At 42.9% G+C, this 288,358-nt stretch overlaps 12 protein-coding genes and 1 non-coding gene across 26 annotated transcripts in view; 6 read left to right on the forward strand and 7 right to left on the reverse strand.

Moving 5' to 3' along the window:
* Positions 1 to 10,835: 10,835 nt before the first annotated feature.
* On the forward strand, positions 10,836 to 16,662 carry arxa (aristaless related homeobox a). Its single transcript, XM_063873836.1, has 5 exons — positions 10,836 to 11,037; positions 11,510 to 12,065; positions 13,296 to 13,341; positions 15,205 to 15,536; positions 16,398 to 16,662. The coding sequence occupies exons 1-5, from the start codon at positions 10,839 to 10,841 to the stop codon at positions 16,660 to 16,662; spliced, it is 1,398 nt and encodes a 465-aa protein (XP_063729906.1). The 5' UTR covers positions 10,836 to 10,838.
* Positions 16,663 to 22,695: 6,033 nt separating this feature from the next.
* pola1 (polymerase (DNA directed), alpha 1) lies at positions 22,696 to 69,367 on the reverse strand. Its single transcript, XM_063912210.1, has 36 exons — positions 69,236 to 69,367; positions 68,655 to 68,782; positions 68,327 to 68,423; positions 68,150 to 68,227; positions 67,948 to 68,063; positions 67,791 to 67,853; positions 67,541 to 67,633; positions 67,307 to 67,460; positions 67,021 to 67,183; positions 66,579 to 66,864; positions 65,769 to 65,882; positions 65,612 to 65,686; positions 65,396 to 65,534; positions 65,072 to 65,226; positions 64,911 to 64,995; positions 64,481 to 64,542; positions 64,159 to 64,248; positions 63,960 to 64,076; positions 63,697 to 63,872; positions 63,409 to 63,538; positions 63,174 to 63,293; positions 62,991 to 63,081; positions 62,768 to 62,892; positions 62,465 to 62,614; positions 62,260 to 62,382; positions 50,649 to 50,681; positions 50,400 to 50,492; positions 50,118 to 50,323; positions 49,896 to 50,028; positions 49,248 to 49,379; positions 48,971 to 49,145; positions 47,406 to 47,587; positions 43,396 to 43,527; positions 37,204 to 37,320; positions 30,765 to 30,861; positions 22,696 to 23,934 (listed from the first exon to the last, which is right to left on the reverse strand). The coding sequence occupies exons 1-36, from the start codon at positions 69,282 to 69,284 to the stop codon at positions 23,798 to 23,800; spliced, it is 4,416 nt and encodes a 1,471-aa protein (XP_063768280.1). The 5' UTR covers positions 69,285 to 69,367; the 3' UTR covers positions 22,696 to 23,797.
* A 784-nt stretch (positions 69,368 to 70,151) lies between these two features.
* On the forward strand, positions 70,152 to 76,767 carry LOC134883921 (choline-phosphate cytidylyltransferase B-like). Of its 2 annotated transcripts, none has more exons than XM_063912424.1 (8): positions 70,152 to 70,553; positions 74,142 to 74,241; positions 74,846 to 74,962; positions 75,082 to 75,233; positions 75,503 to 75,581; positions 75,655 to 75,797; positions 76,235 to 76,423; positions 76,543 to 76,767. In XM_063912424.1, exons 1-8 carry the CDS (start codon positions 70,482 to 70,484, stop codon positions 76,765 to 76,767), a joined length of 1,077 nt encoding a protein of 358 aa, XP_063768494.1. In that variant the 5' UTR covers positions 70,152 to 70,481. The 2 variants fall into 2 exon arrangements, with proteins under 2 accessions (XP_063768494.1, XP_063768495.1); XM_063912425.1 differs by lacking the exon at positions 70,152 to 70,553 and adding an exon at positions 71,699 to 71,853.
* A 1,477-nt stretch (positions 76,768 to 78,244) lies between these two features.
* On the reverse strand, positions 78,245 to 86,598 carry pdk3a (pyruvate dehydrogenase kinase, isozyme 3a). 2 transcript variants are annotated; one of them, XM_063912422.1, is made up of 12 exons: positions 86,216 to 86,598; positions 83,354 to 83,495; positions 83,188 to 83,259; positions 82,559 to 82,743; positions 82,346 to 82,435; positions 82,041 to 82,118; positions 81,225 to 81,301; positions 81,007 to 81,108; positions 80,807 to 80,914; positions 80,526 to 80,639; positions 80,275 to 80,395; positions 78,245 to 78,717 (listed from the first exon to the last, which is right to left on the reverse strand). In XM_063912422.1, exons 1-12 carry the CDS (start codon positions 86,316 to 86,318, stop codon positions 78,683 to 78,685), a joined length of 1,227 nt encoding a protein of 408 aa, XP_063768492.1. In that variant the 5' UTR covers positions 86,319 to 86,598; the 3' UTR covers positions 78,245 to 78,682. The 2 variants fall into 2 exon arrangements, with proteins under 2 accessions (XP_063768492.1, XP_063768493.1); XM_063912423.1 differs by lacking the exon at positions 86,216 to 86,598 and adding an exon at positions 83,656 to 84,021.
* Positions 86,599 to 89,080: 2,482 nt separating this feature from the next.
* slc51a (solute carrier family 51 member A) lies at positions 89,081 to 97,058 on the reverse strand. Its single transcript, XM_063912231.1, has 8 exons — positions 96,784 to 97,058; positions 93,667 to 93,818; positions 93,514 to 93,587; positions 92,703 to 92,861; positions 90,861 to 90,972; positions 90,032 to 90,178; positions 89,652 to 89,757; positions 89,081 to 89,355 (listed from the first exon to the last, which is right to left on the reverse strand). The coding sequence occupies exons 1-8, from the start codon at positions 96,851 to 96,853 to the stop codon at positions 89,207 to 89,209; spliced, it is 969 nt and encodes a 322-aa protein (XP_063768301.1). The 5' UTR covers positions 96,854 to 97,058; the 3' UTR covers positions 89,081 to 89,206.
* Positions 97,059 to 99,733: 2,675 nt separating this feature from the next.
* LOC134883886 (palmitoyltransferase ZDHHC20-B-like) lies at positions 99,734 to 110,650 on the reverse strand. Its single transcript, XM_063912371.1, has 12 exons — positions 110,513 to 110,650; positions 108,635 to 108,661; positions 107,603 to 107,697; positions 107,149 to 107,269; positions 106,939 to 107,008; positions 106,809 to 106,841; positions 106,456 to 106,576; positions 105,431 to 105,563; positions 105,162 to 105,288; positions 104,980 to 105,072; positions 104,785 to 104,897; positions 99,734 to 104,230 (listed from the first exon to the last, which is right to left on the reverse strand). Exons 1-12 carry the CDS (start codon positions 110,628 to 110,630, stop codon positions 104,187 to 104,189), a joined length of 1,095 nt encoding a protein of 364 aa, XP_063768441.1. The 5' UTR covers positions 110,631 to 110,650; the 3' UTR covers positions 99,734 to 104,186.
* A 726-nt stretch (positions 110,651 to 111,376) lies between these two features.
* Positions 111,377 to 113,406, forward strand: LOC134883887 (arylamine N-acetyltransferase 2-like). The gene is made up of 2 exons (XM_063912372.1): positions 111,377 to 111,960; positions 112,118 to 113,406. Exons 1-2 carry the CDS (start codon positions 111,485 to 111,487, stop codon positions 112,509 to 112,511), a joined length of 870 nt encoding a protein of 289 aa, XP_063768442.1. The 5' UTR covers positions 111,377 to 111,484; the 3' UTR covers positions 112,512 to 113,406.
* Positions 112,970 to 124,969, reverse strand: LOC134883885 (E3 ubiquitin-protein ligase MARCHF6). Of its 4 annotated transcripts, none has more exons than XM_063912369.1 (25): positions 124,627 to 124,969; positions 123,296 to 123,395; positions 121,689 to 121,762; positions 121,379 to 121,522; positions 121,045 to 121,117; positions 120,790 to 120,958; positions 120,435 to 120,624; positions 119,697 to 119,758; positions 119,572 to 119,604; positions 119,430 to 119,481; positions 119,231 to 119,289; positions 119,059 to 119,139; positions 118,905 to 118,973; positions 118,334 to 118,408; positions 117,789 to 117,923; positions 117,384 to 117,604; positions 116,752 to 116,889; positions 116,444 to 116,666; positions 115,967 to 116,036; positions 115,619 to 115,800; positions 115,008 to 115,142; positions 114,830 to 114,919; positions 114,605 to 114,737; positions 114,144 to 114,279; positions 112,970 to 113,911 (listed from the first exon to the last, which is right to left on the reverse strand). In XM_063912369.1, exons 1-25 carry the CDS (start codon positions 124,643 to 124,645, stop codon positions 113,824 to 113,826), a joined length of 2,751 nt encoding a protein of 916 aa, XP_063768439.1. In that variant the 5' UTR covers positions 124,646 to 124,969; the 3' UTR covers positions 112,970 to 113,823. The 4 variants fall into 4 exon arrangements, with proteins under 4 accessions (XP_063768439.1, XP_063768438.1, XP_063768437.1 ...); XM_063912368.1 differs by having other exon boundaries at positions 115,008 to 115,151; XM_063912367.1 differs by having other exon boundaries at positions 116,752 to 116,928.
* Positions 124,970 to 126,340: 1,371 nt separating this feature from the next.
* On the forward strand, positions 126,341 to 130,953 carry cmbl (carboxymethylenebutenolidase homolog (Pseudomonas)). Of its 3 annotated transcripts, XM_063912118.1 has the most exons (7): positions 128,574 to 128,648; positions 128,737 to 128,809; positions 129,392 to 129,606; positions 129,709 to 129,816; positions 129,924 to 130,066; positions 130,305 to 130,396; positions 130,500 to 130,953. In XM_063912118.1, the coding sequence occupies exons 3-7, from the start codon at positions 129,392 to 129,394 to the stop codon at positions 130,677 to 130,679; spliced, it is 738 nt and encodes a 245-aa protein (XP_063768188.1). In that variant the 5' UTR covers positions 128,574 to 128,648; positions 128,737 to 128,809; the 3' UTR covers positions 130,680 to 130,953. The 3 variants fall into 3 exon arrangements, with proteins under 3 accessions (XP_063768187.1, XP_063768188.1, XP_063768189.1); XM_063912117.1 differs by lacking the exons at positions 128,574 to 128,648; positions 128,737 to 128,809 and adding an exon at positions 126,341 to 126,413; XM_063912119.1 differs by lacking the exon at positions 128,574 to 128,648 and having other exon boundaries at positions 128,781 to 128,809.
* On the forward strand, positions 128,401 to 128,474 carry trnat-agu (transfer RNA threonine (anticodon AGU)). The gene has a single exon. It is a non-coding gene; the product is annotated as a tRNA-Thr (tRNA).
* cct5 (chaperonin containing TCP1, subunit 5 (epsilon)) lies at positions 130,951 to 134,575 on the reverse strand. Its single transcript, XM_063912116.1, has 11 exons — positions 134,319 to 134,575; positions 133,881 to 133,941; positions 133,446 to 133,610; positions 133,138 to 133,336; positions 132,854 to 133,046; positions 132,596 to 132,745; positions 132,390 to 132,509; positions 131,929 to 132,114; positions 131,696 to 131,833; positions 131,380 to 131,560; positions 130,951 to 131,292 (listed from the first exon to the last, which is right to left on the reverse strand). The coding sequence occupies exons 1-11, from the start codon at positions 134,421 to 134,423 to the stop codon at positions 131,165 to 131,167; spliced, it is 1,626 nt and encodes a 541-aa protein (XP_063768186.1). The 5' UTR covers positions 134,424 to 134,575; the 3' UTR covers positions 130,951 to 131,164.
* Positions 134,576 to 134,772: 197 nt separating this feature from the next.
* mtrr (5-methyltetrahydrofolate-homocysteine methyltransferase reductase) lies at positions 134,773 to 158,503 on the forward strand. 5 transcript variants are annotated; one of them, XR_010168312.1, is made up of 15 exons: positions 134,773 to 135,063; positions 135,942 to 136,086; positions 136,263 to 136,416; positions 136,565 to 136,682; positions 136,769 to 137,261; positions 137,336 to 137,449; positions 137,550 to 137,700; positions 137,806 to 137,894; positions 138,357 to 138,537; positions 143,552 to 143,594; positions 146,026 to 146,188; positions 146,658 to 146,776; positions 152,091 to 152,183; positions 156,079 to 156,272; positions 157,528 to 158,503. XR_010168312.1 is itself a non-coding variant. In XM_063912112.1 (15 exons), the coding sequence occupies exons 2-15, from the start codon at positions 135,943 to 135,945 to the stop codon at positions 157,670 to 157,672; spliced, it is 2,205 nt and encodes a 734-aa protein (XP_063768182.1). In that variant the 5' UTR covers positions 134,775 to 135,063; position 135,942; the 3' UTR covers positions 157,673 to 158,503. The 5 variants fall into 5 exon arrangements, 4 of the variants coding, with proteins under 4 accessions (XP_063768182.1, XP_063768183.1, XP_063768184.1 ...); XM_063912112.1 differs by having other exon boundaries at positions 134,775 to 135,063; positions 156,075 to 156,272; XM_063912113.1 differs by having other exon boundaries at positions 134,775 to 135,041; positions 156,075 to 156,272.
* A 26,552-nt stretch (positions 158,504 to 185,055) lies between these two features.
* Positions 185,056 to 288,358, reverse strand: part of sema5a (sema domain, seven thrombospondin repeats (type 1 and type 1-like), transmembrane domain (TM) and short cytoplasmic domain, (semaphorin) 5A) — a 112,512-nt gene continuing 9,209 nt past the window's right edge. For 2 of the 3 annotated variants that reach the window (XM_063912125.1, XM_063912126.1), the window contains exons 2-22: positions 266,620 to 266,834; positions 256,618 to 256,717; positions 253,788 to 253,833; positions 246,349 to 246,411; positions 243,142 to 243,240; positions 238,706 to 238,919; positions 236,620 to 236,905; positions 234,857 to 234,992; positions 230,540 to 230,744; positions 227,162 to 227,369; positions 224,857 to 224,974; positions 222,223 to 222,404; positions 221,123 to 221,266; positions 217,212 to 217,359; positions 207,719 to 207,944; positions 196,813 to 197,022; positions 193,866 to 194,036; positions 193,197 to 193,352; positions 190,881 to 190,925; positions 189,487 to 189,698; positions 185,056 to 186,329 (exon numbers count right to left, since the gene is read on the reverse strand). In XM_063912125.1, the coding sequence (XP_063768195.1) occupies positions 186,210 to 186,329; positions 189,487 to 189,698; positions 190,881 to 190,925; positions 193,197 to 193,352; positions 193,866 to 194,036; positions 196,813 to 197,022; positions 207,719 to 207,944; positions 217,212 to 217,359; positions 221,123 to 221,266; positions 222,223 to 222,404; positions 224,857 to 224,974; positions 227,162 to 227,369; positions 230,540 to 230,744; positions 234,857 to 234,992; positions 236,620 to 236,905; positions 238,706 to 238,919; positions 243,142 to 243,240; positions 246,349 to 246,411; positions 253,788 to 253,833; positions 256,618 to 256,717; positions 266,620 to 266,767 (3,237 nt within the window). In that variant the 5' untranslated portion in view covers positions 266,768 to 266,834 and the 3' untranslated portion in view covers positions 185,056 to 186,209. The remainder of the gene's footprint in view (positions 186,330 to 189,486; positions 189,699 to 190,880; positions 190,926 to 193,196; positions 193,353 to 193,865; positions 194,037 to 196,812; positions 197,023 to 207,718; positions 207,945 to 217,211; positions 217,360 to 221,122; positions 221,267 to 222,222; positions 222,405 to 224,856; positions 224,975 to 227,161; positions 227,370 to 230,539; positions 230,745 to 234,856; positions 234,993 to 236,619; positions 236,906 to 238,705; positions 238,920 to 243,141; positions 243,241 to 246,348; positions 246,412 to 253,787; positions 253,834 to 256,617; positions 256,718 to 266,619; positions 266,835 to 288,358) is intronic. The other variant, XM_063912127.1, reaches the window with a different exon arrangement.

Here is a 288,358-nt window from a genome sequence, read left to right on the forward strand (position 1 = left end):
TAAAGTGCTTTTGTGAGCAGCTTAAGTTGGGTATTTCCATTTAATGCCACTTTGAACTTCTACTCTATTCAGAGACAAGCATTGTTCTTGTTACTCCACTATACTCAATATCAGTGTGTTGGAGCTTGAGGGTCAAATTGTGTGGTGACCTCATACGGCACTGCCTGTGCAAACAATGGTGTCATGCACATCCTCACGTCCTGCAGAACAAACATCAACACAAAAAAGTAGATTGGTAGAGTGTAATTTACTGGCTTTGAAATTTGCTATAGCTCACTATTATTTTGTTTACACTAGAGTTTATTCCGAAGGCTTTAACCCCTTTGCCACGAGAGAAAAACCCCACTAACATCTGGCTTTGGCCTTCTGTGGGAAAGGTTACTCTGCAGTAGTCAGGGTGTTCATCGACAGTGAAGGAGACATGACACCCGGACGGAGACACTCATTTTGAATCCCTTTCTGTGTTTTAAAAACCTGCATCTGAACCTCCTAATTTTGGTGGGAAAAGGGTAAAAAGTGTTGGCACTGCCATGGAGGCTAACGCACCACAAACCTGAAAGCTGTGACCATAATCCCACCATCAGATGTAATGCTCCACTGGTTCGTAAAGTTGCCCTTAATTGGTCATCTTAACACCTGCCGAGTTACTTTTTTATTTGAAGTGAGTTATCATTCCTGGACAGCTGCATAAATGATTAGTCTTCCCTCAAAGCAGCAGAATACACGGGTTAACCTAACCGCAGAAGGCCTCCAGAAGGCCTGCATGTTACTTGAGGCTAAATATATTCGCTTCATTTCTTGGAATAGATGGTCAAACGAGGGGAACCTAATGTCCCCCGTGTAGCATGTATCAAAAAGAATCAATTTCGCCTCTCTCAATCTTGCCTCGCTTCCCCTCTTGTCTATTTCGTTTCTTTTTGGGAGGTGTTGGGGAAGGGTAAATGATGGCAATTCTCATAGCGAGGCGCAAATAAACTCGCCACGGCAGAAGTAACCGTTCTCCGGCGAGGCGTGCAGTCGGGCCCGGGCCCCCCGCTGGCAGCCAGCCAGGGTGCTGTGCCGAAGACGAGAAAGCCCAATGGCAGGAAAATACGACGTCCCAGTCTCCGGAAATTGATCTGCTCCTTGTATGGAGAAAGAAAATGAGCGATTTTAATTTCATCCCGAGTCTGATGATAGAATTCTAGAGTATTTGGGCCCAATCGGGATGGTGTTGTGTGTTTTAAGAGAGGCAGGAATAGCTGGAGACGGGGGAGAGGAGGCTGCTGACGCCTACTGGCGGTTATATCTATGCATGCGTAAGTGGGCCATAAATGCTTTGTTATTAGGTGCCTGCTGAACTCAATGGCGTGATGGTAAATGGTACACTCACCTGGCACAGTCTATCCCCTTATGCATAAACAAGCAATCTCACACACACAAACCCAAACACAGATAGTTACAAGCCCATTCTGTGATGTGATGACATCTGTTATAGCCAAGGTAAGTGCATACCTACTTACAATATATATGCTTATTTTAACCTCTGACCTTTGTGATAGGGCCTAAAACACTGAGTATCACACCTACCCCTTCTTACATCAGGGTGATGAAGATCGGTTTTATCCTGCCACCTAACACAACGCACACAAAAGGAATTGTGTTAGTGCTGCTCAGATCCCATAGAGTTCTGGATAAAGCACAGAAAACCTTGTGGAACTAAATCCATCTGCGCAGCTGTTAAGGAAATGGGAGAAAACATGGACTTCCTTATGATGTAATTAGCGTGAATTGATCCTTTAATGACCCCACACACACACACACACACACACACACACACACACACACACACACACACACACACACACACACACACACACACACACACACACACACACACACACACACACACACACACACACACACACACACACACACACACACACACACACACACACACACACACACAGCTGTTGACATTTATTCTGGCTCATTACAGTTGGGGGAATCTATACTGGGAATTATGTGAAGTCACTAAACGTCAATGCACCAGTAAGAATGACAAAGGTGTCATTTGTCCAACAAAGCCAACAGAAGAGTCAGGGAAATGTCAATCCAGACCATGATTACTGCACCTCTAATGCAACGGTAGAGCAAAAAGCAACAATAGGCTGTGTTTAGAGAGGTTTTGGAACAGCTAACGGGGCGTAGATTGAATAATATCATAACTTTAGGCACATTTTGTAGTTCAATAACATACAGTTCCCCCTATACTGCAAACATTTCATGTAGTTGGTCCAGAAGCCATTCAGGGACTCTCAGATGAAAGTCAAACCCAAAAGAATATATATATAACCAGACTGTTAAACCTGCTTTGCCTGAGCGGTGCATTGTACTGTGTACTTTTGATTAAATTAATCAGGCAGTAGCAAGAAGCAACAACTAATTAGTGTGTGCTTACACACTCTCCTGCTCATCTTTCTCTCCAGTGATGAGTCTTTCGTCTTCTCTTTATCCTTCATTGAGCTGCTTTCGGATCAGACACAAAGCAAAGCAGAACACCGCTTTTACACAATATGGATAAGGTGTTGAATTTACACAACAACATCAAATTGGGTCCTTTGTTAGCCTGCTGATATCACACATTTATTTTTAAGAAGGTAGCGATGTGATTCCTTCTAATTGGCGACTTCTTTGTGTTGTGTAGAGCAGCTTCAGCGACGTAAAAATAGGTCGATAAAGGCAGTAAGAAATACATTTAAACTTTGTGAAGGACACAAGTGTGTGTGACGTGTTGTCACCGCCTGGCCTCGCCTTGTGTATCACTGCTAGTTAACTGCTGTATTTGGATGTCACATCGAACAAGAAATAGCTTGGATGCTTGTGTTTTGTAATTACAGCCGTTACACACTATTGCAGCTTAATGTTAAATGACTCCTGACATGAGCCACCACACACACACACACACACACATCTGACAGCTCCATTTAACGCTGATTAGATTTGCAAGGACATGTAGTATACCCTCTCTGTCTCTCCCTGAGTAGGTGGAGTATCTCCTGAATCCTATCTGTGGCGGTAATGTTATGCAAATGGTTTAATATGAAGATAAAAGAGTGTTGCAGCGTGTGGCGCTCTCCTGGTTCACAGCCTCGTGTTTCCAGGACGATAGCTCTAACGAGGAGGGCACTATTTGGGAGTCATTAAATGATGGCCTTCCTGACATGCACCCGCTCACCACCGCCGCCACCCGCCCCGCGTTGGCCATTAAAGCGACTCACACCCACACCGAGACACACGCTGCAGACGCCTTTTAGCGCCAGCTCCCAGTTTCTTACACATCACAGTGTCACAGAATAGAAAATTACACTCTCCTCCCACAGAGAAAATTGCTTTGGAATTGCTTGGTTATAAAGATGTGCTTTAAAGAGAGGGGGGTGCATGCAATACAAAAAAAGGACACACAAACACAATTACTTAAGCACTCTAAGGACAATTCTTATAAATTAATCAGAGGATTTACCAATTATTGATGTCAAAAGGATTTAGTTGTGTATCTGTTTGCATGTGTAGGTATTTAGTATGCATTATGGAAGACTAGATACTGTGCAAAGCGAGCTCCAAATGAGTCACTGCTTTCCACACAGCCACAGATGAGGTATTAAACAAAACAAGATGTGGAAATAGCCACACAGCGTAGGGCTGATGCAAGAAAAACATAATGCAAAGCACCACAGAGGAGACACAAGTGGAGAGAAACGAAGACAACAAGGTGAAAGGTGTATCAGCGTCAAGAGACAGGAGAGGCGTGACGGAGATGAAAGGGAAAAAATACAAAGTGGAAAATGGTAGAGAAGACAGAAAGAAGGGGAGAAAAGATGCAAGATGGTACAGCGAAGATAAGTCGAGTGGACGTAGGAGTATGGAGGACATGTTACGATGTGTCAGCTTACAGTGGCTCTCCTTATGGTGGCAACATTACACCTGCAGCAAAGGAGACAACATAAACATGTTCAGAGCATTTCTACAAAGCCAACAAACTAAGTATTTGCTTCATCCTCACAGAATCTTCAATTCATGTGGAAATATGATTACAGGAAAATACAAAAAGCAGGCTTAAAAACCAAGAAAATACACAGAAGCTGCTCTGATGCGTTTCATATAAGGGGTCTGTCACATTCACTGCAGAAAGGAGAGCCACAGAGCTACAGAGCTTTGTTCAGCTAGCTGAGCTGCAGGGCTAACCATGGCTAGCTCAAACTAAGACTACATTTACTTATTTATTTCCCCCTTCTGTTGCGTGTAGTTAAAACAGATGTCAACAATGATGAACCATTATCAAATTATAAGTAATTCAGTCAGTCATTCCACAGAGGCATTATATTCAGCAGCGCTGGAGAATGAAATGCTACCGTTAGCTAAACCGTGATCTCCACAACACAAGCTAATTACGCAATTTCCTGATTGTTCATGTAAATTGAAGAGACTATTTTAAGTTACTTTTTAAATCTCATTCTAAAATATATTGTGGATTCATGTATCATAATTATTTCCAACTTGAGCCATACATTTGGCATTTGTACATTAATGTCTCACCTTGTAGCCTAAGCTTGAATTATTAGAAAACCAACTTTCCTGGCATCCCTCCACTGCAAACAATATCATTGTTGATAAGAGTTTGTATTTCTGAGACTATGAATGCTGAATTGTTGTAAGGATTTAGTGAAAATGCATGGATTTAGGAAGTAGTTTTGCATCCAACTGGATAAGTGAGACTTCATTATATTTATGCTCTTTGTAAACCTTTTACCTCCATTTACTTCACATCGTAGCTTCTTTGTTTACCTGCTTGAAAAAACAACTTATCCTTCAATAATTTAAGGGAACAGGGTGAGTTATTGATATTCTAATAATGCATTTTAGAGGGAAGTATTCCTGTAACAGTAATAATGTGCTCCTCAAACCATGCAATCCTCAAAACCAAGCAGTTCCAGCTGTCAGTTGACCATCTGGGGACTGAGCTGTGAATATGTGTGCATGCCTCTATATGTATTTGTATTCACCTCTGCAACCTGTTCCCCTCCAGAGTTGTGGTGGCATGCTGCAGTTAACATGAACTGCCCTGTGAGCAGGTAATGAAGCGCACCGAGCCACACATTTCCAGCTAAAGGATATTCTGTCACACTGTCAGCAACACATCACACACCTCATCACAAATAGAATTAGCTCCCCGGACAGCGGCAGAATGGCAGAGGCTGGATGTTTGGCAGGAAGCGTAATGGCGTCGGGGTTCTGGTGGTGTTTTCCTTGTAGGGGAAGCAAAGGGCAGGAGTGTGTATCAGCCCAGACACTTAGTGTGGTGCCAGTTATATTCACCCCATCCCTCTGGAGTGTGTGTGAGGATGCCTCCTCTAAATTTGCAGTTTAGATGGGTAGTTCTGAGGGGTGGTGTGAGATGTGAAGAGGAAAAACTTCAGGTGAATGGTCTTTCGGACCAGGAATGAGTGTGTTCAGCATCAGAGGAGGCTGTGTTTATATTCTCTGTGGTTTTCTTGGCCAAGTGTGAGTTTGATGTTCTGCGAGTGTGTGTGTGTGTGTGTGTGTGTGTGTGTGTGTGTGTGTGTGTGTGTGTGTGTGTGTGTGATCCCATATGGTTGTCTATGTGTGTGTGTCTGCTCGCCCCATCATTAGGTCCTAGGCAGTCCCCGTGTTGGAGGTGTAGCTCGGCTGCTCCTGCGGCCTCTCAGGCCAATTTAGGGGGAGAAAAGCACTTCGATCCTGGCCTGCAAGTCTGAGGGGCCCCAGCGGGAGGCAGCGCAGCCCTGCAATCTATATTGGATTTATTCCTTTCCCATCTACAGGCCCCAAACACCCCACCGAGAGGAAGTCTCAGCGGCACTCACTCTGTCCCCCTAAGACAATATGTTATGGTACACACATGAGTACACATAATCGTGTAAATACACACACTCACAGGCACACACTCCGAGTCTATCTTCGAGGCACACTCCCCCACAGCAAGGAAGTTATAACGGCACACTCTCCGTCCCTGTGGGGGCCGCACCGGGGTCAAAGGTCCTCTGAGAGACAGACGGAATCACACAGCGAGTTATTTCAGCCGGACCATCGTTTCTCTCACGGAGAATATTGTTGGGATTCTTAAAGGCCAAGGTGTAAAATGCCTTTTTTATCACATTAAAGCAAGAATAAAAGAATTTACATAAAACTCAGACAAGGTCAGGCAGGAACGAGCTTCTTAATTTAGTCTAATCAACTGTCATTTGCATCGCGCCATTTGCGCAAGGTATTGCCACTAACTGAATAAATGGACTTCTTCAAGCTCGAGGGGGGGCACTCCGCTTTTGATAAGCTGGCATCATAACTGATTTGCATATATTACTTTGATTATCTCATTACTAGGATGATTCTTGCGGAATTTTTGACACTCGCGCAATCGAATTAAAATTAAGGCACGCAATCAATAAAAGGGCAACGCGGCTGTGAAAATACAAGACACCCCGGGCTTGTGTGGTCAACGAGCGGCGATGATGGCGGTTATGATGATGATGATGATGGTCGTGATGATGATGATGACCTCTTCAGCTCACGAGCTCCTGGACGCCGTAGTGGGTTTAGGAGAGTCTCGGGCTCTTGATTCCTGTGATCAAAGCAGTAATCAGTGGAGACAATGGGGGCCGTGAAATTGCGGCTCTCATGTGGGTGACCTATCCACCTGCCATGAATCCAAGAGTGGCCCGCAAGCGGTGGCTCATGTTCCCTCGATCGATAATAGCGCTCGCATCTTTCCTCCGACTCAAGCCATCTGTGGAATGATGAAATCATGCGTAAAGATGCCTCGCATAATTTTGCAACGCAGCGGCCACAATAACCTGGCACATTGACGAGAGCAGGTATCGGCGTGAGGGCCATCCACTCAAGGTGATCATCTGTCACCGAAACCTCAAAATGTCCAGCTCTCGGATCTGATGTGTGGCTTTAGAAACCCTCAGTCCTTTCAGATTCTGCTTGATTTTCTTTGTGTTCTCATGGCAGGATCCACAATACCACATTATGACAAGTGGCTCATTTGTTGCCACACACAATTTGTCTGAGGGAAGAAGATTTGGAGGCTCCTTCTCCTCTAATAGACTCTCACTGGAGCAGCAGAGGCACACGTCCACGTTTTAAATTTGTGATGTAAATAATTATAGGCCTGGAAATTGATTTCCTTACGACCTTCTCTGCAATTGAGGCCTCCGAAATCCCCCAAAGAAAGCTTCTTCTGTTGAAACATTAAGTCATTAATTATTTTCCTTACATAAGGACAAATTATCGAGTCAGTTGAACGAAATTAGAGGCCTTTGTTTCGGATCAGACCGCATTACCGCTGGAAATTACGCGTGATGGCTGCGTGCGCGCTCGCCTTTGTTGTTTCGATCATCGCCTGTCGCTCTGAACTCGCGCTAACAAAGTCATTAAATTGACTCCCTCTCGCTCTCATTATGCGGGCTGTTAATAACCGCTAATTAACTTTGCTTACGCGCGCCTTAAAAGCCTCCCCCTCCCCACACACACTCTCTCTCTCTCTTTTCCTCCCTCCTTTCCTTCTTGGCCTCTCAGGCAGAGCAAGTGTCCAATTATGGGACGGATGGTGGATGAGTCGGAGGCCACGAGCCAGCTAGTGCATGCACTTTTCACATGTTGCACATTTATGGGATATTAGAAAAATAAATAGGATGTGGGGTTCAGCTTTCTAAAAGTGTCTTTATTCCTTGTTCCCATTGTGCAATATGGAGGCAGAACAATGGAGCGTCTATATCAGGGTGGTTTGATACAAAGTCCCTGCAGTCATCATGTGGATGCATCATCGGGCAAGATACCGAACCCTAGATTGCTCCAGCTATGTGTGTGTGTGTGTGTGTGTGTGTGTGTGTGTGTGTGTGTGTGTGTGTGTGTGTGTGTGTGTGTGTGTGTGTGTGTGTGTGTTAATTGTATTTTCCCTGAGCTGAGTGTGTGTGAGTGGGTGAATGCTGACTTGTACGCTTGAAAAATGTAAACGTTCACTTTAATTAAAAGTATTATGTCAACAGGTTCCACATAATTGCATAAAGTGAGCTAAAAGCAAAATATTAATTTGGACTTAATTGCTTTGCCTTTACCTGACCTAATTTTGATGTGTTGCACAGACTGGAGAAGCTCTGAATGAACGCACCCCATTTCCTTTACATTATAACTGGGTCTTACCTGTTTGCCAACACATCCAGGAGATGGCGCCAGTCGAGAGACCCTCACTCTGCTGCTGGACCTCATCAGTGTCACTTCTGTGGCCTTCAGTGGAGAGCCTGCAGGAGCAAAGAGAGCATGCATCACTGAGAGGAAGGCTGTACGAAACATCTCCCTGTATGGTGCATGACGTGAGGAAGGCCTGCAGAATAAGAGAGCTTTAAAGGCACAGAAAGCATGCATCCCGGAGTCTCCCCTGGATATTATGAAGTTAGCATGTTATGCAAATGCACAGGAGGCGGCCTCTCTCCCCGCCATCTCTTCACCTGCACGTCAAACAGACGGAAAATTGAAAATGTGAAAATTGCGCTCAGACTGCTCCGTCCCCCTCTAATGTATGCGCGTAATTAGTGCATTTAAACAAAGCGCGGATGTCCTGCTGGCTGAAATGGCGGCTGACATCTCTTTTTCCACAGGGTTAATAACAGTGTGCGGATAAATGAATCAAATTGTGGCCCCCAAATTACAGAGCGACTCTAAATACCCGTCTGTATTACGCGCGTCTTGTTTGTGACCGCGCAGGAAAAGGCATAACATTTTATATTGTTATTACACTCATTACATTGATTTAGAGACAGATAAACAAGCGGGGAAGTTTGTGACACTGAAAAGTTGCAGGTGGATTACAAATGACAACATCCGGGTACATCCGCCTATAATAATATAAAAAACATGACATGGAGGTAAGGCGGGTTAGGGTTCATTAACACAGAAAGTTTAACCAGAAAAGCTTTATTATTTTTCCTCTATTCCTGCACATGCATTTCATAGCAATGGCTTTGTGACTGTTTAATATAGAATAGAAACTAAGATTGGGTTTAACTGCACCTTAACTAGACAGATCAATGGGCTCGTATTTCAGTTTCAATCCCAAAAGGATGACAACACTTTAAAAACAGATCAAATAAAAAAGAATAACAATTCTGCACATACATTTTATTGTTATTTTTTTTCGTTTGCTGCAGATACATAACGGTGGGGAGGAAGAAGAGAGGAGAGAGGGAGACAATGAGAGAGTAAATTGCAGCTTGCTGAAGTTTTTGGATTGAATTCTGAAAATGATCCTTTTAACAGTGATGGGCTCTGAGGCGAGGATAAGGGTCATGCCATTCACAGCGGGTTAAATAGACTTTCATTTAAAATTACATTCTCGGTCCATCTCTCCATCTCCCCCCCACCCCCTCTCCTCAGAGGAGTCCCCGCGTGCTCCCCCTGCAGCTCCTCATCACTCTCCGAGTCCATCTACAACTCCTGCAGAGAGAGGAGGAGAGACAGACAGAGACAGACAGGCAGATAGACATTAATACAGGTTTTAATCCCATTTATGCTTCTTTGTTTTCCTGACTCATCAATGCATATTTTTGCTTCAACCTGAAGCTATTTTAGGCAGAAAATCAGATCCAATGTCCCATATTTCTGCTTCTCTGACTGTCTCTGACATGGCTGCAGGTGCTCGGAGGCTGAACACAAACTCCGAGCCAGATTTGTATTTACATCTTTGCAGAAGGATTCAAGACATATGCATGGCCTGCAAAACAAAAGCAAAAATAAGCTTTAGCTATAGGCCTACTGTATATAGAGATGGGTAAAAGACCTCACATGATGCCCAATCATTCTTATAATATTTATGGTTTATTAATGTTTGTTGTTATTATTCATATTATATAAGAAGTCCAATTATCCCGATCTACAATACATTTAGCCCTTTAATAATTATATTTATATACATATATATTTTATTGAATCCTTTTATGAATAGCCTTTACATTTTTCCTAGTATTTTAAATTTGCTATAATTTAAATACCCTGTCAAATATAAATAGTAGGCCCTTTTATTAAATAGGTACCTTGAGAAAACAATTAGAAAATGGAGTTTAAACTGTTAATGTCAAAGAGTTAAAGGAGCAATAATAACAGTTAAAGATTAATAACCCTGTTTTAATTTAAAGACTGTAACAGTCTATTTCTCCACAGTGGAAACAAGACAGTGGGGTAAATGGAGTTCACCCTTCATTCATTTTATATATAACTCATGTGTTGAAAAATCTGTAATATTTTTGGACTTGACTAATCTTGAACAACCATGACGATTATTGCGTTTGCTATTGACGGTTTTTAATGAAATAAAGTACTTTGGGTTATTTTCTGGCCACTGATCTGTACTGTTCTTTGAATACAACAAAGAAAATATGTAGAAAACTGAAGGACATTCTGAAAAAAATAAAATAACGTAAAATATCACGAGTGAGAATGTATCTTCTAAGTTCGTTCCAGTGAATGAAAGGAGTCCATGTCAGGTTTTGTTCCCTTTCCCTCAAATTAACTTTAACAGTGAAATATATAAAGCCACTCTCTCCCCCACATACACACATACAAGCCAATCAGGCGCGCAACAGCAACGTGGAGAGAGCGCGCAGCCAAACCGCTGTCTGTCATTAGAGGAGTGACAGAGAGAGAGAGAGAGAGAGAGAGAGAGAGAGCGGAGAGTGACACAGCGGCACGAGAGGAGAGAGAGTGACACACCGGCACGAGAGGAGCACCCCGGACCCCGAGAGAGGGACACGCAGAGAGCCGAGATGAACCGAAGCGTCGACATGAGCGGTCAGTTTGAGGAAGATCTCCACGATCGGGCCGAGAGGAAGAGCAGTAAATCCCCCACCCTGCTCTCCTCTTACTGCATAGACAGCATCCTGGGCCGCCGCAGCCCCTGCAAGGTCCGGATCATAGGGGCGCAAAGTTTGCCCGGCAGAGGGGAGCTGGAGAAGGTGGCTGACAGTAAGTTTCGAAAAAAACCAAAAACTGTTGGTTATTTTGGAGCATGTGTGAGAATCTGTGCGTAATGCAAGTCAGTGCGTCAAAAACAGTGGTTTGTCTGCTGCAGAATATCGTATGTTTTTAATATAATATTGCACAGTAACAGCCTCGATGTATAGAGACTCTCAGGAGTGCAACCCGTGAAGCAAACTGTCTGAACTTTACGAATATTTAGCGTTTTATATCCAACACTCATTCTTTCCAAGAACAATAACTGAGTGGAACCAGAAGAAGCAGTCACAGGACTGCTCCATGTAAAGGTTCAAAGACAAGGATTATCCATCTTTTAAATTCTGCTCTCTATTCATGCAGATCCAGGTGTCTATAAACAGCTGGTGTAGAAGGAAATAGTTATTTACAGGCCTAAATCAACTATATTTACAGGGAAATGTTTGCACCTTTTATTAATTGTTGTTATAATCTCTCTCCCCAGGGTCAACGAAAGACCCCTTTTCCCTCAGCGCGGACATGCACCTGCCCCCCAAGCTGCGCCGGCTGTACGGAGCCGGGGGGAAGTTCCTCCACGAACACCCGGACTCTCTGGACCGGGAGCGGCTCCTGCTGGAGGCCAGCGACAGCCTGAAGATCAGCCAGGCTCCGCAGGTGAGCATCAGCCGCAGCAAGTCCTACCGGGAGAACGCGTCCCTGAGCCGGGGAGAGGGCGACCAGAGCCCCGGGGAGGGCTCGGAGGACGGCAGCCTGATGGAGCTCGGCCCGCTGAAGTTCGAAGAGGACGCCGGGAAAGAGGAGGAGAGCTGCGGGGACGCGGCGGCTCTGTCCCCGAAGGACGAGGAGAGGGAGAGCTTGAACGCCGGGGATGGGGACGTGAGGGACGGGGAGGACAGCGTGTGTCTGTCGGCGGGCAGTGACTCCGAGGAGGGCATGCTGAAACGGAAGCAGAGGAGATACAGGACTACCTTCACCAGTTACCAGCTGGAGGAACTGGAGAGGGCTTTCCAAAAAACACACTACCCGGACGTCTTCACCAGGTGAGCAAACTGGATGATTCTAAATTAATTAATGTGTTGTATTTTATTTATTTGTTATTACATTTGTATTTTATTCTAAAAAAGGCTGTGGAATTGTAAAGGTCTTCCAGTATTTATTTTATTTACAAATGCTGCATTAGCTACAGCCAATTCGTTTACAATTTACAATGAGATAAGGAGGCCTAGAAATTGTAATTTACATGCAAATATAATATTAAGAATTACACTTTGTGTTTTATAATAATTATACCATAGTAATATTATTCCAAGGAAACGTTTGAAATCAAATGTAACAAATGCATGAACATATGTTAGCTGTTCTCTATTCAATGCATTTATAGAGGAGATCATTAAATGCATTTTTGTACTTTAAATAAATATATCCACGACTAGTTTAATTTCCCAAAGTAATTGCACACTTAAAACTGGACACTGCAGACCTCAGCTCATAAAATGTCCCAACAATAAACCCGTGCACCGCATTATAGCTCACCTGCAGAGTGCTAACATGGGGACGTTTTGTTACCTGTATCTGAGGTGGAAATAATAATAAATACAGTCTGCAACAAAATAAAAATTAAACTCAGGACCAAGGAAACCTGCACACACACAAGAAACACACTGGGCTTTTGACATGTTCTCCTTTTTGCCGGTAAATGCTTCAACAAATACAGAGTTTTAGGATTATTTGTATGCAGGATCTAAAGAAAATAAACTATAACTACAATTTAGGACTTGCATTTTTCAGGTTTAGGATGTGTGTTGTAAAGTGTACGGTATTCTGCTACAAAGACCAACATTTTCGATTTCTTCACCACTGAGATTATTCATATTTTCCAATCGATTTACTTTAGGCGACTTGTAGGTCTAATTTAACCTGCAGCCCGCCTCGCAGTGAAGGCAGCGTCAATTGCTTTGTGGCAGGCTAGTTTAGATGTCATTATTTCCAACCATTATGTTGTTACAGTGACAGGCCTGTGCTAAGGGGAAATCTAACAATCACTAGGCCTATTTCTACCCATCCGTGACAGGGAAAATAGAATATGGCTGTGGCGCCTTTTCTGCAGTTTATCCAGGGAGCACCGCAGAAAATCAAGCCTATTTTCAGCCGTCTATTGTTGACAGGGAACAACAGGAGGGGACAAAACAGCAATTCCACATTGCTTCCAAACGGCGGCCTGTATAACCTTGGATTTCTCTCCTTCTTACACTTTAAATATGATTTTTCAGAGAGGAGCTCGCAATGCGTCTGGATCTCACCGAGGCCCGCGTGCAAGTAAGTGTTTATCTTTATAAAAAAAGAAGAAGTCTGCTGTAAATCAAATCATGTTTTATGTCCTGTATATAAAAGCTGGATAATAAGCGGGGATATGCGTCACTGATTGAGGATCAGCGATTAAAGGGGCCGATTGGAGTCGGTAATTTATTACAGCCAAATGTGTTAAATGGAAGGTCTTTCCTGTTATTGAATGTTATTACGCGCGTTTTAGAGGCAATTAAGGCGAGGCTGGCGATTCATAAAAAGCTCACTTAGTGCAGGAGCAAACACTGTCCTGGGAGGAGATGGTGTGCGTGTGTGGGTGTGGGGGGGGTAAAAGATGTGTGTAATAGGAGAGAGAGAGAGAGAGAGAGAGAGAGAGAGAGAGAGAGAGAGAGAGAGAGAGAGAGAGAGAGAGAGAGAGAGAGACGGGAGGGATAATGCTATTTGATTTCCCATTATGTGATTGCAATAGACCTGCATTGATCCCATGCTTTGCACTTGGGAGCGAATGAGAGACCATTAAAAGGTGTTTGCTCCCCCCTTTTCTCTCCCCCCCCCCCCCCCCCCCCCTCGCACTGAAAGCGTGGCTTGCATGTCGAAAGCTCGAGCTCATAACCAGAGAGACAGTTCAAACAGCTCCGGTGCAACAACAGATGTCTCCTCAGGGGCCCAAAGGTGAACAAATCACTTAACGGGCGCCATCAGGAGGTGATAAAAACTCATAAATTCCCGAGGGGCTGTGTAATGCTAAACAGCCCTCTGGGAATAAAGTGTGTGTGTGTGTGTGTGTGTGTGTGTGTGTGTGTGTGTGTGTGTGTGTGTGTGTGTGTGTGTGTGTGTGTGTGTGTGTGTGTGTGTGTGTGTGTGTGTCTGTCCTTCAATCTCTCCCCTCTCGTGTTGACATTTTGCTCATTGTGCTTCTGCAGAGCAAACTGGGCAACAGTGAATGCGTGGGAAAGTTAAATACTCTCCCGGGATGGAAGTCACTTGTTCTACATCTCTTAAGAATTTAATTTAAAGCGCATTAATTGTTATTGGAGCCAGTTCAGCGGCAATCTTCTGGATCTTTTGTTAACACGACTCTTAATTATCTCCCCCCCCCCCTCCCTCCTCCTCCTGTACAGAGGGACAGGGGGTTTAATTAGACAGAAAGCAGATTTAAGGGACCGTGAGCTGCAGGGTTTACCGTGCATGTAATTACCGGTGACTTTCCGCCTGTTGGACAGCACCTGAAGGAGACAAGAACTCAGTACAGTCTGATGAGACATCTCTATGAGCTGGGCAGAGTTTGGATCATTTATAGAAGACTTGCAGGACCTAGAGTTGTATGTCATTAGAGACAGGAAATTATTTTTAATTTATATATTGAGAAAGTTAAAGTGCACTTCAAAATGAATTAGCTTCTTTCAAACTTAGATATATATTTTAAACAAAGCCATTAAACTGTCTTTGGTTTTTAATGCAGATTTGCACACCTGCTCTTATGAATAAATGGTCTGGATGCATCTGATTTAATTTGATTTTCCAAGACAATTTTTGAAAAGCTTGAATCTGTGTAGATCATCTGAACCAAGAGTATGAAGGGAAGGGTTCAAAGGGAGAACATGTCCCTGGAAATCTGTCAAAACCCCCTTTAATCTGGGATCGAGGGGTAAAAATGTCCCCCCAGGATAAATAAAAAACAACATATGCATGGTTTATATCTACTGTTTGACTTATTCTGGGGTATTTCATTTTAAAATCAGTAACATACTGCACTCATTATCCTTCAAAAGTGCATTTCAATTTGGTAAAATAATTTTCCTCTTCTGCACCCTCCTGCTGACTCAAGGTAAATGAGACCTCATACTGACCCCCCCCCCCCTCGTTTCTCCTCAGGTGTGGTTCCAGAACCGCAGGGCCAAGTGGAGGAAGCGTGAGAAGGCGGGGGTGCAGGCCCACCCCTCCGGCCTGCCGTTCCCCGGGGCCCTGGCAGCGGGACACCCTCTCAGCCACTACCTGGAGGGGGGACACTTCCCTCCCCACCACCACCCGGCCCTGGAGTCGGCCTGGACGGCTGCTGCAGCCGCGGCTGCCGCCTTCCCCGGCCTTGCCCCCCCACCACACAACGGCTCGGCCCCCCAACTGGGCACCCCTCTCGGCCTGGGCACTTTCCTGGGCACGGCTGCCATGTTCAGACACCCCGCCTTCATCGGACCCACCTTTGGCAGGTAAGCTTCAACCAAAAGCCCCTGCTCTTCACACACCAGAACACACACCCTCTGCTCCTCAGATCCTGTATTTACACTAAAGACCACAATTCACTCAAGTACTAAAAATGCACAGCTTATAATAACCCCCCCCCCCAAAAAAAAACACATGATGCACTGTAACGGCTCCAGTGATGACTCACACATTGCTGTTTATCTCAGAGTCTGATTATAAACGTTACACTGTTAACCGCTCACAGTGGTGTGTAATCACTCCGTCAGATGTCTTAATAAATTAACCAAACGTGTGATCCCGTCAGACAAGCTGTGACACTCTGCACACTCCATAGGCCACAATTAGCTTCTCACTTCTCTGTCCGCTCTATTGTGTTAACAGAGAGAGCTGCAATGATTAGTGAGCGGTCGATTAGTCGATCATAACGGCCAACAAAGTCATTTTTCCAGAAAAAGCTGTTAAAGCTCCTTCAAAAGGAGACTTCCTGCTCTTCCTCAGTTGTATACCCCAGACTAAAGTTACTATCTATTGGTTTGGCACTGACACTTACAGACCAAACGGTTCTTGGTTGCAGCAACATGTCTGCTTGCTTCAGATAACCTTACGCCATTTAGGTTTACTAATAAGACACACACTAAGTCTAAAGGAGGGTTTACAATCCATGACACACTCCATAGGCCAAAGATAGCTTTGTAAAATCAAAAGGCAATCATTTTCTCCATCTGCTGCCTAATACTGATGCCATTATGAGCCAACCATGCTCTCATATTTAAGAACAGCTGATTGAAAATCAATATTTCTGTGTTTCTGGAACTTTGAACTTGTCTTCACATGTCTTAGATTGTCACATTTCTGTGTCCCTGCAGGCTCTTCTCCGGTATGGGTCCCCTGTCCAGTGCTTCCACGGCTGCAGCCCTCCTCCGCCAGCCCGCCCCCCCTGTAGAGTCCCCCTCCCACGGGGGCCCCGTCCTCCCCGACCCGGCCTCCTCTGCCTCCCCCTCCTCGGTGGCCGCTGCTGACCGCCGGGCCTCCAGCATCGCCGCGCTGCGCCTCAAAGCCAAGGAACACTCAGCGCAGCTCACCCAGCTCAACATCCTGCCCAGCGGGGCCGCCGGGAAGGAGGTGTGCTGAACACTGTCACCCCCCCCAAACCCACAGCCTCCTGTCCCAGGCCCATTCCACAACTACCCCCTGCCCCCCCTCTCCAAAAACCCACTCATACCTCTGGAGGCTGACGTCCCCCTTCATCCCTGATACCTCATGTTTCCCCAACAGAATAGCACGACCAAATTCAAAAGAGCACTGGCTGAAACAAAGTGTGTGTGTGTGGTAATTACAGCTAGGATTTTACACTACATACACACCTCTCTGAACCTTTACACTTACAGAATAATTACAATATTTTTTGGTTCAGCTAAAAGATGACTTTAAAAAAAATGTTTAAAAAAAGGCTCCTCATAAATATCATGTAGATTTAAAGACTAAGTACAAACAGTACCAATTAAGTACAATTACTTAGCTACTTATCTTCAGTAGAAATGTGAGGTACTTTTAATTAGTTTAACACTCAATTTCAGATGGACATAATGTCGTTTTTTCTACATTTAGGATTTTGCATATAAAGAAATTGCTATTATCATTATTAGATAAGAATGTAAAAAATAGATTCACCTGACCAACGTAAACATGCATTTAGAAGAATTCAGTATTATAATAACAGTATCACTTACAAGGCTCATTTTCTGTGCATTAAGTACTTTGTCTTTGATACTTTAAGTACATTTTGAAGTTCATGCATGAAAGGTGCTATAAAGGTATTATTTTGCTCCTCACTTTGCGCTGTTTTTTTTTCTTCTAATTTAAGTATAGGATCTATTATGGCACACACACACTCTCTCAGAAACACACACACAGACACACACTCTCACACACACAGAGAGAAAGCTGAAGAACCGCAGGGAACCCAGACTTTTAGAAAGGATTCCGGTTCAATGTGGACGTCTGGAGTGCTCGACATTAACACTGCTTCATCTGTATGCATCGATGTGGGCTGAGCCGGTCTGCGTCTGTAATAAAAGGCGAGTTTGGAGGAGCCCCCCCCCCCAGAACCAAAGGAAAACTGTCCATAGACCTTCCATAGCCTTCTCTGCACGCCTGACTCCACCGTCCTGCAAGTCACACTCAGAAACACCACACATCTTTTAACGCTCCGAATCAAACCGGAGCTATCTGAGGTTCTGTACATTTTCTGCAATTTAAGGTTTTATCCTCCCAGTTTTGATTCAACAAGTGGCTTTCCCTGCTGGGTCTGACTGCAGGACAACAGTGAGATGTCATAAAGACCCGACTGTGTGGAAGAGAACTGTACATAGTGTAAAAATGGAAAAAAAAGTACCAGAAAAAAGGATGATTTTCAAAACAAGGTCGTGTATATTTCAGGAGGCCTGTTTTGATAATTTGCACTCGGTGTAGTGTTTAATGAATGTCGCCTTGTGTAGAATTTCACCTGTGTTTACGAATTATTAGGATTTTTAGATCATTATTTATGTCAGTACTTTCAGAGGAACTGAGAGAAGGACACTTTTCTTTTCTTATCAAGTGATTGTACGTTTCCTGGTTTAATAATGCTAATTTGAATAAATTACATTGATAAAATGAGTTTTATTATTTCAAAATCCTTTAGGACTGACATAGGCCTAAACTGGGAGAAAATAAAAAATGTGAAATAGAATATTATAGAAATATTAATAAAAGGTGTTATGATGAAAATGTGTTTTGTCTTAAATCGAGGACTATTTAACTTAAAATCTAAGGAAATTAACTGACTTTTTTATACAATTGTTTAATATTTATTGCCTGGAATTTAAAATAAATACATCCGACTTTAGTAACAGGTTGTGTGATGTTGGAAAGTGCATGCTGGGAAGGATAAAAACATTTTTTTAAAGGGGGAATTTCTTTCTGCAGGGATGGAGGCGCAGCTCCACCTGAATGACAGAAAATAATCCCTCCGCGCTGCGTGCGTCTATCCTCTTCACGGAGTTGACAAAATACTGACCGTATATTCATGAGCCTAATCCCCAACATGAGAAACGCGCCACAAAGGAGAAGGGCTTTTCAATTAGATCGCCCACTTTATCTGGGGGGTGAGGAGAGAGGGGGGCCGTCACAAAACTTCCTTTAAACCCCTTTAAAGGCGCTAAATTGGTCTTAACATCTGTAATGCCATGTCGATGGAAGCGAGTCCCCTTTGTCATTAATGAAGTAACAAACCACTTCATCAAACGGCTTTCACACACACACCTCATAGAGTTAATACCCCCAAATCCCCCCCACCCTCCTCCCTCCCTCTTCCATTGGATCTAATGCAGGACTATTACAGCAATCAATGCGCATTCTCCTCCGTTTGACCCATCTTTGGTGCCAGAGCAAATCGCGTGAAATTACCCCGCGGATTAATGTAGTCCCTTGTGTTTTATTGTGTGCATCTGTGAAGCCTCCTCTTCTTTATTCATTGCAGCTCTTGTTTTACAGGTCTGCAGGTCAGACACCTGTTAATCACTCAATTTAGCGCCAACAAGCGGGCATTACTCCCCATAAGGGACATTTCTGCACATGCATCAACCACAGTCACACCTGGTCATTGGAGCATAATGCATAAAGCAGGAAGAGGAAAAAAAGCTAATATAAAAAACAATTTTCTTCATGTTTTTTTTTATCCCTTTGCTGAAGCGCACTGGAGCGTGTGTGTTTCTCCCCTTCAGGCTTTAGATGAGATTGTCCGGGGGAGTTTTAATCTCATTGTGAATATAACTAATGAATGGCAAACCAATTTGTCCCTAATATCTGGGGAATGCTGGGAGGCGGGTGACCTGCTGGGCGCGAGGCTTAAACTTTCTTTGCAGCGCAAAAAGGCGAGAAAATTGAAATGCTGTCGCGGGGCAATGGCTGCGGATTTATAAAGTCACACTTGTTGGATGTGTGCTCTTTCATTCAAGACAGGCCTGCACTTGGGATTAGAACGCGAGGCTTTCTTGTTGCATGAATGATCCTGATAATGAATGTTGATGGGTGAATAGTCCAATCATGCGGCGTTTTCTTGCAAATTGCGCAAAGAAGAAAATGATTCGGGTGGATTGTGCCAACGCGCAGGGCCGCACCGCGCCTCCCGCCTCTCGCAGGTTAATCCAGGTGTCCAGGAAATGTCTGACTTCCCATTTTCATCACCGCCTCACCCCCCCGTCCCCCAGACTTGATTTGGCCCGTGATTTGGATTCTCCCGGGCCTCGTTTCTCCCACCACGACCCTTCCTGAGAGAATAGGCCCAATCACTCCACAACCTCGGCCGGATCAGTCCTCACTCAGTCCCCGGGAGAGGAGCTCTAAAAGGCGCTTTGATGAACAGCCCCCCCCTCCCCCCCCGCCCTCATCACCCCCCCTCAGAAAGAGCTGAATAGCCGGGCCATGGCACTGCGCTCCCCTCTCGGATCGCCCCTTAATTCCCCGTCTCTCTTGCTCTCATCCAATTAGCTCAGTGTATTAAGCGGTTTATCGTCTCATAACCGGCCTTTCAGCTCCAACAAGGGAGACACTTTGCAATAGGACCGGCTCTGCTTTTGACACCTCTCGGCTCCTGTATGTTCCCCCAGCTATGAATAACTGCAGCAGAATGGAGGACTAATTCCCTCATCAAAGCGGGGCTTGTCCATCGCTGGTCAAAACGACAAGCAATAAAGCTTAGCGCCACAATACAAAGAGACTTGTTCGACCTTATTAGCTTAGCTGGGTCGAATTAATGCAGGGATTCAATTGGATGGGTTTGCTCCAAACTGGGAGGACAAAACGGGGCCCTCACTTAAAAAGCTGCAGCCTGATGAAGGATGGAGCTGGGAGCTGTAGCAAAACAACAGGGGAGACAAGTTTAACTGGAGTAACAGCACCAAAGTAATATCATTAAAATGCACCTAAAGTAACAGAGTCCTGATTCTGCACAAAGGCTCATTTCAGATCATTTGATATTAGTACATTTGAATTGATTATGTTTGCATCTCTTAAATGTTGCTTAAAGTGGAGCTTTTTTTTAACTCGACAATGGTAGCTTGTGAATTTTGCCAAGGGATCAATAACGTTTTATTTTAACCAATAATAGTACATATTTAGAGTATTTAGTCAAACTAATGTGAAACTTTAAGTCTTCTAGAGTGCTCAAATGTATGTATTGAGTAAAATAAAAATAAAGGTCCTTTAATATAGAAATACTCCAGTAAAGAACCTGGAAATTGTACTTAAATACGTAAACATAAAAAGGAAAAAATACAACTTTTACTAAAAGAAAGCTCCAAGAAATTATTAATGAAATGTACTTAAAGTAGCAAAAGTCCAAGTCAATATTTTGCACAAAGGCTAATTTCAGAATATCTTTTCATATCAGTGGCTTTTAATCAATGATGCATTAATGTTTGCATCTGTGTTATAGCTGCTAAAATATATTTATATTTGACTATTTTGTCTTTTCTATACTGCCAGGTTGCTTGTGAATTTCCCCAAGGTATCAGTAGTTGTATCTGAGTCTATAATAATACATGATTTGCTGATTGTATTGTGTATTTAGAATCTGAATCTCCAAGTCGTTAAAGTAATCAAATACATTTAGTAAAAAGGACAATATTCACCTCGGATATCCATACTCAAGTAAAGTGCAGAAACACAACTTTAGTAAAAATGTGTTAGCATAAAAATGCACTTCAACTATAAAAAGGCAAAGCTGCTAAAATGAGTTTTTTTGGAAATAATTAGCTTGTAAATTCCACCAAAGCATCAATAAAGCTTCATTTGAACCTATACTACTGAAGTTATTGATTGTATTTTGTATTAATAATCTCAACGTAAGGTAATTAAAGCAATCAAATACAAGCAGTGGATTAAAAAGAACATGAGCCTCTGAACAGTGAAGTTAAAGCCTCAGAAGTAGTAGTACCTCAAAGCTCAGGTGAGTTCATGTACTCAGAGGCTGCAGGTGATTACATCCCAAATGTGGCAGAGTGAGAGAAGGAGCGTTGCTGATATGATTTAATAAATATGTAAAGTTATGAGGCTGTAAATGCAGCCCAGACTCTTTCTCTCACACACAGCATGTTCTATCCATTGCATAGTGAATCATGGTTTAAGTGTTCAGCCCACTTAAGGTTGCCTTCACAAGTCACAGTGGTTTCAAGTGATTTGTGAGGCGTGCAGTGTTTATGGAAATGCACGCTGCAGGATGGAGTAAAAAATCCCTCCACTGTATTAACACAAAGAGACTTCTCTGATGGGAACGGAGAAACACTTCATGAAGCGAGTGACTGAGCATTAACTACAGCGGGAAATGCATACGGCATTTAGAGAGCGGGGTTCAACGCATCAACCAAATATACGCTATGCAGATGGGTTCTTGAAGTCAGTGATTCCTGTTACTAATCTGGGCATTAGGCAAACAAACAGCCTGATTTGACATGATAAATCACTGATTCAGCCTAAAGAAAATATTCGTATATGATATTTATCCATTACCTGCAAAAGTGATACAAAATAATAGTAATTCAATTAGTTTTTACAAGAAATACCTGAAATTCACTTAGAAATCAATAGTTTATTCTCTTGAAAAGTGGCTAAAATCCTAATCCCATATACAATATCTGTCTTTAATCCCCAATAAATAGTTTAAAGAACGTATTACGTGCATTTTTTGAATACTTACCACTTCTCTGGTTGTCTGGCCTCAAAGCCCATACACTGGCTTATTCCTGAAATAGAACGTGTTGGTGTTTTATTAGCAAAGAATCTCTTAAATCAGCTGCGGTTTTTAGCAGCCAAACAATGCATTAGGGAAGGGACTATTTTTACCTGTGGAGTAATACTAGTGTTATGCGAGTTACAGTGGGACAAACTCATGTCACCCAGTCCAAATCTTTAATACATTTTGGACAATAATTAGACAAAAGGTGTACTGTACCTGTCTGAAATCTGGGCTGGTTTGGCTCTTTTCCTTGGTTAGTTGAGAGGAAGGAAATACATGTTTCTGGAGAATTTATCCTTTAAATATAGAGGAAAATAAAGTGGAGGAACTCTCCAAACCAGACGCCCAGACAGTGGAAATACGTCACAAAACACAACGCCAACATCTGATCCATTCAGCTTTTTTATTAAGGTTTCAGTATCAAAATAACCAATGTGAAAAATATTACATTACAAAACAATCATTACATACCTGAGCAACACAGGTGAGATATAACAAAATCTACAGGCATTAAAACACATCTGCACAAAGAGGGGAAGAGGGGGAGGAGTGGGAGGAGAGAGGGATGAAATGGCTTCACTTAAACAGAGCCAGCGGAGGAGAAGATCAGCTGTTCGATATGGAGACAAAAGAGCCAGAGAGTGTGTGGCCTCCATCACCCCTGCACCCTCTGATCTCACACACACACACACGGGATGAATGGTGGTAATCAGAACAAGTGTCCGATCGCTGCAGGCCTCCAGCGGTTTTACAGGCCAGGGTCACGATCATTGGCTAATTAGCGTCTCCTGGAGGATACTGGCTGCTCTGAGAAGAAGTCATATTACACACACACACAGACACACACTGACACACACACAGGCACAAAGACAGACACACACACACACACACACACACACACACACACAATAGATGTCATTTAGGTATGATTGCTACTCCCCTTTATCATACAGCGTCAGGGGGATTGGGTCAAGTCACGAGTGTCCGTGAGCAGGAGGTGTGATTGGCTTTTTAGGTCTAATAATAAGCCCGTTTAGTTCAGAGAAGATGATACGAGGGTCAAGAGGTCAAAGACTAAAATCACCAATATATATCGGAAACCTAAAACAGGAAAAAAGCTGCAGATGAATCGATGAGGAAAATATTGTAAGCTGCAACTTCAGAGGAAGAATCGGCCAAATATCCCCAAAAATATTTAGTTGTTTTGATGTAAAAATGGCATCAAAGGTGGTTTTCAGCCTCTAAAATGTGATGCATTCCCTGCTTTTCATGATCATATTATATTGAAGTGAATATAAAGACTTTCAATGACATCATCCTGGACTTTGAGGATCTGGAATGGACATTTTTCACAGATTTATAGAAAAAGAATCTGCAGAAAATTCTGTAAATTGCCTCCCTCGAAAACCGAAGACAGTGGTTGAGGTTCCCGCTGTGTGTGGGTCGTCGGCGCTCCTCGGTAGGTGTTGTCGCCACAGGTGTGTGTGTGTGTTACTTGAGGGAGGAGAACGCCTGGAAGAGTTTGGCCAGGTTGATCTCTGAGTATCCGCTGGTGGCCAGGGCTTTGTCCGGCACTTCCTTCAGCCTGCGGTACACCTCCCTCTCGCGGCTCCAATGCTTAACATGAGCTGCAGGGGAGAGGAGACAAATAAAGGAGGTGTCATCAGAGGGGGGGTGTTAACAAGGAAACACCTGTGCTATACTTGAGTATTTCCATCAAGAAACATTTTCAATTCAGGACTTTAACTTCTAACCGAGTATTTTCAGACCACAGTATTTCTACTTTTACTAAAGTGAAGCTCAACGGAAGATCACTCACTTCCTCGACTGCATCAATACTAAGTGCATTTCAAAATAGTGAATGCTTCACTTCAGTATGACCCCCCCTCCCCCCATGACGATGATTAGTTTCTGTAGAGTCCTGGAGCACCGGCTTTATCTGCTCACTAATAAACACTGAGGAGCATTTCACCCTCAACTGGAGAGCCGACAGATCCAGGGCTGTCTGCAGCGATGCTATCACTCTGCACACACACACACACACACACACACACACACACACACACACACACACACACACACACACACACACACACACACACACACACACACACACACACACACACACACACACACACACACACACACACACACACACACACACACACACACACACACACACACACACACACACACACACACACACACACACACACACGATCGATTGAGAAGCCCGATGAGAGCATGAAGTCGATATATGGTCCCTGTTATCCCCTCGGGGGGGCCGTAATAAGGCCAGAGAGAAGACTGCCATCCTGAAACCACCAAAACCAAATCTTTACAGCATTATTCTGAACAGGAAGCACCGCCAAACCCAGAGGTAACACACCGACACGACAAACAGAGCACAGATACAGCGGGAATAACACTGGGGCAAATGGAGGGGTCGCTGGTGAGGGAGCAGGGCGATGGAGATGGGAGGACGACGTTGTTTTGATCTTATTTAACATTATTAATCTAGTTTGATATTATTGAAGTTTCTCCACCACACAAGCAAGTATGAGAACAAATCAAAGAAGATTTAAGATCTGTGAATCTGAGCCCACAAATAATCACGGATAGGCACCACTTCGAATCTTATATTACAATTCTGGAAAATAGGGCATGAAAAGGCCTCAAAATATCTTAGTGGAATGAAACCAAAACGACCTTTAAGCCTGCTAAAATGGGATTAGTCTTTCCAATAATTAGCATATTATTAAAACTAGGACTGCAACAAAAGCTGGAACAACAGTTGACACCTATACTGATAATGCATTTATAATTCTGGAGCAAAAACGACAACAGGTCGATGCTTTCAAATGGGAATAATTGCTGTTCAAAACAAGACTTTTGGACTCTTAAGAGCGCAAAACAAGCAATATGTCGCCGATACATTGAATTGTTTTACTATTTTCCCACATTGGGGCTGCAGCTACATTCCTACTATCTTCAAATCCAGTGTTGGATTGACACCGATATAAAACAGAAAGCTGCCTCACATTTTAAAAGCTGGATAAACTGATGAGATGATTAACAGATTATCAATGGTGTGAATCCACAAATCGTTTCAGCAGAACTTTACTGCTGCTTTACCAGAAGCAAACCCATTAGATACTTGTGGCTGTTATTTATCTAGATCACCTACTGTACACACACACACACACACACACACACACACACACACACACACACACACACACACAGCAGTGGTCATGTCCTCGCCATCTCCTGTCTTGTCTTCCTGCCCGCTGCATTAGTGGCTGCTGGATAAATACCACACCACCGACTGCCCAGGGAACAAAGGTTAGACACACACACAGACACACACACACACACACACACACACACACACACACACACACACACACAGACACACAGACACACAGACACACACACGATTGATGGTAGTTAAACACTTAAAAAGCGCCCTTACTCAGAGTCATGGCGACTAAAAAACACGTGAGACAAACAGTAGCGGTGTGGTTGACTTTAACGCCTGCAGCAACTATTACCAGATAATCCTCATGTTAGCGAGGGACAGAGGAAGAGAAAGGGGGAGACAAACTAGTCTATTTATCTGGGGGGAATAGAAGGAGGGCAATGATGCATGATCAAGCGAAAGCAATCATGTCATCATTTCTGAAAGGTAGGAGAAAAATAATTCCTCGTTCCCCCTTCCTCACTCCTTTCTCTTTTTCCACCTCAATCACTGTGTGGCGAACAGATAAAAGAATGATTTAAGAGTCACCGAGGGGGGAAAAGAAAGAGGGAGAGACCTGGCTGCAAGTCGGAGCGCAGTGGGGAGTGCAGTTCAAATAAATAGCCTCCCTTAAACGAGGCGGGAGGAGAGGGGGAGACGCCGCTGCCTGTAAGGCCGTGAAACGAAAAAAGGCGGCGAGTGGAAATAATAACACGAACGATGAGTGGAATAAAGAAGATGGAGACTGAGGAAAGCACACAAATCCAGCGTCACACCCTTAAAAACTTTGCCTAATTGATTGCATTAGACGTCCCTCTTGCTCACACACGCTCCGAGTGTATCAGGGGTTATCTGGGCTCTAACTAGGTGTTGTCACACACTCGCGCACACTGGGCACGAGTAGATCGCGGCTCTGCACGCTCTAACTAGGTGTAAATACAATAACAAGCCTGTAATTAAGTGAGCATGATGAAGTTAATGGAGATCGGCCATTGCGTCGGCCGCCTCCATGAATATTCTATTAGGCTGGTGGCGACGGGCAGCTGGAATAGCAGTTAATTTAATCACCACTCGGAGCACGGGGAAACTTCTTTGTGTGAGTGTAATTGCACAGAATGAATAATTGATTTGACAATCGCACCCGTGGATTTTGCCACCCCGCTTTGTATCGCCGGAGAAAGGGAGGGTGGAAGATGAAGACGGAGAGAGAGAGAGAGAGAGAGGGAGGAAGAGGAGTGGGAGGGGAGAAGAGGAGCAAATGCAGAGTGCTGAGAGGTGGCAGGGAAGCTGTCGGTAAATGGATCATTAGAAAAGCGCAGCTCAAGGACAATTTATATTTTATCAATGCGGCAAAATTACATTATTGCTCACACACGCAATCATACTGCCCACACTCAAGATTGAGACCTGGAGGGGGGAGGAGGAGGAGGGAGGGAGGGAGAAAGGCAACAGATAGACAGAGAGCGAGGGAGGGAGGGGGGAGATAAAAAAGGAGCCAGAGAGAAGAAAAGTGACATGAAATGATTTGAAAGTCATTGATACGGGATGTTCCCAGCTAAGGAACGGACAGCATGTTTTTTTCATTGTGTGTGTGTGTGTGGATCTGTGTGTGTGTGTATAATCTATTAGAGATCTCCTGTAGAGGATAAAATTACCTCCATGTTTTACTCAGTTGCAGCAATCAGGCACAAAAATGCAATATACATGTAGATAAGACAGGCTTACAAATGTGCAGACACTGGAGCTCTGCAGTGCACACACACACACACACACACACACACACACACACACACACACACACACACACACACACACACACACACACACACACACACACACACACACACACACACACACACACACACACACACACACACACACACACACACACACACACACAAAGTTACTCTATTCTACTTTATTGTGTATTGTCAGTACACCTGTAAGCATGCATGTGCAATACAGCTACTCAGGCACTGCTGTTTATTATTTATTTGGTTATAATGTCTCTTATTCAGGTAAACACCAACAATGCTCGGGTGAAAACCGGGGAATTCAGGGTGTTGTAAATGGGATTCAAGCAATACTACAATGTTCATGTTCATTGTGACGGAGGAATATGTCACTACAGCACAGAGGAATTTCAGACCCGGATTTCAAATGATAAGAAAAGCTGTAAAATATGCAATTACTCTTCATACCAAGACAACTCCTCAACCCGTTACTCGTTATGATACTATTACTGACTTATAGCTTGATGCTAACAGCTAATGCATACTAGCTCTCCTGCTGATTTCAACACAGCTTGTAGGTTTCCTATTGCAGCATCATCAGGGGAGTATCTAACGTGTACAGACTTCATTCTTAAACTCTGAGACCCAGAATTCTGATTCATTATCAGAATTTTAAGTCGACTGGGTACCGATGCAGTGGCTTTCTGGACTTCCCAACTATCAGACATTACTTGTTTGCAGGCCTGTGATTGGGTAATATTGAGAAACATGGTGTCAGCTTAAACAATATGATTTATTCCCTTACGAAAAGTATCAAAAACTAATAATCCAAGATGAACTGAAATGACTTTTTATGGAGACAAAGACTTAGGGGTTTAAAGTTAAAGCATATTGTCCAATCATCTCTTCTAATAGCCAATGAAACACTTTACATCCCCCAAAAGCTCCTCCCTATAGGTGTACATGCACACACTCCCACAGCGCAGAGTAGGGTGTGCAGGATTGTGCGTCTCCTCCCTGTAATCTGTGGCCCCTGGGTGAGTAATGCAGTAATGTGGGGTATTACTTCCCCAAGATGGAGAGATAACACCTTAAATCTATATTTTATAGCAGCGTGAGTGTGTGTATACATGCATCCTCCTCTATTGAAGGTACGTGTGTGTGTTGGATGTTAGTCATTTGGTGTTTTTGGACAAGATATAGTCACGCAGTTTAATAAACCAGGGACCCACACCTGCTGATCGACGCAGATCTGCCATGAATTCAACGTCCTGGGTGACAGACATGACGCCATACTCAGGGTAAAACTGATATACAATAGTGAGCAGAGCTCCTTCATTGTGACACTCTCCATTATGTTTTTGGATCAGCACCTACGTCACATCAGAGGGCTGCATGTTGTCGCCACGATGGCTCAAAAGTGGCTCAACTAACCAATGTGTGATGGCAAAATGAATCTGTGCAATAAAGTCACAAATGGACATTATTACTTTATTTTGAAGGGTCTCAAGCCCAGGATCCCCTGCAGGGTTACCACTCAGCATTCAAAGTGATATTGAAGCAGTCAGTGATTCCCATCTGTTTTGACATGTGGTGTGCACTGAACTCTGTTCCTGCTGTATGTACAGTATGAAGGGAGCACACATTCCCAACTCTTATTCTTAGTTAGTGATGAACTGTGTTGTAAGTTAGGGTGCAATTACTAATATTCATCTGCAGACAATCTTTCCAATGAATCGATCATCTTTCTGTCTATAACACACCAGAACATGATGGTCAAAAGTCTTGTTTTTATGTAATTGTTGTGTCATGTCACCCCCGGGGGAAACAGCAGTATATTCCTTCTACTGTTTTGCTGTCTGTCATTTTTTCTTTAAATCATTTATTCATTAATTTATTTTCCTTTGAATTAATTAATGAATACTTTTTATTATTTAATTGCTTGTGTTGAGAAAGTGTTCTGTGTTTGGGATGAGGGGGTACATATTGGTATCAGGATCCTTCTTGATTGTGTTACCCTGGGAAAATTCAATAAATATATATAAAACAAATTAAGTCCAAATACCCCGAAATATGAGTTCAAATGTTTGTCTGACCACTCATTTTAGAGGCTGGACTCTAGGGACTCTTCCTGATTCCTGCCTGAAACAAATAATCCATAGTCAGAATACTCGCCAATTATCTTTCAGTCAATCTCCTTTCCCATTAACCGCTTCAGCGCCGACAGCGAGGCTCAGAACGAGAGTGAAACTCCAGTACAAAAACACAGCCAACATCAAGAACGTAAAGAAAGGAGGAGGTTTAAGAATTGATTGGCTATGATTTCTTGCATCTGGGCAAAGACAGAAATAAAAGAAAGCAAAAATGGAGGCTATAATCATGTTAGTAACCCCCCCCCTCCTCCTCTACGCCGGTCCAATCCCTCCATTTCAGCTCCCTCCGTCTTCTGAGTGGTCATCTGTTGATTACACGTTATATTTACCTCTGCTGTCTCCCCCTTTCGCTGCCACACACACACACACACACACTCAGGCATACATACATAAATAACATCCATACATAAATATTTAATCAAATAAATAAATCACTCGGCCCGGCGGTCCTTTCTAATCAAGTGACATCAATCAGGGGGAGAAACGGGTAAGGAGGCCTCGCGGCGGACGCCTTCTGAGCGCTGGAGTAGCGTCTATTTGAGTCCAAGGGGGGAAATATACGCTCCATGTCCCATTATGGGAGAAGGGCTATCCTTTCGTCAGCGCGCCCATTACTCCCCCTATCATTTCCCCAAATCTAAAACCTGTTTTCAATCAACACAGCCAAACGAGTGGCTGTCCAAGAGAGGCAGAGAAGGGGAGAAAGCGCTGGAGATGGACAGCGAGGGTGAGGAGAGAGGGAGAGCGATGGAGGGCTCTCTCCTTCTTTCTCCCCGTGATTGGAGCGTTTTGCATTCTGTATGTGTGTGTGATTGAATCCGTCTCTTAAATTAGGGCTGTCGACTCGAGGAGCTGAATGTCCTTAACCCGCTCTCCCCGTATCCAATGCCCGTGCACCGCTACTTCTGTCTGTGTGTGTGCGTGTGTGTCACATCATTGGTGAATGCTTTAAGTGTAGCCTGGGTAAAAGGTTTACGTTGAGCCATTGATTGCTAATGGTATGTTGTGTGTGTGTGTGAGGAAGCATTGTTAGGGGCATCAAAATTCAAACTTCAATAGCTGCTGTAGTAACTTGATTTCTGTTCCAAAGGCGGAACGGCAGAGAAATAAAGAAAATGAATAAAATGTGTTTTTAATTTTTGTTTTAAAGCAGGCTTGTTTTTACAACTGCACAAAACTTTAACCAAATCCTGCAACACACACAGGAATACTTCTGAAGGATAGGATGGTACAGGAACTAGCAGTGTGTGTGTGTGTGTGTGTGTGTGTGTGTGTGTGTGTGTGTGTGTGTGTGTGTGTGTGTGTGTGTGTGTGTGTGTGTACAATCTTACTTCTCTCTTCGCTCTGCAGCACTTTAGCCACTGCATGCTCCCAGTCGAAGATGAACCTGTAGAAGCACAGCTGGTTGTACAGCGCCTTCTCCGAGTACTGTGGAGCAAACACACACACACAACAAGGAGTCAAACACTGCAACACAAACAAAACCTGCCACACATATTCTTTGATGTGATTATGTCATAGCATGGCTGACACACGATCCAATTAAAGGAAGCGTTTCTCTGAAGTGGGGGTGTATGATGTCACAGACGGAAGGAGCAGCAGGAAGCTACAAACCCTGTGTGCATTTAGCTGGTTTCTCCTCTTTGAGCGACTGAACCGCAGTTTCCTCAGTAGTTAAAATGACAAACGCTGGCAGCCGGTCAAATCAGCTCTCGCTAATTAACGCTAATGCCCCGCGTTACATGGCCAAAACTAAACGTGGCTGCTGTCTGGTTTTGTGTGTGAATTCACCTCAGTGAGACTTCATGTGTGCATCGGGAGATTCTTACAGCTACATTTGTGTGTGTCTGTCTCAGCTCCACATCTAATCAACACATAAGTTAATGAGTAACGGACTCTGAGCGCCTTCAGTATTAAAGTGATTAGAGAAGATTAGCTAGCTACAAAGAAGCTAAAACGGTTTCTTTGTTTGTACCTGTTTTCACTTGTTAACCACTTCAAATATGCCAGTAGCTCATTAGAGGTCAAATTCCATTTATATGCATGATTATAAAGACGTACAAAAGGAGGCAGTTTAATATAAAGACGATCATTAAATAGTGGCTATAATCGTGTATTGCTAAATGTGTGTCACACTCTAAATTTGTAAAATAACAGAAAGCTTTTCCTGATTTTCTGCTCACATGTAGTGAATGCAGCACTGTCTTAGACCTGGTGTAACATACACACACACACACCCAGAGTCACCGCTTATTGGTTACAGTTAGTGGAACAACAACAATAATGCTACTAATCCATTTAACTTCCTGCAAGTGTATAAGTAGGTTATTAATCCCTGTTATTTTGGAGAAGGGAGAGCGCGACAGGGCAGCGGATAAATGAACTCCGTTTACCAGTTTGACAAACAGGGAGCGGGAACGTGACCGCAGAAATGTGCTCCCGACTATTCCTGCCTGAACACATCTCCAATCCTCTGTGTGACACGGCAAAGCAAGAAAACAAATTTGCTTGCTTTGTTAATCTCCACTGCAATTAACCGGAGCCACACGACAGCCTGCCAGAGCGGGGGAGAGAGACAGAGAGAGAGAGAGGAGCGGGGAGGGAAAGGGTAAAGATACAGAAAGAAGATGGAGAGACAGAGAGAGAGAAAGAAAAGAGGGGATCAGGCCTGAAATACCCTCCCTCATAATAGTTTGTTGTGATAAGCCATTGTGAGAGAGGCATGCGAACAGCCGAGGCTGTCAATTTGATTAGCCATTATACTGCATGTTTAATTGCAGTTATTGGCTCGTCATTTCCCCGCTACGCTGGAGAGGGCACGCTAAGCCCCGACCCCACACTGCCATCAGGTGTGCGCCGAGTGCTTTATTATTACCGCCAGGAAGAATCCCCTGACAATTCCTCTGTGTGTGTGTGTGTGTGTGTGTGTGTGTGTGTGTGTGTGTGTGTGTGAGGGAAGAGAGTTTGTGTGCGCCCATTATACCTGCCAATCGGCAATGTGCGTAATTGTAATTTCAGTTTTTACTGCTGTGGCGTAATCAAGTGGCAAGAGTATGTAATGCAACTAAATGCAAACTATGTGAAGTGTGTGTGTGTGTGTGTGTATGTGTATGTGTGTATGTGTGTGTGTGTAAACGTGTAAATGTGTTTAATGGCTCTCTAGGGCTGCCCACATGGCACACACAGCTGTTGACCGTTGATGCACGGCCTAGTCAACAACCAAAGCATGCACATCCCATAATGGAGCCTCGGTTACGGTTGCCAAGGTTGAACAAGCTCGATCGGCACAAACGTTGCGCACCACTTCTCCCTCTGCACACACACACAATGTAATGCTGATTGTGGGCGGGCCTCTCGCTACACACGGCTTGATTGACAGGTGTCAGAAAGGCGTGGCTAAAATGTTACAGGGTTGTTATTGAATTTAGAGCCCCTCAACCCCACCTCACACACACACACACACACACACACACCTACCTCGTCATTCAGCTCGCTGCTTTGTTCCTGCACTGACACCATTTCAATTTGCTCCACAAATCTGCAGCATTTTCAGCCTGACTGCCTAAGGAGCAAACCAGCTGTGAAATTGCCTCTCTCCCGGGAGCGTCGGACCCCCCAGCCCCCACCTCATACCCCTTTGCTCCTTTCCTCCCTGACTGACTCCCCCTCTAACACACACATACACACAGTTAAGAAAGAGGGGAATGTGTGTGGGAGAAGAATGGAGACGGGATGTATAGAATGAAAGTAAGAAATAAGAAAAGGAGGCTAAATCGCACAAATTGATCCAAATCACAGAGCAACAGTCTGAGACGGCTCGCACAATAAAGCGAGCACTCAAGACTTCCTGGGAGTCTTAAAAACACCTGTCTCCGTCTTTTAGGGGACACACACATCCGACCTCCGCAGAACTTTGGCACTATACCGTCGTTTAAGTACACCGGTGAGGCAGTAAATGAAAAGGCAGACCATATGTCTCCGTGTGTGTGTGAGGAACAACAGAAACACAGAGATTTGAGAAGAGACCATTATGGCGGCTGAAACAAGGCCTCGGCGTCACACACTCTTCCCCGGCTCATCTCCACATCGTGAAAGCTACGCTACCCGAGCCCACACACACACAAGTGCAGCTGCAGAGAGGGAACGAGGGAGGGAGCGAGGGAGGGATACGGAGAGAAACAAACATACATTTTCCCTCAGCTGTGAGGCCACGAGGCTTTAAAACTCTTGAGCTTTTTAGATGCGATGAGCGTTATTGCCGGTTGTGGTAGTCACGCCGATCAGCTTCACAAGACACCATAATGAGTCAATATATGTAAATCTTTACTAGGCAAACACGGCGGGAAACAAAGGCATTTAACTGGTGCTCTCGCCCGCAAGCCTCCAGCGATTCAGCACCGGTAATTTCTCCCCATTGAAAGGCATAATTGCCTGCTATTTGAAGATATTCATGCTCAATTTTTGAAATTAATTTCAATTGGAAGGAAATGTAGAAATGTCATCTCCAGTGAAAGGGATTTGATTTCAATTATCCTCGCTCAAAGGACTGTGATTTCCAAATACACTTAAGCAAAATTATGACAAGAATTTTTGTTCGGCGAAATTCAGTGTTTAAAGAGCGATTAGGCGATAATGGGGCAGCTTTGAGCCGGCAGTGAATGCAGCCGTCTCCCTCTGAAAGGCACTCAATTATCTCTGATTGCTCCCGCTATAATGTATCAAATAGAGATACCTGCTATTGCCGTAATTTGTGTGAAAATTAACATGCTGCAATTTCCACTAGAGGGAAAAAGGGAGCTCTAATGGGCGCCTGAGCGTACATCAATAAAACGAGGGGAGAAAAAGAGAGTGACAGAAAGGGAGGGTGAGAGGAGGAGAGAAAGAGCAAGCCAGGAGAATGAGTATAAGAGCTAAGGAGGGAGGGGAGGGAGAGAGAATGAAAAGAAAAGGAACCGTGAATAAAAGCGAGGAAGAAAAGGAAAGTCAGGACAGAGATCTGAGACACTGTGAGAAAAAAATAGCCCATTTCAGTTAAGCGCTGTGGAGGGAGAAGGGGGAGAAAAGAGGGAGAGATGGAAGAGAAAGAAATTTAATTTACTGAAAATATTACAAATTGCACCTGTGCATAACTCCCCCAAATTACCAACCAATCAAGGCAGAGTGCCTATTACTCTCCCATTACATGGAGATCAGATCACGCTCTGAATCTGTGTCCAGAGAGAGAGGGAGGGAGGGGAGAAAGGAGGAACAAGAGGGAGAGATGGAGGGAGGAAAGAGGAGAGGCAGCATCCACAGCAATGCTAAATGTACCATGATGCAATAGAGGAGAACGCAGTCACAAACAAGATGCTCGTTTAAAACGCTCCGGCACAAGCAAGTGTTTTCACTGCGGCACCAGGAAGAGAAGAGGAAGAAGAAGAAGAGGAAGAAGAAGCAGCTGAAACTATCTTCATCATCTACACAGAAACAGCTCCATGATGCTTCGTCTCGCCTCGTTTGTTTGAGCGCAGACTATCCACCAGCAGCTCAAACTGCCATGAATGGCCTCTTGAGTACTTTGCATAATTGGCAGCAATTTAAAATGTAAGCTGCTGGGCTATTAATCTCCATGCTCTGGCTTGATTCAGATAACAGTGTTACCTAATACTGAGGAGTCCCTGTTAGTCTAAATGTGAATCATGCTGTATCCATTCCTTCAGAGGGAAAAGAGAGGATCTGCAACATGTAGGAGAGATGTTACTGGTTTCAGTGTGTGTGTGTGTGTGTGTGTGTGTGTGTGTGTGTGTGTGTGTGTGTGTGTGTGTGTGTGTGTGTGTGTGTGTGTGTGTGTGTGCAGGATTACAGAGAAACTACTCTCCAAATGTTTATGAAACTTGCTATAAGAGTGAACGTGGACTTGGGACGGATACACAAATCATCTTGCACTTTTGTTAACACTAAAAGATTCATCCGGCATCAACCAAAATGAGCAACAGCAAGACTTCTATATACCTTTCCCTTCTTATATATCTTTTGCTTATTCGTCAATTTAGTTTATTGTAAATTACAAGGTCTTTTCTTTTCTGTCTGAAATGCTTGTTTTCCATTTTCCACGCTATAAATCCATATCTTATGTTATATTATCTTACATTAATGCAATATGGTAATAAAAGTATGGCTGCAACTGAGGGAGATGTCCTTTTTTAAATACATTTCTCAATTATTCAATCAGCCATTTGATGGAAAGAAATGTCTGAAATGGTGAAAAAGCCAAAAAGTGTTACCTTAAACCCTACATGATGTCCTTCAAAGTCTTGTATTGTCCACAACTCAATCATATTCAGTTTAATCTGATAAAGAAGTAAAGAATCCTCACATTTAAGAAGCTGAAATCTGAATAAATGAATTTTTTTCTTTACAAAAATCGCTAAAAATATGAATCTACTGATGACGATTAATTACAAAGTTGACCACTGATAGATAAGTCTTTGCAGCTCCATGTGAACGAGTGCAGAGAGGAGCAGATAACATGATTTTCCAGGTTTTTCGGGTGGAGAAAGGGTGCCTGAGCGAGAGAGAGAGTTAAATGTTTCATTCAGCCGCAGTTTAAAGTGCCACGGCCCTCAGGCACAGCAATGGCCGCCTAAGTGGCTTCAGTGACAGCAGAAATTGGCCTTCTGGTTTACAACCTGTCGCCACAGAGCCAGACACAGCAAAGCAGCCGGGAGGAGGGGGGAGATAAAAAAAATGACAAGAGAGTTAAGGCAAGGGGTGAGACATGGACGGAGAAATGATTGAACAGTCACGCTCAAATTGAAAGGGAGAGTGTTTGTTTTAAATCCAGTGGTCAGGCTAACAAAGTGTTCATAAGACGACCTGTCACACACACACACACACACACACACACACCCACACACCCACACACACACACACACACACACACACCATTGTAATGTGACACTAATGAGTGATGTACAGAACATGTGAGAGCAGACTTCAGCTCCATAGCACCATCACCTGGACAAAACACTCAGGAATCAACTATGTGACAAATCTGTGCCGTCGCCTCGACCTCAAGGACAGAGTGTGTGTTTGTGTGTGTAACCTCTGTTCTGTTCTTTAATTTATTAAGAGGGGAAAGCATGGTTGATGCATGTTTCACGACTGGGACCAGACAATGGCGAGATGACACTGAAAATCTAACTGTGATCCAAACTGCATTCTGGATAAAGAGGCAAAAATACACTTCAAAAATAACAAACTTCAGTAAACCTCACTTTATTATCCAACACTATAGATATGTTCCCCCTGTGCTGTGCATGTCATAGTACTGTGTCTTTATTAAACAAGGACCACGCACAGAGATACATGAATCCCAAAAAGAGAACAGTTTATTCTATGCAAGATTTAGCTTTTTTCTTTTTCAATCTGCAGTCTCTACATCCATATATTCCAAACACAGCAGCAGAACATACCGAGCAAAGGCTTGGAATAACTTACTTTAGTTAATAATGATAGCTCTGGTTATCTATGAATCACTATAAGAGCTTTAAGCGGTCACAGTGACATCAAACTCTGACTTCAAAAGGTTTATATCGTTGAATCCAAGTGGACGTTTGGAGGAATTCTCTGAAGATGTTATCCTGAGATCTCGTGTTCACAGATCCAACAACCCTAAATCATTAGGACTTCTTGGATGCACCACAAGTCGCGGATAAAGTGAGCACTGTGTGTGTGTGTGTGTGTGTGTGTGTGTGTGTGTGTGTGTGTGTGTGTGTGTGTGAGTGATACCTCAGGTCTGAGCGTGGCCCTGGTGCAGGCGGGGCAGATGGGTCCGTGTCGGGAGAAGGCGATGGGCAGGCGTCTGGTCCGGTTCATGCAGGCCTGATCCTCACACAGCAGCCAGCCCTACGAGACACAAACGTTAACTACAACATCGGGACAAACACACATTGGGGGATGCAGCTTTTAGGGGCTTGATGACAGCAAACATTCTCAATTAACAGCTTCTAAAATGTGAGGATTTTCTGCTTTTATGAAAAAAATACATTTACAATACATGTTTTGTAACTTCCTCCTTTCTTTGTCCAAAATTAATCCCTTTCCAAGATTTCTAACGAGTTTAAAACACTCCCATGACCAACAATGTCTCCTTTCAGTATTTAATCCTGTGTCTACTCAGGTTTGGACTCTTCTGAAGGAACACAGACCACCACAACATCAGTCAACACAGTGAAGACTAAAGTTCTAAAATACATTCAGAGTCATTTGTTAATATCCTGTATGGGTTTTTTACAGCTTTCATCAAACTCCACGACTGTCGCCACTTTAAAACTTCAAATTGTACCTTTTCCACGGCCTGATGAAAATATGTCATCAGAGAAAACATTCGGCAGCCGTGCGTGATTACTTATTTATAAAATGTGCCGTTTATTTTGTTGATAAAAAGGCGTTTTAAAAATAAAACTTCAACTCTGTTATTCAAGCAGCTGGAGGAGAAACGAGGGGTCGAAGTGAGTTTATATCTGACCACACATCTCCCTTTACATGTGAATGTATCTTTAGGGGAGGCTCGGTGAGTACTTGTCAGATAGGCAGAGCAGCGGACAGCTAAACGGCAGTAGTTAGGACCCCCTGCGGTGAGGTAGTGACCCTGGGCAGGTGCTGTGGTCTCACCCTCTCAATCTTCGAGCCCCTCCACACCCCCCCCCCCCTGTTCTTATTCCCTGTCATTACTCAGGGGGTTTAAAGAGGAGGGGGGTTAATGCCCAACTAATGACAGAGCATAAGACCCACCACCATCCTTTTCCCCCCAAATCTATGTATCCTTCCTCCCTTTCATTCACTGAAAATAAACACCCTCAAACCCCAAAGCACCTGTCTTTCTCTGCCCACCCCCCACATTGATTTTTATGTTCAGCTTTGTCTCGTCCTCTGATCAGTCTTTGAGCTGCAGCTGAAAGAGAAAAAGTAAAGATTGTTTTCTCTACAGTAAATAAAGACTCTGTACCGTCAGTAATCTGTCATATCAAGAAGCAGCCGTACAAACAGAGGCTGGTTAACGCAAACTTCCAGTGTCAAATCTGTGTTTCATTTTAGGATTCTTGATCCATTTAAGCCTGACACTACATTAGACTTCATTGAGGTGGTATATCCAAAGTGTCGTGCAAAAAGTGCAAAAGGCTATGAGGAGAGCAAACCTGCAGGTGCATTCACTCCAAATACACCAAAGCACTTGCTTTCATTACTCATGAGCTACATCTTTTAACTATGACTATTTATTTTTGTTTAGTAGGCAAGGTGCAGTGGAAACAGGTGAGTTTTCAGTCTGGACAAAAGACGTGTAGACCTTCAGCTGTCCTCTAAATGGGAGCTTGTCCACTTTAGTTGAAGCTGCGGCAGAATGGATTAACTTCACATACAGGCGGCTCACCCCTGTGGCTACATAGCATACTAATAGTAATAATTGGGAAGCATATTAAGGTCTTAAAGATCGGCTTCACTGCAGAGGTTATGTGACATGTTTTCGTGTTTAATGATATTTAGTTTTTGCCAACTAACCATTTGAAAGTCACAAAGAGGCAGCTGTAGATCAGCCAATCGAGTGCACTAGACATCTGAAATTGGAGTTTGGTGGCTTAAACCAATTGTGTTTATGGTGTGTGAGTATATGCAGTATATTACTCCCGTCTGGTTCTCCACATTGGAGGCATGCCACGCGGTAATACACTCACTGTGGAGAAGTACTTCATGCAACCCAACGACAAAACATCTGCACGATCCCATCAACACACATCCAGTAAGGCCCTCTGCTAAACTGGCTCATTAAGATAAACCTTTACAAACATAATCTGAGAGCAAACTGCACCTTTACTGTCAGTGTTTTCTTTATTACACAACAGGAAATGTAGGACTAGACAGGGACAGATGCATGCAGGCTACACACACACACACGAACACACACGTCCCAAATCAATTAGAAAGTCCCAGAGTTCACAGCTTTACCCAATAACCCCAGCGCCGAGACTAATTATCCAAACACCACCGCTGCTCCTGTACAAACAGCCGAGCATCATGGGAAATGAGTCTGATAAACGCACACATGCAGGACAATGGAGGCGGCAGATATGAGAGTGAGATTTTAAACACGCAGCTGTTTGATGTGCATTTCTTACGACACAAGCCTTGGCACACACTGCTGTTCCCATGACACACACACACACACACACACACACACACACACACACACACACACACACACACACACACACACACACACACACACACACACACACACACACACACACACACACACACACACACACACACACACACACACACACACACACACACACACACACACACACACACACACACACACACACACACACACACACACACACACACACACAATTTGATAAAAGACACATTCAAAAAGTGCTCAGGACTGACAGGGAGGAAAAGGGGGGGGGGAAGCTACCCACAATGCCCCTGTGCTCCACCACTGTGACCCAAAACCAATCCACTCAGAAAAATAAAAATAAATTGAGATTAAGTGCAGCGGTGCTGTGTGAGCCTCGCTGAAAACAAGGAGCACATGAGGAGTGAGGCAGCAGGGGAAAAAAAAAATCTAATTGAGGCATTTTTCCAGAGCGAGGGTGGGGGGGGCGAACAGTCGGACGTGAGAGAATAAAGGCTCATAATTGCATAATTAGTGCAGTGGATACCTGACACACTGAATGCAGACATCAAATGAGTTCCACATAATTTAACCAAACAGAGGCAGGACCAGGCCGCGACACACACCCTCTCCTCCTCCGAGCCTCCGCTCTGCTCTGAAATCCTCTTTCCTGTTAAAGCTGCAGAAAAATAACCTTTCTTATTTATTCTGCGGTGTGCGGTGCTGCGGTTAGTGACCCTTGAAAGGCGGCTTAGCCCTGAAACAATTAGTCCGTAAATCATTAAGTCAATAAGTCATAATTAATTGACAACAACTGTGATAATTTATGTATTAATCACGTCGAGTCTAGTTCATGTATGGAGCACGTTTCATTCATCCAATCAAGTCATTTGTGGAGTAAAACACTCACTCTGCAGTGTTGGTCACACACACTCAAGGGCATTTTCCACCACTTCTGATATAAGACAGACTTAACAGTTAATTCATTCAAAACGATGGATTCATTAATAATAAATTCATATTTTTTCACTGTTTTCTTACAATGCAGTGACTGGACAAATGGTACTTGCTAATTAAATCAATTAAGTGACAGAAAATTTACCAGAAAACTTTTTTGCAAGACTTTTCCTGAGGAGTCAGTGTCTTCTAAAAACAGTTTTTGTTTTTATTTATATTTTTAAAATTCTTCTTTATTAATTGGATTTTTTGTCTACATTTTATTTAGATTTTAGCATTTGTTCTGTCTGTAAAACACTTTCTTTATACAAGTGTTTTTCTTTAAGTGTATTTATTATGAAGTTATTCAAGATTTCATACAAATTGCATTAATTGGTCTTTAAAATTAGTTTAGTTAATTATTGTTTTATTAAAGAATATAGAAAATGCTTGTCTTTACATTCCTTTTTTAATCTAAATAATGTTTGAGGCGCAACAATGAGCGACATTTCAGGCTTTTTGAGCAATAAAAATGACCAAAGAAAAATCAATTATGTAAATAATGTGTGATCAATATTCTGCTAATCTGCTAATCATTTCAGATGTATTGTCAGTGATCACACAGTGAAGAGGCCTCTCTGACATGACTCCTGTAGCAGAGGAATCCACCTGCCACACACACCCCCACACACAAACCCCCCCACACACACACACTGGAGTGAATAGGGCTCAAATGGTTCCACTTTGTACCTCCTCCGCTTAATCAAAGCTTCTCTATTCAACAATTTGACCTTTTGTTCAAAACAGGATTATCACCTTCTCTGGTCTTCATTCACCCTTTCCCCCCCCCTCCCCCTTTCTTCTCTTGCCCCTCCAGCCCGTTTCCAGGGTGACCCGCGTGACGAGGCTAATTGCAATAATTTGTTAAACCCCATGGCAACGGTGGTTAGATGGGAGGGGTTACGGAAAAAGAAGAAGAAGAATTGGGAGGTTCAGGAAACAAGCGACTCTCACTCTGCCAGCGGGACGAGAGGACAGGATGACAACAGTGTGTCTGTGTGTGTGTGTGTGTGTGTGTTTATGAGAGAGCGTGTGTGCGTAAGAGAGGGTGAACAAGTGTTTGCCCATTCTCAGGGTGCTGCTTTATTGATAATGGTGGTGGTGGTGGGGGGGGGGGACAGGAGGTAGTTTCACTAATGATTAATGTGTCTGTGGTCCGAGCTTAAGACGCCGACACACATGCACGTTTATACATGTGCGCACACACACACACACACACACACACACACACACACACACACACACTTTCCTTCTATCTGGCCAGACAAACAGCTCTATTTGAACTCTCCCTCGGCCTGAAAGGAATCCTTAATTACACAATATTACCCCTCTTCATCGCCCCGCAGTGTGTGCTGTGTCCACCGCTGCTCAGCCTCCAGTGGTGTGTTTGTGTGTGTGTGTGTGTGTGTGTGTGAGGTGTAAGTATTCAGTGGTAGCAGCTGTTTCACACATCGTGACAAAGGGGTTGAGGGGTACTCGCTCCCCGCACATTCACCCAACTAATTGATTTCTGTTCAGCACTGTGGGAGAGTTACACACACTTACATACACACACACACACACACACACACACACACACACACACACACTTTTACAGACAGTGCATTCCTCGCTCTCAAGATGAAGGTGTTGGAAGCAGAGAGAGAAACCTCTACAAAGACAACACAGGCATGCAGTTTATTCAGAACAACTTTCCCCGCTCACTGTTTGCATTTGAGCTAAACAAAATAAAATGCAAGAATACAAAGAACAATATAGAACGATGCAGATATAATGTCTATGTTTTCCTGTCGTGTTTCCTATCACGTGTTGGAGCGCTATAGCCAATAGAAGACCGGGTATTACATAGTGATGTCACTCAGAACAGTGTTGACTGATAAGACCCAATTAACAAGCAAGTGTTAGTATAGCTAACCATATCCAGCATAAATGATCCATTTTCCCTCCTTTTGAGATGCCAATCAGCGTGTAATGTGAAACAGGAAGTGTTCCTTTGAGCAAACAGCAGCCGTGGATAACGGAGACGTTGATCTTTAAAGTTAAAACTAATTTGTTGTATTTTTAGTTCCTGCAGTTCCTCCGATGACCCAGTTTCTCAGAGATATATCATTTAAATTTCACCTTATCATATTTAACAAAAAGCTGACAAAGAGTGCATGTTAAACTTGGTATTCAGAGGAAGAATTATTAAGTATTTTCACGGATCATGCACTTTCAAATCTCTCTCCTGCCCTTTTCATTCCCCGAACATAATTTGCTCTTTAGAGGAAAATGTCAGCGCAGTGCCCTGCTGAGGTTTCCTTCATCTCTCGTCCAAATTCTTTTTAAAAAGCCTCTTTTATTATAACCGCTGCTGTTGAATCCCACGTTGTGTTAATACAGTCCAACCTTTTCATAAACACTTACTGGAGGGTCAATTTTCACAGGTTTTTTACCATTTCATTGCACACAGTTCCTCCGAACGTTTTAATTTAGTCAGTTGGAGTATTATTAAGTGTCTTTAGCAATGATTGTATATGCTTCAGACAGGGCAAGTGGACCAAAAATGTACATGTAACTCATACTTTTGATTCTTGTTTGCAAGAGATTTGTATTTGGGACGTTGCTTTGGAGAAAAATGTTTTTAAAGAAGTAAAGAAAACATGCTGGCCAGCTGTGCTAATCTAACCAGTTTCAGTATTAAAGGACTCTGAATAAAACACTAAATGAAATCCATTTGTGGCCCCGCAGGTGGGGAAGCAGTGTGTGTGGGTTTGAGTGTGTGTGTAAAGCAGTGTTTTGCACGAGTAGTGGAGCGCTGCACTCACAGAGTAGTATTTCTTGATGTGGCGCCGGATGTCGAGCAGCAGTTTGTTGCTGATGTTGACGGCATGGTCGATGGGGCGGCCCCCACAGGGGAGGTGACAGCAGCGCAGCAAACTGGGCTCCAACTTCAACCCCTGAAGGAGAAAAGGAGTCACCATTAATTAACTGATGCTCAGAAGAACTCCGTCTGCAGGAATTAAACATAACAACAGAAGTAAGTAAGATTTCAAATAAGTTGAAATAAACATGAATTAATTATACAAAATAAAAACACAAAAAATGAAATACAATAAAATAAAGTTTAAATTAAATAATAGTAAAACAAATAAATAATAATAATATAATAGTTAATTAATTAAATTAAAAATGATAGATTAAAAAATATGAAATCAATTGATACTTAATGCTCCAGTGGTTCGGATTATTTAAAACAAATATAGCTGCAGGTTTCTTGCTGTTCTGAAAGTCTTTATAATTCATTGCACTTATTCTAGTTGATTTGGATAAAAGTATCAGCTAAATGAAATGTATTGTAATGTATATCCAGGTTTCTGAACACGGGAAACCACTAAAACACTTTTAATTTGAAGTCAGACAGCACCTGCAACACAACACTCACTTCCTACTATAGCCTCACCTGGAGTTACGTGAAATTGTCTTTGTAGAAAACAAATGAGCCTCTGAGTTATTGGCTGTAATAGCATTTACTACATCAATGCAACAACTACAATGTGCCAGATTTCATAAATCCAGCGTCTGGTGCACAAATATGTGTGTGACTGATCAAAGCAGTTACACAACATAACAACCACAGGCCATTACCTGTAGCCCTGTCCCCGAAGAGGAAAGTGTAGAAGGTTTAAAGCCCCCCGGTGTGCAGGACGTTTTAACATCACTGTAGCCTGAAGAGAAACAGGTCAGCATGACCTCGATAACGCTCAATCCACAGACCGGTTTACAGTAGATGCAATAAATGACGTGGCCACCGAACAAAACACTTATTATATCAGATTTTAAAACGTTTAAATGATGCATTGACTGCAGCACGAAGGGCTTTCTGCAGGACGTCAAGATGCAGGTTTGCATGTCACACCTGCATACATAATTACTCTTTTGGGAGAAAAGGCATCAAGTCAATTAACTCCTCTAATATGCAGCTACACACATTAACCCTGCCCTCCTCTTCCTCTCCTCCTCTTCCTCATGTTTTTGTACTCTTTCCTGTGTCCTGGATGAAAGCCTCCCTTCTTCTTCCCCCCTCCCACTCTTTTATCTCCCTCTCATTCCAAGCTTCATAACAGGAATCTGCCCTCCCAAACACATCATATCTACAGAAATGAAAAACCCTCCCCGGTTAAATTATGGCTTCAGTTTTTAATAAAAACACTCCGGGATGATGTGTGAAACCTCTGATGAAAGTTTGTATAATTAAAACAAGGGATCGTATCTTGAAACACTCCTCCAAGTTTTGTCAACAACCCAAAAAACTTTCATCTGTACCGCTGCACATCTGCATACCAAATACCCCGTGAGAAAACTGTGGATGTACGGTGTCTAACCCTGACTGTTTATTCATGTCTTGACTCTATAAATTGGTAAAACTTTAACAGAAAATAGAAAAAAAAGCTGTTGTCTTTTCTCAAAATCCAAGATAATGTCTTAAAGTTACTTCTTTTTTTGTTCAAAACCAACAATATTCACCCCAATATGACATAAAACAAAGAGAAGGCAGGAAATATTCATATTTGGGAGGACGAAAACAGCATTTTCTTACATTTTTGGTAGAAAATGTAGTCAAAAAATATCAAAACCCTGATTTATCTTTCTATTTTCAGCTGTTTTTATGTGCAGAATACTTTGCTTGACTCAAACCGAATCGGCTACAGCTTTATAAGTAAATCCATGTGGAAATAAACCAGTGTTTTTGCTTAAGTGCACTTTAAATATCTCTCTGAAAGACTGTAAAACTATTTGAACAACATTTGAAAAGTATCCCGTCTACCCTGACTGTTGCCCTCCACGTCTTCCAGGGGAAATCCCTGCAGTTAATCCAGATCTCTCTCTCCTCCCCCCCCCCCCTCCACCATCAAACATCTTCTCCTCCTCCGTCTGTCCTCCATCATCCATCCGCGCCTCCTCCGAACATCTCTGGCTCGGAGTCAGCGCCGGAGTCAAGGCCCATCTGTCCTCCCTCTCCCTGAGCTGTTAGACCATGCTCACCACCCTAATTAACTTACTGTCTTATCACTGTGTGTGTGTGTGTGTGTGTGTGTGTGTGTGTGTGTGTGTGTGTGTGTGTGTGTGTGTGTGTGTGTGTGTGTGTGTGTGTCCCAGCCTCTGACGCATGTTGGAAAATTAACACCAGTAATCAGACAGATGTTGGTTGGTTCCAGTGATTCCAACAAACATTTTCGAGACTTTATTCTACTGTTAAAGCATTAACAAGGGAAGAGAAGAGTGAAACAGAGAAGAGTTGGGGGAATCACCATAATTGAGAGGCTAACAACCCCTTTTTAAAGAGAAAATAACCTCAATAACATCAGACAGGTCCAGTTTCTGTTAATCGACTCTTGTTGTTTTCTATATTATTAAATGTGCAAAAGCATCGGATTCATTTGAACTGAATCGGAACGTTTTTTGGTGTGTTTCCTGTGTGTGTGTACGCTTCACACTTGAAACGTACCGGTGTGTCTGCTGCAGTGTGTCATGATATGAACCTTTTATGGAGTGTGTGTTTATGATACTCCTTTTTTATTTAATGCATGTTCTCCCCGCCTGCAGAGGACACCGGGTTGTCAGTTTTATTAGTGTCTCTCCGACGAGGGAAAGCTGCGTGCCCCGCTCCTCATTAGACGCTGATAACAAACACACACACATACACACACGACCTTGGCCTGACAAATGGTAGATCAGTGTGTGTGTGTGTGTGTGTGTGTGTGTGTGTGTGTGTGTGTGTGTGTGTGTGTGTGTGTGTGTGTGTGTGTGTGTGTGTGTGTGTGTGTGTGTGTGTGTCCACAGAGCGGCAGGGGTTAAGGAAAGGCTTTTCAAGTTGTGGAGTCCGAACTATGCCAATGAAAACAGAGTCCGTGCTGGAGCCAGGCAGCTGTCTAAAAATACAGACGCAGACACAATATGGAGACTGGCTCCTTCACGGGAAGAAACTCCAACGCCTTTTCTAGCTCGGGTCTCTACCAATAACCCAGTTAAACACACCATTGGTGATTAAAGCCACCTTCTCTTTGTCCTTCCTGTCTTTCTTTGAGTCTCGCTGATGAGTGTGCGCTGCCACAAAACCATCTCCACAACCCGTTCTTCTCCTCCAGAATTATTCATTATTTGTTACTCAGTGCAAGTCTAATCTCCTTTTTAGTTTGTCTTTATCACATTTACTCGCCCTCAAACATTTCTAAATGTCTGGGCTGTTTAGTCATACCTTAGTGAAAGAAACCCCCTCACTATTTCAGTACAGCTTCTGTCAATGAAAGGTGTTTTCATTAGGTTTATATTTGTTATTTCAGCCAAAATATTGCATCTTTTATGTCTTCTAAGGTTTGCAGTTATTGCTGACTTTATGGAAAATAAAAGACAGATTTTAGTAACTTTTTAACTATATGTTTGTCCTTTCTTCATCTACAATATTGCATGTTTATGTGGTCGTAGTAAAGCCAGTAAAGACTGACATAGTCAGAAACATATTTATTTAAAAAAGGTTGTCGAAGATATTTTATCTTGGTTTAAGTTAACGAAATGAACACTGGTTGCACAGGTTTCATATCAACTCAGACACCAGTTTAATTATCTAATACATCTTCCCTGCATTAAATCCTCCGTGCAATGTGTTGTAGATACAGCATAATGTGTCAGATATGGTAGTTCCACCAGAAGGCCCAAATATAAATTGAATTTAGTGGAAAAATACACTTTTCCTTAAGTTTGAGGATAAATATAAGTGTTCATATCTTTCTAGTATCGTAGGAGTGCTGCTGGACTGTGATTGTTGACCCTCACTTACCGCTCCTTCGAACACACTGCTGTAGATGTTGTCGGTGCTGCACTGAGGGCAGGTGAAGGTGAAGCTCTCGCAGTCCTTGTAGCGCTCCTCGTCCGTCAGCTGCACCGGGGCTCCCAGCGTGCCGTCCGCCTCCTCCTCCCTCTGGTACTGCTGGTGAGCGCGGAACTGACCCGGGTCCAGACCTGGTGTAAAAACAACATGATTCAGGTTTGAAGAAGAAGAAGAAGAAGACGACATACTTTATTAATCCCTTACAGGGAAATTGCTTTCTCTACTCTGTTGTGTTGACACACATTAAACACACAGAGGATATACATGCACAAACACAGAGGAAATACATGCACACACAACCACATGCAGAGGAGAGGTGGCAGAGCAGAGAGGCAGCCAGGTCCCCGGCGCCAAGGGAGCAGATAGAGGTTAGGTGCCTTGCTCAAGGGCACCTCTGCAGTGGCCTAGGAGGAGAACTGGCACCTCTCCAGCTACCAGCTCACTCCATATTTTTTTTGGTCCGATCGGGCCGTGAACCGGCGACCCTTCGTCCCAAGACCAAGTCCCTACTGACTGAGCCACTGCCGCCCCAAACTCCTTATTGTTGCATCACTTTCCTCTATAGTAATCAGAGGAGTTGTTTGAGACTGATACTTCAGGTGTTTTCCATTCATCCTGCTTAATTTTATAACGTTTGGTCAACTGAAACCTCTACTTTGTACCTTCACGAGTGTGTTGTGATATTAGGTGTGACAGCTTTTCTATGTTTGGCTGCCTCAGCTGTCAACGCACTGTAAAACGGGAATTTTGACTAATGCTAACACATACATAAAGAGAGATTAGTACCATCACTCAGAGTGAGCCGTGCCCCACAAATACTTCAGGGCCAGCGTTTATTTAAAAAAAAGGTACGTCTGCGGACGAGTCATTTAATCACGACCGGTGTCCTGCAGGTAGGACGGTACGATGATTACGTGACCTCCATCATTTTTAGCTGACCTCCATAATGGGTGTTCGTTTCCTTAAAATGTTCCCAAACATTTTATCCAAATTGATTTTTTAAAAACCAACAAGGTTTTGTTGACAGAGCCTTAAAACACATGTTATTTATGGTTTTAATTTTGGTTTTCTTTTGATTTAGAAATAGCACTTTTCCATTTCCACTGTCCAAATATTTGTTATTATATTTCAGAAATAAAAGCTTGTGCCTTTTGAAAGAGTTTCCTTGCATTTTCTATGGTATTATATCATTAAATCAGTGGGATAAAGTCGTCTTAATATGACAATAATATTGTTTATTGCAAATCTTTCTGGGCAATTCATGCTATTCATGATGCCATGCCTATATTTGAATTAACCCTTTAAAAGCATTTAACCTACTACATTTTAATTTAACACTTTCATCAAAACATTTGACTGTATTTTATATTTTTTCACACATTTCTGTCATTTTCTACACCTTAAAACTAACCTGTAGTTTTTTCTTTATCTTATAACATCATTTACCACCAGAGTGACACTGGGCCTCCATTTCTGACTAAAACTAAAGTCTCCTTAATCTCCCGATTACTCACCGAGCCACGTGGCGATGAGCACGCCGTCGATGCCCTCGATGGGGTCGCAGATGCGGGACACCACGGGGTGCACCTGCTGGGCGAGGTAGTACTGCACGTCCAGGCTGAGACCCTCCTGCTTCTGCAGCTGCTCCAGAGCGTACGCCCTCTGACTGGCCGCCAGCGTGGAGCCGTCCTGCAGGAGGGAGGGAAGCACTTATTACTTGTTCTACTTTCACTTATTTCAATTCCAAAGTGTCTTTAAGAGAGTATACATGTTTCTCTCTGCTCCACACACCTTGCAGATGATGTAGGAGATGGTATCTCCAGCTTTGACCCGGTGACCACCCTGAGAGTTCATCCACAGAGCCACATGGACGTGAGGGAGGCTCTTCTTATCCGGATAGTCCTGAGGGTCTTTAGTCAGAGCCTGGAGCAAAGAATAGAATAAAGTCAAAATGAATGCAGGTAAAATCTGCCAGAGCTACAAGGTGTTTCACTTGTGTGAATTGCACATAGTAGTACAATAAGATCCATAATGAATACATAGATTTCAATTTTAAGAAACGGACAGGACTAAAAGCAGGAGGCTCACCTCAAAAAAAGCTATACACATTTTGATGGCGGACTTAGGCCTGAATCTATGCTGGTCTTCCTGGATGACTTAGTTGGTTTGTGTTGTTTTGGAACTCAGGGGTTTGAATTCCAATGAACCAATATCATTAAATAAACAAACAAATGGCAGTGGTAGAAAACTAGGCTCTGTACTGAAACTCAAATATAAATATAGTGTAATTAATATTTTTCCAATTGAGGCGTCTAAAGTAGGTCTTCCTGCTCCCTCTGTCCTCAGCACCTCGGGGAACCCCACATTGATCTGTCCTCTCCCTTTAAAGGCTTTCCTCCTCAGGTGTGGAAATGTAGATGCATATAGCCGTGTCTTCACCTTGTTTATCTCGTACTGGTTGAGTGGTACGCTTCCAGCTGCTACTTTCTCTCCCAGCTCCACCAAGTGTTTCTGGATGTTCTCCACGATGACGTCGCGACTCTGGTCTGACAGGATTTGACCAATCACATAGCTGCAGGAACAGAGGAGAGGAACACATGTTATTTTATGGATACCTGAAATGTACTGTATCTTTCAGTCACACCTCTGTCTCTTACGTACTTTCCACACTCCTTGGCGAGGTCACACCAGTCTCTGCGCACGATGTCCAGGCCTTTGAGCTCCTGCTTCACGCTGTACCGTCCCTCGCCGTGGTTCTCCACCAACAGGGCGGCGTACTTCTTCTTCTTCAGCAGCAAGAGAGACTTAAACACGCCGTCGATGTCGATCTCCAGAAGTTTGTAGAGCTTGTTTACCTCGGCTTTGACCTGGGAGGATCAAACTGATTCAGGGAAAAAGTCCAAACTAAAGTAAAGAAACACAAAACCTCTCTTCTGCTCCTACCTTGTTTCCCAGTTTGTAGACTTCCTCCAGAGACTTGCTGTTGGTGTTGATCATGATGGAGTCGGTATCTCCGTAGATGACCTCCAGATTCAACTAAAACATGGAAAGAAAAATAAATCAGTTTCAAATTAAGGCTGGACAATAAGTGGAGCTTTTTCTCTGACAAAAATAAATGTACTTCCACATACAAATAGCAGCACTGTGTTAAATCAATGACTACCTTTATAATATATTAGCTTAATAACCCACCTTCTGAACCAGGTCTTTAGTGTGCATCAGAATCTGAAAGGGACACACACACACACCAGGATGAATAGATACAAACAACAACAATAACTCACTACACCTACATCATTCCACACACAGTAAACAAACGAAAGACTGAGAAAGAAACCGTTTTTAAATATCAAGTTTCTGGGTTATTTTTTCTGTGTGTGTGTGTGTGTGTGTGTGGCAGAGCAGGTGACTTGCTTTTAAATGGGGGATAATTGGCTAAGAGGGCAATTATGTGAGTATGCTGTGACAGGCGTCTTTTCAACACACACACACACACACACACACACACACACACACACACACACACACACACACACACACACACACACACACACACACACACACACACACACACACACACACACACACACACACACACACACACACACACACACACACACACACTAATGACTTAATGGCCTTTATCACCCGCAGAGTGAGTGACGGACAAATAAGAGAATTCTGTTAACGCAGGTTGTCCACTCTGTGTGTCTGTGTGTGTGTGTGTGTGTGTGTGTGTGTGTGTGTGTGTGTGTGTGTGTGTGTGAGATCTGAGCAGCGGAGGGATCCTAACAGGTGGGGGTCCATAGAGGGGGAGGGGGGGGGCCTCCGGGTGGCTAATCTGGGGGGTCGGAGGGACAGAACGCAGTGTGACCTGTCACCAGCAATCTGCTCCTCAATCAACCGCAGACACACACACACACACACACAGGGCTCCGTGTGGGGACAAGGACGTGGCTATTTCAGAGTGTGAGGAAGAGGCGGGCAGGAGGGCTAAACCGAGAGGGGGTGGGGGGGTCCACTCCCTGAAACCAGAGCAGGACTTAAGCATGCTTTATGGGCTGCTACATATCGCTGTACGGCGGGGGGAGTTGGAGCAGCCTCCTCCATTAGGGACTGCAGTCAAGGTCAAGGTCAAGGTCTCTCTCTCTCTCTCACACACACACACACACACATAAACAGACACACACACATAAACAGACACACACACACACACACAGCTAAGCTTTAATGCAGACAACATGACTCGCCTGTCCTCTGACAGTTTAGAACAAAGTGAGGGAAATTACGGAGGAGTTCAGATTCAGTGTGCAGGTGGAGAAATCTACTGATGAAAAGTTTGGTTTTTGAGACAAAGAAAGACTATTCATGAATCCCATCTCATGCAGATTTCTAAAAGATTGAGATGGAAATTAAAGGCCTTATTTTTTTTACTTCTGCAGACTTCCTAAAGTCCTGCAGGAACTCTTTTAGCTTCTGTCCCCTCGAGTTTGATCAAAGTGAAAATGAGACTCGAAGCAGCAGCAGGAGGAGCGCTGAAAGAGGAGCGGCTAGAATGATCAGAGAATAGACAGAAGGAAAGGGCAGAGTGATGAATAGAGAGATGTGAGAGCGATAGAGGCGGGGGACTTGGTGTTGGGGGGGGGGGCGTGCGAGGTGTGAATGCGTTGATGTAATTGATGTGCGGACTCATTTAGAAGGTTTTCCATACGCCGTCAGTCCCAGCAGGAATGAGCCGCGTGAAAGACAAGTCGTTTGACCATGATGCAATCTGTGCAACTGATGGTGTGTGTGTGTGTGTGTGCTCATCTTCAGACATACCAACACACACATACTATAGGGACCAATGCAAACACAGAGCCCCGGGGGGGGAGGAGTGTGTGTCGTCCCTCTGATGACTGCAGCAGTCAGCACCGTGCATGCCACTCGTTCTGAAGCCAACAACTGCACAAGCTTCACTCGAACCTGACGCCGTGCCCTTCAGAAACACAACTCTTTCATATCAAACTGATTATCAAAGACGGGGTTTATGTTGAGCAGAGCAATAATCAATAAGTAAATGGGACGGGAAACTCATTATCAGCCATTTTAGCGTTAACTGTACTCATTAAAGCTCGACAGACGCTTGTTTTCTGCCTTTTCTTGATATTACATCATTACATCTTTGGGTTTTCAAGATATCTGCAAGAGTTACCATGTGTTCTGGGAACTTATGACAGTCATTTCTCACTATTTGCTGACATTTAACAAACCAAATGCATGAGCAAATTAAAATATATCTTGAAGTTGTGAAGATTTAAAGTCCATTTCAATAATTTGGCATCCACAACAAAGTCAAGGTAAGTCTCCTCGATGTCATCTTTGCCCTATTCTTTTAACTTGTTTCTTCCAATAACTGAATAAACCTCACTCAACGTCCCTGCTTTTTCCTTTACCCCTCAGCTCCTCCGTGTTAAACTGTGCACTCTGACCGGACAGTAGTTGAGCGGCTCACTGAGTACAGTCTGAAGACTGAATACTTAATTATCGAACACTCGTTATCACCCCCCCAACCCTCATTTTCAGCCCACAATAAAAGGTGAGAGCTCAGGTGTCAAGTCGCATTATTTTGGCTGCAAAAGGTCAAGAGGTCAAATTAGATGGCATGCCTCTGCATAATATTGTACTGTACACTGCTATTTACTACTGCTAAGTCAAAAATAAGGGTCCAAAGCGATGCTAGAATAAAGAGTTGCATTGATTTATTGTCTAATCCTTTAAGTCAATGAACAGAAAAGGTACTTGGCCAATATTTTGATAATTGATTCTTCGTTTCCTGCTTTTCCGCTTTCTTGACTAAACAAGACATATTTTGGGAAGCTAGAATGAATAGCTTTTGCTATTCTCTGAGCTAAATGTACTTTATGCTCTCTAGACTATATGGAAACAGTCACATGTTTTGCAGTTATACTTATTAAAGTGCATTCAAATCTGTTCTAGATAAACCTAAAAGCCTGCAGCCGCTACATTGCTCTGCAGACTGCAGGAATATTTCGGACAGCGCTCCAGCCAAGTGCAGAGTTCCTGCAGTACTTCAACACTCTCACAGCTTACAGGTGACATTTTCACTTTGTACTCGCCGTTTTTAAAACATAATTTACCCAACAGTCTGCCGTGAGACTCCAGGGCATCTGACCCTGCCAATGCTGCTAAAAGATGTAGTTGGGTTAAGTGGTGCAACCGCGGTGTGTAACACTCAAAGCTGCCAGGAAGTGAACGAGGGGGACAAGTACAGGAGCACAGGTCCAAAATAAGTGACAAACCCCGACTACTGCAGCTGGTCCAAGCTGAGGCTGGCTTTCTGAACAGATATTAAGTTAGAAAAGTGCAGTGCAGTGGAGGTTTAACACCAAACAATGTACACTTTTAAATAACTCATTAAATCTGCACTCTGGCTCCACTTCACACAGCTTGAAGTTTAATGTAGTGCTTTAAACAATGTCTCAATGACGTTGCATTTGATTTGAGAGTCAGAGGGGCTATTGTCATATGCACAATAGCTACTAGTTGTTAGCAATTGAAAGCTTCAATTAAAAGTCCCAGGCTCCTCCAACAGAGCAACACACAAAGTACTCAAGACAGGAAATAGTGCAAGTGACACAATGCAGCAGGTGAGAAAGCAGGAAGGTAGACTATGAACTTGTAACTTGCAAGAGATCAGCAAATTAACAGTCCCATTAGCCGTGAGATATTGCACTCTGCCATGCTAATTTTGGACTTAAGGCATACAATAAGGCATGTTTCTTTGCTTTGCTTCACTTATACTCCCTTGAAAAACAAGGAAAAGTGACATAGATAGCACCTACGCTTTGAATACCTCACTGTTAAATCCACACTTGCCCATTTGACAGCTTGCAATCCCTTTAACGTAGTGCTTTTAGCAGAGTCTCATGTCTCTGCGTGTGCGTCACCCATTACCTGTGTGATCTGCACGCAGCCTTGCTAATTGATGAGAGGTTCAGCCTCGTTGTGATATCTGGCTTTTCCTCAGCTGTTGTTCAGCTATCTGCTGGCCTTATTTACGAGGGATTTATATGTCATGTATCTCCCCCCCACCCCTCCTCATCAAAATATCTGGTTTGTTTTGTCAGGCGGTAACTTTAAATAACAATACGAGTCCTGTCTGTCCCGCACTGGACGAGTGACAAATGGGTTATAGATTGAAAGGGAAGCAATAAAAGATAATACAGCGATGCACAATAAAGATAATACCCCTTCACACACATGCCATACCCCCCCCCCCCGTGATGAGCAGATCAGAGGCAGCATGTTAAACCTCAGAGCGGCACAGGACCCTTGTAAGAAGAGCCAGGGGCAGCGGTGACGATTGTTTTGAAAAGCACTCAGCTGAAAAGCATTTTGGGATGACAGTCGGCCGACTGAAATAGCACCTGTGGAGGAACACACCACTGTCAGAGCAGGGGGGGAAAGGACACACACACACACACACACACACACACACACACACACACACACACACACACACACACACACACACACACACACACACACACACACACACACACACACACACACACACACACACACACACACACACACACACACAATCTCAGAAGAAGATGCATAAAAGATTTCACTGCTCCAAACACATCTACAGAATCATTCTCACTGAAATGATTTCACTTGCAAGAATGCAAAGACACACACCCGTCCACACACACTCGTCCTCACACACCTGTCCTGGCAGATGCCTTTGCTGTGTACTCATGTCTGCTACTGGGAGGGTCAATCCGCTGTTAAGCCTCGTCTGATTTAATACACCCGGCTGAGATCACAAACGCCGGCGCTCATTGGGAATAACTCGACAATGACAGCGGTGGCTCGACTGCCGGGGAAATTAAAAATGTGGCACTTTAACGTCCTGATGAGTCACTCTGTCCGAAGTCAAAGGAGCCACCGAGGGATTCTTAACATGTCGCCACAAGAAAATAAATAAGGCATGTGAAGATAGTCATAAAGGGAGGTTATTAAAACGTGATATTTGAGATAGCAGGCAGGAGAGGATCAAACGACCTTTTTCATCAGCTACAATTTCATTCACTGATTTCTATGAATATATTTTAATCTGAACTTTAAAGTGTTTTTAATGAATATAAACTTTATAGATTAGACAGAAAATACAAACTACACAGACAGATAGTGAGTAATTAGCAGCTGAAGAGACCTTTATAAATGTTCCCTTCAAAATAAAACAAAATGTGGCCAAAAAATATCGTTCCCAGGTGTAAATGTGCAAATCACAACTTTCTACCTGCCTTACATAATTTGTAGTTAAATTGAAGCATTTATTTGATGTGTGTGTTGACAATTAGTGTGATATTTAAATAATAAAATCTTATTATAATGTTAACAATAAACATATGCTTTTATTTTGAAGTAATCTAGCGTTCTAGATATCGCAGCATAATGTAAAACTTGTGGCTATGATAATTGTGAAGTAAAAATGTGATATTTTGGTTTAAACAAATCAAAAAAAATGGACAACAAACACATGTATCACCTTCCTGTAAACTCAGCTAAAACCCGACACTAATTATCCTCTCATCAACCACCATCAGTGACCCCGATAAAGTCGCCATATGTCAGACGACTGCGTAACGAGTTATAATCCCCGACATTAACCGGGTCTCACATGGCCTCATTAGAGCGCGTTACTAAAGTCGCTGTTTGGATTCTGAACCCTCGAACCGTCCTGCCAAAATAGCAGCGCTGCTCCCATGTGACTATTTGTTAAGTCCTCTCCTATCAGGAGCAAAGCCAGCTCAATGGACAGCGTGGAAACATCCACCCCCCCCCCCCACACACACACACAAACACACACACAAACACACACAACAGCGTAGGCAGGCTTAAGTGTTCTTAAATCTAATTCGGGGAAATGTAAAAATGACCTTTGTGGTTCTGGAGCTGCAGACTGAATGAAAGAAATGGGGACAACCGTATTTACTCAAACACCGGAGACCTGATTTGGTATTTCTAATTCGGGGAAATGATTTGTTACAGGACAAGAGGAATGACACAGAATCTGCATGAGGGACCCCGGGGGGCAACAATATTTACTTAGTGTTCATTACACACACACATAGATGTTTAACCCAAACCAAACTCTGACCTCTCCACACCCTTGGCTCCGTTACCCATTCCTCACTCTGCATGCCATCCAATAATGTGAAGTACGAGCTCCTGTCAGGCTGTTTTTAAACACAAGGACAGAGACTCAATTACAGTAGAAAGGCTCTCAGGAGTTGTCCTCCGTACACACACACACACACACACACACACACACACACACACACACACACACACACACACACACACACACACACACACACACACACACACACACACACACACACACACACACACACACACACACACACACACACACACACACACACACACACACACACCTGCTAACGGTTGTCAGATTTGCTGTCACGAGGGTGGAAGGTCAAACCAATCTGAGTGCCACAACAATCAACGGCTTCGAGCGGCCTCGGTTGTTAACATCACTCGATTAGGAGGACTTACACACACCGGCACACGTACAGTTTGTGCTCAGAGACAAGGGGCATGCCTTCTAAAAACAGCTGGGGAAAAAGAGCTCCTGATTCAGTATGTGTCTTTCAGTAAGCCTGCTGCCTTCTGGATGAAAACCCCACTAACGTCTGGCTTTTTTCCTCAGGGGGAGACGTTACAATCAGCATTATTCCTGGGATAAAAGGCTCCAGATCCGATTGGAACGTGACAGAATCAGAAATGCATTCGTCCCAAAGCAGGGAAACTTATAGCAAAAGTAAAAAGAGTAGACTTGCATGTTTAATAACGAGAAAAGCACATGGTAATAATAAAGAAGCCAGTAAACCACAGATGGAGCCGCTTATTTTCCCCCACTTGTCTCGCGCAATGCTATATGACGTGCAGTGAAGGGACTATATATAATAATCAACAGGGATTTGGACAAATATTAAGTAAAGTACAAAACATACTATGAACACGTTCTCCTCAAATTCATTGGCAGAAAGTCGCTTTAACTTGCCCTGAACTCATCAGGAAAATAATAAAACTCATCAAATTGTCTTTGTCAATTCAGCCAAGTGAACATCTGAAAGTTTGGAAGAGAAACGGAATAAACGACAGATGTAAAAATGAAAACTCAAGGGAGAAAACTTAGTTCTGGCAATGGGAATGGAGTTTATGGTGCAGGTTTTTCATTGTTAAATCTGCTCATTCATGACAGGTGGGAAATGGGAAACACAAAGGTTAATGCCACTCGATGCATCTTTTTGTGGCGCCCTTGACTGTTAACAGACACTCCTCTATTTGCTATGACTAGCAACATTAACACCGGTATCAGAAATTAACACCCCCGACGAGCCAGATGCTGTACATGTCTCCCTGCAGCTGATCTGTGATCTGCCGGAGCGGCGGCACAAACCCTCCTTTTCTCTACGTCTAATTCTCCCTGCTCTGGAAGCTGGAACTGTCAGCGGCGAACGGACAATAAAAGTCTTCCTGGAATGACGGATGCATTTATCAGCCACAAGTTGTCTTCATATGTCTCCGCTCCCAACTGTTCTCTGGCGAACATACAAAAGGACCCGAAATAACGCGGAGGGGTTGAGGGGGACATCAATCTGCGGCAGTGTAATCCTAAACCTTCACCTTCCTCTTAATACCCCTCATCCCCCCTTTAATACCCACACATACCAGGACAGAGGAGGGCCACAACAAATGGCCCCCCGACAAAGGGCAGAGTTCGGCTAGTAACAAACACACACACACACACACACACACACACACACACACACACACACACACACACACACACACACACACACACACACACACACACACACACACACACACACACACACACACACACACACACACACACACACACACACACACACATTTAACCTGAAAAATTCGCTAAACTTCTGCAGCATGTTAGCTCTGAAGACGCTCATCTTAAACTCGTTAAAAAAGGCTGATTAAATCCCTCTTAGTTTTCAAATTAGCCTACGAAATCTGTACCAACACACACAGATACAAGACACACACTCCAGAATCAGGAGCTAAGAGGAGGGGGGTTTCCCTTCCTAACTTGTCTGATCAGAGAGCCACCGCCAAGGGTCTGTGTGTCCGTTCCCCCCCTCCCTGGGGCGGAGGGACCACTGTGGCCCCTGGGCCCACACCAGAGGGGGATTAGGCCTCAATTTAAACAGAGAGTGAGAGAAAGATGAGAGCTAAGCCAATCAATAAAAACAGAACACATGCGGACACACGGGGGGGGGGGGGGCTTTACACGGCGGACAGGGTGGTGTTCTGTGTACGTGTTGCAATTACAAAAATAAAAAGCCTCCTAAATCATGATATGAAAGTGCAAATGTGACGATTAAAATGAGGGCCGGGGTGCAAACGGCACCGGACACAAATACACCAGAAAGCCGCCGTAAAGGCCAGCTGGTGCTTCTGGCTCGCAGCGGACGGAAACTACCAAGAACTACTTGGCTTACGGCCGTTAAACTTTAGTGCGCCGTTCAAATTCAATAAAACTCATCAGTGGGCATGAATCAAACTCAGCTTAGAGTCAGTGTAGCGGGGGTGGGTGGTAGTGCATGGACGATGATAAAAAGCTCAGATTAACTTTGAATAAAAATCTGTTTTTAACTCCCAACATGTTCTGGACTACGTGTCCCAGTTTTGTTGTAGAAGTGTGGGATCATAGGAGTTGTTTTAATCACCATTATTGTTGTAATTGCAATTAGCTTTTTCCAATTAAGGAGGATTTTACTAGTAGCCTAGTTATCCAAAAAAGTCTCATCTGCTCCTAAGAAAATGTACCTGGTGAATGAAAGTAAAATAAAGTAGTTTCACAAAAGACTTTTTCTATGTTGCTGACATGAGCTGAGGTTGTTTCTCAGACGTGCCGTGACTAAAAACCTTCATCCAAATAAACAACTGAGTTAAAAAGCACCAAGAAGTAGAAAAAGGGTAAAAATAATTGGCTTAAAACTGGACATTTTTGACACATGCTCAAGGGAGGATAATACGCCACAACAGGAGGCTAGAGGAATCACACCGCTACCTGCATTTATAAGAAATAAGGTCATAACACTTATGGGTAATGTAAGTGCACAACTCAAAAGATTATGAAACAAAGGTCTAGTTGTTCTAAACAGCAGTGGGTATCTGAATTCCTCCAAAATGTTCGACGCTGTAAGAGATTCTGAAACTGGTCCAGATTTAGATATTGGAGAGCATTAAACGATAGCGTCCACATTGCTTCCAGTGGGACTCCCTGGTTGTGTTGATGCTGAAACACACGGCCTGCAGTATAAATAGACGCGTGTTCAGGATCACGGATACAAAGTAAACAGTGGATCTGCCTCAGCACTCTGCGGCTTCACGTCTGACAGATGACCTTTAGACGCTCGTCCCTGCTATCTGGGATATCACACTTCACTCCGAGCAATGTCTAAGGCAGGAAAGGCCTAATGACACACGATGCAATGTGTTTACTGTCCCTCCAGGACGATGAGACAACACTGCAGGTTACAAGAGCTTATTAAATCAATTCAAATGTGTGTTAGGAAAGTTTTCATTCCTGGCTAAAAGCTGGCATGTACACAGAAAAAAATCGACAAAATGTTAGCTCAACAAACGCTCAACTTATACCCGTTATAAAAAGCTAACTAATGCCTTTTCACTTTCAAATCAGCCTTTTAGTCTGTGTCAGATATTTAAGACACTTTCCTCCCAGGTTTCTTCTTGAACTCGGACACCTATTATATTTCGTCCCCCGGGCTAACCATAAGCCTTCTAGAGAAACAACTAGAGACATATTTAGCACAAAAAATAAATATATTCATGCAAGTTATAGCAATTCAGAGCTAGAGCAAGCTACATTCATTAGAAAACAGTCGGCAACACTGCTAGAGTTCACCATGCATTTTGGTTTGGAGGCAAACTGAACAGCGTAGTGAAAGAGAGGCTTCTAGGAAACAAGCTGATGCCGTATTTTACATCGATTACATTGTGCTATATAATTATGAACTTCATAATGATGGGTGTAATAAAGGAAAAGGGTTGTCTATAGCCACTAAAATATAATATAGAGTGGTGCAGGAATGAGTAATAAAACAATAAATGAGTCAGGATTTCCTCACCTGGAAGTCAAGGATTTTTTGTGTGATTTTAGAGATATAGAGATCTGACTTAATATGGAGAAATCCCGTTGGCTTTCGGTGGCGAGAACAAAGTTGATGCTGCCTTCAGGGTCAGCCTACAAAAATATGTCATGAATGCACCAATTTATCTCCACGTTAGCATATTATGAAACTACTGAAGACGCCTAAGAACCAAGTATGAGACGACTAGTCACACAGACTTGAATTAACCGTCAATATGTAGTTTCAAAAAGTGCAGTAATGACAGAATTTGTACAAAGTAAATATAGCTGACTATGTGATGTCACTTCCTGGTTAAAATAAAGAGAGCTTTATTCTGACTCAACTCATCCATTAAAGGCTGCTATCAAAGCCTGGAGGGACAGAAACTCCCACTTGTATCGGAGAATAAAATTAGCGCCTATAACAAAAGTATCATGAACAACAAGCCTGACTGGAGGCTGACAGAGTATCACACGCACACACACGCACGCACACACGCACGCACGCACGCACGCAGAGCGACTGCCTGCCCTCTATTAGCGAGCACAATGAGTGTGTAAGAGGATCTGAATGAAGGACTCCCCTGAGGACGTGTACTGTTAGAGCTCATTAAATGAACAAGAGTACAAACACTGACATGTGTGAGGTGCTCACTTACACTACCAGATTTAGCCGTTTGTGTCATGTAACACACACTTTATTGAATGCCGCACGCCCCATTCTGTTCCTTCTGTGTGTGTGTGTGTGTGTGTGTGTGTGTGTGTGTGTGTGTGTGTGTGTGTGTGTGTGTGTGTGTGTGTGTGTGTGTGTGTGTGTGTGTGTGTGTGTGTATTGAAAGAAGTCATGACACACTCAGGCTTTACATAAATAGAGTGAGCTTCATGGAAAATACTTAACACAGAGCTGTTGATATTACAGATGCACAACAGGTCTGGTAATATGATGGAGTGAACATGAGGGAGTTATCATATTTAGAAACAGGGAAGGAAACAAGGTGAGGATGGAGAGGTAATGAGGAGAGGACAGAAGGACAGGAGGAAACAAATAATGAAACAGAAGAAGAGATCAGAAGACACAGTGGAAGGAGTGCTGCAAGGTGCAAAATGTGATCAAACAGCGCCATCTTGTGGACAGACATGGAAGTGTGTTGTCTAAATTAGTGTTATTTTATCACTGTGTGTCTTTTATGCCTGTATGCTTGCTCTTTGTGTATTAAAGCTGCAAAATCAGTCAATCAACAAAATAATAGTTATCGCCTCTATTAATAATGCGTTTATTGTTATATTTCCGGCAAAAAAGGGCAGAAAATGCTGTTTTCAGCTTCTTGAAGTTAGGAAATGTGACCTTCTTTTTCTGTGTTATATCATATAAAAGTGAGTTTTGGGTTTTAACTTTTACTACTGTAATTAATTTACATCTTCATTAAAACTAACTAATAAGGTTGTTTTATTTCAGCTGTATGATCCATCTGTGTGTCCATAAGGCTTCAGACTGATGTGTGTGTGCTGTGTGTGTGTGTGTGTGTGTGTGTGTGTGTGTGTGTGTGTGTGTGTGTGTGTGTGACTCACCTCTCTCCCCTTGTGTGTGACGAGGGCGGCGAGGGGTTTGGCGTAGAAGCGGCTGAAGCTGAAGCCCAGGCAGCCGTACATGCTGTTAGCCGTCAGCTTCAGAGCCTTCTGACGGATATCATACTGACGGACAGATGGAAACGGATATTAGGATAAACAACTCCCTCAAACTCCAGTGTGTGTGTGTGTGTGTGTGTGTGTGTACCTGCAGGTAGAGGTCGGGGTTGATGTCCTGCTGCTTCATCAGCTGTTTGACCTGTTTGCGACGCTCCACCAGCTTCCTGATCTCTTTGGGCAGGATTCCCATCTCCAGGCTCTGATCGGGAACCTCTGGAATCTCCTCCGGCCCGTCCTCCTGTTACCGTGGAAACAATGGGATGGAAGTTTAGCTGGGAATTTTGTGTGAGGATGTAAAATAAGGGGACGACTCGGGACCAGGATGCTGAGGCCCGTTACACGTCTGCACCTTACAAAAACACAGCTTTAATAAAAACACACACACACACACCTCATTCTTCTTCTGTGTGTTGTGCGCCTCCCTCTGCACGGTGGTGAAGCAGATGTTGAACTCCTGAATGATGGAGGGGTACAGACTGTTGAAGTCCAGCAGCAGAACAAACTTGTCGTAGAAACCTGCAGAGAGAGAGAGAGGGAGAGAGAGAATACGGGTTTAAGAACTACTTCCATAAAACAAGAGAAGAAGAGTTTAAACTAAAAAATAAATCACTTACCGACTTTAGGATCCAGCACCAGACCTCCGGCGTATGCTGCCTTCTTTTTCCTCTTGCCTTTCCCTCCATCGCCTCCCTCTTCTCCCTCCCCCTGGGACACAGGAACAAAGACCAAAGGTTTTCCATGCCTGCTGTAAGGGACCCCTGTGTGAATAAGCTGTGAGTGTTTGTGTGAGGCTTCACCATTTCCATCTGAGTCTTCTTGAAGGACAGCTTGTCGGGGACGATGTAGTTCTTGTCGTGGAAGGCGTGAAGCAGCAGGAATTCGTTTCTCTCGGCGCGACCGCCCATCAGAGTACGAGACTGAGAGAGGAAGCAGGAAGAAGTGAGGTGTTTGCTAATAGAGCTGGTGCAGATATTTTAGACGAGAGCTCGGTTGTCACATTTCTTTTGTCAGAGAAAGAAGAAGGTGTGGTACCATCACGTTTCCGGCGATGTTTGTGATCTGCAGGGCGAGCGGCAGCACGTTGAGTTCACACATGATCTGCAGGATCAGCTTAGCGTCCATCCAGGTCAACTCCAGCAGGTAGAGCAGGTGAGGAGAGTCACTGACACATACACACATTTTAGGACACACACAATACTTTTTGAGTCCACGTTGATTAAGGGAGTAATTTACAAACATGTTGAGTAACCGTTCACAGAAAGCTCACGTCCTGAATGAAATGAGGGTTGTTGAATGGACCCTTTAAGGACACACACACACCTGTAGAGGTCTTTGATGTTCTCTGGAGAGATGGTGGCTCTCTCTGTCTTCAGCACCTGAGCAGCCAGTTCAGTCAGGTGGTAACTCTTACAGCGAATCAGCTCCTTTGCTGAGATCTCCACGTCACACACCAGACGACCACAGGTGGCGCTCTTCTCTGCAAAGGAACCACGACCCTGCCAAAGCAATTGCCAATTAAATAATGTACAATGAGGTATAGAAACATAAAATATATATTGCTAAAGAGGTTTTATTCTTCTCACCCCTAGTTTGGGCATGTTGGACCTCCTTAGGCGTCCAATCTTAGACCAGTGGGGAACCTTGCACACGTTGATCCTCTGCAGAATCACCTCCAGGTCGAAGCCAAAGATGTCGTGACCCTGCAGGAAGAGAAGCAGGATCAGCATGCTCAAATTTGATTCAGAAAAGTGCATAGAAAACAGTGCAGCACGTTGTACTCACCACCAGAACATCAGGGTCGATTTTGTGCAGCTTGGCCAGGAAGAAGCCGAGCAGAGCTCGCTCTGTACCAGCGATCTCCACCATACCGTTCTAACAGAGGAGGAAGAGGCAGGGAGTCAAACATCATGTTTGTGTCGCATGCAATGAAAAACCTTTTGATATAGCTTCCATTAAGTCCAATTAGAATCTGCTTTTTGTGAAACTAAATTCACTTCCTTTCTGCAGAAACTTGTTTTTATTAAACTCCCACATGAAAAAAGTTCATTATGTGGTTCAAAGCATTTTAAAACCCTTTAATATGCAAGCCACTGATCCCTCTCACCTTCTTCCTCACGGCGTCTTTGAAGTCGTAGGGGTAGATACAGTCAGCCGGTTTACTGACCACTGCAGAAACAAGAAGAAATCTATTCATCAGGTCCGCGAAATTGTGAATTGTAGCATCTTTAGGATATTTTCTGGTCACATAAGCTTTAAAATACTACATGCATGCATTACAGCTGGGATAAATCAGAGCTGATCAGTCTCAGATATCCACTTTTCTGTGATGCTCAAATGGTTTTACATCACACACAGTAATGCCACACACACACACACACACACACACACACACACACACACACACACACACACACACACACACACACACACACACACACACACACACACACACACACACACACACACACACACACACACACACACACACACACACACACACACACACACACACACACACACACACACACACTAACCACAGAAGTGTGTCTGATATGGGGGCTGAGGAGGAGCTTTATCCATCTGGAACTCATAGTGGACGAGAGCCACCAGAGACACGATCTGCAGAGAGGAACCACCATCAGGAATCTGAGCATTGAATAAAACACGGATAAATACAGACAGGAAACCCCCTGACCTCGTTGTGGTGGGTCTTTGGGTTCTGGATGGTCTTCAGGCTGATGGACATGACGGTGATGGGGGGTGGCGACAGATCTTTGACCACCGTGACCAGGTCCGTCCTCAGGGCCAGAGCCTCCACCTTACACCAGCTGACCGGCTGGCTCATCAGCTCTAACACACACAAACCAAACACACATCAAGGTAATGAAATGTGTCAAATCAGCTGTTCACACTCTTTGCATGTCAGATATTTTGATGCAGGTATTTGTTGGCAGTTGTTTCTGTAAGAGTAAATGTCATAAAATGATGTCATTTTAGGACAAAGTGACCTCCTCCTTACGTGGAGTCTTGATGTCCAGCCAACACGGCCCTTTAATCTTCCTGCTGAGGAGGAAGTGCTCCAGACTGGAGATGTTGGTGCCAAAAATGTGAGAGAAGGTCGCCCCCTTCAGGTCTGAGGGCAGCGCAGGGAACTCAGCCTGCAAGGAAAAGAATAACCACATAAGATAAACTGGTCTGGAGCTATAACCATAGACAGGTGCATGCCTCCACTCACAGAGTATCTGACTTCCAGGTACTCGCTCTGAGTGGGAACGTCAGGGATTTCAAAGGCGTAGCTCTTCTCCACTTTCTGCAGAACACACAGAGCAGCGGTTACACACGTCAAACAGTACATGTCCTTACAGTCTGTGAGCAGCAGGGTTGGCGCCGACCTTAGATTTGAACTTCATGATCCTGAACTTCTCAGAGAGCTCATTAAACTCCTGGTAGACGTCCATCAGTCCCACGGGGGTGTCCGAAACTTCCCCACTCTTAGTGTTCACTTTCTGCACATCAAAACAGAGACGAAACAGTTCACAAACGCACGTTACCACACCTCTTATTAGGGCTGTCACCTTACGTTCGAGAATCGATTGTACAATCGATTGGACCGACCAACACACGTTTCGAAAACGAAAAGAGGGGATCGATTTTTACCAAATAACTCATTTTTTAACGAATTAAACGAATAAAAAATATTTTATTTCATTATGATTATTATTCACATAACTCACAAACAAACAGAAAAGTGCAGTAGGCATTGCGACGGCTAAAAAGTAAATTCCCACCAACTGTCCGCACCGGAAACAGCCTGATAGAGTCGGCTGCCGCGGCTTAGTGCTCTGCCACAAAATGGAGGGAAACAGGGATCAACCTGCGTGACATGAGAGACGAGTGATAACCCCTAATCACAGGAGGAGTTCGATATGGAAGCACTTCGGATTTTGGGCAGAAGGCAAAACTATGGAGAAGGACAAAGTGGTATGCAAACTGTGCGATCGTGAGTTCCCATATCACAGCAGCACTGCAGCTATGAGGGGGCAGACTCAGTGTGTTCTGGTCCACGGTCTGTTGTGGGGAATGTAGCGATCCTGCGTGTTGGCTAAGTGAAATATGTTCAAAGTGACAGCCCTACCTCTTATCACGGTAATAGCAGCATAAACCTTTTACTATTGGCGGGAATGACAGAGCGGTAAACTTACATATTCCCTCGGCAGGAGGAACATGGTCCTCTCAATGTTCTTGATGGAGACGCAGCAGCTGACGTGAGACTGTGCAGACTCAATCCACACTTTTCCAAACAGGTACACCACGCCCGGTTGGCTGTAGGCGTCTTCAAAGGCATCCAACCAATAGAAGCGGAAAACCTGCTCCCCGTCCGCCCCCTCCACCAGCGGGAGTTTGCTGGAGTCAACCTGCACCTCCACCTGAGCCTCGCTGACTCGTCCTTCCTCCTGCTGTCCCCACGAGCTGCCTGCCCTGCTGGACCTGGAGGACAAATGGAGGAAAGAAGATGCTGAAGCTTTTATGTTAATTGTTTAGATTTTAACAGCTTAGCCCGGTGTGTTTAATGCATGACTAGGATTAAGGCAGGAACAATATCTATATTTCCTGATGACGGAGAAGCAAACAAAGCAGACTTACACTAAGACAGGATCTTGAAGCTCTGCTTTGGGCTCCAGCTTCACTGTTGCTGCAGCCTTAGATGGAGACTCAGGATCATCTTTAATGGCAGGATTCTCATCCTCAAGTCCAACTTCCATTGGCTCGTCAAAGTCCACCTCATCAAAACCCAGAGCGTCATCCACTGAGAAACACATCGTCACAAAAAGGTGAGGGGGAATTTGAGAAACTGGGATCGACCTTTTAGAGACGAAACGTATCAGAAGATGCATCCATAATGAAAATAATCGTTAGTTGTCTTCCTCACCTTGCTCTTCATCCATCTTCTCCACTTTTGCCCCCTGCTTCTTCTCAGAAGGAGCTGATGTTGAGGGGGGGAGGCGGGCTGATGGTCTGGGGGTCGGGTCAGAGGGTGGTGGCCTGATAACCTTTGCCTTTTGCCCGGAAGCTGTTGGTGACTCCTGGTAAAAAGAAACATACATACAGTTTAGTACAAACGAAACCTAACAACATAATTTGACTACAGGATGTTTTAGGATACCTTCTGTTTGATGGAAAAGGGATTCATGGGTGATCCCAGAGACTTCTTTTTCTTCAGAGTGATCACCGGAGGAGGAGTGAGAAGAGACCGTTTCTGGGAAGACAGAAAGAGATATTTTAAAGCAAATAAAACTGTTGCTTACGTCCCTGCTGGAGCTGTTGCACAGGAAAACAAATCTTAGGGGAAAAATGCACAGTGTCATATCAAAGTCTGTTATAGCTCTGCATGATCTAGACAATGAAGTACCAACCTCAGAGTGCAGGTCCTGTAAGATGTCTCCCAATAGGTCATCTTTGGAGAGGTCTACGTCTTTCTGCAAGAGATAGAATCATGCTTATGGTCAATGCATAGCAGGAAACCTTTATTTTATATAAGAGCAGGTATGTATGGTGGCTGCAGAAACTCACCTCAGCCGGTCTCTTCACATTACTGTTCATGAAGAGGCTCTTGATGGTGTTGGGCTTTGCAACAACAGATTTCTTCATATTTTTTTTTGAGGCTGCTCCTTTGGCACTAGCCTTTCCTGCAGACACAAACAAATCTCTATTTGTACAAAGCTATTTACTGCACACTGCCCCAAACTCACAGTACACATACATGAACGCTTACCTTTGTTGTTTTCTACTACATCATCGTCCAAATCATCGTCAAAGATCTCTCTTCCGTCCTCCACGTATCCCGTCCCATCTGAAGAGAAATTCTAACATTAGACCTCCAAAACATTTCAGTTAAAACATGTTTTTATCAGACATATTCTCACAGTAGGAACAAGCGAATGAGGCTCACCGTCATCAATAATCCAGTCATCCTCTTGTCGTTCTCGAACCATCTCCGAGTACTGCTGCTCGTCCACCTCTTCGTACACACTGGTAAACTCGTCCACCTGGAAAACATGAGCATTTAATAACCCTAATGTATGTATAATGTAACAAGAATGGCTGAATAAATACCAGAAACATATCCAAACGCATCCACATCCTTGCCATTGCAACCCATGTTTTGCTCCAAGGTATATTTCTTTGTGAGAATGGGTGTCAAGTCACATTAAGAAAGAAAACATGCACCTGTCAAATGAAAACGATTAAACACAGATCTTTACTACGAAGTGTCTCACCTCATATTTGATCTTCTCGCCCCTCTTGGCTTTCTTCAGTTGCTCCAGAGCAGACTTCCTCCCCACTTTCTCTCTCTTCTCCCGTCTGGTGCGAGACATGGCCAGCCCACATGCCTCTCCTCCAGCATCTGAGGACCAGACACACACAGGAGCCCGGTATGAACGCACAGGTTGATTTGAAGACATTTGACACAACAAAAACTGTAATAAAGTCCCATTTTGACTTTTGCATGTGCTTTTCAAAGAGGAGGACATTTAGTCATTTTGATAACGCTATCTAAATATCCCTGTAATGGAAACAAAGAGTGCTTTATGTGACACTCAGCGCCAGAAAATGACAGGTGGCAAACTGAAATACAATATTTACCTTTCTTCATGACCCCTTATAAACCTTTGTAACACAATAGTCATGTAGCAAATTGTGCCCCAGTCTCTAACACATATGTTAAAACACATACATTGTCAACGGCCTTAGCATGTCCCTTGTTGTGGATTGACATGTTAGCTCATGTTAGCTTAGTTAGCTCCCTGTGTTTTCTAGCTAAATTCAGCTAGTATTTAACTCAATAACAATAACTCACCAGTGTCCGGAGCGTCCATATCTTTCTCTGGGTTTGAAACCGGAGCCATATCTTTAATAACTTTGACGTTTGCTCACTGACGGCGGCAGGTCAACACAACAACAGCACACACCGCGCCAAATCTCCTTCCCGGGGAAAGTCATATGCAGGAAGTGACGTAGTATCGATGTCAGCCAATAAAAATAAGTGTTGCAGTATCCACTCCATCCGCAAGAGGGCAGTGTTGTTCCATCCTGGTGTTTGCTGCACAGTATTAAAAAAGACTATAAATAAATATATGTTTTATTTATTAAAATACACATTTTTCTTTTTTACATGTTCTTATTTGTTTTATTATTTATCTTTATTTGATTTATGTGTAGAATTATTTGTTTACCAATTAAGCTAATTACTCAGTTACTAGTTTATTTCTACATTTTTTTATTATTATTTCTGATTTCTGATGTTATTGTTTCCTACACAGACATCTAATGAGGAAGATTTTATCAATGCATTTCCAGATACAAAATACACACACAAAGGCAGAAACATTAACAGAACAATTATGATTTAAAAGAAAGCTTTATTAAGCAAAAATTGGCTTTGTGACATGCAGGGATAGGCAACAAAAATAAGGTTCCCATCAAATACGTCTGGTGTCATGTAATGAGCCCATGCTGTTTTCAATTTCCAGGCATAAACACCACCAACTTTTTTTCAAAGTCAATGGCAGTGCCTGTGATGAAGCTCGTTCCCATGGACACCGGTTGGCACAATGGGCTCCTGTCCCAGATTGGGGCCACAGAGACATACAGTGAGTCCAACAAAGGGAACACAAAGCGGGTTTTGTCCTGCGTCCCTGCAGCCTGTTTTGGCTTTTGTGCCATAAATAACTGTGGTAATTCATATGTGAGTGAAGACTGTACAGTGAAGAGGGCTTCTCTGTCTTTTTGGTGACTTTTGGAGCAGGTTTTTTGTGCAGTTTTTTTTTAGGCTCAAACTATTGGAACACGTTGTTCACTTTTTTTTAATTGGGGCTAGAAGTTTAAAACACATGAATGAGGTCCTGCACTGTAGTACAATAGGGCGAGAGCTGTAGGTCTGCTAAATGGACCGTGGCACGTATTGTCGAAGCTCATCAGCAGTGAGCAGCTGATCTGTCTCTGGACACAGTGGACAGACAGGCAGTAAGCTGCTGCTCCCTCAGACTGAACAGAAACGAGTTAACACTGGACTTACTTTGCATTTTGTTCGGTTTTTGGATACGATGGTGAGACAGCGACGCATCAGAGCGCATTCCTGTTCCGCATCTGTTTGTTGCAGGAGAGGAACACAAAAGGTAAGCAAATGCAACTTGCACTACATGTTTCTATTCGGGAACTTGGATAGTTTGCCAAAAAACCTGGGGACAACAGAACCGAAGTTGCCTAGTTTGGTCTGAAGCATATTGTATGTGCCAAATATGTACTCGTCTGAAGCATCACTCTCACAAATTAGTGTGATTGTATACTGTATATAGCAACTGTATACAAGAGACATTTAACAATACTCTTATCATAAATACATATCGTTGAAAGCTGAATCTTTTTTCCAAAACTAAGATATTTTTTTGACAAAACCTCCTAAAAGCAGAATTAAAATGTATCACTCTCAAATACTCTCCATTCTCCTCTCATCTGGACTAACTGCATGCCAAGCCAGTGAATAATTCTCAGTATCATCTCACTGATGGTGCTATGATCCTCTCCACCAATCCTCTCCTCTCTCATTGCCTGTCTGTTGAATCTCTCCTCTGATTGGTCCTTTTCCTGGAGTTCTCTCTCCTCTTTTCCGTCGCCATGGAGAGAGCTCATCAGCTCTGCGCAAAGATCGTATATTCAACACAATGACTCACTCACAGACAGAAAAAAAAGTGGTTTTCTTCCTCTAATGTTGCAGAATTCTGTCCTGAAGTTACACACAACTAATTCATAACTCCAGATCAACTGTGCATGCAAACATGTACATATATCTGTAGACTAAACCACCATAGTCCTTTATTTTCGCACAGCTGTAGCTTTGGGGACAGCTGTGCAAGGAGAATTGTGACAGAACACAAAGGTAAATTATTGCTAGAGTAGCAATCCAACACCAAAAATACAGGCAGTTAACCCATCAGGAATGGATATAGGAAAGGCAGGTAATTGGTTATATGTGGTGGGCATTAGTACATAGCAACAAATACAGATGCATTGCACATAATAGCATCTGCAACAATTTGCCCTGTGCAACATCTTTCAATCTACCAGACACAGGTTACTAAGCCAGACAACACTAGTTTCGTACCCTGGATGTTTTAAAACGAACATATTTGCAGGATTAGAGCAGAGTTCTTTGTTTTTCTGGTCCTGAAAATAAGCTTCAGAGTGATCCCTCCTCCCTGCCTCCAGCTCTGTGCAGCAGGGCAGCATAGAGGAGAGAGAGAGCAGGGAGTGGGCGGGGGAACAGAGGAAGGAGAAAGAGACAGAGGGGTGAGGAGGAGGAGAGAGGCAGCGTCTCTTACTGATGCTGAGTCACATTACAGAGGGACCAAAGCCGCATCCCATGAGTCTTTGGGAATCATGGAGGAGCTTGAGCACACCTGCCCTCATCCACGGACGGTAGGGCATCTGAACGAGCTATTTTCTGTGTTTTAATGCAGTGTGTGTGACAGGGAGGCAGACAAAGGCTCCTGCCTCCTCCCCTGTTACGAAACAGATCCTCTCTTTAGCTAGGGGATATGCCCAGACTGCTGAGTGGACAGTGTGTGTTGCCAGAGAAGGAGGGGGTTCACACAATGGACATGGATGTGCTGCTGAGGGGACACTGCAGCAGGAAGGAGAGTGTAATTCCTCATCCTTGTCTCCTCGTCGCTTGCCTTTCCATCCTCGTCCTCACTGCCGGTGTAATCCCTCTTAGGCCAGATGTTCTCTGCTTGTGCCAGAGCGGGCTTTACTGCTCGCCCTGATAGGCCTGTGTGAGTCTAAGCTTCCCCATCTGCTCTGTTCTGGTACATGAGCCACCACAAGGAATCCTGGGTGATGAAGGTGCATCCTCAGCACCACCTCCCTTGTTGTAGCTCTGATGGCTAGCACTGGATAACAACAGCTTTCAAAGAAGCGTGTAACATGACCGGACAAAATGTTCAAATGCAATCTGAAAAACAGATGAGGTGTGTGCAAGGAAAGAGGATGTGAGAGCCATTAAAGGAGTCTCACAATTAAATCATTTTCAAGTTTAATCTTGCAGAAAATTTTCAAATGTAACATCCAGTGTAGGAGTTTGATCTGCCAGACACTGGTTATTAAGACATTTGTTAATACCGTTAATTAAAATTGAATCAACTGCAGCTACAGTGGATGTTTTCAACTCAATATTTGCAAGAAAGTCCGGATGAGTTCCTCCTTTTTTTTCGTCCTGAGAATGAGTATAAGCCACTCCTCTGTTCCCACCGGGCCCAAAGCATCATGGGTGCTGAGGGTGCATCTTCAGCACCACCTCCCTGATGCTTTCTGTGTTGTAGCTCATATGGCTAGCACTTGATACCGACAGCTTGCAGAGAAGCGTTCAACGAAAAGCGGATGTGAAAACCATTAAAGGAGTCTCACATTTAAAGCCGTGTTAAAACATTAATGCCTTCTTTGTGCTCCTCCTGCAGCTGTGACTCTTATATACTCTTATATTTTCTGTTACTTGCATGCAGGATAGTCCTCTAAATCTCTGCCTAGACCTCTGATTATTCAGCGATTCATATAACAAAGTGAAATAGCCTCAGCTGACCAAAGCAGAACTCAGCAATTTACAGAAATCAGCATAAAGTACTACACCTAATCAGGAAATATTAAGTGCATTTGTTTATGTAGCACTTAGCAAACAGAGTAACCACACACACAACACAATAACAAGTGTCATGTGGGCTATGGAAACAGAACAACCTCATTCCCAGTCAGAGGAAAGTGTTGTTTATTATTCTAACGTAGTAAAAAACACATACAAATGTAAAAATGACAGAAATTTGGGAGAAGAAATTGGGAAATAACGCGATAAAACTCATCATCTCAGAATAATTTGTGGAATCTTGTTTTCATCGTATTGATCATGAAGGCAGTTGAGGTAAACTGACTCTCTTTGTCAAAGGAGTGGGGGGGCTCTCAAAAAAATATCTAACTATCCCTTTAAATCCCACTCTCTGCACTCTTATTAAAACCACTGCTACTACATCTGCCCATCCCCGTCTGTTCTATGTTCCCCCCTCTGTTTGTTGCTGTTCCTGGAGGATGCGATGACGTGGGTTGCCTCCGTTGTCCACAGAGACTGAAACTGTTTCCATTTTATTTTCATCCTCCTCTCACACTCCCACTGCTTTCTGCTCTGTGCACACTCAGTTTTACATCCAGTAACTATTCCCCGCCGTCAACAGATGGCAGACAAAGACACATTTTCCAGGCGTTGCAACACTTTAACCTTGATGGTGCTCTCGACAAGCACGAACCAGCGTCATCTGTTATCCTACTCGTCCTTGTCTGTCTTTGTTTCCTTGTCCCTGTTTAATTTACATTCATTTACGCCCCGTCCGATTCTCTGCTGGATTTACATCTTTGGTTTATTCTTCCCTTTGAATTTCAGCTAACCCCTCTGCCCTTGTTTTCTGCCTCATTGTAATGCACACTGAAGTAGGTTACATGTCTGCACACACACTAAGTGATCAATAACTCTGAGTGCAGTTCTCTCAATCCCATTTTCCCAAATATGGATCATGCACCAGCATCGGTCAGTATAACCTAATGGAGGTCACTGTAAATGTGGAAAGAGAGACATATTAAGTACCACTGATGCGATGGGGGGGTGGACATCCTTCAAAGTAAGACACATGAGCTGTGTTATATAACCCCATCTCCTTCTCCTCCAGACTCTGACAAAGCCGGCCATCTTTGCCAGGGAGAGCAGTTGTGATTGTCGTGCCCCTCATGAGAAGCTCACCATCGCTCAGGCCCGCAGAGGCACCCCAGGTACAGGAGAGCATCACATTTAGCCGACCCTTTCAAACAGAGAGACTAACATTAAGGGCATTTAACCATTACAAATAACAAGAATCCTGCAAGGCCAGTAGCTCTCAATAGACTTCCTGCTCCTCCTTTTTTACAACTATCATCTGTATCTTCATTATATGCATTAATACAACTACATTAGCAACTGTTTTGCTATGTTTTCTACTACTATACTGTCACTACTATTGCTACTATTTATTCAATTACAGTAGATCTAATTTCTTTTAACACTACTACTCCTGATGGCTCCTGGTTTTCAACGAAACAAAAACGATAAAGAGATTTCTATGAGAGACTTCTAAAAATGACTAAAAGGAGCAAAACAAACCCCAAGAGACAATGCAGCTATAAAGAGGCCGTACAGAAGTAAAAAGGGATACATGACTGCAAAGAGACTGAAAGAGACACTAGAAGACTACAAATCCACACAAAGAAACTACAAGGACACACAGCAATTAAAAAGAGACTCCAAATGACTGCAACGAGACATCCAACGACTAGAAGCAGAATTACTCCCACCGTGGTTCCTTTGATACAGATAGCTGGGATGTGTTTGTGTTTTCAGTGGACCGGCCAGTCAGAGTGTACGCAGATGGCATCTTCGACCTCTTCCACTCGGGACACGCTCGTGCTCTCATGCAGGCCAAGAACCTTTTCCCCAACACCTACCTCATAGTAGGAGGTACACACACACACACACACACCCTGAAATACCCCATGCTGATGTGTGTCAGTGATTAATCAGCATGTGTGTGTGTGTGTGTGTGTGTGTGTGTGTGTGTGTGTGTGTGTGTGGTTCAGTGTGCAGTGATGAGCTGACCCACAAGTTTAAGGGCTTCACGGTGATGACGGAGATTGAGCGTTATGAAGCGCTGAGACACTGCCGCTATGTGGACGAGGTTTTGAGAGACGCACCCTGGACCCTAACACCGGAGTTCCTTGAGAAACACAAGGTGTGTGTGTGTGTGTGTGTGTGTGTGTGTGTGTGTGTGTGTGTGTGTGTGTGTGTGTGTGTGTGTGTGTGTGTGTGTGTGTGTGTGTGTGTGGTCTATAGACTAAGCACGAAATATAGAAAACCACAGAACTAGCTTCTTTTATAACAACATTTTGACTGCTATTTAAAGGGACTCGTTGAAATGAAAGACTTCTGATCAAACCTTTGTCTTGCACTACTTTAGCGGTTCATATTTTGCAAAGCGTCACATCCTTTCATGTTCCTCAGATCGACTTTGTGGCTCATGATGATATCCCGTACTCCTCAGCAGGAAGTGAGGATGTCTACAAACACATCAAGGAGGCAGGTCAGTGTAACAGGAAGGTGCCTTCTGAAGGTAAAATGTACTTTAGATTTAAGTTTCTATGTGTGTGTTTCAGGGATGTTTGTTCCAACTCAGCGGACAGAGGGAATCTCCACGTCGGACCTGATCACCAGGATCGTCAGAGACTACGACGTGTACGCTCGACGTAACCTGCAGCGAGGATACACGGCCAAGGAGCTCAATGTCAGCTACATCAACGTAAGAGCAGCGCCAGCAGGAACTGGACTCAAATGCACCACCACAGACACAAGAAGGACTAGGATCAAACCGTGTTGAGAAAAAATGTACTGACTGTGAAAGACAAACTGGTGAGGACAAAGGGAGCAACATAGACTAAACACACAAGGGAGGAAGGGTGATTAAAGACAGGTGAAGCTGATCAGGGCGGGAAACACACTGGGGCAGGAAGTGGAGCAATTAGACAGATCCATTCTCTGTATGCATTATAGGCAACTATTTGTGTCATAAAAGGTCCTTTTAGCAGCATTGGTATTTCATCAAAGGTCCTGCATATTCAGGGAACTCTCACAGAGTGTCTTGGATCTTTTTGGCTGTGCTGAACCACATGGCAGGAATACTACTTCACCACATCACAGGTTACCAAGCCTAAGATTCTGGGATTCTTCCCCATTCAGGAGAAGAAGTACCGGCTGCAGAACCAGGTGGACCGAATGAAGGAGAAGGTCCGCACGGTGGAGGAGAAGAGCAAACACTTTGTGTACCGGGTGGAGGAGAAGAGCCACGACCTCATCCAGAAGTGGGAGGAGAAATCCAGAGAGTTCATCGGGAACTTCCTGGAGCTGTTTGGACCGGACGGGACCTGGGTAAGTGACTCTTCTTTATGAACTGTCACCATGATGTACTGACGGTCCCACTACTTCAGAACCTGCATGTTCTGATGGTGCCGTGAGCCAGCATTGACTGTGTTTCTCCCCCTGTATAGAAACAGGTGTTTCAGGAGCGCAGTGGACGGATGCTGTCCTACGCTCTGTCCCCCCGGGAGTCGCCCTGCAACAGCCCCCCCCGCGAACTGTCCCCCCTGCGCTCCCCCTCACCCCCGTCCCCCCCCGCCCGCTGGCACAGCGCACGGCCCTCACCCCCAAACTCCCCCAAAGGAGCATCTGCCTCCATCAGCAGCATGAGTGAAGGGGACGAAGACGAGAAGTAGAGGGACTGTTGCGCACACACACACACACACACACACACACACACACACACACACACACACACACACACACACACACTTCACTCACACACACACACACACACACACACACACACACACACACACACACACACACACACACACACACACACACACACACACACACACACACACTTCACTCACAGTACACTACCTGGGACACTCTCTCTCACACACACACACACACAGGCTGGATACTGAATCATTTTGTCCTCAAGGATGTTGCTAAAAGGCAAAGAAGGGGATCATGGGAAATGAAGTTCTGTGCTGCAGAGCTAAGAAGCCATCACACAGGAAGAAGAGGATTTGCAAAAAGGTCCAGAATGCTTTGCAGCATCTTTCAGGAGGATTAGCTTTGTGGAGAGACTGTCCAATCAGCCTTCACGACACCACCTCACTGTCCTGTTCTGTTCGTTTAGACTCCTGTCACCACTACATGTGAAAAGACACAAAGACACTGTGTGTGACGTTCAGCTTCGACGGGATTCATCCATCACGGGCTCATCTAGTGCTTGCTGAACTGAGGGTTAGGAATTAAAGACTGCACGTCGTAGATTAGCAGAGGTGAAGTGTGGGCACTATAACACATAATCAGAGCTAGTTTGCACCCTTTAAGCATAAGCGTCTGGCGAGGACAATAAAACCAGTGATCCATGAGTCTCGTTCCCACGCCACTAAAACAGATCAAGACTAATCATTCAGAAAATCATAGGAGGTTAAAATGAGTGGGATTAGCAGTGTGTGTCCAAAAAAAGCTCTGAGTTTGGGAGGTGGTTTTATCACCTCTGTTGTACAGCTTTGTTTGAAATCAAACGATATAATCCAAGTAGTGAAGATCATGAAAATTAAAGAGGTCTGTCTTAAATCAAACACTAAAGCAAGCCTCTTTTGATCCTTGAAACTTCCTTAGCTTCTTGAATGTAAACGTTCTGAGACTAAAGTAGAGAGCAACTGTAATCTAATTTCCCTTCATTAGGACACACAAGTATCCCAGGTATTAGAGGAGACATTTGTGGATTTTAATCCTAACTAGCCATGTATTCTTTGAAGGTTTGCCATGTTTTATCTCTCAATGTTTAGCAGGCATCGTTGCTCTTTGGATTTTGATGTCAGCTGTTCATCAAACCCGGCAAACTTGGAGATGCAGCCTTTCTCTCGGACTCTGAAGATACTTGAAATAAACAATAAGCCCTCCAGGTGAACTGTCAGGAGCCGGATCATCACGTGTTTAGTCGCTAAATGTATGTAATAACTTTTTTTTCCTTCCTCCATTCATACAATAAATACTCTAATGCAATGTAGAGACCTTAACGTCCTGTACGCACTACATGTTAATCTGCACTATATGTACAAACTTTGGGAATGTGTGTCTTTTTTTATCTTTTAAATTTCAATGTTCAAACGGCTTGATCTGTAAATAAAAAAAATCTATAACCAAACGTGAATTGAAAGCTCCTTTTTATCACAACAAACGATGTAGAGAGTGGCACACAACAGCAGCATGGTCTTTATTGTGGGGGGTCTCATGCGGATCATCAGACTGCTCTATCACCATTTTGCATGTTTGCATGAACGCCTACACAGCAAGGGGTTCATGCATAAAGCTGGAGGTACAGGAGGAGGGACAACAGAGATCACTCCACACTGTACTGCAAACACATCGTTATGTACACAATATTTACTAAAATCTTTAACAGTAAAGGTCCACGACTACTGAAGATCCCCACGCCTCCTAAGAACACACTTTAAATGTTCCCTTTGATAGCCGTTGGAAGTGATTACAGGTGGCGAGCGGGCCTTTGTTTGTGACACTGTTTACTGCAGGTCTGTCCTTCAGTGACACTGTCAGGGTACGAAGGCATTGGCAGTGATGAACTCTTCAGCTACTCTCCTTTCTTTTCGGATCAGAGGGAGCTGAAGGAGACGAGAGAAGGAAGTCACTTCAGATCAGTTCAGTTCCTAACACACGGGGTTCGGGGCCATGCTGGATTTTTCAGTAGTTTACAGAAAAGGATATTGCTATGATGAAGGTGTGGTGACCTTGGATCTCAGCTGATCATAATGAATGAAAAAAACTGAGGTATGATGTGATTGTGTGCAAGGTATTTGAAGGAAAGATACACATGTTGGGTCAAAATTTGATTCATGTGACAAAAATCAAGTGTTTAGACTCAATATCTGAGTACAAAGAGAATTTAGAAAAGATCATTTAGTCTTAGATCAGATTATTTAGAATTAAGCTTTGACATTAACACCTAACTCTTGATTTCCTTTTGTTTAAAAAAACACTGTCCACAAACATTAAACAGTAAGATAACTTTTTCTGTTAGTGCGTTGCTAGTGAGGCTGAAGCAGAAGCTGCTTTGGTCCTTTTAGCTATCGGTTGCAAGCAGAAATGTCCCTCAGCATTGCTGATCAACAGTGTGCGTTACAGGGGTTAGTCAATTATTTCGATCATTGAAGCCATTTTTTCCTCATGCTAAAATGTCAAAAAATGCCGTTTTCAGCCTCTCAAATGTGCAGAAATCCTGCCTTTCTCAGTTTTATATCATATTCAAGTACAGTTTTATGTTTTGGACTGACAAAACAAAACTTTTAAAGACATCAGCTTCGACTTTACGATACTAGAGGACATTTACTTTACTAACTTATAATCTAGAACGCGTTGGTGGTTGCAGCCCTAGCTTAAGTGGGCGTACAGTTAACTTGTAAAATAGAAACAAAATACTCCCCCAATGATCATCAATCTCCAGCAGAGCCTTCAAGGCAGCTTTTTAAAACTAGAATAAGGCCTTCTCTCATAAAATAAAACTTCTAGATCTTTAAAAATAAATCGTACTCTTGATGCATGGCTTTCTATAATTTCCCAAAACAGTTATCATTTATCTCATTGCTATCTATTATTCCCTTAAATACAAATCTCTACTCTGCCAATGACACACTGGCCTATGTGTGCGTTGGGTTTAAAAGCATCTCCTAAAGGAAGGAAATGAAACCTCCTCCTCTTCCCATCTGCACTGAAACTCAACGCCAGAAAACCTTCACGGAGCCGACGGTGAGAGAGGAACTCGATCAGCAGCGTGGGTTTATTCAGCCACAGGAAGCAGCGGCTGACAGAAAACAACGATGCAGTGAGTTCAGCTCAAAGTCATGGCCAGATAAAAGGGGAAACAAAGCCAAGATTTAGTCAAGATTCACACCTGACTGCTGGTGGGGGTCTATGATTTGGAGGTTCAATTTACACGTGAGGGAGCCGGAGGTAAGGACGCACGACAACAAAAGCTACGCTAATGAACCTCATTGCCATTGGGTGCAGAAATAAGTCTCCAAATATTAGGAATGTTAAAGCAGGTCTGATCCGAGCGTTCACCCAACGGTAACATTTTCATCGTGCATGCTCCCAGCAGGGGGCCATGTTAGCGCGTCGGCTGGGGGGAGAGAGCTATCTGTTGGCTTTGTAATTGGACTTGCTGGCATCGCGGGGTTCCTTGCTCGGGTTGCTCCAGTCGTCGGCCTCGGGGCTCGTCTTGTAGTGTCGCAACGCCGACTTGTTGAAGACGGGCAGCCGCTCGAAGGACTCGCTGGAGAGAGCCTGGAGACAAACACACAGGACGATACGCTTTACACAACAAAACAAAAAAGAGAACTAGAATATTTCATCACATATCACACTACGCCTGGCCTTACTGAGTCACGCTCCTCCTCACACTGCCTGTCCTTACCTTCAGATAGATGACGGCGTCGGTGCCAACGCCCTCCATGGAGTACAATTTCAGATCCCCCTGGAAGTATCGGGCGTACAGCCTGGAAATCGGCAAACCGTATCCAAATCCAGCCTGAGGGGGGGGGGTGGGGGAGTTGGGGAGAGTGTGGTATAATGTGATTTCCCAGAAGTGTTGAGAAATGTATGTATAGCTTTTGAAAAGGTCACAGGGGTCAATAGTGGTATGTATGTGTGTGTGTGTGTGTGTGTGTGTGTGTGTGTTTGTGTGTGTGTGTGTACCAGAGGGACAGCTCCTGGCTCCAGGCTGGGTGTAGGAGCGGTGGAGTACATGTAGTTGAACAAACGATCGATCTTCCTCAGGGGAACTCCTCCTCCTCTGTCGCTGATCTGAGGGAGGAGTGAGGGGGACAGATGCAGCGAGAGGACACACACTCATTTGTGTAAAGGTGTGTGTGTGTGTGTGTTCGTGTGTGTTTTACCTTTATAGAGAGATCCTCTTTACCCAGAGTGACTTTGGCCTTCACTGGAGGAAGCCCTTCCTCGTTGTTCTCGTGGAGCTCCACAGTGGCTCTCATCGAGTTCTGCAAACACACAGATTATTATCTCCTTATAGAGTTAAAGTTTCACGGCAATTCAATTACAATTAAACAGCGCTTATCTAGTGAGACCCCCCCCCCCCGATTCTGCACACTCTCACCTTGAAGAGCTCGAACAGCATGTGGAACAGATGAGAGGGCACGTACACCGCCTGGATGGGCTTATCCGGGGCCTTCACTGGAAGACACAACGAATAGAGGCATGGGAAAAAGTGTATTTGCATTTATTAATTAACGTCACCACCTGAGCCGGATTTAACCCTGGCAGGTTGAAACAGTAAAAGAAAACATAGATGTGCACACATCTGGTTTCTTTGATGTTGATAACAGGATGATTCAAAGTTTAATGCATCAAATAACGCTGTGTAATGTCATTTCACTACAGGCACAGCTTCTATTGATCTTCTCTATCTGTAACTGTGCCAAAATGTCACCTTTTAAGGCGATGAAAGCATTTAAATGTTGATCTTAAATGTCAAAGTTATGATTGAAGCTTCAAAGCTTTGGTACAGCCCGATACTGACTTCATTACCCCTGTTTATATTTATCATCATCTTTGATTTTAGGGTACAATTTATTTTGTATGTTCTAATTTATTTGTTTGTTTGCACATTTATTTCATTGTCTTTCATCATTTTTATTGTCTTTTTGCAACACGTGTAAAATGTCTCGTCAATAAAGTCTATTTAATTGAATTGAATAGATCAATTAGATGGCATTGTTATCATTTCATGTCATGTATTCACAGTTGGGGTTCTTAGATGTGTCCATGAATCGAACAGTGAATATAAACAGAGTTTTTATATTGTTTGCGATGCATCCTCTTCAAACGTCTGATGTGTGTTTGCAGTTTTGAACTCAATTCACAGAATGGATAAACGATCAAATGCATTGAGCAAAAACAGGATGTCTCTTACTGTTAAACTCTTCGATCTTCAGCTTGGGAGAAGCTAAGTAATATTTCTCACAGAGCATCCGGGCCGTGTCGTAGGCGTCTGGAGTAGGAAACAGAACATCAGGACAGAAGGGAGAAGTGTTCGTGTTTACATTCAGATTCACTTCTGCGTCTGCTCTGGACCCTCATCTTTATTATGATGTCAACACGCTGTTTAGTGCCGATGAAGAACGTCACTGCTGCTGTGATATAACTCCGCGTCTCACAATAAAAACATTTCACTGATAGAAACCAAATGCTCCCGTTGCATTGATCGTGTTAGCTCACCACTGACGACCTCAGCCACGCTGCAGGTGGGGTCGATGCTGCCGATGTGTTTGGGATGTGCAGGGTTCGTGTCGTTACCGAACAGAAGCGCTGCACAGAGAGACGAAATAACAGTTAGTAAAGATAATGAGATAAAAGCTGTTTGCAGAGAGGGGTGAACACCAGAGCTGAACCCCAGGAACAGGCGGTATTCGTGGTGCTTCTGGGACTCACTGTGTTGGTTGATGAGCATGCGGAAGGAGATGCGGTTGGTGTAGAAGCGGTCCAGAAAGTACTGGATGTTGCTGCTGATGAACGGGTCGAAGCCGAACTTCTCCTTGTACTCGATGACCCCCGCCGCCATGGTGGGAACCACGTCGTTGTGCCGGTTACGGATCTCAATCAACAGGTCCAGGAAACTGAGGGAAGTAAAACAGACGTAATGAGGAGGGAAATAAATCCCAATAGTTAAACACACTCATTAATGAGCAACCTTAACCATGCACATGTTTCTGTTACTCAGAACTAAATAAGGGTTGCATTCCTCTCTGTTTCTGGATCTAAAACTTCTTCAAAAGTCTAAAGATGACTCATGATGCCGTACGGGAAGGATGAGTACAAGGCTTGTTATGACTGTTTATTCATTTCCAGTGATCCATAGTATTCATGAAGTGTGACGGCCTTATACAAGTTCCCGTCTGCTTTAATCTGTGTATGTGCCAGGGCATGGTTACAATATAAACACACAGAGTACATGTGCAGGCTGCACGTCTACATTCATTCTACAGTCATAAAGCAAACTCTACAGCTTACATATTGCACGTGCATTTGTGAATCATTAATAAAAGACAGTATTCTCTCACTCATTCAGGGCGTGAGGGTCCTCCGGCTTTCTGTTCTCATAATCCAGAAGCTCCACGAAGCTTTGCATGTACCTAATAAAACAGTTAGAGGGCAAAGGGCCGTTTATTAACAGTGCTATAAAGCTTATCGACAGGAAGCGATATGACGTGTGTCTGCAGGAAGTACCATTTCTGCACCAGCCTGACGGAGGGCTGGCTCAGCAGGGGGTCCGGCAGCAGGTTGGTCTCCCTCATGGTGTTGGCCAGCCGCACCGGCAGCTCCTTGCGCAGGAACATGTAGGACGTCTTCTCACAGGCATTGTCCCGACCTGAAACACACACACAAACAAACAACATTCTCAAAGCTGCGGAGAATCCTGAAAGTCCGGTTCAGTTTAACGTGATAAATATCTGGCCGGACACATGTTCAGAATTCAGTTTTTCTGTACTTTTGGCGTCATCGCTCATCCTGTGGATTTCATAAGTCACCTTTCAGTTAAAGGGACAATATGTTCTTTTCTGCCCAGTGGGTTTCTCAATCCAAACAATATTTCTTTATCGAAGCTGCATTATCTGCAAAAATAAGACCCAGTGATTAAAACCAGTAAAAGCAGTGAATAAATCGGTTAAAATGTGAGTTTAAAAACACTAAGACCTATAGGTTTTTACTAGAGAAATGTGGCTTAAAACGGGATAAAAAGTCAATGCATGACAGCTACTTGCAGACAACACTGATGCATGCTCTAAGGGCTACACCATTACAAAAGGAATTCATATTTCTCTGACACATTTTGGATAATGTAAGCACACAATTCTAGTCATATTTAGACACTGTTACTTGTTGGGTAACTACAGCAGCTTTGGCGTTACAAACCTTTCCTAACTTGATGAAAACATGACAAAATGCATTTGTTTTTTACCCTAAACAGTCCTGAAACGTGTTCATTTTTACAAAGCAGTGTTCATTTCTTTTTTGCTGTTCTCAAACTAGTGATTAAAACCTGACAAAGAAACACTAAATAAAGCAGTTTCAGTTCAGAGTTCTTCACTGCACTTTGTGAAAAAACCCCAAGATGTAAACGTTTAAAGGAAAAATGAGGCTTAAAACTAGACACATCCGACACCTCTACAAATGAAATTGCTCAGTTTTTTAGACGCTTAAAAATGAGAATGTGACACATGACCGCTTTGGTGTGACAAACCCTTCCTAACATGATGAAAAACATGATAAAATGCATTTGTTTTTCACCTTAAACCCTCCTGAAACGTGTCTGTTTTCACATAGCGGAAAATATTTGTCTCATAGAAAGTGATTTCTCTGAGCAGCTCTGCACCACAGTGATGGTCAGAGGAGGTAAACAGCAGCAAACACCAAATGCCAAACTGGGAGCTGCAGTCAGTTTCAATTTTCAACCTTTAATATGACACCCTAAACTCTGCGGACACGCTGGAACCGTGTGTGCCGTCCAACATTAACCTGAACCGTATGAGTAAATCATAAAGAGAGGGGGAGTCTTAAAGGTTAGGGGGATTTAACTTTAAGATCTATGGAGGACAAAACTGAATCACTGCCTGTTCAGAATCTGTCTCAGGAAGGACCATGACTTTGCATTTTTGAATAACCAAAATGCACTGTACTCAGTCCAGCCACATGAAAGCACACATATGCTTCTACTTCACTGTAAAAAAAAAAGGTCTTCACACTCTGCAAGACATGTTGTTCTTACAGGAAGCCTGTTGTGCAGACACTGGGATTCTGCACCGACCTTTATCCTTCCACACAGCGAGAGGTTTTAGTAAAAAGATGATCATGCAGAATAAAAAGGACATGCACAGTCCTCTCTGTTCACAGGAGCGGCTTCCTCTGATTCAGCAACGTGAAGGCAGGGCTCCTAAATTCTGAAATGGGGAAATGAAAACACCACACACTCACACACACACTCTGTTGCAAAGATGATGTCTCATTTGTTGCCTTTTGAAACACACCTTTATGAGTCGACCCACTGCTGTTCAAACCAAACTGCTGATGTTTCTTAACGCAGAAAAAGTGCTGCACATTTCCTTCCCTCGCACACAGCTGTGAGAAGGAGTTACGCCACAGACAGTGATGCCTCTGTTTAATCAGGGATGGATTAGGAAAAGCCTCGAGTGTTGCTAACAGTGCTGTCATCTCACATTTCCTGTCTTTTATTGACTCATGCACAGAGATTACAAACACTGCAGGTACTTAGATGAACCTTCTAGGAACTTTAACTTGGGTAACTCAAAACTATGATTAATCATGCTCTGAAATCAGCACCTACAGATGGACATCGACCTGAAAACAGGAGCAAACATCAGCAGTGGAAGAAGCAAATCCAGTGAATAAATACTACTAAAGTAAAAGACACAGTAAATATTAAAGAAATATACTTTGTTGTCTACGAGTAAAGTATATTAACTTGAGATGGGTAATATTTATTATAAGACATAATATAGTATTGGATTAAACTGATTAATGGGTTTATCACTTTTAGATTACAGCCGGTACATACTGCTGGGTCTTTCATTCATATTTGGTATTATTTTAAAACCTGAATTTGTAAGTTAACTAAAGTTATCAATGGATTAAGTTAAGTAGAAGTGTAACGTGTCATGAAATGGTGAATAAAGAACATTTGCAGTAAAGTAATGCATGTTGCATTGTTGGAGGAGCCGAGGACTTTGTATTGCCAGTAACTGTGCTGTAACTGTTGCACATTTACACTTGCTGTATAAAAATCATTTAAGTAATCCTTCACTGCAGACAGGTCTGAGTGTAAACACCGTGGACTGTAAATTAAAGATAAACATCTCTAGTAATGAAGCAGAGAGTCATATGTCCACACAGTAAACACACCTGCAGAGCCACCAGCATGCACTGTGCTGTTCGTGCAGCTAGTGACGGTACAGATCATTCAGAGGACAGCATGACAAAGAACAATGTTTCCAAATAAAACGCACAGATAAAAAACAAGGCCCCTGATGTTCCTCCTCATCATCAAGTCATTCCTTAAAGATGAAAACTCACCAAAATCCAGGAACTGCTTTATGGAGAGAGGGGAGGGAGAGAACCTGGAGTAAAACTCGATCTTAGGGTTGGTGTTCTTCAGCAGGGACAAGAAGATCCTCATGGTGGAAGTTTAATTAACGATGATGCCTCAAAATGAAAGCCAGAAAACACATCTCATCCCCGGTAATGTTGACAGCAGAACCCGGACAGCCCTGCTCTCTCATCGGCGTCACCGAGCGTCCCAGCCCCCAGGCCTCCGGAGGACAGACAGCTGAGAGAGGGACAAGAATGAATGTCCATAAGGGTGCAGAAACACAGACAATATGTTGCAAAGAAGGCTTCCTGGATCTACATTGTTGAACGTTCAGTCCAGACACAACACTTTCAAGCTAGACGTAATCAAACTCGGACTTCTGGTTAAGGCTTTCAAAATAAAACACCATGCTGCAATGTGGTGATCCAATGGCTTGATTGAAAGTAGGCAGGGACCCTTTATAGACTTTTAAAGTGGCTTTTTTGAATGTTAATGAATAATTAATAGTGGAAGTTATATATATTATCTTTATTCTAATCTATATATTACTTTTTTCTTCCTAACCTTAATTTACAAATGCTAGGATTATTGAAAACAAGGTGCATTAACTATATGGTAGCCTAACAAAGTAGAATATGAAACACTATACATGTTAAAAACATTATCAAATATAATTACAACACAATACAAACAACGTAGGGTTCTGATAACATCAGCTGGTTCACAATCACATTGAACAAAGTAAATAATGATAATAAATCATTTTGTTTGAATAAAGTGTTCTTCTTTTTTGTGTCTTTTTTTAACAAAAAGCTTTAATTATTTTAAAACCCTGACAATAAAAGTGATTCTGAGTTTGATCGTTCATTTATAAAATATCTTTAGGGGTTAAAAGAGGGAGCAACATGTGCCAACCACATGCATCACATCTGCATCCAACATGTAAAGAGGTCTGTGATACAAATCATCAATAGGTTTTACACACACTTTGTCTTTTAGCTTTTCAGTTCATCATAAAAACACCGCTCAAATAGACAATTTGACCTTTGACTTTCTAAAAAATCATATACATTTTAGAGGTAAAGTCATACATGATAAAAACATGTGAAATAAGAACGTAGAAACCTAGACTCATGACAATAACATGAATGAGATATTATTAGTATTAGTGAGATGTGAATTACATTTTTTAAAAGCCAGTTTAATCTACAGATACCTTAGATTCTGTTTTTGATTCGTAACTATTTTTATTTAGAAGGGGATTTCTTTAGATTTTAGGTTATTTACATCAGCTTGACTGTTGAACCCGATTCAACCGCACTTGACTCTGGCTTGTTGATGCACTGCGGTGATTGGCTGAACACCAGGAAGTAGGTGAAAGCGATGACCCTATTGGACCGTTTAGGTGTCAATCACCATGGTTTCCGTTACCTTGTTTATCTGCAGCGTTTACTGTAATACATGCAGGTTATTACAGACTCTTTACATATGACACAGTTGATTTGGGGACTGGATTAAAACTGGTTTACTGATGCTAAATGTCCCATTGCATTGTAGTTATTATGAATTTAGGTTATTTACTAAACTGAAAGTAGTAGGTACATTAAGGGAATGTATAAAACTCACTTTTATACCATTATATCTTATTGTATTAGATTATTATGACTTAAAGCAATATTTTAGGGTTTGTTGAGATTAATTTGGAACTTATAACTCAATATATCTTATAATAAAACATATACCTAGATAATATGCTCTTCAGTTTATCCATTCATTTTTTTTGTTTGCAAAAAAATAGTAGGCTATAAATAGTGACACATGCCATCACAATTACCCATAAGAGAAACCTTCACAACGTCAACATAATAATAAATAAAAATAAATAAAATCATTCTCATGTACAACTGAATAATTCCAAGGTTTTGTATTAAAGAAAGTGAGTTGAAACACATTTCCAAAAAGCTGCTATTATAATTATAATTGTCTATGATTGGTCAACGCGATGTGACGTAGTGACAGTATGCGCGCGCAGCCAGACAGTTTGTGTGAAGTTTGCCATGTACTGTATGTCTCCGACGTAATCAATAAATATTGAATATAGCATATTGATATGAGTTGTACATACAGTACAAGAAGAAGACTGCCTCCGGTCATAAACACCGGCAGGTCGTGATAAGCGGGTATCCTCCAGATTCAGTGTTTTACCTCCCTCTAGCGGAGATACATGGAAACAACGTGTGAAAGTACAAATGGTACTGAAGACACATGCAGTCATCCGTGTAAAATGCTGAAACTGTAGATAATACTGACAGTTAAGCTACAGCACAAGGTACACATTTAATATCTCATTATTTACCACTCCCCAAAGGACAGCAGATATAAATAAGTGGTGCTTCTTAATTTTTAGGGTCCTATTATTCCTCGCAAATTCCTATAATTTAATAGATTCTTCAATTAGTAATTCATACATATAGAGTCTTATAATCAGTGTTGAGCAGGTAGGCTGAAGGGACTCTCTACCTACCTACAGTTCAACAGACACATATTTGATAAATTATTAATAAAACAACCACTCTGAAGGAAATTCATTCAGAAAACAAGACGACTCTTAAGTATTACCCAACATTTCTGCACTTTTGTTGCACTTAATATCAAAGTTTCTTCTCCAGGACAACTATGGACATGAAAATGTAAATAATGCATATATGCATCGTCTCTTTTTTGGTAAAATCTAATTGAAATGACGAAATGAGAAACGTATAACTGCTGGTGTGTGATATGTGTGTGACTGGTCAATGAAACAGTTTTGTAGAAAGCTTGCACTTTAATGAACACAAGATTCATTTACATATAATTCATATAAATGTTTTTTTATTGACTTATATAATCTCTTTACCAAATACATGAAGGTAATAAACACACACACACACACACACACACACACACACACACACACACACACACACACGCTATTCTCACGCAGACCCGGTTACTGAAACCATCTTGGTGTTTTCGTTGACCTCCCTTTGCTCCTCCGGTAACGGGTCGTACTGTCGCCGGTAAAGCAGCCGCGTCACCAGTGTGATGATGAACATCTCCAGGATCAAAAGCTGCTGACTCATCACTATGGAGAGACATGAGTCAGCACATTGTCACACACACATGTCTCAAAACGTAATGGTTGAAATAAGGTCTGTGATTAACACAAGCTGTGGAGTTTCTGTTTTACTACATAAAATACGTCAGTAAACACACGTGTGGACGCGTCACTACAGGCTTTGTTATTTGACTCTTTCTTCACCTGTAGTGTCTCCCCCTAAAACATGTGATTGCTGAATAGTCTCTTAATGACACTACAGCTGTTTTCATATATATTTTAATGACATTTGACTGTCATTGTGTTTCTCCGTGTTGACTCACTGTATCCTCTGGCCGGGGCGGAGAAGGGCGGAGCGCAGGCGATGGTGCCGTTCAACGCCAAGATGTTGATGATGGCTGTTTGCAGCTGGCTCAAGACCAGCACCAGCTACACACACACACACACACACACACACACACACACACACACACACACACACACACACACACACACACACACACACACACACACACACACACACACACACACACACACACACACAGTTAAACCTGAGAAACACTGGAAAACCCTATAAAAACCTTGTGAGCGTCCTATATCCTGACATGTTATTAGAAGTGTTTACAAGCATATATCAGCGGTGAGGTGTGTGTGAAAGGCTGTGTGTTCAGCTCAGGTGTGTTTAGAGTCTCCGGAGCCTCACCTGGTACATGGCATACTTGGGGATGATCTTAAGGGTCCGCAGTGTGACCCTCAGGTGCATGAAAATGATGGCCACCGGCCACAGGGCGATGATGGTCAGGATGCCGACGAACGGGCCGATCCATATCGCTGATCCTGTGATGGTCAACTGTAGCATGGAATTAAATAATAATGAGACATCATTTGTTAGTTTGAGTCTTTATGCCTTTATATTTGTATTAAATTAATAATATTATCCTTGTTTTTGCTTTTAAAAAGAGCCAAAAATGGATGGAGAAGCCCATGTTTAACTATCTCCCTCCAATCAGAATCATTTCTCTCTCCTAGAAACACTTACAAAAACAGGCTTAAGTAATGTGTAACTAAAGAGTCACAGTGACTTCATTTATGTGATGAGTAAATACTTAATGGATCATCAATTAATGAGTGTTATTGCTCTGATAGGTACGTGGTAAATAGAGCGTAGCGGGAAGCGAAGAGTGCACGACGAACAGAAAGCAGGGGGGAATCTGCAACCATCATCAATGAATGACTGCATGGCAAAAGATCTGATGTTTATCAGGATATTTCAGTCTTCAAAAGAGGATGAACTGAGTCTGAAATGATCTTTTCCGTTTAAGTCATTAAAGATTCATGAAGCATTAACCAATCACACCAGCTCATCATGTGTTGTCTGAACATGAATAACGGATGATCCATGAATCCATTATTGAATCATGAGGCAAATACAGAATTGGTTAAGAGCATGTTAATCAATCCTGTATGTGCGCCTGGTAAATAAATGAGAATAGCACAAAAGCACTTAGAGTTTTTCCATGTTTGAAACTCACATCGGACAGGTCGAAGGTGCCGTTGGTCCACAGCACAATGGAGAGGATGGTCATGACAATCTTCAGGATGGCGAACTGGAAGGAGCCCAGTTTGAGCAGGAAGAGCGAGCGCCTGGAGGACGGACAGAGGAAACATTTTCAGACCCACTGCTGATGACACATAATGCTTTTAATCCTCAAACGCATACAATAAAACTCCTGAAAGTCTAATGGGAAATCCAGTACTGCCCTGAAGACGTCCTGAATTATTACCGCAGGATGTTGGGAACAATTCAGGGCAGCCCCGAGCACATCTATTATCTCCAGCATCTCCATATGTTAAGGGGCAACAGCAATGTTAAATCTCCCTCTGGGTGCATCACACTGCTGATGGGAAACCGGGAACTGCATTACAGTCAAAAGGAGAGTTTCGGGGAAACTACTTTGGGTTTTTTCACTGTTCAGTAGTGCAAAACAGGAAAACAGGACCATGTGTTTGGAGTCGCCTGACAGAACTTCTCAGTAAAGGTCTGTGAAAATAAATAATGGAGGATATATTGTCCCAGAAATAAATGTAATAAACTATTACTGATTTTATATTAGGGATGTATTTATGGCACTGATGATAAAAGAGATTTAGAATGCAAGAAGACCCTTTATGAAGCAGTGAACTGTTTATTCTGGCATCATGTTTGCTGGAATGTTGGTGACATTTGTACACCAACTTATCTCTCATGATAATTATCGATATATTAAATACAATGGAAAATATTCAAAGTCATGTCCAGTTATGGTACGATAAGTGGACAGCATCAACATTTTCCAGGGTCATTTCCCTATTATAGGATAAATTAATGACTTAAAAATGACTAAGGTAAGTTACAAATAACGTACAATAAGTGGGAGAGTCAAAATAAGTCGTATTCATGCAGTAGAATCAGTTGATAATGTACATTTTGTGCCTATTTTGAAGTAGATTTGCACAGACCGTTCCTGCTGCAGACTCAACCAAAACTGGGTATGGCAGGAACTAAATTAAAACTCAATGCTTCAATTAAAATACACAAACGTTGAATGCAGCCGGTGTTTACTCAGGCAGGGAAGGGCCTGTTACACTGTTACGGCCCGTCTTTAAAGAGTTGAATGACCCGGAGTGTGTTCAACCTGCCTTCCCAGAACAGAGGCACACTCCTGAGTCTCTGAGCTTATGCAATCTCCAAACAGACCCAAACCACATCAAAGTGCACGACTGACCCCTTCAACAACACGTCAATGTCAATCAGTAACATGGTAATGCTCAGATTTCATTATAATGTGTATTATTCCTGAACGAGTGGCTATAGTGGCTCTATAGCTAATGCTAACTTTGCACTATTCATGTGAAACACAGCAGGTGGAAATAATTGAAAGCAGAAATGTAATCGTAGCTTCATCTGAGCAACTGGACTGCTAAGCTAAGCTAATCGGTTGCTGGCAGTGCCCTGAATGGACACACATGAGAGTGATTTCAATCTCCTCATGTGACTTCTGGCTAGAAATGTCCCCAAATTTTAATGAAAGACAACAATACACTTGCTAAGGAAAGCTATGGTTTGGTAACCATTCTGGTCTTAGCCCAGTAGCTAGAAGATAAAACCCATGTTTCTGTATCAACATTTACACTACTCAGGAGTTGATACCAAAACACCTGAAGACAACAGGAGCATATTCCTAAATCCACAGCGTGCATTGGGATCTATCCCACAACTTGCTGCTGTTTAAACCAACATGTGCTCCTCAGCAGCAGCTCCCCCCCGGGGGCTTGTTGGAGATTCAGAGCAGTATATAAAAGCAGAGCATTGATGCCAGTATATCCCAGTGTACCGTGTGATGGCCACGTGAGGCAGGCAGAGGCAGCAGCAGCAGCACGGCCCGGTGCTGATCTTCAGCTTGTATCTGCCTGCTCGCTTCAGGAACGCCTCGTCTCCTCCCACCTCCTCCACCATCAGGATCAGGAACTTGAACACCACCACGGCAAAGTAGCTACAGAGAGGAAGGGGATAAGAAATGAGAAGACGTGCAGGAACAGTCACTGCATCTGCATGCATGCAAATATGGCAAAAAATAATCAGGGTTTGCTACATGTCCTGTACAGTAGATATGCTGATAGTATTCAGGCTTTAAGGAGCTTTGGACATTCATTTTGAATTGCATCCCAGTTTGGGTCTTTTCCCATGTTTGCAACACATATCCTGTTTACATCGTGGGAGTCTGTCCTCCTGCGTAGTTGTAAAACGAAAGACATGTCGGTGTACCACAGGAGCAACATGCATTTGGAAAAAGAGGATTTTTTAAATGATCTAAAGGCCATAAGATTTGCATACACACATATTGCTTCTTGTGAGCCCTTAAACAGCTTAGCATGGGTAATTCTTTCGAACAAGGGCTTCTAAATGACTCAGGTGCAGTTAAATGAGTCAGTGAGAGAGGGATAACAGAATAAATTAGCACATGTTGGAGAGCCCAGAGCGGAGGGAAGACAAAACTTCCCCAGACATTGCACAACAGCATCACTGTTTTCTATAAAACCCTGTCTTACAAGGTTCATCTTTCCCATGTGTGGCTCAGTGGGAGAAAAAGCAACACACAGCCCAGTGAGATCTGGAAGCTGAGACAAAGAGAAACAGAAACCCACCATGCTGAGGTCATGTCAGTGAACATGGTGGCTCTGGGGATCCACATCCCGAGACACGACATGGTGCCGATCACCTGGAAAACAGAGGACAGACACCAAGAGGAAGATCCAGTTTACTCTGACAGTGTAAATGTTTTCAGAGTCTTTACCCACCGGTGCCGCCCCGTTCACCCAGATGATCACACTCTTCTTATTGTTAGGCACTTTCTTATAGATGTACACACACTCCTCTAGGAAGACAAGCATGGACACGGTGGCCATGAAGGTGAGCACAGAGTACAGGATGATGCCGAACACGTCCAACTCTTGAGGAGGAAGAAGAGAAGTTACAATGAATAAGCTGCTGGCAGTTGCGAGCTGGGATTCTGCACAGGCCATTGAGATTGATACGATCTTTATGAGGGTAATGGGTAATCATCCTGGTTTTGAAATGTTTATACAGGCAGGACGAATTAATGACTGCCAGAGAATAACAAGAGGGGAAGAGAAGAGGGAAAACAAAGAACAGTACCGAGGAAATCTAATTTTATAGGTATATTATTTACCATTTTCACCATTTTAGATTAGCTTGTTAGCATGTTAGCATTTCTAAATCACACTTAAGATATTTATAGTCAAGTACATTTACTCAGGAACTTGGATGTTGTGTATTTTGATATATTATATATATTGAATATGTTTTCTTTCCCTACAGTTATTTGAGTAACTTTAAATTCAGATTAATAAAAGAAAACATAATCAACTAATCATTTATCAATGAGCATTATGAGCTAAGATTATATATATAGTCAAATCTAGAAAAAAGCTCCTCTATTACCAGCTTTATATTGAAGTGATTTCGCATTAACGCATCAATTAATAAAATCCTCTAATATATCATAAAATGTTCTCAAATTCTCAAAATGAGTGCTTTTACTTTTGTACTTTAATATAATGCTTTTTGATACATTCAGGTATTGCATTCTACAGCAACTTAGAAGAATAATTCAAAGTAAAAAATACAAATGATATAATAATACTAATATGATTTCATTGATAACCTAATGAGAAAATACTTAATTGATCACTTAGTGAAATACTAAAAATGCCAGATTTCGAGGGTTCTTTTCTCACAGTTCGGTCTACAATATTAAAAAGAGGATATTGAATCAAAATAAAGTGAAACCAGAGACACGTGCATAATGCCATATGCAACACAGGCCTGTTGAGCGCTGTGTCATCAACACATGGTTATTTATTTGTCAGTCTGTCAACAAACAGACCTGACAAAGTGGGGGAAAAACAACAAAGTGAGATGTTTTTCAAGACTCCGATTCTGCAGAAGTCGTAAAATGATCCGGGCACACAGATAGTTTCATTCACACTGATGGGAAGCAACAAGTTCTTTTCCAGGAATCCCGTTCAAGGAAGGAATCAGCAGGAAGCCTTAGTTTCAGGGAGTAATGAAACATAGTGGGGGAGGAAGATGTGAGTAAATGGTTTCAGCATGCTGCCCGTGATTGTCAGTTTTCTGCCGAACAGCGTCATCTATTGTGTGGAATCCAAAGTCATCAGACACAAGTACACATTTAGGATGTATCTGCCTTTAGCTAGTCTGTCCGCCTCCTGTTTGCCGTTAAATCCACCGCAAACCGTTCTAATTGTTTCTGAACTCTGCAGTCTCATTCTTCTAAACCATCTTCTTAAACTAGACCTACCAACTAAAACTTCAGTGGTGCTATTTTTAAACATCTTTACGCAATGAAGACACTTGAGAGGTTTTTCTTTCACTGAAAAACTGATCCAGATGTTTGTGAGACATTATTTAAAGCCCAAACAATGTTATGCATTTTTTAGGCTGATACCAATATTGGATTTAGAGTTTTAAAATCCTTGCAAAACACTCAACCAAATTAACCTTTTAATCAAGAATCTATTCTGACTTGTCTATGTAGTGATGGAGAAATTCAAATATACGTTTCTGGAGGACGATATTCCTGAATTCCTAGAGCTTTTTACTTTCTGCAATGTTTCTTATGAGATAATATGAGATATGTGAGATAATGTCTATATATCCGGTGCTTTGATTACACATAATGAGTAAGCCGACTGTACAAATGAGTGATACATGCTTAATGTTTACTCTTATTCATGAAGTAAAGCATAAAAAAGAAAAAGGCAACATTAAAATAACTAAATAATGCACTAAATGTCAATTTATGAAGCTAGTAAACAACATTTTAAGGATGCAATTTGATTAAAATGTTATCCAAAAGCATTAATTGACCTCCCTTTTACATGGCAGAACATTCATTTACTACATTAGGATTTAAGTCGTAAATGCTGAGCTCTATTTATTTTCTCCTCTGGGTTTTCTGAGCAGTGAGTGTAACAGATAATCCAACGTGAGTCAGAAAGCCTGTAAAACATGAACTCACAAAAGCACCGCCACCCTGGTTAGAAGGATAAAGGGATTATCTGATCATTTGTTGAAGTTGTAAACACAAAAAGAGAAGACGGAGCTCGGTCTGAACACGTTGCATTCATGTGTTGTTCCCTGCGGAGGGGGAAATACATTTACTCACATACTGTAAGTAAAATACAAGTACTTATACTGTAGTATTTCCATTTTCTGATGCAGGAAGTTTAAAAAGGTGTTTTTCTAAATGCCATTGCCAATTTTTAGAGAGCATGGCAGCCATTAGACCATCAAAAACATCTCTTTATATGCTTGTTTGTCTTGCATTAGATAAACTACAACACTTAAAAAAGATTAATAAATGAGAATTGCTGAATTTAAATTAACATTTTTTGATTCTGTTAATCTTTGCACTGTTTTCTTTGCTTATTTTAGACTTTAACCATGTACCAAATAAAAAGTGTGCACAGGCAATCCAAAAACAAACCTTATAAAAAGTAAAAGCAACTTATTTATACAAAATAAAACGTTTTCATTGACAATAGCAACTAGCAGCATTTAGATGCATCTCCTTGTTTCTGAGAGACAAAGACATTGTGTGAACTAACATTGATTTTAATTACATGCAAGTGTTTACATTGGGGTGGTTGGGGCACGAGCCCCCTCATTAACACCATTATCCGGCCCTGAAAGCACCGTCCTGCAAAGTGAAGTTCAGGGACTTCTAGGATTCCTTGAAGCGTGATTCCCCTCCACACCCCCACTTTAATCTCTTTTCTCCCACTGTTTCCACTCAATACTCCACAGAAACTGCAGTAAATACTAAAGTAATACAGATTAAAGATGGAGCTCTTTAATCAGAGTCTACTCACTGAGGATGATGTCGATGGCGAAAGGAGGTTTCTCCATGCACCTCGGGTCCATGGTGGATCTGTTGTCCATGTTGGAGGGTTTTCTGAGAAATGCACCGAAGTGATCTGTTACATCCACAGTGGTTCCTCTCCTCTCTCTTCCTCCGGTCCTTCAGAAGAAACGCCTCAAAATCTGCCTCCCGGGCACAGAAACACTTGCTGCCCACCCTGGACCCGCCTCTTCCCGCTGTCATAGGACCGGGAGCCGCTCCACTGCTGCAGCCTGGGGATCAGAGTGGGAGGTCATGCCAAACTTTTTTTTTTTGACAAGGAAGGAAGGGAACTATTAGGGGTTGATCTTGTCTTAACCTGCCTTCCTTTTGTTTAGACTTTGCTTGATCTTGGGACATTTTTCTAGGCCTGCTGAATATACTTCTGGATTTTAAAATCCTTTAACTTTAATTCTTATGTTTATCTTTAAATTCATATTTTTATTTTATTGGTAATTTCCTTCATTACAGATTTTGACTTTACCTTATCATGTTTATATACATATTTGTATTTTTATTTAATCCTTTTATGCACATTTTTTCTTTAGCTTCAGACATTTAAATACATATATTTATTGATTTTAAAATTGAGCACAAGACCAAATTTCCCCTGGGATAAATAAAGTATTCTGACTCTGACTCTGTTACTCTACTACTGACCAAAACCCCCCACAGAAGACCCCTTCAAAACAGTGTAATCCACTCTCTCTGCTGCTGTTTGCATCAGAGCCTTTGAGCACTTTTGATTCCAGGTGCTCTTAATTGTACACGTTGTTACAGAAACCCAGCACACATGGTCAGAAGAGAACAGCACAGGAAACATGTGGAGCCGCATCACATTTCTAGGAAACAGGGGATTTTTTTTTTTATTTTTGGGCAACCAGTGCCTTTAATACAGTGACAGTGCAGCTCAGAAACAGGGAGACAAGTCGCGCGGCAAAGGGACTCAGGCCGGATTCGAACCTGGGTCCACCGCATGGGGATCAAACATGGCCGCCTGCTCTACTCACTGAGCTATACTACGGCCAAAACGGGGGATGTTTTCACTGGGAAACCTCCATTTACATTGATAAGAGGACTGAGGATGGATGGAGGAGAGGAAAGTGTTAAAATATGTGTGTGTGTGTGTGTGTGTGTGTGTGTGTGTGTGTGTGTGTGTGTGTGTGTGTGTGTGTGTGTGTGTATTTGTGTGTGTGTGTGTGTGTGTGTGTGTGTGTGTGTGTGTGTGTGTGTGTGTGTGTGTGTGTGTGTGTGTGTGTGTGTGTTCCTTGAGACTGCAGCCCGTGGACAACAAATCACATGCCCCCTGGTTCCCATAGCAACACATGCAGGGGCATCGTCATGTGAGGCTTTTGCTGCAAACCTTTGGCTCCTTTTGAACAACCCTCCAGCACACTGAGAGGCCTGCATGGAGCCCCACAGGCTGAATCAAGACTATTTGTACCGAGGAGCAGTTTATCAGATATGTTCCGCATCCTTTAGATTGTATTAGAACTCCCCCCTCATGCCTGCAAGCATTTATTTTTCCTATGATCAATTACTCTATCCTCGAGCTGCATGTGCTGACACATTGCGGAATGACTACAATACGCAGGCACATGAACGTGTTCACACCCTTACTCAGTATTTCATATTACGCATTTTATTTCTCAAATGTCTCCTCCAGCTGCGTCAAAGCAGAGAGGATGTGTCCAGACTGGCCTGAGTTTAGGAAATCGATGGAAAAGGTGCAACACTCCACAGACAAATGTTCAGCCACAACGCAGCGCGGTTAGAAATAAAACACTCTCAAATAAAGGTATATCAGTCTCCAGCTAAAAAGGGACTGTGAGCATGGGGATAACAGGTTGTTGTAGTTCTGTGGTGTCTTTTTGTAGTTCTGTGGTGTCTTTTGTAGTTCTGTGGTGTCTTTGTGTAGTTCTGCGGTGTCCTTTTGTCTATTTGTAGTTCTGGTGTCTTTTTGTAGTTCTGGTGTCTTTTTGTAGTTCTGGTGTCTATTTGTAGTTCTGTGGTGTCTTTTTGTAGTTCTGTGGTGTCCATTTGTAGTTCTTTTTATTTGCTATTTTGTGTGTCTCTCAACAATTGCTTTGGTGTTTTTGTATTTCTTTTGCTCTAAGGTTCTTTGTCCTCCTTTTCTGTAGTTTTAAACTATTTGTAGTCTTTTTTTTCTTTGAAGTATTTCTAGGTATTTACCTGAGAGTACTTCATGTTAAGACAAATCAATCGTGATTAACTGAGCGGCCTTGATGATAGCTATTTGTGTGGAAGCAGCTTCAACGTCATCTCCAGAAACAATTTCCTGATCCCATCATCTGTTGAAGATCCGACATTCTGATCTGTAATAGATGAAGCATCCAAAGGTCTTTAGTGGAACTGAAGCTCTCCGGCCTTGCAGAGGTCAGCCCTGTTTGGTTTTTCACATGTCACTGTTTACTCTCCCCTCAGAAACCGACACCGAGGTCATTACCTTCAGAGCGTACGGCTCACATGTGCATGGCATGCACCTTCTAAACATACGGGTCAAATCTGGAAGATATGTGTCAATGTGTTAATACATCATGCATTTAAGGTAAAGTCTGCATCTCTCGACTCAGTGTGGGGAACAGATGTGATTCACTGACGGTTTGATCTGTTGCAATGTTCCTGAATGATGATTTACAAACAGCCGGGTCACATGATTTAATTGCAGGGAGAAAAAAAAGTGAAGGATGAAGGATTTAAGAGGAGCAGCAGAGGTGAAGGCCCTGCGTGTCAGAGCTTATCAAAGAAGCCACAGAATAGTGTTTACTTACCCGAGCACTGCATTCTCTGAGCACACACAACTGAACACAGCTCAGTCTTTGTAAAACAGACATTACTGTATTTTATCTCTAGGAATTAAGCTTATGGAAAAGCATGTTCTCATACCTTTACACGAAAAGTTATCGAGGGTTTAAAAAAACATTTATTGTTATTTCCACGTTCATTTTTTGTAGAGGCATCATTCACAAAATAGGAACAGAAAAATTAATCAGACAAGAAAAATATATGTAGTCTTCTTCTTACATTATCATTATATATAGACACACACACGTTGTAAAATAGGAGGCTGTAACAAAAAGAAAAACCAAAGTGTAAAGCAGTAAGCGATGGCTGCATCTGCAAAGAGAATACAGATGTTTACAGCCTGGAAATAAAAAACCTTCTTCTGCTTTCACAGCTGTTTTTATGGCTTCATTTATAAAGTTGATACAGAAAAGAGTAAAGCTAATTCAAACATGAGTAATAATTGAACCCCCCCCCCCCCCCAATCGTTTTAATGGCAAAACACAGGCGCCATGCTTTTGAGCATCAGTCCGGCGTTATCTATGTACACAGACATGTAAAAATCTCTGCACAGAAGCATTTCTTCCAAGACAACAATATTACAAAAAAACACTCAATTAAGCATTACAAAACACACACACACACACACACACACACACACACACACACACACACACACACACACACACACACACACACACTTTAGTCTCGAGGCGAAACAGCCCAGAGAAGAGAGGCCGTTTGTAAAACAGCAAGACGATCAATGTTCAGAATCGGGGGAAGAGAAGCGTTTACACTTTGAGGTTTAGAAAAGATTCACCTTTCCTTGAACCTTTATCTCACAGTGTGACTGATACTCGACCACAAGGAGCATAACACACACACAGTAACAAATGTCCAGAATTGCAAAGATTAGTAGTAACATAATTGGCAATTTCTTCATAATAAATTCATTTTCTGGTTATTTTTCATGCAAAAAATGGCAGAAAATGCTCTTTTTCAACCTATGAAATGTGCAGATTTCCTGCTTTTCGTATTAAATCATATTAAAGTGAATATCTTTGGGTTTTGAACCAACAAAACAAGACATTAAAGACATCACCTGGGATTTGTAGCAACCATTTCCCACACTTTTCAGAAATTTCAGCCAATGATCTAAAAAATAATCAGCATATATTGATAATTCAAATACTCGTTAGGCAGCCCTACTAACTCCTCCAATAACCAATGTGTTGTTATAAATACACTCTGGCTCAAAAGGTCAAACGTGATTTCCATTTTCAGCATTAAAAAAGGTAAACATAAAGTGGTGAAGGCTGTTTTTAACGCTCCATTATTCAATTAATCTGCGGTACATTCAGCACAACGATCACCAAGAAACACACCACACAACACCAGGACTCACTCTACACGATAGAAACAGCTGTAAACATCACCAGAGTCGGCTTCCAGCTGAAGTTGGGGACGTGATCAGATGGACAGACATCAGGAATCTGCTGCTCCCTCTAATGGGGATTAAAAAGTAGCATATAAACCATAATAATAATAATAATATTCCCGTAGATGAAACTCCCTCCTGAACAATTGTTATTTGGTTAAACTGACAATCTTCAGCAGATATTCACATGTGCATGAAACAAATTATAAAGACTTCCTTTTACAGATGCTTTTAGACCCTCAGTCACACTCCAGATGCTCAACACACACTTCTCACTCCCAATACAAGGTGAGGAGAAGCTTTAGTCGATGCCTTTTCACATCAGATCACATGGGGGTCAATTCACTTTCATTTAAAATGAGAACTGGAGGAGTTACGACAGAAAATAAATGCATATTAACCGCATTAAATAGAAAGCTAATTGAAAGTGAACTGAGCCACATGCAGATGATGTGTCGCCACCTGCTGGCCAGATATGGGACTGCAACCATGACCCACTGCAGGCCGGAGGGGCACACACACCGGGTATAAAATGCACTGCAACTACTCATAAATACAATTTGGTTGTGATGACATTGGCCGGTGAGGCTGTGATAAAGCTAGAGCGATGTTGTAAACACTTCAGGTTCAGAGGTCAGAGCAGGTCAGCCCTTATTTGGCAAAGAGTGTTGGTCTAAAGGCTGAAGACAGGCTGCAGAATCACTGATCGGCATGAGATATATTCTAACATATGACTCTAAAACAATACTCCACACCAAAATGACCATTTGTGTATCAATACCTCACCCTAAATTACATTAAATACTTCAGGAAACTGAACAAATCTTGATTCATTAGGAAGTAAATACATGCATTTTTATTGAAACTTGCACCCTACCCATCTATAGTGTTACAAATACTAACCTTTAATGAAAATGCATGTGTTTAGTAAGTATTGAGTACACAGCTGGATGAATTAGACTTGGTTTATACTGGTAGAGTTTGTAAACGGATATTCAAAATACTTTTACTGCTTCATGCATCTCCTATTTTCCTCAATTTATCAAGAAATGTCTGTTTCTTTTTAGACTGTAAGGTAACTTGCAGTGAGATACTGATATACAAATGATCCTTTTAAAGGGGGAAGTATTCCTTTTTCAAAACCACATTAAGCTGAGTCTTTTACTTGCTATTATTCATTACTCCATAAAAGACTGTTACACACATTCACACACACAAACAATAAGTCACGTGATCGTCCAACATCCGTAGTACCTGGGATGCTTTTTGGACATGATTTTAAAAGAAAACTGAAGCAGCACGTCGTTGTTTGATGTTTGATAATCTACAAAGTGCAAATGTGCCACCGTGTGCTCTCATTTCCAAACCCCTCAGTCCAGGGGGCTCCTCTGTGAGGTCGTCCAGGCGTCGGCGGGAAACATCCATCTCGTTGCAGACCATAAATCCAATGTTAAAAATAAAAAAGGCAAAGAAATATCCGCCACACAGGAACACTGATCCATCTCCGCGGGATGTACTGCCTTTTCTAAAATACTCGAAAAATGTTCAACACACTCCAGCTGTCGCTCTGCTCGTCTTCACGGCAACTTTGTGCCGACGGAAAGAAGCTTTTGGCACGAAAAAGTGTAAAAAAGAAGCTCATCCTTCATGGATTCTCACCAATAAATGCTCAAAACAGTAAATAATACAAGGGAATATATAAAGTCCCCTCCACAACTATCGGAACAGCGAGGCCAATCCCTTTATTTTAGCTCTACACTGGGTTTGAAATCAAAAGATGAATAGGTATTTCAGTTCTAATTCCAGATCTAGATCAGTTGAGCAAAAGTATATGAACAGAGACAAAAAATAGTGTGGAAAGTGAATAATACTTAACGGTTCCATAGAAAGCATCTATCTGGTATTTTAAAGTGTTCTCTGATGTCTACAAAGAAGGTATATAACTTTGGTTGATCCAAAAAATGTCCAGATGTGGTTTCACAGGCCCATTTACAACCCTATGGTTTGGTAAACGAGCTGAATTGAGCTCTGCTCTGATTGGCTGGTTTACAAGCAGCAATCCACGTTTGCCTCAGAGCCCACAGAAGTAAGTGAAGTTTGCTAAACTGTGAGAGATGAACCATGGAGGCTATAGGCATCCAACCTCACATGTCTGAGCCTTTATCGGAGGAGGAAACCGGGGAATTTGAAGAACAGCCAGTTGGTCGGAGATTCGAGAGCAAGCTTATGGAGTGGTGAGTGTTAGCGTTAAGTGTTTCCAGCAGCTGTTGTGTGCAGATGTTGGGGCTGGACTACCGTGTGTGACGTCACACACACGGATTGTTGTAATCCACCCGTTTCACCGCTGTGATATGCATATTCATGATTTGCACGTGAAAGAGGAAACAATGGTGTTTGAGGTTCACGGTATGTCAGCTCAAAGGATCGAATTCTCCTTATTCAACTCTGCCAAGGTAAATACAGTTCTCCATTCTATGGCAGCTTTAATATTTAGCTGCAAATCCTCAACTGCATCAAACCTGCGACCCCATTGACATCACCAAACTTTTGCATTCTTCTTTTGATGCTGTTTCAATTTCCTCGTCTCTCTACTTTTTGGCAAATTCTAAATCTGGCCTTCCATTTCCTAATGCTAATGAGTGGTTTGCATCTTCTGGTGTAGCCTCTGTACTTTTGTTCCCAAAGTGATTTCAAACCCAGTTGTTTTCAGTCTACAGCAAAAATGAAGGAATTGGCCTCGCTGTTCTGATAGTTTGGGAGGGGGACTGAATATAGCTGAATGTGTGTGTGTGTGTGTGTGTGTGTGTGTGTGTGTGTGTGTGTGTGTGTGTGTGTGTGTGTGTGTGTGTGTGTGTGTGTGTGTGTGTGAGAGGGAACAATCCTGTCCTCCGGCGGTAGGTAGGTGTGAGATTAGCATGCCGTGGATGCTTCACAGTGGGCGAAAATTATGCATCTCCATGGTTTCTCTATGGTATGTGTGGATGGGGTTGCTCTGGGAGACCGTTGCCATGTTGACAATCTAAACTGTTGCGTTGCTTAAGGCATCGTATTAGGATGACTGAGGAGTTTCTCCTGGGGAGTAAGTCAGAGCAGTAAGGGATAGGCAGCCTGATGGAGTGTCGTTCACCACGCTAGGACTCGCTCTCGATGGAGATTGTGATGGTTTCACTTTCAGCTGCGGAGACAAACAGAACACATGTTAAACAGAACCTGGATCATATTTACAATGGTTGTTCAGTCTAAGAGACGAAAGAGGACAACCATTTTTAGATTCAGTTCAGTATTGAGGGAAACAAACGCCACTAAACAGACGGCTCTGCATTATTAATGTTCATTAGGAGTGTTTGTTTATTCCACGGCTAGGCTTACACCAGATTATAGAAAGGGTTTTTTGTACCTTTTTGTTCTCAATGTCATCGTCTCTAGTCAAACTCAAGGTCTACTGACATTTCGTGAGAGGGTTAAGCCTCATCCAGAGTCTAAATCAGCTAAATATCCAGCTGTGACATTACAGATCCTCAACACAGTTTGGTTTCACTTTCTGTACATTGACACCACAAACACGTAGTCACGTTTCCACTTTGAGCAACAAGTCACATGACAGGACAAAAGACAGAGCGGATCAGACTAAAGGTAAACAGGAAATCCATAAATCAGACACAGACATGGTAAAGAGGTTGAAATCCACCCTGACAGACGGAGTGATGACTGGTGATTGTGTCAGCTCACCTGGTGTGTGGGAGTTGTTCTCCTGATGCTCTGCGATGTTGTTGGTCTTCTGCTTGCTGCTCAGGAGGCGATTCTGAGACTCGCTCACAGGACTCCCGGGGACATCAACAACGCTGCAGACAAATACAAAATGATTTTAGGTGTTTGAAATTAACCGTGCATCCACAGAGCCTCATGTTGAATCTCATATCTCACCTTTTACTGGGCTCCTGCTGCAGGGTGACCGTGGCCTGCTGCTCCACATCAGCGCTGACCAGCCGGGTGGGGAACAGCAGGCCGTCCCCCTGACTGCAGAGGGACACAGAAACATCACATTACTGCAGTGCAGGGAACTATTTACTGTCTTCTAGGATTATCTCATCATTTGTGTCCTTTACCTGGTGAAGATAGGCAGCAGCCAGTACTTCTTCTGGTCTCCAAACACCTGAGCGATATTCTTCCGGAAGCCCAGAGAGAAGCCATTCTTATCAGAGCCGGCTCTGAACACCGGGGCTCTGAACGCCTCTGCAGAGAGGAGGGAGCGGCACAAGGACAAGTGCATTTAAAAAAGACTCCTAAAAACCTGTGTAATAACTGTTTTGAGCAGATTAAACAACAGTGTGTGTGTGTGTGTGTGTGTGTGTGTGTGTGTGTGTGTGTGTGTTACCTATGGTGGATCTGTTCTTCCCTACGAGCCACAGGTGGTAGCTGAAGAGAGACAGAATGCTGATGCAGAACATGGCCGCCACAAAGAACAGAAACAAGACATGGAATTTGGCGTGAGTGTCTGGCAGCTCATTCTGGGGGGGAGAGGTGGGAGAAAAGGGAGAAAGGAATTAGTATTCACATCGAGGTTACGTATGGAAAGAAAGACATACACGAGGGAGAGAGAGAAAAGAGGCAGAGGAAACGTCACACCACGACAGAGAACAGCAGCGAGGTTACCTTTGGGCAGTTCTCTGCCGATTTCCTCCGGCAAAGCTTTAGTTCAAACAGAAACAGACTAGTTAGAAACACCAGGAGAGAACAGGGAGGAGGAGGAGGAGGAGGAGGAGGAGGAGGAGGAGGAGGAGGATGCACTCGGTCAAGGGTCGGGGGAGTATGGAACCAGATTTGTGCCAATGACATGTAGTTTTACTTTTGAGATGACTTTCTTTTTGCTTCACTGAGTTAAAATTCTACATTTTGCATGATCTAGGAAGCACAAATCTGATTCCAGGTGAGGAAGGGGAGAAAACTGTAAGTAAAAGAGAGTGGGTTGTACAAAGTGAGCCCAGATCAAAGGGATGAAGGAGGAGGAGATGAGAGGATAAAAGAGAGGAGGTGTTTGTGACTCTCTAGCGATGGTTGTGATGTGGAGAGGGAGACAGAAAGACGGCGGTCTCAGAACAAAGAGTCAGTGTGGAGGACGGGGGAGAACAGAGGGGAGGTCAGGGGGGGAGAGAGGAAACAGGAGAGGTCAGCACCATGCACTGCAGCTCACAGGATGCTCGCCTGGCTGTTTCTATTCTGCTGATCCTCGCTTTCTTGCAAGTCTGACCAGTGAGTTTTCTCTCATTCTGAGAACCAAAACTGTATGCGAGACTGGTCCCAGTGCATCTCTTTTTGTCATGCAGCTGAACGAGCATCCTCTGCAGCATCTCTCTCACACACACATTCCCATCCAGAGTGTATGTGCACGTCATCACTCACTGTCCAGAACTTTATGAAATACTGCAGCACGGTGGCTGCGATGAACAGACAGTACAGCAGCGAGTACGCCAGGAAGAGGATGAAAAACTTGTAGTTGGAGAATCCGACACAGTTGTTTACCCTGCAGACACACACACACACACACACACACACACACACACACACACACACACACACACACACACACACACACAGTCAGGTGTGACATCACTTCCTGTGAGGGGACATCTTATCAACATGAACTTTAGATTGTTTTTACTTGCACTTCTGATTCTGGATTGTGAATTATTTGAGAGACTTTGCAACATGTGCTCTACTTCCAGAAGAGCACTTGTTTAGAAGCTCTTACTCACCAGGGACAGTGGTGGTCCATCTTCAGCACACACCTGCCACACACAGCGAGAGAAAACATATGGACATTGAGAGGGGGAGAGCCAATCAGAACGAACATCTTGTCTGAAATTAGTAAATCAAGTTTCCTACATGTCGCAGGCGGAGCAGTGGTGGCAGCGGTCAGGTTTGATGACCTGACAGCGGTCACAGTAACGGATTGCTGCAACACACAGGATGTCGTTATGGGAAACAATGCAAAGTCAGTCACACACACACACACACACACACAGACAGACAGACAGACAGACAGACAGACAGACAGACAGACAGACACACACACACACACACACACACACATACCTCCAGCTCCTGTGCGGGTGTACAGAGGCAGACTGGTGGCAGCTCTCCATAAGATCTCCTGCTGATTCTCCGGCCTCTCTTCCTTCTCGTATCGCTCCTTCTCAGGTTTGGGCAAACAAAACTGCAGTAAAAAAAGAAGCGGATTTTAAAGTGAGGGTTATTTCCAATAATTAAAACTTTATCCAGATCATTGAATTAATAATTGTGTCTATAAAATGTCAGAAAACAATGGATTTTCGTTGTTTAGGATGGAGTTTCTGACATGTTTGGCTATAAATCGTCAGATTGGATAAAGAGAATGACTTTAAAATGATGAAAACTAAGAAAAGCAGAACATCTTCATAAAAAGGGGCTGGCACTCAATGTTCTGACATTTTTGCATGAACAAACACTTAAACGGGGGATTCTATAGACCTGTTGTGGTCTTGCTTTGGATATTCAGGGTTACTTTTACCTCTTTGGAGGGGTTTGCCGGATGGGTGAAGATGGTCTTCCAGTACGACCATACGAACATGATGAAGAAGAGGTGGAAGAAGATCATGTACACGACTGCAGGGAAACACAAAGCCCAACATAAACACCAACAAGACAGTTACACAGAATAAAAAGCTGTTTATAACGTTGTCATTTAAACTCTGACTCATTTGAATGCGGTGCAGCTTCTTCTTCTTAAGACGTTTGCATGTCTGCTGCAGATACAGATTCAGCTCCACCTTCTGTATTAACATGACGCCTGCAGTGGCATTATGTTTCAGACATTTCAGACAAAATCAACCATGATTTTAAAAAAAAGCAGGGTGTAAGTTTCACAACAAGCTTTTATCTAACTAAATAATCTGCTTCAATTTAAAAAAAACAAGCTTTTCTTTAAGCACACAAAAGTAGGTACTGACACAGCATTTACATATCGAAGACATCTATTTACAAGTAGTTATATTCATTAAAGCTTTCATTTCATTTAAAAAAGGGGCACACCTGTTTTAACTTCCAGCGTCATATATTACATTTAGACTACCAAAATAACAAAACAACCTTCACTGACAGGTTTTAATAAAGTGGGTTTAATAAAAAGAAACCTGTCCAATGAAATGAATCACTTATTAAAAAAGGATTTTCTCTTGTGAGTGATTACAGGATACACTATGAAGACAGCTTTATTAGAAAAAACCTCAAAAACAAGCTTTAAATGTAATCAGAGATCTTTGAGGACAGCCCTATGCATTACCATTAACACGTGTATGTAAAGCCTGCTGCTGTCACTTGGGATTTGTGGAGACGCTGTACATCTACATATTAAATTCATGAGCAGCGCTGGACGAGACGGACCTCAGCACTCAGAGAGAGGAGCTTCCTGTGCCAGGCCTTTCTGTTTTTAGCTAAGTGTTCAGAACATATTTCACCTGCCAGAACACACCCGCTCCATTATGTAAAGCTCCATTCACACTGGGTTATATAAACACTATTTTTAAATGAACAGGACACTTACTCTGCTCTCCTATACTGGGGATGGTGACTGCAAGAGAGGAAACACAGCGTTAGATTCAAAGACAGCATCTTTACATCAGCCAGTGGGATTCAGAGAGGCTTTATGAAGCAATGCAGACAACTCTAATCCAGTGGTTAACAACTACAGCGTTGCATGATGTATTCAAGTCACAAAATGCTTAAAAAGGATACACCTCCTCTATCATGAATCCTTTAATAACTTCCAATCATCCCAGCACGTCAATGACTTCTCGTCCATCGTGTGAAATAGTTTCTACTGTTTCCTCTATCAAGAACGACATTTCAGTCTCAGATTTCTGCACAATGCACGAAAGAAAAAGTCCTTGATGGTCATTTGAAAATCAGGAATTGACTAACTCCATCTTCTGAGGAAAAAATACATTCAGTATCAACGTTTAGGGCTAATCTCTGCTTTTGTTATCTACAAAATAAACACTGCTCATCATTTCCGAGCACCCTAAAAACAGAACAAAGGGACTCACTACTCTAGTCTCACCTCACACCAAACCTGAGAGGTTTTGATGCTCATTTAAACATTTTTTGTACATAAATACACTTAAAACTTACATAAAAAGCAAGTCACACATAACAATGTGTCAGGAAGTTTATTTTACTGCGAATTCATTTCAAATATAGACGGCAAAATGTATTGAAACCAGCTGAACTGGAGCTGAACCTTTCCTAATGAAAGTACACCCTGTTTAAAACGAGACCCAGTCTTATCTTTTGATCCGGATAGGAAAAAGGTTTGGGAACTCCTTAAATAAACAAAAGGATATTAACATGGCGGTGAACATTTGATCTTATTGCAAACACATGGCATTAAATTAAGCAACACAACGATGGCAGATAATTAACTGTGTCTGGATGGGGACAGCACCATTACCCTGCTCTGTTTGCATCCTATTTCAGTCTCTTTTTAGTATTTCCGGCTCCCTTTGTACTCTTTAATGTCTCCTTGAGGTCCTTTTGCATCTGTTTTCTGCCCTAATTTGTGTCTCTGAAGTATATTTTGCCCCCTTTTTTGATTGTTTCTTATTTATGTTGCCACTGTGAGTCTCTTTGCAGCTGTTTTAAAACTGTCAAACATTATTATTACCTTTATTTGATTGGAAATAATGTTGTTTTCTCTTACTTAATGAAAGACAACTCTTAAGACACATATGAATACCAATCAGCAGTGGTTTGTGTTGAAAGTGAGTATCTGACAGTTGGTTTAATCCCATTTATTTAGCCATTTGAGCAACACAATATCATCAGCATGGTGAAAGTTGAAGGCATTTAAGTAGGTAAATAAAGCGCTGTCAGATAATTAGCTGTATCTGGATGTGTACAGCTTTGATTTGTGTCAGTAAGTCATTATTTTGTACTGATTGTATAATTTGTATGTCTCTGTGGTCATTTTGTGATCCTTTGCAGCTGTTTTACATAACTTTGTACTTTTGTTGACTCTTTTTGTGGTTATTTATGCAGATTTGAACAAAAACATAATACATTGGGTTTCTCTGATTGGAAATAATGTTGGAACATTTTCTATCAGCTTAATAACAAATATCTGAGGTATTTTTACCACTCAGTGGTTTAAAGGGAAAGTGTACATCTGGCAGCCGGTTAAATACCGTTGATTTAGCGTTGAATTCTCCTTTTCGCTCCACACACAATAATAACGTCGCAAAACGATATTATCTTTACTAAAGCACATTAAATATATGACACAAAAAAGGGGATAATTAGCAGTATGAGGATCCATCAGCAGCATTGTGCGGCTGCAGCCCGTTTACTTCCTGTGTTTGTGCGGCGGCTCAGTGGAAACACCGGCGTTTGGAGGCTCTAAACCCGGCTACAGACGGCTACTCACAGACACAAAGCTCCACCACGTAGGCATAGTAGGACCAGCAGACCACCAGGGCGATAAAGATGACAGGAATCCATGCTAAACTCCGCTGACAGCATCTCAGGACGTGAGTGGGCGCCATCTTTACCCTCTGTGTGGGGAAGGGAGTGTCGGAGAGTGACGTCACGCTTCTGAAAACATGTTTTTTTTTAGGAGGAAATAAATTAAAATTCACTTTTACAATTGTATTTATGAGAAACGGCAGGATGGCAACACTATGAATAAGCACAATTAATATAATAATAATAATAATAATAATAATAATAATAATAATACACTTAGTGTGTTTTACTTTTTAAAAAGAGGTAAAAGAAAAATGATTTCAAATGATTTAATTTTCCTATTTTATTATTATTTTACTATTATTATTTGTTATGGATTGAATAAGTATGGATACCCAAGACATTTGTTAGATTTATTTTATGAATAATGTTTGACTTTAATAAAACTGTAAAACATATAGAAATATTTAAATGATTATTTGATATTTTATTATTGTGTTGACTGGCCATCCAAAAACTAACCTAAACTACTACAGTCACACTTATAAGTTATTGTATTTACGTTAATCATTTAATTGTAGCTTCTTTAATCATTTATAAATGGAAGATATTTTGCGATAAAGTTTTGACAAAAAAATGGTCTGGGGAAAAATCGAGTTCATGATTTAATTTAAGTTCATGTTTTGTAAGTAAAAACACACACAACACACACACACATATATTCATTGTATTTACCTTTAGCTATTTTATTTATTTTATGCTTTTATGCGTCTGCCTTTAGGGTGTCACTCACTGTAAGCATGGGTCAGCACCAGGAAGCAAAAGCAACCTTTAGACTCCGAGGCTGACGATCAAGATCAAGAAGGGACACAGGGACCGTAGTTCAATGCGAAGTTAACGTTCAAAGTAAAAGTAGTCTTCCTTAATCCATAAAATGAGTTCTGTTGAAATGCAAATGGACGCGTATTTGTCTCGAATCGGGTTCTCTAGATCCCCCTCGCGCAGCCTGCACGTGCTGCAGACGGTGCACACCTGTCACCTGCTGTCGGTGCCGTTTGAGAACCTGACGGTGCACAGCGGGGGGCAGGTGAAGCTGGACCTGCCTCACCTGTATGAGAAGATCGTGCTGCAGCGCAGGGGGGGGTTCTGCTTTGAGAATAACAGCCTGTTCGCCTGGCTGCTGACCCAGATGGGCTTCCAGGTGACCCTTCTCTCAGCCCAGGTGAGGAACCAACCAACGGGCTACTACGGACCTCCTTTTGACCACCTCATCCTCATGGTGAGCCTGGATGGGCAGCGCTGGCTCTGCGATGTTGGGTTTGGTGTCCCGGGCTTCAGGACCCCCCTCTCGTTGGACACCAGTGGCCCCCAGGAGCAGGGCCACAGAGTGTACCGCATAAGAGAGCAGAGGTGGGAAGTAACTACATTTACTCAAATACTGTATCAATTATACGATACTTTACTTGAGTATTTCCATGAATTGCTACTTTGAACTTCTAGTAGTATTTCTACACTCTCCTACTTCTACTGAATTACAAGATCTAAATACTTCTCCCTCCTCTGTCAGGAATGATGCTGCAGGGATGCACTTCCTGGAGTGGCAGCAGGACGAGATCAGAGGAGCAGATGGAGAGTGGACCGAGATCTACAAGTTCACCCTGGACCCTCGGCGCATGGAGGACTATGCGGAGATGTGTCAGTACCACCAGAGCTCGCCATGCTCCCTCTTCTTCTGCAAGTCCCTGTGCACCATGCTCACCCCCGGGGGGAGGCTCACCTACATCGGCCGCAGACTGACCACCACCACGTTCCCCACAGAGGGCACGGCATTGGAGACCTCCACCCGAGAGCTGCAGGATGACGAGATACCCGGCGTTCTCAAGGAGAAGTTTGGAATTGTGCTAAAATCTCCGCTTGTACCAAAAGATGAGCCGATGACACCACTTCGAGTCGTGTATTGATCATGCTTACACCTTAATGCATGGGGGGGTTATGATCAGACATGCAAAAGGCCCCACCACATCTCCTTTGTGTCTATATGTAGTCATTTGTGGTTTTCTTCCTGGTCATTTTGTGTCTGTTTTTAATATATTCATGTGTATTTGTACTCATTTTGTGTCTTTTCCTGCTGTCCTATGTTTCTGGCTTTGCCCCATTTTTTTGTTATTTCGTCTCAGTGTGGTCATTGTAAATGTCTATGCAACTGTTTTGCCAGCCTTTGTAGTTATTTTTGATCCTTTTGTACTATTTTTAGTCACTTCCTGGCTGGTACTAGGGCTGTAAATTACATATTTCATCACAAAACAGAATTATATAAATTATTCGGACAACCAATATGCGGTTACCACAGTCTGCCATTATACATTTTGGATTCAGGTGCCCATTTAACAGTTATATCATGTCACAAAAGCAACTAAAATTTGATTTGACAATTTTATTACAGGGCACTAGCAGACATAAAAACCCCAGTCTTTCAGGAAGATGGTGAACTTTGACGGATATGGAGACACAGACGTGCCATGGACATCTTAAAATAGAGGTGTTTATGATGATATGCTTCTGTTTTCACTTCAGTATGAGTATGTTGAATCAACAATCATTGAATTGTAACACCCTTAGTTGGTACGTTTCGCTTTGAGTGACGTTTTCTAGAAAAAAGTACGTGAAAAAGCTGTCATTGAGATCTGTCTTTGTTTCATACATGTGATACGAGATTTTAACTTTCAGGTTTAAATACAAAACTTCCACACCCAAATCAACCAAATACAAAACATCTGCAGAACTCTGTCTCTGAACACAAGCGACAAGAGCAGATCAATTGTCAGTTGGATTTAATAAATTATACATACACTTTAAGATATACAATGGTCATTGCATTAATCCATATCCGTCTTCTTTTTTTTAAGACAAAGTCTGCGTTCAAAGTATTTACACATGTACAATTATCAGGCAGCACTTTACAAAGCAAGGCATGAACGACAATGCAGATGTTGAGCTTCAAATCAAACTGCTAACCCTCCCCTCATGCCTCCCCCGTTTCATCTGGGAGGGGGGTCTCTCAGCTGTCCCATGATTATAATACATCTTCCCGTCCCTCGAGAGGGACTTCAAGAAATTGAACGATATCCATCAAATCCACCGAGTTCCACAGGAGATTCAAACGAAGTACGGTCCATGGACTGAGGTGAAATCAAAATAAAGGGTGAGGTACAGGAGACAGGATGTACGCAGGGTGACGGGTGCAAACATGTGGCAACGAGTGACACAAAAAATCTACTCTGCGACGGGGATGGGGGGCGGCACCGAGGCCGCTCTGCCAGATTTACGTTCGTAGTTCACAAGCCTCTGACCAACCAGGTACCTGTGGAGAGGGAGTATCACGATTAGAATAAGCTGTAAATGATCAAATCCATTTAGTTTTTACAGATGTGTCTACACTAACAGATACTGTATCACCTACTATCAAACCTATGTCTGAAATACCCTTTAAACATACTTATAATGTGATATAATCCACGTTTACTACAGACTAGCTACACTTATAGTTTAAAGCACTCATAAATATTCCTAACGATACATAGAAAGATACTCACTTGTCGTTCTTGATGTGTTCATAGAGCCGTTTGAACTGTCGGATCTGGAAGGACAAGATGCCGATGAGCGACACGATCATCAGGAGGAACGGGTAGATTCTCCTCTGCATCAAGATCTCCATCTCTGGGGTGACTCCTGCAGAAGATATGCACAGTACTCAGTTAAACGTTTTTTCAGTGATCACACCATGAGCTGACACTACACACAATGCAACAGTCATCTGGATAAGGAACATAGTATCCTGGAGAAAGCTCTGTAATGTGGATGTTAGTTAACAGTTCTACGCACAGCAGGAATAATGTAGTGGAAACTGTCAGAGCTTAAGGTGGATTTTAGTGAACGAAGACATGGTATTATACTTGTGAAATAGTAGGCATCAGCACAGAAGACGGTATTTATTTGGAGAAAAAGCCTTGAACCTAAAATAAATACCCTTTCTAATTGGTTCCTTTGTACTCACCCACAGCAGGAACCACTCCCGCAGCGATTACATACGGCACGCACAGCGACAGCAGCAGCACCGAGATGACCGGAGCCGCCAGTTTACGGATGATGAACTGCAGGTCGATGTTACGGATCCCATTTGCATAAACCTGGAGAGACAGGAGAGTTAATTACAAAGTAACTGACACCTCTTTGAGTCAGCTATAGAACACTGACTGGTGCATGTCTGTCTGAAACCCACCTGCTCAATAACAGTCTTCAGCCACCACTGAGGACCCATGAGAGTGATAGCAGCAATGATTTTAGCATGGAGCACTCCCAGAGCCCAGTCCTGTGGGAAACACAGAGATCATGAAATCAAGTGACGATGTTTAGGAACAAACAGGGTGAAGGAGCAATAACAATGAAGGGAACCCTACCTGCCACGGGTAGAAGAGGGGTGTTTGGTCGAGTGGGACTCTGAGAGGAGCCACGATGACGAGCTCGAACAGCAGACCAAGCAGCAGCGGGATGACTCCGGCCACCAGCAGAGCGACCACCAGGGTCTTCAGTATCTGCCCAAACAGCGCGCGACGTACATGAACATGATTAATCAGAAAACTTCAAAGCTTCCTCAGAGTAAGGGGGAAAGTTGACCTGACTTAGAGAAAATGGCCTTTTAAAATACAGACATAAAATGACTATAGATTACTATTACTTGACCCTTTTTCTTTAAGATATACAGAATATGTATTCTTTTTTTCTGTATATTCAACGCTAGGGGCATTTCTTTACAGTCTGGGAAATGTTGATTAGGAATATTAATTTGATTGATTTTTTTGTACAGAAAACCAGGAAAATGGCATGTTTTACGCCTATAGAACAAAAAAGCAGATGCTGGCAATTTTAAATGTCAGTTTATGATCTTATATCAACACAAACATCGCAATCAGGCCCAACTCCAGGCAGGCTGATGGCTGGAATGAGAAAAAATACTCATTCCCTCCATCAGCCCAGGTTTTCCAGCGATGGAGGCTGAACATGGACTCACCATGAGCGTCCACTCCTGGACCTTGCGTGCGATGACGGTGCGTCCCTGCGGCATCCATGCCAGCAGCACGGTGACTCCGCGGATAGACAGCCAGCAGACGTACAGGCCGCACGCTGCCGTGTACAGCTCGTGGATTTTTGAGTTTCCTGTCCAGAAGGACATGAGCCAGCGCCCGGTGAACACTGAAACACACACGATAAATAAATTACTACTTGAGCTACACAAAAAGAACAGCTTGAACAGCAGAGACATGCATCATTATAGATTCCCCCTGTCATTATGGTTTGGGTGTGGGTCTGCAAAGGAGAATAGTGATTGCTGGTTGTCTTTAAAGCCACCACATCTTACCTGGAAGAGTGAGACACACCAGACTGGCCACCAGCAGAGTGATGCACATGAAAGCTATCAGCAGCACAATCTGGAGAGGAGAAGGAGGACAGTTTTAGAATGAAAGCAAATGTTAAGAAGGTTGACTGGTTATGATTATTTGCACGAGTGTATATTCAGTCTGTGCTAGATAATAAACTACAATTGGACTATGTAGGATTATAAGATCAAGCGCTTTAACATGAAGGAATAATAACTGGGAGTTGTTCAGCGTCAGATGTACACTAAGTGCTACCTACAGCCTTAGCATGCCTCTATGTTTGTGGAGAAAACCATAAATACTGGGCGGAATAAATCCCTAAACTTCCATGTTGATAACACATTTAGATTCATACTAACACTTAATTACTTTTGTGCATTCAGAGTATGTTGACTGAAATGTTATAGTAGACCTTTATAATCTGCAGTGATAAATGTTAAACCACACGACTGTCTCACCCTGAATGGGAAGCGGAGGGGTCTATGGTAAGGCTGGAATCCAACAGGCCCCCCCTGCTGCAGGATGGCCTGATGGGCTGCGTGTAGTCCCTCACCAACAGCTGGGGCGGGGTTGTTATTGTTGTTGTGGTGTGCAGGAGGGGGGTTATTGTTGTTGTTGTTATTCACAGGCTGGTTGCCTTCATTGTCCTCCTGTTCCCCAAGGAGGTATGAGTGGAGGTCTCTGAGGAGGCGAACATGTGGTTGGTTATTGGAGGTCAATGTGAGAAATATCAGGGGCTCAGCCAGAAAATGTGTTGTTGACTTACAGTAAATATCCAGCGCTGACGGTCCAGGCCCGGACCAGGCCTTTGAGCCACTGCCGGGTGTGTCCCTGCTCCAACAGAGCGGGAAGCACCACCTGAAGTAATAACAGCTCCAACGACAGCTCGCTGACCGGGGCATCACTGAGGGGAAGAGAAAACAATTCTACAGCGTTAGGGCCCCTGTAGGTTAAAAACAGAACAAAATTATTATCAGAGGAGGGGGGCATTTTCTGAGAATTAAACTCATGGGATACATTTCAGACTCTAATCTCCTTGAATATACAGATTTAAGTCTTTAATCTCAGAGAACATCAGGTTTTTCTCATAATTGTTAGTCTTTATTCTTGGAAATTCGTAGACCATGTATGAACAGACATGGTAACACTGACCAGTCATTTTGAATCCAGTTCTCAGTTGTTTCTTACACCATGTTCTTAAGTCCCTGCAACTCAGTTTTAACCATCATGCATGTTGGCAATAGAGCTAATACTTCCTCTTTTGTTCAAGATGTGCTGCGGTGAGATGTTGTTAGTAACGCCCCGAGGAGAAGGAGGCTTTTAACACCATTTCAAAGCCCCAGTTCTCCCACAGCTCACCGCTAAGTGACCTTTAACTTAGTTATGGTGGCTGGTTACCTGTAGAGCATGACGTTGTAGGGCAGGAAGGTGGGCAGCAGCAGTTTGATGAGCCTGATGGGCATCCACAGCATGAGCAGCACGATGGAGCCGAACACGACCACAGACAGGATGAAGCGCCGCAGGTGTCTGTAGATGGGGAGGTGGATCATCTCCTGCACCGGGTTAAAGTCTGGGTCGTTGAGGTTTCTCAGAAACCACAGCACTCCCGGCCTCAGCACCTGATGGACACAGCAGCAATAAGTGTTAGCGTTACATACTTTTTAAAATCACACAAATGTAACCTACAGTCCTCACGTTTCTTTATATATTTTAAATTCTATTTCCTTTGTTGACTGTAATTGTATGCCTGTATTGTATGTTGCCTTTTATATGTATTTACTTTCTTCAAACTCAGGATCTTACCTCTCTCAGGAGGAGGATGAACGAAGCGAAGTAGAAGACGTAGACCATTCCCACAAGCCAGTGCAGGAACATGGTGGTACCGGGGGCAGATTTAAAGCTCAGCTCTCTGTCTTTCAGGGAGGCATCAAACATCTCCTGCAGGAAGTCAAGCGTTAAACAAAGAGAGCAGTTAGACTGATTCAGATTCAGCGTTGCTTCTCAGACGATGCATGCTAATTGCTTGTCTGTGCTAAATGAAGGCACAGTGGGAAATGTGCTATGATGAATAACATTTGCACATACCATACGGGAAGCAGATTTAAATTAGACCAAGCTCGATTAGCTTCTGAGAGTACGTGCAGGATGAAGGACAAAGTCCTATTTTCTGTATGGTTATTGTACTTATGCACCAGCTGTTGTGTCTATTTACAGTTGATGCATATTTTAGATGGCCTATTTGTCGCATATTTATAAAGACAAAAAACAGCATTTCAGAAAAGGAGACAAATACGTCTAAGGAGTCAGCGCTTTCAAAAATACAACACAGAGGAGAGGGAGAGTCTTACTAAGGAGCAGATGTCCAGCCACCAGCCACAGATGAGTGGAAAAACACCGATCTCCACAACAACCAGCAGAGAGACCTGTAATGGAAGCAGAGAGTCAGGGTCACTCATCACCATATGGAGAGAAATGAACCCTTGTGCCCTGCTTTTAAAAAATGCCACCATTGATTCTTATAAACAATGCTATGTGATTATGATTCATAGTCTGTGATTTTCATGGTTAGCCATATCAATGACATTTTTGTGTGGGAAACAGCATGTATTAGTCCTGTTGGAAGACGGCTCAACCTGCTAAAAAATGTGAAAAGCCAGGGATCTACTATAGGAGCCTGAAATAATGAGCATGATTTATACTGTAATGTGTATATGGCGTAAAGATCAGGCACTTTTAAACAAGTCAAGGCAACCTGGAGCCTGTCTCTTATTCATACTACTTAAGGTCATAGGGTTCTTCAGTTTCTGTGTGAGTGCAAACACTCAGTGTTATGTTCAGGTAATAAATCTCCGTAAGTGAATTTTTCTTCTGTCCATGTTTCCACAGAGGACGGTGCAGAGCCGCACTTAGAGGCGTTACCTTGACAACAATGTAGCAGACTCCCAGGAGCCGTCGAGACCGCTGAAACCGGACCAGAGCAGCGAGTCCCTGAAACAGCCGTTAAGGATCTACACTAGTGCTGCTAACACAGTTAACTTCACTTCTTATATTTCAGAGGACAGAGGAAGGATACGTGACAGAGGATGAGTGTCATGGCCAGCAGGATGTAGCCCACGATGGTCGTGATTAATCCCTCAAAGTGGGAGGCTTGGACCTGGAGGAAAATAAAGATGTGGTCAAGAAATCACAGCTGGAAAGACATGATATGCCATTATAATGATTACTTAATGAGAGAAGTTTCTTACATATTCCTCAAAGCCCAGACCCACGACAGAAAAGTGTCCGATGTGGTAAGGACAAAACGCTGAAGGAGGGGAACATGAGACATGTTTAAAAAAAATGAACGGAACTACTTCTGTGCAAAGTTAATCTATACTTTTAATCAAATAAATTGAATCCATCGATATTTATGAGTATAATGAATCTGTGTTTCAGTCAACTCACCGAAGACCAGGATGAAGAGTGTGTTCAGAGAGACGACCCAAAAAACATGCTCCTGAAAAAGGAAAAGGCACAATTAGAACTTATCCATTCAATACACAACATTTTACAAAACATGACTGAGTATTGGGAATATAAACCTTACCAAGAACACCAGTGAGCCATCCAGGCCGAGCATCTAGAGGGAAATACAAACATATTCAGGTGCATAGGTGTACAACACAAATATGAAAGTGTTGTAAATTGAGTATCATGGACAGAGTGAGTTACCCTCTCCCAGGTGAGCTCCTCCGCCGCTCTGTCCCACTCCAACGCATTCCAGTTCATATCATCTGCAGAGACATACTTTCACTTATAATACAATGGTCAAATGTTCTAAACAACAACAAAGGAAAACAATACCTAAGATCAATGTTGCCATGACATTATTTATGCTTCTCTGGGGACATTTGTTTGCAAAACAACTCAAGAGTGTTTTTTAGACTGCATTAATTTGACACCCCCCACAGCTAGACTGATGCTTAATACAATCACAATTCATTATCAGCCTGTTTTGCCTCGCTGCAAAGTCAGTTCATTAACACGGAAAACAAAACAAAAGAGTGGAATATGAGAGCTATGGGGAGCAATTTGACACCTCGTTATATCTCCTCCAATTAATGATATGCTTTAAGGCCAGTGGTAGCGGTTCTGCTTGTGTTTGTCAGGGTTTGAAAGTGCATTTCCATAAACCCTGTGGTTTTATGTTGCAAAGAGACGGAACGCTTTGGATAATTCATGGAAATCTTTGCCATTTCATTTGGTTCATGAACTGCACTACTAATAAGTGTATTTTATTATGTGAGGTACAGCATTTCATCTCCATAAAACATGACCAGGCACATGTTGAAGACCGTGATGGACAGACAGACAGCGTTCTTTAATAAGATCACTATGGACAAAAAATAACAACTAGATCTGCCCGAAATAAACTTAACCCTAAAGTAATTTTCTTTATCAGATTCCAACCTTGTGCTCCATTATTGGGGTCTGCATCTTCAGCTGCTGCCCCCTCCTCTTCCTCCAGTTCTGGGTCCTCCGCCTGGTCTGGGGGGACATCAGGGGGCTCAGGCTCGGCCTCGTTCTGGGCTGGAGGATCAGCGGGGGCTGGCTGGGCTGCAGGGGGCTCATCAGCTGCTCCCTGCCCTGCAGCTGGAGCCTGACGTGGGGGAAAGGGTGCACGGCTTTAACATGGCGAGATTCTGTGTAGACTTTATCGAAAATACATCTCATAAATAAATCCTGACGATGGTTTTATCTATCAGTCAGGGTATGCGTCTGGTTGAGAAGGTAGGAAATGACTTCAATCCGTTATTCAGCGTACCTCATTGGCTTGTCCGGCTGCATTAGGCGGAGGCGCTTGGTGCTGCTCCAACCACTGCGGAGCTCCACCGTGGACGATCTGTTCCCGGAGCCACACCAGGCTGATAAACGCACACAGCGTGCAGGTGACCACGAAGCAGCCCTGTAGACAGTCTGCTAGCAGGTTCTCGCTGCAGGAGCACAAACAGAAACACTTGTAGAAACACCCAGAGACGCTTTAGTAGTGTTGTAGGAGAACACTGGGGTCATCACTCACGTGGAGAGCATGTCCAGCGGCAGTGTCAAAAGTGAGCTCACAGAGCCGGTAAACAGACACTTGTAAATTCGACCTGAGACAAAGAAAAGATAGTAAATAACAGTGTGATTTGCACATGCTAAATACATTTAAGTCCATCAAATTATTTTTAGTATTGAGGGGAAATTACCGGGGAAGTTTCATTGTGACATTTAATAACCTATTCAGCTTTAGTGTCTCTCCTTAAGCTAACAATAAACAGCTGAAGCGAGTTCTTATCCAGGATAAAGGAGGAAATCACAGTGACCTTGAATACACACACTCAGTTTATTTGCTGTGTGTATATACTACGTACATGCAGTGAGAGGAACCACCCCGAGCCATGCGAAGGCCACCAGTGTGTAATGGAACCAGTATCGGATGGCCGTGCCCACACTGGTCAGCAGGCCGGCACAGATGTCCTGGATGGGCAGACGTGAGGGCATGTCTGGGGAGTAGACTGGCGAGCAGACAGGGACAGAGTGAACCAAATGTTTAATTTATGTGTACACATATTGATACAAAAAAAACAAACTACTTGGCCCATCTGATGTGTTTTTCTTAGGAAACCTTGGGCTGTGTGTTATATATTAAATAGATGATCCATCAATCCCACGAGTACTCACTTGGTGTAAAAGCAAATCTGTGCTTGCATAATTCACAGTACTCCTTCCTGCTGTGCTTCAGCCACTGGACCAAACTGTAAAGCAACATTTAAACAGTCAGAAGTACAACACGATTTAACAAGATAAAACATGAGCTGGTTGGCCTTTTTATTGTTCTAAATCAATAGTTAAAGGAGATCTACTGCACAGCACAGATCAATAAAAACATCCTGAGTCTGGGATGTCAACATTGTAAGGCAAAGACAAAGGTCTGTAGTATTGACCTGACATAATCGGAAATAATGTGATGAAAACTGACTGAGAGGACTTAACGTTTGAGTCATTCACTCTCTGATTAAAGGGGAAAGTATCAATTATTTCTGAGCTGATTTGTGCTTCTTGTATGTCGCCCATAATAACTTGTTGTGACATTGACTAGACTCTAGGATTACCAGCTGGGTAACATAGTCATTACAACAGCAAACACATATGACGGCATTAAAGACATAACAGGGTTAAAGACCATCCACACCAATACCTATAACTAAAAATATACCATTTCAAAAATCTGTCTAGCTTTAATTAATGGAAGAATCCACGCTCTAGAGCAGTGGTGGTGAACAATAATGGGATTACAATTTGATAGAAACAATGACAGCAAATCAAATTCCATTATGAGAGGAAATAAAGTAGAGCCATATCGTTCTCTTCTTGCACCCATGGTGCTGCACAACAGCTGTTTTGATTCTCTTTTTCCCAACCTTATCTTCATTATTTGTCTGCCTGATGTACAGCAGAAACAGTCATCAATATCTATTTTTGGGCTCTGACACAGCTGGAGAAGGCTGCGTGTTTGGCGCGATTGTTTACTGAACAGAACATTATTCATTGTTCCTCAGTGTGGTCGCTTACGTCGTTAAATTTACAGTTTCACTTGATGATATCGTTCTTGGTGCAAACAAACAGCTGTCAAGGTTTCCAGCTCCCGATCAAAAATTCCCAAGGTTTGACACCAGGATTCATCACCACAAGACCAAACTGATTTATACTTTGCAAGGGTTTTAATGCAGTTTGTTCCATTCAGAACACACAGTTGTACAGTGATCAGCATTATAGGTCCACAACAGATGCTTATCTGTGAGAAACTGACCTTATGATGTAGCAGGTGACCAGCTCAAAAAAAGAAATGGATTGAAACTCATTCTGGGGTCTACCTAAAAGTAGCTTTGACTGAGCGCATTTTCATGAGTAAGAAACAAAAGGACATAAGATAAACATGGCGAAGGTTAGTTACAGCCTGAATACAGCCAGCACAACTACACAATTCATACACAATAGACTGTTATTCAAAACTTTGTGGGTGTGGATGCAAACTAAAACACACCGATGTCCAACAATCACCACAGAACAATCCAGGCCTGGCCTCTGCCTCTCCCTAGGGGTTTTCCCTCACCTGACCCTCTAGTAACCAGTGATATTCACACACAGGACACATGAGAAAAACAGAACGCTCTCCAGAATACCTAAAGGGGCTCGAATAGTTTATAACACACAAAGGGTGAGTAATGTGGGGCATGTAACCTTTAAGTAAGATGAGGGGCGGTCCGTATAAAGACAAACACACTTACCATTCCTGGTGGATAAACTTGATACTGCCCGTGCAGACACATGGGTGGTACAAGGGTTTGTCGGGGGTCCCCTCAGAGCGACAAACACGACAAATATCCGCTGCACACATAAAACATGTTAGTTAGTTCTAAATTATGTATTATATGCAAAACAATTACAGTGACGCACAACACTTCATTCAGGGTCGCATTTTAACAGGTATTGGGCCTTAAATGACTGTTTTTAAATGCCTTTGTAGAATGTGTTTATGCTGTATGAATAAACGTGCCTTGCCTTTAACAAATACTGAGCTTTAGCTATTTGCACTGTAGTCTATTTTGGACAGCAAATCTTCATTATTAATCTGATGATTATTTTCCAAGATTAACGATTTGGTCTATGAAATGAAGCAGAACATGTTTATATTTGAGAAGCTCACAACAGCAATATCTGCCTTTTCGGGGTGAAAGAAACCAGTCTATTAAAAATAAAATCAATCAAATGTCAAATAAGTTTTTGATTACTTTTTGTCGATCAGTGTATCGTTGCAGCTATAGTTCATTTTGTGATTTAATTTAAATCTCAATAAATAGATGCATAATGACAGTAATGAATGTAAACAAGAATTGTTGTACATTTCCATAAGAATGAAAAGTATATGAAACGTAAACATACTGTAATGCATATTCATACTGACAATTGAAAATATGTATAGGAGGTGTTCAGTTTATAAAATAGTGAATTAAACACTGTTAATTGTACCACAGTGATGAGGTCAGAAGTGCAACAGTCTGATGCGACAGAGAGTAAAGTGGGCTGAGTTGATATGCAGGTTTCTTTCAGGACTAACGACTGATGCTAAGATAAGCTGCTAACGTCGCATACATCTAGTTCCACTGGCTTGTAATCCATATGGTCACATATTATTCTCATATGACTTACACTGACACTAACCCCTACCTCCATAACAAATATTATGCATTACATTAATGCACAATATACGCAACATGTTGCACATTTCTGCTCGACACCACCTCTTGTTAAACCTGCACAGCTCTCCACTTTGAATATAGTATGGGTCATTTGTTTATGCTTCTGATACATCAGGAGACTGATGACATCACCAGTTTCGTCTAGTCCTTTCCACAATGTCTCTTACACGGTTGCTTCGCCGTGCATGTTTGTGCATTAAAAAACAGTCATCTCCCTGATTTAACCTGAACCACTACAGGATATTAAGCTATGCTATTCGGCTAAGTGAACCACTAGCAGGCCAAGCTACTCCACGAAGCTAGCCCCAGTAAACCCTCCGCTGGGAAGCAATGAAAAGCAACACTTTATAGTCATTTACCTTCTTCTGCAGTGTCCATGATGTTCGCTAGGTTTCTTCCCGGAGTAACTTAAGAAGAGAACCCATCCACGAAACAGAGCTAATGTGTAGCTGGATCAAGCTAACAAGACGAGTGTATTTGACGGATTCATTGACAAATAAAATGGTCTCCCCACAGACTTAACACCAGGGGTTTTCTTCTTCTTCTCCCTTCACATCCAGGCTGTTTCTGCGAAACTAACACGGATATTTTACCGGTGTATTTGTATTACTTATGTAAAATAAACGTTACATCCTCCGCTCAACTGACAGCTTTTTAAACGGCTAGCTGAGCTGGCTAACGCACGCGCTAACGTCACGTCTCCTGTCACAACAGTCTGACTTACAGCAGTTTTACGACAGGGAAACCATAACAACAGTCACGTGGGTAGTAAATGGTTCTATATAAACTCTGTAAATGCGTAAACTAAGGGGAGATACTACAGGTGAATGTGGAAGAGAGACAGTATTTTAACCTACACAGAGGTGGAAAGTAACTATGTAAATGAACTCATGTAGTGTATTTAAGTACAGTTTCTGAGATACATGTACTTTACTTGAGTATTGCAATGTTTTGCTACTTCTACTACACAATTCAGGATTGGATTAATGATTGTAAATATAATCTCCCTTAAATCAGACTTTAGTTCACCTGCAGTAAATCCAGCAGCTACCCTGCAGTATACAAAGCCATTCAAACTAGCTGCACCTTTACCAGCTCTAAGAACACTTTAATGATCAATCATTATAAAACATATCAGAGATATTATTCTGAAATGGACCAATCAGACAATGACTACTTTTACTGTCGCTACTTTAAGTACATTTAGAGGAGAGTACTTTGTACTTTCACTGGAGGAACATTTAGAATACTTTTACTGTGACAGAGTATTCCTACACTCTGGTACTTCTACTTTACTCAAGTACAAGACCTGAGTACTTCTACTTTACTCAAGTACAAGACCTGAGTACTTCTACTTTACTCAAGTACAAGACCTGAGTACTTCTACTTTACTCAGGTACAAGATCTGAGTACTTCTACTTTACTCAAGTACAAGACCTGAGTACTTCTACTTTACTCAAGTACAAGATCTGAGTACTTCTACTTTACTCAAGTACAAGACCTGAGTACTTCTATTTTACTCAGGTACAAGATCTGAGTACTTCTACTTTTACTCAAGTACAACAGTACTTCTTTCACCTCTGCCTACATGTTGTACACTACAGGTGAAGTGCAAACCATTTTCAGATATTAACATTACATTTATTTCTAGCTCAATGTGGTGTTCTATTAGAAATCAAAAATCCATTAATGTTGAACAGCGACATCTGCAGGATATTAGTTGAGTATGTTACTTTTGTATTAGCATGGCACACAAAGAACAATGAATGGAGGTAAACAGGAGATCCTGGGTTCGAATCCCAGCGGAGCCTTTTGAGAGGCGTGTCTCATGGAAACCGTGGAAATAGGACTTAATGCAGAATAAAACTGGGGTTAAATCTCCGCCCGATGCATTCTTTGAAATAACTGTCCAAGCTTCATACTCAACCCTCTAACGAGGCCGACGTTAGGAATTCACTTGGAGAACTCATTATAACAGACACAAGGTAATAGTAATTAATGACACAATTACGCCCACCTTTCAGCTTTTATTTTGAAGGGACCAGTAGGACATTCATTGTTTCACTTTTCCAGTTACTCAGACTCTCGGTACTTGGTCTTGAAAAGATTGTCTCCTCTTTCATCGCAAAATCAAGAAAACAATACGGTAAGTCTGTCTGATTTATGCACACTGATTTAAACAAGAACCTTACATTTTGAAACTTTTTGTTTGAGCAGAGGGAATTTGTGCAAAAACGATGAGTCATCGTGATACGAAATACAGAAAAACAGAGAAAGTCATTTTTACCCCAAAATGACCCTGCTACACTTCTCTCTGTCCAGCTGACTTTCCTTCTGTTTGTCTTCCTACCTGTCAGCTGATTGTATTTAATTTAATTTAAAAGAGAAACAGTTAACAATCAAATACAAGAACAATGATATCAGGAGAACACAGAATACAATGAAACGAACTAAAACAATGAATCTGGAGTTTTGGTTGCTCCTTATATTTGAATAAAGTTATTGTCTTAACATATAGCTAAATTATGTCTCTCAGAAACACATGATGGGGAAGTTTGCCTTCAGCAAAATGACATAAATGAATGTAAAAACTTTAAAAATATTATGCTGATTAAAAAGTAGGCCTACTCAAAAAACAACACACTTTCCCAATTGGGAATCTCATTATGCATAGCTCAAATCAGTGTCATTTTTAGAGATTTTCACCCAAATATACCACAGGTGAATGTGGAAGAGAGACAGTATTTTAACCTACACAGAGGTGGAAAGTAACTATGTAAATGAACTCATGTAGTGTATTTAAGTACAGTTTCTGAGATACATGTACTTTACTTGAGTATTGCAATGTTTTGCTACTTCTACTACACAATTCAGGATTGGATTAATGATTGTAAATATAATCTCCCTTAAATCAGACTTTAGTTCACCTGCAGTAAATCCAGCAGCTACCCTGCAGTATACAAAGCCATTAGAACTAGCTGCACCTTTACCAGCTCTGAGAACACTTTAATGATCAATCATTATAAAACATATCAGAGATATTATTCTGAAATGGACCAATCAGACAATGACTACTTTTACTGTCGCTACTTTAAGTACATTTAGAGGAGAGTACTTTCTACTTTCACTGGAGGAACATTTAGAATACTTTTACTGTGACAGAGTATTCCTACACTCTGGTACTTCTACTTTACTCAAGTACAAGACCTGAGTACTTCTACTTTACTCAAGTACAAGACCTGAGTACTTCTACTTTACTCAAGAACAAGATCTGAGTACTTCTACTTTACTCAAGTACAAGACCTGAGTACTTCTACTTTACTCAAGTACAAGACCTGAGTACTTCTACTTTACTCAAGTACAAGACCTGAGTACTTCTACTTTACTCAGGTACAAGATCTGAGTACTTCTACTTTACTCAAGTACAAGACCTGAGTACTTCTACTTTACTCAAGTACAAGATCTGAGTACTTCTACTTTACTCAAGTACAAGACCTGAGTACTTCTATTTTACTCAGGTACAAGATCTGAGTACTTCTACTTTTACTCAAGTACAACAGTACTTCTTTCACCTCTGCCTACATGTTGTACACTACAGGTGAAGTGCAAACCATTCTCAGATATTAACATTACATTTATTTCTAGCTCAATGTGGTGTTCTATTAGAAATCAAAAATCCATTAATGTTGAACAGCGACATCTGCAGGATATTAGTTGAGTATGTTACTTTTGTATTAGCATGGCACACAAAGAACAATGAATGGAGGATAAGACCAGAAACACACATTATAAATCCAAAAGATTATACAGATCACACAGCCAAAAAGAATACTCAACTAAAATACAAATGCTGGACGAATATTAACAATAAGCGCATGTTATTCAAAGCAATTGTATTTAACATGCAGCCTCTTTTGGTGAAAGGGGGTTTGGATAATATTAAGCATGTTATCAAACTATGAATTGTATTGATATGTTCCAGGACAATCCTTCAAATTAAAAGATCTGGAGATATGTTGTCACCAAAAATGTAGTTTGCAATAAATATCATGCTAAACATATTTAGAAAAAACATTGAGTTCACCGGGCCCATTTCAGGTTCCGGTACTGGGCGGATGGACCGACAATAGACCGGCGCCGTGGCTTAGATGGTTAAAGCGCCTGTCTAGTAAACAGGAGATCCTGGGTTCGAATCCCAGCGGAGCCTTTTGAGAGGCGTGTCTCATGGAAACCGTGGAAATAGGACTTAATGCAGAATAAAACTGGGGTTAAATCTCCGCCCGATGCATTCTTTGAAATAACTGTCCAAGCTTCATACTCAACCCTCTAACGAGGCCGACGTTAGGAATTCACTTGGAGAACTCATTATAACAGACACAAGGTAATTGTAATTAATGACACAATTACGCCCACCTTTCAGCTTTTATTTTGAAGGGACCAGTAGGAAATTCATTGTTTCACTTTTCCAGTTACTCAGACTCTTGGTACTTTGTCTTGAAAAGATTGTTTCCTCTTTCATCGCAAAATCAAGAAAACAATACGGTAAGTCTGTCTGATTTATGCACACTGATTTAAACATGAACCTTACATTTTGAAACTTTTTGTTTGAGCAGAGGGAATTTGTGCAAAAACGATGAGTCATCGTGATACGAAATACAGAAAAACAGAGAAAGTCATTTTTACCCCAAAATGACCCTGCTACACTTCTCTCTGTCCAGCTGACTTTCCTTCTGTTTGTCTTCCTACCTGTCAGCTGATTGTATTTAATTTAATTTAAAAGAGAAACAGTTAACAATCAAATACAATGAACACTTATATCAGGAGAACACAGAATACAATGAAACGAACTAAAACAATGAATCTGGAGTTTTGGTTGCTCCTTATATTTGAATAAAGTTATTGTCTTAACATATAGCTAAATTATGTCTCTCAGAAACACATGATGGGGAAGTTTGCCTTCAGCAAAATGACATAAATGAATGTAAAAACTTTAAAAAATATTATGCTGATTGAAAAGTACTCAAAAAACAACACACTTTCCCAATTGGGAATCTCATTATGCATAGCTCAAATCAGTGTCATTTTCTGAGATTTTCACCCAAATAGAAACCTTTCTGTCAGCAGATGGCGAATGAAGCCCGGCCGTGCCCCTGTGATCTCGGGGACCGGATGGAGTATGTGGGCCTCGGGCAGGAGGTCCAGATCGAGCACATTGGAGCTTATGTGGTAAAACCATCAGCTCCATCTGACAAAGCCATCATCGTGATACAGGATATCTTTGGGTGGCAGCTGTCCAACACCAGATACATGGCTGACCTGGTGGCTGACAAAGGATACATGTGAGTATAATCACTATAATGTACGTTACATGCAGAGTGAGTCATATGTGTGTCTGAAAGTGCAGGAGAATTTCAAGTGTTTTCATCTGATTTGATTCGCAGCGCTGTTTGTCCAGACTTCTTTGTTGGGAAGGAGCCGTGGGGTCCTTCTGATGACTGGTCCAAATTTGACGAGTGGCTGGAAGACAAAAAGCCAACAAACATGAACAAGTAACTTAAAGCCTATTTTCACTTTATCTACTTTTAGTCTATGTCATTTTTGTTGGATGACCTTTGCCCTCATTATTACATCTTGGTCCTCATGGTTCCTTCTCCAGAGAGATGGATGCAGTGCTGCGGTTCCTGAAGGAGCAGTGTGGGGTCAAACACATCGGGGCGGTGGGTTTCTGCTGGGGGGGCGTCGCAACTCATTACCTTGCCCTGCAGTACCCAGAGCTCAAAGCAGGAGTGTCAGTCTACGGTACGCCAATGCCATTTAAATAACTTTATGTCGCCATATGGAAAAATCTGCACTATATATAATATGCAACCTTTGTCCAAAAGTCCTAGTCCCAAACCAAATGTATATTCACACTTCTGTTCAGACTTCACTTTTCCAATAATTGTGAGGTTTAAAAGTCCATCAGATCTCTACATTTCTCAGCATAAAAATATTATGCTGGTTGATTGATTTATGATGGTTTTATGTGACACTGCAGGGATCGTCCGTGAAAGAGAGGACCAGTACGAGCTGAAGTTTCCCACGCTCTTCATCTTCGCAGAGAACGATGAATATATCCCACAGCACCAGGTTTATCAACTTTTATAAGTATACTTTGCCACGTGTACAATACACCATGTTAGAGTCTCGTTTTAAAAAATAAAACCTGTGCTTGCATCCTTTCGCTCTGCAGGCGACTGTGCTTGAAGTGAACTTGAAGGAGAAGTGCATGGTGGATCACAAGGTGAAGGTCTTTCCGGGTCAGACTCACGGCTTCGTCCACAGAAAGAGGGAAGACATGAACCCCGCGGACAAACCCCTGATCCTGGAGGCCAGAGCTGACATGCTCAACTGGCTCAACAAGTACATGTGAAGGAGGTCAGGACATACCTGCACCCAGAAACTACATGTGCCAGAGAATCTTTATACAATTTATAACTTTAATCAAAGTAATTGTTTCCTACTTTTCTTTTAAATCGCACATGGCCCTAACTATAGTACCAAAGCCATTCTGACTTGTCCCAAAAATGTGTGAATGCGGTATTTCCAATCAACATAAGAACTCAAGCATAAAATGTGATTGAAGTGGTTCCTGAATCAGTTTGCCAACTTCTTGAATAATAAAAAGACATGTAATGCACACATAACATGGAATAGAGTTTTTATTACCAGGTTCATACTGGGGGCTTGAAATCAGATACCTAAGAGTCTGGAAATGTTTTAACGAACCAACATTTTAATGGTGACTGATACTACAACAGCTGCAACATTTTGTATCAAATGATAAATAGCAAGACGCAGTGCGGTTTGGACATGGAGCTCGGGGAAGTGCCTAGTGGAAAGAGTTCCAGGAAGCCTTCAGTCCTCCACCTCTCCCGGTGCTCGGATGTCGTCGATCTTCAGGATCATCTTGACGACCTGCGTGGCCAGAGAGATCTGCTGTTTCTTACCGATGAGAGTCTCCACCACATGCTGCTGCTTCATGTCTGTGAGGGATAAGAAAACAGCGATTAGTATCATGTCATCTTCCTTTCACATTAAAGTGTGGGATCATCGTAGTCCTGCTTCCTCACCATTGGTGTTTTTACGCAGACAGTCGATGCCGAGGAAGGGGTTGTTCTCTTTGACCTGTCGGGCTCGGACCTCTGTCATGGTCTGGATCGGGTTGTAACCGCTGTTCTCAGCCAGCGCCATGGGGATCACCTCCATAGCGTCAGCAAACGCCCTCATGGCATACTGCTCCAAAGATGGGCACTAGAGAGGAGAAAGAAGGACCGTCAGAGCATGAAGAGAAACAGAAAGCTTATTTTAAAAATCAACGCTGTAATTAATTAGTATATTTAATTTAGCTCAATACTTTAAGTATCTGCAGGTGTGAGCTTTTCTTACCTTGTCTGCAGCCAGGTTGACAGCCAGAGCACATGAAATGTCTGAAGCTCCTCCTCCATACACAATACGGTTGTCTCTGACCAGATTACGGATCACACACAGAGCATCATGGAGTGCGCGCTTAGCCTCTTCAATGATCTGATGAGGGAGAGCAAATAATAAACAATGAGATCCATGAATGATAGAATAACATAAATTGACATGTGACGATTTAAAGTCTAATTTATGCCTACCATTTTGTTGCCTCCACGGATGAAGATGGTTACGGCCCTGGTGTTTTTGCACTCCTGGATTACCAACATGCGATCCTTGGTCGTACCAAAGGAGATCTCCTTCACCAGTCCAGCGGTTCCCAGCTTCTCTGGGGTCAGCTCGGAGAACCTTGGCACGATGCGGCCTCCTGTGGCAATGGCGATCAACTAGGAAGAAACACGATAATGGATACTTCAGTACAAACAATTAAAAAGGACTTGCTAATCACCACTGACTGCATGGTCATAAGTTGCAATATATTTGGTTATTTTGGGGAAATCGAGTCGTATAAAATGACAGGTTATATTGATGGCCAACAAGAGTCTCCTTGTGCCGTTAATTACAATACCATATATGGACAGAATATTTGAACCCATGTGAAAGATGGATATATTTTGCTCAAAAGCAACTCTACAGCAAGGCACCATCATATGAAACATACCTCGATCTCAGGCCCTCCGACCCAGCGAATGGCGGGCAGCTCGTTCTGCAGCAGGAGGTGGTTGGCTTCATCATCAAAGCCCCACTGGCAAATGGCCAAGTTAGCACCATTGCTTTTGACCTTAATAAGAGAAATGTGTTTAGATTCTGAGCACAGGTACTAATACAGATGCTCAGTTTTAGTACTTCAGAGGAGGCAAAACTCACCTGGTGGATCATCTCCTGGAACTTCTCCTTCTCATATTTCTGGAGTGCTTTGTAGTCCTCAACGCAGGTCACATCCAACTTATGCTTGGTCTTAGGCTTAGGGGGTTCAAACGGGCAGGTGAGGATGGCCATTTTTACATCTTTCAGTTCCTGAGGAAGGACAAAGAACAATTAATGTCAGCATCATTAACTTAAGAGTAAAATACAGGGATTTGTGACAGTTATACACATTGAAAGTGATATTCTCCTGCTTTGTACCTTGGGCATCTGAGGGTGGCTGAACTCCTTGTCCACGATGACTCCCTTGATGAGCTGCGTGTCTTCCAGCTTGCCTCCCACTTTGCCCTCCATCTTGATCAGCTCGAAGTCGACGTCCTTCCTCTCCATGTCGGCCACGGTGAGGATGGCGTTCACTGCGATCTCTGCCATCTGTCTGTGACACCGGTTGATACTGACAGAAGAAAAAAAAACATCAGAACTTTAATATCTTTGCTGAGTTTGCACAATTCGGTACAGCTGGGTGAAAATCAAAGAAGACTCACATTTTAGATCCCAGTGTTGTCATGGCGGTCTCAATCAGAGGTTCTGTGTTGTTGGGATCGCAGAGGAGGGTTTCAGCGATTTTGTCGAGCTGCTCAATTGCAACACGTGCTGCCTGGTCGTAACCGTCGGAAATCCTGATGGGGTGGATTCCTCGGTCCAGCAGCTGCTCTGCCTGCTCCAGCAGAGCTCCGGCCAGCACTGAGGAGGTAGAGGAGAACACAGTGAAAAATAATACTCACAAACAGCTGGAATATGCTTCAAAGTTGTCTAAATTTAATAAGATTGTGATCTGTTTCCATTCCCGTACCAACAACTCCAGTGGTTCCATCTCCAATCTCATCATCCTGAGACTTGGACAGCTCCACCATGAGTTTAGCGATCTGGTGCTCCACATCCATCATGCTGAGGATAGTGGCTCCGTCGTTGGTGACAGTCACCTCTCCATCCCTGTCCACCATCATCTTATCAAGACCTGAAAATAAAAACATTGTTTAGAAAATGATAGATCTTGGAAAAATTATAAAATAAAGGTCAAAATAATATTGACAGATAACAAATTAACAAAGAAGTGGTGAAATGTAGTTCAGTGCAATGATTGCTTTGCATTAGTGCAAGACACATTGCAGATAAATATACATATCAAAATGCTAAATGTGCCAGTCCCACTGTTATCTAGGCCTCCATGATGATTAGCGTTTTTTTAGGAAGTATTTTGTGTCTGCAGTGCGTTGGTTTTACTTACCATTTGGTCCCAGAGATGTCTTCAGCGTTGACGCAACTGCCTTTGCTGCCATAATATGAGACTGCAAAACATTTCAAAATCAGCTCACATTTCAGAAAATACCTCCTTATTATTAATCTCTAAACGTAAAACTTATACAGACTATAGTTGCCATATGCGATAAAGATTTTGAGATGAAGTGCATCACTAATGACATTTTTGGGCGTAGCAACAGCCACCGCGTCACAGAAAGCACATGGGCCTCCATGCTAGCATGACTGGCTAATCCTTTGTAAATGCTATTCTGTTGCTATTTCACCAAAAACCACAATTATTGAATTATACGATGGTATATCATATCCATTTTGTTGGCTCACTGTGTACGATGTTGTCCCACCCCATGCAACTATTTGCAAATTAGCATGTTGCTAACTTGCAGCATTAGTTAGCCCATTGTACCTTAAGTGCGTCAATGCCCGACAGCCGAGTCTTCCTGTCCTGGTCTTTAATGATGATGAAAGGCCTTCCATACTCATCAAACGCCAATGTCCCCAAAGAGGACATGTTGACGGCGCGGTTAGGACACTTAAAAAGTGTTCAGATGCTAAAATAACCAGTTTCTGAGAAGGAAATGTGGAGTGAGGCTGAACCGCGAACAGCACGAGTCTGCCGGCTGCTTCTGGAAGGGTCGACGGGTGGGGAGGGCGGGACCAAGTAGCTTTAAGTGCGTCTTATTATTACACATTAAATACAAACAGGAATCAACAGAAACATTACACTGAACTGTACTAAAATTGTTCTGAAAATGATTAAAATATTTCACATGAAGAATAACTAAGGTTAGATGTAAAAATATATTTTATTAGTAGGGTGGTTTCTCCCGATCACGTTTGTGCCATGATCTCGCGTTAGTTCTGGAGATGCATGGGAAGGACTGCTAAATAGATTAAGTACGTTTTATTATTACACATGAAAACGCTCTTTCCCCCATCAACAATCAGAATCAACACACACAATACACTGACCTGTATTGAAATGATGCTGTAAACGATTACAAGGTTTTATAAATTACAGTTTAAGGTTAGAAGAAAAGGATATATTTTTGTAATGTGGTTTCTTCATATCACGTTCCACCTGCCATGATCTCGCGTTAGTTCCCGGAGAGGCATGAGAAGGACTGAAGTGAGTGAATAGATTTGAAAAGGTATAAAACACATTTTACTTTCTTTACATCCACTTCTAAAGACATTTTCGGGATTTCGCTTTGTTTTGAAAGGGATACGTTTAGTTACTAAAAGACAACATCCAACAGGGCTTGTCTTCCGTGTGTCAGAGTTGTCAGTTACTTGTTAGTTGGCTACATGCTAACAGTTAGCTAAATGTTGTTATTGATTTAGCATTAGATTAGAGAAAGGCCGATAACATGCTAAAAACCACGTGTGCTCTGGTAGTGTAATGTTAGCTGACTCTGAGGCAGCCTGCTTGTAACCTGTTAACATCTGGATTATCTAGGTAAAATGAGATCAATTAAACCCAACTCGTCAGTTGATACTTAATGTTTAACTCCTCTACAGTGGCTGTGTTGTCTTCTCCTGCTTGTATTGTTAATATCTGTTTATGTTTCTTTCTGTGCCTCTATTTCAATGTTTCATAATGTTGTGTTTGACTGATTACCTGAGTGTTTTGGCTATGCTGTGCAAAGAGGGCATGATATATCTTCCTTTATTGCACTGACACGATTTTGTAACATGGCAAAAAAACAAGTAAATTGACTTTTGATTTATATCATTAGTTAGTTATATAGCCGAGTGTGAAGTGGTGACATATTGAGACAGTTGCTCTGGTAAAAGTGGTAATACCCTGCACTCAAAATCTTACTTAATTAAGAACTATTTCAGGATCAAAATACTCTCAACGTACTAAGAGTGATAGCTTACGAGGACTTTTGAACACAACTAAGCCATTGTAAATGTTATTAAGAGTATCATCAATTATGGACAGTCAAAACTGTGAACGTGTAAGGAAAAAGGTCTATTTAGACATGTGTAAATCTCCAAATTGTTTTTTTTTTTAATTCTCCAGCATGCCCTGTGAAGTGAAGCCTCGGTTTGTGGTTCTCTACGGGTCTCAGAAGGGCCAGGCCGAGTCCCTAGCAGAGGGAATAGCCGATGTGGCAGAGGAGCATGGACTGGTGGCTGAGCTCAGTTGCTTGAACCAGAATGAGAAGGTATATATAATACATTATAAGACCTTTCAAGACCATGCATGGGTGTTTACTCACTAAAACAAATATCTAATCGCTAACTAAATGTGATGTCGTGTTGTGATTTATATAAATATAATGAGATTTCACATCGGCTGGACAAAACATCACTCACTGAATAATCATATAACTGGTTCCAGTACAATCTGGAGGAGGAGAAGGCCCCGGTGGTCTTTATTTTATCTACCACTGGAGACGGGGAACCACCAGACAATGCCCTGCAATTTGTAAAGCGCATCAAGAAGAAGACCCTCCCCTCTGACCACTATAGACACCTTTGCTATGCACTTTTAGGTAAATCCCATAATGAAGGTCTAAAGTAGCTCTTGTTGGGTCCTTTTTCAATATGGGGGGACTTGATTTGCAAAACATGTCTGTGTCATCACTCTGCAGAGCCACTGACTGGAGAAATATTCCATCTGTTTCCCTCTCTCTGCTCCAGCTTTAGGAGACACAAATTATGCAAATTTCTGCAACTGCGGGAAGACGGCTGAGCGTCGTCTGCAGGAACTTGGAGCCAAACAATTCTATGCGACAGGATATGCAGATGATGGTGTAGGGTAAGTTCTGCAGGAAAAACATTCAGGCCCTCTCTCTTTTTTTATTACATTACTGTTTATGGTTTTGTTGACTTTGTTTACTCTAGACTGGAGGTGGTCGTGGACCCCTGGCTGGAAGGACTGTGGAAAGCAATCAAAGGAGCTTTATCAAAAATGGCTTCTGATAAGACTGGTTACGCTAATGCAGAAGCAGGGGATTCAATAAAGGAAACTCCTGATTCATCCATACCAGATGTCCAACTTAACCTTTTGAGAATAACTGACCAGCAGGACTGTGGGTCGACTGGAGCATCTGCAGAAAGCCTCTCCAATTTAGCAACCGCTGCTTCAGCGTCTGCTGCATCTGATCTCAGGCCAGCTGTTTCTGCAGGGGGTCCGGTGTTTCCATCCCAGCCTCTTGGTACTGCCAGTGTTTCTGCAGCGGTGACACAGAGCGTCGATGCTACAGTTCTTCATGTTGCATTAGCAGCTTCCCTGACACACTCCCTGCCGCCGCTGTCTGAGTCCACTCTCAATGTCCCCGCTCTGCCTCCTCCCTACCTCGATGTCACCCTTCAGGAGGCAGGCACTGTGCAACAGGTGAGGGAGGACGCTGATGGCAGAACCAGAATTTTAAGCCTTATTTCCCTTTTTTAACTCGTTTATTTTTGCAGATTGTTGGACCGTCAAACAAGGAGACTCTGCATGAGGTTCCCATATCCAGAGCCCTTCAGCTGACCAGAGGAGATTCAGTCAAGACAGCTCTTCTCTTGGAGCTGGACCTCTCTGTAAGCATGACACAACACTTTACATTCATGCAAATTCTGAACAGTTTTCTATTAAATTGAGATGGCTGTTTTGATTTTAAATGCACCTTTTTACTCTAAGGCTCACCCAAACCTGACATATCAGCCGGGGGATTCCTTTGATGTGTTCTGCCCAAACAAAGACACTGAGGTCATGCTCCACAGATTGGGCCTTTATGAGCAGAGAAACCACAGTGTTCAGCTTTCTCTACGTAAAGACACTAAGAAGAAAGGTAAACAGTGCCTGTCAAATAAATGTAACATGCAACCAGTGTAGAAAGAGTTGGGACATTCATACCTATAATAATTCCCCCATGTTCTTTCCTCTCTGGTTACAGGTGCCCAGGTGCCAGCCCACGTTCCCCCCAACATTTCTCTGCTGTACTTGCTCACATGGTGTCTGGAGATCCGGAGCGTTCCTAAGAAGGTACAGACGTTCCACTACAGCTCTTTACTTTGGAAAGTGCATTGCCACATCAGCATAATAAGTGGGAAGACCGTTTTCATGTTATCCCAGGCATTTTACTTCTGTAGAAAAGGTCAAAAAGTACTCTTAAATTGATCTTGCAGCACATAAAGATTCACTGTCTGCATTTTATAAACTATTACTGCTTCTTCAGTAGAAGTAAGTGCTAAGTGAATAATAAAAGGCTTTTTATCTACAAGTGGGTTACCGTCAAGGTCTGCCTCTAAAGTTTCATATACCTAGAAAACTAACAAAGACCTTTCCTGGAATATGTACAATGTGATTCTGTCCTGTTAGAGTATGCATTAAATTCCTCTTCTTTATATGATGGTGAATGAAAACGTAGGTCAGAAGAACTGAAAGAGCGACCGTGACACGGTCGGAGGTTGAGAGTGACCTTTTTATTTTCCGTTTCTTTGTCAGGCGTTCCTGCGGGCGCTGGTGGAGCATACGGACGACGGCGTGCAGAGGAGGAGACTGCAAGAGCTGTGCAGTAAACAGGGCAGCGCAGACTACAACCTGCATGTGAGGGACCAGAGCCTGGGCCTGATGGAGCTCCTCTCCGCCTTCACCTCCTGTTCGCCTCCCCTCAGCCTCCTCATAGGTCAGATGCCTTCTGCTACACTTCTCCAATCAGTCAAAACATCACATCATTTATCCTTTTCCTTTATCCTAGAAAAATAGCTGCCATGATGAGTAACCTTATTGATTAATCTAAATGAGTTTAAAATAGTTGCCAGTTGTCGATAATTGATATATAAATCCAGTGATTTTTCTTGCAAACGTGGCAGGAATGGATTTATTCAGCCTCTCAAATATGGAGATTTTCTAAGTACAACATTTGATTAAACATTACATTTATTTTATCAATTTATTTTTAATTTAATCTCCATTTCACATCATCAACTGATTCATAAATTGATTGACAGAAACATAGTTGCCTATACTTTGATAATTTATGTATAATTAGGGTAATTTTTCCATACCAACATGTCAGAAAAACCAGTTTTCAACCTCTTAATTATAGAGATTTCCCACTTTTCTCTGTTTTATATTGTATTAAAGTGTAAAGTGTAAATGTCTTTGCATTTAAAGGCATCACCGTGGACTTTGAGGAGATTTTTCGCTCCAATTGACCAAGAAACGGATCGGCAGAATAATGAAAATAATCCGTATTTGCAGCCTTACATGGGAAACGGGTACACGTTATGCACATTTATCCAGTGACTAATGAGATAACACTGAGAATATTCTGGCATATATTTAAAGATGTTTAAATAAAAAAAAAGACTATTATAATAGATGCATGTTTGATTAAACGTTGCCTGGAGCAAAAGAGGAATTACAGTGATTGACATGACATTGGGATTCAGGCTGCACCTGTACAAATCTCAGCGGTATAATTAAATTAAAACCATTTAATTTCAATTTGAAACACCCCAGGTTATGTCAGGCGTACTTTCTGTATTTATTTAAGAATCTTTTAACCATGCACGTTAGTCTGTGTGAGTGATTCCCTCCAGCAGGGGTCACTGCAGCCACAGAAAACCAGAGTTATTATCGCAGTCTGCTGGCTGATGTTGTGCGATTTAATTAAACTGAACGGTCAGACAGTGAACATCTCTGTGCTCCCCGAAGGATCAACTCTCATTTCCGTGTCTCATTTTTAAGTCTGTGTAGCTCCAATTTGTATCTGTGTCACAATTTCTGTGAATATAATAACAGTATTTTAGCTGCAAGCCAAGAGTTATTTTCTCAGTTTATCCCTATTTTCCTCCCTGCTAAGAATACAGATCTTTTATTTAAGTGTTGTTTCTTCTTTTGACCGTTTCCAGCCAACTGGTGGTTGACATTTCCTCTCGGCTCATTTATTGATTTGGCTGGTCATTGAGTAAAGATCTGATAAGCTCCGACTGAAACTTAGCAGACAGTGAAATGAGTTGGCTGCAGCTTTACATACAAGAGGAGTTGTCCTCTAAAACAGCTGTGTCACAGCTCTCGGCCTTCCCCAATGTCGGTTATTTTTGGCCTATTTGCCAACCACAGCACCTTTTTTTTCAGTTGTGAACTGATGCAGAAATTTGGGATCGTGACGATCGTGCCCTCGTGAAAAATGCGCCGTTGGAGAGCCTTCAAGGCAACAGCTGTGATTGGAGGATCAGGGGGATGTTTAGTGGAGAGCCACTGAGCTTTGCAAGAACAAAAACCTGCAGTATCATTTTGGGTCGTCGGTTAATGGTCAACTCTGACTCTGTCAGCTGTAAAGCACAGCGCTGCAATTTTTGCACCGGTCTCAGTTCATTACTTTGACTGGAGGTGTTGCTTATTCATGGTGTTATACACTAACTATAACTAATGAGATGAGATGCATCTAAGTGCAGGCTGTTTAGGAAAGTAAAGGCTGGTTAAAAATGTAGATACCTGCTTCACAAAGTCAGCGCTCTTGTTCTGTCGTCGTTGTTTCACATCGTGTGTCGGATGAAAAACTTTGGGGCATTTCCACAGGGAGCTGAATATTCTCCATGTCCATTTTTTAATTTTACATTACCCCAGGGCTCAGATAAAACTGTTCCAGGCGTGCAGTGTCATTCTTTTTATTCTCTTTAGCTTGAATGTGGCCTGTGGAAAGCTCGACTCTGTAGAAAATGTTGAAATGAAGTCACACTGAACGCTCTACATATCACATACGTTCCCAGTTAATTCACTAATGCCAGGGAAAACCTTTTAAATGGGTCAGGAAAACCATGATCTTGCAGATTCCCTCCTCAGAAGAAACTTAGAAATGAGCATGTGTGGGCTATTATATAAAATAAAAAGATCTGCCCAGAGAGGATTCTCCTTAATGCTTTAAGGCTAACAACTTAGCTCATTTTCTCTGCAGGATAGTTCTAAAGAAACTATCCATATATCTTATGAAGTGTAACTTTTATGTTCCACTACATTGCTATCTCATTTTTCCCAACTAAAACGGTCCTTCTGCATATGAATTGCAGCGCCAAGAGACTTTGAGATGGAATAGATTATATTGTTGTGCAGTATGATCGATGATACCCCTGAAAAGGATCATTTCTGAAACATAGCGGGGACCCTGGGACTGTATTTTTTGGAAGAGCTTCTTCTTTCTAAATACATATTTCTGAGATGCCGCTCGCTGCAACATAAAAAAGCACTGGGTTTAAAAGTGATATATCCTTTGCATCCAGCAGCAGATAACGGTGATGTGAGATGATGGATTGACTGTCCTCCGTTTCGGACATGTGCTGTCACGATGTGATAGAAAGGCATGGAGCAGAGGATTGTACATGATACAGAGGTGTGTGTTTCTATGGAGGCGACGGCTTCTGGATGTGTTGTATGAGAGGATTTGTCCAAACACATTTTTCTCCTTCAGGGATCTACTGTTTTCTTATTTGAGAAACTTTGAAAGCTTTTTTTCCTCCACTCTGCTGCTGCTTAGTCCTCATTATTGAAATAATTACTGCGAGTTGCAGCTATAGTGCAAACATATTGATTAAAGCACAGCAAGGCCGGCTTATTGTCTCGCCTCAGTAAATCCGAGACCCTGAGGTTTTTGTGAAATACTTCAAACCAGTTGTACAAAGAATAATAATGTTTTGTATAAAACTCACAATTTAAATTATTTTGAACATGCTTTTATTCTTCCTCCTTTTGTATTATATTTATAAAGCTATGGACAACACCCTTTTCTGTACCACGCTGTGTCGTCTATTCATACTTTTAGACTGAATTCATTTACTTCTGATAAATAAGCCAACCTTTTTAATTCAGCTACATCTGAATATACACATTCTCTAATAAAAAGGAAAATAAATATTACATGTCTGAAAAGTATTACTCTAGGTTTGTATGAAGCAACCCCCCTCTCCATAACTCGTATGAAATGTATATATTTACCATATAAACAAACAAATAATACCCTCAACCCCAATATCTACAATCCCCTATTGGCTAGCGCTCAAACACATTGTACGTGATAGGTTAAGGGGCGGGACATCCCTAAGAGGTTGACCAATCACAACAGCCAGCTAACCAATCACAGCAGACTGGACTCTGGTTTCAGACAGAGGGTGAACAGAGGTGCTGCAGTATGAGACAAGGTATCCATACACCTCATCTCACAGGAATTTTAGTTCAGTCCATATGTGTGAGGCCTGCAGCTTTTTGGATCTGAACGTGATGTATGTTTAGTAGAAGGCTACTCTTCGGGTACGGACAATGTTTTAGTTCAAGATCGTCTTTCTTACTTTAAGTGTTTCATGCATCACCGTTAAAGAAAAAACAGGTCCCAGCTCTGAGAGATGAAACGGACGTCAGCGTCAGAGCTGTCTCTGAGCTTTTTAAGAGACGCGAGAGCAGATTCAGTCCAGCTGTTTGTCTTTCCAGCCAATTTAGCAGGAAAAATGTGTTATTGTAAGGCCTCAGCTGGTACATATGGTGCACATCACGCACCTCTCCATCACCGTGCCCACATCGGATAGTTAGAGATTGTGTTATCATAGTAACCTAAACTGGGGCAAGAGTAGACGAGTGACGGCACCAATGTGCAGGTAATATTTAAGATGTGCAACATGCGAACCATCGGCATGCTTTTGATTATTCTGAAAGATCCACTCTGCCATCAAATCATCCTCAGGAAACAAATTCTAACAACAGCTACCAATTACTTCACACTGGAAGATGTTGAACTGCCCAGAGGAGAAATCCAGTTTCTAAATTGACATGTTTGTGATCAGAAAATATCATACGATATCAGAAATACAAGATATTCAATGTAGTTTATTATGACTTGATCATAGGACATACATATACCAAAAAGGTTTTGAGGCCATTTGAACATTACATGCCCGTAAAAAGCAGTTTCTCAGTTCACGACTGACTCAAAACTCAATAAAAACAATGGGGTCTGTCTTTTAAATGTCAGGGCAGAATCAAATATTACAGTAGAGAGGCAAAGGTGGAATGAAAACCCCCCAAAAAATCATTACTTTTCCATTTATTACTCAAAATAGTTTGTTGTTTCAAGAGTGATCTACCCAAACATTGGGCAAAGAAAGTCAGTGAAGTACTTGAATCACTATGCTAAATTATTATCTACTGCATGCAATCTACTAGCAGTGTTGGTCTTGAAATTAAGCCCCGAGTCCTCTTCGTCTGAAACCAGGCTGAGGAAAAAGGGTCACTACATCACCGGCATAGCGAATAGCAAACCTTGTTGCTACGGGTGAAAAGTTATCCGTAACTCCTTCAAGTTTCCCTGATTGCTCTGACACCTTCTCACGGTTGCTCTGCACATTAGCTACTCCCTGAAAGAGGGCACCTTCACGGCTGGCATTGAAATAAGGCCTGCATAAGCAATCTGTTTCCAACTGGCTCCACATCTGGACACTTGGGAATTCATAACCCTGAGTTTGTAATTTCATAAATATAGAAGTGTGTCCCAGAAACAGGACTGTACCCTGGGTGGGGGGGTGGTAGGTAGGACATCTCAATAGACCCAGATGACTTTCATTTATTGTGTCTGCTCCCTGTTATAAGTGTCTCTGTAACACAATATCAGCAGTGCTGCAGGATGATTGACAGATGTGCTTTCCTTTCAGAGCATTTGCCGAAACTGCAGCCCCGGCCTTATTCAGCAGCCAGGTAAGGAGACAGAAAAATAGGGATATAAAAAGTACTCCTATAGCATAACTGAACTGAGACTATTCAATAATAAGTATCTACCAGTACTTATTGTGGAGGATTCCTTATTTCTACTGCTGCACAATGAGTACAAATACACACTTTTCTAATATTTTAATTGCTCATGTAGAGGAGTTAAATAATTGGTTCATTTGTCTTATTTAGAGTGATTGCTTCCACTTTTCCAGTGACAGCAAACTCTCCTTTCTGCAATAATGGTTATGATTTAAAATGATGGCATGCTATAGGAATAATTGATCCGTCATTGTCCTTTATTTGAAGACGGATGCCTTTTATCATTCACACAGCTGCAAGAGAAATACGAACTCCCCTCCGTCATCTGTTTGGATACCAATGTTTAATTTTCCCGTGACACAGCTGCCTTCTTTCAGACTGAATTGCATTTGTGATGACGGAGAAGGGTATATCAGAAATCATAAAGCGTTTATTACAAATACATCTCAGTCCTGGCAATGCAGATATAAGTAGGCAAAGGGGAGCGGTATATTCTTCTGTCAGGTTTCATACATTTTGATATAATTAACTTCTAGAAAAGATGCATAATATTAACGGTGAAATGTCATTTTTTAAGACTGATATTTTAAGATGCATTTACTTTGTTTGTTATTTACCGTCTGAAGTATTTGATCTGGTTTATTATAACATCAAAGGGAAGCTCCGTAAGTAGTATTAGGTGTGACATTTTGCAATTATTCATGATAAAACGTATTATTTATGTGAGTTTCTGCCTAAGTTTGCAATGGATTTCCTTTGTTAAATCCTACGAATTGAAGCTCATGGTTTGTGTGCTTAGGTTGAAAGTAGTCACCAAATATTTAGATTTTTGATTCAAATTTGAAGTTATTTTTCATGCAAAATGTCAGAAAGGTCCCTCTATGTTTATATCATAAAGTAAAATGATACACTGCATTAAAATCTTTGGGTTTTGCACTGACAAAACAAGACATCACTTTCGACTTTGAGGAACTCTGATAGCCATTTTTCACTTTTTCTTCATTTTATAGACCAAGCCATTAAGACTGGTCAGATAAATTGATCATGGAGATAAGATGCAGACCTAATGCTTGGGATAAAACATGCAGGAAGGAGTGCACTGTAAATATCCTGCAGCCTTTAGCGAGTTGTGCTTAGTTTAAAAAGGCCCAAGCGTTCCTCCTTTCCCTCACTTAGCCAGCCATTGATTTGCTCTTCCTGTTAAGCCATTAGGTTTGCTTCAAAGCTCGTGTGGAACAGGAACATCTAACACAATGTCAAAACTTCTCTGATCCTCTCATTAGGCCCGCACTTAGGGGTGTGTGTGTGTGTGTGTGTGTGTGTGTGTGTGTGTGTGTGTGTGTGTGTGTGTGTGTGTGTGTGTGTGTGTGTGTGTGTGTGTGTGTGTGTGTGTGTGTGTGTGTGTGTGTGTGTGTGTGTGTGTGTGTGTGTGTGTGTGTGTGTGTGTGTGTGTGTGTGTGTGTGTGTGTGTGTGTGTGTGTGTGTGAGTCAGATAGGCAGGGAGGGACAGGGGAGATGGTACTGTAGTCTATCAGGTGGTGCAGAGACATTAGAGGCTGAATTATTGATGCCGTGGTCAATAGAGGTCTCCAGTGGCCCACAGGAAGTGGAGGATGAGAGAGTGTGAGACTTTCTCGGCCGGCAGTGAGGACTGCAACACAGAGGAGAGAGAGCAGGTTATATTGAAGCAACACAGACGCACAGGAAGTTGTTATTCCTCACTCACTGACAGTGGTTTTTGAGTGTAGAGAAAAGCAGGTGTCAGAGTGAAGCTCAATTCTAGAGTATACTAGTAAAAAATAATGTATAAATGGTCTAAAAATAATAATGAAAAGAACTGATAATTAAATCAGACTACTTAATGAACGGATGAATTGGTTAGCTGTCTGCCCCTCTCAAGTGTTAGAAGTTAAAGTGGAAGCTTTACCAAACCAACTTCAACATAGACAAAATAAATGCATGAAAAGATCTTTTAACAAAAGCCACTTTTCTATGATTATCAGTGTTTAAATACATCCAGTTTATCTCATTCAACGTAGAATGGGCATAAATGATTGAATAAAACGGCATGTCCATTTTTGCTGTTTTCTTTGTTCCTTTGATGAGTTCTACCTAGATTTCTTTGTCTCTATCCTCCATTATAACACTTGTGTCTCCTCTCCCCGCTCCTCCCTGCTCCTCTCTTCCTCACTGTCTCTATGCCTCTCTCTCTCACACACACACACACACACACACACACACACACACACACACACACACACACACACACACACACACACACACACACACACACACACACACACACACACACCCACACACACTATTGTTCCCTCTCTGTCTTCTCTGCCTCTCACACTTTGCGGCCTCGTCTCTGTAGCTCCTGGCTCAGGTATCCAGGAAGGTTGCATTTTGTCTTCAACGTGGTGGAGTTCCCAGCATGCACTGCGCGGCCTGCGGGGAGGCGAGGGCTGTGCACCGGTTGGCTGTTTGACCTCGTCCATCCTGTCCCGGTTTTCCCAGAGAAGGCTGAATCGCCACAGGTAAGGAGTACGCTGGATCTGTGAACTCAGGACTGATTAATTTCTAAGGCTGCTGGAATAAATGCAACCCCCACCTCTCCTATGGAGAAAACAAATACATGTACCGCTGGTGGCTACGTAGAAATCAACACCTTTCTTGGTCTTTAAATATCGTAAAATATTAGAAATCCTTCGTAAAATGGAAGAATTTTGGGCAGAAAATAGTGTCTTTGAGAAACTGCAGAACATAAAGCATTAAGGATTAAACTAGGGAGTTTTACTGTATGTTTTGCCAGCTCTGTGTGTGTGTGGTTAATTAACACATTAATTTAAATTAAAGCAACTTAAATCCTCTCCACCACAGACTCTATGGAGTTCACGAGTTCCCTGTGTGAATATTAAGTCGATCCATTGATAGATTGGTCGCCCTGCAGTGATTTCTCAGCTGCGTTGTAATTACTCTTGTTATTTGAAATGCTTCTGACCGCAGATCCACGTGAGTCTGAGACCTAAGTGCCTCTTCCGGCCTCCCTCTGACCTGTCGGCGCCCTTCATCATGGTCGGACCGGGGACGGGAGTCGCTCCCTTCATTGGCTTCCTGCAGCAGAGGTATGAACATATTATGTTGCACAATATAAGAGACATTTTCACCCAGTGAGACAGACGTTCAGGGCTGTGCGATGCGGGAAAAAAAACTCAATTGTGTTTTTTAAAATATATTTCAATAGCAATTAAGCGTGCATTTCTTTTTTTGTATTCCTTAACTTCTGTATTAGTCTCTACACACCAGTAATACATCCTTTTAAGACCAACACTGAATTAGATGCCATCAGCATATAAACTACTCTTTCATGTAGGTCAGACCTTTGTGTTAGGAGGCAATAGGAGGAACAGGTATGATAGATCAGGAATTAAGGTGCCTGGAAATGTGTGAAATTGTTGGGCTTTTTTAGTTTTACTAAATGTGATTGATTTCTTTATTAAGCACCACGTCGACTTTAAGATTTAACTCAACCAATAGGAAGTCGTGATATGCAAACATGCATAAAGTTGGATTGATTAGAAAATTAGGTTCTGTTCAATCACAATTTAGATTTGCATCTGATAAATCATTCAGACCTATTATGGTGTTTATGGAGATTCCCTTTGTTTGCACATGTCCCCAACAACAGGATCAAGTGATACTGTGTGTGATCTTATAAGAGGTGCTGCTGAAGAAGGCCATCTTAATTTCATGGGAAGCTTCAGAAACATGCAGGTTAAATGCTGAATGGTGCTCTTCACCCTGCTACAAATGAATATTGAATAATGAATATTCACACCGTTCAAACCATGTTAAGTGCACATCCTCTCTGCATATTTTTCTGGTAATCTGCAGAGACAATTAAATGAGACCGTGCTCAAAGCCCATAAAAGTCGACGTCATGCAGATCTCACAATAAATCTGGCCGCGGCTGTGATCACGTCAGGGATTATTTCATATGCTTCACTCGTCTCAACAGGAATAAATTAAAGCAACGCACCGGTTTATGACTCGGCTTGTAATGAAGAGGCAACGCAGCAAATGGAGCTTTATTGATTTGAAAGTTTAGAGTCCAGAAGGTGTGGTGGCCATGTTGTTTTGGTAAATCATTGCTTGTAATCGATGTAGAGTTGGTGTGAGGATATTGACTGTTAGCTGAGCACTTCTCCCAGCTTGTTAAACTGCGCTGTAAATCTGAATCCTGCAGAAAACGTGACAGTTTGTTTAATTTTCCGAGGTTTTAAATTGATGGCTGAATCAGGATAGCAGAAATGATGAGCTGTCAGGAAGACTTACTCTGACTGAGGCTCGCTGATAGCTGTGTGTGGCAGCCAGCCCTCAGACACTATGACTTCTTAGTCAGACGGACATGTCTAACTCTTGGGTGGCTTTGTGTAAATGAGGTTATGCCCCAGTCAGCTCCAATTGTGTCTAAATTCGCCGGACGCCTGCTCTGTTGTGGCGCCTGGCGTCGGCGGGTAATTGCTCTGAGAGGTGAGTCGGGGGAGGATTTTCTGCCGGGAGGATGAGAGGTCATGTGGGTAGAGAGCTGTTGGCACCTCAGGGATGTGAAGACACTAAAAATGGCACACGGTTTCTGTCAAACCCTCTCGATGATCAAGGTAAAGGTGTGTGTGTGTGTGTGTGTGTGTGTGTGTGTGTGTGTGTGTGTGTGTGTGTGTGTGTGTGTGTGTGTGTGTGTGTGTGTGTGTGTGTGTGTGTGTGTGTGTGTGTGTGTGTGTGTGTGTGTGTGTGTGTGTGTGTGTGTGTGTGTGTGTGTGTGTGTGTGTGTGTGTGTGTGTGTGTGTGTGTGTGTGTATTATGCAATTTCTCAAAGTGAATACTGTTTCTATGGATTTCAATGTGTAAGAACAAGGTGAATAAGTAGGAATACATATGAAAGTCATAGAAAAGCTGAAGTAGACCCATAATATAGAAAGGTTAAAAAGAAAATGGTTTTAATGTAAATTTGAGTTGCATGAAAAAGTCACATTTTAAGATACATGTTACTTTCTGGGGCTTTTATTTAGAAAAACGATGTCTTTCCATAGGTTCCAGTTCCCATACAGTGATTGTTGTGGGCTTTTATTTTGAAAATAAGCCTCATCCTGTGTCTGAATATACAGTTACCATGTGGAACTTTTATTCAGAAAGTAGGTCATACTGTTGGTTGCAGTGAACTTACAGTGAGTGTTGGGGGCTTTTAATTTGAAAAACTATGCTTTTCCTGAGCTTTCTTTTAGGACAGTGTCACTTTTTGGGGCTTTTGTTTAGTCCCCCCTTTATTTTACGGTCACACAGCTGCCTCAGCATTCCCACAAATGATCCCACTTTGATCCTTACAGCGCTGCCACAGCATTGCATTTTCAAATCAAAGATAATAAAAACACATTTATTGATTTATTAATGTTTCTGTCCCTGCAAACCTGGGGGCTAAACACTCAGACCTTGATTGATTTTTTTAGAGAAAACAACACCTCATCAAATGCATCCTTGAGACTCCAATGTTGGATTGATTTTGAATGTCTTTTATTCAATTCCAAACGTGTGTTTTCCTTGCAAGCCCCCCCCCCCCCAGTAGTGTGTTTTGCTGCAGGATTGTGAGGAGCCTGTCACATCGTACAGAACCTAACAAAGCCTCGGCGGCTGATGCTGCGCTCAGATAGGAGATAACAATCTGCAGTTTGTCGACGGGGCGCTATTTCTGCCTGCAGGCCTGAGGAGGGTCCTGTTAGCAGCACAGCAACACAGGGACACTTCGATCCAACCCCCCCCCCCACACATCCCTCCACCCATGCTGTTAATCGATGGCTGTTTCCAAAAGAAAGACTTTGTAGCTCCTGTAGCAAGAACAAGGAGAAGAAGCGTCTCTAAAGGTCAGAGGCTCGCTTCAGGGTACAGGCAGATTTTAATAACCCCCCTGGTGGTATGCTATTGATTGTTGTGGTCTGCCTGTGAGGATTATATTGAGGATGGGATTGTTTTTAAGCTCGGAGCAATGACAGTTTAACAAATATTGGGTGGAAAGCCCTTATCTCCGTCAGTTTTAATATTGAGGTTGGCAGTTATACGTTCAATATAATTATTATGACGTTTGTGTGTGCAAATATTGAGCTCTATCAGTCCGTCCAGACAGCTGATTACAATTGGGACACACTCGGCATGGTCCTGTGTTTTTAAAAAGATATAAATGCGTGTAATTCTGCGACGTAATTTCAGGGATTAAGCTTGGAGTTGTTGTTCTCTTTAGGCTTTTTACACCTAAAAAAACAACCCTCTCAGAGCTGGATGAAAGATTTGAGATGATTGGGATGTTTACCAACCAAGTGTTCACCCCGGTCCCTCGCCTGTTGATCCTCTGAAAGGCCTCTGATTTCACCCCCAAATGGAGTGCTCCGTCTGTGGATGCCGCCCCCCCCTCTGGGATTGTGTTGCGGGCCGTTATAGTGCCGGCATGTGATGTGATGTGATTTGTATTCAGAGAGAGGCGCCGGTGTGGTCTGCTCAGAATGGAATCCAGGTTTTTCATATTGGTATTGATCCCTTCAGGGCAGGCGGTGGGAGAAGAGCGACGAGCACTAAAATGAGTTTACTTCGGGCTGTTTGCAGATCAGAGGAATCTCGTCCCGGATGCTAATGGACTATATCTGAGCGTTTGGATCCAGACGCCTCTGTTGCAGACGGAGAGATCAAACGAACTTCTCCTTTAATTAAAAAAAGGGAAGCTTTGTTTACCATCGCACTTTTGCATTCATGTGTTTATCCTTCAGTCCGAGCTGACGTCTTCACATCGTGCGCCACAGTCTCAAAGAGGAATTCACACGACATAAAACAAAACAAACGCTCACATTTAAAGAAGCTGAAGCCTGCAGAGTCTTTGCTTGATGAACTGCTTTCAATAAAGTCCCACTCTCCATCCTTTAGTATCACCTCCATCCTTTAGTATCACCACGCAATGTTGCACAAGGGGGCGATTGTCTCCCAACAACCTTAAATCTGAGTTCACGGAGTACACGTACAAGAAAAATACAAAAATGTGAACCACGTACTCTAAGGAGCGTTCAGGGACTGTCAGAGAGTTGAAAAGTAGACAGTCAGATGCACAATAGCTACAGCAAACCTACAATATACAAGATGTATAAGAACAAACATCAAAAATACCTCAGAAAGGGCAATTCAAATGCATGCAAAACAGTGTAAATGAAATACTGGGACAAAGAACTGCTTGTAAAGTGAATTTTTGACAAGTTTCTAAAAAGAGAACATGCCTTTGAAACCTGGCCAGAAGTAATAATAACAAATCCCTATTCAATATTTACTTTATTTTTCTGTGTGATCACGACTGATGTAAGTAACTCAAACTAATGTATTCCTACGTTTGGTTAAAAGATGTAGTGTTTGTTGTGCACCAGAAACCAGACTCCAAGCTGGAGAGTTGGCCGCCGTTTTAATTGCTGGAAATCATAAAGCATGATTCAGGGTGTTGCTGAATAGTAATGAGGAAGTTAAAGGGAAGCACATCTCTCTGTACTTGTATGTGAGTTTGAAATTAACAGTTTAAGGACTGTGGGAAATCTGAAAACCAGAGGATAAATCCCGTGTTTACAACTTTGGATCTGATAAATGTCGTCACTTTGGTGGATTGATTAACTCATCAATCACTTCCTGTTGCTTAACTCATCGACTAATGCTCTTACAATACATTTTTTATGCGCCAAGCTGAAGATTTGGCTGAGTCATGCTCTGTGTTTTCCAGGAAACACAGAGCATGACTCGGCCTGTCGGTGAATATCAAAGAGGAAGTTTAGAGGAGGCAGCACCTTCTCCAAAAGGTGCAGCAGCAGAAAGGGCCCAGACTCAGTGCCTCTCAGTGGGTCTCCTCATCGTGATCGGTCACCTCTCTCTACCCCCTCCTCCCCACCTACAGACGGGGGTGACAGATAATGCGGGCTCTTTGGGGAGTCGTCTGATTGATGGCATCATGAAAGGTTGGGGGTCACCTGTTGTTATCAGGGAGGGGGAGCTGTCACCTTTGCAGCAGGTGTGCGGCGCAGATACCGGCATCTTCAGAGCCGCTTTGTGCCATCGCCTGCAAAGGATTCTGGGAGCTTTGCCAAACTCCCAAACCACCAGAGGAATCACTTTTTGCAGGAGCAGTTTTTTGCAGCTTGATTGCAGCGCGTGGTGATGGGATGTATCTTTCTGTTTGGGTGAAATGTAATAATACGTCCGCGCTGCATTGGGTAATGGGGGCACTTGTGTCCTGTCGTTGCAGACGGTGCTTAATGGTGTCACTACTCTTCTTTAACCTCTGCAGCGAGGAAGGACTCGCTCTCCTCCATCTGCTCCGCTCGTCTGCCGCTATTGATCGACCGCTAACATCCACTGTTTGACTTTCAGGGAGATTGAGAGGAAGGAGAACCCTGATGCCATATTTGGGGAGACCTGGTTGTTCTTCGGGTGTCGCCACAGAGACAGAGACTACCTGTTCAGGTGAGCGGAGCACTCATATATTTTCCTATTATTATATACATACATTCTGTAACCTTCTGAGAGTCAGAGGTACTTTTGGATGTCTGGATGCACACGTGGGTGTCCTTTCTTCAGCTGCACACATTAGCATTGTGCAAGGACGTATCATAAAATGTAAACCCAGAAAACAGACAGTCAGAGTTGGGTCAGTGAAGGCCACATCAGAGTGAGACTGAACAACAATACAGCATTGTGTTGCGTTGGCATGAACTGTAATGTGACTCTAGATAATTGCATTTCACTCATGGATCTAAAATGATTGGGGAATATTAGTAATTTGTCCGCTCACTCCAAATGGATGCGCATTAAGCTAATGTTGCTCCTTATGGCTAAATGGTTAAAAAATGTACTGTATGCTAACGAGCGTGCCATGTTGTGTTCACGAAGTGGTACGCTGGCCTCCAAAAACTCAATTAAAACCCACATTTTTACAGGAATAGTATATGCTCTTAAAATGTAATACGACTCTCATATTTATGAATATTTCAAAGTTCATTTAAACTGTTGCAAAAACCTCATCAATTAAGCATAATTCATAAAAAAAGATATCTTGTTTTTTATCCAAATATTTTCTCATGGTTCTAATCATTTTTACAATTTGTATGACATGTTGTCAGGACCCTTACATTAAGTACAATGTCTGCAATGTTTTTACTGATTTTCATATTTTGTCAATAAATCGGAAGAGAAATCAATCGTTCTTTATGTTGAAAGCTAAACCAAAGTACATTTGACAACCAGATTCAAACTTGGACGCAGAATTGATAAAAAGCATTCAAATTGAAGCTTCATCCCTGATGTATTCCTGACAGGAACTAAAGGGGAAGTGGTTTTCTGAGCTAATCTGTCCCGTTATATTAAATCTTTGTTATATTTTCTTGTTTGCAGAAAAATACTGTGTATCAGGTTTATTTAAACTCAACTCTACTAATACTATTCCTCCTTTGTTGCATCGATCTCTTGTTTTGTACACTAACATCCACCTCTTCGCTTTTTATCAGTGTGTTTTGGCCCCACACTCTTATAAACACCCTCATTGATCGCCTCTCTCCAGGATCAGCGTGCATTAAAGGCTGCAGCAGTGAGTTATTTTGCAGGATTAAACAGTGCGCATGGATTAGCATCCTTAATCACACAGGAATAGATCACAGAGGACGCTGTTTGCTCCCCTCTGCTTCTTCTATCCTTTAGTTAAACACCGACTCACAGCCAGGTAGTCGTCGCTGGTTTGTTCACAGTGTGGGCTTCTCTGATGAACCCCCCCCCCCTCCCTCCCCCACACTGTGTTGACCAAAGCGATTAGTCTGTGTTTTATGAGCCACCCGCAAAGAGTTGTACTCGATTTGAATAGGTTAGCAGAATAATAACAACACACCTGCAGCGGAGGCTCCTCCTGCCTTCATCTCCGTGGGTTTTATTTGAGGTGTGGCTCTGCCCCTGCTTAGCATAGTTTCAGCACTTTTATTCAGCATGCCGTATTTTTAAAAGAAAAGTTCACTAAGGGATGAATAGAGTATCACTGGCTCTTTAGGCTTATTAACAGAAGAGGAAGTAATAAAGTACGTTTACTCAAATACTGTTCGAACAAAATCCTACTTGAGTATTTCCATTTCAAGCTACTCCATGATGTATTACTCTTTTCTCCTCTACATTTATTGAACACTCATAGCTTCTAAACACTTGTGATAGGCTTTCCATACTGTGAAAAGACTACTTCTACTTTGATATATATTATACTTAACGTACAACATTTTTCTGGAGGAGCTCAGGACTTTTATCTGGTATGAAGTATTATGAGACCAGGACTTTTACTTTGGTGAAGATATCGGAGAACTTCTTTACCTCTGCTTATAAATATTGCTAAATGTGGAGATGGGATGTGACCAGAAGTGGAAGAGGTACTTTTATGAAAGGTAACGGTGTTATTACCTCAGTAGGAATATTCTGTACATGATTGAGTCTCGCATTACAAAAGTGATTTCAGTAAAAGAACCCAAGTATTAGCATCAGAATAGTCCACATTGTATTGGAGTGGAAGTATAAAGTAGCACTACATGGAAATACTCAATTAAATGATAAGTACCTGAAATAAATACAGTACTTGTGTAAATGTGAAAGTTGCTTTCCACCACTGAATGTGACCAACTCTGTGATCGTGTTCTGAATTCCCATCTAAAAACTAACGAGGCTCCTCAATCAGCCGCAGCACTCATCGTCTCTGAGAGGCTGATGCCAATCTGTGTGTCACATCAAACTGCTTCCCCCTCACCACCTCCATCCTGGTCCTCTGCCGCCTCACGGCGAGTGATTTCCTGCTGTGGAAACATCACTGGAGGCCTGCTGGGTGCACGTTGAGGTCTGGGATGTTGCCCCAGGCTCTGAGTGTGGAGAGGCGGAGAGAGAAACCTTATCTGTACATAAGAGAAGAAACGGATAGTCTGGATGATTTGCTGTATTTGTATATTTTATAACTGTTGATTTAAATTACAGTATTTTTAAGAATCAATACAGTACCATAAAACCTAATATCCTTTTGCTGCCGTTAGATGGAAGGCATTTGAGGAGAAGCAACACTTGTCTGCTTCACACAGAACAAAGACAGCCGTACTCATCCCTCGCTTTAGTGTGTGTGTGTGTGTGTGTGTGTGTGTGTGTGTGTGTGTGTGTGTGTGTGTGTGTGTGTGTGTGTGTGTGTGTGTGTGTGTGTGTGTGTGTGTGTGTGTGTGTGTGTGTGTGTGTGTGTGTGTGTGTGTGTGTGTGTGTGTGTGTGTGTGTGTGTGAAATATCTTATTTCAGTCGAAGGGTTACTGCAAAACACAGACCCCCGAGGTGAGGACCTTCACCCATGATCCCCGAGCTGCGGCTTGTGTGTGTGTGTGTGTGTGTGTGTGTGTTCCTGCCTTTTCGGACTGCTTAACTTGAAACAAGACGCTCTGAGCACTCTTAACCTCCCTCCCTCGCCTCCTCCTTCCTCCTTCCTCTCCTCCCAATAGCTCCCCCGGCTCTGTGGAGACGGAGGAGTATTTGGCAGGCGAAACACCGACAGGGAGCGAGGTTACACCCCCCACCGACTGAAGGCTGCAACATTGATTTAAAAAAGATGCTTATAACAGAGGCTCGGCCTTGCTGATGAAATCCATATTTTTGGGGGGGATTTGTCTCATTAAACACCAGAAATTGGTTGTCTTTCCCAGTTGTGCTCAGACCTTTTGCCCGTCAGTGCGCTGTTTTATCAAGCCTGACAGGAAGTGTTCGGGGTTATATACGTCTCGTCTTAAACATGAAGCTAAATATACAGCGAGACTTTGATGTGAAAGGGAGATTATGAAAACTGAATACTTGGCATTATAAGGCTGGAATACTTCTAGGTTACAATACATGTGTACATCTATGTTTCCAAGTGAAAGTAAAAGTCCTGCATGCAAAGTAAAATAACGAAAGAAGCATCAAAATAGACTTAAAGTACCAAAAATAAAAGTACTCATCTCTGTGTCAAATATATTCAGTCATCGTATTATGATTATTAAGGCATTAATTCATCATGTCAGAGTTGCACTTGGTGAAGATGGGCTTTAATTGAATGATGTATATACTGCTGGGTAGCTTAACCTCGAATAATGTATCATAGTTTATGACTTTTAGCTACTCAGATCTTTGCTTAAGTACAGTATGAGTAAAATAACTTATTGACTCCATTCAATCCTCTATCTATCCCTCAAAGCTGCTCTTCAATTCACTTCTTTCTCTTCTAGATTTGGACAGAAACTTTTCCTCACATCAGGACGAAGACTTCAGGAATAACTTGGAAGTTATTTAAATATTTTCAATGTGTTTCTGCCGTCCTTGTCTAAGAGAGGAGCTGGAGGGCTTTGTGTCCAGTGGCGCACTGAGCCATCTGAAGGTGTGTTTCTCCAGAGATGATCCGGAGGAGCAGGAGGAGGCCTTCACCTCCGCAGCACCACCCAGATACGTGCAGCACAACCTGCTGAGGAACAGCCGACATGTCACCGACATCCTGCTCACACAGAAGGGCTTCCTCTACGTCTGCGGGTGAGACGGAAATATAAAGTCTCTTTATTAGTTTAGTGTAACTCGTGCAGGAAGCTGATAAGCAAACTTTTGAGCAAAGTGAAAATATTTTAAGGTTAAACGCAAACAACTTTGGATGTTTGCAGGATGTTTGCTAAGATAAAAGCATGCTGCGAGAACGACAACACGTTTACTTTTTAAATAAATGTTGACTTTTGGACTTCTTGGAGATGATTGGATCACATAAGCCCGGAACAATCCTACGCAGCCACCACTGGAATAGCATAGCTAAATGTTGTCTGCAACTTCTGCGCACAAATACACGCAGAAGTGTTCAAGCACGATGAAAAGACATCATTCGAAAGTCATCCCAATGTCAACATTATGAATATTAAAGAAACTTTAAACTGTTCGCTTTAACAGAGAGTCAAAAGCACGCTGCTAAATAACAGACTCTGTGAACTTGGAGATGCATCCTCTGCTAAATAACCACTATGCTAATGAGTCGTGTTGCTTGGGAGCGAGGGAGGAACTTACTGCATAAGAAATATCAAACTGTGCTGAAGTTATTTCTCTCTAACTGTCACACTGATGCAACATGTGGGACAGTGCTATAGTGTGTTTATACTTTATACATACATGTTGTTTCTCTCAATGCAAGCTAAAGTGGAGTCACGTCAACACTTCAGCTCAGTATCCCTCCCCTCTCTCCAAAAGCTCACCTTTGAGTAAATGATCTTTGAAGCGTCAGTGCTGTTTGAATTCCTCCGAGTAAAGAAGATCACTTTAGGTGCACAGGATGATGAATCTGCCCAATATGCTGCAGCAGCAGCACTCCAGCAGCTTCCTCCAGGATGAAAAGCTATGGTTGCTTTTACTGCAGGTTTCAATTGATCTGAATTTACATTTAGGCACACAATTTCACATTAGCTGTCTTTAAAGTTACTTTACTAATGTTCGTTTAGTTTTTCCAGAAAGCTTTAGTTTTATGGTAGGGCCAGGCCTAAATATTTACTCATACATATAAAATAGAAGGTTGGAAAGGGGTGTTTGAATGAAGTTAAAAGCTTGTTGTGGTTGTAAACTTGACTGATCTCCCCCATTCAAGAAGCAATTTAATTTCTGTGTCTCTCACATATATTTAACGGCATATTTTCCCTAAAATGTCATCATTAGTTACAATAACCCCGTCTTAGACACCATAGGACAGTCCAGAAACATTTCCATGGATGACACCTCCTTTCCTCTGATATATCCCCCTTTTTTCCCCCTCCAGAGATGCTAAGAACATGGCTAAAGACGTGAACGACTCCCTGCTGGAGCTGATCAGGGCGGAGCTGCAGGTGGACCAGCTGGACGCCATGAAGGCGGTGGCCGGGCTGCGGGAGGAGAAGCGCTACCTGCAGGACATCTGGGGCTGAGCACAGGGGAGGACATTCTGCAGCATCCACTGGTCCTTTTAACGCCTTTAACACCAAAATGCATGCTCAGCTGTAACCTTTTAGAGCCGTAAAATCGTGGATGCTGAAGGAAGTTTACTGACCCAGGGGTTCACTGCTTCATCGGGGGCTTTGCTATTTGAACAGGGATGATCTGGGTCACAGCAGTGCTGCAGCAGATTGCTCCTGCAGTGTGAAAATGCTTTTAGTGCAGACAGGCCTCCTCCGTTCATCCCATCTGGGGAAAAATATTTTACCTTCCTCGCCTCCTGTGACGGGGAGATTGTGATGAGACTGGCAGTGCTCCGACCTCGATGAAAACAACACAACAATCTGAAGCTGCCCAACAACACACAGGGAAGTGTTGATAGTCAATCAGGAGGTGGTTTTCTTTTGATTCAGGGTCATTTCTTTCATCTTTTTGAAGGTAAATCAGGATTTGAAGTAAGTTTCTCAATCCAAAACAAAGTGTTTTTTGATTTAACCAACATTCTGTTGTATTTTGACCTGTTTTTGAGGTAATTGAGACAGATTTGAATGTAAATAATCCTTCAAAAAGCCCCATTTTATAGCCAATCATCACTTTAACCAGTATACTCTCTGGGATTTTGAATACAGAGGCAAATCTCAGTAAATCTCACTTATGATGCTCCGCTCGGACCAGAGGAATCTATCAAACGAACTGTTTTTGAAGCTTTCGTCCCCCACTGACTTTTCCGAAGTCCTGCAAACCCAATTTGAGTCCCACAAACTGTCATTGAAACCCACACAGCTGTGCCTTGTGTGATTAGGAATTAAAAAGCCTCAATGATCTACAGTCTACAGTTTGTCTTCTGTGCACACAGGTGTGTTCGACCTTACAAAGAGCATGAAGGGGAGGAATGGATGTTTTCTGTTGTGTATTAATGATGCAAAGGGGAATACGTGAGGAGTTAATACACTCTGATTGATTGGAAGTGATGTTTGATATTAATTTAGGGATAATATGAAGGTGACTTTGGTCCTGAGATGAAGGCGTACTCTGCTAATTGAAGGATTTTCTCTTCTTAGTGCAGCGTGGCGCCCCGGAGAGAGCCTTCTCAGAATTAAATCTCCTAACAGCAGCCTTTTGATTCATCCTTCAGGAGGGAGGAGGGTGGAGGAAAACATGTTTACACTCCCAGCTGCTGCTCCGTGGATGACACCCCCCATTCGCTACATTTTTTTTTGTTGAGCCGGGTAAACAAAAACATTCACAGTGGCAGAAAACGATGTCTGAAAGTGAATAATTGGTTTAATACAGAGCTGCACCTCCGCCGCCTCGTCTCTCTCAAGTGTCCTGCTGCCCAGTCACAAGAGGACGAATCAAAATGATGAAGCACACACTGTAATAGCACCTCACACACACACACACACACACACACACACACACACACACACACACACACACACACACACACACACACACACACACACACACACACACACCATGATACATGGCCTCCTCTTGATGCAGGACTCTAATTTGTGGTTGGGAAAAATGACAACATCGTGCATGAGTGCTGCAACAACAAGGAGAGTTTCATCATGAGAGGGGGGGCCTTACCAGGGACGGGATATTAATAAACTTGAGTTTTGCAATACTTAAGGATCCTTTAACGATGTATAGTTGATAAAATGTAAATATCGATAACATTTTATTAGTTACACACATCGTATAGTGTAAATCCACAGCATCCAAATTAATTTGCCAAAAGAGAGACTGAAAGCACAATGTTTCCCTTTTGGTTTCGTAGATTCTGCGTTAATATGGTTATAGTTGAAGTCTATGTTGCCATTTTAATTTTACATATTTCTTTACTTCAATAATCCTGTAATAGCCTTCTTTGATCCCTTTGTTTTTACTGAAATAGGCCTTTGTGAATTCCTTTGATTACTGCACAAAATGCCATGATGGTGGACGTGATAAATTCCATTCCAGATCTCAATGTTCTGCATAATGTCACTTGTTTTACTCCTATTGTATGCATACACGTTCTTTATACTACAACGATATAAGTCCAAAAAGTTTAACAGAAGACCTTGCTCTCAATAATTTGAACCATAAAAGCTGTGTCATTACTCCCAGTCCTCACTGAAGTTCACTTTGAGCGGTTCTGCCCTTATTTACCAGCACTAATAACATCTCCGGTTAAAAAATGACCCGGGCCGTAAGATGGAGAGGCTGCCTGCTGCCGGTGTCACCCTGTCCAGAGACCAGGACTGATTACGTTTTAAATAATGTCCTCATGATTAAAAAAGGGTGACAGTGTCTGTGTCGTCCCGCTGCGAAGGCGAGAGACAAAGAGAGTCGGGAGTCTGGGGGTCAGAGCGACCGCACAACAGGAGCACCGGTGAGAGGTTTTTAAGAAAGCTTTATCCAGGCGGAGAGATGTGAGCTGGAGATAATGACCGTCATTATGAGAGGAGAAAGATGTCTGTGTCAATGAGCTCACCGCTTTTAGAAAGGCCTGCTTAGCACTCGGCTTCTTGGTACAGAAAGTACAAGCAGGGATGATGAGCGGAGTAAGAGGAGCTCGCTCTAATTAGGAGATCAACATGTTTGGTTGCTCAGGTGAGGATGTGACTGCAGCTCAAAGGTAGTTCCAGGAGTAAACAGCGAGTAGGGGCCAGGTTCTGTCCTTTATGGCAAAAGTTATGACTTCAACTTTGCAAACATGCCTGATCTATGCATATTGTTGAAGCAGGATGGTGCATATCTATATGTTCCAGTTCATCTGCAAAACTAAAGTTTCATTAGTCTAAAAAAAGTGAGTTTTGCAGAGGTAGTGACTATATAGAACCAAAAGGACTTGAAATTGGGAATAGGGCATCAAAGGATTACTTGTTCATGGAAAAATCAGCTAATTACCATCTAATACCATATAAAGCAGGACATCTTCATATTTAAGTCAGAAAACAGCTTTTTGTGTCATTTTTGCACGAAAAGAAACTTATGTATTAATAATGGAGAGAAGGACCTTCTACAAGATGCTTTAAGGATTCTTATTAAAGGAACACTTCCCGAAAACATTCCTCATTTATTCCTTTTCTTTCACATTTATGATGTTTTCTCAAATCTGAACTCTCATTATCTCCTGTCTTTCTGCATACAAACATACAAATCTAAACTGATGCATCATTCTGTAAACTATCTTCCTAAAGACAACAACAGCTTAAAGGGCAGCATGTTGAGTAGAAGCTGCTCAGTTTCCCCGGCCTCTGCCCAAACCCAGCGCCATATTCTACCCGTCTCCTGCACCGTCCCTGCTGAGGATTGATTCCCGACTTCCCGGTTTGTGTTGGAAAGATGAAGTTTTCCTTCAGACCGAGCGCCGTCCTCCCGTGGAGAAGTCCTCTTGCATTAGTGCAGTCAGCAGAAAGCTCCATCTTCACCTGTGTCTCATCATTAAAGAGGACGCTCACACTCCGTCTCCGTCTGCAGTCAACGACCCGGGAATGTCAACTCAGCTCTTTGATGTGGCGTCCACGACACACACACACACACACACACACACACACACACACACACACACACACACACACACACACACACACACACACACACACACACACACACACACACACAGTCGGCCCGAGTCCCAGCTGTGCACAAACACTTTACCTTCAGCATCTGTCAGGCGCGCTGGGGAGAATCTATGTGTTTCTAAAAAGGCTGCAGCACTTCCATGAGTCTCCTGTTCTCACTGTGAGATAGCACCGTTGTTCTGCTCTGTGTTTATTGATGTTGCAGCAGATACCGCCCTGAACCCCGACCCGCAGAACAAACATTTGCTGTAATTGATGCCGGCAGGAGGAGAAGGTATTCAATGAGAGAGTGTTGTTCCCCCCCCCCCCCCCCCAACCCCCGAGGTGAGGAGGAAATATTTCTGAACAGCTAGACGTTGATTCTTCACACCGGTCAGGTACTGTTTGTCTGAATTAAGAACAAACTGCTTGCCTCATCAAATGTATTAATGATGTTTCAGCGATGGATGCTCCCTCTCCGTCTCCATTTGTCAAATAAATGTAAAAATTGCCGGGGCTTTATTTAAACGATGGATGAACACTTAGCAGAATTTATCGCCTCCTCAGTCCTCACTGCTGTAATGACTTATGCAAATTGGAGGTTAAGTGCTGAGTGTGTGTGAGCATGTACAAACTTTGGGACGGATGAAGAATAAACTGTGTGACATTTCCTCTGAGATGTGCTCCACCTTAGGATCTCACTGTGGAGGTGTTTTAACATGCATGTGAAGGTTAATGTGAATCCATTATTCATGTCTGCTTGGACTGTCATCGTGCATAAAACTGTGGAGTTAAATTTCAAACAGATGTGGATGTGAACTGTCACTTTATATTTAGTTGGAACTAAAGAAAAGACAATTTAATGAATAAAAACGTTCAATATTGCAAGAGTTTAACCCCGCTCGTCTGAACCCTATCCTTTCTCAGATGACTGTACTGCACGTTAGAATAAGTTCCTTAAAGTTTGCAACTTGTTTAAAATGCAGCAACTACAAACACATCATACACCTGTGAAACATAAAGGATATAAACCTAACCCTCTTTCTTTCACAGTGAATCAAAAATGACATTGACTACTTTCCCTAAATCCTTTTTTCCTCTTCTTCTTCTTCTACTCTTCTTCTTCTTTCTTCTTCTTCTTCTTCTCTTCTTCTTCTTCTTCTTCTTCGTTTGTCTGCAGGATTACAGAAAAACGACTTCCTGATTTGCATGAAACTCAGTGCAAGGTGTGTCCTGGTCCCTGATGGAGGTCTGCGTTGAGATTGGACATCTTTCCAGAGGCATGAGAAAGGTAATGAAATTGTTTTGTCTTTTCCTCTTCCTCATGCTGGAACCTCTTCACCGGTGTCTTTTCTAATTTCCCCAAACCCCTGCTGAGCATGCATCAGCTGTGCTCCTTCACCGCTAACAAAGGCAGGCAGGAAGTACAGAGACATTGTAAAGAGCTGAAGATTGACAGTCAGTGCCGGGAAATTGGGTAAAATACAGAGAAGGAGCAGAGATTGAGAGAGGCATACTAAAACAGTTTCCCTCAGAGGAGAGCGGGATGAGCAGATAAGAGTGTGTGAGGATAAAATAGAGACTGACAACAGGTGGAGGCAGGAGGGCACCGGCAGGACCAGAGAGGTCCCTGCCTCTGAATGTATTACGGTGCTTTCTGTGCCATGGGAGGTGGAGCAGGGTGACTTACAGCACCGCCCGACCTTATTTCAAGGCTGACTCCTGCAGAGATGGCCTCGCAGTCACCCCACAACACACTTTGATAAAAAATACACCACAAAATATCCTGTTGTGTAAGGAAGGGTTCAGGAGTTCTTTTCCTTTATCGAACGTGGAAACGAGGTGAAATACTGCAAAGCGCCCGAGGCAAGGGGAAGCGTTAAGGAAGTATTTAAAAACCGTCGTGTGATTAATCATCTTCCCTTAACAACTCGTGTGTATGTAATGGGACTACTGGGATTGCACTGTGTAATTACTGTTTTATTGAAAAATCTATATGAACAAAGAACAATTACAGGTTACGGGACACACCAGGTGTACTGCAGGAAGTCAGGGTTATCGATGCATCAACACGGGAACTAAGTTTACTGTTCCTTTGAAAGATTGGGTGTTAAATGAGTTTGATATGCAGAGGATGCATTAAAAAGTGGAGATTAAAAACTGAAAAAAAGAGTTGTATTAAGTGGTTTTAGAGGCGATCTTGCAAACTATTCCCCTGCTTTCAGTCTGAATGCTAAGATAAATGTCTCTTGGCTCCAGTTTTACACTTATCAGTCCTTTTATTCACATCCCAGCAAGGAAGCATATATTTCCTATGATATTGAACTTTTAAGGTTATATATGACGCTTGTTTTCAGATTTTAATGTGTATATTTGTTACTAAATGCTTTCAAGAAGTTATTTTCTTCCACTGTTTGTCCAAATATCCATGAGTTCACTCTCGTCTCTTTAAGCCTCCTTCCTGCGAAATGATCTGATTTGGTTGCAAAAGAAATTGGGTGCAGATAGTGAAGCATAACAGTAGCATAAAGTGGGTTTATTGCAACTTTTGGGCCTATAAAACAGCTGTTGTTTATGAATAAAAACAAGATTACGTGATGAACCAAAACAGTCAAGTTGTGAGCTTAAAGACGCCAACATGGTGTGTAAAAAGCTAAAGGGGAACGGCAGAGGTTGGTGGTTATTCTCTGTAAGTTCATAGCTACATCCTACCTATTTTAACAATATACAGTATATACAGGCAGTTTACTAAAAACGTCTTTCCAACAACTCGGCATGTAAAGCACCTCACAAAACAAGGAAATGACATGAAGCAGTGCAAGAAATAAAAAAGTGCACAAGAAAGAACAGGAGAGAATGTGAAATGACATCCTGTAAGAATACATACTCTGAATTGTAGTAGTATATAAACATGTGGATATTAACGTGGATCTCCTCTTACCTCCCTGTCCAGAGTGAACGCTCTCTCTGAAGGAAACCCATCCTCCCATTACACAAAGCATTACATCACAGCCACAGTCCCAGTTACAGAGAGCTGGTTAATAAGAGTGGTGGCTGTTGCTAAGTAACTGCAGCGGCGGCTAATCTTTCTATCATCGCACTAATATTAAAGAGAGCTTAACAGATCAACGCCGACTCTACTTAGTTTCATTGGTAGGAGCATCAACACACAATGAGAATGATGTGTGTGAGAAGAGAACAGGATCAGGAAGTGAAGAGTCAGTTCACATGAAGTTACACCTGTAAATCTGGAGCGTTACAGGTATGATATGCCCCTTATCCCCTTTATAATGTATTTCTATACAGTTTTTAACACTTGTTGTGATGCTATTTCCTGACTTTAAAGGTCCCATATTATACATTTTCAGATGTATACTTGTATTCTGGCTTCTCTTTTATACCGTTTCTGTCTTTAAATACCTGTATTCACACTCACCCTGTCTCTTTTAGCCCCCTTCTGTTCAAACTCCCGCTCTCTGCACATCAGATTTTAAGATATTTAAGTTAGTAGGGCACTTTTATATATTCAGCAGCATCAGACACAAGTGCTTTATATTGGACGTATAATTGAGAAGTTAAAACACATTTAAAACTAAAACACGATATGCGTCCTGCGGATTTTCTCTCCAATTAGCTACTTAATTGTGATCACCTGTGTGTGCAGCTGTAACTCCTCCCTGATTGGATGGATAGGATCACACCTCAGATCCAGGATAGCTGCTTCTCTTCACTTTATGTAAAATGATTAAATGACCTCCCATCCCTTAAAAAGAAATCCCAATAATGGAAAGTCTTCTCCTGCACGGGTGTCTGATATATTTCCCTCCAGAGCTGAAGCATATGCTTGTGCACACACACCTCGAGACCTGCATTTTGCCGTTTATCCGCAGACTGGCGCTGGCTCTGTGATAAATCACCGTCTCCGACAGATATCTGGAGGTTGCATGCACGCTCATGAACCTCGCCCCGAGAGGAGAGCTCCACGAGACATTTGAATGCTGGGAATAATTTCTGTGAAAAGCTCAGAGGAGACTGAGCAACACCGGGAAGTAAGTGTGGAGTTGAGCTGTGAGGGAAGAGTCTGGGTTCAGATAACAAAAAACCACCTGCAAACTTATATCTAAAAGAGTAATAAAAGCAAGTGCTTTCCTGAGTTTGAATTTAAAGAAGACGTGCTTTCTGTGATGCCTTTCCTTTTTAATTGGTGTAATTTTGTTTATTGACGTGTTTTTATATCCGTTGTTCTCATCTTCAAAGATAATTTGTCTCCTTGCTTTGTTTGGTTTCTGAAGCTTTATTATTGTCTTGTTTCCTGCTTCCTCTCTTTGTCTGTCAAAGCCTTTTGTAAACTCAGTTTCTAAAGGTGCTTTATACATAATGTTGTTATTATTACGTCTTTAAACAGTTTCAATTTGAAGTTTCAGATAAGAATCAGCAGTCAATATGTGCAGTACTTATTCTGCACCTCAAAGAACTTCTCATATCAAGTCTTTAATTAACAGAACATGCAGCTCCTGATGTTCCCCGCGTCCCTCAGGTTGCTGGTGTTTAATTAAGGAGGGTATGACGCAGGAAAGCAAACTTCTAACAAGAGTGGCCGCAACAGATTAAATTAATCTGCTTTATTATTTTCTATTAACTTAGAACTCTAAAATTTCAGAAAATTAGGAAAATTGTCCTTAAAAATCTTGCTCCGTTGTTCCAAAACCCAGAGATAATCAATTTAATTCAATATAAAACAGAGAAAAGCTGGAATCAACAGCATTTTTTCATTTAAAATGACTTAATTGGCAATTATTTTTCTGTTTATCGACCAGTTCATGCAGCTTTAGCAGGCAGACAAGAAGCAGAGTTTGTTTCGTCTACAAAATCTCCTTCCTGATTTAAGAAAAATGTCTAATGAAGCCAATGGTATTTTAATCAAATGCACCTCAGATATGTACCATATCTCCATGCTGTACCAATGATCTGATGCTTGAAGTAGCAGCTTGTGAAACTCCAATGCTAACTTGTTCCTCTCCTAAATTGCAGTTTTGAAACTGGATTATTTCATCGAAGCAAACAAGTCTTTGTAAAAGTCAGCGGGGAAAATTGCTCCACCTGACTCTGCATGCATCGAGTCAGCAGGACCTGTCGCTTGTTGATTTGATCCGCACACACCTGGATCTGCAAACAAACAGCCCTCTCTTGTATTAGTTTTCTTTTGAAGCACCAAGAGAAACTTCAGACGAATATCTGGAGCGTCAAAGTGAGTCTAGTGAGGCGATGAAGCTGCAAGCTAACAGATGAGAAATTTAGGAAGGTATGAGGAGAAGCTTCACCAGAACTTAACAAGATTAGTGAAGCAGCATCAGGAAGAAGTAACAGATATTGCTGCGTGTTGGTTACCCTGGGCTCAGACCGGTCCTGAGCAGATAATCTAACCCGGAGTGAGGTTCTGCTGTTACACCGTGAAGCATGCACAGCAGAGGCTCATTACGCATTCCTCCGAGTGCAGCAATGGGGAGGCTGATATGCATACAGTGATCCAAAACCCCAAATAATATGCCACTCAAATACCTGAGAGTTGAAACACCCCGGCGGCTCGTTTAAAAGTTTAAATTCAGTTTGACTCTTGGTCACAGGAGAAAAGAGGCCGACAGACAGCTGAGGGTGAAAAAATATTCTTCCTTTTGCTTCTAAAGTGACATAAATGGTTGGAAATTGGACGGTTAGCTTTAATGACACATCACAGATTCAGGAACCACAGGAGGGGGAATTAAAATCATTACAGTAATATTAATAAGGGCTTCATGTTTCCAATTAGTTTGCAACGACCGTTTGAGAAATGCTGCTCAATGTGGAACGATATTCTTGTCCTTTTCCAGTGTATGCTATGTAGTCTTCTTTTATTTACCCGTGTCAACAATCTGCTAAAACAAGGGAGAATGTTCTTTTGCATATTTCCAAATCCCAGCCTTATTTATAGAGATTACATTTTTCTAGTTGAATCATTTTGGAAAAGCTGTGTAGTATTGGTGCACAGCGCTAACTGTAGCATTGAGCTAGTTCGGATATCACTGGGAATTTATGTGGGTCGCTCTTCAGGTTAATGGAGCTCGGTGCCTTTACCCCGACAGGACCTCCTCTTAAAATGGTATCACTATTTGTAAATGGATTTATTTTTCTCTGGGAGGCAGATACAAAGCAGAGCGTGCTGCAGACTGTGGACGATGGAAGAGCTGCAAGGAGGAGGTAAATTTGGCTGTCATGTGTTTGTATGTCTCGGTCATGGTAGGCCTATAGCTCCAAATTCACAAGAGTGTGAAAGGTTAACGTAACATGAAGATTTCCCTAAGATGATGATGATTTTTTATTCAGCATATTAAAAGCAAATAGGGAGAAAACGAGTAAGAACTAAATATATCACAACCTTGACATCCTACCTCCACACACACCCTCCTGTCGTCACTGTAGAGAGTGTGTGTTGGGTGTGTGTGCAGCAGAGAGATGAAGACAGGGAGGCTAACCTTGCTGCAGTCCTGAGAGAGATAATTGCCGGGGCCAGAGATGGAGACTCGGCAGCTAATGAGGCGAGTCACTAATTAGCCAGCGGTGTCACTGGCCTTATACATTTCGTGTGTGTGTGTGTGTGTGTGTGTGTGTGTGTGTGTGTGTGTGTGTGTGTGTGTGTGTGTGTGTGTGTGTGTGTGTGTGTGTGTGTGTGTGTGTGTGTGTGTGTGTGTGTGTGTGTGTGTGTGTGTGTGTGTGTGTGTGTGTGTGTGTCAGTCACATTTCTCTCATACTTTTGATAGAGAGAAAGTCTAATTTGCGTAACCAAGCATCTAATAATGCAAAAAATGCTGCTTTTAGAGGAAGTTCTCAGCATGTCGGACATTCTGGTCTTCATTTCTTGGCCCTTTTTTCCACCATAACAAGACGGCCCCATCACTGAGCCTTGCCTTCCCTCCTGGATGTTTTCCTGCCAGGGTTCAGGAGGTTATTGTCGGTGTGGTTGCCTCTGAGGAGTTGTTTGGACCCATCGACCGAGTCCTCCTCAAGCTGTTGTCTATAAAGTCATCTCCACGCTCTTCCCCCTGTGTCCAGGAGACAGAGCGACCTCTCTGCTGCTCTTCATAGCAGCTGCATGATCTGAGGTGGACCCTGAAGGCATCTGAAGCTCTTACAGTTTAAGGACGGATACTTTTTAACGTGCACTAGGGAGAAAGCATGCAACAGTTTGTCTCGGTATGTGGGGGTAATTTCTAGGTCCTGCTGCATGAATCTGAAGAGTCACATGGTGTCACTTAGTGTGATGGACTTTGGTGTCATGCGCAGTTACACAGGTCTACTTCCTGTCAGTGCTAATAGGTCTGCTCCCTTATCTAACAGATCTCAAGTCCAGGTCGAGTATCTCAGAGCTGGTCATCTCCCTGTAGGAGCAGCTTGTGTGAAAGGACCTTCTTTCTCCTTCAGCTCCTCATCTCGAGGGCGGAGGAGATGATGGTACTCTACTGTAATTGAAGACAAAATTGCTGCCAATGTAGTTGCTTCCCACGTCTCCAAACCCCTCCTCCATTTTTTGAGACTCTCAATAGCCTTGACACACCTTTGCATGATGTGTCGGTCTGTAAGTGGAAATAATTCAGCTAAAACCCGAGCAAAGAGGAAATGGAAAACCCACGAGTGAGGAATGCTTTCATTGCCCGTTTCCCCCCATATTTTAAAGGGGACAGCAGCAGGAATTTGACTCAGATGGTAGCAGACACTGTGCTGCAGAGGTTATTGCTTTTTTATTCCAGTACTTTGGTTTGAAGCCATAAAGAGTTTCTTTTTTTCCTTGCATGGATCTACCATTTCCCTGGCACTGCAACATTTCCAGCACAGAAGTTTCAGCGTGATGTAATTCACTTCATTTCTGATTGTCTTAGTGTGGCATGAAGCCTGGCATTTTCCCTCCAGCCTCTCACACGGAGGGGCTTTGTAATTTAAGTTAGGAGTGTTCTTGATCAAAATTACCTGCCGCCACCCTTTACACTCCAGCGGTGCAGAAAGTGCCCTTGTTTTACTTTCTATTGCACAGCTCCGTCTAATATCACCGTGCGTTGTTGCATAAGCTTCCCCCCAACACAGGGAAACTTTGAGATGGTCCCCCTGACTCCTCTGCCGCTGATTGATTAGAAATGATCTGCAGCACTTTTACTACGCCTTCCTCTCCTCGGTGAAATGAACCCTGAGTGAGAGACACAGAATACTAAACACTTGGAAAAGGTCAGGCAATATCTAATTGCTTTGTCAACTCAAGTCTTTATTCATATGTTAAATATTTCATACCGCCATTAAAAATGTAGAAGGCGGGGACAGTGGGGTTCAACATCACGAGGCGCTATCTCATTAAGGATTTTCCATAATGAATGACATCTCTCTGTCGGTAACCAGGCTGCTTAACATGGGAACTCACACCTGCAGGAGAGATCACCTCGGCTCCGAAGTGTAAAAAATGTGAAACAAAGGAAATGAGAAAATGTTTTATCTTATCAGGAGGATGAAAGATAAGAAACCCCGCAGCTGCTGCAGGCATAGTAATTCCAGCATCGTCTCCTCCCATCAGGGGAATGTGATAATGCATTTATTTGATAAGATTTTTTAAAACAATTCACTTCTTAAATCTAGGAGGAGAATTCATGTCAATATTAGCAGTTTTGGGACGGCTTCTCTATTCCCTAAGATGATGATGATTTTTTCAGAGTGAGTTCCCTCCTCTGTTACATCAGCTGTAACACAAGTGCTGCACACGTAAAGCAAGCGTGCCGATAAAGCACAGAGTCACGCACCGAGGAGCAAACTTTGTCAGGCTGGATTAACACTCACAGGCTCCGGAGCAGGAAGGCAATTACTTGTGTTAACACTGATATCCTCTGCCACGGCCCTCGAAGGCTGATTTCAGTTTGTGTGTGTGTCTGTTTATGTGAGTAAAAGAGAGGGGGAGATGAAGAGCTTCCCCTTCCCTAACATGGTGTGTATAGCCCAGAGAAGCTTGAATGCAATGAGACAAACAAACAGTAATGAGGTGACACTGTGTGTGTGTGTGTGTGTGTGTGTGTGTGTGTGTGTGTGTGAGGGAGACGCTAATTTGCACCTCGATGACTTCATTTTAAACTCCAGTGCATTTGAATACTATAAGACGCTATGGAGCCTCCTTTCAATTACAGGAGAGTGTAGAGAAAGGATGGAGAGCGCTGCAAACGAACCGGTAATTGAGGTTTGGAGGTTCCTGTTTGTAGTTTATACTTTTAGGCCCAGAAAAAAAGGGCTTCGGTCTTTAAGGAGTTTTTATCCTGAGCATGAATGGTTGTCAGCAGGGTTTTTAAGCTGGTAGAAAAGCATTGAAAGTTTCCACATCATGGCAACGATTGTGCGTTTGTGACTTGGGGGGGGGGGGGGGGGGCGTCATCGTCCTTACACTTTACACATGGGAGTTGCTCGGAAAGTTACCTGACGAAAAAGTTTCCCCCAAACACGCTTTCAGATTCTCTTTCTGTTTCCCAAACTTTTCGTCTCTTTTACTTCACAGCCAGTCAGACGCTGTGCTGCAAAGCAAGGTCACCCCCAACACCTTTATTTATCTTTTAAGGGCTCACACTGGCAAACCCCACCCTCACACACACACACACACACACACACACACACACACACACACACACACACACACACACACACACACACACACACACACACACCTCATCATCCATCACTGCATGTATGCTGCCCTGCCCATGCCAGGTTGATTGACAGCTGATTACATTGTATGACCTTGGTGGGTTATATTTCACAGACAGAGGGGTGTGTGTGTGTGTGTGAGAGGGGGGGGGAACAGAACCACTGTAAAAGAGACAGCAGACAAAACAAGAGAGAGAGAAAGAGAAGCAGAGATAAAAAGCGAAGACACAGAGGATTGAGTGTGCATTGTAACGAGTACATTGGCTTGTGTGTGTGTGTGTGTGTGTGTGTGTGTGTGTGTGTGTGTGTGTGTGTGTGTGTGTGTGTGTGTGTGTGTGTGTGTGTGTGTGTGTGTGTGTGTGTGTGTGTGTGTGTGTGTGTGTGTGTGTGTGTGTGTGTGTGTGTGTGTGTGTGTGTGTGAGAGAGAGAGAGAGAGAGCGCAAGAGGACAGGCGTTGGTGGTCACTGGTTGAATAGCCGCTGGCCCACAGAGCCATTAAACACTACAAAGCCTCTTAATCAGCCGGAGTCTCGAGGGGAAGGAACATGCAACCTCAACCTGGAGTGCCAACACACACACACACACACACACACACACACACACACACACACACACACACTTGCACCCACACAGTCACTTTAAAGGGAACTTTCAAAGTGAACCTGAAGAAAAGCCAGTGAAGGTGAGAGCAGAGTGAGCAGGACTCCAGGAAGGACGAGGCTTTGTGTGCTCGTGTTAGAACATCAGTGAAGGACAGAGTGGGATGAAGTGACCCGAGACAGAAGAGAGTTATAAAACAGTTTCAACCAGTGGAGACTAAATACAGTTGGAAAGGTTAGGTAAACGATCATGGGTGGGGTTCATGTAAGTGACAAAATGATTTACTAAAGTCTATAGTACTGAAAAGGTCCTTTGTGTCGGCCCATTGGACTCTTCAACAAGCTGAAAAATGTGCTTTAAATATTGTCAATACTCCTTTTACTTTACTGATGTCATAAGCAAGTCCTCACAGGGAGCGTATGCACGTATGATGCTACGTTTTTTGGAGGATGGTGTGTCTTGTATTGCTTTCTGAAACTTTTCTGCAGGTGTTTTTGTTTTCGTCTGGCTCCCTTCCTCCCCGGCACACCTCCGTTGAGCTTTATCGTTGTATTTCTCTTACCATGAAATTCTTCTTTGTGTAGAAAATAAATAGAGACTTAGGACTAAGACTCATCAAAAAGAGAAGAACTGTTGTTCAGGGAGGATTTCTCCAGGTTTTCAAAACAAGTTCACAAACAATTTTTGCAGAAAACTTTATCTAAAGTAGAATACCGTCACTAAACACACGACTCCCCCCCCCCGCCTGTTGCTTCTAGGAGTCTTTCTCTACATTGAACAGAACAAACTGTCTTCTTGAAAATTCCCATCTCTGTTCTCCTGAGATATTCTCTGCGCTGCATTGATCGCTCGCTGCAGGAAACTCCCTGCTTCTCCTGCTGCTGGAGCTCTTATCTGTGCTCCGAGATCTTTCTTCACAATTGACATGTTTAGCCAGAGACATGGACACGCCTCAGCTGCCGCTACACGCTGAGCTCCAGCAGCTGCCTGATCTCTGAATGCTGTTCCTGTAATTGAGATGTTTTTTGGAGGTGATACTTGCACATGAAAACTGAATTAAAAGTACAGAAAGGATGAGATCGAAGCACCTCTTCTCTGGAAATGGCCTTCATGTCATGACAGTATTTGTAGATGTGGACCTGCTCATTGTTCCCAACCCATTATTCCCTAATGATGCTTCCCTGCTCATGGTTAGTCTCTCCTGTGCTGCTCTGTGCTGCTAACAATGGGCTGCTTGTTAATTGGCTCTTTGACAGTGATGCCCACCCACTGGTGGCCAACTGGGTTTTGATAAATGAGGTGTTCACTTTACTTGCACTCCCTCCGCGTTTCCAGACCCGAGTGAGGAGAGTGTTTGTTTTCCAAAGCACTTTAAGAAAGTACGCTTTGATGCACACCACCAATCATGAGAGCCACACGATGCCTGTTTGTTTGTTTGTTCGTGAACCTCCTCCTCCGAACGATTCTAACACACTCAAGGCTTTGCAGGTTTGGTTTCAATTTTGAGTTCAGATGTAGGTTCGGTTGCAGAATATATTCCAGTTATATAAGTGAGCTGCAGGTGCTTCTTTAAAAGCTTGTCATTGTGTGCCTACATACAGCACTCATACAAGGACAAGTCTAGTAAAAAGGAGGCAGCATAACAGCTTCACCACCACCACCTCTTACCCTTGGTGGACCACAATGCATTGCTGCCCATATCTCTCAGATTTCTTTACGTCTTACAGAGGAAAAAGTTTCATACCAAGTTTATAGGGTTCATGTTAAGAAAATCATGATGGAGAAATGCATGAATGTTCAACGAGTTATTAAGCAGTAGTAACCTCGGGTGGGGGGAGCTAGTAAATTAACCTCAGGTCAACATAATTTAGCAGACAGGGCGCACAGACACCGTCATGTCATTTCAACGCTCCTCTCACCAAGGTTGCATTATTTTCTGCTACAGTAGAGACTCTGCCTTCGCGTCCTTGCAGGAAATATTATTCAAAAGTCTGGAGATCTTGAGAGTAGGAGGAGGTCAATCAACATGCTCTGCAGTTTTGGACAAATGTTATTCTAGCTCCCTGCAGTACACGTCATCCCTCTCCCCTCCTGTCTCTTTCGATTTACTTTTAATTCTGTCTTGTACTCCACTCTGTACACCGTCTTTACTTCCCCTCCCGTGCTGCGCGTCAGCCTCTTAATGGATTGGTCTAAGTGCTCTCCTGGCGCTCTGCAGCTGCTTGTTGTTCTTTATTGTGGCAGAAGCTCGGCCTTAAGGCAGCGTCGTTTCCTCTGTGATCCCACGGAGGGCCGACGCCTGATGCCCTTGATGAGAGCTGCAGTCGGACTAATTAGCTAGCAGATGTGCGGTGTTGACGCGTGTCGCAGCGTCAGGCACCTGCGGACACCTTTTTCGCCAAGGTGTGAATAAATTGGGTTTTGTTTACAGACTCTCTTCAGACATTATGCAGTCGACACCAGACTTCCTCTCTCCAGAGCCAACAAGTCGCCCGAGGACAGATAACAGCGGCAGATTACTTCCTGTATTCTCACCGCGCTTCCAGTTTGCGGTTGCCTAACTGAGCGTGGTGACACCGCCCTCTGCGACACACACATGTCACAGTGTCTGATAATATCTCAGAGGACACGCCGAACTACAGAGGAGGCGTGCGTCCTCTGGCCTGCCTCCAAATCTTGCTTGGATGGGAGAACTGATTAGAGTGTCCCTGTGTGAATAGGCCAAATCAGATCATGTTAGTTTGAGGCTCCCAGTTTGATTAGGGATTAATTGAAATAGGAACCATGCCTCCTGGGAGGCGAGCGGGAATAAAAAGGGTCACAAAGCTTCACCCTGTCCTCTCCCCCTCTCTGTCTCGCTTTATTGCTGTCTTTGGTTTGGCTATCCCGCATTAATACTCTCTCATCAGAAGGTGGGAGAACAAAACAGCGTGCTCACAGTCATCCATACTAATTGATCCCACTGATAAAGCATGCTCATAAAACACAGTCTGTTTCAGAGGCCTGGCTTTCACACGGACGATAGAGTTGCAGGGTCTCTTTGCTTCAAAGCTGATTTGTTTTTAAATGATCTCATTTCTAAAAACCTCTTTGACACATGCACTGCAACCCTGAGAAGTTCCGGACAATAAGAATGAATGCTCAAATATGAGTGATGAATGATGTGATGACACTCGGTGAGCGATTGGACATGTTTCATGTAGGCTATCGTGGCTGGTGCAAAACCGTAAGAGAAACATTTTTGTGGGCTATAAAGACTCTGTCTGCAGCATCAACATGTGGAAGTTACATATGCTCAGCGGGGGGGGGGGGGGGGGGGGGGGGGGGGGGGGGAGGGTATTATCATGGCTTTAATCTTCATGGGTTAATGAAATCACGTTAATATGCAGCAGTTCTGGTTTCAGTTATTTCACACCGTTCTAAACACTCTATATTCATCATAGCAACAAAGAAACGGCAGCATTTCATAAAGTGAACCTGGCTGGTTATAGAGCTGTTTGCACGCCCGCAGCACACATCCATTACCAACTTGATTTAAACAGAGATTGGTGTAAGTGCTCTTGAGCAGTCGCTGAAGAAGTTAACCCCCCCCCCCCTCCCCGACCTGCTCTCGCCTCAGCAGGGGTTATATTAGTATAGCGCTGTGAGAGCTGCCGGATGCTCAGCCTTTGTAAAAAGGCCTGATTGCTGTCGTGCAGTTTAATACGGGGCTAGCATCGCCACGGCTGCTCCATAAATCTCCCTCCTTCAGCTGCCTCTGTTCTCCTTTTGATGGAAGCTATTGACCAGAAGCATTAATAAGAAGAAGAGCTTTAGTCGCGCTCCATAAAGCTACGCTTTGCAGTCGTTAGAGAGCAGCAGGAGGTAATCATTTATCCTGTTTCTGATGTGAACTCTCCCAAAGACAACAGATGAGAGACAACACGTCTGCCTACATACAGTATATCGGTTTATTTGAGAGATGAATCACATTATCTTCCATCATTCGTCATGATCGGGTGCAGTCACTGGCTGCATGGCTGGTGATTTGCCATCTGCATATTAGCATGGGCAGCTTGTGTTAGCAGTGAGACATGTGCGTCTCTGAGCTTTATTTGCTGCCTGATATCTCTGGATTTGCATCCTCAATGGAGAGTTTTATTCCGAATGCAGACGGTGTTACTTTATCCACTTGCCTCCAGTTATTTCTCCCCGTCTGTGTGTGTGTGTGTGCCTGTGTGTGTGCCTGTGTGTGTGTGTGTGTGTGTGTGTGTGTGTGTGTGTGTGTGTGTGTGTGTGTGTGTGTGTGTGTGTGTGTGTGTGTGTGTGTGTGTGTGTGTGTGTTCCTCTCAGGACCAGCAGCTCCATCCGTCTTCTGTGCTCAGTAATGGGGGCTCATGGTGGCTTACGCTCGGCCCCCTGATCCGTCCTCATTTGGTTGGCATTTCGTTACGGACCAGACACTCTTCCTGAGAGCAACCCAGACTACCCCCCCCAAACACCTGCCATCCTCTACGCTTTCTCTACTGCTTTCCTTCCTCTCTTTTTGTGTGACAGAAACAAACAGACATCTTCTTCCCTTGTGTGCATCTCAGCTTTCAGACCACAAATGCAGGACGAGGCGAAATGAAGACGAATTGAGAAATCGTGACGCCCGTCTGCCCGGCGACTGTGAGCATAAATCCACTGACGCACTGCTGGAAGTGCGTCCATTCCTCATTGTGATGCCCGAGAACCTCTAGGACAACCCAATGTCACCCCGGCCTCAGATGCAGAGGATCATCTTTGATTTTGAATTCCCAACGAAATGATCGCAGCAATTTCGGCTCTGTGGCTCTGACTGATGTTTCCATAGTGGATTTAAAACGGGGTGCGCAATCCAAATAAAGGGGAGTAGAGTCGACCTGATAGAAGTTGCCTCGCCCCGCCAAGGATAACATATGAATACCCCGCGGCTTCAAGCAGCAGCCTCATCACGGTTAAAGGCAATTCCCCTTTCATAGTGGTTCTCTAGCCCTGAGCTGCTGGGTCCAAAACAAAGCCAGTCAATCCAATCATGAGGAAAGGTGAGTGGGGAGGGCGGGAGAGAGAGAAAGGGAGGATGAATGTGTGCGTGAGAGAGAGAGTGAGTGGGAGCTCGGCTTTGCTACATCAATTCCATGAACTCAGAGGCCCCTGTTTGGCTCTCAGAGGTGTTTATGTGTCTAAAACCCAGAATCAGTCAGTCCACCGTCTGAGAGGAACACAGAGAGCGTCTTCTCAGCCCACTCTCTTAATCCTTTGTCTCAGCTAGGAATTTGGCTCTTTTTTTTTGCCAGTGTATATTAATGGATGTCCTGCATCTTTTGTACAATTTAAACCCAAAAGCACCTTAGCGCATTGCCCAAAAATGCACAGTTTCGAATGCAATGCATGATTCAACGATGTATTTCAGATAGCAGTCCAAAACAATGAAATGAAAGTCTTTGCATGTCAGAAAATGCCAGTACAGTTTGTTGATGTGTCACAGGGAAGTATTTCAGATAAAGGTTTAGTAAAGCAGGTCCGTCCTTTTGTCAAAATGTAAAAGGTTGTGAAAGAAGTCAAATGTAATCCTAATTTTCAGGAATCAAACCGGCCTCTTCCAGCCAAAATAATGCACCTCCAGAATGTGAACTCACCCAGACTTTCATCCCGTGCCTTTTTCCCTGCCCTTTAAACCCCAGAGTGCGTCAGCACATGCACACTTTTTTGGGTTTCCTCGTTGCACGTGGGAATAAACGTCCATTGTGTTGCTGCTGAGGTGAGGTGAGTGCTCAGGTCTAGTCAGCACTACACGGCTTCTCTGCTGGACCGCCTCTACTGCTGAGCGCTGCAAGTTCAGTACATCTCAATTTGTTCTGCGAGGATCAAATTCTACTGCCTTGCAAATCTCACCCACGAGCAGGTGAGGCACACAATGAATAAATGGAGAACTGTAGGAAATATAAAAGAGCCGTGTTTGAACCGCTACAATCCAATCGGAGCCCGGGGTATCTATCTGTGGGGAGTCTGGCTGTGCTGGATGTGAAATAAATCATTGAGATTCAGGATAATTACCGGCTGGATATTATGCTAAAAGGCGTGTTGTATTTGCATCTGGTTGTAGATGAAAGGCGTGTTTGCTGTAAACATCACTGTATAGGTGATTAATAAAACACATCACTGTCTCCTCCTCCAGGATGACAGTTCATACAAGTTTGAAGCCTTTTTAATAATCACATCGTCCTGATAGATGTTGTCTATCTTTTATTCAGAAGCACACAGAAAGGATAAAGTCCTCAAAGGTCCGGAGAAGGTTGAAGAGCAGAGGTGGAGAAAGGGCCACTCCATGCTAATTACCGTCATCACTCACTCTTGCCCTTAATGTATCTGAAACTCTTCAGGAAATTAAAAGCCTCATCACTAATAGGCCGTATCACCTCGCTGAGGAAGGGTTTTACCCAGCATGGCAATTTCTTTCTGATATTTCATCACTTTGTTCCTCATCAAGGTGGTCAGAGGTGAAATGAATCCCCATTTGTTTGCATTAGGGAAAGGGCATGTTGACAAACTAACGTTTAAGTTAGAAGGGTTAATGATTGATTAACATTCATTTAAAAAGGTGAGCTATTAACACTGTGACCTTTGGTTTCACATGGCCGGTTTGGTGGTGAATTGTTCTTGGCTAACAAGCATGCCAAGGGGAATCTCATGAGCTTCATATGTTATGTTTTGCGGTTAGAATAATGTATTGGTAAAGCATATGGTTTCAGATGTTTAACAATTTCAACTGCAGACAGACGTAGACATAATATACTATATCATTTCCCCGACATGCTGTATTATGCCTTGTTAAGGCACGGTAGCATGTTTTAGCCATAATACGCAGCGTCATGTTTTCCATTTCTTTGACATACTATACTGTGTAGTTTTATTCATTTTTTTTCTGAGAGGAGGAACCTCATGGGCTGGTGGAATGAAGAGTTTGTTTAATCCTAAACAGAACAACCTGATTCTGTTTGCGATTAACTCTGATTAATCCCCTGAACAGCTTTTGAGAATGACTTCAATTTACATTACTATAAGTTATTTTCAGTTTGATTTCAAGGTCAAGTTTAAAAGAAGGATCATTTGAATCCTCAACAGGCTCCCATCTCTGGGATATTAGTTTTTAATTTTGTTCTTCAATGCCAGAAATCAGTCTTCTAAAGAGGAAGTGAGTGTTTCTTTTATAATGATGCTTTACTCTTATTTCCGTACAAGAGCCATTAATACCAGAGTTTCACATAACCCGCTGATGGCTTTCCCAGCCCCTGTAATGATCGTGAAATAAAACAGGTGCCCGGTCATTACACTTCCTCATTCTCCATTGTTTTCTAGTTAAAGGTAATCAATTTTCTTTTGAGGATGAGTCCCTTAAGTGTTTCACTGCCTATGTGGAGTGCTCTCATTAATCAAGCAGACAAACCATACCATGGAGGATACTCGGTCCTCTGCTTAAAATTCAGAATAAAGGCAGTTAAGCTAAAAACCTTCCTACTGTGTACAAATGAAAGATGATCCAGCAGCAGAAGAGGCAATAACAGGAGTAACTCCCTCTGTCTTGTTTTCTTTTACACCTGCATTCATCTCCACTGCGTCTCCTCTCTGTCGACTTCTCTCTGCATCTGACTTTTCTTTTCCATCTCCTCCCTCCCTGTGGCCAATGACGCGCTTCATTTGTCATCCCTCAGGTGATGAAAGCTTTTCACCTTGACCCCGGCTCCGTCTCTAATGAGATATCACTGATGCTGCTTCATGCTCCCATCACCAGTAAAGAGACTGGGGTCAAATCGTATTGGGAAACACTTGTTTAAGCCTTCTTAGATGCCACAGCCTGTCCCCCAGAGAGCGTTCGGTAAATGACAAGTTACCTGACACAACATGAATAATCCTAATAGTAAACCTGCACCTTGTTCAGTGCCAAACATGTAAAAACACTTTGAATTAGAGCTGATTATGCAAATGTGGCTTTAACCATGTTGGAAACAGTCACATTCAACACAACAGTTCAAACAACATTGACATAGTCACTTTTTAAATGCACTAATATCAGCTGAATACTCCTCTGTGTTTCATTTATAGTCTCTAACGGTGTCTGTGTTCGGGGTCGGGATGAGTCTGTTTGGGTTATGCGACTCCATGACATCACATTTGCAGGCTCAAAAAAGCAAAGAGCATGAAGTATGTAATCAGCTATTTTTCACCGCTGGCAATAAGCAGGATTTAGTGACAGCCGAGCTGTGAGCGTACAATAAGCTTTGTTTGGACACGAGCAGGGCGGCAGTACACATCCCCTGACACAGGACTTTACAGGCTTTACTGTGAACTTGTGGATTTAAGTTTGGAGAACTCAAAGTGCTTCTTCCACTATTGGAAAGAAAAGTGTCCTCATTTGTTTTTAAGGAATACTTTTACATATTGGGAGAAAAGGCTTCTACCTTTCTTGTTGACAGTAAGATGTGTCTGTTTCCAACTGAATATCATCTAACTCTTGGTAAAGAAGAGTCTAATAATCAAACTACTTCTTCAAATCACATTTCATTCAATATATTAGAATGAAGTGCATTATTTTAAGCCAAAATGAGTTGAATCTTCCACTCATCGCTCTGCCATGTTTTTTCAGAGCATGATTCCTTTAACTTCAGATTTGAATGATCGTGATACTCCTGCCGGCTCACCTTCATGTTTTTAAAACTCAAGATCAAAAGCAACACAGAGAAGCAGAGAGGTAACATTTAAAACCTGCCTGCAGGTTATCTGCTATCATTGGTTGGGGTTAAAGAAGAGCAAAACACACCTGATATCACACTCCTGCACAATGTGTGTGACTGAAAACAAAATGGTGTATACTACTGTCATAAATGTATTACTTACACTTTTATATAATCCTTAATTTCCCTAGGTCAATGAAGGTCTATCTTATCAGCGTGATTTGTAACATGTATAATGCAGAGTTGTTTAACTACAGGTTTGGCACTAAACATGTGCCATATGCCCAATAGATGCTCAGAGTTCAGTGGGTGGGATAATGCTTCTTCCTTCTTGTAAAAAAGTCCAAAATAATGGCTTACATGTCGAAAGAAATACAGGTAAAACCAATTTGTACCCTGACCCTGTTTCAACAAGATAACATATAAGCTGTTGTGTTTTGTTCTGTATTATAGGACAAGACAATAAGTGGATCTGAGTTTGTGATATCAGCTGTAAACCCCGCAGGCATGAGGACTCGTCTCCCGCTTCATCTGTCTGCTCTGCGCTGAATAATTCGGATGTAAAAGTTTCCACACAGTCAATATTTTGGTTGATTTGAAGTTTGATTTAAAGAAATCCATTCCTTCGACTTCCTCCTCTGTTTACTCTTGGAAATATTGTTTTATTGTCAGGGAATAAATACACTTAGCTTTGGGCTATGCTGCATATTTTCCAGCTGTTACAGGTTGGAGATCTATAGTGTGGCTCGGCTCTGTGAAGCATGAAGATCCCGGGGAAATAATTACAAAATATACATTTCTGACATTCATTGACTCTTCTGCTTATTTAGAGACGCCAATGGGAGTTTAAATTCTGAAGTATCTTACTGAAGTAGCTCATTTGAGCAAAAGCTTTTCAAAGTAGTTCAGAAAGTGATAACCTTGTCCTTAAAAAGATATGACCGTAGGATTTACGTCAGTAGTTTTCATCATCATATCATTTCTACTACTTTGTTATAATATGTACTTTACTCGGCTTCCTTATGAACTACATCAAAACATGGCCTTGCTTTTCTCTCTGCACACAAACCAGATGAAAGTGAGCGACAGGGCTGATGAAATAAAAAGGCGAGACTCTGACCGGAACAAAACCACGACTTACTTCATGTTACTTCCAAACTCAGCCACCAAATTTCAGTTTCACAGATAAATCGTACAAAAGAGAGTGGAAAAAAGAACCTCAAATCTGAACAATTCAATAAAAGGCACAGAGCAATAAACCACAACAGATCTTTTGTTGTTTCCTTATTTTGACTTTAAGCTCATTAAAATGCCAAAGATGGAAGAACAAGGCTGAGAAGTGATCAGGAACTCAGAATAATTCAATCAGTTTGAAAGCGTATTTAGTACTCATTAAATAGTGTTATTAAAACCTGGTGCATTACACACCAGTGTTTGGCTCTGACTGGGCAGACCCCTTCACGCTGCAGGTGAGAGCTGCAGTAGCTCCAAACCCCGGCAGTCATCAATAGCCTCAGTGAGCAGATCCAGCGCTGACAGAGGCCTTCTGTTCGGAAAGGTCTCCCTCCGCTCGGATAGCGAGGACACGGATCAGCGCCAGAGCAGCTGGGCACGCCGGGAGAATCAGGGCTTGTGGGGAAGCTGGCAGGGAGAGACGGAGGAGACATAGTGGGTAATTGGAGCACAGCAACATCCGCCATTCTGGCTCTTTACCTAAATAACAGCTTTGATTGAGGTGAATAGGCCCATAAAGGGTTGTGGTGGAGCTGATAAGCCGCAGTGTGGTTTGGCCGGTGTTTCCAGGCTCTTGGCATCCGTTAGGGCTCTTGGCTTCCTGCAGCTGGGACCTGGATCTGCAGACCGGGCACCTGGGGATCCAGATGTCTTGGGGTTGAATCTATGGTGGCATCTCTCGACTGGCATTAGCGCCTACGGTGATATTCATCCTTCAGGCTGGCATGACCGAGCTGCAGCGTCGAGCCGGCTTCCTGTCTGCCCCCACGTATCACCCTGGAAGCTTCCTTCTGTCTGGGAAAGCAGAGTTTGTGCAACTGAGGGAAAACTTGGGACGCAACACAAACAGAAGATACTAACGTAACGAGCGTAGGTTCTAGAGACGAGCGGCAAAACACATTTTCCAATAAGAAAAACATTTATCTTAAAGCACGGCAGCGAGGGCACTATGGAGGTTAGAGCGGCTTTGAAAATCCTCTCTCGTGCTCGCTTTGAATACGTAGTCATTTTAATTTGGACTGAAGCTGCAATCAGGAATGTTTGCTTCAAAACATACGTACTTCAAGTGGATAGTTAAGGAATCTATTTACAGTCTCAGCAGATAAATCCACAGTGCTTCACCTCGCCCTGGGGGGGGATGGATGTAAGGTTAGCTATACCTTGGTGATGCTATGGATCTCATATAAAGTGTGCATGGATGATTGTGCACCAACTTTACCCCCCACTGCTCAAAGATCTCCCTGCATGACAGGCGTTGGTAATCACGGTTATTTCCCCCTGCAACAAAAAAACCCAAACACTTCTTGACAGCTCATAAATTGTTCAGTAGTCTTCAGTTTTCCCTGGAGTTGTTTAGTCAACATCTCCTTCCATCACTTCTCAGCGCTCACACAAACAGCATGCATTCATCACCCGCTTTTCCCCCTAAAAGCATTTTTCAGAGCGCCGCCTGCACGGAGTCTCATCCCAGACTCCATAACTTCTTCTGATTCCACCCCCCCCCCCCCCCCCACGGAGAATGACAGAGTAGCTTTCCCTGGATTAACCATCGGCACGGGATGACAGCAATATTATTTTGGAGGCATTTGTGTAAATGCTCAGAGAGGCACCTACAGGCCGGACCGAAGCACAGAGATCCGTATGAATGAGAGGAGATCTGCTCTCGAGAGGAAGCAGAGGTGTTTAATGGGGTGTCCACGCTCTGTTACCTGCCTGACAGCTACAATCTCCCTCACTCACCTTGTCTGCCACTCAATGGCCTCTGTATACAGCCTGCTAATTAACCAAGGCCCTGAATGCATCATGAGCAGAATGGTCAGGAGACTGGCTCGTATTTGGACCAAACTATTAATAGAAAATGCATTTTATATTCAAATCCCATCACATGGGTTTCAGTCAAACAGGGGTTGAATGTCTGCATCAAATTGTACACAATGCATCCCATAGTATCTGGGATTTACAGTCTCTGTTTGCCTCCCTCATACATAAGCAATATGCAGACGCTGGTCCACATCATCCCGCGAGTCACATCCCATGACACTTTAACTTCTTTATACACACACACAAACACTCTCACGCTCAGTGTCTCCGCCCTGCTCTCCTGACCTTTAGCTGTGACCTTTAGCGCTTCCTAAATGCCACTTTGGGGAAAGTCATTTATTGTCCTCAGCCCTGCTGTCAAAGGGGAATGTCACATAGCTCATGTTTCTGCAAAGTGCTGAAGGAAGCAGCAGCACTGGAGTGTGTGTGTGTGTGTGTGTGTGTGTGTGTGTGTGTGTGTGTGTGTGTGTGTGTGTGAAATATACATTATGTACGAGGATGATTCATCAATCAAAGTTTGGTGTTTTGAGGAGAACCAATATTGAGAGAGAGATGCAGCTGCTCACACCACTTATCCTAAAACAACAATGTACAGACCCACACAGAAAAATAACCCCTCAATCATCAGCTGTGTGTGATGCTGTGTCTGCAGGGACCCTGCAGTCTGCCTGTGATTTCTCTGTTCTTTTTTGCTGTTTTTGTGGCCTTTCTGAAAGCAAACCTCAATAAAAACGTACTGACAAGGTGCAAAATCGTGAGCATGCATCTAAGAGAAAAGGAGACCTATCTCGTTCCAACACTAGAGTGAATATGGGGTTGTCTTTGAGCCCAATAACTCTCATTAATGCATAGAGGAGTGGCTGGAACCACTACTGGAAATACGTACATACACTCATGCACACACACCCACTGTCAAAGAGACATATAACGTTGCAAATACACGTTGTTGGTCACTCGGATTGGCAGGAAGTTGGTCAAAACTAAATCAAGAATGCAATGCAAACATTTAAACACAGGTGATGACAAATGGCATAATGTCCAGTTGAGGAAAAGGTAATAAATTGTCATTTATCTCAAGACGTGGTTCAACATTGCGTGGTGATAACATCATATAAAGATCTCATAGCTCCTGCATGTGCAGCCCTGTGTCCGCATCCCTTTCTCTGATAGTGAGGATGAACTGAAGGCAGAGGGATTGATTTTCTGGAGCAGCGCCGGGCCGTACATTGGGCTGGATCAGCTACTCCCCCCCCCTCCACCTCATCGCCCACTGACAAAACAGCAGGGTGATTAATAACAACACCCCCTCCATTACCCTCCGAACACAGATGGGACGTCAGGTTGAAGGTTGATGGAGAACAGCGGCGTGTTCGGTGCTACCGCCCGTCATACACATTAGGGTTTGGACTTCAGGCTCCACCTTTACCCCGCCGCCTGACGTGATTTGTACCCTTCAGGTATCCTTCTGCTGCCGCCGGTGCCATTCGTCACTGCAGAGCCGGGCTGAAGACTCCTTTAAAACACGTGCAGAGGGAGTCTTTAGCTCTGGTTTCGGGTGATTTATGTGCAGGTGCGTGCTCACGGTGGTTTTTCAGTGTTTAGTCTCCAAAGTTGTCAGAGAAAGCAGACAGGATCCTTGCTCTTCCATCATCACGTCATTCATGAAAGCTGCAGAGAAAGATTGAAGATGTACAAATGACAATAATCCCTATAACTCACACACTGACACATCTGTTGTGTACGAAGCAGTCTTTAATTTATGCACAGTAACACAAGCAAACATGTAAAAAGAGTTAGTTGCAACTGAACCATTGAATAACCCAATATTTGGTTACACAAACAGAAACGCGATGAATGGATTTCATCTTAGAGTAAATGGGTAGCACTCTAGGTTTGGAGACGCTCCATCTGTACAGTAAATGCCATGAACATCCTGCTCTCACAAATCACAAGTTGAACTCAGAAGCCAAAGGAATAGCGAACATTATCAAAATTCAAAAACATTGTTTTTTTTTTACAAAAAATATAAAAGATGACGGTGGATTTGCATGATATGATGACTCCTGATTTCTTTGTCAGAATGCACATGAACTTTTTCTTTTCAAAAGGAGATGTTTTATTCTTTACTTGAGACATTGAGTAAATGTATTAAAAAACTACAGACATAGGCTTCAAACTTAACATCCTGTACAAAACATATGCACTTTTTAAAAGCTTTAAAAAAAGAGACAAGGCAAAAGAAACTGAAGGATCAAATACTGCGAGCCGCTAGAGCCTGAAACAGAAAAAAGAAAATGGACAACCGACCACAGACTTCAAATATCTACATCCTGATTTTAGGACTGGATTGTTGCAGCAGTAAATGGTAAAAGCCGTCGGACATCTCCACAGTCTTTGTTGTTCGGACTTTCAAAACCAGCAACAAATAAACTGCTTGCAAGTCCCTTAAACGTGGAATGCAATCAACCATGCAAAAACGAAACAGAACGGCAGAAAAAACACGTCAGATGAAGTCATGCAAAGCAGTTTGTGGTTATTCCCCATCGTTACAAATACAGGTCTGTAGTAGAAGCGTCACAGGAAAGTTTAAAAGGGGATCACCTTCCCCGAAGTCTCTTTGTTTTTCCCTTTTTTTTGGGGAAATCCAGCTTCTCAGCGAGGGTCAAGGCAAGATTCGTCCCCCAAAAAATGTAGTTTTCCGAGTGTACCCCAAGGCACCTGAGAAGAGTGGGATTTCCCTCTGTCGGCAACACTGTGCGTCTGTTTTCATTACAGCTGCCGTAGAGTCCGAGAGTGGGACTGTCCCGCACGTGGTGTCACAAATCTCAATACAAAGCACGAAAAAACAACATGGATGATAGGGCAGAGTCTGAGCAGGAGAATCCGGCTTAATAATCATCGTAGGTGTTAAGGTCGGTGAAGTATGCATTGGTATAGGTCTTCCCGGCAAGCTGAGGGTTAAAGTACTTATTTCTTTCCTCCAGAATCAGATTGTTTTTGTTGAAGGCCTGCGGATGAAAAACAATAAGGAAAAGGGAGTCAGTCTGGACTAATGCGACACATGCATCAAGTGATTATTCAGCCTAGATGGCAAGGTAAAAGCAAATCCATCTTTAAAAATAAAAGGTGAGCAACACAAATCAATGGGAGGCCGCTCAGTGAATGAAACACACATTTTCACAGAGCGAGGTCAAAGCATTTGCAAACAGCCTGGAAAAAAATGACAAGCCATCACAAGGCTAAGTTGTTTTGATGTGTGTCCGTATGTCCACCTCTGTCATCTCTAATACCCGGCATCCGCAGTTTTCATGGCCCCCTCTTCTGCACTGTGGGTCCACTGGGACTATTGAAGCCATAACAATCGATCAAGAGCCAGTCTACTTCCTGTTAAACAATAAGGAAGAGCCATGGAGGCATCTTCTCTGTCCCTGCGTGACGTAGTAAACATGTAATGAGCTTCTGATGTGCTTCTCAATTCAACATTAGCAATTTAGCAAATGTGTTCGTGTGCGATGTGCCGCTGTCCCTCGGGGAGGAGTAATTGAACGCTTGATGATGCTGCATTTGCCGTTGATGAATGTTTCCGACTGACACTGATAGGTAACGAGATGCTGGACAAAAAACTCATATATTTGCGTCTTTTTCATAATGTGATTTGCACCCAAAGGGAATGCAATCTCCAGTCCTGCAGCCCCGGAGACGCGTCACTGCAGGAGGGCCCACGGCTGCTTTTAAACAGCTGCAACGCTTGTTAGCATCGTCTACGTCTTTAATGACCTGAAGAATGATTACATTTCAGGTTTGGTGCGGTAAACAAAATGTGCTTGAGCTAGGAAGAGAGGTAACAGAGGAGCATAATAAAACAGCATCACAATGGATTTTCTTTCTCAAGTTACAAAAAAATAGAGGACAAAACGAGAAGGACAAACATGGAAAAAAACATGCAAATGGAGGCACTTTTTGAGGAGTAAGGGAGGGGGATACACTGCCTTCTCACAAGCCGGGGGGGGGAGAAGGGTGATGGGAGAATGAAGGGGAGCAGAGAAAGAGAGTCTGTACTCCAACCTGCCACACACAGGAAGTGCCACAGGAAGTGGAAGGGCGGGGCACGGTGGGGAAGAGGAAGTAGTAGTGGTTGGGGTCAAAGAGTTGTTGTGGGGAGGGGGAGTCAAGAGGCGAGATGTTGTAGAGGTTAGTAGAAAATCTCCAGGCCACGCATGGACACCCCCATGTTAGCAGAGAGAGGCTGGTGCATGGCGGGGTCGTCCAAGGGCAAGAGTACCGACACATCTGGCTGCAGGGAGGAGAGGAATGGGCAAGAGTCATCCTCAAAGAAACCCTAAAGGCCATATTCTGATTTACAGGAAGCCTGGAAATATGATATACTGTAATTAAAACTGCAGTTTAAGAGTGTCGTCATAAACTAGACGGCTGGAAATACTCCAGCTGGCCCCGGGAACCAGCATGAAGGGTGTCAGCGGTACATTGTACATAATAATTCTGACTCAACAACATCAGGATTTGAGCCAAAAACTCTCCAACATGGCATCAGGTGTTCATCATCCCTCCCTATAAACACTCAGAAGTAACCTAATGGTTGGAAATTCACTTCATATCCAACCTGTCAGTGAGCAGAGATTAGAGAATGTGCTTTTAGTGTTCATTTGTCATGCCTCTCCTTTGGTATTTTCACACGGTCCGTCTGTATTCATATCCGCCTCTATCTGCAGCAGGGCTAACTGAATCACGCTTTGTGCTTCTGACTTTAATTGCATGACAGATGAACGCTCCGCGCACCTTTATTCTGACTGAAATGAAATTACATTTGGGACGTTTGCTCCGAGCCAAAGGATCTGTTCTCAGTCTGCAGCAGTTTCACAAAACACTTTCATATCTGAGGAGTCGTTCCTGCAAACAGAGATCCAGGTATCCACTTAGTTTATAATATATGTGATATTAAACACTCCCTTTGACAGCATATCAAACGCAGGTGGAGGAAACCCCACATTTCTGAGATATCAGTGTTGTAGTGAAGTCTACTACGCCGAGTTTACTGTGTATGAAATACCAAGTGACCATCATTAAACTCCTGAACAGTGTTTGTCCAACAACGGCCCGAGGCATGCAGGGTCCGTCCAGCCTTCAGTGCTGCAGATGGTGCTTTAGAAAAGTGATTCTCACATTTAAAAAAGTCTGGTATTGTGTTTCCCTTCAACTTTCAGGAATAAGACGATGCTATTCCTTTATGCAACATGTCGTCTTCTTTGACTTTTTCCTGGGACATGCAGCTTTATCAGAGTATATATAACACCAGAGGAAGGACCAACCTTCACATACAGTACATTAACCCATTTCTAGGACTATACCAGGGTAAAAGTAAGCTTTTCATAAGGTTTTATAGAGCTTGTTTTATAGGAATGACCCCACAACATCTGTAGCTAGCTATTATGAACTGCCAGATCTGCAATGCAAAACATGTAAAGCCAACAGGTGTTGGAACAGAAACTAGAGCGTGTTGACGTCTCTGCAAACCTAGAAAAAGTTGCACATCCATTAGCTTTTATGGAGCAGGAAGACCAATGTGTGCCAGAGTCTTTAGGTGCCAAACTGTCTCATAAACGTATTTTGTAAGACCATTTTGAGGTATGAAATCATGCTAGCAGATTCATAACTTACCAGTGTGATTGAATTGCTCTTTAATACAAAGCCCTGGGATTCCCTGAAAGAAGGCCAGCTGGGGATAGAGAGGCTGTGGACAAGCACTAATCAGCAGCTCAGTGTGGCTCTGAAGGCCTGATGTATCAGAGGATGAGAGGCTGTTTGTAGCCTGAGAGGAGCTGGATCTCTGTCAACGCAACCACCTGCGATTACAGATGCAACCCGGACACAGAGAACCCATCTAAGCAGGGAAATGTGCAGATGCAGGAGCGTCTGATCCGATTACCTACCTACACAGCGATACCTTATTGCATTAGTGTGTTATGAGAAAGCAGTGTATGACCACTGACACAGAACAAAGTCACACACTGAGACACACACGGAGAGAACGCACATCTGCCTATCAGTCGGAGTCATGCAGTAAGGAGTGTGTCTGGAGAGGCTGCTACACCTGAAAGTGTGTGTGTGACATTAAGAGAGGAACAGTAAGTGTTGTGGATGTCAGACCTTGATGGCTTCCACCGAGTCGTATTTGTCCAGCTTGTTGATGTGGTTGGTGATGCTGGTGTTGAGCGGCGCCGCTGAGATGGGGTGGATGACGGTGGCGTCGTGCGCCTGCTGGGTGTAGCGCTGGCAGTACGAGTACACCAGCAGGGTGACCAGACAGCCCAGGATGGAGCTGCTGAACCCCACAGCGATCATGTGGAAGAGGTTGAAGTCTGGGGGGGAGGAGGAGGAGGAGGGAAAATGTGTCAATGCACACAAGAGAAAGTGGTGATTGAAGCTGCAAAACATGTGGTAATGATAGAGTGTTCTGCAATGAAAAGAAAACATCGGCTGAACCTAAATTTATCCTCTGCTGTCAAATAAAGTGCAAGATTTTTTTGCAAGACTCTTCAACAAAATCTAGTTTATATTTGAATTCTTCTGAATCGCTATCATCAACAGGAAAGTCTGTGGCCGTAAAATATGGAAAAACAAGAAAGGAATTCATTATTGTTCTACTGTTAGCGTGATAAGCAGTCATTGTTTCATTAATTATTGATATGGTGCATTGTTTTTTTCTACTGAAGATCATGTTTCACGGATAAAAAGACAAATACATCCACATATGAGTTTATGAGTACATGTCAGAGCACTTTTGTCAACTGGCTTTTACTTGTGCTCGAAAAAAGATAAACAAGAGAACAATTGGTTGTTTCGTTGCCCTGAGCATCGTGTGCGGACAGCTCCTCTCAGCCTCCAACGAGCTCAATAATGATGTAGGGAGTAGCCTGCGAGACAAATCAGGGCACCAAAACTCCCCAAAGCATCCTGTAGCGTTTTCATATGTGGATTGTTGCAGCTTTAGTGAGACAACACTGTTAGAAGTGGCTTTACTGCAACTGTGAGACGTCTCTCTGACTATTTGACTGTCTAGATTAGGCTTTAATATTATCATCATATCTTAAATGACAATGATTTTGTTCAGCTTCATTATTTCTGGGACAATATCGTCCAACAGGAGCAGTAATCGTGAGTTTATGCAGCAACATAGGCAGAGATGTTATCTGTGCTTCTCAACATTTTTTCTTATGGAGGAAATTAACTCTGCAAATTTCATCCCGTGCATCTGTGACTTCCTCTAGATTCGATTCCTAACGTGTCTTGGGTGTTTCCACAGCTGGATTTATTCACGTTAAGCAGGTTTGGAGAGCTGGAAAACGTACAGCCAAAGTTATTGTACAGTATGTAAGCTACGCCAGGTGTTATCCACACACACACACACACACACACACACACACACACACACACACACACACACACACACACACACACACACACACACACACACACACACACACACACACACACACACACACACACACACACACACACACACACACACACACACAAATTACCTCCACAGCGCCTCTCCTCCTGACTGGAGCGTGCAATTGAGATTTCTGACAGAGAAGAAACAGCAAAAGGCAGCAGAATTAGGGCCAGGAACCACGAATGTACGAGCACACGCCTGTTAGCGTGACAAACGGCACCCTCGACGGAGAGCGTGGAAATGAAAGCTGCACCCAATATGGAACAGATTATCGTAAACTCCAGCTCATCTCGTCTGTGGCACCTGGAGAGGTTCATGAAAAGTATCGGCTCTCATTAAAGGAAATGAACTACAAGACGTTTTTAATGAACCTTAATGGACTACCTTTCCCGTTAAAGGGGATGGATGATAAGGTATAAAGGCAAATGGGTAATTCTATAAAGACCTTTGGAGGGTTTTCACGACTATCACATCCCTGCTAATTGATACAGAGAGGTTACGGAGTTATGATTCAATCAAATGTTTATTCTAATCCAACAACTCCTGAAGTTTGAGAACGGCAGGGCATAAACCTTCCTTATAAGCATATACAAACATTTCATAGCAGATTCATTATCTCAGTAACGCGATGTGAATATCATAAGCATTGTTTGTTAAAGAGCAGGTTTAATGATCTCTGAAGACAGATCAATGCTCCAAAGGTGTCTCACATTACCGCCTGTCAATGAAGAGATGCCAGTTCCAGCAGATATCAATACAGACGGTGTGTGTGTGTGTGTGTGTGTGTGTGTGTGTGTGTGTGTGTGTGTGTGTGTGTGTGTGTGTGTGTGTGTGTGTGTGTGTGTGTGTTTTAGTCTGACCTTTAGTCCGTCAGAAAGCTCTCATTTAGACAAAAGCTCCACTGGCTTTTCGCCGTCCTCCCTGGACAGTGATTTGATTCTACTTTTATTTCTAAATGTTAAAAGGTATTTATAATTGTCCAAATCCCTGTTCCTTCCATGTCTTATATATTCAATGTGTTTGTCTTCTGAGTGCACAATATAACCTCTTTCCCTGAAGACAAAAGCCAGATGTAAGTGGGTTTGTGTCCAGTGGGAGAGGGGCTTTCATGTAACTAAAAGATTTTTAGGATCTAGATTTGTATTTTGGTTTCAAGGTTTCAAGGTTTTATTTGTCATATGCACAGCAGATACAGCGTATATGTTGGCAATGAAAATCTTATGTCGCGTGCTCCTCCCCTGGTTGAAGGTAAAGAGAGAGTCCTTTGTTTTTTATGACTACATAAATTCCAGCCTTCCCTTGTGAGGTGTCCCGTATTATAGCTTAAAAAAGAGATCAAATAGTTACATCATAAAGACAGCTTAACGGTCACTAAGGTGCGCTTTACATGCACAGCATCGTTCCAGTTTCTCAACATCCCCATCGAAGAAGCCAATGCACTTTCAGGGGACTTGTTTGTACCTTTATGTAGATTTTGTTTGCGTTACAAAGAGAAAGCACCAATCTTAACCCACATTTTACAAACAAAACAGACATTAAACAAACAGAAAGTCACTAAAACTGCTAGAATAAGGTGAATAAATATGCATTACTAGATAAACAAGGGTCTACTTTGGCATCTGTGCATTGTGGATGCAACTATTAATCTCAGAGACATCATTAATTATGTTTTAATAAATGTCTTAGTTAAAAACAGACAGCTTGAACGCTATAGCTGAAGGTAGGCGGGGTGAAATCAATGCAGTTGCTCATCCCTTATCATATCTTTTCTTACTAGTTCTATAAAATAATATGTTCTTGCATTGTTAGCAAAGAGCAGAGAAGCTGTGGGACTCACTGTCTGCACATTATAAAGAATTGTGCATAATTAAGGGCATTTATAACAAAGAAGCCTGAAAATAATTAAGAGAAAACCTTGGATGACCAGGTGCAGAAACAGCACTCTGGAGCCATTCCCTTCCTCCCTTCCAACATAAAGAAATGAAACTGCTGGTGTAAGTGCGTTTTGCATGGCCTGAAAAGACTCCTTGACTCATAATGAACCTAATATAGCAGCGGGGTTGTTGGAATGGGGAGAGAGACTGCCCTTAAGTGTTGCACCGGGGTTCACGCCCTCGTGTAATCACCTGCCGCTCTCTGAGTCCTTGAGCAGACACTTATCCCGACCGTCCCCAGGAGAGCTGCCCTGCCGCTGAACCTGACCTGAGACCCACGACAACGCGTCCCTCCGAGCGACCACTAACGCATTTCATTATGACAGGACTCTTGGAGAGGAGCTGAATTACCGCTGTGGGCATATGGTGGTGGTGGGAGGTGTGTGTGCTCAGAGTTGTGTTAAGTCATGCACGAGTGCCCAAGATGTTCCTGAAGAAACATAACTTGTGTGTGTGGGTTGAGTCACCTGGTATATGATTGGAGTCGGGGGAGCAGGGGCGGGTCTCGCTGTTGTTCCCCGAGCACTGGTTTCCGGTGGGGAACAGGACGTCGCAGTGACGCACTCGCATCTGCGCCCCGTTGGCGTCGCAGTGGGACCACTCGGACCAGTTGGACCAGCTCTCTAAAAAACCACAGCAACAGTACATTTAAAAAGTACTCAGATCCTTCAGTAGGAGCCTAACAACACTTAGGAAACAACACATGTCCAAGGTGATCTTCCTGAATATACTGGAACCTTTAATTAGATTGCTATTTCATGATGTGAAGTTCCCAGTGTCTCAACTTTGGCCTCAACTTTTTTTAGCACTTTGTACTTAGATCTGTGTGTGTGTGTGTGTGTGTGTGTGTGTGTGTGTGTGTGTGTGTGTGTGTGTGTGTGTGTGTGTGTGTGTGTGTGTGTGTGTGTGTGTGTGTGCCCTCAGCTGCATTTTAGTCATGCATGAGTTTCGTTCAAGTGGCCCAGAGAGAGAGACTAAAAACAATAAGCAATGAACCCGTGATGGATGGATGGAAAAGTCAGGGCCCTAAGCTGCTTATCTCTGAGGTGTGTGTGTGTGTGTGTGTGTGTGTGTGTGTGTGTGTGTGTGTGTGTGTGTGTGTGTGTGTGTGTGTGTGTGTGTGAGAGAGTGTGTACCTGGACAGGATTGTGTGTTGCACAGAGCCTCCTCAGTGTGCAGACCCAGGCAGATGTCCCCTCCGTACGCAGGCGGGGGGTTGCTGCAGGTACGAGTCCTCATGTAGTGCCCCCCCCCACACGTCACTGAGCACTTGGACCACGAAGACCAGCACGACCAGCTGCCGTCCACTAAAACAACAACCATATTTCATTCAGTTTTATGCAAAAGTTGTCCGTTTCGGTCAACAAGTTCAATAAAGAAGAAGGTAACATTTCTGTGGAGGAAATCGTCACTGAAGGTTAACAGTTTATTCTAAGAGAAAACGTTTGTGTTCCTACCATTTATTTTCCAGGTCATTTGAAAAGACAATTTCCTTTTGAACGTCAAGCAATTGGAAGTCATTTCAAACAGCGAAGCATGACGCAGAAATGTGAAGCAATTTGTGTTGTGGTTTTGTGCGTGTTTGAGTGTTCTGAAGCGACAGGAAGTGTGCTCCATCCAGCTGTTACAACAAATGCCTGACCCCCCCCAAACTGAGCACTCTGATTAATAAAATGAAGCGCTGCTGTTGTTCCTCTCCTCGTGTGGTTCCAAGTGCAAACACGTGAATATTAACCACAGCATCAGCATACAGATGAGCCACAAACGGCGGAGTATAGCTGAATTAAAAGAGGAATGGAATGGGGACAATCTTCAGCGGTGAATCACAACACACCCTGGATCAATCTGGCTTCATGTGGCAGAGAGATATTACCTTTTCAGAACCTTTGAGAGATCCTTTTAAACACCTGATGGAGTCTGGCGGCACAGTGCAGGTAATTGGAGTTGCCGAAGCTTTTTTGTCATCTCGGTGTAATTTCTCTATCACATCGCGACACTTAAGTCGATTCCTGACCCTCGATGACGGATCGCCTCATCTCCGGCGCAGACGCGAGAAAAACACGGATTCATTTGTTCCCAAAGCAGATGGATAACACCTTCCCTCAGCTTCTCGGCGCACTTAAAAGGCACTGGATTAGCCATGCCAGGATTACAATGTCTACCAGCACCAGCCTCAAAATAATATCTCACTTTGAGAGGGGTGCTAATTGAGTATGCATTAGTATTCATTACTACTCAGGCTGGGTTAAGTCTGTTCCTTTGGGGGACAGGAGTGCGGAGCGCTTTATCAACATACTGTAGCTTTGGTATCATTACAGTCGACATCCCAGAATAGGTGTACGACATGTATTAGCATAGAGATGCAGGGCAGGAAAATCAAAGAGCATTCACTCGACGTTTCACCCGAGGGGAACATTAGCGGCAACCATACAGGCAGAGACTTCCTGAACACAGAGGATGTGATGCTCTCAGATACAAAGGGTTTCTCTGAGCCGGCGGCTGATAGCAGCTTAGCCTGTTAGCGTCTGAGCTACAGCTGAACGACGGGCGCTTTCACAGAATACATTCACTGTAAAAAAACGATTAATGGGTCTGCACCTGCTGACTTTTAGCAATGAATAATACTTAAACAATATATGTATAAAAAATGATAATTATAAATGATCAAAATAATAATATGAATAATGACAATGCAATAATAAAAATCATAATAATAAATACTTTAGAAAATAATGATGAATATAATTAACAGATAATAGCAACAATAACAAAGACATTTTCTTTCAGGACAACAAATGATACCTTACAATAAATATTCTAACAGGTAAAAATAGCAAAACATGGCGAAAGCACCAGCAGGGTAAAAATAAAGAGCATTTCTTTGCATATTTTGCATCTTTGCTTGGTAAGAGCGCACTCCTGCTGAAAATGAAGCGTAGGATCAGGATTAAAGAGAGATACTTCAGCTTCTCTCCGGGGGTCTTGATTGAAAATAATATAGGACAACATTCGTGTTTGTCTGCTTGACACCAGGTGCGCTTTATGCGAAACTAAGCAAAGGATTTCCATTTCGACAGACTTCTCTTTTAATTAGAAAGCTTCTTCCTACTCTTCCGCTGGAGGAGAGTTGAACACGCATTGTCTCAGACCTTTTCACAACACAGTGAAGCTCCCCATAGCTGACAGCATAATTACCCGGCATTGTAATTACACAGTGGAGCGCCACAGGGATCGTCTCTGATTCCTGGTGTAAAATGGGTCTTCGTCACACCTCTTATCTGCGACTGATTTCTTTTGTGGTTCCTGATGATCTGAAGTCACTGCAGTTCTTTATCCGTTAATCAGGGAAACATAGCTGGAGTGTGTATTTATCTGTGTGTGAGGGGAAAGGAAGCTGGATATGTAATTGACTTCTGCTCTTATCTCTCGCTGTCCTCCTTCTTTGTGCAACAACGTGCGTCTAATTTAAAATGATTATTTCTCAGTATTCTTCAGCTTCAGCACTGGCATTGCAAGGAAATCTAAAAGCATCTAAGAGCCGTAAGTAAGACATTCTGGAACTGAATGTACTACATATCAGGGTTTTTGGTCTTTATTAGGATAAATTGACCAATTACCATCTTCTTATCCTAACCCTTATAATGACTTTTTACTTCTACTATTTGCTTTGATTCAATCATGTTCCTGAAACGTTAAACCTCCATGCATTGGACAATCACAGGAAGTAATAGTGCTCTTACAGACCAGAAAGCATTGGTGAATCCCAAAGTAAGAGGATATTTGTTCCTGCATGAGGATCAGTGTGTAGTTGGTGTCTTTACAATTAAAACTATCAATCAACATTTCTTTATAGAGCCTGATTTGACAAATTATACAGCTGTCACCCCCTCAATTACAGTGTGTACAGTACACCCTCTGTCTGGAAAAAGTACCAAAGAAACCCCACAATTATTGCAGAAAATGTTGTAATTTTGTGAGAAAGCAACTGAGGAGGAATCCCATTCCCAGGACGGACAGACGTGTGCATGGATGTAGAAAAAGACGTGGATAAGAACGATGGATTCAGGAGGATGCCCGTGTTACCTGGACAGGGGGTGATGTTGCACTCCTGGTACTCCTGTAGCGCCCCCAGGCAGGTCTGACCTCCGTGCTTGGGCTCCGGGTTTGTGCAGGTCCTCTTCCGGCTGCGGATCCCACGGCTGCAGTCTCTGCTGCACTGGGACCAGGAGCTCCAGGTCGACCAGCCCCCGTTCACCGTGTGACCCGAGATCCTCCCGAGCCGAAGAACCTCTCCTGTTGGGAAAAGAGAGGGAACGACTAAAGTCAAAACAACGCCTTTTTCTCAGCATTAAGACAACAGAGGGGATACTTGTCCTCTGTTTGGGAATCACAGGGAACATTTGTTCTGAAGAGCAGGGAGAGGCTGCAGAGTGAGAGGCAGCGCCTGATAACAGCTCCTCTGAAGCTTTCAGACACTCCCTAAAAGCTTCAACTTGATTTGTGCTAAAAGAGCAGAGCATGTTTTGTGCTGTGAAACGATTCAACAGACTTAATTAAAAATCAACTGGTGGAACACTGTGTACAGTGTCGAGCATCTCAAATTATACCGATGTGTCAGACACAGAAACACAAAGGAATATCAATTTATCTCATATCATTTTCATCAGCAAAGCGGGTGAAATGATGGCCTGTACACCACTTCCAACCAGACTGAGGTTTATTAATATGAAGTAGTAGATGGATTGTCTTGACTTTTGCACATACAGTAATGGTCCTGCAACAAAGGAGCCTGATTTTGACTATCACTCCATTGATTGCCATGAAACTTGGTACAGACATGATGGTCTCAAAGCAAATTTTCTTTAAAATAGGTTCTTGGTAAGATATTTGTAATAAGATCTGTGGTTAATACAAGCTTTAGAGATTTATACATTGCCATCTTGAACTTCAAATAGGTCAATTAATACCTGAGTTTTTGGATTTTAAAGACTTAACGTGTCTCAAATAAAGCAGTTGCTAACAAGTGTCTAAATGAGACGTTATCACGCTGAACATTAGCCGCCTTTAGCTTAGTGGTGGTGATGTGGAGTCATGTGACTGTGCTGTAGTTCCTTTATAGCCCAACATTAGCCGCCTTTAGCTTAGTGGTGGTGACGTGAAGTCATGTGACCGTGCTGTAGTTCCTTTATAGCCCAACATTAGCCTCCTTTAGCTTAGGGGTGGTGAGGTGAAGTCACCGTGCTGTAGTTCCTTTATAGCCCAACATTAGCCACCTTTAGCTTAGCGGTGGTAATGTGGAGTCATGTGACTGTGCTGTAGTTCCTTTATAGATAGCCCAATGTTAGCCTTTAACTTGTGGAAATTTGCATTAATGAGTAGGGTGTCTTGCTATGCAAACCATCTAAGCATCATGCCATGAGTCAAGTTTCTGCATTCATCCAAAAACAAATGGAAGAACCCCGTTAGCTTTTTGACAGATAAACTATGGGTTTGCTAACTTCTAGGTTGGCCTACAAACATACGTCAGCCCTGCAGCACTTCATGGAGAATAAAGAATATAAATGAATCCAGTAAAAGACGGTCTGACAGATGCCACAGTGATGGTGTCAGAAAGGAGCGGTGCAGATGTAATCCATCATTTACTTCTCAGACTGTCTGTGAAGATGGATCCCAGAGAGAGTGTGTCCTGTCAACACGAGCACGCTCCCCCTCATCAAACAGCATCAGCTCACTAATCTGCGTACACTCATCTGGACTGAGTGGAATCGAGGATTCCTAATGAAATATGAAACCGTCATTTCTACTAAACTATAATTACTGAATGCATTCATCAGCGCCGTGGAGACGAGCAGAATGAGAGGAGAGAAGCCTCGGGCGTTTCTGAACGAGAGGAGAGAAGTCGTGTGTTTGAGGGAATGATAATCACCTCCATTGAAATCACAGTCCAACACTTCTGAGGATCACAGCCTGGACTGATAGACTTCAGAGAGCAGTGGGAGTCTGCTTCTAGTGTCTTCTGCTTAATGTCATTCTGCACCAAACAGATTGTGTGTCTGATTCCTCTTGATTTATTTTTAATCCCTATTGTGTTGCACGTTTTTACTTCTTACGGTTAAATAAATATCTATAATAATATATTTTATCTTTATTTTTGTATTTATTATAAACATTTTTACTTTAACTTCTTGTGTTGGTTTTAACATTTTTATTTTATATTTTACTTTAATTTTGAATATTTATATGAATATCTTCATTTCATTTTAAAGATTATACTTTATCTTTAAACCTTTAAATGTATTTTTAATGCACATTTTTACTTTCATTTTACATTTTTTTAAAGCTTTATTTATTTTATTTCATCTTTTTATTAAATGTTTCCTCTTAGTTTAACATCTTATGTTGGAATACATTTTTTATTCCACTTCCTTTAATTAATTTTCATACTAAAATAGAGAAACTGTCACCAAAAACGCTATTTTTGCAGTCTTCTGATTTTCATTTATTATGTTCACACCCTCTTTGATCCCTACGTGGCTCTCAGTCTATCTTTCACATTAACCTCCTCCCTCTCTTTTTCTGTCTGCCCCCCCCCCCCCTCTGTCCTCTAGGGCCCTGTTGTTTTGTCAGCCTGCTCTTTTCGCAGACAGTTATCGTGGCACAGCTGCTTTGTATTCTCGGGGAGAGGACAGTGTGTTTATCTAGCCCAAATCCTCGACCTCTTCATAAGTACGGCCGACCTTGGCGGTGCACAGGCACGACCCCCCCTCTGCTGCAGAGTGTGACACTGACAGGCCCGTCGAGGCTGCCGCTCTTTATCGATTCTGAGCAGGCAGTGGCACGGACAGCCCCTGTAACACTGTGACCTGCAGTTGATAAAGCCCCCCTGTGGACCGAGAGACTGCTGCTCTGCTCTCACAGTACAGAGATTAAAACCATCTCGTGTGTGCAAACATACAGAGTATGCACTCAGCAATCCAGGTGTACAGTAAACAGATTAGAAGTATTACGTACACAGAGTTCACACAACTGTATCAGGTTAGTTGAAAGCAAAAGGTTTCCGTTTTTTCAGTGTATATAAATGCAAAGGCTTACTTACACTATATTGCACACATCAGTGGTGGAAAGTACAATTAGAATACTGTACTCCAATACAAGGCACTGAGTGCATTAGAAACCTCTGATCATGTCTTATATTCATCAGCATAAGGTGATTACTGTACAAAATGCAATAAAATACATGAATTCCATTTTTTATTGGATAGAAATGACTTGTTAATTTACCACATACAGTTCTCTACGTTCGGCAGCAGATATTATGCTTTTTACTACACGGCCTTGTTTTGACGACATGAGATAGTTAATTCAGATAATTAGTGTGCCACACTGCATGAACAATCCTCTGACTTTTTGTACTTTAAGTATAATTTGAGGCAGAGTCTTTTTAAACTGTGGAGTTGCAACTAAAATACCTGAATATTTCTTCCACCACACACATTGTTTTGCCTGAACCCTGTCCTGAAACTGCTCTGTGTGCTCAGTGTGTATTGTTAATGCTGCTTCACAGGGACCGGCCTCCCGACTCCTAAACAAACAGCGAGGGGCCCTCCCTCTCAAATAGGCAGCGACTGGATCTATCGATCGGTACAGGAGCCACACACAGCCGGAGAGAATTAATCCTCGCTCGCCTGACGAGCCGGCACAGCCACACCTCGGAGGGACACAACATCCAATAGCCCCCGCTGTAAAAAGAAACTAGGACATAAAAAAAGTTCCCTCGCTCAACCACACACCACGCTCAAAGGCAAAACACACTGTAAACAAACTTCTGTGGGAGAAAGTGAGATGAGGACACGCAAAGCAATGCTGTGCAATATACTGTATATAGGGAACTGTGAAAACACTCAGCCGTGAGAAAAAAGGGAGAAAAGCAGAGATGGAGACGAGATGACATGTGCAAGCTGGAGAGACAACTCCACTTTTATACAGATGTGAGAGAGGTGGAAGAATCGCAGACCTACAGCCGTGGGAAGATTTCATGTGTGAACACGATTTATCGACATCACAGAAACACTGGACCACATCGAGCCCGTCCAAGATTCAAAACTGCACATTTACTCCCAATTACTCCTCCTCCTCCTCCTTTACGTTCCCATCAGATCAGTAACGCTGTGTGTTTGACACTTTCACTCCATATTTATGTCTCTGAAATGTATGTCTTTCTTTCCCTGCATGCATCATGCCCTGGTTTCTGGTCACTGTTGCACAATATGACAGTTCTCCTTGAGTTCTGCGAAGAAACGGTTGACCCAGAAACCCTCCTGAGACTTAACTTTATTAGGGAAGATCTAATTAAAAGTTTGTGAGGGCCGAGTGGAAACTTTAAGAGTGCAGCAAAGGGGTCGTCTCCACCAGTTGCAAGGAAAGTCTGATTGTATAAAAGACTATGAGGAAAAGACGCTACTCCTTACTTGATTTCTTTACCAAAGAAAACATGGATTAAGGGCGGGGCTACCTTGTGATTGACAGGCGCTACATATATGCTATTGTGCAGACCCACAGAGAAACAAATAGCCAAGAACAAGGATGTGCACGCTAAACTGATATGAGTGCACTATGGGATGTTTGATAAATCCACTTGAGGTGAAGTGTGTGAGTGTTTTTGAGAGGAGGATTAAAGGCCCGTCCTGCACCTTCAAACTGCTGCTGAAACGTCACTTACAGAAAAGATTTCAGAGATTATTGGACTGAAGGGGTTTTATTCACTGTCTGTTTGTAATGTGTGGGCTTATAAAGACACTAGGACTGAGAGAACAATATCAGATGTAATACGAGCATGAGCCAGATCTGTTTACTGTGTGGCTTTGCAGGGTTTATTGCCAGAAGAGGTTTTAGCAGCAGGTTAATCTCCAGTCCACTTCTACAGAGTTACCTTCAACTCACGTACGGTTTGCCTCACACAGACGGCCAAAGTTTCATTTAGCAACTTTTCAATACAAGTAACTGTCACATTTTATTGTGTTCCTAATCTAATGATATCACTTCTGACTGACTGTAGGCCCCTGAATGAGACATTTAAACGGTCCCTACTGCTCCAAACTGCGACCAGTCAATGACATTCAAAGTCCACAGAAGCTGATTTTAAGATCGTAGTTAATGGACTGCAACTGGCTGGAAAACTGTGTTGCTAGGTAAAGAAACATGTAAGTGCATATTCTTTCTTTCCTGGCCATTGTTGAGCTGTTGTTATTCAAGTGAACACAACAGAAATAAGCAAATCTAAGGAGGCCATTTTCTCTTTATTTTCCCTGCAGATATGGCTGGCTGTAGAGGTGGGATCCATGTGTGCGTTTGTCGTAATTATAGCTGCTTTTTATAAAGAATAAAAGCTGCCCGACAAGCTGAGATTGCAAACAAAAAGCACACTTGAAAAATCACTTTATTCTACAAAAGAAAACCTGCTTCCAGCCGATTCCTTCTCCCTGGTTTATTTAAGCACTACTCCCCACTCTCAGACTGATCGCTCAAACAAAGCAACAAAGCAGAAAGGGATCCAATGTCAGAGAAGACAGTCAAGGACAAGCTCAAGTCAGCTGCCGTTGTGATGGTCTTACAGGTTTAAAGGTCCACACATGTTGAGCTTCCTGCCATCAAAGCCTCTCTGACATGCATGTGTTTTTTCCTCGCCTACACTGGTTTGCTAATTTGTTGACTCGATGTCACTCAGATCTCCCAGGTTGAGGGGGGGGGGGGGGGGGGGGAGTGAAACAGCGTGTGTCGGTGGCACTCGAATGCCACCCTGCAAAATTTCGATGTCAAGGATAATTGCAATGAGGTGGTGAACTCCATCTGACGGTAATCTGGGAGAGGGCAAGGGTTAGGTACTGAACTGAGAGTGTGGAAAAGACAGAGTGAGGACATACAGGCAGAGATCCTGTCATCAGCTGCTTTCACACATGCACTGCTACCCAGAAACTACCCAGTCATTACCCAGAGGAGCAATACGTGAGAGCACAGGTGTCCAGATCTGTTGAATCAGGCACTGTACATTTTTATTCTGCAAGTATCCGAATCCATGAAGCTATAACGAGTCTATGAGAAGTCTATCAGGCAGGACACAACATTTAAAACCAAAAAAGAGAAGGTTTTTTCTATAGAAAGACAGCAACGAGATGCTGAATAGAGAGACAGAGAGATTTGATAACATCCGTCTGCAAAGGTAGAAGCAGAAATCATTCAACAAATTCAAGAACGCAAAGAGACTCGGCATGGACAATCTCCTGGTGTGAAATAGGGAAACTCTTGCCAATGTGGGGACCTGATTCTCCAGATATATCTTGAGTTGATATGGGAAAAGATCTTGAAAGCTAGTACAGAAATGACGGGTGAATGACTGACAATAATACAACTACCCTTAATCTGCCCTACCATATTCCATCCATTTCAATACATCAGTAAGTGTGTTTGCCTTGTGTACAACAAATACACTTCAGAATAAACTTCACTTTTAATGAAGAGTTGGCGGGGTTTGACACGGAGGACATTTTTTCATGTTGAGTCCGTGATTCTGCCTCTCAGAGTCGCCGTTATGCAGAGTGCCAACATCCCCCTCCGCCTACATTTTCCGCCAACAATATTAAGTCCACCTCCATGGGAACCGTGTCCTAACTTCACACCGAGAGTCACTCATAAATATTGTTCTTGCTTATTGAAAACACACACCTCAGGGACCAGTCGTGTGTTAACTCCACCGTGAGTTCACTGTGCTTCTCCGGAGAAAGAAAGAACAGTGAGAGTGTGAGGACGGAGAAAGACAATAAGGACGCTGAAATGGTTGTCATCTGTCAGCGGCGTCCCTCAGCACCGTCCGGAGTCTACTCAGTGTCTGCTCACGACATCCTGCAGGAGAAACGAATCTGTCGCCCGTGAGAAGACCCTGGCCTTGATACCAGATCAGCTGAAGTGAAACACATCAAGCTGCTGACACGCCACCATTTCTCCCTGGGTGAAAACTAAATATGAAGCCATCACTCTCAGACACAAGCGGGCTAAATTACACAGCCTTCGACAGACATGCCTTTCATCTTGCCTCTGCTTTCTCTCTGTGGTTGTGTGAGATGCAAATGATACAAAAAAAGAAGCCTTTTGAAGCTTGATATTACTGCATCATAAACCTGGATGCATTTTCACTCACTCTGTAGAGGTATTGATTAAATCAGGCAGGCAGATCTGTTTCATAGACATATGGCTTTGCAGAAATCATCATTTACTCTGTCAGATTGTGCGTTGGCAGCAGACAGAGTGACTAATAACTCAGAGGGTTTTATTTGAGGCTGACTTATGATAGACAGGTTTCAATCCTGGCCACAGCGGGAGGGTAAAATCCAGCTATATGCAGACTATATTCAGCTTCTCTTTATAAAACCACTTCTTGAAAGAACAGTGAGCGTCCAGTCACAGCTTGGCAACCGTAAGTATGCAAAGCACGTGTCCAAGCATTGCAACATAAAGAGAAACCGTCCCTGTTATTAGAGCCGTGTGCAAAAGGGAGTATATGCAAAAGAAACAGCAGTGTGTACGCCTCCTTATGATGCATATCAAACACACTGTATCATTGAATGAGGAGCAGTGTGACATAATAGGCAGGAAAGGGAAAACCACATTTAGTTAATTGGCTGTTTAAAATACATGGCAATTATGCAAATGATGAAATATTTGGTTTCGTATTCAGGCATGTGAAATGTGATGAAAAGGAGAAATGCCGACGAGACTAATCAGTGAGACAAGAGAGGTCTTTAAATCACTGCACATCTTCAGTAATTAGCTCGTCGCTATCATTAAGCTACGATTGCTGATACGAAACCAGTCGGTATAAAAGCTAATTGTAAACGCTCGGTTAAATCGTATATTTATGATTCATCTCTCATAATAAAGACAGATAGAGATCAGAATAAGATAAGAAGCAGAGGGAGAGGGGAGAGGTCACTGAGATGTCGCGATTTATTCCCTCTTTTGACGGGGGGGGGCTTAAGCTCCATATCTGCACCTCACAGATGACAGGTGTTTGTCAATAAGAAGCGCCGGGCCTCAGAATACAATCCAAAGCATCAAATGTCAGGAGCATCTGATAACTGTGCTGCACACAGCCACGCTGACATTCTGCCGGAGCAGCGAGATGAAGGAGATCTCAGACAACATGGCAGGCGGAGGGGGGGGGGGGGGGGGGGACATCAGTGTGGCGACAGTCGCTCAAAGTTCATGCTTCGGTTTCAGAGACGAGGACAAAAGGGACGGAGAAAATCTCCTCGTTTAAAATAATGCGTACTTAAAACAATGTCTGATCTGTTTGAACACAACTCATTTAAACTTCATTTGTTGTCAAGACAATTGAAATGCATGCACTGATATAACATTAATTTGCAGGAAGTTTGTAAAACTTTTGTCTGTTTTGGTTCATAATGGAGGCATGCAAGACAAACACATGCAAGGTAACAGGTTGAGTAACTGCTCCATCGATGGGGAATTAATGTGTCTACACACCTTAAAATGCAGAAGATGGGACATTCATTGACAATGACTTTAAGATGTGTAAATGCACTTTCATGTAGACATTTAAACATATAACATTTAACTGTTTCAACGTATTCTACATTACATTCAATATTTGGTATTCTTATAACCTTGTGTGTATTCTTCTTATTCCTGCTGTTGCTTTAATCACCGAATATACTTATGAAGGTTTAGCTGATCCTATCCTATCTTTCAAAAAGCTAGGTAATGAGTATAATTACTTTGGAGTATTCAGCAAAGTAATTCCTTTTTAATGAGTAGTTAGTACATTTTCAAAGTAACTTTCCAGACACTGTTTCAAACACCTCTTGGAGGAGAAGTGTGTGTGTGTGTGTGTAGCTCTAATCGAAACTAAGCCACCTGATGCAAATAGTAAATCTCTATCTGGTGACACACCATCCTCCTGGCTTCCCATCATCTCTGTGTCTCTTTGTCCGTCTCGCAATACCCGACGACACGCTACAGTAATTATCCTGCGACCGCCTCGCCTCTCTGTTCCCTGAGCTCTGTGAGAGGTGGCTGGTGGGGGGAGGACGAACGGGAGAGATGTCACACAAACACACACACACACACACACACACACACACACACACACACACACACACACACACACACACACACACACACACACACACACACACACACACACACACACACACACACACACACACACACACACACACACACACACACACACACGCTCTACAGATGGATGACAAGTGTGATAATGGTTGAACTGAAGAAATGGATCATCATCCTTTTTTCCGACAGTTGTGACCCAAAACTCCTCCGAGAGGTAAATCATACTGAAGTCTTTACATGAATCAATGTGGGAAGAGAGGAGAGACACACACCACACACACACACACACACACACACACACACACTACACTAAAACTTATATTTTCAAAGGAATAGGAACTTGTGTTTTCCCTAAAATATACCAACACTTTCTTACTTGTCCAATAGTCAGTATTTAAAGCAGTGATGGATGTCATTTAATAATTTGGGAGTTAAGAGTGGCTGAACATACAAAGCTAACACTTATATTGTTAATATACAAACATTTGTGGATTCCAGAAAATCCTGTTTGATTCACAAGGCCACGCTTTGATCAGCATATAGCCTGCAGTGAAACTCATCAAGTTAAAAGTGGAATATGAATCCTGACTAATCACTGCTGTTAATACTCTTTGGCACTCGGTGTATAACGAAGCTTGTATCTATTGACAGAGAAATTAAACGCGGTACATTATTTGCACCTGAGTAAGCTGAGTTAACAGTCCCTCTGATGTCAGATCAGTGAAAACAACAGCCGTGTTTGTTGAAAGGATTTGACGCTCATTCAGCTCTCACTCCACCATCTGCCGGCTGGAGCCTATAGGCTGCTTACAGTCTGAGTTACTGCCAGAGTGGCGGCTGAACCTTCAGCCTTCGCCTTTCGATTAGGTAATGAGCACTAAAGCTAATCTGATGCCAGGCGTCTGGTGACAACCTCTAATGAAACACATTGGGTCTGCTGTACAGGAACACCGCAGACCTATTAAAGCTCACGTCTCTGTTCGTTAATATCTTGGAAGTGGGGCTCCTCTAAAGGCTTCGAGTTCCTGCTGTTACATTTAAGCTTCAAAGTACGAAGAGAACAAACTGTACCGGCAGAAGATGGAGATTCATCTTCAGAAATAAGAGATCAGAAGAGAGAGGATCCCGCTGCTATCGTACATTAGGGCTATCCTCTGAGATTACCACAGCGTGAGGCGTGTGTGAGTGGTGCAGCGACAGACCTCCCACAGACACAGATAAGTTAAAGTGATGGAGGCCGCCACATCCAAACCAGGCGCTACAGCTTTCAAAAAAAATAACATATATCTGCCTTTCCCTCTGAGGCAACGCACCGTAAACAAACTTTAACTGCTGCATGTGGAGCCTCTTTGCTGTGGTGTGGTGCCACCCCGCCTGTCTGCTCTCTAATATGTATCCTTCCACTTGACTACATAAACAACTTGTCAATTAGCCGCCTGTTTGTACAAACGTTTACAGCATCTAATTCACCGGGGAGGCGAAGCTGACGGAGGCCGAGAGGAGAAGCTGGGAAAAAGAGCTTGTAAATGTTCTTTGCATCCCTGTGTGGAAGCTAAAATTAGTCGTAAACAGCTGATCGGCTTTGTGGATTGGAAGTTCATTAACAAGCTTTGATGCTCTGATAAAACGGATTGGGACGGGATGGTAAACACGAGAGCTGATTAAGATAAAACTAACTTCTGTAGGACAGAAAGATGGAACAGTTTCGGAAGGATGTAATGAACAACAGACAGAGAGTAGGGAGGCGAGGAGGCCAATAACTCAGCCTGCAGAGCTGGAGTGAGATAAATATCCATAGGCCCGGATATCAGGAGAGAGAACATCTGCCTGCTCCACTCACCGTCCGTGGAGCAGCCGGTGGAGCCGTCGCTGGAGCAGTAGCGCATCTCGATCCTCTGCCGGCCCACCTCCATCAGGCTGGGGTCGGGGATGCGGGCTTTGCAGGTGTAGCGGAAGCGCTGCTCGTAGTGGCCGCCATTATCCGAGATGTTGACTGGCGTCCAGGGAGTCCAGGGCGTCGTCTTCTTCAGGTCGGGACACGGCAGGGTGTTGCAAGACTGGTACTCCTGCAAAAGAAGAGTGAACAAGTGGGTGATGTAAAGTGCATTTACTCAAGGACTATTTTGAGCTATTAGAGACCTGTTAGGAATATCGTTTCTACAGCAACATCCCAGCGCTGCTTTAACACCGTTTGTCATGGTGAGCACGTTTTGCAGGCAGGTGAGTGTTCCTCAAGGAGATAATCACAAATCATTAAAGCAATAATTAAACATGACAAGCTCAGACTGAAATGTGTGATGTATTGCTCAAACACAACAATGGACGGGACAATGGCTTTTCAAATTCTCAGCAGTGACTGACTGCAAATGAGACGGCTTATTCTATGAGGGAATAAACAGCCTTTTCAGAGCTTTCACATTCATTCCTCCTTCAAAGCCTTTGCATTCCAGCTCTGGATCCAGGACCACTCATCCCCCAGAAAACCCCCTCACAAATAAACCAAGAAATGTTTGCATGGCCCAGAAATACCTGCTGATTCTGCCTGTGCCCCCTGGTTCAGTTAGAACAAACTCAAGACTATTTGACCAGTTAGTAATGGTTTGTTTATTCTGGTTAAACGCAGTTTTGGTCTATTTCCATGGTTGGTCGGTGGGGTAAAAGCAACCAATCCAACCACTGTCATAACCGATCATATATATGTGATTTTAGCTTGATTCCAAAAGCTCAACTACAAATAAATCCTTCCTCTGGTCCTGAAATCTGACCAGGAAGTCAACATGGCTATTTTTCACTGATTGAAGTCAGCAATCTTTAAAAACTGTATGCCTTTATGTGAACTTGAGGAGTCGTGTGTCAATGCGCTCATCGATGTTTGCTAAATAAATAAATGATCTTTATTTGGTCCAGATCCTCTTTAAAAATCACATCATTAGTCGTTTTTGTTTCCGATATCTTGCAGCCCTACATTTCCAATACTCACGTGTAATTCAGGGAGGGGGTAATGATAAAGAACACATTGAGAGGTTGATAGAGAAAGAGTATAGAGAGCCGGCAGTAAGAATGACAAACACAGCGCTGCCGCTCCAAAAGGATGATATGTGAGTCTCATTCAGGAGCGCCATGAGTGTGTATCTCTCCTCTGCTGCTCTGGAATAAAGAAACATCTTCTTCTTCAGTGGTGCTACGCATGATGATGATGCAATTCAGGGGGATAATAGTTGCGTAATAGGCCGTCCAGACCCCTTTTGTGCCCGGCTGAACAAATAAAGAAAATGAAACGGCAGAAGAGGAGGTGAGACGGCGGACATTTCTCCTCCTCACCTGTTTATTTATGCTGAATAGGTCTTGAGCGACTGCCAGACCTTGACACATAAGGTAAGAGTTTCTTCCCGCACATCCGTCAGCCTGTCACATGGGATCTGCTGACAGGTCAACAGTATACATCCCACAGTATGCAGCTCCATTTTCCCCCCCTCGGTCTCACTTCCCAGCCACTGATCTTTATATTTCCTCGCCCTCATTTTCACACAACTCACTTTCTGTTTCCCTCAGTGCCTCTGCTTCCTCTCACACTCGCCGCCTCCCCCCCCCCCCGGGGTGCCAAGGTTAAAAACACAGGGAGGATTTAGATTCTGTTAGGGCCCCCGTGATGAATGACTGTGTCACCGTCGCCATCACCACACTTCCTGCCTTTCTCCATCCAGCACAGCAATCATGTCCACACATTAATATTTAACATCGTCACGCAGCCACAATCCCTCATTATCAGCCAATCACAGAGAGGGAGAAGTCCACCTCAGCGTCTCGCCGCAGCCTACAGCGACAGAGAAACCCAACGCGTGGCGGGAATGGAAGTGTGGGTAGAAAGGATCTGAGGGTGTTTGTTGTGTGAGGTGTTGATGGTGGCCAAACACAGTAAATATTTAATGAGGCTTGTCTGGTAAGCGCTTTCCTCCGGCACTCTCTGAGGAGTAGTGTCGATGCAAAGGGGCTGAGGAGATAATTACTGGCTTTAAAACTGAACCTCATTCAAGGTCTTCAAAGACATCCATCTCAAGTATACGCAGCTTAAAGGGAAGTCAGCGGTGGTGGAAGTAACTAAGTACTGTACTGCAGAAGGAATTTAAGGGACTTGTACTTTACTGGAGTATTTCTTTGTACTTTTACTCCACTACATTTATTTAATCCCTTCAATTGCTAGGCAGATTAGGATTAATGATGGTAAATATAATCAGCCCTTAAATCAGACTTTAGTTCACCTGGAGTAAATCCAGCAGCTACCCTGCAGTATACAAAGCCATTCAAACTAGCTGCACCTTTACCAGCTCTGAGAACACTTTAATGATCAATCATTATAAAACATATCAGAGATATTATTCTGAAATGGACCAATCAGACAATGACTACTTTTACTGTCGCTACTTTAAGTACATTTAGAGGAGAGTACTTTCTACTTTCACTGGAGGAACATTTAGAATACTTTCACTGTGACAGAGTATTCCTACACTCTGGTACTTCTGCTTTACTCAGTACAAGACCTGAGTACTTCTACTTTACTCAAGTACAAGATCTGAGTACTTCTACTTGACTCAAGTACAAGACCTGAGTTCTTCTACTTTACTCAAGTACAAGACCTGAGTTCTTCTACTTTACTCAAGTACAAGACCTGAGTACTTCTACTTTACTCAAGTACAAGACCTGAGTTCTTCTACTTTACTCAAGTACAAGACCTGAGTACTTCTACTTTACTCAAGTACAAGACCTGAGTACTTCTACTTTACTCAAGTACAAGATCTGAGTACTTCTACTTTACTCAAGTACAAGATCTGAGTACTTCTACTTTTACTCAAGATCTGAGTACTTGTACTTTTACTCAAGATCTGAGTACTTCTACTTTACTCAAGTACAATATCTGAGTACTTCTACTTTACTCAAGTACCAGACCTGAGTACTTCCCCCTCCTCTTGCTGTCAGTCTCTGTAATGCTTGTGTAAACCCTGTCCTACTGACGGCACAGATAAGGAGAAACCTTGTAAGACAATCCACGCAGCGCAACTTCAATACTTTTAAAATCAACAACCGTCTCACACATGTCAATTTTCTTCAAGATTTGAGCGAACTATGGTCTTTTATTTGCAAGGGCCTCTAAAAAAAATCCTCTTTGTTGAACTGAATGTTCATTGTCATGGAAAATTGGCACTGGTTTATTATTTTAAGAGAAAAGAGATTAAACTGGGACGTGAGAGTCTGACGTAAAGCCACGAAGACAAGCTGTTGGTCTCCACTATCTCCGCCGTACCACCTTGGGGTCCACGAGGGTGAAGCCCCCTGCTGTGGACCATTTCAATCCAATAACAAGCGTTGAAGGACAGTGCTTATTGTCTTTTCCTGCAATAAAAGAGCATCTTGGAGTGGGTACGCAGGAGAATACAAAATCTGGCATTGTAACCAAAACAGCCCCCTTTCTCTTTATGAGTGGCAATTTTTATAACGTGTGTTGAATAATGCATTAAAGAAAGGCCAGAGGATGTGAAATAAACATCAATAATGCTGTCCATAAAAACCCATAGCCCAACACACACACAGGGAAATATAAATGCATTAAAATGACACCCAGTGATCCGGAGCCGGGAATAGGTCAGCCGGGGCATATATTACATGTCGGCCATGTAAATGTGACGCTTAACAAACCAAGGGAGGCGTGCTGTATTCAGATTGAACTCTGATTCACTGTTAGGGCAGAAAAGAGCTATTTAAATGTTTCATCTCTCCCTTTCCCAGCTGATGTGATGAGGTAATAACACAATGTGACGCGAGGAAACAACAAAAGGCAGGAAACACACTCTCTGCTCACATTTCAATCTCAGTGAAATTAACCGAAAGTGAGAACATGGCGGAAAGCAGCCGGATGTGACAACTGGCATGTGGAACCGAAAATTGGATTCAATTAGTCCGCTGATTTCGACTCGTACCCACCCGGAGCAAGAGGAATGAAATGCGTTCTGGGTAAATGGAGAGCGCTGGGGATTTTTATGCCGTGCAGCACCTTTAACGGGCAGCTGCTCGGAAACGAGAGCTCGCTAATGTGTGTGTGGACGGAGCTCAGGGTGATAGCATCTTTACTGCCACACACACACACACACACACACACACACACACACACACACACACACACACACACACACACACACACACACACACACACACACACACACACACACACACACACACACACACACACACACACACACACACACACACGCACACACACTGCAGCCTTGGTCAGCATGGAATTGAGGGAAAGTTTGACTTTACTGACGTGTGTGTGTGTGTGTGTGTGTGTGTGTGTGTGTGTGTGTGTGTGTGTGTGTGCAGCGTGTGCGTGTGTATAACTTTATGCATGGTTGAGTTGTGGATTCAGGCGGCTCCTATCTCATTCTGTCTCCATCCACAGACCTTCCTGCTCATTTTTCTAGGTGTTAAAGGCCGAGGGGATACAAGTGGAGGAGAGTGTAGAAAAATAAAAAGTCATAATAGTGTGTGAGTTGTGGGGAAGTATAAGCCCTCAGCTCTTCGTATTTTTACAGGAGAATGTGGAGAGGAGGGGGAAGTGTGTGTTTGTGTGCAGGGAAGAGTGTGTGTGTGTGTACAGAAGCCTCTCTGTGACCGTCCAGCTGTGGGAGGTGAATAATAAGGAGTCGTGCTTCTGCAGCCTTCGACCATCATTACACTCATTACACTTCTTACTGCTGTGTGTGAGAGGAAGGCGTGTGTGTTTGTATCTGAGGATGACTCCACACCCTAATGTTTAAGTAAATGGTTCAGATGTGAGATATGAAAGTGACTAATCCTCTCCTCTCTTCGTCCGTGGTGTTTGACTCGACGCAGACGGGGCGTAATGTTCCTCGAGTCTCCATGACACATCTTCAATTAGCATCGCCGACCAAAACACACTCTGTCAAGCTCTGACTCCTCTCTCGCTCTCGTGTCTGACTCTATAATGAAGCCTGCTGTCGGCCATGAGCTGCTCCACTGGCTGCACACACAGCCACTGTAACACTGGGAAATACAGACACACACACTCTGTCTGCCTACACACACACGCCGGGTACTTAGCTTTCATTCGGCAGTCTGGCTTCAGACGGGCAGGTAAATAGAACAGCGCTGTGTGTCATTAAGAGACTCTGCGCACCGTCAGCTCCCATATTTGACTTATTCAACTCAGAGAGGCAAGAGTCAAGATGTGCGGTTCAGTCGAGTATAATGCCTCTTTTCTGATGCTCGGATGTGAGGGATATTTGATGTACTCCAGTGAATAAAGAAGGAAATAACACAGTGAATGATATCTTCCTGAAGCCCCCGAAGCAGGTCTCCTTTCATCTAATGCTATTAGACTGAACGGAGGGAATGTCAAACCGCAGTATATCGAAGAATCTGCAGCTGAGTCAGGAGAAATGCACCGCTTAATAAAATTGGAGAAAGCACTATAAGGTACAATAGTGGAGTTATGGCTAGAGAAGGTAAGCTAGAAGAGTGTAAGCAGACCATGATGATGCAAAACATGAAGATTAAATGGAGATAAAGCAGGAAGTTGAAATGTATTACTGAACCAGTTGTAAACAGAGATTTAGCTGTGAAAGTTTTGCAGCTTATAACCTGCTTTTATGACTATGTTCAGCATACAATCAATACTAAAGGATCTGGTAGGCATTGTTTACCACAGAAGTGATAAAATATGTTCCCTTGTTAAACAAGTCTGTGGAAGTTTCCTCTCTTTACATTTCTCCCTAATGGTCAAAAAGAAGTCCTCTTTGCTACCAATAGCCCCGTTAGTAATAACAGTAATTGGACTTATTTCTTTTTCTCAACCATATATGAACAATGATTGCTTTCAGATGAACTCCTCAGCCTTGATAGCATGTGGGCTTCAATGTGTAATCAGGATCAAAAGGGCAGATATATTAAATTATATCCATTCATCGACACAACGCTTAATACTTTACTAATCTCTTTTACATTTCATTTATATAAACTCACAACTTCATTCATGGTAGAAGAAATACTTTCAGTTCCACTTTCTCTTCGAGGTTGACGTCTGAAGCTCCTGTTTTCTATTTTAGCAGAGAAGTTAACGCTGCATGGAGGTTCAGTTCTTCCCCGCCGAGCCACCAGAGCCCCGCTTGTTTATTTCCAGCCCAGAATTCTGTCTCCTGTGGGAGTCAGACCCGTTATGCAGACACAGGGAAACGGGAGAGAGGAGGTGCTGCGTGGAACAGACTGATGAAGTTGCAGTCGTGTGGCCTTTTGCATCAGCAAAATGAGCGCCCCCCCCCCCCCCCCGGACCAAACACTGGTGATAAGACCGCTGAGGCTTAGGCCAATGACACGAAGGGCAAAGTTGGGGCAGGTTTAATGCAAATTAAATCATGGTTGCACAGTGAGTGGTAGAGAGGCTTCTGTTTAAAGATATGAGGCTGATTTTCGGTTGTATTTCCGTTTGTAATAGTCTCTTTGTTTGATTTTTCCCCCACTGCCTTCTGTTGGCTTGTTTCACTTGTATTCTCTTGGCTTTTTAATGACTGTTTTTAAATGCATTTAAATCTCATTTTATAACATGTTTGTATTGCACTTGAATTCCCTTGTGGTGAAATGTGCTCTAAAAACAAACTTCACTTTCCTTAAAGATGTCTGGAACACTTTCCGTTCTCAAAAGCATGTTTTCTTTCACCAAACGTCACATTGTCCTTGACCTGAATCCCTACGAGCTCCACTTCTTTAAGTTCCTCTGCTGAGAGCTCCCTGCAGAGGGGGAATATAAGCGTGGTATATTTCGCTTCAGGGATCAATAAAGAATCCCAAAAACTGAGAGGATTTTTTGCTCACTGATTCATTTAACAGCATGTCTGAGCGTGTTGACTCCAATCCATCTGAGATACTTCTCAAAATAAGTTCCAAAAGTTTAGTATTTTCTCTGCTTGACATCCTACTAGCAGATGTTTCGCTTATTGCCATCAATTAATGTCTGCCAAACTCCGGGATCTGATCACAGGCGGCTGCAGAGAGACTAATCCTGACAGGTAAACACAAAGACACACCTACACACACTCACACACACCTACACACACTCAGACAGCGTGTATCTCTCCGGCTCTCGGTGGGGGATCTGTTCTAAAAAAGTTGCTGTGATGACACAAGCTGCAACCTATGTATTTATATATGTGTGTGTGGTCTCCTTCTGTTTAATTTAATGTGGATCTGTCCGGGGGAAGAGAAGACAGACAGATGGCTCAAAAAACAAACTCCATCACACTTTTTGTTGGATAACCGATCCTTGATAGATCTTGATCATCTTCAATGAATTAACACATCTATTTTGAATGGGAAAAGACAAACTGTTTCCTGCTCTGAACACTTGATCTTTACATCTAAAATGGGCTTTAAGTGCACAGAAGCAATTGTTAAACAGTCTTCAAGTAACACCTTATCAGAGCTAAATCAACTAAATCAAAAGGCAGCAAATATGTCTTTGATCGGAGTAAATATGCAGCTTTAATACACGTTAGCCAAAGTGGCAATATAAAGTACTTTCCCAAAGAAATGTGAAGGTTTCTGCATGTAATTACAACTCTGGTGGCCCCAATTAAGTCCATGTCGCAGTGGCGGAGGACAAGGAGTAGAGGAAAGAACAAGGCAAAACAAAAAAGTAAGTGAGAGAAGCTGTCTGTAATCTACCTCCCAGTAAAAACTATCTTTAACATCGTCTGCGCACTGACTCTCTCTCTCCTCCTCACACATCAGAAATACCCTCACAGCCAAAGACAGACGTTCCCTTCTGGAGACGAGCCTCTGAGATTCCCTCGTGCTCGTCATCAGTTTCCTTCTCTGCAGGATGCATTCCCAGGATGCCTCTGTGAGGAAAACTGGTCTCGGTGCAATGACAGAAATATGACAGCTGCCATCTGATGTGTGTGTGTGTGTGTGTGTGTGTGTGTGTGTGTGTGTGTGTGTGTGTGTGTGTGTGTGTGTGTGTGTGTATGGTGCCGGATGAAATGGTGCGACTGCTAAATTGCTACCTAATGGGAGGTTAGTCTTTTCATTTGGGTGCTCTGCATCTCCTAATGGGTCATGGGTAATTATCAGATAGTATATATCCTCCTGAGGTTGCAAGGCCATGTGTGGGATGTTTCATAAAGCAGGCGGTGTGTTATTTCGCTGCACAATGGGCCATTACACAATCTGTGGGATGCAATATTTCAGCTAAATCTAATACTTTCTCAGCATTTACCTGCAGAATTCGGACAAATGGCATACTTTTTTGAGGACTAATAAATGTGTGTATTTTAAGTATTGTGGATGGAGCTGAATATATTATTTAAATTGAATTATTGTATGTATGTATGTTATGTAAGGCTCCATAAATAAAACCTGCTAAATATGCATCTTTGCAAACTGTACCACTCAGGACCTGTAGGATCTATTTATAAAGACGCACTTCATTAATGTTTGCATTAAGGAAGTGTTAGCTTGAAGTATTTTCTAAGGCCTGCATATGTATTTATTCCCCATCAGCCATGTAATGGTATCACTATGGGTTTCCTACGAATGTAACCTGCAATATTTAGGAATATATCTTCCTGAAAATGCTGTTGTCAACCCGTCTATTTGATGTATTCTGGGGTACAGGCCTTAGATCTCAACCAGACAATAAAAAAAGCTAGGATTAAGGATCATCTGTTTTCTTTACAGCATCCAAAAACCACATTTTCTGCCAAAATCGTGAAGAAACACCACAGACAAACCAACAGCAACACACTTCAGGGATCCTGTGCATCCACAAGACCCTGACCCATATTCTTTAATCCTTTTTTCCGAGAGAGACACAAGAAGCAGCAGCTATCAGGTTCATTCACGCTGTATTTTTACCAGGATTGCGGATGAGTGTGTGTGTGTGTGTGTGTGTGTGTGTGTGTGTGTGTGTAAAAGTAGCACCAGAAATAACCGGGGCATCACATAATTCTGTCATGAAGAAGAGCGCTCGTATTTCAACACTTCCCTTGCATCACCCGTGCTTGGGAGGCAGCTTTTGTGCAGAAATAAGCCTATTCATATGTGAGTGATTACTGTGTGTGTGGCATTAAATATGTCTCCGTAATAATAAATCTGATGGCTGCTGCCACTGCGTAAATATGGCCGGGGGATTTGGTCGTGTTAGATGTTACATTTCATCAGCGCTCATCGCATCAAGTGTCTGCGACTGAGCTCCTGAACAATGAGGGAGGGTGACGCATGTGAGGGTGGTGTGTGGGAGGGGGTTTTTGTGCTGCGTGACATACCTGACCACACCCGGGACAGTCGTCGCCATTCTCACAGGTCCTGCGTCGTGATTGGATGCCTCCGCCGCAGGGCTGGGTGCAGCGGTCCCATGCAGACCAGGCCGACCAGTACACATGGGGGGGGCAGGGCAGGTGTTCGTTACAGTACCTGGAGGAGGAGGTGGAGCAAAGATCAGCGTGGAACTTTACTCAGAAAAGCCCCTTCTCCCGCTGGAAAAACATGTGAGTTAAGTCTTCAAATTCTAAAGCTTTATTGCTCTATACAAGAACTACATCTGAGCTGCTTACAAGGAAAAGTCCCCGGCTCTTCCAAAAGTACAACATACAACATACTAAAGGCCAAAGAAAGGAGGGGAAATCATGCAAGGGACACAATGATGCAAGCCAAACACAGGAATACGTAAGAGGAAAGGTTACAATCAATGATGCTGTGTGACACAAGTGTAAGAGAATATATCATTGGCCAAATCAATAGGGATTTGCACAGTTACATTATATTAACGTACACAATATATAATCAATTTGCTCAGCTGAAAGCCCCCAGAATCCAGTGATAGAAACAACAATTCCAGCTCAGTGATAAACATAAAACACACTTCTTTCAAACTGGACAGAAACAAAACAGAACTGATTCAATTCTGTGTTTTTTAGTCTTTCCACTGTTTCACCTATTCTGGTTGGGTTTAAAGAGAGACTGAATAATAAGAACTACCAGCAAAACCTTTCCACTGATTGCAAACACTGCCTTAATGAGGACAACTTCAGAAACAAAAACAGACAGGCTTTCTTTCAACAGGTACATCAGTTATTTGTAACGGGATATACGGGCTAACTATTGTGGTGAAGAGTATACGATAAACTGGGATCGCCAATGTTATTCTAATTTCCTTCTAAAAGGTGAATCTTTAGGTTGTTAGTGTGTATTTTAGTAACAAGATGGACTGACTTTATGTTTGTCTAACTGGATCAGTTTCTCTCGCTCTCTGGGAAACAGCTACTTTATCTCACTGAGAACTAAAGTTAAATGTGAAGGGCACTGGAGACGTCACCACACGTTTGAACGCCTGCCTCCGACTGCAAATAGCTACAAAGGGTTCATACCACAAGACAAGGATGTCTGCGAAGGCATGTAAACTTTACTTCTAAAAAAAACCTCCACATGTCTGTGTGATGTGGCCCAGTGAACATCTGAGTCCTGCACATGAACCAGCCTGCGGTGTGTGTCTGTGCCCAGCATAATGACCACTGTTGCATAAAAAGTACATCTAAGAAAATCCCATTTCAAATGTTAATGAACGTGCATATGCTTGTTGCATAATTCATTGATATTGATATTAAAAAAGCCACAACGATGCATCATCTCTAATTACATCGTTTTACAAGACAGGGTTAGTGCGAAATCTAAAATACTTAATTACTCAGTCCTCATTAGACAATAACGACAGAGGATTGCCAGCCTTATTAGAGCCATATCATTTTGGCTACTTTAACACCTACGATAAAAAAGCTGTTATTGCTATTTTGTGTGTTAAAGCACACGAGGGTCTTTGGAGTCTTCTCCAGTTAAAATAGCTTAAACTTTACACCCTTCCTCCGGAGGCTCAGGCTGGGTATTTCCATTGTGCAGGTCCCAAATACTCCTCTATTGTTCATGAAAAAAAATCAAAAGCTGCACGCTGTTTACCCTGGGTGTAAAAACCCTCCGAGCCGTGTGTTCTCTCCAACTTTCACTAATCTGCGAGCTTGTAGTGGGATAATACAGCGGGGAAAGAGGAGTGTGGAGAAGTAGCAGTGTGTGGATTACAATCTTGCAGAAGCCTGAGCAAAACACACACACACACACACACACACACACACACACACACACACACACACACACACACACACACACACACACACACACACACACACACACACACACACACACACACACACACACACACACACACACACACACACACACACACACACACACACACACACACACACACACACACACAGAATACCCTAGCTGCAGAGCACAATGAAAAACTGCTGCAATCAATGTGAAGCAGATTTCATTTCATTTCAAATCATCACACACACACTTTGATCACAGATTTACTCCTCCTTATCCGTGTTAAGTTGACACTAAAGACACACAGAGCTGATGAGACTAAAACGCTCCTAATTGCCAGCTTCAGGCTGAGTCAGCAGAGTGGACGATGCTGAGGGAAAAGCCAACAGAAGGTTCATAAATGAAGGCATTAAGCCGCCAGATTTAAGCCCGCAGCGCTGCCGTGCACGGCTGCTTTCAAAACATTTGCTTTATCTTTAAAATAATAATAAAGGGCCGCTGATGGAGGCAGTCGGAGTGTTAGGAACTGGGCGTCTGTGACGACTGCTACGTTGCTGAAACGCGCTCAACTTAAATAAACTCTCATTATTCTTGTTTCACACCTAGGGTATTCCATGTAGATGCATGTTTGAACACAAGTCTTGTGCAATAATCCGAAGTTCCTCAGGGCTTCATGTGAGGAACAGAGAGGCTTGTTGAGAGGAAGCCTGAGCCCCATCACATAAAGGCATTAAAGCGATGGTTGAGAGCGCAGGAGCTGCTGAAGTGCCCGTCCTTCTCGTGCTGTGTGGATTAAAGCTCGTACAGAAGACCTATTTGACACGTGGGCAGCTATAAACCACAGATGTGCTGGGTGCTTTTTTACAAATTCAACAAGAAGATTTGAGTTTTTTGCGAGCATTGGTAATAAACAGCCGGACACACCTGGATATTGAACACACAAACATTTTCTAGCATCCCCTATCCATTTCTCCCTCAGGCAGAGTGAAAGTGATACAGAATAATTCATCTGTTAGCACATTTTCTCTTAGCCTTACTGTCCATCTGTCTCACACACACACACACACACACACACACACCTCACTTCTTCTGCAGCCCTCCCAGCTGGCCCCTAACTGGCCTTAGGTGTTTTAAATAGCTGAACATAGCAGCACCGAGAGCAGGAAGGCGAGATGAAACAACAGCGATTAAAGAAAGGGAGGAGGAGGCAGAACCTGCTCCTGGCCTCCCGCCGTCAAACAGCCAGCAGATTTTTTCGGTTTGTTTTTTGAGGATCTGCACTGTGCTGGTTAGACCACATATTTTCTTCCACTAGGAGCATCAAGCGGGAGGAAAGTGTGTGAGGTTAAAGGACACTAAAAAGTGCAGAGAAAAGAGCAACAGCATGTAATGCAAGGTTCATCCTCGAAGGCCATTTCAAATTACTGGTCCGTCGCAATGCTGCTTCTGTTGCCTTGGCTACAATTCCTCCCTGTGCACTGTATTTTTCTGCCTCCACCTCTGGTTAACAGCAGGATCTGGAGGAAAACGGCAGGTTGCCCCACTTGGTTAGACAGATGACGATTGCCTCACTTCATTCATAAAGAGCAGTCTTTATAAAGATATAGATGAAATGTAATACTTTCATTTCAGAAGTCAGCTTTCTGTTTAGCAAACACTGAGCTGAAGTTTTAGATGAACAGCTCATCTTCTGATCTCTACCTGAGTGTTTCCTAACATACTTTCTCCTTGTAAGACAGATTCTTTTCCAGGCCTTGAAGGTTGCTTAGACACCAAACAAAGAGCATCTTTAAAAGGCGATTACTCTTCGGCAAAGCCTCCAAAAGCTTCAGAAAACGCAGCCTGTGTGTGAAAGCCAGATAATTACCGAGCACGGGCCTATCCTACTCTCTCCTTAATTGGCTGTCAAAGTTGTGAAAAAAATAAAACTAAATGAAGAAGTCACAGTGAAAGTCACGCCTCCTAACTGCAGTTTGCAAATTACACAAGAAAATAGCTTTTTCTAACATGCACACACACACATTTGCTTTGGTCAGGTCGTGTAGAAATGTGTGTGTGAGTGTGTGTGAAATACCTCTCCTCGCGGTTCTGGCCCACACACACTCGTCCTCCGTGGCGGGGGGTGGGGTTGCTGCAGGATCGCTGTCGGACCTGGAAGCCGATCCCACAGGTGGTGCTGCACGGAGACCAGGAGGTCCAGGGGGTCCACGCCCCGTTTCTATGGAGACGCAGAGCTACGTCAGTCTGATGTCAGACACTACAGGTACATCAAATATTCAACTGATAGATATCACGGTGAAACGTCCCATGTTGATCACTGACCTTAAACTACATAGTTTCACATGTTTAAATATGCAAATTAGCTGAATGTTATTCAATTTAAGGGATTTTAAGGGATTAATAAACACGTATTTCTACCTAAAAGACGACAATTATTAGTTTGAAGGAGAAGTAAAGAAAAGCAATTCTGTTTAAAGTCTTCATAAATCTCAACGAGCTGCATTTCTTTTTAAATTTGAGTGAAATCACTTATTTTCCTGCTGTTTAGATGAAATAATTTTAAGAGCTCATTGGAAAATCTCCTCTCACTACTGTCAGACATTAATTGGAAGAAAAAAAAAGAGTTAATTGACAATCACAGACAATGGATGAGTAAATAAATAATGCCGATAAAGCTTATTTGCTTCATCCACTCACATGTTGTATCTTCTGTTTGATGACATGGTAGTTTCAGAGCAGCTAATTGTATCTCTGATTCACTAACGGAGTGGTAAAACAGCCTCCAATCAACACCTTTTACCCCAATTAACTGACACTGAATACACATCAGTCTGCTGATGAGTGGGTGTGAGGAAGCAGGAAATGAGTTGAATAATTGATGCAAAAACTGTATCCCCCTCATCTCACACCCTGTCTATTACAGAAACAGAGACAGGAGACAGGAGACAGGAGCGGCACGGCACCCAATTAACACGTCGCAGATTAACATCATTTAAAAAATAAACCGTACAGACATAAATCATTGCATCCTGTCGCTGTGGATGTGTTGTGTCTAATCATAATCATTCTATGTTTCATTTTGGTGAATTTAGGTCTCTTCCTGGTTGGAAAGTGTCTCTTTGTAGACATTTGAAGTGTTTTTATGGTCATTCTCAGTCTTTTTGAGTGACGTACCTGGAGCAGTTGGCGACCTCCACGCTGATGCCATAGCAGTGCTGGCCCCCGCACTGAGGGGCCGGGTTATTACAGGCCCGGGTCCGACACAGACAGGAACCCGCGCTACCTCCGTCATTATGGCTGCACATGGACCAGCCTGACCAGGCGCCAAAGCCTCCATCAACCGTCACATTTCGGATCTGTTAGCAAGGAGAAGGGCCAGAAATAAAGCATTTGAGAGTAATGGGTTTTCTGAGAAACTGCTCATTGCATTAGACTGATGCTCTCAGGAAGGCATCGCTCCGGCAGCCAGCGGCTACAAACAGAAATACACTTTCCTGAAACAGATGCAAAAATAACTGCATTACATCTTCTACAGCACATCCTGAATTGGGCCGTTATGCGTACAAAAAGGTGCTGGAAGATATATGAAAATTGTCAGAGGACATGATGAGACTCCAAAATAGAGATTCAGAAAGGCAAATGAAAGCTGTGAGCGGACACGTTCGAAGGACGGAAATACGAGGGAATAAAAGTGGTGACGTAAATAGATATCTGAGCAGAAACACAATGAAACAGGAAGGCTCAGATATTACAGGGGCTATAAATTACAGGAGTGATGTCCTGCGCGAGCGAGCTAAACACAAAAATGTGCCGGCGTGAGATTCAGATGATATGAGCCATGTCACGGCTGCATTTCAGGGTGATTTAAAACTGCAGAAAACACTTTCACACGTGGAAAGAAGAGAGCGTGATCATCGGCTGCTTTGGCAGGAACAGACAAAGCGTCGGCCCTGTTCGCGCTTTCTGGTAATTGTACTCCGCCGTGTGTCTAACCGGAGGACGCTCGGCTCAGACAGACAACATTTGCATCAACGGGCGGCCTAGGAAACAACTAGAGAGAGAGGGGCTTTCAGCAATCAATTACAGCTCACACTCACACACATTAAAATCTGGAAATGAAAAGGCAACAGAAGCAGAATAATAAAGTAATTCTAGAGGACCATAAAAAGCTATTTGGCGCAGAGGAGCAGGTAGACATGGGTAAAGCTGTCTCTGTTATATTCTGCAAAGTCATGCTTTTAGAGTGGGGGCTGATTGAAATGATTTTTAAGCAAAGAGGGTTCCATGAAAACATTTATTGAGCAGAAATTTCCATTTCAGTTGAGAGGAAACATACAGGACGGTGACTCACACTTCCCCACAACAACAACTTTTTCCATATAGACGTGTGAGATGGCCAGATGGCGTTCTGTGAGTGCGTTTGAGACGCTCCTACACATCGATCCTCAGCGTGAAACCTTCACTGGCCTCCAGCTCCACTACTTCCATTTGCAGGAGAAATTCAGCCAGTTTAGCCTTTTTTCTGAAGCTGTTAATGGACTCATAGGGAGTGAGACACTAACTGTGATAAAAGACGACGTGTTGTTTCTCAGTTTTCATGTCCTGGCAGTGAGTTGTTGCATGCACACACTTTCCCCATTTTGGTCTGGCTTCATGAGCCCCATTGTAAAGTCATTTATCTCCGTCAGGATGCAAAGTGATTACTGCCAGAGTTAATTCATGCTCGCGCTAAATGGATCTGGGTAGGTTAAGTGAGTAAATACATATTGCATTATGGCTGTGGGCAGCGGTGTGTGACCAATAGTTTAAAACTAAGGAAGGGGAGGCTCTGCTGCTGCGCCAAGTATCTTTAATTAAATCCTGCATTTAAAGCAATAATGTAGAGAAAGTTAACTCAGCAGAAAGACGGGCAAACATTGTTAACGTGCTATAGCCTGGCTCTGATAAAACATAACGATATCCACGCACCAGCTCCTCTACTGCTTATTAATAAAGACATCGATTTATTTAAACTCTAAAAGTTTACATTACATTATAAAAGAAAGCAAACATTGAAACTGATGGAAACATGGATATTATCTTCATTTAAATCATGCATCTAAAGTAGTAAGTTAAGGACAGTTAGCTTAGCTTAGCATTAAGACTGGAAATCATGGTTAAACAGCTAGCCTGTCTCCGTCTTAAAGACGAAGATATCGGCATCCCATCACCTCAAATGCTCTATATTCATATAATGCTCCAATGAAAATAAAATATAAAGTCCATATCTATATAAAAATGAGGCAGAATATCAGAGATATCATAAATGAAAGTATGACTGTTTTCTCCAGGTATACTCCCAGGACGGGGTTTAGGACTCTTGCACAAGAAAGAACATGCTGAATGCATCCAATAGTAACCTGGCAAAATGTTAATGTGTGTGTCACGAATCATGTGAGGATGTTAGCCGAGTTTCTGCCAGAGTTATGATGACAGATGCCACTGGAGCTCGGTGGCCTGACTGCCAAATATTCCTGTGAACATGAAGCCACATAAAAAGGGCATGAAGGCCAACAGCACTGAACATGACGTCTGTGAAATGCAGGCGTAACCCCCCCCCCCCCCAACACTGCTCAGAAATGTGGTGCACGCTGAAATAAATGGACGAGCCGTTTTGCTAATGAGGGAGCAGTCAGAGGTGAGTGATGGAGGCAGCGCTCTGTTCTCTAAAGGGAAGTTCAGTATGAGCTGAACTCCAGGACGTTTTATTTAAAGGTTTCAAAGTAAAGGAAACAAAGGAAGTAAGGTATGTACAGCAGTGATACTCACAGGACATTTTGAGATGCTCTGCTCCCATTGGCTCATCCGGACACTCTCCTCCAGCGTGGTGCACTTCTTCAATAGAAGGTCCCAACCACAGTACGGGTCCCTGGCCCCCACACAGGCTCTGCAAGGAACAGTAAAGTTTAACAGGCTTTTATTAACCGCTCACATGTGAATACAGATAGCTCTGCGTCATGACAGGACATTAAATCTAACGCCAGGTCGAGACAAAGAAGGAAAAGGCTGGAAGAAATGATAAAACATATGAACTAGGATCGGACAAAGAGAGCAGGTGTAGAAAGAGAGGCGAGTGCAAATCAAATTAAAGTCAGGAGCTCCTCAAGTGACAGAGAGGAGCTTATCAGCCCAGCAGATATTTTCTGAGAAAACTGCAGCAGAGATGGATGTGTCTTTGCAGTATCTGCTTCAGGTGGTTTATTGAGTGCAATAAAGAGCCTGATGTTACTTTTTTCATGCAAATAGGAGACTGTGGTGACAGCACAATGACACATCTCTGAGCCACGAGCCCCAGGTGAAATGAAACCCAAGTTGTCCGTGGGTTTCATCACAATGAACCGAGCGCAGCAGGCAAGGACAGAAGACCATAGGCACCCATGCATGTGAAGATGCAGGAACAGTCTGACGCAGCGTCTGGGAGGCTAACAAAGACTTTTGGGGACTTTATTTGCAAGATGAAGGATATTTGAGGTGAGAAAAGGGAGAAAGAACAAGATGATACATGTCCTCCAGAGGACCTCCAGGGGCCCAGGGACTGCATACCAGCCGTCAGTGAGACAAACAGAGAGGCAGCCTTCTAGTATTTCAGGTAAACCTCAAAGAGATGAACCCGGTACCTCTCACTGTACTGTGTGCACGGTGGTACTCCTTTATTTAATGTGTGGTTTAACAAGTAATCTCCCTATGTTGTTGCATGTGGTACAATCTAAACCCCCCACAACCCCCTGCCTCTACTCTCTATCATTATTCCCACTGGACAAAACAAAGGAGGGCAGAGGAAATACGAAAGGAAATTAAAAGGAAATATGTATATTGTTGGAAGAAATGCTAGTTCTGCACATTTCCATAATATGAGCTTCATACATAATAACAATAAGCATAATAAAGTAATGTGAGTTGAAGGAAGTTAAAGGACCAATTTAAGTAGATACTGAAGATGAGGGGGGGTGAATCACAGTCAGACAATCAGACAGGAGGGAACACACAGAGACAGGAAGCAGAGGGGGTGAACACCTTTCAAAGTAAAACAGGAAGCCGACAGACTGTGACAATTCAGAATGAAACAGATTGTGACAAAACAAGCATCTAGACGTCTTTCTGCTACATGGAAAACTACAGTACGTTAGGAACAGTAGGGAATGACTGTACTAGTGAATCAAGTGTCACTATAATTAGGGGGGTGAATAAATGATGCCTTAAGAGATGCAAACAATGCAAGTTGCCAAGTCTGCAGGAGAGAATACTAGCATTACCTTACTCTTTGTTGACACTAAAGTCAATATACTGGAGGTTCGTGCCAACCCAGACTCCAACCCATTCTGCTCTCTGTTGTGCAAAAGACATCCAAATCTCCAGAAAACATTTGTCTCAGACTGTGCATGCTGTACCAAACCCTAGCTAGAATATGCATGACAAGAAGTCACTAGGACATTAAATATTGTCCTGATATGAGATCATGAAGATGGAAACCAGCTTCTAAAGCGTTAAAGGATGGCCCTTCCAGAAGGTGAGGTTTCTGACCCGGCACGAACCGCATCACTGGTTTTATTCCTTTTATCTCTTTAGTTCCTCTGACTCTCTTGCACTCTCTTAGAAAAAGGGAATATAGTGATTAAGTGCCCATAAAGGCTGCAGCATATATCACAGAGCCACAGGTGTAATATGAAGCCTTAACTCTTCATTGTGCGGGAGATAAGGAATGCAGGTGTGAATCCTCTCTGTGTGATGATGAATGTGATCCCAATCTGGTGGTGAGACTTCACACCCGGGCCTCTGTCTCTGGGTTTTTCATTTGCCAATATTTATGCCTTGACGTAGCGTCTTCAAGACAGACAGAAACTCAATATATCTGCCTCACACACACACAGCTGCAGCAGTGTGTGTGTGAGGGAGATGCAGACAGATGGACAGAGGGCAGTTTGAGTGGCTCGGACAAAAGCTGATTTGCAGGGTTTAAAATCTGAGCCTGGCTGGCTCAGATAAACACAGCTTCTGGAAGGAGGGAGCTTTGAAACTTCTGTGTGCATTTTGGTTTTTTGACAGTTTCCGTTGAGATGAATGCTCATACACTCACTCTCTGCTCTTGTGGTAGCTGCATCTCTTGAGCGGGATCTTGATGACCTGGTCTCTCACTCCCACGTAGAGCTCGCTGCGGCTGTGCAGGATCAGCAGGCTTCGGATCGGCTGCCTCTTCCTGGGCGGGAACAGCTCAATCTCCTCCAATAGGCAGCTCCCCGTGGACTGATTGAGAGGGGAGAGCACTTTCCTGATAGTGCCATAATCTGGAGGAGAAAGAGGGGAGGGGTAGAGAGAGGATCAGTCACCAAGAGGGAAGCAGGTGTTTCATCTGCACAGGTAAAGAAGAGGCAGGGTAAGAACAGCAGAGAGAAAAACAACAAAATATACACTTCAATGTGAACTCGGTATGAACCACACAACAATGGCTTCCTAACAAAGACGCTGTAATACAAGACTGTCAAACACACTGGAGGTGGCTGGGCTTGGTTTGCCATCAACATGCAGAGCTGCACACAGGGAACAGGTACAGTATGACAGCGGAATACATGATGTGCTAGCCTACTTTCTTTAAGGGTGTATTCCAGAGAAAGTGAGGAAACCCTCGTCACTGTGACCTTTATTCTTACGTAAGGTGTGAAGACGTTGGGGGGCATTTTCCTTTTTTGGAGGGCTAAAACAAACACCATATATTATACATGCAATCCCCTGGGTGCAGAAGCAGTAATTGGGTGCACAGTGCTGGAAAGGAGAGCAGGGTGAATTACTAATACGAAGTTTCAAAGTAAGGCATGTAAAAAGTTGAGCATGGCCCCGGGCAGTGCTGGGCATTATTAAGTAACTTGTTACGGTAATGAGAATAACCAGTTCAGGTGACCTTCAGAACTCTCATAATGAGGTTGTTGTTTCCCTTCTTGTTTCATCGAGTGCTGATGTCAATTGGGTTAATGGTACTGGTCTCTTTAATGGGCTTTATCAATGGTTATTAGCCTCATATTATCCTCTATGGGTCAGAAGGGGCCGGCTTCACCAAATAGTAGTTTCAAAATGCCGTTATTCTGACCCAAAAAACAATATTTTCTACCTAACTACCCAACCGAATACTCTAGTTGCCTACAATTAAAGAAATTGTCAAATTTGTCCTCAAAATATTACATTTAGCTTCACTTATGTCTGAAAAAAAGGGTGATAATCACTGATAATGCTCTTGTAGCTTCAGTGAAAAGACTAGTCCAGACAGTGCAAGAAATAGAGGTATAAAGGACAACAAAACACTGAAAAACTACTTGCTTAATTTCCATAAAACAAGGTGAAAGGGTGCAGCAATGGCAGAGGAAGAAGCCATCACATTTGGGAGCAGATCCGAATCACTATGGGGGATAAACGCGTTATTTTCCACCCATGGAAAAGCCTTGCCTACACACTGACAGCATTTAGTTCTGGATCCTTCTCTCTATTTACTTGTAAGCGTACTCACTTCCCTGCAACCTAAAGACGTCTTTTCTTATCTTACATGTCTTTTCTTTAATCCCGCATGTGTCGAGAAACTCGTGTTGAATAATTACTGAAGCAGTGTAATTACTTTTCCAATGAGTGATATGTAATGAGAAAGTAATTCCTCTTTACTCTCAGGGCACGTACCTCCACTGGCGCTCAGCTCTTAGTTGGAAAATTGCTCTTTTGTTTGGCCAAGAAACTTTCAGGAATGTCCTTTGCATTTAACAGAATTCTGCTGGAGAAAAACGCTGCTGCTGACTAATGAGGGTGGGGGGAAATGAGCTGCGAGCCACACGTTAGAAAAACATAGCACCGGGACGTCTCCGGACCCCCGGTTGGAGGTATTGGGTTCTCCACAGCGGTCCCAATCAGCGGGGTGCGTTTAAGCGTTAACAATAGCATGTGATTAGGTACAGTATGTGCGCTACCCGATGGCCTTGGCAGGATTTCAGATGTTTTCATTAGCGTCTGGTTAGTGTCTGGGGAACCTGCCGTGTGGGCAGCTCTGCTCCGACGCTGCATTGATCACAGCGCCGTGCAAACAATGAGAGGGGAGTTTTCGAGGGAGATGCCAAGCGTAGAGCCGGTGGACTGGAACAGGCTGTGTGTGTGTGTGTGTGTGTGTGTGTGTGTGTGTGTGTGTGTGTGTGTGTGTGTGTGTGTGTGTGTGTGTGTGTGTGATATCCTAAAATAACATTGACTAACAATGGGACGATCATGTTGACATTTCCCTGCGGGGCTGCGGTACATTAGCACGGTGAAGTGGGTCGCACTGCATTTAAATTCTGTTCACAACATCCTCCCGTAATCCATACCGTCTGTTTTATCATAACACCGGATACACACCATACGCCGGTGTGTGTCTGCAGCTGATACTGTTTCTGTGCAAAGTATAACATCACATATTGTCCATGTGATCAAACAATGTCCTGATAAGCAGGCAGCTCGGGGAGGGATAACATGGAGTGAGAGCTGTGTGTGTGTGTGTGTGTGTATTATTAATCACAGGTGCGTTTCCTTTTGACACACGGCTGTTGGCTGTTTCATGGTGTCTACAATGTTTTACTGACTGATGCACAGGAGCGATGTGTGTTCCGTCGGTGCATGTGGAGGACATATGGAGGGAAGGAGTGATCAGACTCAGGTCAGAAGATGGGGCTTTGATAACTCCTCAGAAGTACACATCTATTGCTTTCATCATTTTCTTTTTTATGTGCAACGGCTGCACCTTCAAGGTCTTAAGGCCCCTTAAAACGTCTTTTAGATGAAACTTATTTATGTAAAACAATCAATTTTCACGGCAAAATAGTTACAAATTAAAGCTTGAATTTAGAAAGTGATGTTGGGTATTATTTATTAAAAGTTCAAAATGCTAATCAATGCTAATCTGCTGCTCCAAGACTGTAGGTGTGATACGTGCACATTTGGCTGACAGTGCAACACTGGCAAACAACCGTCAACATAAAACCTGTGAACGCACAGAAATAGAAAAAGTGTGAAATAAGCAAAATAGGACGTAATGTGGGACCCAAGGACAACCTAAGTCTGCAAAAAGAAGTATGTAGTTTAGGAGAAAATGACACTAAGTATTACTTGATTTATTACATCTGTTCCCATTTTTGGATGGATCAAATGATCTAATAATCGCTTGTGTTTGCTAACGGTACCTGGCCAAGCTGAGTCTCCCAAACTCCATCGACATAGGGCCTTTCTTAGGGAAGCCACAACCAAAAATGCTAATGTCAGAGGCTTCAAAACCTCTATACTGTAACTGTGTTCACTTATTTGGAAGGTAGCACCCCATTGCTCAAACTCAGAAAGCGATTGAAAAAAAGGTTTAAGGGTCAATAAAAAGTCTCAAAATATTGCAAATAATACAAAACAGAGACAGAAATATGGACAGCATGCACACAGAACGCACGTAGCACCATGAACCCACCTGTCGCCAGGTATATGATGTGCAGTAGCGTGTCCTTCCCCTGCACCACATCCACCGCCACATGAGTGAAGCGCACGTTGTCCTCCATGAAGTAGGGCACTGGAACCACGGGTTGGACCACCTCGTGCATGAGCAGGAACTTCTGAGCGTCCTGCAGGTTCCTCTCCGTCAGGTTCACGTAGGAGCCCGAGTCGATGGTACCGCACTGTCGAGGGGGGGGGGGGGGAGCAGAGAGGAGTGCATTAATAACAGCTCAGAGCACTGTGGGAGGAAAAGCTATGTTAATAAGTCTCCTGTCCTACCAGAGATATGAAGAGAGAGCGATCGAATGATTAAATGGACGAGGCTATAAAGTCGATTGCAGCTTCTTTGTTATAGTTTTGTATCCTCACGACTTTAACACTCTGTCCATACACCACCAAGACTGAATGAGTGTTTAACTGAGCAATAGATATCTCCTTTATTAGGTTTTTCCTCTTATCCATACATACTACTGGTGAGTTTTGCTGGTACCCCAATAATAAAGTCTTTGATTGCTCGTCTCATATCTTTAAAAATGCTTTCATCTTCAGAGCTTTATTATTGCTGTTCATGTTATTAGAGGAAATGCAGCCATATCGTTCAAACAAAGGACTACTCAGAGAAGAAATTACAACAGGAACCGACACATCTCACATGAATAGGTAGATGTCATGGACACAGATTCATTGGTTTTATCAGGTTTTGTTTGTATTCCCAGTAGAGTCCGTACTGCAGCACGTTGTTATAATGTGTAATATGTTAGATATTTTCCTGACTTCATTTAATAAGAAGGAGTGCAATAAAAGAACAGTGTCGACGTGGGAGTTATTTTATTGTGATGGTGAGCTTTTTAACAATAGAGTGTTAATTTATGTAGTCCTTTATATGTGAAAGAGCTTCCAACCAGCATTATAAATAATATAAAAGAGAGAAAAGCTGCATTATCAAGATAGAGCACTAATTGCATAGTAAAATATAAAGTGCTGCAAAGAACATTCTCTTTATGTGTCTGTGGCATGCTGTCCAGGGAACAGTTTGTGTGTTTTAGAGATCTCAATCCCTTTAAAAAGCATTGCATCACCTGAGCAATATGTAGAACAGTGTCATTTTTCATGCTGTTTAGGGCGAGGATGTAGAGCCTGTTTTCCAGCCTGCAGAATGTGACTAAGAGCAGCACAAAGCCAGGCCAGCTGAGGCAGAGCTTGATGAGTAAAGCTAACCATGTGTGTCCTTCTCAGTGAGTCCCTGTATAGGGTCAGGGTTGTGGATTGAGGCCCTGTCCACAAAGAACCGGCCTTCTCCAAAACAAAAATAAGCCATGCACGATAATTACAATAACCCAAATGACTGGCACGGTTTTTGTTTTGAGCAGCAGACGCAGTGTGCGGATTCGCTCCGGGCTAACTAGACCTTGGCTGGTGATTAGTTCCTGCTGACACGCTGCAGAAGCAACAGTACGGACACTTTATACAGATCAATCCCTCGCCTCTCCCTGGGCTGACAGAAGAGAAATCATGGTGGACTTTCCTGAGATGGGCAACGGATCAGCGCCCTCGCCACATCAGGAGATGGGAAATTAAAGCCCTGAAGGACAGGGGAATGCAACACTGTGTGCTCCTTAAATGAGCCTCCTGCTTATGGGATAAATGTGGAGCGGGTGTGTGTGTGTGTGTGTGGGGAGGGTTTTATAATAACATATGTCTTAGGTTTCCTTTCGTGGTTTGGCCTTGCATTGCGTGCATGTGTGTGTCTAAGTGTGATTGTATTTCTGTCACACTGAGACAAAGCTCTGCTCGGACCGGCGAGGGTGTATGAGATGTGTGAATGAGCAGAGAGACGGATGTGGTGATTTCCTCCGTACAGTCAAGGTGAGGGACAGAACCACCATTTGGCTGAGGGCCCATCCAACACTCCGGTCATCATCAGCTCACTGTGCCAGGATGATAAGTGCCTCAGAGGAATATGTATTACACCATGTTTTTTTTTGCCAAATGGGCTTTTGTTTAAAATGCTTTCAGGTCACTTCAAAAGTCAGCATCCTGGTTATAACTTAACATTTGATCAGTTTTGGCTCCGACTGATCATACATATTGAAAGGAGTACTCTTGATTAGTGTTGTGAAATATCTCAAACTTTCCAGCAGCATTCAGCTTTGACTCCAACTCAAATGTACTATATGCAACAGTGTGCAAGTACTAATGGCTCTGCATTGCCAATATTTTAATAAACTGGAACTATTCATCTCTGTCTGACTTTTATAGCAGGTGTGCTGATTTCTGTGTGAATGATTTGAGACAGTTTTGCATGATTCTGGCGTTTGTTGCACCGTAACGTCAGCTGGTAAACTCATTTACAAACGGCACGATAATGAGTGTAATGCAGCCTCTAATTTGAGGTACTATACATACAATTTTTATGTATTTATTGCTTGGTATTGGGACTATTAAAGTTAAAGGCCATTAGTGTCATAAATAATACAGATTTTTCTAAAAAGTTCATGACATATTGTTTCTCTATGGATCTAAATGAATGCATTTGTACATTCAGCCATTACAGTGTGACAGAAATCCCATACGACACAGAGACGGTATCAGCTCCTCACGCCCCGAGGAAACCCAGCAGGGTCAATCCCTGAGGTTCAAATAAATGGGCGTTTTTACTCTGCAGACAGAATGGGAATTAGGCCCTCAATCAATGACCAGTGAGTGATGACTTCACCGTGATAATTATCCCTATTTGACAGCAATCAACAACCACGCATTTTTGAGGGCCGTATTTGTGTACAGAGGATATGTATGCATGAGGTGTTGTGTGTGTGCGTGTGTGAACAAAGGGGCAGTAAAAAAAAGGAACGAGGCAGGCCATAAATCCTCCGCTCGTAAATCTAATCCTCCAACATTGACAAATGCTTGATGAAGATGTCACTGAAACCTAGATAAAGTGTGTATCGGTCCAGTGGTGAGGAGCAGCTATTGTGCCGGAGCTTAAGGGAGGGATGAGAATAGAGAGGGGAAGAACAGATCCTGGTTTATCCTTGAGGAACTCAGCCTCATAAAAGCTTATGGTATATAGAAAACTGCTCTTTGATGTACCTACAGTATGCTAAGCACAATAAATATGTGGTCAGCATCGCAGGTCAGACAGATCCATGCTTTTTCACAGCAAGCACTTTCAGAACATCCTTTTCCCTGCATGTCTTACAGATAATGTGTGTGTGGGACTTCTCGATAGTATTTCTGCGGTTCCTCCTGCAGCTGCTGGGTTGACAGAAACATGATAGAGGGCCCGTGATGGGAAACATGTGTGGAAGTGAGGCGTGTGTCACAGATTGGCAGCGAGACCTCAGAGGGAATTCAATCCCTCACGGAGAGCGGCGTGGATTAGCTCCCTCGCTATCTTTCTAAGCGCGTTACAACAGAGAGCTAATAAAACATTCCCTCTGTGTCGTCAGGGACTAAAATCAAGTGACCTGGCACTGCTCTCGGTTTTAAGACGGAGGACATAAAACATAAACATAAAGTGCCACTTGTGCAAAACACGGACGGTTTATTAGAAAGGGGACTAGAGTTCACGTAACGAGGCAATGAAACACCTTAAAGGAACGATTGTGCCACGGTAAAAAATGACTGGATTTTATAACGAGCGGCCGTAAATGTGTTCAGAGAGAGCGGTGATTGAAGGAGAGGAAATTAATGAGAAGAGCTGGGAGTCTGAAGCATGGTGGACACACACACACACCACATGCTTCTGACCCCACCTACGTGTCTTTTAAACTGGGAACGGTGGTGGACCTTTCCCCACCACTTTTTCAAATAGTCCCAATTTTGTCCCAAATATTTTTCAAAGCAAACTTTGTTAACATTTTAAGATAGCAGGCACCAGGAACGGCTAACTAACAAATAAAAAACACAAGTTTCATTTGCACAATAATAAGAAATGAAGCTGAACGATAGATAGACTAAGTGGAAGTGCCTTTGCATAAGCTAAAAGTAAAATCCACCCATGCTTTTTGATTATGAAATGACCCTAAATCAGGCACTGATCAACACATTTTAAGACTTCTTGGCATATTTTCTTTTGTCCTTGTCTTTGTAATTATCTACTCTGACCTCAAACTCATCCCTTTATTACATTGTCTAAAATAGTATATGTTGAAGACCACTTAATAATCTTCTCTCCTCTTATGTCTCCACAACTTGGGTCTAGATCCCCTCCAGCATGAACAAATGATCGAATCCTTTTGGGAAGCAGACCCTCTCTGTCTCGTTTCAGTGTCTCTGAGGTGTGTTTGGTTACCTGAAAGTCCGGGTTGGGGTTGGGGTACGGCAGCCACGCTGAGCGGGAGTTCTCCTGGTACTTGAAGGGCCCGTTGAAAACCTGCGATATGGCGCTGAGATTGAAGGCACACACTGCCGACGCAGCAATGCTGTTTCTGAAAGTCAGGAAAACAAAGAAGAGACGAAACAATGAGAGTGAGGGGGGGTGATTTATGAGTGAGGGGAGTGTTGGAGGAAATGACACCAAAGCAGTAGTAAATAACTCAGTCCAGATTGAGCTGGTATTTGTAAATCTGACCTCTGGGTGTGTGTTTTATTCCCGACCAACAATACAAATCAAAGAGCGGACCGACAGACGTAAGTGATCGTCATTATTGGATTATAAATCCTGCAATGGGACACAATTAAGCTGCCGGGCCCGTCTGATTCACCGTGCAGATCCCAGGCCTGAAATACAGCTTTGACTTTTCAAGCTGTCAGTTTCAACAAGTCCTCCGTCCGAACAGAAAGTAAAAAATGAGAGAATTAACTCTCAACTTAAAGTGAGCGCGCTGAATTATAATCCACCGCGGCTGTTCATTAAACGCTGTGCCTGCAGGGGGAAATGTTTGCAACGCCCTTCAAGAGACTTTTTTTTAAGCAGTGGGAACGCATTGACCATAAAGAATAGATTACTCAGCTTTTAATAATGGTGTGTGTGCGTGTGTCTGAATGAGGAAGTAAAAAAAAGAGTGTTTGTGACAATAGAAATATTGCTTTTCATCCATGGGTGCATCCTATCTCTATGTGCCCGACGCAGCGTTAACGTTAGTAAGTGATGATGTGTTTTATTTCATGCGGTTTAAATGTCACACACTGGAATAAGGGGTTATGTGGGAGTGTTTATGGGTGGATTTTTCTCTAGGAAATTCAAATTTAGATGCACATGGCTGTCATATATCACTCATCTTCATACGCTCGGTGTGCGCGCTGCACAAAGGACACATGTCTAGTTAATGCAGTCCAAGTGCATTTTGTTTACTGACAACGTGCCGTCAACAACACCGTGAATTATACATGAAGCCATTCTGCGGGGGCATAAAAATCAACAAAGAGCCAAAGACGTTTTCATCTGATTTCACTCTGATCGCCTTTTGCTTCATTCAGACAAAGACAGTGATTTGGAAAATAACTTGAATCTGACGACTCGATAATTGACTATCATTTACAAAGACTGGATTCATCTCAAAGAAGAGTGTGTGAATAACAACGCAGAACAGAACACAATCAGGACTTTGGAGATGGAAATATTACAGGATTGAACAAAATCAGGACTTTATTGGTCAACGCTGATTAGAAATCCAGAAATCTCTTTACTGCCTTATTTAAGAGTAGAACATATAGCAATAGCACCAAAAGGAGTCTGAGATTTGATAAATCATGGATGTAATTTGAATATTGTTACACATTGGTCATTCTTTTTGCTTTGCTTTGCATTTGTTGGGTAAATATGTAAAATGTTGAATACACTAAATGGCTCTAAACCACTTTCCTTTACTGTGAAATGCGTCTATGTTTATAAACCTATGCCAAGCCTGATATAATTAATGTTTAGCATCATTTGGTACTTTTGTTTTGGGGTATTTTGTTAGAGTGAGATGTATTTAGCTTGTAAATGTTTGTGTTTAATGCATAAATATATTATGAATACTTCCTGTTTATCGTCTGGCCCCTATTTTCAGGCTTCAGATAGCTTGTCAGTCTAATGATTGCACTTTAATTGATAGAGTTTTTGAAACTCACACGTTGGTGGTGAAGATGCCATAGAGCAGCTCCAGCTCCGGCAGGTAAAAGGTTCCCTGCAGCTCGTTGTAGTTGAAGGGGATCTCTCCAGGGCGGGAGCAGTTCAGCCGGGCCTTCATGAAGGTCGTCCACGTGTCCTCCAGCAGGAAGCGTCCTCCGATGTCGTTCTTACAGACTCTTCCGGCCCGGGAAAACACCGTCCGGCCACAGTCGTGCTCCACCGCGTTCTCCCGGAAGAAGAAGTAGGTGAAGTTGCCGATGTCGTAAGAGGAGACGAAGTTCGGTTCTGTGGCGGGAGGAAATCAAATCAGAGTTTATTTATACAGCCCAATACCACAAAAGACACAGTGGGATTTACAGATTAAGATAAATAGAATTATAATAAAAAAAGGCAAGATAAGATAAAGAGTACTTAAAATACAAATACAATAAAACCATCAAATAAAGTGAATTTAAAGAATGACCCAGGAGAACAAAACATAGGGAATAATACCAAGACACGGAAGGAAGAGAAAATGAGGAGAGGCAATGAAAAATGAGGTTCAGAGAGAGGAAGAAGAAACATTACTTAATGCTGTGGGAGTAAGAGGCAGTGCAATGACTGATTGACTCGCGGTGTGTGTGTGTGTGTGTGTGTGTGTGTGTGTGTGTGTGTGTGTGTGTGTGTGTGTGTGTGTGTGCATGCGTGCGTGTGTGTGTGTGTGTGTGTGCATGTGTATGTGTGTGAGGCCCACACAACAGCAGGTGATCAGGATTAATAACCACAGGCCATGTTATTAATGACATTGGGCCGGTATGAGAAAACTCATTGCTCACTCCGCAGACCTAAAGGTTAGGATGAGAAACGACCAACACAGGTGTAGCATAATCGCCCTCGCCCGATCTGAGACACGCCACCTCCACGCCACCGTCTCCATCTTTATGTTTGACATTATTGGATGTAAACCGCACACTTTATTCTCCCTGACAGTGATTTCATTCTCCTTTAAATGAAAGTGTCCCCCACTCCTCATTTCTCCTCTGCATCTGTGGAGGGCAGTGCATGGGGGAGACAAAAGGGAGAAAAATCAATTCGCCATAAAATTAGTTATTAAACCTTTTCCCAAAAGGTTGCTGCGATGCAATGCATGTGGTGGCTTTTAATTTATTTTTTCAATTTAGCTTAAATGTGAATCAGATAAAAGTCTCTCGCTGACAACACTCTGATTGAACCGCTGGACGCCCTGAAGTTCTCCGGTCTGAACTTTCCAGCGGGAAGGAGACATTGATTTCTGACGACTTCACATTTTACGCTCCTCAAAGAAAAGCTATACAAAGATTTTCTAGTTGCTTAGAAAGTTTAGAAATAGTAGTTTCTACTGATAAGATGCTACAGAAGAAAGCATACATCTTCTCTTTCTCTCTGGAGGAATGCTCCCGTGTTAGATACACATCTGCCATGATTAAATATTGAGCAAAACTCGGAGTCACAAAAAGCTGCAGTTCAACAGCCGAGAAGAAAAATAAATACTTTACTTTATTTAATATCTGCATTATCATCCATCTTATATTATTCTGGTATCCTCTCAAAGTGTTTATGTTATATTATGGTAATATCTTCTACTTACAATTACTACTCCGTGCTTCACTCAATACTCAGTGGTGCAGGGGAACTAGCATTGATTCTAACACGTTTACTTCAGTCACATTTGAAATGACTGCTTTTTGTATTATAAGGTGTGCATCTAGTTGCTACTGTGTGTCATTGGCAACTCTAAAGTCCATTTAAGATGATTTAAAGCACAGTAAATCTGATGAAGCAACATGCAATTGCAAAGTTTGCTCTATTGATGTTTTTAATTGTGCAAACTTTGAAATTTGCATGTTGCTTCATCAGATGTGCTTTGTGCTTTGAATCCTCTTAAATAGACATTAGAACTGGTGTCAATGCATCTCTCTTTCTCCTTCTAGTCTTTGACAGTAATATTGAACTGAAGTTGTGTCCAGTAGCGCTGGTATTCTGATATAGTTTGGTTTACTGTGGGTTACCCTGCACCCTTCAGTCTTTTTTTAAGGAGCATCTCCATCTATATCGACAGCCCCTTACCGTTGAGCCACTTGGAGTTGTACTGGGCGGTGCGCAGCGGAGGCAGGCCCCCCAGGCTGCGGTAGATGGCGGGGTCTCTCCCGGAGAAGTCCATGGCGGTGGCGGCGTAGAGCTCCCCGCTGGAGGTGATGAGGGCGGTGGAGTTGTGCAGCGGGTTGTAGGGACACCGAGCCATCCCGCTGATCTGATCGTGGATCTCTGTCAGATTTGTCAGCTGCAACACAGAGAAGAAAGGGGTTCATTTAGGGCATGAATACAGGTGATCACCGCTGACTGAGGTGCTGAATGTTTACCTGAGTTTAACTCCAGGTAATGCAAAGATAGAGAGGAAGAGGAAAACAGAAGCTGACACGTATTGCCAAAACACTACATGGAGAAAATGAGTTTCCCCTTGAGTGAAGAAACAAAAACAAGATGCATTTCTTCTCATTTCTAAACCCTCATTGTGAGAAACCTGCATATAAATATAGGACAGAGTTTCAAAGGGCAACATTAAAATGCAAACCGGAGAGGCCTGGTAATGTTCTGTTTGTTTCTGCCAATATGCAAATGGTGCAGACAGACTAAAAAACACCCAATCTCATTATGTTTTGTTTGGTTTACATCTACTGAGAAACACACACCACCATATATAAACGAGCGAAACTTTCAGGAGCCCCGAACAAAATCAGAGTGCATTTTGAATCATTAGCAACATAAAAACACAAACAGAGAAGCAGCCTGTCGGGGAAGCAATAACTAAAACGGGCTTATTAAATGGAGTCGCTCTCAGAGTTTAGCTGTTGTCTCTGCAGGACATCCAGTCTGCTCCGAACATTATTTAACCACATCTTTGAGAGGCAGCGCGGGGTATAAAAAGACTTGATGTGAGATGCAGTCATGCCCTGGATTCTGCCTTTGATATTCCGCCAGAAAAACCTCCCTGCTTTTAAAAATACTTTACAGCGTGACCCTGCACTCTTTCCTCGATTAAAAAAAGGACAGGTCATAGCTCAATGACTCAGCCCTGAAGACCCAACAGGAAGCAAGTCATGTCTCCAATCCAAGACGTAATTATATTTTATGGTGCAAAAGTTAACATAGTTTGGAGGATTAGCTCATGGTCTGCGCTTCAATACGAGCTTAACTTCTGACAAAAAAAAGTTGCATTGAAATCACCAAACGATAATAAAAGTGATTTCATTCGCAATTACTTTTCTGTCAAATCAATCCCTCCTCACACATTCTGAGTAATCTGTAGACAACTCTTCCTCCCCCTGTGTCTGGGGGGTGGTGGGGGCTGGCCTCTTCTTCAGCCAATTTCCTGGAGCCGGTCGATGTGGCTCAAAGGTCCTGTTAACTCCCGCCACCTCCGCTCCGCCTGGACCACAACACAACAGAGCAGCCCTGTGTCTCCGCCGGCCCCGGGATGAAAGCCTGGTATTGACGGGGCTCTTTCAGCGGGGCGGAACCGCCGTTTATTTTGGGTCAATTGGGGGTATTTAGATGAACAGGAGGAGGAGTGATAAATAGACCGACTGCAGGGCATCCGTTGCATTTTGAAGAAGGGGAGTGAGAGTAGTCTCTGTGGTGCAGCTGCACTGAATGCCTCTGATAGAGACTTAGAGAAAGAGACCACTCACAGTGCTCACAGCAGGGTGCCATGTCTGCTGCTACTGAGGCGCTGCTGATTTAACACTCCACCATGACAGGAAATCTAGTCACGAGCTCTTCCTATCTTTTTAATTTTTATTGATATTCCCCTGGGGATGCAAACGACACACACTCAAAGCTTTGTGTCATGTAAGCGGAAACAGAAGGTGGTAACTTCTTGATGAAACTTAGTAGTTAAAGCATCACACATCTTCTACTAAATCACAGCCTTCAGTCAGTTAGCTTAGCTTAGCATACACATGAACATGTGTTTGATGTGTAACCTCGGAGGACTTATTAAACTTAAATGAGTATTCTGCTCCTTCATCAATCACCGCCGATGGTTAATCTGTCTGAGCGTTATTCCTGGGCCCGATGAGTGTTTCACATTAACGGACATTCAGTGGGTAAATATGACAGCGGCTGATGAAATACGGCTATAATAATGTCATGGCATTTCAACTATATGTATTTTCACAGCAGTAAACAGCCATTATGAGCCCGTGACCTTTGGGTGTAGAGCTTTAGGACCAAACAAATGTCATGGTGGTAAACGGCTGCTGCCTCCAGAAGGAGAGGCCGGTGTTTGATAAGGTAAGCAATAATCTGACATTTGAAATGTTGCTCTATACTTAACTCCAGTGGGCACTTGTTATTAACAAGAGAATCACGGCTTTTGGCACAGAACACTGTCGTTAAAGAAGGGGCAGCGAGTTACAGAGTGGTGGTTAATGCATGGGGAAACTTGTGTACTTTTGCTCAACTACATTTATTAAATACCACTAGTTGCTAGGCAGAGTTGGATTAACGATAATCAGCCCTCAAATCAGACTGTAGTTCACCTGCAGTAAATCCAGCAGCTACCCTGCAGTATACAAAGCCATTCAAACTAGCTGCACCTTTACCAGCTCTGAGAACACTTTAATGATCAATCATTATAAAACATATCAGAGATATTATTCTGAAATGGACCAATCAGACAATGACTGCTTTTACTGTCGCTACTTTAAGTACATTTAGATGAGAGTGCTTTCTACTTTTAAATCTGACAAATAAAAGGTGATTGAAGGGTGAAGTACAGCTAATTTGAGCTGGTTTTATTTAAATTTAGTCTGCAAGAATGGCGTATTAAATTAAGTGTAAGTGTAAAGTGTAAAGTGTTATGGCACAGTATACACTTCTTTACATGTATGACCACCTGTATCTATAACAACAGAACTTAATATTCATTGCTTTTGTGTTCTTACTGCATCACTTGTTTCTTATTGCGCTTTATTTTCCCTGTCTTTTGTTTCTTGCATCTTCATACTTTTGTTTTGCACGGGGACCACAATGCTTTTATTGCACTGTATATAGATGTACGGCTATACAATCTCTCTCATTCTATACCTTAAAACACAGGATTTAGAGGAATTAGCAGAAGCATGAAAGAGACTCCATATAGTGGAATAAAACAGTGATTTCAAATTAAGAAAAATGACTCTTACTGTTGTTTATTTGTCTATTAATGCACTATATGTTTGTACCTTGCCTTGTATCTTGCTGCAGCTCATGCTAATGATGTTGTTTTGCACTGAGGCCAGGAAAACAGCTCTCTATAGATGTATGACAAATAAGTGTCTTTTATCTACTAATCCTAGAAAATGTGATTAAGAGGACTGTGCAGAATGATTAAAGACAGAAGAGTGAAAACATCAAATCAGACCAAAAAGAACAACTTCAATAACTCAGGAAAGAAGGGCAAAGCGGCACAGATGAGACAAGGATAATTAGACGCAGGTCATCGGCATATTATCGGGAGTAATGAGCCTAACGCAATATTTTGATTAGGATGTTTAACAAGTTTGAGGAAACACGACTTCTGGAACCTTAATGGGATTCAGTGTATAATTAGTCTGCATCCCTGAGTGCACCACACAGAACATCCTGTGATACGAGGCTCACGGATCTGTCACATCCTGATTAAACGTGCTGATCAACCTTGGCCTTTCCTGCTGACATTTGTCCCGTTGATCAATAACAATTCAATTCAGATTTGTTAAGAGGCTCACCCAGCATGCAAAACCCCCGTGCTGCAGGATGAGGACTTATTAAGGAGCGCTCCGGCAGTCATGGGTGTTATTTTAAGGATATTTTAAGTATTTACAAAGGTTATTACTGGCTGCTACACACTATTAATGAGAATGCTTAATATTGTATACGTTCACTTACTTAACAATGCTTTTAGATGCTTTAGACATAATGCATCTCTAAAAATTAAACCAGTGTACTGACTGTTTAAGGTAGAAGAAAGTAAAACTATACAATATATTACAAAAACCAAGACAATTAATCTAATGCTGTCATATATATAATAATAAATCACATATGGAGGACTTTGTTATGCAGAATTACTTTTTATACTTTAAGTACATTTTTTCTTGATAATACTTCAGAATGCAGGACTTGAAATGGACCTTTAAGCATTGAGAGTACTTTTACTTTGGTACTTTAAGTATAACTTGATGCAGGAATGGGTGTACTTATATAAGTAAGATTTTGAATGCACGATTTTTACTTGTAAGTAAGAAACCAGAGAACTTCTTCCAGCTCTGCTTATTTTTTACCTTTCATCTGCACTGTCACTTTGCTGTGACAGGAAAGGTTCCCTGCTGGGGGACAAATGAAGGATTTCTGATTGCTATGCACGTCTTTATACTGATTATGGCTGACGTAACCTAACATTTACGAAGAAAATGCATGCTTGAGAAGCTTGGTAAAGAGAGAGTCTGGTAGAAAGAAGCAGGTTAGAGAGAGTCTGGTACCGTTCGGTTGGTGCAGATGGGGGTGAAGGCGTTGGTCCCGCAGGTGAACAGCCTGTTTCCGTTCACCAGAAGCACCCTGATGTAGTTCTGGCACTCCTCCTGTGGAAACACATCAGCACACAGTTAGCAGCCATCGACAGGCGCCACAGACTAAATTACACTTCATGAGACAAACACCTGCAACCTCAGAAGGAGAGTCTGAAACGTGGCCGAGCCTGACAGAGTCGAATCAGGGCTAATGGCCGAGCGGCTCAGCCACGTCACATCCTGAGTCAACAGGGAGAACGTCTGACAGAAGATAAATGAAGCAGGCGTGGGATTGGTTTAGAAGTCTTTGATTTGTTGATTGGTCAGAAATGAGGGTCTCTCTTCATTAAAGCATGTCTGTCTATAAGCTGCTCTCACCATTAACACATTGAAGCCACTCTTCTCTAAATTAGAACACAGTTCCTTTGGGTTCCCTCCTCCTCTGAGGTTTTGGCTTGAGCTTCTACTAACCCCACTCAGCACTCAGCTAAAAGCGTCAAATAAAGTGTGGCAGATGGTGGATTGATTGAATGATTGACGCCCGCTGAACGTTGTGAACTCTCATGCATGCTTACTGGGGATTTCCATCAACCGAACAACAGCTGTCGGATGAGAAGTCAAAGAGCACTGTTTGTTTTGTGCCCGGGATAAAGGTTCATAGAGTCCCCTCCGACTGAAAGGAGCCCAGATTGAGCTGGGACCCCTTGTGGAAATTTAAAACCTTGTAAATCTTAAAGTGTCCGAGCCACTTGAGGTGCCCGGGGTGTCACCTCCTCCCCTTCCTCCCCCTCTCCGAGGTCTGATTTAGGAGTAGAGGGCACTGTGGGAGAGATGGAGAGGAAGGAGGTTTTTATTTCCCCCTATGAAGATGAAGGTGACTCATAAAACAACTTGTTTGTGGTGCTAAGTACAGCCTAAGTATGTGTGTATGCGTTTGTGTGAGTGTAAAACCTGCCCATATATCCCCCTGATTATACTGGGTGCTTGTGCAGGATTGAAGGAAGACGGAGGGGGTGGCATAATTCAATTCTCCGCTGCAGTTTGTTTCCAAGGTAAATAAGGGAATATTTAATATTTGCACGGCCTAACAGTCTTGACTTGTTTACGAAAACTTCCTGACAAATGTTCCCCGTCTGCAGTATAATACCGAGGCTGTTGTGCTCGGCTCCCGCATTATAAAACAAAACAGAAGCAGCAATCAAGTCCTGTCAAGTCAATTTAACTCTGCCTTCTTCTCCCGGTTGAGATAAATCAAATACACAGAAGGAGAGTGGATGCGTGTATTAGGGAAGAAAGGAAAAAAAAAGACAATCACTTGTAAACTCACTCAAAGCACAGGCACGGTATCTGTGTAATAGCTTAAGCGATGGTATATCGCGGCGCTGAGCGAGGTAATAAAGCATCAAAAACCTCTGTCAACGGCACAGAATGAAGTCTTTTAATGCTCTTCTGCGTGTACATCACAGAGCTGATCCTCAGCAGGGAACAGCGAGGAAAACAATCTGGGAGACAGCAGCGACTCTCCAGGACTGAAGGAGCTTCGGCCTGTAATTCACTTCAGCTTTCTGAGGCTGGCCGGCCCCTGCATGCCTATTATGGTCCCTAACCACCTTTCACAGGAGGATAAATATACAGTGGTGCATGCACACGCACGCACACACACACACACACACACACACACACACACACACACACACACACACACACACACACACACACACACACACACACACACACACACACACACACACACACACACACACACACACACACACACACACACACACACACACAGGGCAGTTCACCTACAAGTCAAGTTCATACTCGAATCCAGCTGTTTTCAGAGTATGCCAGCTAACCACACACAAAAACACTCCGCACAAAAAAGGAAAAACAATAGGAACTCCCTTTTCTGCGAGGGGGGAGCTTTAGGAGGATAATGCCACTTATAAATAAGGGATTTCCATATGTGAGCTATACGTTAGCGCTGAATAAAGAGCTCCATGCTTTCAAGGCTTCAAAAAGTTTCATCAATACTTGTTTTTTTCTCCGAGCTGTTTGATGTGTTCTCTGGAGCTGACTCTACGCTGCCTGTAAAATGAAGGGAGTTCTGTGATACCGGTCGTTAAAAAATAATTCTCTCTATAGCCTCTCCATACTGTACCTGCAGCACAGATGCTGCTGGGAGAGTCGGACATCTGTAGCCTTCAGTCCTTCTGTGAGACTGTGTTTTTATGGATAACCAAACCCACAGGAAAACTTTGAACACACAGTCCCTGTTTTGAAGGCTGCGGCTTTAGAGTTCAGAAAACGTATTCAGCAGTAATCAAGGTTTGAGTTGTAGTTACCTTCGCCAAGTTCTGTTTGTTTGTCAGCAGGATTAAGGAAAGACTACTGGCCAGATTTCTATGAAACTCAGTGTATGAGTGGGCCAAGGATGGACCAATTACATTTTGGAGAGGATCTGAATTACGAAAAATGTATCACCCATTCAGGTCTGCACTCTCCTAGGGATATCAATTAAAAAATGTTTTGTGATCAAATACCTGCAACACTGACCACAATGTCACCATCCGCCTCCACCGTACAACTTAAAGGGATTATTCTGAGCATTTTAGCATCCAGATGTTAGCATTTAGCTCAAGTTAGCTTAGTACAGCTTCACAGAGTTGCTTGAATTTGGTATGCAGCTGGAATTATGGTAGCATTTACCTGCCTAAAATGCAAAAACAAAGCTTAGAGATGCTGCAGTTTCTCAGTGTAGTTTGTCACATATCAACAAAGTTCATTGAATGCTTAATTACCTGAACATCCTTTTAATTTTAGTTATTGAAACCAAGTTAGCTGCAGAGTTGCAACCATGATTGATAAGGCAAGGAAGTTTGTGTAATGCAATTCAAACTGCTTCATAAAAAAACCCACATTAGAAGAATCATTTAAAACACAAGAATAAAAGCTTCAAAGCGGTGTATGATTCGTTAATTGATTTAATTGAAGAGGGCTGCAAAAAGAAAAGCGTATGAGCGTGTTAGCAGACCTGCAGATCTCTGGGATATAACACACCTTTGATTGAGGACAAGATGTTTTTTTGAACACTGAAATGTGTTTTTCGAAGTACTGACAGGTGTCTGATAAAGCAATATAACAGCGGGACACATTTGAAACATCACTTAAACTCACCTCAGACTTTCCCCGGCTGAAGCAGGCTCCCTTGGTGAACTCGTCGCAGTGCCACTCAGCCTCCTACAGACACACAGAGGAACCAGGGTTTAAAGAGAAGCAGGAAACATGGAAACCACTTTCAAATCCAAACAAAATAATGCCTGGCTCTCGACTCGAGTGACATTCCCTCCTTTTTAAGAGATTCCTCAGAAAGCAGAAGCAATAAACATGTCAGAGAACACATGAAAACAGTCAGAAAGCACTGATTTATGGGAGCTGATGATGTATTTATGACTGTAAGTTATTTTGACACCTTCACTGTACTCCCAATCCCACACTCGGTATCGGCATGTTTGTGAGCCGTGTTTAATACAGACACAGAATCCAATTAAGGTGAAAATCAAGCAGAGACCTGAAGACAAGTTTGCACAATTTGATTTATGCATGAAGGTAAAAGGAGGCATCTTTAAGTCCCCGGAGGAGCAGGACGTCAACGTGATTTACATGTGAGGAAGAAACAGAGGGATGACTTTTTACATTTTACAACAGCGGGGAGATAAAACCTTCCACTGGTCTCCGGGGGTGAGGACACAATTTCTACCGTTTAATTTCATCGTGACCTGTGGGGTTGCTTTCTCATTGAAAAAAAGTTCTCTATTCATGAAATGAGCGTTGGCCTCGGGGTAGCACTAAGACACTCAGGTGTGCGACAGGCGGAATTAGACGTCACCGCCACCAGCTGCAGAGAATACTTAGCAGAACAAATGTCTGGGTGAAGTAATATGCTTAACGCCACGTCCTGAAAAGTCCAGAACAAGTTTAAAATATCCACTTTGGACACCGACTTTCCTGAGGTAATAACCTGGGTTAGCTTCCAGGGGTGGAGATACAGTAAATATCGCTAACTGTCGGAGAATATTAGATTTCACCTTGGTATCAGGACTGTTTTATGCCCGGACGAGAAGGAAAACTGAGCCCCCCAAGCACTTAGGAATCTTCTATCATTTCCTCTGTGAGAAACCTCTGGGAGTCTCCTTTCTGTGTTTTACGACAGACTTTCCAACTCGCTGGCCTTTTCAGAGGTGTAGAAACCCCTGTATGTATGTAACCCCCCCCCCCCCCCACACACACACACACATTGCTGCACAGATACAGCTTAGCTCAGGGAGAGAGCTCAGGGTGTGGGCTACCATTCAGGGAGGATAAGATATGGAGTATTAATGTGAGCTGGCTTCTCCCTGCTCTTTCCCATGTGTGTGTGTGTGTGTGTGTGTGTGTGTGTGTCAGTTCACATTCCAGGCCAAAGCGGGCTATTCTCAGCCACCACAGACAAAAAACCACACACATCAGCAGAAGCCACACACAGGCTGCACACACAGCAGCCCGGCGAGTCCCTGCTGGATTCAGTGTAGGCGAAAAAAAGAAGAGCTTTAGTCAATCGCAGGGGAGGAGGGGGAGAAAAAACCTGTTAATGGTCCGAAACCCTTCCTCATCCATGCTCAGGGTGAAAATCAATCATAATATCCTGCAGAATTACAACTTTGGATGACTTTAATCGGTGCAGAATGGTTGATTTTGTCATTACAGAGCGATTTATCATCATATCAGCAGATTCCAGAGTGGTATTTACATTTTTAGGACATCACGTTCACGTCTGTGCGCCTGTTAGCGGGGGATATTCTGGCATCATTGACTAAAGACTGCCCTGCCTCAAATGGTGCCGAGTAAAGAACAGAAGAGCCGGTGTCATTAGGAAACATTAAAAGCTCATTAACATGCTTTTGTTCAGACACTGTGCTCCTAAGACGAATGCATCCTGAACCGAAGTATGTCTGGATTGCGCTGGCGTTAAAAAATAATTCTCGGCTTTATCAGAGGAAGCTGCTTCACAAAGACAGTTTCTGTACCGAAACAGAGACTTAGAGGGGAGACAAAGAAGATGAGGGACTATAGAGAGGACCAGGATTCAATTTAGTGAGCAAGGCATGGTGGGGAATTGGCCCGAAAGAAAAATAAATATCAATCATGGTACTGTAATCATCTGTGGAGAAAAGAAACTATTGGATATGTGGAAAAGGAAGCCATATGCAGCAGCTGAATGATGATTACTGCTTCAGTTTCAGTGGATATGATAATATTGTACTTACTAATGTATCTAAATGGGAACAATTTGGGAGTAATTGACTGCATAGTCTGAAAAAATATTGCATTTTACAACTTTTAGGACCTCGTGGGAAGTTGATATGACTAAAAAGAAAGGTATCCATTAATTAACAGAGGTTTGTTTCCCAGTGTAAGTCTATGATGAGTGTTTTTTGGGCCAATTTCATATTTTGACGGGCCGTGCAGGATTATCTGACCCATGCACAGGAACAGCGTTTAAAAGCGTGTATTTTTACCGCACAAAATTCCCTTAAGTGACTTGGAAAACGTGCATGTGAGTGAACTATTTCGTACCAAACCAACTAATATAGGGTACAGTTTTCCTGTGAGAGCTTTATAATGGTTCTGATCATCATTCTACCTGCAGGATTGCTCCTGTTTCTTAAAATGTTTGGCTTACTTTTAGCAAAAATGTCACCCTTTCTTATCTCAGCAACTGCTTAGTTCTAAATCTTGCAAAAATCAGAGTAAAAGTAAATAATAAAGCTGGATTTAGATGCAGGAATCCAGAGGGAAACTTGGCACAGTTGCCAGCAGTAATTTGTTGCTTCAGGAACGCTGAAGAAGATTCCTGTGCTGTTACACTGTGTGTATGCTCTGCCCTCTTACTGTCCCCTGTAATGTGTGCAATCCTCCGAGATGATCCATTGTGCTCAGGGCCTGCTGTCAGCCTCACACTGTGGGGCTTTGTCGCAAAGAGGTGGGTTCAGGACAGATACCAAGGGAGTGGGAAAGGAAGAGAGGACGGAGAGAAGGAAAATGAGACAGAAAAACAACAGAGTCCAAATCAGGAGTCAGCCAGAACAAAAGAGACAGTGTGGGCAGAGTGGAGGAGGCAGCGAGGAGCTGCATTCCAAAACAGCACAGTTTCCAGACATGATTCTGAATAAATTCTGCATAAAGAGGGTCCAGAGAACACGCTCGGCGCTGACAGCTGTCCAGCTCTATGAAACGTCTGGCGGAGCGTCTCCTTACAAGGCGACGGGGAGGAGTGAGAGTGAGAGCTGGACAAATCCTGCCGGGGAAATCTAATCTCGTTTTATGAAGAGCTGATCTCGCCTTTTGATGTGCTGGCACAATATTTGCTATTCACACTGATGTCTGCTGATGTAAACTGCTGAAAGATTCACACATGAAATTGCTCTTGATGTCATGTCTCCACACGAATCATCATAAGAGTGTGAGATGATCAGTCCCAGATGTATGGACCCCCTGCCCGCCTCCTACAACCTGATTAAACATGGGGATGGCATTTCAAATCCTCTGTTTCACTCTATGCATGTAAATGGCCGAGTTAGTGGGCTCTAGTAATTGAATTAGCAATGCTTCCAGAGCTATGGAGGGCCGTTTCTGTAAGCTACTGATTAGACGGGCTAATTGTCTGTCTGAAGCAGTGTAATAGCGAGAGCCAGGCCCCGTGAAATACAACATGTGTGACTGGAGAGAGGCTTTTGTTTGCTTTGGAGGGCCCTCTCCTTCTTAACGACACAACAATAGGAAGAGAAATGCACAATATACATCCAAGCAGCATACAGTGAGCGTTGCCAAGAGGAGCGGTTATGGATAGTGTCTGGAGTGCACATCCACTTACTTCGTCTCGGTGCTGCTGTATTGAATGGTGAACAATGCCACTGATCCTTCTCATCCCGGTGCTTATTGACTAATGCTGAACCACAGAGTAACTGCTGAAACTCCGCCGCAGTGTCTGCATCCTGTTTTCGATTTAGCGTGGAAACCGCACGCTAATATTGGATTCTTGCAGAGGAGGATTTTGCCCTCTTCAAGTCTTCTTACATTAACACCATTCCTTAGGGTATTGTGGATCCAACAAGCTCTTTTTGTGACCATGAATTAGTGAACATACCTGGGCTGTACGCTTGCAATTGTGCAATAATACCAACAATTAAAGCTGTAATTTCAAGCGTTATCATGGCTTTTATTGCCTTTATCTTTATGAATGCTTATTCATCACTGCATAAATTGTAATATTTATTGTTGGTATATATTGTAGTGCGATGTTTATTAAACTTACTTTCTAATAATAATATTTTTATTGCACATTTTTCTTTAATTCATTTAATTCAATATTTTAAGAAACGTTTTTGATCAGATTTTTTACCTTCTTATTGCACATTCTCCTAAGTTTCTTATTTTAAAATACATATTTCTATCTATTTTATTTCATCTTTATTTAAGTTTTAGTGGAGCATCTGTCACAAAACTTCATCAAATATGATATCCATGATTATTCCTATTAGACATGTTGGTATAGGAGCAGCCAGACCGCACGCCTGTTATAAACCAGGTGTGAAAATGGAGCTCATAACTGGTATGGTCGATCCCTGCATTCAACAAAACCAAATGATATTATTTGTGGCGCTCCAGAAGGCAAAGTGTGAGTGGTCCATGGAGCTTGTTTGGCCATTCATCAGTGCTGGCAGCACAATGGAAAATTGAACACAATGCAAATTTACAAGGGCCAATTCATCAGTGTTTGTACACTCTCTGCTGCGGGCCATGCACGGTGGATAACGGCCATGCCAGTGTTGATTCTGGCAGATGACGAAGGCTCTGAATGATGCTTCGAAGGGGAGGAGGACAATAAGGAACAGATGTGGGATATAAAGTGGGATTCACCTGTGTGTGGAGGAAGGATATTGCACTTTGTGGGACTGTGGACGCTCGAAAAGCCTACTGCTGCAGAGGTAAGTCCTTGCCTGCACAAGTTGGAAAGTGGAGCAAGGAGAAAATTATCCACCTTTTGTTCCTGACAGCGTTTTCCAGATCAGTGAGGATGAGGGCGGAGGTTGACAGGGAGAGCTAGGACTCTACAGGCTGCAGAAAAAAACCCTTTAAGAGTCAGATATTAACCAACCAAAGCTGCAGGCTGGGCTGAGTCATGTTTCAAGGCCTCACTCGTTCCACTTCAGCCCACGATTGCAATTCCGATCGAGTGCATGGGAGCGAGTTCATTTAACGTGAGAGATTTTCTCTTTGTGATTCAAGTACCTTGCTGTCATGTAAACAGACACACCTTTAAAAGACACTGAACCCTCGATGAGAAACAAATACGATAGTGGTCTTGAAATTGTGCGATGAACATTCTCAGTTGTCATCTAACAAAGGTGTCCTCTCCCTCTCCATCGTCTGATCAGTGTTTTATTATCTCCAAGCGAGGAGGGCATTTACTGAGGAGATTATGGTCGCCGGGCTCAGACTTTATCGATCTGTGAGACTCAACTCGATATGTGCAATAGAGCGGGCTCGACCAGCAGTGTTTAGCCGCCACACTAAGTGTCACTACTCTCTAAACCCTCCATAAAACAAGGCGAAGACTACCAAGTATTCATAGCTTATTTCCTGCCTTGCACAGTGCTGGAACATTACACTCCAACCAAGGGCAGGGAAAGTGCACGGGATTCATGTTGCTTCACGCAGCAGAAGACCTTGGCTTTTCTATAAATGTTTCATGCACGCACACACAAGATGAGATCAGCCCGTCATCGATCATATGGTAATTATATCCACCTCTTAAAGCGTGTTTGTATTACAGCAGCTGTAAGCCTTGTGCTCTGTCAAACCGTACATAGCCTCCCTGTAAGTGCTGCCAGCCAGCCAGGAACAAATCACTGCCACTGGGCATTATCTGACACGGCTGATGCATTGGGATGGGGTGAAATCACAAAGACAAGTGTGGGCGTAGCTTTTAGCTACTTTTGCTTCTGCTGGAGAGGAAGAAAAGAACAGACCCTCATGAAGTTTCACAATTATGCAACTTTCACAAAAGGCGCCGGGCTGCTAACGACTGTTTGTGCTCATGCTCTCTTTGTTCGCTCTGACACTCAGAACCATATTCCCCTTGTAAATATATTTGATCAAGCAGCAATGCATGTAATGTGAGTGGAGCAACGAAGCCAGAGGGGAAATTCATTCAACTCTTTCAAATCCAACAACAATAGGAGTGAAAAATGTATGCAGCTACAGGAGCAGCCTCACTGCAATTAATCTCCTGTTTTACGCCAGGGTGGGATATAAGAAAGGAGAGAGCTTTTATAGGGGGGGGGGATAAAGGAACGGCTCCTCAGCAGCCGAACTTCCCCTTGACTCTGCAATCAAATGCAAAGCAGGTGCAGGTCATCTCAAATTGGCCTGGCAGGGATTATCAGGTCCTTTTTGTCATGCTGCTAGAGATGAGGGGGTGATTGGCTTGGTGGAATCTCCTCTCTGATTCTGCAGCGCCAGCCGAGCGCAGGATGAAATAAAGAAGGAGGGATGATTGGGTGCTCGGGTGGCACGGAGCGGGTATAAGAAGCATCGGCCTCCCAGTGAGCGGCCACAAAAGAGTGGCTCTGCGTGAGTCTCTGTGGCTCCATGGGGGGTTTCTTCCCTCTGTCTGTGTGCTATCTCACTGATCCCTGATTCCTTTGTGAGCGCTTCCCTCCAACTCCTTCCTATCCCAGAAATTCAGCCTCTAATTTCTTCGCACCGTTTTTCTCATTTTCCCTTCCCAGGCGGATTTGTATCAACAGAGCTCCTTCCAGTCTCTCTTTTGTTCGATCCAACAATTCTTACCCCTCTCATCCTCTCCCCTGGTTTTTTTCCCGGGAGTAAATGGCAAACATCAAGAGTTGACAAACCCTCAAAGAAGCCTTGCTGCTACCTCCCAAAAATAAACCCCTGCATGTGTCAATGTTTGTATGGTCACTCAGTGGGTCGCAGAATGCTCGGCTCCACATGGGGGAGAGCTCATAAAAGTGTGATAAAGGGAAGAAAAATAAGAGGATGTTGAGAGAAATGACATGAGGGAGAAGGGGGTTTGGAGGAAGGAAGAATAATTGCTACCTTGAGCTTACTTTTATTCATGCATGCCAATTTGCCAACATGAATCCTAGTCCTGAAGTTCATTAACTTCTGTTTAATATTTCAGATCATTAGATGTTCTCTCTGCCTTGAGAAGTTAAATATGTAAGAAGTTGCAGGAGATGTTAATACCCAGTGCTGCATGTCATAAACTGTTTCAGATTGGATTTAAACACTGTGCTGTCTTTACTTTACATCGCTCTTCCCTCCGAAGCGCTGTCGACCGAACCCGGCGTCACTCCGGCGGATGGGAAGTTGTTGTGACATGTGAGATGCTAAACCATTTTACTGAGACGGCTTTAAGTTGTGCGAGCTGGCGTCACGCTGCGACTATAACTCATTGCTTGTTGGCTGTACGAGCAGACAGTGAGCTCATATTCACTCGATAAAGTCGGTGAGTCAGACTGAGGGAGAATCAGAGAATTAGCACTCACCTGGATCAGTGTCAGGTCTTCCAGATTGAGCCTGAAGAGGTGATTTCTGTGAAGTAAAAAGAGAAGGGAGTGTGTGAGCTGATGGAGACATTTTCCCTGGATGTCAGAGGATCTTTGCTCTAACGCCCCAGCTCTGTATCGCCCCTCTCTCCTGCTTTTATCTGCAAACCCTGGTGACACCGGGACAAAAGAGATTTCCACCTCCAAGAGGAGAGCATGCTGTCTTTAAATGCTTTAAGCAGCAAGATGGGGGGGAACAGTTCAGACTTCGACACACTTAGGACCACCTATTAAGCATTGTACCTCATGAACATTATCAAACCCATGAAGGACAGCTTAAAGGCCAAAGATATCACCCTAACTTGTCAATACTTGGCGCCTACATTACCCACAATGCAACTAAACAACTTACATGTACTCATTAAGTCCTGCAAACAGACTAAGGTGCACAATCAGTCGTTTTCCAATTTAAAAAAGATGCATCTGTAGCTTTTTATGTTGTTTCTACTTGAGGGTGGCATGAGGAGCTGTTAGAGTTTAATCAGGGCTGCTCTTCTTCTCTTCAGCGAATCGTTAGGAAGCAAAGAAGGCTGGATGAAGCGATGCTCTCAGAAACAGTGAGAGAGATGGAAAGGCCAGGCAAGGCAAGTTTATTTATATAGCGCCTTTCAACACAAGGCAATTCAAAGTGCTTTACAAACAAGAAAGACATTAAGAGCGTTAAAAAATAGTGCAGTTTAAACACATTATAAAAAGGCATTTAAAAACAGTCATTAAAGAGCAAAGATAACACAATAAACACAACAGGTATAAATACATGAACAACAGTCACAGTGCAGAACAACAGTCACAGTGCAGAACAACAGTCACAGTGCAGAACAACAGTCACAGTGCAGAACAACAGTCACAGTGCAGAACAACAGTCACAGTGCAGAACAACAGTCACAGTGCAGAACAACAGTCACAGTGCAGAATAACAGTCACTGTGCAGAACAACAGTCACTGTGCATGTTAGATCAGAACAGTTCATTAAAAGCAGCGGCAAAAAGAAATGTTTTCAGCCTGGATTTAAAAATAGTAAGAGTTGCAGCGGACCTGCAGGGTTCTGGGAGTTTGTTCCAGATATTTGGAGCTTAATAACTGAACGCTGCTTCTCCTTGTTTAGTTCTAAGTCTGGGGACAGAAAGTTGACCCGTTCCAGAAGACCTGAGAGTTCTGGATGGTTCATAATAAGAAAAATCAGAAGCCTGGTGGAGAATCCCGCCCATCCCGCTTTGCCTGAAGACTTTCAAATTTGCACAATACAAACAAACCCGTCTCATCGGCATTTACAACTTTTCAAGAACCATTAGGTTCTAATGACGGCCCTCTCATGAGGAGGCTTCTGCTTATTGACTAACGATGTCTCGGCCTGTCTGCTAAAACCATTATATACCATTACCAGAATGAGATTACATAAAAACTGACAATTAGGACTGGAAACATTATTTATTGGGATTATTTTCTCCATTTGGGACTTCTGTGTATCCGTATTCTGTTCTGTGTGCTCAGTAATAATGTCGGTCCAGAGAAAATTGTGTGTATTTTAACAGACCTGAAGGATTGCTCTTGTTGGAAATGTATTTCACAGACAGAGGCAGAACGAGAGCATGCATTGTTGTTTCTTAAAGTAGATTTCAAATCTTCACACATGCAATCTGACACCTTCTCTGTGATCCATCAGACTGAGCCACTGTGAGCCAGGCCTCAGTGTGTCCGCGGCCCCCTGCGTTACTGTATGGATATCTACATCGATCCCTCATTCCTTCCATTATCACTCATACTCCTGCAGCCGTCCACACACACACACACACACACACACACACACACACACACACACACACACACACACACACACACACACACACACACACACACACACACACACACACACACACACACACACACACACACACACACACACACACACACACACACACACACACACACACACACACAGTTGAGTTGTGAATTGAACAAAGTCTCCTCTGATGTGATGGTAGAAATGTTTATGGCTAAAAAACAAAGCTCCTCAGCTAGTGTGTGTGTTATGGTTTATTAATTGAAATGTTGCCAGGGGTTTCAGTGAGATCCCACTCGCCTGCTGACCTTAATGCCCTTCGGCCGTCCGCACACACACTCTCACTGATTAGCCTTTTCCATCTCAGTTGTCGATGCATTAGTAAATCCCCCCCGGCTCTTTGGTTGTGTTTGTGTTGCCGCTCACCTTCCTGCTGGGAGCCTCTCTTATCTCTACTTCATGTTGTGGTGAGTGTTCCTCTCTATTGACAACTAAGCCATTAAGAGAAGTGCACTTCATCTGGAAGCAGCCTCTCACAGTGTGAATGAATGCAACACACACACACACACACACACACACACACACACACACACACACACACACACACACACACACACACACACACACACACACACACACACACACACACACACACACACACACACACACACACACACACACACACACACACACACACTCTGTAATTTCTGTCTATGTATGCATGGAAATAGTATATGGGCTTTCACACTCAAGTGTTTTCACAGAGAAACTGCACACAAAGACAATGGACCTGGAAACAATCTCCAAAGACATTTTCTCTGGCTTCTAAAGACATCTTTAGACACTCATCATTACTCATGCAATGCACCAACACACACTGAGAAAAAGGGCAATAAAAGACAGGAAAATAAAGGGAGAGGCGACAAGAGAAAGCAACAATAAGACCAAACGAAGAGACAGGAGGGGAAACAAAAACGAAAGACGGTTTACCTGGCACCGACGATCAGCTCGTTCTGGCCGGGGTCAAAGGTCAGCTGAGAGTAGTCCACCGTACCCTCGGCCTTGAACCGGAACATCCACGGCTCCATCTCTGCAACACAGGACACAGTGTGAGCCAATCAGAGTTAAGGACTGCTGTGATGAGGAATTGGCTTCGTTTAAAGTAACTTTTCTCAAGGGTCAGATCCTTAACTGAGTACTACACCCAAAAACGGATCATTTAAATATGAATTACTCACGCTGTAATTCATTAAATTCTGCAGAATTATACATTTAATGAAATCGGAGCCGCTTTTACCAACAGCAAAACTGCATTACAACATCTGCTTACAATTCCTGCAATTGTATTTCATTAAAACCTTACTGTTTGAAACCTTTTTAATGAGCTTGCACTTCTAAAACTGCACAGATGAGCAGCGTGCATGACGGTTTTAGCAGGAATGCATGCAAGTTCAATGTAATGCATTCTTGTATTGTATTTAACAAGCATAACAAGCTTCCTTTCTTCAGTATTGCTCAGGATCTGTGAGGCAATCTCTAGTCCTGTTGTGCAGGTTTCATGGATGTTATGAGGGGAAGTTCACTGGTGTTGAACGTGACCAAGATTTATTTCCCTTGTTCAAGACTTACTGAGCTTTCAGGGAGAAAGCATGAGAGATAACGTTTACTCAGAGCGGTATGTGATGTAAAAATGACTCTTTTGTTGGGGAAGCATTGCTTTTAAAGCCACACTTTTAAGCAGCAAGTCTTTCCGCTACTTCTTTGTTCTACTTCTTTCCCTGTCGCTCATCATTTGTGATGCAAACTCTAAAGCAATCACAGTTGTGTTTTGCATTACAATGACTTTCCATCATCAGAGATGCACTCTTTTCCTAGCCTCCAGTAATAGAGCAGTAATTCTGTATTATCGGCAGGTGCAGAACGATATGTCCACATGTCTGTAAAGGTGTTTTAACAGACTGAAAGGGTGGGTCTTATTAAAAATAATGGGCTGCATAAGGTGTCTGTGCTCCCGTAGAGTAAGTCCATGATATCTTAACCTTCATCTCGGTTAGTATTTCCAGTTCTTTCTTCTTACTGTAAGACTTCCACTACAATTTCAGAGGGATAACATGTTCCCTTCACTCCACTACATGTATTATTAATTATTGATACAGATACATCCTATTTATTATTCAGTTTACTTTGATCTAAACTGTACTGAGGATACAGTAAGAAAGTCGTTGTGGTGCTTTTACTTAAATTAAAATGTCTCCTTTGGTTTTTATAGATTTTACTTCTTAAAATTATATTTTGCTTTTTTACGAGGTTTTTAAAAAGCACATTTCATTGCTTTCTGCATGAGAAACAAATGCTCATTCATAAGTGCTTCTCAGCCTCTTTTAAACAAAAGTGAGGCTACATCTTACACCTTTCTTAAGAGTGAGTCCAAAAACCTGAGAAGTGCTGATTAACAGCGTTCATGTACATGCACACTGTAGACTTTTAAAATGGACGTTGGTACGGCAGATATAAACACACATGAGGAGGGAGAGAGAGAGATATCCCAGACAGACACGGACATCTTATCCTCCACATGCCTCTTTTCATGGCGCCCAACCCATTAACCCCTGACCAATCGAGTCGCAGTGGCTGTGGAGCGATGAAGACGGCCTGTCTCCCACCCGGTTACCCGATCAGTTCAGTGGAGGGAGGTCAATCTGTCTTGACGGTGACGGGTTCACCCAATCACTCTCATGCTCAATCCGGTATAACTTATCTTATAAACTTCCCTATCAAAGAAAACATCTGGAGCAGCAACACGAACAAAAGCTCAAATAAATGAAGTAATAGATATTTTATTCATATTTGTTGTTGTTGAAAGTTAAGGAGAGGCGCGTATCTGCAGTAAATGATTGATTCTTTCATATATTCTCCATCCCTGAATGTCTTTCTACCCCTTTCTATCCCCTGAGCTGTCACACATCTATCTGCTGTAGTGGGGTCTGATCCAACCTCTCTGTGTCTTTTATCCAAAAAACGGAAATTCTTCGACGAATGCAATGTGATTGTTCTGGAAGTCTGTCAGTATTCAACATTTCTTAAGGGCTGGCACTCCTCTTACTCTATTAGTCACATAATTGGTCGGTTTTGATTTCTTCAGTGGATTTTGTTTGCTCGTTTCATATGCAAGAAACCTTGCACATCCTCCAGAGCACATCTTTGGTAAACACCAGCTTCATAGTGGTGCATGAGTTTTTGGGAGAAAGCAGATGCAACATATGACTGTAAGAATGGGCAGAATGTGCGGTATAATCAAACAAATCTGTAAAAGCATTAATGAATTTCCTATTTTCCTCCAGCGTAGCAAGGACAACTATCCATCGCTAGTGATGTCTGGCAGAATTTGGAAATAGAATTATAGTATAAGGTGCCAAACCGTAAGCCTTGACACATTATAGTTGACTGAAATGTTAAAACATGTATTCCTATTTAGTGGCTACACATTGGGGGATTGTAAGAATCATTTTTGGCCAATAAAACCAGAACTATCTGCCAGAAATCCTCCAGAAATATTGGACCTTTCCTCCAGATAGAAATGACTGTGTTGAGTAAAGTGCCAGAACTCCTGCAGAGTTTCTAGCTGTGGTTGCCACAGTGATTCAAAATCATCCATCATCACATTTGTGAGCTATTTCCAGACTAATAATTTCAAAGGGACTTTCTTAATTTACCAGGGAGCTTTTCCATCAGGGCGGGAACAGAGGGAGAGGACAGCTCGAGTGTCCTCACCGCAACACATTACATGCTTCCACAGGCACACCTGTCACACAGCGTCTCAAATGAAACCACGTTCCCCCTCGACTGCATCAAAAGCGAGGCCTTTGGTTTCACTGCCAGACGTGGGATTTCAAAACCAACACAAACAACAAAACTAGGAGCCTCCAAAGAACATCTGCCTCCTCCGGCTGACGTTGAGGGACCTCAGAGCCGCCTAACAAAACACCTGTATGCAAAGATCCCTTTCTTTTCTCCACTGACAGGAGGAGATGGTCTCACTCCTCCCCGCCATAATACATTTCCATTAGCAGCGGTGAAATATATATCAGTGAGATCACGAACACAGCCACCCCAAAGGTTTCATTTCTGCTTAATGGCTGCAGCTCGGCGTATTCTGCAGGGAGACACAAAGTTTGGGAAGTGCCAATCCTGCTGCTCCACTGGGCTTGTTTTTCACGCCATGCAGAGGATCCCTGGAATACAAATGCAGCAGTGACACCCCCCGGGGGAAGACGCCGCTTGACGAACCCAGCTCCTCCTCCATAAATCTCCCGGACTCACCAGGGGAGGCTCGCTAACGGGGTGATGGAGTGTGTATGCATGTGTGTGTGTGTGTGTGCGAGACAGAAACAGAGAGGAGAGGATATTTGTTGGAGTGTGGAAAAGGGGGTAAAGGTTCTAATTGAACATAACAGCACAGAGGATTTATGGCCCCTTTGTGACGGGGCCAAGGACCATTCATAAACATTCATAACCAGCGAGGGCCCCTTCCAAGGCTGGAGCTTAATATAGGGAGTCATCACTGGGGGTCAGCAGCTTTACTACAGGGAAACACAACTGTGGCACACTTGGACAGATTCTCAAAAACACACATAGACTTAGTTTTTCAGAAACGTTTAGTTGGTGAAGTTAAGCAGGAAATAGTATTATTCAAATGTTGGATTCATTTTTAAAATAATTTATCATCACAGTTATTATTGTTTTCTTTTCTTTTACATTTATGTGATTACTTTGTTCACTAATTTTGCCATCTTTGAAAATTATGCTTAAAATAATTATCATTTGAACAAGTGATGAGTGGATTAAATGGGCGTTATCAGTCATTTATTCACACGATTTATCATGGAAATTAGGATCAAAATCGATTTATGGAAGGAATGATGACAGAAATAAGGACCTCTATGTAAAGGACGAAGGTAAGGGGTGATAGATGGGACAAAAATACACTACCTTTTAATCCAAACCTATATTTTACTTAATCTTAATCAGTTTAGCAACATATTACAAAGCCTCAGATTAGCCCGTGTGACGCACAAATGCTAAATGGATTTGTCAGCGCTTTACCCAGTCTCTAAAACGCCTCAAAGCGCTTTTACATTTACACACATGCAATGTGCCACCTGCTAAAGGAAGCTAACATCCACACACATAGAAGTAAATCACAGCGATCACCAATGACAACGCCCTTTATGTCAGCTAGTTACATTAGAAATGGGTGTAGTTCAAAATGTGATTTGACCTGTTTTTGGGTTGGTAGAACAAAGTTAAGCTCAGAAGCACTTAAGATCCCTTAAAACCAACCCTTTCCTTAATCCGGTAGAAAAGGAAATAGTAGGACGACCCCAAGCTCATATCCACCCCTAAAAAAACAAATCTCAATTCCTAGATATCCTGCTTTGCATGTTGCATGTTGCATGTTGCATGTTGCATGGGATCCATCAGCTTTAAATGTGCTAATGTAATCACATCACAGCCATGCGTGTACAGCAGCTGCCTGAATCAGGGGATTGGCTGCTGATCACACACACACACACACACACACACACACACACACACACACACACACACACACACACACACACACACACACACACACACACACACACACACACACACACACAGGGAGGGAAACTCAGATGGCAGCCGGGGCTCTGAGCCAATATTAAAATCAACGAACACACACACACACACACACACACACACACACACACACACACACACACACACACACACACACACACACACACACACACACACACACACACACACACACACACACACACACACACACACACACACACACACACACACACACACACACACACACACACACACACACACACACACACACACACCTCCCCCTGTTTCTCGGTTCCATCTTATCCCCTTAACCCCTGTCTCCCTCCTCCTCAAAATAGAACAGCCCATCACTCACATCCCGTTTGTTATTCCTGCCTCTGACACAGAGCGGCTGACACAAAGACAAAATGACAGCATATATAAATATTTACAGCCGGCATCGGAGGCCGGTCTGCATTCTGCCAGTGCTCAGAGTGAGAGCTCCACGCCGGCCGCCACATGTGGAAGCACTTCTGGATCATGAATGGTTCGACTGTGAGTGGTGGCAGCGGGCGCTCACATATGAAGAGCCAATTCAGCAGCCCTGGATGTGGTAATGGAGGCAAAGGAATGGCAGCTATTTGGTGAAGTTGATGTAAGGAAGCAGGTTGAAATGAAAGCAAACACTCCAAAGTAAAAGACAAGGGAAGATAAGACCTTGTGTGTGAAGGTTTTCCTCCAATTATGTTATTTAAAGCTGGAAAAACAAGCGTGTTTTACAGCTGAAAGTCCTGCAACCTCAACCGTCCGTGGCTGTGTGTGCTGTGGCCGCGGGACATTGAGTGATTCATGCAAAACAAACCGCCGTGCAACCACAAATAAGTGTGTAATAAAATATTTTAATCTCATGTGCTAGCAGTCATTTGGTTATAGAGGATGTGGGAGATGTCTTCGGGCCACTTAAAAAAAAGAGATTCAAATATATCTGTAAGGAAATGACAGTGGGACTTATTGCAGCCGGTAAATCTAAGACAAACAAGTCCAAAAATATGGAGAAAGTCCCCTCTTCATTCCACTGGAAGCCATTAAAACATGGCGGGAACATGGCTGGCCTTGGACACGCATAGAGCGGACTAAATGTTTTTAAGCCCTGAAAACCTTGGAGGGCTTTCAATTTAAAATAATCACCCCCAAATGACCAATTAAAGGATCTCCGATACCCGCTACAGCCTGTTGCGTTTATGAATGCTGTGAGGCCATTTGTTTATCTTCCCGCTTTCACTCGCCTCTCTAACGACGTGTTAGCCGTTCAGGGATGATAAAAGCTGAGCCCGGTCTGAGGCTGTGAAGCAGTTCATCTCCTCAGAGACGTGGCCCCGGGCATGTCCTGCAGAAGGCTTTGTTTACACCGCCGTTTATAACCTTTAAAAGCTCACAACCAGGGACAACTGTTGAATACAACACTTCATTAATACACTACATCTCAAGGGGTTTGAGCTACAAGGCTCAGAATGAGTGGCATCGGCTTGGGAGCTTGGTTGCCAATTTTGAAACACATATTTTAAAGATTTGTTGAGTTGTGTGTGTGTAGGTCTATACATTCAAGCTTTTCATTAACTTCACAGAAATGTACAACAAAATCACCGCCCAGAGTCTTTGTCTTTGTATGAAAGGGCAAACTCTTTAAACCCTTCCCCCCTGTACTAAAAATGGGATACAGCCTCCTTTAAATTATTCTATAAACGACAATGTACATTGGGCCCCTCCTGAAGCTATATTCAGAGTGTATATTCTGTATAAACATTTGGGACGTAGCTGCTGAACTATATAGGCTCCACTTTCTTCCTGAAACCCTACATTTCCAAAACCGCCGTACGAAGCAGAGAGTGGTCTTTAGACGTTAGCATCCTCGCACCACAGTAACAGATCTGTCGGCCAAGTGTTGTACCAAGTCAGAGAAACCACCGTCCCCAGCGGGGTCAAACCCATGTGAGGCACGCCCTTCAACAACCACAATCACACAGAGAGAGAAACGACTGTCACTGGAGCCCATGGACAAACCCTGACCCTGGCTCATTGTGCTAAGAACTGTTTAAGTACTTTTTATCTTACCAGGCTGGCTTAAACTGTGAGCATTGTGAACCTGCACAATGGAGAAGCTGCAGACCCAGCTGCACCAGAGTATCGCTCTTTTATTTCCTTAACCATACCGCCACCTCAGCCTTGAATACAAAAACACTCTCATGCAAGAATACAATCATCCAACTGCAGTTCATTCATCTTTTTCCTACTTATTGACAGTCGTTGTAAGCTCTAAATGTTAGAAAATGAGGTAAAATGATGCCCAAAACTCCAAGGTAATGTTGTTGTTCTTCCAACCCATTAGCTTTATAAATGAGTAAAGAATTAGTAGAGAAGACAGATAAGAACCACTCTCATGCCTTTACTTTAAATCGTCTAATTTACTAATCTGTATAAAAATTCATGTGTAAAGATGTGATTTTGCATGAATTATTGAAGTTTTTGGAATAAATTCAGCAAAAATTAGCATGACATGATGACTCTTTGCATTATTTTGCAGATGTTCTCCCCTAATGTTAGTGAGACACTATAAGACTAGTTTTTTTGTTCAATTTTGAACGTTATCTGCTAATTAAATAGCCATTATCATTGGTGGTCGCTGAATCAGAGCTTTTAGTAAGAAAGATAATTTACCAAAATATCCCACTATTTATTTTTAAGTCATATCCGAGCTGTAATGCTGCATCTCTAAATGTATGTCCACCACGGGTATAAGGCTCTCCTGAGCAGAGTGGGGGTGTAAAGAGCTCCGCAGGACACATTTAATGTGTTTGTAGTCCTCCCAGCACCACTGAAGAGCAGCCATGGCAGCGCTGCACATTTTCAACAACCAGGGATTATACTACATTACACAGAGCACAATGGCACACACGAGAGAGTAATCACAGGTTTAAGGAGAGCTTTCCGTTTGTGTGTATGCGTGCGTATGGATTCTGCAATGACACATGACTTTTTTTTGCGTTGAATGCAAAAAAGGCAAAGTCTGTAATTTGGTCTGAAAAGCTTTGTGGCTACTGTACGAGTCAGAACAATGAGATGAGTTTGAACCGCACAGAGACTATGATCAGGACATGAAAGGAAAGTCATTAAAACATAAATATAGCTGTGAGGGCAAAGAGACAGTCATGAGACCGCGGGAGTTAGCAGCTGCTCGAAAAAGGTCCGATATTTCCACAAGGTGAGCACCAATAAGATTGTGAAGTCAGTAAACAATGCTTTCTGTCGCCTCATGACCATAAAACCAGGCAGACGAAGCTGGTGTGTAGACAAGCGGGTGAGCTCCGAAACTTTGGGTGAACCTTTAGGGTCCAACAGCATTAACAAGCCAATGAATTTTACATGCATTCTGGGTAACGTTTCTGCATCAGTGCGATTTAATGTTATGAGCCCTAACTCCACCTTTTAACAGTGTGGATGCAGATGTTTGAGAGTAAGGCCTCTAACCAGAAGGTAAAGTGACTTTCTAGCTTTTACAAGACCAAATCTGCTATCATAAATAAGTCTCTAAAAAAGAAACGCATGGTCACAGTTCTCCCAGTTGTGTCTCTACATCTCTACGCCGACCCTTTTCATTAACGCACAAGCATGAGGCCACAGGAGCTTGATGGGCCATCATGGCGCATTAGAGAGAACAAACGCACTGACCACAGCTGACCCACGGGCTGCAGAGTGATCCTCTCACACAGTTAGTCATCATCATTGCACCCGGGTGGCGCAGAGGGAAGAGCCCCACCTCAGCTCACAGTGAAGTGATGAAGGCAGCTAAGAAAGATGAAGATTGAGGGTGGTAGAGTTCTCAAATCGTAAAGTAAAATCAGCTCCTTTGAATGCTCCTAACCTACTTCACCTCGGTGGAGGGCGTCATAGGAAATAAGTGAAGATGTTTCCAGGATCTCATTATCAAGTTTGAAATAACAAAGAGAAACCAAACGGTTGGTCACCCTCACCCTCCTGCACACTTGTATTGATCGGCCTGAAACCAAATAGTATGATTGAATGATCCATTTGAATAAATAATAATTAATGAAACATGTACATTACTCATTAGACCCACACATCTACTACTGTGCATATCACATGTTGAATTAGTGAAGAAACACCTGAAATGTTGACTTCAATTGAGGATCTTACAGGAGTTATTGTAGTGTTCTTAGCTCTCCTTTTGGTTTAACATGTTGTTGACATTTAAAAACTTATGAGCACTTAAGAAAGTTATGGCATGCGATGGAAAAGCCTAATAAACTCCATAGCTTCCACGATATGTGTTGGTCTGCCACGATCTGTGTTTTCATGACTGGCCTTCACGGAGCGTCACTGTAAAGGTTCCCGCTGCAGACGGTTCGACCCGGTGTCGTGCACGACGGTGTTACTGAATACATGTCTGTGCGTGCACGTGGATCTTTAGACATGCACTGACCTTGGTCTTCAGTTGCATTTTACCCCAGCCTGAACCTTGTGTGATTATCTGACTGGGGCTCTGCTGGACTGAAAACAGCTCAATGACATTTGGCTGCTTCGCTCAGGGCAGACAGGACCGGCATTGATCGCTATTGATGCTCTTTTTCGACTAAGTTTCACCTCATTTCATTACAGTTTAGTTGTTCAATAGCAGTGTGCAGTGAAAGGGTAAGGACGGTGAAATGTGATGCTGCGGAGACGTATAGTAAAGGCATGTGAGGAAGGTTGTGTCTGCTTTGTGCCTCAGGGGAAAAAATTAGGAGCTATCAGCTGCCGTTAAACACAGGCTGACTTTAATGCTTCCAGCTGAATCATATGAAAGGAGAATTGTGTGTTGAATGTGCACTTGAAGAATACACAGTGCTAAAGGAGGTTGAAGCGACATGTTCCAGGGAATAGAGGTAAGAAAAGTTACCTCTCAAGGTGTTAGCCTTCTTAAGTAAGGGTAACAAATCAATTCAGACACTTTAATCAATATCGTGTTTGTAGTCATCACACAAATAGCTAATTGCTAACGAGATGCCCGATATAAATGACAAGATACTCTTCTTTCTCTGCTTTTTAACTGACAACATTTCTCAAGAGTGTGTATGTCAGTTTCCTGTCTACAAATATAACCTTGTGAAGGAAGGAGGGGGTGCCAACAGGAGGGAGGGAGGGAGGGTAGAGTGAAGGCATGGAGGGAGGGGGGAATGAACTGTACTTAAAGAGAAAAATAATTACAAACAGGGAGATAAAAAATGTAATGAGGCGCATGGATGATGTCACCCTGTGTGTGTGTGTGTGTGTGTGTGTGTGTGTGTGTGTGTGTGTGTGTGTGTGTGTGTGTGTGTGTGTGTGTGTGTGTGTGTGTACCTGAGTGTGGGACGAGCGGGTGCTCTGTCTTGTGACAGGGGGATTCGGGCAGCAGCACGGGCCCTCTCCTACTTGCCACGCCTCCGGGCCGCAGGACCAGCATGCACTGCAGCAGGAGCAGTGCATGCTGGGTAACAGGGCGTCCCATGGGGGACGGGGCTTCGCTCGCTTCTCTTCAGGCCTCAGCGGTGGCCAAGAGCATTGGAGAGACACACCTGGGGACAGGAAGAGACACATGTGGGTTAAAGTGGGGACAGATGTAAATATTTTCTTTAGATTTTCTGTAAAAAGCAACAGGGTCTTCATTATTTTCCCTCCGTTTCTAATTAAGCTTTGCTGTAATGTGTAAGAGTTGGCAAGGAGGCTCTTTTTCATCACGTCTCTATCACGTATCTTAAACAAGGGTACGTGTATCTATCCTTAGTTTGCATCAGAGCACTGTATTACACTCTAGCCCCTTGCCACAATAACAAAGAACTCACTCCAGTGACGAAAAAGCAGCAAAAACAAATCCTACAGAAAGGAAACGAGGGAGAGAGGTGCAAAGAAAGGTGTGACAGATCCGGGGGGAAAAGTGTGTTCACATCTTGGTCACCCGGTGCATGAATCAGACATGGCTCTGTATTACCTCAAACACCTAGTGTGTGTGTGTGTGTGTGTGTGTGTGTGTGTGTGTGTGTGTGTGTGTGTGTGTGTGTGTGTGTGTGTGTGTGTGTGTGTGTGCAGAGTATCAGAGTAATTTCATTAGGAAGGGCAGCAGTAGTTCAATGGGTGCATGCATGTATTTATTAAGGCTCTATTTGTGTGAATATGTGTGTATGTATAGAGCTGCACTGCACAGCACTCCTTGCGGGTCAGTTAAACCTTACAGCTGCTGTAAATCTGATGTGTTTTTATTCACGACTAAGCCCTCAAATCGCTTCGTGTGATTATTATTTGATGCTTGCTGCAGATTCATGCTTCCCTGAAAAAGTCGGTCCCTTGCAAGAACAACAGAGCAGTTTCACAACCCAATTGTGCGTAATTTCCTCTGCATGTGTGTGTGTGTGTGTGTGTGTGTGTGTGTGTGGGGGGGGGGGGACTGATGAGCAGTCTACAGCATCTACATCATTACTTTTTAATCATTCATGTGATGCTATTACCAAGAGTGATTCATGCTGAGCGCAACAGAAGAATAATCCTCCCTGACGGAGCGCCTCAGTCTGCAGCGGGTGTGGTGGAGTGAATAAAGACACCGAGGATCTCAGCTGTCTTTGCTTAAGTTTTATTGCATTATGCATCTAAACCTGTGGAGCCACATTATTATAGAATTACATTTGAAATAGGCTTTTCTTTTGTTGTCCAGCCAGAGGAGCATGAACGATCCTCCATGACAAGACCCATTAAATCACTCTATTTCCACCATTCACAATACACTGTATCTTAGGGAAAGGAGTATTCAATAAAGGCTTCCTACACCATTATAATATGAAGTGCTTCTTATTTTCCAGTTAAACTGGTGGGAAGTGGGAAGAGTTAATTAACTGTGATTTATGGGCTGCAAACAAGATACATCAACTTTTAACACCTTGTTTGTTGTGGTAAGCAAAAATATGAAAACTTCTGCAAGCTGCTAAAAGAGAAAATTGAAGTGAGCAAAGAGAAGGAAAGAAAGAGGGGAACATTTGCTCTCTGTGAAGTCTGAACCCCTGCAGGTCTGCAGAGCTCTGAGTGGCTGCTGGCTTCAACACACGTCACCTCTCTGCTCCGGCCTTCAAATGGAAACCTTAATGCTGAGAGTGTGTGCTCGTTTTATTTCATTTTTCCTCCTTGAAAGGAAAGTTTACTTTGCCTTTAGCGTGCATGAATAGACTCTGTAACCTTGGGGCCTTTAGTGGAGAACACTTACAGTCCGGTGTGTGAATGCAGGGCCTCAGTAATGTGAAACACCTGTCACGCAGCACATACAGCCAGCACCAGTTGCCTCTCTTTATTCTTTTCCTCCCGACTTGACGCTTCGCACGTCAGCTTGTGCTCTTTTGCAGCGTTGCTTCAGTCAACGTGTCGTTTTACATGTCACTTCTCTTTGTCTGCTGTCTCTCTGACAGGCTGTGAGTGAGTCACTTTCTTTCAGTAGCAGAGACATGCTTATTGTCTCATAAACTCTTTTACTTTGGGAAAATATTATATTAAGTGTGCATAGGAGAACATGAGAGTGGATGTTTTCACAGCTGTTCAGAGAGGGCTGTGGTATTGTTCGAAGGTGGAAAGTACATTTACTCAAGTACTGTAATCAGGTACAAATATGCCGTACTGGTACTTATTTGTATATTTTTAGTTACCTGCTACATAATGTTGGCTTAAAAACACAGAATTACATGAAACATTATCTTGTTTTCTAAATTAAACTGGCCACATGTTAGACAGGACTCAGAGTACTTGATTAATCTGGCCTATTGAGGGATAGTTAATAGTGTCTCAACATTTTGACTTTATGTTTTATCTGTGTTAAGTGTGTTTGAGCACCTCTAAAAGCGCTGTTTAATAAAATGTACTATTATTATTATTTCTATCTACAAACATTCAGGTCATTATTCATTTATTTTAGATTTCTTTGCAATGGATACTTTTACCTTTAATGCTTTAAGTATATTTTGCTGAATCTGTTTGAATTATTTTCACATTAATAACATTTCAAATGCAGGAATGAGTATTAGTACCTTTACTGAACTCAAGGATCCAAATACTTCTTCCAACACTGGTATTGCACATATGTGGGCGTCTCCACCACACACACACACACACACACACACACACACACACACACACACACACACACACACACACACACACACACACACACACACACACACACACACACACACACACACACACACACACACACACACACACACACACACAGTCTTGTCTGACAGCAGCAGGACACGGTGCTCTCTGTTGACCTCTCTGCCTCTGCACTCGACCTCTCATGTCTGCACACCCAGCACGTGCATGCTTGGAAAACAAAGTCCCGGCCTCTCGTATACGAGCTCTTTGTAAAGCTGTTTCTAGAATAAGAAAATATGTAGCACTTTTATCCTCACCACTCATGCTGCATTCAGGTTTTACTGATTCCCAGCATGTTTTAAAAACCTGGTTGTAGTTTAATATTAAAGATGCCCTGCAGACATTTCACATAAAAAAACACCGATGTGTGTTTCCTCGAGGTCGAACAAATGTGTGTGGTACTTTTTCCTTAGTGTGAAACACTTACAAAACAAATGACTGAATATTTTAAATTATACAGGCTTTCCATCAGTGTGTTGTCTTCTCCCTGCCTTTATTCTGTGTAAGTGGGGACCCAATCATAACCAAATTGCTCCATAGTGCTTCCAGTGGTAAAAACTAACCAGGGTTTCCTTAATTTAACCACAGGATAATTTAAATGATATCTAAAATAGAATAAAAGACTAATGCAGGATTTAAATGATAGCCAGTGTTTTAAATATACATATCCACGTCCAATTGTGAGGAAACCCTTGCTGTTTTCCTCCCTTTCCTCATATGTATTAAATGAATCCATCTCTGAACGTGCAGAGTTAATGCAAACCATACATTACATGGTGAAACAATTACAAACCCCTTAAAGTAGTTCTGTAAATAAGCCATAAATAAAATACTGAAATGCATATGGCACTTTTCACGCCCTGATTTATGCCCACACAGCGACAGACAGCCGGGACGTGATTTCACACCAGACCGTTGTTTCTCTCTGAAGTGTTTTCTGGTGGATCCTATTTTCTCTTTAGCTCACCACAAGCCACCGACTGCTCCTGAGGGAGAATAAACTGGGAGAGTGTTGTGAGCTGTTCGCTGGTCTAGCTCTAAATCATCTCCAGGGCATCAGCACACCCCTCCACCTCCTCCTCCTCTCTTCCCTCTGTCTCTCTTTCATACCTCTGCAAATACGGACACACAGAAACGCAGGTACAGTCCCACGTACGCTCTGAAATCACCCGGGAACCGGTGATGGATAACACACCGGTGCATTCAGGGCACTTAGCAGGCGCGAGGAAAACAGACAAAAAAGATGTGGTGTAGACCATGATGTCATTTCAAATGCATGGACAAAACAATCAGTATTCCTGCCAGGATGATGCTACACTCAGATGGCACAGACCGATGTGATCTTTACAAACAAATCCACCATCAAAAGGCTTTCTATCCACTTTTGTGGACTAAATGTCTGCTGCTTTTATGCACCATCATGTGGAAAGTATGCACTACAAAAGACAGACTACACGCATCTTGCACTCTGCCAGGTGTCTCTGCAACGAACACTGCTGTAATGTTTGATTGAACGGCTACAAACCGCAACACCTCCCAGCTCCTCCATTAGCATCTTTCTCATGTTTACCAGTCGTATCTCTAAAGAAACATACACTCATTTTATTTCACGCAGCTGTGTGCACCTGCTTTATGTCGCCTTCTCTCTTAGTAGCATCACATGGGAGCAACAACGACCTGAAGCGTTATTACAAGTCTTTTCAAGAGAAGATGGAACCAGTCTGGACATGTAAATCTGCACAGGAACACGCAGTGGACCCATACACTGTAGCAGGTGAGGATCATTTGCAGCCCCTACCAGCTGGTTGGTGAGGAGTCTGCAGGCAATGACGGAGAAACAGTGTGAATCACCACAACCATCAGGTCCTTGAATCATGCATACGCACAAACAATATCAGCTCCACACACACAGATCCTTCAATTAAAAGGCAGCATATTGAATGTCAAACCTCCAGAAAAGTAGAAGAAAACTGAAGCTGATGCTCCGTCCGCTTGCAGCCAAACGTTGCCAGCTGAGTAATGGATTAGCTCAGACAATCAATAGCTGTTTGCTGCAGTTTTTGAAAGTTATAAAAGGCCATTCAGCCTTGTATAGACAGTACCACACACACACACACACACACACACACACACACACACACACACACACACACACACACACACACACACACACACACACACACACACACACACACACACACACACACACACACACACCTGTATGGTGGATGTGGAGGTGTCAGCTAACTAATCAATGGAAGTCTTCCTGCAGTAACGAGTGGAGAGGATCATATTAACACCGCTATTGATTTAGTCCGAGGCAGACTTCATGGTGGTTGAATTACACGATACATAATGAATACACTCCAGAATAAACGCCAGCTCTGTAGCTGTCACACACACACATACACACACACACACACACACACACACACACACACACACACACACACACACACACACACACACACACACACACACACACACACACACACACACACACACACACACACACACACACACACACACACACGCTCTCATAAAAACACGTTTGTCAAAGTGGTGCAGTGATGATCCATCTGTCCAAACACAGTCAGAAGGGTGTGAGTATGTGTGTGTATGAGGGGTCATAACACACTGCTAATGGAGGCCTCTCTCTCTCTCTCTCTCTCTCTCTCTCAGACAGGACACACACACCAGTAAAATCACCAGACTTTGCTTTAGAGCCGAGAACACAAAAGCACTCCAGAGCTGCTTCATAAAGCTGCATGTTTGTCACGAGTGTGTGTGTGTGTGTGTGTGTGTGTGTGTGTGTGTGTGTGTGTGTGTGTGTGTGTGTGTGTGTGTGTGTGTGTGTGTGTGTGTGTGTGTGTGTGTGTGTGTGTGTGTGTGTGTGTGTGTGTGTTTGCCTGTCTATCAGATGGGTTATTGCCAGTTGTTGTTTGTTGTTCTTCTGAGTCTCTCACTCTCTGCCAAATGGGATCTGTGGTTCTGGCGTCTTGTGTTTTTAGAGGAGAAGTGACGGACGTGTTTGCTCTGCTGTCTGAGTGACTGGATTATGTTTGAACGTAGTAATTGATTTATAAAAGAATAGAATCACTACTATAAAGTCAGGACTGTGTGAGGAGCCGGGATGTGACGATCCAATCAGAGTTGAATCACTGCAAACATTTACATTTCATTTCCAAAGTTTGAACCCAAAATGCTGCTCAAATTCTGAGTCACACATATTTAATTATTGAGTTTCTTTTACCTTTACTTTCTGGCTTTTGTTTGAGCTTTACTTATCAATCTGTCCATCTGTTTATGTATTTGTGTATATCTCCCTATGGTGCTCCTCAAATTAAATCAATGCATCTATAAAACACTTCAACGAACTGAGAAAAGCGCCATCATAAATCTAGCTGATTTACAGATGAGATTTATGATGGTTTGTGTTTTAATGTTGATGGAACGCTTTTATTATCAAGTGTTTTATTAATTACAACGTATTTTAAGTGCTTTACGATTAAAGCCTGATGAATGGGTTTCTGATCTCATGAGCTATGTATTCCTTCCTTTAGAGGGGTAGAAAATTAGTTGTGGAGAATTTTAGATGACTATGTTAACGACTGTCTTGAGTGACAAACGACGTGGCGGAATAACCCACCAGGTGAGTGACACTGATCGTCTGAGCGAGTGAATGACTGCAGCGTGACACAACATGATGGACGGAGCGACAGCCCCGTCCCGCCTCCACCTGTCATTGACCTTCCTCCCGATCCCTGCCGGGGTCTCGTCGGAGGATGACAGCGAGAGTGACGGACCGATGATATCGCCATCAGAGCCTCGGCGGGGTCCTTTCCGCTCCACGACCCCCGGATCAGGGGGCAGGGTAATGTTTGTTTCTGTCCAACAGTGGGATTGAAAAAGGCGCACCTGGGTCGGAGGACTGTTTGTTTCAAAAGCTAATCTGCCCAGCTCAGTGTGACGCTTCGGATGCACGAGTCAAATGTGCACGATTTGGGTTGGTCAGACACTAGATCAGAATCAGAATTCTTTGTCCCACAACGGGTACACTTACGGTATTACAATAGCAAGAGTTTCATCAGAGGTGGGAGAAGTACTCAGGTCTTTGAGTAAAAGTAGAAGTACTCAGATCTTGTACTTGAGTAAAGTAGAAGTACTCAGATCTATACTTAAAGTAGCGACAGTAAAAGTAGTCATTGTCTGATTGGTCCATTTCAGAATAATATCTCTGATATGTTTTATAATGATTGATCATCAAAGTGTTCTCAGAGCTGGTAAAGGTGCAGCTAGTTTTACTGGGTGTGTATACTGCAGGGTAGCTGCTGGATTTACTGTAAGACACACACACGGTTCATCTCCCTCACATTGTACTGATACTGTGGTGCAGAAATACATGTTAGAGCATGGTATTAATTATTATAGGTGATATATAATGTATATTACTTTACAGATTTGATGTAATTGTCTGGTTTCCTCGATGTAAATCTCTTTGAACAACGTTAATATAAAGCCTACATTCTCCTCTGCTTCATCACCAAGAACGTTTCCCTGAGTCTTTGCAAAATCAATCTTTAGACAGCATGTTCAACAAACTGCTCCGTAATGGAATAACATGAAATTGAGTAAATACTGGATCAGTCCCCCTCCCCCCCCCCCCTGCCGCCGTGATGATGCTACGAGATTTCAATCTGTTGTTTGAGATGGCTGCAGATATGGAAAACAGAGCTGTGTGTGTGTTTTAGTCTCAGCATGTGGGGGGAATTACACAGCTGAAGAAACACATGGCTGGTGCTGGACTGGAACAAACATGGCAGGTACATTGTTTCCTCTTTTTTCATAAAGATTTATTCAACGTTTATTTCTGAGCTCCTCCATTTCTGGTGGTGGAAGTTATTCCCCCGACTTTAATGCCAAAATAAAATACATTCATTGCAGTTTTGTTCCAGGTTTTTACGATTAAAGTAGCAGGTACTCAGTTCACGATGTGTTTCAAACTTGCTGGAAGATTTAACAGTAAAATAAAGTAGCCATGGAGTCAATTTAAGAAAATGTCACCCTCCTTTGCTCCTGAGTAATGTTTGCACACACCTCCTTTTTTGTACATGCTGCAAAACACAATGAATCGTAAAGAGTACTTTGCAGAGGTGAGCGTCTTTTTTTGACTAGCCCTGATGACTCCCCAGACCACAACTCTATTTTCTTCAGCTGAATCTGGGACTTAACATTCACACACACACACACACACACACACACACACACACACACACACACACACACACACACACACACACACACACACACACACACACACACACACACACACACACACACACACACACACACACACACACACACACACACACACACACACACACACACACACTTGAATGACTTGCTCAAAAACACACCCAGCAATTTCACCCGAGTCCCACCCTAAACTCTCTAAATCCTGCTGTTATTTTTACTCCCGCTGATGCATCACCTCGTGCCTGACTGTGGTCTGCGCGAGTGTTTCTACACAACACATCTCCAGACGACGAAGCGCTTTCACAACAAGCAATATGTGGCAGGAAAAGTGACATCATCGTGAAAGAGCTCACAGATTAGCAGCAGGACTGTGTTGCTGCCTGCATGATTGCTGGAGGTACTGTAGTTCAACTTGCCCTGCGACTGCAGACGATTACAGGAGTCCTGCCCTCTGAATTCAGAGCAGGGCTTTTAAATCTGCTCGCTTCCAAATTAGGTCAAGGTAAGGCAGAGTCAGGACTTGTAGGCTGCACAGCCGACTTCATCATTTCAGAGAATTAATCATTTCTGAGGTTGGTTGGTTTTCCTTTCTCGTCTTTTGACAGGAGTATTATGAATATAGATACACTGAGAAATCCTTTCATTTGTATTCATCTCTTCTAGGAACCGTACCGTGTTCTTCTTAAAGAAAAAGTTTGACATTTTGGTGAAACGTGCTCATTCGCTTTCTTGCAGAGAGTTGAAAACCACTCTCTGCATGCTGAATGTGAAGCTAGTCACTTAGCTTAGCTTAAAGACTGTAAAGAGAGGCAATCATGTTTTGCATTCATATGGAAAAGCTGACGTATAAGAGGGGGAGAAGTTACTTCCACTTTACTCAACAACTATCGATCAAAAACACGCCAGTCAAAGTTTATACCATTGAATGAATATTCCTCATGGGTTGGAGGATGCTTTTGTGGCGCTCACAATGGAGGAGTACTCTCGGATTTCTGCTTAACGGAGTAAAGTGTGTGAACCACACTTGGTCTGACACCCTGTTATACAGTGATCTTGTGTTTATTACCTGTACTTTGTACTTAAAAGCATATGATAGAATGTGTTTATTTGCAGAAGAACCCAAGAGGAGATCAGAAATGACATTATTAAAGTCCACATGAAGAACAGAAACTTCATCCTGATCTGTGGACAGCACACACTCTGCCTTTCAGCACTGATTAACTCTGTACCTCTACAGCCACACTGCCACTGAGAGATGTCTGCATAACACTGTGTCAACACGTGAAAAAGTCCTGTGGCTGACCCGGCACAGCTCGGCTGTTAAGGCATTGTCTCTGACACTCGGCACCCCCGGGCGATACTGTGTGCGCTGCTCTCAGTGTTGTTCACACGCAGCACATTGTCACAACAAGCGCTGCAGTGGCTTAAATCTCAGGGAGGAAACTGAGTGTGTGTCACCCCCGTCCCAAAACTACATATCAAGCTACCTCTGTGACATGACAGCAAGTGCTGGGTTGCAAAACACTTGCTTACACAAGGCTTCAATGCTAATGTCATTGACTCTAAAGCTAGCACTGAACATGAACACAGCCTTCAAAACAAGATATACCACACCCTAAACTGATTTGCAGGTGTAAGATCAGGTTACTAATCGCTGATCAAAAACAACCCCGTTGAAGGTTTGTACAATAATGATTTCCTTCATGTTGAACTGCTTGAATCATGCATTGGCATCAACTATGTTGTGCACTTCAAAGCCATTGCCGGTGCATTGGCAGCCGGACCGATCCACACGACAGGAGCTGTGCCATCTGACGCCTGATCGATGCAGCAGCAAAATAACTCAACAAACAGGCAGGAAACCCATGCCTTCTGCTGCTACGAGGGGCATAAAGCCCACCGCTGAGAGAAGGAGCCTTTTTTTAAAGCTTTAATTACATGCTTGGCTAACGGGTAGCCGACTGTCTCGCTGAGCGCAAAATGACACTATCACCGTCTACAGCTGTCCACAGGTTCAAAGCTGACACAAACACACCTGCCCTCTGCACAGCTAAAGGTGCAAAGCAAAGCAATTGCACTCCTGCTCCGCAGATATCAGGGGTGACTCACAACCACCGAACCAGCTCATTGATCTTTGCTTTCTAAAGGGCACCGGCGCCTAACAGAAGAATGACATGCTAGCTTGATGCTAACCAGACGCTCTATCACACACCCATCCGAGGGTAAATTGAGAAGAGGAATCAGTGAGTGAGACTTTTTGTTCTGCACAGAGCTCTGCAGTTTTGAATCATCCAATTATTAATATCATAATCAATCATATCAGCTTTTGCACCGACAGGATATGACGGGGGGAATGATGGATGAAATCTCTCACAGATAGATTCCACTGCAGGGGAGGTCCAGTCTCTTTGGTTATACTTGCTGTAAATGTGCCAATATTTCACTGGTATGTGCTGTTGGATCTTCTACCTCAGGGGTAAAGGGTTTAAAAGTGCATGCAATTCAACACAGTGGTTGTGCTTTATACTCTTGTACTAAATGTACTTTATTTTTAGTACTACATGCAGCTTCTTGCACTGTTGCATGCAATATGTATGCAATTGAGACATGGTGCCTTGAAGCCCTCTGTCTTATATATGTCCGATGCAAAGGATTGTGGGTCAGAATAGGCTGAAAAGCATAAGCTGGGTGTGAGACTCAGTTGGTGGACGCATACGACAGTGGGACGGTTATTGTAGTCTTTATGAAGGAAGTAGGTCAGCATGAGCCTAAAGCATCTTCTATTGTAAACAATGTATTGATTAATGTTTCGACTAGATATGACAAAGTCCGTCTCATCATTTTCTTTCTTTTGACTGTGCTTCTTCACGGTCAAAAGTCCCAAAGAGAGGCAGCGCTGGGAGAAGACAGCGCTATAATCCATCTTTCCACATGTTCCTTGCAATCAACACATCCCAGATAACAAGCCAAGGAGGCTGCCAGCTCCTACAGCTCAGAATTATATGCCTGAAAAACAACAACAACAACCGCCTCTTTGGCTCAAAGACAAAATCATAACACATATATACTTCGACATAAAGGCCCTACAGATGGGGGGAGGCATAGGGAAGCTGCCTTGAGACGCGTCTTCTTACTGTATCTAAAGAAATGTGGCAGGAGGAATAGTAAATTAGCTCCTGGCTCCACTGGAACCAATTAATTACCAGTGTATGTGTCTGTGTGTGTGTGTGTGTGTGTGTGTGTGTGTGTGTGTGTTTGTGTGTGTGTGTGGGCCTGTGTGTGTGTCTGTTGAGTGCCTGGCCTCGGTAATTTGTCCCATTAACACCAGAGAGACGCACAATAGCAGAAAGTTATATCATTAATGAGAGGGAGAGATGGTTGACGGCAGCTGCTTTACCACCAGAGAGTGGTCTGTGTGTGTGTGTGTGTGTGTGTGTGTGTGTGTGTGTGTGTGTGTGTGTGTGTGTGTGTGTGTGTGTGTGTGTGTGTGTGTGTGTGTGTGCGTGTGTGTGAACATGTCTCCCAAGGCTAAACTGGAACAGCAGAGGAGCAAGAGTCGGAGACGGAGCCTGCAGGCATCCGATGTGATCGTGTCTCTGCTAGACCGAGCAAACAGACTCAGCCTCCCTTTCTTCTTCTGCGTGCTATACTGAGCAGTCTGAAGGCTCCTGTTTCACCAAGAACTGAATACACTCGTCCTCTCTGACAGTTTGCAGTCTCTCACAAATAGAGACGCCTCAGACCTGAAGCCACCTTTAAAATCTAGCTTCACACCTCAGCCACAGGCGACTCCTGTCTGTGGATCTATCAGGACAAGAAGAGGCAGGAAATATTTACTCGGAGTATGAAGGAGAAGCAGGCTTTAGGTTAGGGTTAGAAAACATAACCTCCTGCAGGAATACTTGAGCACTACGGCATGTGACCTTGTGGAAATGTGTTTTGAAAATTCACTCCAGCTAGTTTCAGAGGATCAAACACATCCTGAATCAGAAGAGTAAAGACAGCAAAGAAGAAGTCTAAAGAGTTTCTGTCCGACATTGTCTGCTGGAATGAGGTGTGCACTAATTAGAGGAAGGAGCCTTAAAGAAAGGATCTGATTGGTGGAAAAATTATCTGAAAAACCTCCAATCAACTCAGGTGAGTCGTGACATTTAGCCACAATTAATTGGGGATTGGAAAAGGACAACAAATACCCCAAAAATGATGCATAGCCGCTCAACGATGTAGTGTACTCCACTGACTCATCCTCTTCTAGTGCCTATATTCTGCTCTCTCCTGCTGGATCAGGCCCTCGGGGTGAAGTCTTTAATTGGGTGTTTGACTCCCAGTTGGAGTCCAGAAGAAGACTTTATTAGTCAGCGGGACAATTAGGGAGCGCTTGAGTGGAAAAGTATTGATTCTGCGTAGCCTATATACTTTATGCATAGTAACATAAATGAGAGCTGGTTAAGCTTCATGCATGCTTTTCTTTCTGCCCACATTTTGCAATCTATTTTGATTAATATTTGACAAAGACCCTATACAACTAAACTGCCTTCTCCGCCCGGACTGAGAGCGTAGTTTCTGGGCTGTAACACTGGATATTAACTTCATTTGTGCATCTTTAGAGACTCAGTTTGAATAAAGTCAGTAGCTGCTCTTAAAGTCATGGGACGCTCACATCCACATTTCCTGGTTAATAGGCTTATTTACATGCTGTGAAGATGGGAGTAAATCAAATGATTTTTTGTGCTGCATCTTTGAAACTCAACACATTATAAAAAGGAGGCTAACTCTCACCATCACGGCTCGGTAATTAAGACTCTGCTGGGAGGCGGTAATTGCATTTCCTTCTGCGTGATCCACCATATTTTCCCCATGGGAGAGGCCACGCTGTTTTTGTCAAATATTAATAGATGGGGAGATGTCCATCACGTAACGTTTTTCACTTGAGGACCATAACTGTATACTTTCCCTAATGATAGCCAACAAAACATCAATCATAACCTCTATCACAGAAACACGGCTCCAGCTCCTCCATGTCTTCCTTTAAAAATAATGCATTGACCTTAATGCAATCCCCCGCAGTGCAGCATGAATATTCACCTCCCTATTTATATAAGCTGACAGCTCTAATAGCCCATATTTCACCCCCACTGTACTGTAATAAAAGCAGAGAACCACCCCACCGTCACTATCTCCCCCTCATCGCCGGGCGCCATTATCTTCACGTTGAGGTCCAAGGGCTTAATGATCACGTCGTCCTTCACCATGAGCTCATTAACCGCTGGGACAAAGCCTTTTGTGCAGGTGGGTCTCCTCTGCAAATACCACAAGGAAGGTCAAGAGTCGCAGGGAATTAGAGAAAGATTTGACAGAGAACCTAGGAAGATGTGGGGGTTAAACGAGGGTTTCTGACTCCTATAAGAGGAAAGATGGTAGAACATTTAAACCAAACTAAAGCTGAATTACTCATATTCCATTCCACTGTACAGTAGTCATTCTTACTTTCTGAGTTACATGTACATGGCTCACTTTCCACCGTTGACTTGCATTAATTTACATATTTGTATGTTGAGTGTATTGTATGTTGGACTGTTGCCAAATACGACAAACTGTATATATTTATTCCTAAATCCAATGATCAACGCATGGGAAGTAATATATCTTTAATACCAAACTGTTAATAATGAATAAAATAGACAGTTTAATTCCTAAGACAAATTATAAACATATGGGAATGAAATGCAAATAAGTTTAATATAACACAATAAATATTAACGGTGTTACTTTTAATACAAAACTGTCACTCATCAAAAACTAATTTAAAATAGTATCATTGCATCAGGATTAAATGTTATTAAAACCATTCTTTTCTTCATCCATTCTGTTTGCCTCCGTTTGCATTTAAAAAGCATTTGATTTTAAATTAGAGAGCAACCTCCTCCTGTCAATCACACTAATCAATCTAATTTCAAGGGTTTAATCACTCTCACGTTTCAATAAATCTGGAGAAGCCGCCAGACTTCAGAGACGGACAGGAGGACAGACTTCAGTCGACTGAGGGAAGCTCAAAATTGAGGGTGATTTTCGGTCATTATTGATGCTGATCTCTCGGCGCGTCACACTTCCTAATCAGGTCTCACTAATGTTTCCACAGAGCCTCTGATCAATGACACTCTGCCCTCCTGACGCATCAAACTGCAGACAGGAAGCGTGAACTGCACAGTTAATCCGTTCCACCGCTGCACCGCTAAATCAGGGGGGGACGTACAGCAGGTCACAGGTGTATATGAATAAGACACACATGCTGACACGCTTTACGCAGATCTGGTGTGGCACACGTGAACATTCCACCATTAATAAAAGTCATACTCAATAAACACTTCCCCAATATGGAGTTCAGGTTCAGTTCATTTTTTAGGACAGGTGGGGACATTTAGATGTCAAAGAGGCAACAGAACAGGAGATAACACACATTTTCTGGCTGTAAAATTACATAAACTAACACACAGAAATAAAGCATCTCAATATAAACGTAGCGGTTAGCATTTAGCATGAAACTGAAATAGCTCACAATGCTATTTGAAGCTAGCTAACGGTACCATTTAATTAAGCCAGCTAAAGTAAAAAAGAACACAAGCTCAAAAGTCTAATGCTATGTGCTAGCCACCCCGTGAGACTGCATGCTTCTGCACAGCGATGATTTGAGCTAAATGCTATCAGTCAGTTTCATTTATGTCTCAGGAGTTTATCCACATCCCTGGTTATTGTTTCTTTTGTAGAATGCAAACATAATGTAAAGCCTACTTGTGAGTGAACGTGACTGATCTAAAGTGCTAATTAAACAACAGCTTGTGCACGCACGCCGTCAACAACACTCTGTCATAACTGCCTGGCAGCCATTATTCAGCCTTTTCAGATTTCATATCACAAACAATTTTGAATATTTGACGACGTCACAGTAGAACAACTAATTGCACGTCTCTGGGGACAGTTGCCCCCCGAAACACTGACAACCAAAACAAGTTTCCTCTAATTGACCTAAAATGAGCCGTGTAACAAACAGAAATCCCTTTGATAATGTGTCATCACTTCCTCCAGACGAACCGAGAGAGCGACAGGAACAAGAGGAAACAACGAGAGAGAAAACACACCCTGTCTGTCTGCCAGTCCAACACAGAGAGAGCTCACAGATGCTGTCTGTCAGCAGACAAATCACACATCAAACAGACTGAAAAAGCTGCAAATTGCCACATATCACAGAAGCAGTGTCTTTAACATATTTTTGTCTGGGAAAACTACAAAGATATCAAAACCCCACCCTGTCTGACTGTGAGCGGGTCTATAATTGTGATAAGAATGTGTGTGTCAGCAATCTTACAGGAGCACTGCAGGTGTGTGTGTGTGTGTGTGTGTGTGTGTGTGTGTGTAAACACTGCAGGCTTCATGTTGGTCTTTAACGAGTTTTGTGGGGGGAACTCCGAGATTTCCGGGATAAAAGTGAGACTGTAGTCTGTGTTTGGGCCGGTATTACACCTGCAGGCTGCTCGGATAATTTGATTAGCAGGTACGGTGCTCTGTGTCCTCTGCACTGAAATGAAGTCTCGCACAAGGGCACGCTGACACCCACTCACACACACACACTTAACACAAAGGAACACACACACACACACACACACACACACACACACACCATCTGTCTTTTTTCTTTCTTCCAAAACATGCATCAGGGATGGGAATCAGAGAGGCCCCACTATACGATATCATCACAATAAAGGTATGGTACGGTAAATTGTGCGATATGCCAAGCACATTTAATATATATCACATTTTTTAAAACCAAGTTTTACTGGAAAAATAGATTTTTTTAGATCTATTTTATCTTAAAAGTTTTTTGCACATTCATGTTATCTAAATACTCCATAATAGCTTCGACAGACTTCCTGCCAATCCCACTAAACTCTGGATCATATAGCGGATTGAAAAAAAGCTATTTCTACCCTAAAAGTTCAATTTGTATTTGCAACATCAGTAATGTCTACTGCAAAAGAAGCTTGTCGTCCAAGTTAAGATGCAATATAAAACTACTATGCCCTTTCAGGTTTTCCCCACCCTCAACACACATGCCGCCTCGACCCCACCCAAAATGTTCCAGAGGAGCAGAAACAAAAGCGTCTAATCAGCAGCTACATCGGCCTCCTGAGATGAAGGGAGCCGGCGTGGCATGCGTCTGTAGCTGTGACAGCTCTAATTTAAGCTCAGGGCTAAATATACGGCGCGGCGCTGCACCTCTGACCGACTTCACCAGCGTCTTTGATGGCTCGCCATCAAACATGAGTATCAACTCTTTAACTCACAATATATGAATTCACTTTCTATGTTTAGGTCTCTCTTATTGCTGCTGAGATAAAAAGAGGAGGAAAAATAACTCACAATTCACATTCATGCAGCCAGTGGGCGTCTGTAATCAAGACATCTGACTCAAGAAGTGTATACTCCTATTTCACATTATTATTATTATTTTTACTCTACTCCATTTACTCTAAGTACATTTAGCAATTTAAATATTATTATTATCATATTCTTTACAATATTGATTGGCTATTAAACATTGAAATAACATACAGCCAACCCTCCCTAACCTTCCACATGACATATTTCAGTAAAACCAAGTAAGAAAGAATCATGAAATATATAACAATGTAAAAAAGAAGCAAAACAAAACTCAAAACTGGTCTGATTTGGGTTGACTGAACACTTCCCATAAATAACGGCACGCATGGATTTGGAAAGGCCTTCCTGTGTCATTCCTTTAACAGGTACAGGTTGCGGTGCAGGTTAAAGCCCCTTAACCGCTCTTTATCCGCAGCAGGCGGTCGTAAAGACTCGGGGGCGTTTCTAATGTGTGGTCTCTCCGGTGTTGACGCAGCGCCCTCGGGTCCATCTGGGTCTGATTGTAGGCCAGAAACAGATGTTGCTGTGTGTGTGTGTGTGTTTGTTTTTCACCACCTGAAAGCATGTGCATGTGCACAGCTGTCTACCTGAGCCAAATGTCTCCATTACTGCTGAAACACCTCTTTGTTAGTGAGTTTGTGCATGACCCACTTATATCACTTTGCTTACCTGCATGTTCCTCCGCTGTAACTGTCCTCTTTATATGTATCTGTGTTATGATTGGATGCTGCTTTTCTGATCTTATTTCTCTGTATTTACACGTCTTTTCCTCCATGTGTGGACCATATATCGTATGAATAGGTGTGGACACAGTATGCACCGTGCAATGGGATATTTAGAACATTAAATACTTTAATAATCCAGTAATCTTTTTAAAAATGCCAACTATCCTGCTTCTTAAGTGTTCGTATTTCTGCTTTTCCTGATTTATATCAGAGTCAACTAAACATCTTTAGCATAAATACTCAGAAAATAAGGTAATCTAAGCGGCATCCGGAGCGTTCTCATTATTTTCTAACATTTTATGGACAAAAGGTTCAATTGAGAAACCAGAAGGGCACTAAAGAGTGCCAAACAACGCCAAGGCCGTTCCCATAAGTACAAATAATGCATGCTCAATGATTTATATCAGCTTCTACAAATGTTTTCCTTGGCTCAAGATACGACCTTCAAACCCGCTTAAGTTTCATGAAAATTGGTCTGGTACAGAAAAACAGATAAGTGCCTTGGTGGATGTAATAAGCAGCACATTCATCAGTGTATTCACCAACTTTGAAAACAAAGAAAGCAGTTAGTCGACTAATCAGCCTGCTCTACATGACGGAGCTTCTCTGCAGAAAGATAATAGCGTGTCCAGCAGTGGCTCAGTCAGTAGGGGCTTGCACTGGGAATCGTAGGGTCGCCGGTTCAAGTCCCCAAACAGACTTGAAATATGGAAAGTGGACTGCTACTTGGAGAGGTCCCAGTTCACCTCTAGGCCCTGCTGTGGTGCCTTTGAGCAAGGCCCCAGACACCTCCAATCCCCCCTCTCCATTGCTGCACGATAGCTGCCCACTGCTCCTAGTACTAGGATGGGTTAAATGCAGAGGACTAATTTCACTGTGTGTGCTCTGCTGTGTGCATGTATGTGACTAATAAAGAGGGTTTCATCCTCCCATTCTATTCTACTGGAATCTAAACTTTTCTCAGCAGGTTTTATGATTTATTTTGAAGGGAAGTCTCTCAGAATATCAGAACGATAATAGTTATAGGACTTTACATTATACTCATTTATACACATTTATTTAAAGCCTATTAAACTCATTATTATCAAGACTTTTTTGCAACTTGTGAGCCATACTTCCATGCCTCTGATTTAACAAGAATCCCTCTTATAAAACCAACACTGGTTGCAGATTAGCAGCATTCTAAAGGTGCTCTCTGTACCCTTATATATTGCGTTTTGCTTATATTACAATGCAAACTTTATTGTGCCTGACCCAGTTACAGAAATGTTGAGCTCTTCTGTGTTAGGTGGGGGTAGACGTGTCAGAAATCCAGACGCTACACTGACTGATATTGCTGAGCAGCGTGCAGGCAGTGGACAGCGTCAGAACAAATTTAAGTGAGTACGTGCGTGACGACGCCTGATGACTGTGCTGCGATTTATCCTCCAGCTGAACACTCCTGCCACTTCGTCTGGACGCCTGCTGCATATATTAGCTTTGCATATTATTTTTGTCCAAGTGAAAATGCATTTGAAAAGGTTTCCTTGAATAAGAATATGCATAGGAGTGATTTCCTGCTCGTCTGCAAGAAACACGCTGAAGGTAAGGGCTTTCAGACTCACACTGACCCACTCTCCACAAACATAAAGAGAAAGCAAAAGACTGAAGAGGAAGCACGGACGAGAAAGTCGTTTAGGGTCACTTGAGGTAGATTACTGAAGAGGGGCTGGTTATAACGAGAGGAATAGTGGAACAAAGGATGAAGGAGATGCAGCAGAGGATGGAGAGTAAGAGGTTGAATGAGATGAAATTAAGGCAGAGGCTTGGAGAGAGAAGGTTCGAGGGAAAGGGAAGAGGGGTGTTAAAGAGGTTAGGCGGGAACAAAAGCAGTGGTGAGTGAGGAGGAGAAAGAGAGGATTAATAGGAGATGAGTTTAGATGGAAGAAATCAAAAGAGCGAGGAGTTTAGAGGCACTTCAGAGAGATGAGGTTGAAAAGTGCAGCTCTGCTAAGAAGGCTTCCAGCAGAGCCTTGAGAAGTCATTGATTTCGTTCATCTAAAAATAAGGCCCTATTAAGAGATATTACATGCATCTCCATCTTAAAAACGCAAAGACATATTGCCAATTAAACTTTCTGAATAATTTACAGAAAGCCTCTTGCATTCATTTCCCATCACAGATAACCAACAACACTGCTATTTGTTTGCAGGGGCGTGCTTCACAGAGCAGATGTCTGCTAGCGAACGACATATGGAGAGGTGCAAATTAAATTAAAATTGGTTATTCAAACATGATTTTGTATACAATGCACGGTGTATTCTGTGCAGGCAGTGTTTCAGATTATTGGTACTGATCCAAAAGGCATTTAAAAGCTCTTAAAAATCGGACTTTCCTTTAGCTGAAGGAACACTGATGAGTGTCCATGAATAACATGGGGGGGTCCCACTGAGGTAATTGAATCAGGAGATTAAACACCAGGGGGAACAGGCCCGGGGCGAGGTGGTGAGGCACAGCTGGAAAAGCAACAGCCCACCCTTTCAAAGTAAAACCAAGGGAGAGGAAACACCGGGGAGTTATGCGGTGTCTGGAGAGCTGACTCTACAGGGCCCTCCTGGTGCAACGCTGTTTAACTTTCCTACTCCAATAGCTGCCCAATATGTCCCTGGTTTTGTTTTATGGAGACTACAATCACAACTGCGATGGTCCATCACAGTGTGAAATGACGACAGAACGGATGAAAATTGACTCAAAATACTCCGACGAGCAACTGAGATAATCCACAATAAATAACTCAGTTTTTACTGACTGGAAAATGTTGCGGTGGAAGAAGCCGACACTGAGAGAGGGTTTAAAGAGTTTGTTTTTTATAACAGGGCTATCAAGCAAACTACTGCTATTGTAAAGAGGAAATTGGCCGTAAAAAAGTTCCTTCTACTACCTCATGCCTCAAAGGGGGGAGAAAATCTGGAAGTGGAGGTCCGTGTGGGAAGCGGTGTGTAAATAATCATAAACAACAGCGTAAACGAGCCGGCCTAATGGGGATAGAAAGTTGCGTGAGTCGCCCGTACAGCTGGGCCAGACTGTTAATGTCGGCACTTTTTCCATTAGACGGGACCCCCTGGCTGCCTCGCACAATTATGTTATTCTTCTGGGGCCGGGAGTGTGGGTGTCTGCGTCGTGAGACTGTGTCTGGAGGTGATAAAACAGCAGAAAGCACATAAATAATGACTTAATGATCGCCTCCACCCTTTGCTGTAATGATGACAACGGAGTTTTCCGAGCCGGGGTGATCCACATGTGGCCTCCAGGTGTTCCCAGCCCCACCTCTGCTACTTCAAACCTCCCAACTCGCCATGCACGTCCATCTTTCACTTCCTATATTCTTTCCCGTGGGTGCGTTCGTCTTGTTGCAAATGTAGAAATATGCATCCAATAAGTCTGAAAGCTTTCTGTTCTCAAGGGAGTGACACAGCTGGATGATCCGCATTAATCATCCCGTCAAGCTGCGTTCTTGAGTGTGTGTGTGTGTGTGTGTGTGTGTGTGTGTGTGTGTGTGTGTGTGTGTGTGTGTGTGTGTGTGTGTGTGTGTGTGTGTGCGTGCGTGTGTGTGTGTGTGTGTGTGTGTGAAACAGTAGCAAGGAAGAGAATAAAGGAAAGAAACAGGACTTTTTGACACAATGGCTCAGAAATTAGACGTGTGGGTAAATTATAGTCGGGGCACTCAGGAACAAATAACAGCGTGTTGTGTGTAATAGCTTCTCTGGGTGGGTTCTGCTACAACTGCTACACAACAACAGCAGAAAATCCTGTGACTGTATACACTGCAATTACACCCCCCCCCCCCCCCCCACACACACACACACTTCAGGGTAATCACACTCCACGGATAAATATGATGATTTGATCAGGTTCATTTGCACCTTTTAAATCATTTTGCCGTCACATACCAGGCTTTCTCGGGTACTGAAAGGCATCATTTCGCCTCAGGAGTTCAGGGAGAAATCTGGATGTCATCACTCATATTGCGCCGGAGAAAAAGATGACTAAGAAGCACTAAAGAGTGGGAATCAAAGAAGAAGCAGAGTGACTGTAACCTGCCTATTACTGTAATTGCTTCTGCTAGAAAGGATGAACCCTGGACATCTTACAAATGTGTGCAATTACAATAAAAACTCATGAGACACTTTGGTAGATCTGACTAATTCTCTTGTTTTAGTCTTTCATCTACACCCAAACTGTGTTTTAAACCACCGAAGGACTCAATAGTTGTATCATGCCAGTCTCTGACTTGTTAAGATGGAGTTTGTGCCATTGTCTTTAATGGGGTGTGTAGTGCCGGCTCTAAAAAGCATCTACGCATCGCAAATGTGGCCAAATAACCTGCTAACGTGACTTTTTAATGTAAAGATATAATCCTCCTCCATATGAACAGTTTATATCGTGTGTGTGGTCCAACCTGCCCACTGGCCTTGACAGCGCTTCAAATACATTTCTGCCTTTTCATCTTTAACCAC

The sequence above is a fragment of the Eleginops maclovinus genome, chromosome 21 (assembly GCF_036324505.1).
Source record: "Eleginops maclovinus isolate JMC-PN-2008 ecotype Puerto Natales chromosome 21, JC_Emac_rtc_rv5, whole genome shotgun sequence".
Taxonomy (NCBI): Eukaryota; Metazoa; Chordata; class Actinopteri; order Perciformes; family Eleginopidae; genus Eleginops; species Eleginops maclovinus.

What these genes read in the sequence shown, in the direction of transcription:
- cct5 (XM_063912116.1), bottom strand. Translation starts at nt 134,423, where the DNA reads ATGTCCTCTTTGGGGACATTGGCGTTTGATGAGTATGGAAGGCCTTTC. An exon ending in ACAACACTGGGATCTAAAAT is followed by an intron (nt 133,047 to 133,137) that starts GTGAGTCTTCTT and finishes TTCTTCTGTCAG; the next exon opens with TATCAACCGGTGTCACAGAC. An exon ending in TCTGCGTAAAAACACCAATG is followed by an intron (nt 131,293 to 131,379) that starts GTGAGGAAGCAG and finishes TATCCCTCACAG; the next exon opens with ACATGAAGCAGCAGCATGTG.
- LOC134883887 (XM_063912372.1), top strand. Translation starts at nt 111,485, where the DNA reads ATGAGTTCTGTTGAAATGCAAATGGACGCGTATTTGTCTCGAATCGGG. An exon ending in TACCGCATAAGAGAGCAGAG is followed by an intron (nt 111,961 to 112,117) that starts GTGGGAAGTAAC and finishes CTCCTCTGTCAG; the next exon opens with GAATGATGCTGCAGGGATGC.
- cmbl (XM_063912117.1), top strand. Translation starts at nt 129,392, where the DNA reads ATGGCGAATGAAGCCCGGCCGTGCCCCTGTGATCTCGGGGACCGGATG. An exon ending in GTGGCTGACAAAGGATACAT is followed by an intron (nt 129,607 to 129,708) that starts GTGAGTATAATC and finishes TTTGATTCGCAG; the next exon opens with CGCTGTTTGTCCAGACTTCT. An exon ending in AATATATCCCACAGCACCAG is followed by an intron (nt 130,397 to 130,499) that starts GTTTATCAACTT and finishes TTCGCTCTGCAG; the next exon opens with GCGACTGTGCTTGAAGTGAA.
- arxa (XM_063873836.1), top strand. Translation starts at nt 10,839, where the DNA reads ATGAACCGAAGCGTCGACATGAGCGGTCAGTTTGAGGAAGATCTCCAC. An exon ending in GCTGGAGAAGGTGGCTGACA is followed by an intron (nt 11,038 to 11,509) that starts GTAAGTTTCGAA and finishes CTCTCTCCCCAG; the next exon opens with GGTCAACGAAAGACCCCTTT. An exon ending in TCACCGAGGCCCGCGTGCAA is followed by an intron (nt 13,342 to 15,204) that starts GTAAGTGTTTAT and finishes GTTTCTCCTCAG; the next exon opens with GTGTGGTTCCAGAACCGCAG.
- mtrr (XM_063912112.1), top strand. Translation starts at nt 135,943, where the DNA reads ATGCCCTGTGAAGTGAAGCCTCGGTTTGTGGTTCTCTACGGGTCTCAG. An exon ending in TCTTGGAGCTGGACCTCTCT is followed by an intron (nt 137,450 to 137,549) that starts GTAAGCATGACA and finishes TTTTACTCTAAG; the next exon opens with GCTCACCCAAACCTGACATA. An exon ending in TAAAGACACTAAGAAGAAAG is followed by an intron (nt 137,701 to 137,805) that starts GTAAACAGTGCC and finishes CTCTGGTTACAG; the next exon opens with GTGCCCAGGTGCCAGCCCAC.
- slc51a (XM_063912231.1), bottom strand. Translation starts at nt 96,853, where the DNA reads ATGGACAACAGATCCACCATGGACCCGAGGTGCATGGAGAAACCTCCT. An exon ending in ACTGACATGACCTCAGCATG is followed by an intron (nt 92,862 to 93,513) that starts GTGGGTTTCTGT and finishes TCCTCTCTGTAG; the next exon opens with CTACTTTGCCGTGGTGGTGT. An exon ending in CCAAGTATGCCATGTACCAG is followed by an intron (nt 89,758 to 90,031) that starts GTGAGGCTCCGG and finishes GTGTGTGTGTAG; the next exon opens with CTGGTGCTGGTCTTGAGCCA.
- LOC134883885 (XM_063912366.1), bottom strand. An exon ending in GTCAGCGCTGGATATTTACT is followed by an intron (nt 116,667 to 116,751) that starts GTAAGTCAACAA and finishes TCGCCTCCTCAG; the next exon opens with AGACCTCCACTCATACCTCC. An exon ending in GAACACATCAAGAACGACAA is followed by an intron (nt 113,912 to 114,143) that starts GTGAGTATCTTT and finishes CCCTCTCCACAG; the next exon opens with GTACCTGGTTGGTCAGAGGC.
- pdk3a (XM_063912422.1), bottom strand. Translation starts at nt 86,318, where the DNA reads ATGAGGATCTTCTTGTCCCTGCTGAAGAACACCAACCCTAAGATCGAG. An exon ending in AGCCAGGAGCTGTCCCTCTG is followed by an intron (nt 80,640 to 80,806) that starts GTACACACACAC and finishes CCCCCCCCTCAG; the next exon opens with GCTGGATTTGGATACGGTTT. An exon ending in CAAGGAACCCCGCGATGCCA is followed by an intron (nt 78,718 to 80,274) that starts GCAAGTCCAATT and finishes CGTCTCCTTCAG; the next exon opens with CTCCCTCTGATCCGAAAAGA.
- LOC134883886 (XM_063912371.1), bottom strand. Translation starts at nt 110,630, where the DNA reads ATGGCGCCCACTCACGTCCTGAGATGCTGTCAGCGGAGTTTAGCATGG. An exon ending in CAGCAGGAGCCCAGTAAAAG is followed by an intron (nt 104,898 to 104,979) that starts GTGAGATATGAG and finishes ATTTGTCTGCAG; the next exon opens with CGTTGTTGATGTCCCCGGGA. An exon ending in GAACAACTCCCACACACCAG is followed by an intron (nt 104,231 to 104,784) that starts GTGAGCTGACAC and finishes TTGTCTCCGCAG; the next exon opens with CTGAAAGTGAAACCATCACA.
- LOC134883921 (XM_063912424.1), top strand. Translation starts at nt 70,482, where the DNA reads ATGGTGAGACAGCGACGCATCAGAGCGCATTCCTGTTCCGCATCTGTT. An exon ending in GGCCCGCAGAGGCACCCCAG is followed by an intron (nt 74,242 to 74,845) that starts GTACAGGAGAGC and finishes TTGTGTTTTCAG; the next exon opens with TGGACCGGCCAGTCAGAGTG. An exon ending in CACCTACCTCATAGTAGGAG is followed by an intron (nt 74,963 to 75,081) that starts GTACACACACAC and finishes TGTGTGGTTCAG; the next exon opens with TGTGCAGTGATGAGCTGACC.
- pola1 (XM_063912210.1), bottom strand. Translation starts at nt 69,284, where the DNA reads ATGGCTCCGGTTTCAAACCCAGAGAAAGATATGGACGCTCCGGACACT. An exon ending in GAAGATGGATGAAGAGCAAG is followed by an intron (nt 67,184 to 67,306) that starts GTGAGGAAGACA and finishes TGTGTTTCTCAG; the next exon opens with TGGATGACGCTCTGGGTTTT. An exon ending in CTAAAGACCTGGTTCAGAAG is followed by an intron (nt 50,493 to 50,648) that starts GTGGGTTATTAA and finishes TCCATGTTTTAG; the next exon opens with TTGAATCTGGAGGTCATCTA.